General features: G+C 47.6%; 1 protein-coding gene and 1 non-coding gene across 2 annotated transcripts; one reads left to right on the top strand and one right to left on the bottom strand.

Moving 5' to 3' along the window:
* Nucleotides 1–37,472: 37,472 nt before the first annotated feature.
* On the bottom strand, nucleotides 37,473–201,322 carry LOC119973347 (laminin subunit beta-4-like). The gene is given in 38 exon segments (XM_038811282.1): nucleotides 37,473–37,891; nucleotides 39,704–39,854; nucleotides 44,786–44,962; nucleotides 49,719–49,857; nucleotides 51,846–52,053; nucleotides 55,944–56,088; nucleotides 56,215–56,418; nucleotides 62,671–62,879; nucleotides 70,490–70,644; nucleotides 75,744–76,113; nucleotides 107,924–108,020; nucleotides 108,270–108,487; nucleotides 112,669–112,893; nucleotides 115,517–115,674; nucleotides 119,498–119,729; nucleotides 124,129–124,272; nucleotides 126,454–126,631; nucleotides 128,296–128,416; nucleotides 134,639–134,760; nucleotides 135,752–135,931; nucleotides 138,184–138,306; nucleotides 140,547–140,697; nucleotides 141,337–141,416; nucleotides 143,570–143,682; nucleotides 155,974–156,009; nucleotides 156,012–156,090; nucleotides 156,092–156,153; nucleotides 157,935–158,123; nucleotides 161,017–161,113; nucleotides 161,115–161,138; nucleotides 162,683–162,897; nucleotides 171,728–171,791; nucleotides 172,873–173,061; nucleotides 173,643–173,716; nucleotides 174,235–174,370; nucleotides 182,312–182,469; nucleotides 193,265–193,327; nucleotides 201,217–201,322. Coding segments are annotated over 38 exon segments (5,454 nt in total). The 5' UTR covers nucleotides 201,245–201,322; the 3' UTR covers nucleotides 37,473–37,751.
* trnak-cuu lies at nucleotides 142,264–142,336 on the top strand. The gene has a single exon. It is a non-coding gene; the product is annotated as a tRNA-Lys (tRNA).
* Nucleotides 201,323–241,826: the final 40,504 nt, after the last annotated feature.

Here is a 241,826-nt window from a genome sequence, read left to right as displayed (position 1 = left end):
TCAATTAAATGGTACACCGCAGTGGTCCCAGTACGGATTCCATTCGGATTGCCGCTTACTACTCCAGAGTAGGAACCAACCTTCCCTCTTGTTTTGTCGCCGACTGGTTAACCTTTTCCGCCAGCTCCAGCATGAAACACATCTTCCCATCTCCCCATATCAGCATTCTGCAGGGACCACTCCCTGACACCCTGGTCCTCTCGTCCATCGTGCCCAGCTCCCCATCCCATTCCCACAGCACCATCCTTTGAAAATGCAGAAGGTGCAACACCTGCCCCTTTGTCTCCTCACCGTTCAAGACCCAAATACAATTTTCAGGTTAAGAAATAGGCTCACACTATGTTTAGCCCATCCAATATTTCACACTGCTCCCCCTGAACTACAATGTCTATCATTACCCTCTTTTGTGAAGACATATGCGAAATATTCATGAAGAACCATGCCCACATCTTTCACCTCCACACACAAGTTCTCTTTTTGGTCTCTAATTGGTCCTACTCCTTTACCCGTTTTCTCTTGATGTATTTATAAAACCTTTTGGGATTGTCCTTGATTTTATTTGGCGATATTTTTTCAAACTTTTTTTTTTGCTTTCCTTATCTCCTTCTTAATTTCACTTCTGCATTTTCTCTACTTCCCTGCTCTCTGTATTATTGAGCTCAGTATTTGACATAGGCTTCCTTTTTTGCCTTCTCCTATTCTATCTGCAACATCCAATGGGTCTATATTAGGGAGACCAACCCTTTTTCATTACCGAAGCATAATTGTTCTTTACTCTTTCTCTTCCATGAATATCTTGCACTGCTTTCACACTGATTTGCCTGCAAATAGCTATTTGTAGTCAATTATTTTAAAATGATTTGACTATTATATGGTAGGCAAATTTACCAATCAAGATATGTAGTAATTAATGTTAGTGGCCAAAGGGGGTAGTTACTACTGCAAAAGGGTATATTGGGTGCTTCACAGGCATACACTGACTCATTTTGTAGAACTAGCTGCAATAGTTTGTAACTTTGAAAGATCTGCATAAAAATCAAATGCATGTTTCAGTCAATCTGTGTTTTCCTCAGTCTCGCATCTATTACTAATTACAATGTTCATAACTTCAAAGCACAGTGTGATGGTATTCAAAGCCATTTTTCATCTGAATAGCTTTTTATTTGTGGGGCATATAGGGTGAAGAAAACAATGTGCCTCGTTATTCATGTATTTTTCTCTATCTGTCACTCTGTCAGATTAATCTGCTTTCTGGAGTATCAGATAAATAGCTCTCATTTAAAAATTGTTAAGGATTTATTCAAATTTATTTTATTTTCAAAAGCAGACAAACTTAAATACTTTGAACATGAAAACAATTCGACTCTGCTACAAGTAAATAAAACAATATGTTTCTAATTGAAATTTAACAACAGCTCTTCATCAATGCAACAAAAACAAGTTTGTTACATTGGTGGGTTGTTTTCCATCTGAATCTCATACACACGTAAAAACAGTTTTTTTTTAAACAGGAACAACTTTATACCTTAAAAACGTTATACTTTAAAAAAGTTTCCTTCAACTTCCTTCAAATTATTTTATAAATAACAAAACAGATAGTGTTGGATGCTGAACAGAAGCACTCTGTCAGTTGGTTAATTCCATGAGTCGGATGCACTTTGGAGAAGGTCAAGTATATCGTTAGGGGGTCGGTAAAAGGGTTCTACCTAGGATGGCAGTCATTCATTTCCTTTTAAAAAAAATAAATTTAGTGTACCCAATCATTTTTCCAATTAAGGGGCAATTTAGAGTGGCCAATCCACCTAGCTTGCACGTTTTTAGATTGTGGGGGCGAAACCCACGCAAACACGGGGAGAACGTGCAAACTCCACACGGACAGTGACCAAGAGCAGGGATCGAACCTGGGACCTCAGCGCCGTGAGGCCGCAGTGCTAACCCACTGCGCCACCGTGCTGCCCCCCCCCCCTTCGCCACCGTGCTGCCCCCCTTCATTTCCTTTATTAAGGAGTTAATCACTGTCAGTTGTTTATGTATTTTGTTTCGTTTAATGTGGCCGGGGGGGGGGGAGGGGGGGGGGGGGTAGGATTGGATATGTTGATGATTGTGTTCTTTTTACATTGTAACTTGTGCATCTGTTTTGGATTATATCGTTATACTATTTTGTTCTAATGAAAATGTTTTCAATAAAAATATTTAAAAAACACATGAAAGCCAATTCAGTAAGTATACATGAGCTAATGTGAAAAATGTGACGTTTTGACTTTTTAAACTTTGTATAAAGTCTTTGGGACAGGACGGATTAAACATCACAAAGAAACTTATTAATCTAATTTTATGATTTTAAATTAGTAGCTTCTGACTGGTCATTTAGGGTTGGTTGTTTTCACAAATTCCTTTTTTGTCATTTTCGACTTGTTTACGTTGCTTTCATAAAAGTGTTGATATTTGTGGCACTGTATCAACCTCTTCAGTTCTCATCTGCTGCCGTTTTGCTCTGAGCGAGGGAACAACGATGACAAAACTGTGACAATGGGAAGTGCATGCTATTTGCAAGACTTTTAATATTTATAGATCTTTATGAAGGGATTATCTTTGTTTAACATAGGTTGTTTTAAAGATTGCTAGATGTTAAAAGGGTTGCACTATACAAGAGACCTATGAGCGTTTATACATAAATCTTTGTTGTGGCAGGACATGCTAACAAAGTAGTTAATAAAACATATGGGATTTTCGGCTTTTTCAATGCAGACAGAGAGTGGTCTAAGCCTACATAAAACACGAGAAAGGCCGCAGCTGGAGTAATATGTCCCATCTGGACTCTGCAGGAAGGATATGAAGGTTTTGGGAAGGGTACAGAAGAAGAGCTTAATAAAGCATAAAGTATTCTGGGCTTAATTAATAGAGACACAGAGTACAAGAGCAAGGAGGTTATGCTGAATTAATACAAGACACTAGTTAGATGTCAGCTGGAATATTGTGTACAGTTCGGCCCACCCCACGAGAGGAAGGATGTGAACACGTTGGAGAGAGTGCAGAGAAGGTTTGCAGGAATGGTTCCAGGGATGCGAAACATCAGTTATGAGGTTAGATCGGAGAGATTAGGATTGCTTGCCTTGGAGAGAAGACGGCCAAGAGGTTTGATAAGAGATGTTCAAAGACATGAGGAAGCTGGACAGAATGGAGAGGGAGACATTGTTACTGCCTGTAAAAGGATGAATAATGAGAGGACACCATGGTGTTTGTTAAACGTGGTGCTCTCCCCATCGGAAGTGGGGGGTGGGGGGGGGGGGGGGGAGCCTGAGGTGGTGGCGCTGGACGCTGAAGTGTGAAGTGTTCAGATAAGGGGAAGGAGATAGTGAGGGGTGGGGAGGGGGGGGGGGTGTGGGTGGGAGTATAGGGTGTCCATTTATGCCAACGACCTTTTGTTGTATATTTCTAACCCGGTCCCATGGTGGGGGGTATAATGGGGTTGCTCAAGAGGTTTGGGTTTCTTTTCGGGGCATAAACCGCATTTGAAAAAGAGTGAGTGGTTTTTGGTTTCTTCTCTTTTTTAAAAAATAAATTTAGCATACCCAATTATTTTTTCCAATTAAGGGGCAATTTAGTGTGGCCAATCCACCTACTCTGCGCATCTATTGGAATGTGGGGGCGAAACCCACGCAGACACGGGGAGAATGTGCAAACTCCACACGGACAGTGACCCAGGGCCGGGATTCGAACCCGGGTCCTCAGCGCCGTAGGCAGCATTGCTAACCACTGTGCCACCGTGCTGCCCCTTGGTTTCTTCTCTGGGGGTAGGGACTGATTTGGGGGGGATTGCCCTTTCGTGTGGCGACGAATCACTTCAGGTGTTTGGGGGTGTGCAGGTGGCTTGGGACTGGGCCTGGCTCCAGAAGTTGAATTTTACGATCCTGGTGGGCAGGGTTAAGGTGGATTTGACATGGTGGGATGGCCTTCCCTTATCATTGGGGGCTGGATGCAGACGATAAAGATGAATATTTTGCCGCCATTTTTATTTTTATTCCTGGGCTTTCCGGTCCTTTTGTAGCAGATGTTTTTTTATGGGGGTGGGACGGTCGATTGTACGTTTGTATGAGTGGGTAAGGTAGCGATGATTCGGAAGACGGTACTTCAGAGAGGGCGACAGTTGGGTGTTTGGCTCTTCCAAATCTGTTGTATTATTATTTGGCGAGAAACACCGAGAAGGTACGAGGCTGGGTTAGGAAGCCGGAGGCAATGTGGGTGAGGATGGAGGCAGATATTTGTTGGGGGTCGGGTTTGCAGATTCTGGCAACAGTGCTGCTCTGGTTTGCCCCAGAGAAATACTCGCGTAGTCCGGTGGTGGCCACGCTGAAGATATGGAGGCAATTCCGGCAGCATTTTAATTTGGGGGCGGGGTCCAACCTGATGCCGGTCTATGAGAATCATGTGTTTGAGCCAGCGAGGCTGGATGCTAAGTTTTGAGGCTGGAGGAGCGGGCATTGATGGAAATTAAGGACTTATTTTTGGAAGGGCGGTTTTTGCCTTTGATGGAGTTGACGGTGAAATTTGGGATTCCACAGGGGCAGGCCTTTAGTTATGTGCAGTTGTGGGATTTTGCAAGGAAGGTTTTCCCAACGTTTCCAGTGACACTGCCCTCCTCGTTGTTGGAGGGAGTGTTGTTGGTGATATGATTGGAGGGAGAGGTCATCTCGGGTCATCTGGGGAGCACAGTGGTTAGCACTGTGGCTTCATAGTTCCAGAGTCCCAGGTTCAATTCCCAGCTTGGGTCACTGTGCGGAGTCTGCACATTCTCCCCGCGTTTGCGTGGGTTTCTTTCAGGTGCTCCGGTTTCCTGCCACAGTCTAAAGATATGCAGGTTAGGTGGATTGGACATGCTAATTTTCCCTCAGTGTACAAAAAAAAAAGTTAGGTGATGATAGGGTGGAGGTGTGGGGATAAGGTGGAGGTGTGGGAGAAGGTAGGGTGCTGTTTCCAAGGGCCGGTGCAGACTCAATGGGCTGAATGGCCTCCTTCTGCACCGTGAATTCTATGATTCTATGGTCTCGGCAATTTATGGGAGAATTATGGAGGAGCATATGGCTTTGCTGGAGGGGGGGGTCAGGACAAGTGGGCGGAGGAGCTGGGTTGGGCGCTGGAGGAGGGTTTGTGGTCTGAGGCATTGCGGAGGGTGAATGCCTCAACCTCGTGGGCAAGACTGGGGTTAATACAGTTAAAGGTGGTGCACAGGGCTCACCTGATAAGGATGTGGTGTTTTTTGAGGGGGTAGAGGACATTTGCGAGCTGTGTGGGAGAGGTCCGGCCAACCATGTACATATGTTCTCGTTCTGCTTAAAGTTCGAGAAATTTTGGGAGTCGTGTTTCAGCACCATGCTGGCCTTCTGCATGTAGACTTGTAGCCCAGTCCCCTGGGGGCCATATTTGGGGTGTCTGACCTGCTGGAGCTGCAGATGGGAGCGGGAGCAGATGTTTTAGCCTTTGCCTTGCTGATTTCCCGCAGGTGGGTCCTGTTGGGGTGGAGGTCAGTTTCTCCACCCTGTGCCTTTGTGTGGCTTGGGGACCCCATGGAGTTTCTGTTTGCTTTGAGGAAGTGCGATTGAGGGGTTCCACAAGAGATGAGGGGGGTATTCTGTTGTTCTTGTATTTGCGTTATTTTTTTATGCATAAAATGTTAAAAACCAAATAAAAATATTTTTGAAAAATTATGAGAGGCACATATTTAAAGTGATTTGCAAAGGAAGCAAATGTAAATATTTTTACACAAGAAGTAGTTCAGGTCTGAAATTCACTTCCTGGAAGAGTGATGGAGGCAGGTACAATCGAGGCATTCAAGAGGGCATTAGACGACTACTTGAATAGAAACAATGTGCAAGTGTACAGGGAAAAAGCAAGGAAATGGCATTAAATCATGAAACTCGTTTGGCGAATCAGTGCAGACACAATCGGCCAAATGTCCTCCTTCTGTGCCGTAACAATTCCATGATTTTGAGGGGGGAGTTGATGAAATTGTGGAGAAAATCATTACAGTATTGTTACAACTCAATAATTTCACATTTCTTCGAAAGTCACCCTAAATAATAATGCCAAAAGAAATTTACTCCTGGAGCATACTGGCTCTGTAAAAATATTAAATAATACAAATTCAAATAGCACAACAAGGAATGGAGTTAAACTAAACTGAATTAATTGTCCTACTCCTGTGAGTTTATGTCAATTCAGATGTAATACCAGTTCTCTCCCGCATAGAATAAGGATGTCCAAACACCACACATACCAAGACTTAATTACCCAAGAAACATCAACTGCCTGCATCACTAATCGATTCAAGATACAGATTAGACATGCATGACAGAGTTTAGTCATGTCATCAATATTGCTAAAACAGACGGTCACAACATTAAAAAGCAATACTGTACCATTCATACAGATGTAGTTCTGGATTAGCAGTAAGCTGCAACTGAAGTTCACTCTCCATCATATGTCGCACTGAATCACATGTACTAGGAATATCCAGCATATTTATTTGCACGGTCCACTTGGGTCTGTATATCATAAAGCCTTGTAGTGCACGGGCAAGGTTTATATTAACGCCATTAATTTGTGTATACCTTACCAGCAGATCTTGATGTTCTAATTTAGAACTAATTTACCTTGTGGTCTCGTGTTTGGGGAGGTGATAGCAGTAACCATCCTTTCCAAATGCTCAAATGCAAAAATTCAATCCAGGATTACCAGCTTCAAAAGAGTTCACTGATCTGGGTTGCCAGTGCTTGAGGTCTGGAAGTTGTCGACTGTTTGCACTTTGGACTCTCTTCACATATTGAAGTAGATAATGCACCTCATGTGGTGGCACTTTGCAGGTACTGTGCACATGGGCACACAAGTGACCAGATGTCGCCTGATAGGGGCTGGTTTAGCTAGGGGGTGGTTTAGCTCACTGAGCTAAATCGCTGGCTTTTAAAGCAGACCAAGCTGGCCAGCAGCACGGTTCGATTCCCGTACCAGCCTCCCAGACAGGCACCGGAATGTGGCGACTAGGGCCTTTTCACAGTAACTTCATTGAAGCCTACTCGTGACAATAAGCGATTTTCATTTCATTTCATATGCAAACCAAGTTCACTTCCATAGTTTTCTGTTTATTCTAGCGTGTCAATTATGATGCGCCCTTAGCAACAACAGCTACAATGGCTGGCACCAGCTACAAGTGAGGGCTTTTATTGCGTACTGGGAAATTGTCTATTATTAATGGGGCGGGGGGGGGGTGGGGAGGCGGTCCAGAAACCGAGCAAGAGGCCACGTGTTGCTAAGCAGGAATGAGGGAATGATAGAGGAGAGGACCAGCAAATTTCTCATCAGCAATTAATCCAAACAGGTGTTGTGCATCTGGAGCATTGCTTGGGTACTCCTGTTACATTATAGGGTGGCTACTAAATTTGCATTGTAGTCAGCAGCTTAATGAGCCTAATGCTTAATTTGCATTCAAATTTCCAGTCCCTTTTTGTTATCCATTTACATAGTGGTGCGTTAGGAGAGTCAAGTTCAGTTCTCTATGCCCAATAATACAAGGCATTCATCATCATATTACGTGCCCCATAATGTATACCAAGTGCTATCGCTCGGGACAATTATGTTTCTGGCCAGCCTCATCAGTTTGCTCATGTAGGTACAGGAATGTAGGAGTCAGCAGGGGCAACAGAGCCTGCTGAGAATTTGTGTCACATTTGGAAATCCTAAAATGTTTGTTACCTTAGTCCCAAGATTCATGAGAACAAAGCGCTGGTGCCACTCACCCTCAGGTACCATCTTGCCACTGCCACATAGGTTTGAAGAAAGTACAGAAAGGCTGAGGCTCAGGAGTAGGCATGGTAGTGACAAATAGCACTTTGCGTGTGTGTGTGTGTGTATGCATGCATGTATAGTAAAACCCATGCATGTATAGTAAAACCCATGCATGTATAGTAAAACCCATGCATGTATAGTAAAACCCATGCATGTATAGTAAAACCCATGCATGTATAGTAAAACCCATGCATGTATAGTAAAACCCATGCATGTATAGTAAAACCCATGCATGTATAGTAAAACCCATGCATGTATAGTAAAACCCATGCATGTATAGTAAAACCCATGCATGTATAGTAAAACCCATGCATGTATAGTAAAACCCATGCATGTATAGTAAAACCCATGCATGTATAGTAAAACGACTTTGTGAAGTAAATCTGATCATTGTTTTTTTTGTTTGATCAGATGTTTAAAGATCCATATTCAAATTTCCATTGCCTCCTTAACAAATCGTTACTTACTGAGGCCAACCTTTTCTGGGACCTCATTGAGGTAATAATAATAATCGCTTATTGTCACAAGTAGGCTTGAATGAAGTTACTGAGAAAAGCCCCTAGTCGCCACATTCCGGCGCCTGTTCAGGGAGGCAAGTTTGTCTTGCTCTAATTTGTAACCTAACACATGGTGCCTCTTTCATTTCCTCCTTGGCTCCTGTTCTGCTTTCATCATGAGGATATATGGGGGACTGCCCATAGTGAAGAACCTGTGGGACTGAAGGATGGGAAGCATCAGATTATCCCACCTGAACCTGCTGAAAGGCAGCTTACAGATTCCTTTCTCAGTTGTACAGCTCAGAAAAGATTTTCTAAATTGCTTCAGCCAAAGCTGATGTTTCAGACCAAGTCTGCCAACATTAAAAGCTTGAGAACTCGACCGCTCCATGGTGTGAGAAGTCATATCCCACCCCCTCTTTTTAACAAGCTTAACTTACTTTGGGTGCAACTTTGGTTCAAATGGTTGAATTTCTGGGACAGCAGCTTTCGTTATCAGTTTACTGTTATTTATGGATGCAGCCAGAATTGAGCCTCTATTTGACAATGGGTATAACTGACATATGTGACTCAATAACTTGTGGAGACCATAAAGGAGTCCAAACTGCGTTAGCACAAAAGCAACTTCGTTTTTTGTAGTGTAAAGGTATTTACAATATATATCAGATCCCAGCCAGGTCTGTCCCACCAGATACATCCTTGGCCAACTTTATATGGAACTTCATCATGATCAATCCCAGCTCCTTACCCCCTTGGCGGAGGAGCTCGTAATTGGCGAGACTCACGGGGATAGGAGTTTCTCCCAACCCGAAGTTCTTATGGAGGTCATAACATCCTCCCCCCCGAAAGTCCAAAGTATCTTCTGACCACTGTGGAGTAGGAGGGCATTGGACTCTCTTCGCACTTACTTGCATGTCCTGCACACGTGGCGCTGGACCTGACGAAGTATATCTGAATGGCAAATGCCGCTTCTGATTGGAACGTCGTGGTGTGTACACTGTCTGAATTCTGATATCTTTTTTGAGAATGCCTGCAATTCATCAGGCAGCTGTCCAAGCTGACCCCCATAAAGAATGATGTGTCATACCCCTTGTTCCCCGTCAGAGACCTCTGATGCCTGAGTTTCCATGTCAGAATCCATATCTACGACCTCACTCATTTTGGCATGTTGACCCCCTTTGGGTAAAATATTTGCCTCTTCAGACAGCAGATTGGCTTAATTGTCACTTTCCTAACCCGTTAAATTTTACGTAGAACTGGCCATCTGGCTGGAATGTGATCAAGGTGCTTTCATATGATTCGGCCTTGTGTCTGCACTTGGTAAGAAACCAGCCCTCTCTGGCTGACGATTGTCCCAGAGATCCGCTGGCCACCGTTTACATAGACTGTGCCGCTTGGTACAAGTAATCTGGCTGGTTTACATCGAGCAGGGAAACGCTCCTGGCTGTGGCGTATTTTCCCACCTATATCAGGGAAAACCATACAAAGTGTTCAAAGCCTTTGACCCATTAGTAATTCAGCTGGTGCTACCCCATTTGCAGCATGTGGACTCGCCCTATAGTAGAGCAAGAACCTGACCAGTCGTACGTCCAAAGGCCCTGACATCTGCTTTTAGAGTACACATTTGAACATTTGAACCTTCTTTTCTTTAGTTTAAAAGGATTTTTATTCCAAATTTTCAACATTTTACAACAAAAATAAACTCACCCAACACACTGAAACTCCACTCAAGCAACCCCCGCTCTCCCCAACAATCAACGGTAACCAATTATGCAAAATGAACAAACTCAACTTTTGTGGAGCCCGTTGCTCTCCCCCCACCCCATCTACTCCAGGGCTAAGAATTCCAGCAGGACCCCTGCCACGCCGAGGCACAGGGCAGATAAGCTGACCTCTACCCCAACAAGACCCGCGTGCGAGCAATCAGTGAGGCCAAGACTAAGACATCTGCCCCCGCACCCGTCTGGAACTCCAGATGGTCCAACACCCCGAATATGGCCTCCAGGGGACCGGGCTCCACATCGACGTGCAAAACCCCTGAAACGGTGCTGAAAACCACCGTCCAAAACCTTTCCAACTTTGGACAGGACCAGAACGTATGCACATGATTTGCAGGACCCATCCCACACCGCTCACAGATGTCCTTTAACCTTCAAACAGCCGGCTCATCCTTGACTTCGTCAGGGACGCCCTATACACCACCTTCAGCTGGATCAGATCCAGCCTCGCACACAAAGTTGAGGCATTCATCCTCCGCAGTACCTCACACCACAATCCTTCCTCCAACGGCACCCCAACTCCTACTCCCACTTAGCCTTGACCCCCTCCATGGACTGAACTGCCCTTTCTGTTAACCCGTTTGAAGCTGGGTGATATGGGGCCGCCCGAATGTGTCGCAACCCGTTGGCCTTCAGGAATCCCGAAGGTTCGTGTGAAAATGTTCCATTATCGGTAACTAACGCCTCTGGGATCCCGTGTGTACAGAAGGACAAATGTCATTTCTCAATGGTTGCCCTGGAAGTGGTCGCTGATATCCTGTGGAGTTCCAACCAATTAGAGTGGGCATCTATCAGGAGCAGGATCATTGACCCTTGAAACAGATCAGCTAAATCGGAGTGTCAACGTTCCCACGGTCGTCCCGACCATTCCCATGGGTGAAGAGGTGCTGCTGGCGGAAGATTCTGCGGCTCCTGACATACACTGCACTGCTGGGCCACTCTGTCTATGTCAGCGTCCAGTCCCAGCCAGCAAACGTAGCTTGGTGCTAACATTTTCATTTTGGACACCACCGGCTGCCTGATGTGTAGATCTCTCAGGATTAGGTCCTGGCCCTTGCTTGGGATGTGACACATGAACCCCACAACAGGATGCCATCTTCCACACTGAATTCCAATGTCCTTTTCGAGAATGCCTGCAATTCACCAGGCTGCCTATGCTGACCCCTATATAGAACAATGTGACATACCTTCGAGAGAATTGGGCCAGGCTGCATCCATTTATGGATTTGGGACACTGTAATGGGTGACGAAGTCCACAAAGTTGAGTGTGGTCACTACCTTGTCCATACTGGGAGAAGATGGAGGCTGCGTCGGCAAAGACAGCTGATTTAATGCTTCCGCGTTTGCTAGCTAGGTGCCGGAACATTGTTCAAATGTGTACTCGTGGGCGGCCAGCAGGAGGGCCCAGCGCCGGATCCTGGTGGAGCCGATGGGCGGAATTGCCTTGTCTTCTTTGAACAGATTGAGCAGTAGTTTGTGGTCCATGATGAGCGTGAAACGTTGACTGTACACATATTGGTGGAATTTTTTCACAGTGAAGACAACTGCCAGACCTTCTTTCTCAATTTGCGCATAAGTGCTCTCAGCCGTGGCCATTGTCCAGGAGACGAAAGAGATTGGCCTCTCCCTGCCATCTTCCAGGCGATGTGGTAAACGGCGTCAATGCTGCACGGTGACGCATCACATGTAACAAATAGTTATTTGTCGGGATCATAATGCGTCAATACGCTGGAAGAAGTCAATTGTATTTTTACCTGTGTGAATGCCTCTTCCTGTTGCTTTCTCCACACCTATTCTTGGTTTTTTTTTAGGAGGAAGTGTAGAGGTGCTAATATTGTCGCAAAGCCGGGGATGGACCTGCCAAATAGTTCACAGAAAAGATCGTAGCTCTGTGGTGTTTTCAGGTGTAGGGGCCTGCTGAACGGCGCTTAGATTTTCTGAGATCGGGTGCATCCATCACAGTCCACTTGGTGGCCCAGGTACACCACTTCCCTCGCATGAAATATCTACTTCCCACTCTGCAGGTAGACGCCCATCTCCGTGAACTCAAGGAACAGCTCATCCAAGTTACTTAAATGTTCCTGTTCTGTCAAACCTATGATCAACACATCATCTAGACATACTGCCACTCACGATAGTCCTTGTAGTATGTTTTCCATCACCCTCTGGAATATGGCACAGGCTGACAACACTCTAAAGGATAGCATGGGTGTATTTGTACAAGCCCTTACGTGTATTTATGTTGACGTACTTACGGGAGACAGGGTGAGAATTTAACTGCAAATATGCCTGGCTCATACTGAGCTTGGGAAACAAGTGTCCACTGGCCAGTTTTGCATATAGGTCCTCAATTCGGGGCATTGGGTAATGATCCAACTGAGAGTTAACTGTTAATTTATAGTCCCCACATAATCTGACAGTTTTATCAGGTTTAAGCACCGGGACCACTGGCGCTGCCCAATCGACAAAACATATTGGTGTTTCCAATTAAGGGGCAATTTAGCGTGGCCAATCCACCTACTCTGTACAGCTTTGGGGGGTGAGATCTACGCAGTCATGGGGGGGGAATGTGCAAACTCTACACGGATAGTGACCAGGGGCTGGTATCGAACCCGCATCGTTGATGCCGTGAGGCAGCAGTGCTAACCACTGTGCCGCCCGGGGGCCTGGATCTCTGGCTGACTTGTAACTTGTGTTCCCTTCAAGCCCATCATCCACATGCCCATACCACCCTGGCACTTCCTCTATAGATTCCGGGGAGGTATCCCATCAGGGACTGGTTTTTGACCAATGGACCAGGCCCCGTTGGTACTCAGTTCTGAACGGGGTATTGGTCTTGGAGCAGGGGGGGAATGCGCTCACCAGGAGGGGGAGCTGTATCCTAGGGTGTTTACTCCATCCCCTGGATCGCCTACACTCCTCTCTCAGCGCTTTCGCAGGAAAGCTAATTTGTACAGCCTGCTGTTGACCTAGGAGCAGTTCCTAATTTCCATTGAGTATCCACATTGTTTATGTCAGAGACCAAACGGTCACGCAAAATTCCTGAAAAGGAAGTTCTACAATCACAAAATTTGGTTATTTTATGTATCCTTGTCAAACGCTCTGTGATGGACAATCCTGGGGTCCTTTCTGCTGTATTGAAATGGTATCTCTGAACTAATATGGATGGTCATGGATTGAAGTGTTGTCCCACTAGGGTTAGCAATTGTTCAAACGATTTATTTAACGTCTGGAACTGCAGGATATGTTAGGCTTTTAATCACTCCACAAGTATGTGCACCAAGTCCACAGTGATGGAACCATCAATTCAGCGAACACGTGAGTTGGATCTGAACAGAGGCTTTAATACACTTACAACAGAGCCAGCCTATTCATCATTGAACTTCAGGTGAACTGGCAGGCTGGCTCTAAGGCACTGATCTTTACACATCGGTCCCAGGGGGAGGAGTCCTGGGCGGAGCCAAGGGAGGAGCCCAGTACAAACTCTTGCGTACTCCCAGAGCGACTCCCCCCTGGTGGTCGGATAGTGCAACTGCACTTACAGTGGTGGATAGTGAACATATATACACTGAGTTATATTGGCAACTATATACAGCATTGATCTTACAACGGGTAGATAACGAACATATATACATGGAGTGATATTGGCAACTATATATAGTGTGAATCACATTCACCACACGCAGTATTACTGTCTGTCGTTCATTCTCCAAGATATTATTCGCCCAGAGAAATTACCGCATGTGTTCTGTGTACTGTGTCCAATACTCTAAGCTTGTGTTGAACACATCCAACCTTCCAAACAGAGGCATAGTGAAAGAAAAAAAATTCCAACCTTGATCCAGCAAAGGAGATAGTTCACCCGACGGGTATAGCAACATCGACAGTAATCCAGTTTTATCCTGGTCAACAGTTTTGTAGATCACAAAAGAGTCCAAACCGAGTTAGCACAAAAGCAATTTTGTTTTTTGCAATATACACCAGATCCCAACCGGGTCTGTCCTGTCGATTCCATCCTTGGCTGACTTTATATGTATTTAAACATGAACAATCTTGGCTCCCCACCCCCTTAGCGGGGGAGCTTGTATTCGGCAAGACTCACAGGGACAGTGATTGCTCCCAACCCGTAGGTCTCGTGCGGGTCATAACACTAACCCAACTTCCACACTCTTACACAAGAAAACATCGCTCATGCACCCAAAAACGATTGGATCTTTAGACCTATTGACTTACTGGTATCGTAGTTAATTGGGTCCACTTGGTTCAAAGTAAGATCAGAGGAGTGATTGGTATGCCATCTATATATGTTTACTAGGTCCACAATCAATTCCTGTTGCATTAACTAATTTTCCCATCTTCTATGAAAGCCAGTGGAAAGATAACTGGGTAGCGAAGATTTTACTTCTGAACACAGATAGTGTATACATTGTTTGGACCTGTGTTTGACATTTATAAAGATTTTACTTTGGCTTAAAGTTCAGAGAGCCAAGCTGTGAATCATTAGCAGTAAAACCTTCTAATTTAACTTAGATTTGCTTTTGTGCCTCCAGCAGCCTGTGTGCATGAAAAGGAAATGCAACTCCAATTCAAACTTTCGTGCACAGAATGAAGAAATATTGAGGTTGGCGTACATCATCTGACTTGTGGATTGCATCTCAGAACTGAGTTCCCTGGGCAAGATTTTGTGTTTCCTACTTCTGTCTGGATCTAAGGCAATGTTTGTTAAGAGTTTCCTGTTATTTAGCAAAGCATACGTCACCCCTCCTGACAAGCTCCATCTGCATCCACTCTGCTCTGTTTAGCACGATAGCGCTGCAATAGTTTAATTGTGACTTTTGCGTACTGGAATTTGAAGTGTTCTGCTGAACATAGTGGGAATCATTGAAACTCTTCCTCATGATATGAGCAACTGTTTCTATTCCCCGAGTTGCAATTGCTTGGAAGCTATCATATGTCCAGTTACATTGGGTATACACTAAACATTAAAACCTAACACTTTGTCCTGTTAAATTCTTGGTTTGTTAAAATAAAATATAAAAAAATTAGAAATCCAGTACAATGTTACATTGACTGGGCTTACAAAATAAATCTGCCACATTGAGTTACCAATCTCAGAAAGGCGAATGAGGGGAGAAACTATGTAGGTGTTGGGCATATGTCCATAACTAAGGAAGGAAATAATTCTTTCATATCCCTGAGCGGTTGACCTTGAAATGGAAAATATACCCCCTACGTTGATTCGGAATGGTGAATGATATGGGGAAAGAATAACGTGTCATACTAATGCTATGGACGCGATTCTCCGCAAAGAATTCTAAGTGTGGTACCGAGCAGGAACTGCCGTGAGCTTCACAATGCTCAGCCCGGCAAGGCCGGCAACGCAATTCATCGTTAATCGGTCCACTTAAGGAGGCTCCACAGGCTTCACAGCACAAATGAAGGCTAGCCAGCTCATTCGCCGGGACCACGCCCCCACCTCCATACTAGCAAGGTCGAACAGCATTAAAACTGCACTTGCACAGCCAACCCCACGCAGCTCGCAGCCATAGTGCCGAGATGAGGTTTGGAGACGCGGACCTGCGCAGGCTCCTAGGTACGGTCGAGGACAGGAGGGATCTCCTGTTCCACTTGGGATGTGCAAAGCACGCACTGAACTACGATTGTCTATTCCCATTAGCAATAGCCTTCAGCCACATGGCCAGAGGCCTGCGTGATTGGTGGGAGGTATGGGTGGTCAGTGGGGCTGACAGACAGGATTGCCCCCGGAACAGGGACACGTGGTCCAGGGGTTGGCATGGCAGATCCGCGCATGTCCGACCCAACCCCCCATGGCGGCCCACCCCCAACCGAGACTGCACCCACTGGTTTCCCTGCCCACCCCCTTACCCACACGCCTCAGAAAGGATAAATTAGGAGAGATGACCAAAGGATTGGCCAATGAAATTAGTTTTAATTTTAATAATCTTTAATATTTAAATTTAATAATCATTGTCATAAGTAGGCTTACATTAACACTGCAATGACTGGCGCAGTTGCCTCATGACGCTGAGGTCCCAGGTTCGATCCCGGCTCTGGGCCACTCTCCGTGCTGAGTTTGCACATTCTCCCCGTGTTTGCGTGGGTTTCACCCCCACAACCCAAAGATGTGCAGGCTAGGTGGATTGGCCATGCTAAATTGCCCCTTAATTGGAAAAAATGAGTTGGACACTCTAAATGTTAAAAAAAACACTGCAATTAAGTTGCTGTGAAATCCCATAGTCACCACATTCTGGCGCCTGTTCGGGTACACAGAGGGAGGATTCAGAATGTCCAAATTACCTAACAGCACGTCTTTTGGGACTTGTGGGAGGAAACCGGAGAACCCGGAGGAAACCCACGTTGACACAAGGAAAACGTACAGACTCCGCACAGACAGTGACCCAAGCTGGGAATCGAACATGGGACCCTGGCGCTGTGAAGCAACAGTGCTAACCACTCTGCCGCGCTGCACCGTGCCGCCCAAAGGTGGAGAGAAAGAGGCCATTGCAGAGATATTTCCGGAAGTAATTTTCGACAAGAGGATAGGAAGCTGTAAATACAGCGACCAAGTCGGGTGAAGGGAGAGAGGGCTAATCAGAGGTTAACCTCACAAGAGGTTAGTCAGGAACAGATATTTCTTGGGGCGGAAGCATGTTGTGCATGTGGGGAGGTTATGCAAATAGGAAGGAGCCTTACAATGGAGGTAATTAAAGTTGAGGAGAAGAATTTGAAATGTGAGCTATCATGAAAACACATCCCACTCCAGGTCATCAAGATTGATAGGGCAGTGAGCAAGTGGGACATGCTATAGAATAACCGTGGGCAGCAGTAAATGTTTGGATGAGTTGGACTGTAAGGGTGGAGGATGGGAGGCCAGCAAGGAAACATATGGAGTAGTTAACTTTGGACATAACAAATACATGTGTTAGGGTTTCAGCAGCTGAAGTAAATGTTGGAGGCATGCAGTGTTGCTGAGATGGAAATAGAGGGTTTGACTTATATGGAGTCTGAATCACAGCTTGACATCAAGGAGGATGTGAATGTTGTCTGTCTCGGATAGTAGCCAGAGAGGGGGGGATAGTTAATGGCAAGGGAGCAAAGCCTGTGGTGGGAGTTAAGAGACTGGATTCAGTTTTGCTAATGTTTACAGCTGGAGGAAGTGAAGAAAGATACATTGGAGAAAGAAATTTAAACAAGGGCCTCTTACCCTATAATATATCCAGAAGGTACTTTATGAATATTTTTCTTTTAAATTTTTGTGTGGGCAGAGCAACAATAGGAATACTGTCTTCACTGATGCTTTCCATAAGTATCTCAATTGTGCTTTCTCATTCAATTACTTCATATGTTTTCAGCACAATAGATCTTTTGCAATAAGAAATGCTTTCTTTCTATGAATATGTTATTGAGTCCATAGATCTAATTAATGAGATGCAACGGCATCTTTGGAATGTTAAATACTGGGGACATGTCATGCCTTGAGATTCCCAGTGTTCATAATGCACAGAAATGGATATCATTGAATTGTTTAGGGCTTAGCCTCAGCCTTGTTATGCACTGCTGGTTTGGCAAGACCAGAAAGCTATGATGAACTACAATCTAGATCGTACTTGCTGTGCATCTTCTGCCTCCTAGGTCCCTTGCATTTCCAGGCTAGGCGTTCATGCGTCATAACATTGATCAATTAAACTATAGGGCAGAGTTACGCACATGCGCAGCACCAAAATAAAAATAGGGCTAAACAGCTTTACAACCAAGGGTTCCATAGGATCGCTACAGTGAAGAAGGAGACCATTTGTCCCATCAAGTCTGCACCCACCCTCTGAAATAGCATTCCACTTACTCCACCCTATTGCTGAAACCCCACCCAAGCTGCACATCTTTGGACACTAAGGGGCATTTTAGAACATAGAACATAGAACATAGAACAGTACAGCACAGAACAGGCCCTTCGGCCCTCGATGTTGTGCCGAGCAATGATCACCCTACTCAAACCCACGTATCCATCCTATACCCGTAACCCAACAACCCCCCCCCCCCCTTAACCTTACTTTTTAGGACACTACGGGCAATTTAGCATGGCCAATCCACCTAACCCGCACATCTTTGGACTGTGAGAGGAAACCGGAGCACCCGGAGGAAACCCACACACACACGGGGAAGACGTGCAGACTCCGCACAGACAGTGACCCAGCCGGGAATCGAACCTGGGACCCTGGAGCTGTGAAGCATTTATGCTAACCACTATGCTACCGTGCTGCCCTGACCATTTAACATGGTCAATCCACCTAACCTACAAACCTTTCTTCTGTGGGGGGAAACTGGAGCACCCGGAGGAAATGCACGCAGACACAGGTGGCGCGGTAGCACAGTGGCTAGCATTGTTGCTTCACAGCTCCAGGGTTCTATTCCTGGCTTGGGCCACTATCAGTGCAGAGTCTGTACATTTGCCCCGTGTCTGCGTGGGTTTACTCCGGGTGCTCCAGTTTCTTCTCACAGTCCAAAGATGTGCAGGTTAGGTGGATTGGCCATGCTAAATTGCCCTTAGTGTCCAAAAAAAGGTTAGGTGGGGTTACTGGGTTATGGGGATAGGGTGGAGGTGTGGGCTTAAGTAGGGTGCTCTTTCCAATGGCCGGTGCAAACTCGATTGGCTGAATGGCCTCCTTCTGCATTGTAAATTCTATGATTCTAACCCTGGTGCTGTGAGACAGCAGTGCTAACCACTGTGCCACCATGCCGTAGACATCAATATCTGTTGTGGAGATGAATTGCCATCTTCTAATAGTGCAGTGCCAACATCTTGCTTTGTGGGCACTGCACATCAATGGTGAAATGTACCACAACTGGAAGTGATTCAGCTAATGTGTGACTATGTATCACGCAGGTCAATACCTGGCAACTTGGGGGCATTCAAGTCGCCATGATGCCTTTATTCCAGAATGTCCACTCTCCTATCATCTTTTGAGTCATCAGGACAAATCACAGGGTGGTCATCGAGTGACTAGGTTTCTGTTATGATGAGATGGCTCATTTCTCCAGTGCACACCCCATGCACATGTGGGCTGAATGCTACAACAGGAGATGTGCTGCCACATAAAATGTTTTTTTTAAATATTTTTTTTAAGGTTCTGAAATTTTTAATAAAAATAACATAGACAATGGCATCAACATGGTATAATAAACATTTCCCCTCCCCATGTCAATCTTCACACACCCCAACCATAAAACAACAATCCGGCCCTCCCTCCCCCTTAGAATACTTAATCTGCTGACATTTTAATTTTCCCCGAGAAAGTCGACGAACAGCTGCCACCTCCTTAAGACTCGTGTCTTTGCATGATGCCGCCTCTATCCGCTCCCATGCCGACCCCTCCCCCACTACCCACTTCCTAATCATGGCTATATTAGCCGTCCAGTAGTAATTGCAGAAGTTACATAGAACATAGAACAGTACATCACAGTACAGGCCCTTTGGCCCACGATGTTGTGCCAACCATTTATCCTAATCTCAGATCAACCTAACCTACACCCCTTCAATTTTCTGCTGTCCATGTGCCTGTCCAAGAGTCGCTTAAATGTCCCTAGTGTTTGTACATAATACTTCTGCCATAATGGCTGCAGATATCAGTCTACAAAAGGAAGTTACAGGGTATCACATCACTCCAATATACAGTGACCAGCTGAGAAGAAGGAGAAGGAGGGGTGAAGGGAGCCAGCACAATCCCTTTCTGGCTCGTATGTCGATGCTCAGTTCATCTGACTAATGCTACCAATGAACACAACTCCAATTATCTGTTCACCAAGCGTACCAAAACTTTCCATTCCTCAGTCATTGACAGTTACAACAGTTGGTTAGCACAATGCAAAAATAAAATCTTCCACCAAATGAATACTCCAAACTAAAGTTACAAATCAAACAAAGCCATATTGCATTGAAACACCAACTGTTTATCTTGTGAATTCCCTTGGTTCCTGCCTTTCATGAGCCTTTATCTTTCCTGGTTCTCCTATGCAGCACTATCCCAGTGGTTACAGCATGACTATTGGGCGGCTGCTGATGGGGGAACTTGCCGATGGCCCTGCACAATGACCTTGAACATTTCTGGGCTTTGAGTGTATGGCTTTGGACTGCACCATCTCAGCACGTATGGCAGCATTCTGGACTGGCCAACTGATGGTCAGCGGCAAGAGCTCCAATGAGGAGGCAGTGGTGGGAGAATGAGAGCTGGCATCCTGAGCTGGGGTAGCAGGTTCATGCCCCGTGCAGCCACTGCCACTCCACGCAGCTTTCTCTTATCAATCCAATAATCTGTTGGAGGATAGATTGTCAGAGTGATGTGGCAGCCTGTAACCCCTTTGAAGACTGATATCTGTAGCTCTGGTGCCAGCCGCCTGAGTGGCTGGTGCTTGGGCTACAATGGAAGCTGAGACATTGACCATAAAGTGTTGCATGATGGTTGGGTCTCTAATTGTGCCAGTGGGTTTGGCCACCACTTTCACACTGGAAGGAATAAGCTCCAAATTCTGCAAATCCCTGTGCAAAGATTTTTTTCTAATAAATTTAAAGTACCCAATGATGCATGATCAATCACTACTGAAGCGAGATTGTAGTCCAATTGAAGGCTTTAATGAACAAGTAGTTACCCCAGCAGCTCCGGTACAGAATGACTGCTGTGGGTGAAACACAGACTCTTATGCTCCACCTGCTGGGCGGAACCAGTAGGCAGGTTCTACCACTCATACTACAGTATAGGGTACATCCCACCTAGGTACCGCGATACCCCTAATATAGCCTACCACATTCACCCCCTGTTTAAAAAAGAGTCCGGCGGGGGTGGTGGCCTTGCTTTTACAATGGTAGAGGTTATAGCGGTACCCTTCGGTGCCTTTACATGCAATACACATATTTACCGACAATTATTTACAAGTTCATTTTACAATGAGACTATCAGCCGGTCGGGGGCCCTGGTCGTCCTCTGCGATTGTTGCAGTCCCGGCGGTGATGCTGGCGTCGGCTCGGGCATCCGTAGCTCTGGGAGTGTGTTGTCTTCAGCTTCATCGCATCCGGATGGGGCCAGTGGGAGGACGGATCCTCCTGGGAATGGGGCTGTGGTGGTGTGCGCCAGTGAAAAAATGGTTGGGGTTGGTGGGGGCAGTGGGGGTGGGGATCCAGCGGGGGTCAGGTCCCGGAGGGAGACCGTGTCGTGTTGGCCATCGGGGTGCGTCACATAGGCATACTGGGGGTTAGCATGAAGGAGATGTACCCTCTCGACCAGTGGGTCCGACTTGTGGGCCCGTATGTGTTTGCGGAGTAGGACGGGTCCAGGGGCTGCCAGCCATGTTGGGAGCGAGGTCCCCGAGGAGGACTTCCTAGGGAAGGCAAGGAGATGTTCCTGAGGTGTTTTGTTGGTAGTAGTGCACAATAGTGATCGGATGGAGTGAAGTGCATCAGGGAGGACCTCCTGCCATTGGGACACTGGGAGATTCTTGGATCATAGGGCCAGTATGAAGGCCTTCCAGACCGTCCTGTTCTCCCTCTCTACCTGCCCGTTTCCCCGGGGGTTGTAACTGGTCGTCCCGCTAGAGGCAATGCCCTTGCTGAGCAGGAATTGATACAGCTCGTCACTCATGGAGGAGGACCCCCGATCGCTATGGATGTAGGCGGGGAAACCGAACAGGGTAAAGATGCTTTGGAGGGCTTTAATGATGGTGGCAGCCGTCATGTCAGGACAGGGGATGGCGAAAGGGAACCGGAAGTACCGTTTAAGAAATACGTGTTGTGGTCGGTGGAGGGAAGGGGCCCTTTGAAATCCACGCTGAGGCATTGAAAGGGGCGGGAAGTCTTCACAAGGTGCACTTTCTCTGGCCTGTAGAAGTGCGGCTTGCACTACGCGCAGATTTGGCAGTTTTTGGTTACGGCCCTGATCTCCTCGATGGAGTAGAGCAGATTGCGGGTTTTAACAAAGTGGAAGAACCGGGTGACCCCGGGTGGCAGAGGTTGTCGTGGAGGGTCCGGAGTCGGTCTACTTGTACACTGGCACAAGTGCCACGGAACAGGGCATCAGGAGGCTCGTTGAGTTTCCCAGGACGATACAAAATCTCGTAATTATAGGTGGAGAGCTCGAACCTCCACCGTAAGATCTTATCATTCTTAATTTTTCCCCACTGTGCATTGTCAAACATGAAGGCTACCAACCGTTGGTCAGTGAGGAGAGTGAATCTCCTGCCGGCCAGGTAATGCCTCCAATGTCGCTCAGCTTCGATGATGGCTTGGGCCTCCTTCTCGACGGAGGAATGGCAGATTTCTGAGGCGTGGAGGGTGCGTTCAAAGAAGGCCTCGGGTCTGCCCGCCTGATTGAGGGTGGCAGCCAGAGCTACGTCTGATGCGTCGCTCTTGACCTGGAAAGGGAGGGACTCATCGATTGCGTGCATCGTCGCCCTGGCGATGTCTGCTTTGATGCGACTGAAAGCCTGGCGGGCCTCTGCCGATAGGGGAAAAACCGTGGACTGGATTAGTGGGCGGGCCTTGTCCACATAATTGGGGACCCAATGGGCGTAATAAGAAAAGAAGCCCAGGCAGCGTTTCAGGGCCTTGGGGCAGTGGGGGAGGGGAAACTCCATGAGGGGGCGCATGCATTCGGGATCCGGGCCTATGACTCCATCATGCACTACGTAGCCGAGGATGGCTAGGCGATCGGTGCTAAACAGGCATTTGTCCTTGTTATAGGTTAAGTTAAGGATTTTTGTGGTATGGAGGAATTTGCGGAGGTTGGTGTCGTGGTCCTGCTGATCGTGGTCACAGATGGTGATATTGTCGAGGTACGGGAATGTGGCCCGCAGACCACACTGATCAACCATTCGGTCCATCTCCCGTTGGAAGACCGAGACCCCATTTGTGACACCAAAGGGAACCCTTAGAAAGTGGTAGAGCCGCCCATCTGCTTCGAATGCAGTGTACTTGCGGTCGTCCGGGCGAATGGGGAGCAGGTGGGCGGCTGATTTAAGGTCTACTGTGGAGAAAACCTTGTATTGCGCTATCTGTTTGACCATTTCAGATATACGGGGGAGAGGGTATGCGTCGAGCTGCGTATATCTGTTGATGGTCTGACTGTAGTCTATGACCATCCTATGCTTCTCCCCGGTCTTTACAACCACCATGAGCTCTCCAGCGGCTGTTGCCGGCCTCGACAATGCCTTCCTTTAGTAACCGTTGGACTTCCGACCTAATGAAGGTCCGGTCCTGGGCACTGTACCATCTGCTCCCGGTGGCAGCGGGTTTGCAATCAGGGGTAAGGTTTGCAAACAGGGAAGGCGGGTCGGCCTTAAGGGTTGCGAGGCTGCAGACAGTGAGGGGGGGGGGGGGGGGGGGGGGGGGGGGGTATGGGGCGGCCGAATTTGAACGTTAAACTTTGCAGGTTACACTGGAAGTCCAGTCCCAGGAGTGTGGCAGCGCAGAGATGGGGAAGGATGTAGAGTCAGAAGTTATTGAACTCCACGCCCTGGACTGTGAGGTTGGCTATGCAGCACCCCCGGATCTCCACAGAGTGGGACCCAGAGGCCAGGGAGATCTTTTGTTTAATCGGGTGTGCAGCAAGGGAGCAGCGTCTTACCGTATTGGGATGGATGAAGCTCTCTGTGCTCCCAGAGTCGATCAAGCAGGATATCTTGTGCCCGTTGATGAGTACCGACGTCGTAGCGGTTAAAAGCGTTTGGGACTCAGGTATCTGCAGGTAAAGTCACTTGCACACCTTTGGACTGTGGTAGGAAACCGGAGCACCCGGAGGAAACCCACACAGACATGGGGAGAACGTGCAGACTCCGCACAGACAGTGACCCAAGTCGGGAATCGAACCTGGGACCATGGAGCTGTGAAGCAACTGTGCTAACCACTACACTACCATGCTTCCCTACACTAGCTGCTGGCCACTCGTGCCCAGTGCCACACTGCATACAACCCCACCTCCAAACTGTCCTCTGAACCATGGAAAGTGCCAACATCTGGGCTGGAGGCAGTGGGTGTGAGAGTGAGTGATACTTATCCCTCATCACTATTTCTACTCTTCCATCTCTTCCACCACTGCTTGGCCTGTTTGCAGTTACTGGGGATCTGAAAGGTGGGGTTGATGTGGTGGTGGGAGAGGTCTAAACATGGGCACACGATTGTACCTTTCAATTTGTAAATCAGAAGAGATTGAGGGATGAGGGCAAATTGGGATATTGGATGGAGGATTCATGTGAGTATACTGTCATCTTCGATGTTTTCGTCTTCACTGTTAGCCATGGCCGCTCCAGTGGCCACCATCTTCTCCAGAGGATTGTCAGTCTCCCCTGCTCATTAGATGCTGCTGACTTCAGTTATGCACCACCTTGTCCTGTAAATGAGAAGAAAGTGTGTCAATTGTGTCTAAATCAAGGCTGTGAGTGAGTCATTATCACGTTGCTATGTGTGGAAATGTGCTGCCCCATTTCCTACGCCACAACAATGATTACGCTTCAAAAATGACGACATTGGCTGTAAAGTGCTTTGAACGTCTGGCAGTCATGAAAAGTGCAATATAAATGCAAATCTTTCTTTCTTTTTCAATGAGTGTATTGGGTCACTGCAGATGTCATGGTTGAATAACAGCAATTGGGTGCAAACTGTGTGATGTGTATGTGGTTAGCACTGCTGCCTCACAGCGCCAGGGACCGTTGTCTATATGGATTTGTTTATTTTGTGTTTTATAAAATGAAAAATTTAATTAAAATATATTTTTTAAAAACCCTGTTCCGCGATTCAAATGATCATGGCTGATCTTGAACTACAACTTCATTTGTCCGCTCATTCCCCGTATCACTTAATGCCCTGAGAGACCAAGGGGGCTGGATTCTCCGGTCCCCGACGCCGAAATCGCGTTTGGCGATGGGGCGGAGAATCCCCGATGACGCTGAAATCTGGGGCGGCGCTGCTTTTGCGATGCTCTGGCCCATGAAAAGCGGCGTACTCGCAGAGTATGTCGCACATGGTATCCATGGTCTGCATATGTTGGCTGGGGCCTGCCCCCTGAGGCTCCGCCCCCGACCGGCCGAGTTCCCGACGGCGTGGGACACGTGTGGTTTCACCCGTCAGGATCGGCCGACCGGCGCACCGTGATACCTGCCGAATCTCTGGTGCCGGAGAATTCGGCGGCCAGCGTGGGCAGGATTCAATATAACTTGCCACTTGTCAGCCCAAGCCTGGGTATTGTCCAAGTCTTGCAGGTTCGATCCCGGCTCTGGGTCACTGTGCATGTGTAGTTTGCACATTATCTCCCTGTTTGTGTGGGTTTCGCCCCCACAACCCAAAGATGTGCAGGGAAGGTGGGTTGGCCACTCTAAATTGCCCCTTAATTGGAAAAAATGAACTGGGTATTCTAAATTTATTTTTAAAAAATGTTTCAAGGTGCATCAGAGGGAAATGAAATATAGATTCAGGAAGTATCTGTGGTTCCTAATCAAATGAACCAGATATGTGTTTTGGCCAGGGATGAGGGTATCAGGTTGACCCCAGTTTTGTGCAGTCATCATTAAAATAATTTTCTGGGCATCACATCACCGATCACCTACATATTGATAGAATGGTTTCTCTTAAAATTGAGGTGCACTATTACACATACTATCAATGTGAAGAGGCTATAGATATTCTATTTCGGTTACATCTGAAGCAATTGATAATAAGTTCAATCATACTTTAATTCTGCTCGATTTAGTAAGAAATCTACATGATAGTTTCAAAAAGATACCATGTAAGAATAAAACTGTTCATCATTTTTCCTGCCCTCTTGTGGAAATGGAAGATTCTGCAAACTTTGCACAGTAACGCATCAGTTATCTCTTTAGTATAATGAATGGAAATTAAATCCTCGACACATGCTGAAAATTGCCTCTAGCTGCCTGGAAAGGCTCTTACTACTCTAATTTTCAGAGCTGAAGCCAGGGCAATTGGACGAGTTGATTCACTCTTTTAAATAAGTTCTCACCATAAATCTTTAGCACAAAACCTTGGTTGAAGGGGTAGGTTGTACAGCGCACCTTAAAAGAGGACAGACATTCAGAGAGGTTTAGGGATGAAATTCCCGAATTTAGGGCCCTGGTAGCTGAAGGCATGGACACCAGTGATGGAGATCCGACAGTCGTGGATCCTAAAGGGGCAAGACTTGGAGAAGTGCTAGGTATCTCACAGGCTGCTACAGGTTGGAGATGGGGAGAGGGCGATAGGGTGAAATTTGAAATCAAGAATGAGAATTTTAAAATTATGGCATTGCTTAACTTAGAGCCAATACGAACTTCCAGTGGCGGCAATGAGGAGCTAAGCCGCACATTCGGCAGTTCCAGCTGAAAACGGACTTTGGGGCTCTTTTCAGGGCCCCCAACGGAGCTGTGTCGGCAAATCCCGATGTGGGAAGAGGACAGGTGTCGACCACTACGGTCCTATGGTCCGGACTAGGAGTGGGATAAGGAGGAAAACGGAGAAAGCACCACTGAAAAAGCGGGGGAAGGAAGCCAAAATGGCGGCCGGCGGAGACCCGGAGGACTGGAGGCAGTGGGCTCAGGAGCAGCAGGCGACTCTGCTGCGCTGCTTCCAGGAGCTTAAGTTGGAGCTGCTGGAGTCGCTGAAGGTAACCAACAGGGAGCTGATGGAGACCCAGACAGCCCAGGGGGCTGAGATCCGGGAGCTGCAGCAGCAGGCCTCTGAAAGGGAGGATGAGGCCATGGCCATCGCGGGGAAGGTGGAGATGCACGAGGCGCTCCGTAAAAGATAGCAGGAGTGGTTCGAGGAGCTGGACAACCGGTTGAGGAGGAAGAATTTGTGGATCCTGGGCCTCACGGAGGGGCTGGAGGAGTCGGACCTGGCGGCCTATGTGGTGGTTATGTTAAACTCGCTGATGGGGGCTGGGTCCTTCCAGGGGCCCTGGAGTTAGAGGGGGCCCCACAGGATTCTGGCTAGGAGGCCCAAGCCGAACGAGCCGCTGCGGGCGGTGCTGGTGCGGTTTCATCGGTTCGTGGATCGTGAGTGTGTGCTCCGGTGGGCCAAGAAGAAGCGGAGCAGCAAGTGGGAGAACACTGAGGTGCGGATCTTCCAGGACTGGAGAGCGGAGGTGGCGAGGCGGAGGGCCGGGTTTAACCGGACGAAGGCGGTGCTCCACAGACGGAGTATGAAGTTCGGCATGTTGCAGCCGGTGTGTCTGTGGGTCACCTATAAGGATCGTCACCATTATTTTGAGTCCCCGGAGGAGGCGTGGGCCTTTGTGCAGGCTGAGAAATTGGACTCAAACTGAGGGTCTAAGATGGGGGGATGCTGTATAATACTGTAGTTGTATTTGCTTGGTTTAGTGTAAGAAGTGGGTTGGCCTTAGGGTGGGTGGGGTGATGTTGATTTGTCTTTTCTGTATGGGTTTTTCTGTAGGGGTCTGGTGGACGAGTTCGGGCAGGGGGGTAAATGGAGAGTTCGGGGAGCTGGTGGGGGGGACTGACAATGGGAGTTGCCCTAGAGGAGGCGGGGCCGGGCAGGGCGAAAGCGCGGGCTTTCTGCGGGTTTCCCGCGCTGGGAGATGGTGGGGGCAGGGTCGGGGCTGAGAAGCGCGGGTCGTTGCTGGCTGTTTTCTTTTCCCGCGCAAGAACGGGGGGGGGGGGGGGAGGAGGACCCATTGACGGGCACAATGGAGGAGGGGTAGTCCCACATGGGGAGGAGTCGGAGGTAGGGCGGGAGTCGCCAGCGTCAGCAGAAGTTAGCTGGCTCACGGGAGTGCTATGGAGGGTGGGGCGCGGCTTGGATGGGTCCTAGCCTGGGGGGGGGGGGGGGGGGGGTATTGGGTTGCTGCTGAAACGGTCAGGAAGGAGCTGGAGGATGCAGGGGGTGCTGGAGGGGGGGGTGTTGCCGCCGTGGGAAACTGGCAGAGCGGGGGACGCTGGCCGGTGGTGGGCAAGGGATGGGGTATGTCTAATCGGCAGGGAAGGGGGTCCGGGAGCCCTCTGATCCGGCTGATAACCTGGAATGTGAGGGGGCTGAATGGGCCGGTCAAACGGGCCCGGGTGTTTGCGCACCTGAAGGGGCTGAAGGCGGATGTGGCCATGCTCCAGGAGATACACTTGAGAGTGGTGGACCAGGTTCGGCTGAGGTTGAGGCCAAGCATTTCACTCAGGGCTGGATGAGAAGAGTAGGGGGGTGGCGATCCTGGTAAGGAAGAAGGTGACGTTTGAGGCGTTAAATGTAGTGGCTGACAGTGGCGGGAGATATGTGATGGTGAGTGGTAAGCTGCAGGGGGTGCGGGTGGTGTTGGTGAATGTTTACGCCCCAAATTGGGACGATGAGGGGTTTATGAGGCGTATGTTGGGCCGCATTCCGGACCTGGAGGTGGGGGGCCTGATCATGGGAGGGGGACTTCAACACCGTACTGGATCCCCCATTGGATCGATCCAAGTCCCAGACGGGTAGGAGGCCGGCGGCAGCTAAGGTGTTGAGGGGATTTATGGACCAGTTGGGGGGGGGGGGGGGTGGATCCCTGGAGGTTTGCGAGGCCAAGAGCCAGGGAGTACTCGTTTTTCTCCCACGTACATAAGGCCTACTCGAGGATTGATTTTTTTGTCCTGAGCAGGGGGTTGGTTCCGAGGGTGGAGGATGTGGAATACTCCGCCATTGCCATCTCAGATCATGCCCCGCACTAGGTGGACCTCGGGCTGGGGGAAGAGAGGGACCAACATCCGCTCTGGCGCTTGGAGGAGGTGGTCGAGAGGGTTCGGGGGTGTATCGAGAGGTACCTTGAGGCCAATGACAATGGGGAGGTCCAAGTGGGGACGGTCTGGGAGGCATTGAAGGCGGTGACGAGGAGGGAATTGGTCTCCATCCGAACCCATAGGGAGAGGGGGGAGCAGAGGGAGAGGGAGAGACTGATAGGGGAGATGGTGAGGGTGGATAGATATGCGGAGGCTCCAGAGGAGGGATTGCTGGGGGAGAGGCGTAGCCTTCAGGCCAGATTCGACCTATTGACTACCAGAAAGGCGGAGGCTCAGTGGAGGAAAGCACAGGGGGCGGTGTATGAGTCTGGGGAGAAGGCGAGCAGGATGCTGGCACACCAGCTCCAAAAGCAGGGAGATTGGGGGAGTGACGGATAAGGCTGGTGCAAAGGGGGGTAGATGTTAATGGGGTCTTCAGGGACTTCTATGGGGAACTGTACCGGTCGGAGACCCCGGTGGAGGGGGGTGGAATGGGGCGCTTCTTGGACAAGCTGCGATTCCCGAGGGTGGAGGAGGGGCAGGTGGAGAGACTGGGGCGCTGATCGAGCTGGAGGAGGTGGTCAAAGGGATAGGGAGCATGCAGTCGGGGAAGGCGCCGGGGCCGGATGGGTTTCCGGCAGAATTTTATAAAAGGTATGTGGATCTGTTGGGCCCCCTGTTGGTCCGGACCTTTAACGAGGCAAGGGGGGGGGGGGGGGGGGGGGGCTTTGCCCCCAACTATGTCACGGGCGCTGATTTCCTTGATCCTGAAGCGGGACAAGGACCCTCTGCAGTGCGGATCATATAGGCCGATTTCGCTGCTAAACGCCGACACTAAGCTGCTGGCAAAGATCCTGGCCACTAGATTAGAGGATTGTGTGCCGGGGGTCATACATGAGGACCAGACGGGCTTTGTGAAGGGAAGGCAGTTGAATACGAACATGCGAAGGCTCCTCAATGTCATTATGATGCCGGCCGTGGAAGGGGAGGCGGAGATAGTGGTGGCATTGGATGCGGAGAAGGCCTTTGATAGGGTTGAGTGGGAGTATCTGTGGGAGGTGTTGGAGAGGTTTGGGTTTGGGGAGGGGTTTATCCGGTGGGTGAAGTTGCTCTACGAGGCCCCGATTAAATGAAAATCGCTTATTGTCCCGAGTAGGCTTCAATGAAGTTACTGTGAAAAGCCCCTAGTCGGCACAAATCCGGCGCCTGTCCGGGGAGGCTGGTACGGGAATCGAACCGTGCTGCTGGCTTGCTTGGTCTGCTTTAAAAGCCAGCGATTTAGCCTTGTGAGCGAAACCAGACCTCCCCATTCTTATCCCGATGGCGAGTGTAGCCACAAATAGGAGGAGGTCGGAGTACTTTCGGCTGTACCGGGGGACGAGACAGGGGTGCCCCCTGTCCCTCTTGCTCTTCGCGTTGGCGATTGAGCCCCTGGCCATGGCGTTGAGGGAGTCAGGGAACTGGAGGGGCCTGGTCCGGGGTGGGGAGGAGCATCGAGTGTCGCTTTATGCGGACGACCTGTTGCTGCATATGGCGGACCCGGTGGGGGGAATGCCGGAGGTGATGAGGATTCTTAGTGAATTTGGGGGTTTCTCTGGGTATAAGTTGAACCTGGGCAAGAGTGAGTTGTTTGTGGTGCATCCGGGGGATCAAGAGGAGGGGATTGGTAGGCTCCCACTGAAGCAGGCAGGGAAGAGCTTCAGGTACCTAGGGGTCCAGGTGGCTGGGAGTTGGGGGGCCCTGCACAAGCTCAACCTCACAAGGTTGGTGGAGCAGATGGAGGAGGAGTTTAAGAGGTGCGATATGTTACCGCTGTCACTGGCGGGGAGAGTGCAGTCCGTTAAGATGATGGTGCTCCCGAGGTTTTTGTTCCTGTTCCAGTGCCTCCCCATCCTTATCCCGAATGCCTATTTTAGGAGGGTCAACAGGAGCATCACGGGATTTGTGTGGGCGCATGGGACTCCGAGGGTGAGAAGGGTGTTCCTGGAACAGGGCAGGGATGGGGGGGGGGCTGGCGTTGCCCAACCTCTGTGGGTACTATTGGGCTTCCAACGCAGCGATGGTGCGTACGTGGGTAATGGACGAGGAAGGGGCAGCATGGAAGAGGATGGAGGTGGCGTCATGTGTGGGCACGAGCCTAGAGGCGCTGGTAACGACGCCGTTGCCGCTCCCTCCTATGAGGTGTACCACGAGCCCGGTGGAGGCGGGCTACCCTAAAAATTTGGGGGCAATGGAGACGGCGTAGGGGAGAAGTGGGGGGCTCGATGGGGGCCCCGATACGGGGGAACCATCGGTTTGTCCCAGGGAGCATTGATGGCGGATTTCTGGACTGGCACAGGGCAGGGGTTAGGAGGTTGAGGGACCTGTTTGTGGAGGGGAGGTTAGCGAGATTGGGGGAGTTAGAGGGGAATTTTGGGCTCCCCCGGGGAACATGTTTAGGTACATGCATGTGAGGACGTTTGCCAGGCAGCAGGTGGAGGGGTTCCCCTTGCTGCCCCCACGGGGGGTGCGGGATAGGGTGCTCTCAGGGGTGTGGGTTGGAGGAGGGAGGATTTCGGACATATACCGGGTGATGCAGGAGGTAGTCGAGGCCTCGGTGTAGGAACTGAAGGGTAAATGGGAAGAGGAGCTGGGTGAGGAGATTGAGGAGGGGACATGGGCGGATGCCCTGGAGAGAGTGAATTCCTCCTCTTCCTGTGCGAGGCTTAGCCTCATACAGTTCAAGGTGCTGCATAGGGCCCACGAGGATGAGTAGGTTTTCTGGGGGCGAAGACAGGTGTGCTAGGTGCTCGGGGAGCCCAGCGAACCACGCCCATATGTTTTGGGCGTGCCCAGCGCTGGGGGAGTTTTGGAAGGGAGTAGCAAGGACGGTGTCGAGGGTGGTGGGATCCAGGGTCAAGCCAGACTGGGAACTCACAATTTTTGGGGTTGCAGTGGAGCCGGGAGTGCAGGAGGCAAAAGAGGCTGGTGTTCTGGCCTTTGCGTCCCTAGTAGCCCGGCGGAGGATCTTGCTCCAGTGGAAGGATTCGAGGCCCCCAAGCATAGAGGCCTGGATCAATGATATGGCGGGGTTCATTAAATTGGAGAAGGTGAAATTTTTACTGAGGGGATCAGTACAGGGGTTCTTTAGGCAGTGGCAGCCTTTCCTGGACTTCCTGGCGGAACGGTAGGGAAATAGGCCGGCAGCAGCAGCAACCCGGCGGGGTGTTGGGGGGGGGGGGGGGGGGGAGGGGGGGGGTGTTGGATCGGTGGGAGGGAGAACTGTGTACATGGGTTTGTGGGATGTGGCGGGTGGTATCTCTTTCCCTTTTGTTGTTTGGGTGTTTTGTTTTTTTCTTTTGTTTGTACTTGCTTTTGAAGTTGGGTGGGTATATTTCTTGGGGTTTTACCGCTGTTGTTTTGTTAATAGAGTTGAGGTGTTTATATTTTGTAAAAATTTCAATAAAAATTATTTAAAAAAATAAAAACTTAGAGCCAATACAGTGGATAGTACTGCTGCCTCACGGTGCCGAGGTCCCAGGTTCGATCCCGGCTCTGAGTCACTGTCCGTGTGGGGTTTGCCCATTCTCCCCGTGTTTGCGTGCGTTTCGCCCCCACAACCCAAAGATGTGCAAGGTAGGTGAATTGCTCATGCTAAATTGACCCTTAATTGGAAAAAATGAATTGGACACTCTAAATTTATAAAGTAAAACTGAGAGCCAATATGAGATTATGCGTGAGTGTGACATGGTGCAGATAAGGGCATGGGCAGCAGAGTTCAGAATGATTTCAAGTTTATGGGCAGTAGAATGTCGGTTGTCAGCAGGAATGTGTTGGAATGATCAAGTCTGGAGGTGGAAAAGGCAGTAATGAGAGTTGAAACAGCAGCAGATCTAATTAAGACCGGGGAGAAGTTGCTGATGTTAAAGAGGTAGAAATAGGTGGCCTTACTGATGTCATGGATTATGGTGGCAGGGCAGGGGTTAAATAATTCACTGAACTTGGAAACACTGCGTTAGCCTCAGAGTCACCAGAGAACATAGAACATACAGTGCAGAAGGAGGCCATTCGGCCCATCGAGTCTGCACCGACCCACTTAAGCCCTCACTTCCACCCTATCCCCATAACCCCTCCTAACCATTTTGGACACTAAGAGCAATTTAGCATGGCCAATCCACCTAACCTGCATGTCTTTGGACTGTGGGAGGAAACCGGAGCACCCGGAGGAAACCCACGCAGACACAGAGAGAAAGTGTAGACTTCGCACAGACAGTGACCCAGCGGGGAATCGAACCTGGGACCCTGGCGCTGTGAAGCCACAGTGCTATCCACTTGTGCTACCGTGCTGCCCCAAAAGAGAGATAATGTCAGTGGATACGTAATTCAGTTTGTAATAGGATTGAAGAAAATAGCTTCTGTCTTTCCAATACTTCTTTTTGAAACTTAAAAAAAAATTTAGGGTACCCAATTCATTTTTTCCAATTAAGGGGCAATTTAGAGTGGCCAATCCACCTACCTTGCACATCTTTGGCTTGTGGGGGCGAAACAGACACAAACACGGGGAAAATGTGCAAACTCCACTCGGACAGTGGCGCAGGGCCGGGATTGAACCTCTGCTCCATGAGGAAGCAGTGCTAACCACTGCGCCGCCATGCTGCCCCTGTCTTTCCCATACTTAAGTGGGAGAAATTTCTGTTCATCCAGTACTAGGTGTTGAACAAGCAGTCTGATAATTTAGATGTGATGGGGAGATGCCGCCGTTGGACTGGGGTGAGCACTGTAAGAATTCTTACAACACCAGGTTAAAGTCCAACAGGTTTGTTTCAAACACTAGCTTTCGGAGCACAGCTCCTTCCTCCGGTGAATGAAGAGGTATGTTCCAGAAACATATATATACAGATGAATACAAGACATGCCAGATCATCGACATGGATACCACCATTACACGTGAGAACACCACCCACCAGGTACGCGGTACATACTGGTGCAACTCGGCCAATGTTGTCTACCTCATACGCTGCAGGAAAGGATGTCCCGAAGCGTGGTACATTGGCGAGGCCATGCAGACACTGTGACAACGAATGAACAGACATCGTGCGACAATCACCCGGCAGGAGTGTTCCCTTCCAGTCGGAGAACACTTCAGCAGTCAAGGGTATTTAGCCGGGTAAGTGTTCTCCAAGTGTTCTTCAGGACGCGCGACAACACAGAATCGTCGAGCAGAAAATTATAGCTAAGTTCCGCACACATGAGTGCGACCTCACCTGGGACCTGGGATTCATGTTGCATTACATTCATCCCCCACCATCTGGCATGGGCTTGCGAAATCCTACCAACTGTCCTGGCTTGAGACAATTTGCACCTCTTTAACCTGGGGTTACCCCTATCTCTGGATCTGTAAAGACTTAATTACCTGCAAATGCTCGCATTCTGAGCATTGTCTGGCATCTTTGAATTTGTCTATATACATGTTTCTGGAACATACTCTTCATTCGCCTGAGGAAGGAGCAGTGCTCCGAAACTAGTGTTTGAAACAAACATGTTGGACTTTAACTTGGTGTTCTAAGACTTCTTACTGTGATAATTTAGAGACAGTGGATGGGGGAGGGATTGTGGTGAGGGAGAGCTGGGTGTTGACAATATACATGTGAAAACTGATGCTGTGTTTCTGAATGGTGTTGCTCAGGGGCAGCATGTAGATGGGAAGTCAGAGGCGGTTGAGGGATACTAGAAATAATGGTGTGGGGACAAGAGGGGAAGCCATGTAGCTGACTATGGCTTCAGATTAGATAGGTAGGAATAGAAGCAAATGAAATCTTGGGCAGCACAGTAGCATAAGTGGCTGGCTCTGTGGTTTCACAGGGTCCCAGGTTCGATTCCCTGCTGGGTCACTGTCTGTGGGGAGTCTGAACGTTCTCCCTGTGTGTGCGTGGGTTTCCTCCGGGTGCTCCGGTTTCCTCCCACAGTCCAAAGACGTGCAGGTTAGGTGGATTGGCCATGATAAATTGCCCTTAGTGACCAAAAAAGGTTAGGAGGGGTTATTGGGTTATGGGGATAGGGTGGAAGTGAGGGCTCAAGTGGGTCAGTGCAGACACAATGGGCCAAATGGTCTACTTCTGCACTGTATGTTCTATGTTCTAAATGTAGTTCACCCAGCTGGGTAATGGTAGCTGTTGGAAGAGAATGGTGCGGTTAAACATATCAAAGTTGCAGACAAGTTAAAGAGGTCAAGGAGGGATAGTTTACCTTTGCTGCAGTCACATGGGATGCCACTTTGTGACTTTGATAAGAGCAGTTTTGATATTGAGGCAGTGGGGGAAACCTAGAACATAGAACAGTACAGCACAGAACAGGCCCTTCGGCCCTCGATGTTGTGCCGAGCAATGATCACCCTACTCAAACCCACGTATCCACCCTATACCCGTAACCCAACAACCCCCCCATTAACCTTACACTACGGGCAATTTAGCATGGCCAATCCACCTAACTCGCACATCTTTGGACTGTGGGAGGAAACCGGAGCACCCGGAGGAAACCCACGCACACACGGGGAGGACGTGCAGACTCCGCACAGACAGTGACCCAGCCGGGAATCGAACCTGGGACCCTGGAGCTGTGAAGCATTGATGCTAACCACCATGCTACCGTGAGGCCCCATAATGAATATATTCTGCAAACCTGATTGGAGAGATTTAAGCATGGAAAGTTGGACATGGATTTTGGAGGAGACAAATTGCTTAAGGGGTTTGGAGAGGAAAAGATTAGAGATGAGGCGGCAGGGCAGCACGTTGGCACAGTGGTTAGCATTGCTGCCTACGGCGGTGAGGACCCGGGTTCGAATCCCGGCCCTGGGTCACTGTCCATGTGGAGTTTGCACATTCTCCCCGTGTCTCCGTGGGTTTCGCCCCCACAACCCAAAAGATGTGCAGGATAGGTGGATTGGTCACGCTAAACTGCCCCTTAATTGGAAAAGAAAATAATTGGCGATATTCTGGGACAGTGATTTTTTTTTTTTGGAACAGTACAGCACAGAACAGGCCCTTCGGCCCTCGATGTTGTGCCGAGCAATGATCACCCTACTCAAGCCCACGTATACCTATCCCAGTAACGCAACAACCCCCCATTAACCTTATTTTTTAGGACACTAAGGGCAATTTAGCCTGGCCAATCCACCTAACCCGCACATCTTTGGACTGTGGGAGGAAACCGGAGCACCCGGAGGAAACCCACGCACACACGGGGAGGCTGTGCAGACTCCGCACAGACAGTGACCCAGCCGGGAATCGAACCTGGGACCCTGGAGCTGTGAAGCATTTATGCTAACCACCATGCTACCGTGCTGCCCATACGATGTCAGCGTGATTCAGCTGGAAAAAAAATCTATGTCCCGTTTCTTGGCGGTGGCAGCGGCGAGGAACACCCCATTATTCAACTGCACTTTGCACTTTTTTTGGCCTCGGAGAGTTTCTCTCTGCCGAGGCCATGATGGCAAGATTTGAAAGGCTGCCGCAGGATGATCCGTGATTAGTTACAGTGCTTTACCCAGTCTTCAACTAGCTATAGCAGTGAATGCTAAACCGATTCGCTGAAATATCTCTTCCAAAATATCCCTGCATCCTTCTGATTTAAGTGAATGGAGATGAAGGCTGTACCTGAGAGAACCTCCAGAGTGAGTAAGTGAGAGCGAGCAATGTTTTACCGTGGATGATGGCATCAAAGGTAGAGATAATGATGTGGTTGTGTTATGGGCCAAGGTTTAGAGAACCCCAAAGTGTATCATGGAGTTCACCTGACCCACAACGTTTATTAGATTGTGGTATGGGGAGCACACGGCCCACTCTACAAGTGTGATGCAACAGAGATCTAAAGTACTTTTAAAACAAAACAATGTTTATTCTATGAATGCAGTTAACATTTTATAAACACAGAGTCAACATCTTAGCAACTATCAACTCAAATATTCCCCCACAGAATATAATACTCTATAAGTAACCCGTAATCTTTCCTAGCAACATCCATTTAAAAAAAAATAAAAATTTAGAGTGCCCAAATCATTTTTTCCAATTAAGGGGCAATTTAGCGTGACCAATCTACCTATCCTGCACATCTTTGGGTTGTGGGGGTGAAACCCACGCAAACACGGGGAGAATGTGCAAACTCCACACGGACAGTGACCCAGGGCCGGGATTCGAACCTGGGTCCTCAGCGCCATAGGCAGCAATGCTAACCACTGTGCCACCGTGCTGCCCCCTAGCAACATCCATAAGACAAATACCCTCTTTAACAAAGACAGCAGATTTAAATTCTCTACTGAGAGCAGGTATCACTTTTAAATTAGCAAGTGATCTGAAGACATTCTTTTCATGCAGCGAGAGATCAACATTACACCTTGTTTGGCTGGATGCAGCTTCAACTCTGAAAATGAACTAAACACACACTGTAGCTGCCAGCTCAAAAATGAAAGTAAAAGTAAAGAGATAGCCCAGCTCCTCCCACACTCTGACATCACTGCAGCTATTTGATAAACACCCATTTCTTAAAGGTATTCTCACATGACACTAGGGAGCGGTTTCTTCTTGTGACTCAGCATATGGTGGATTGGCAAAGATATGTAATTAAATACTCGCAGTTGTGCTCAAAATCATTGTTTTTATTACAATTTTCAAAATGCAAACTAGTCATTTTGAATGAATAAGCATGGAGGCAATATAAATCAGCTCAGTTTATATTAAAAAATTGAAGGTGATTTGACTGTGGACAGCAAAACATAATACTAACTTTACAAACTATCACGCTTCTACATTGCTAGCATTAAAAAATATATACACTTTATATGGATGCAAAATTTTAATTTTAAAAGTTACAAAGAATAAGTGATAATATTAAGGTACAACAAGGTTGGAGTTTCCTATGATTGACAGTCAGTGTAGAAGCTGACCTTGTCCTCAAATTCCTTTCTAATAGCGGTCACATTTTGTTCGAGACTAGACAAATAATCTGTCGTCTCCATTATTTTCTTATTCCCGTCTTGTATCTTCTTCTCCAGGTCTGTAAGTGCAGAAAACAAAATCAGCTATCATTACATCACTATTTACAATAGGTGGGGGGGGGGGGGGGGGGGGGATTTCAGATGGTGCCTGCATCGTTGCATCAGGATAGCTGGAATCTTTGGAAATCCTGTACATCCAATTTTGTGTGTTGTTCTTACTTTTATGATTAGTTAATGAGGTTTAATAAACGTGCTGTGAAAGCCTCAATCATCTACTGAAGACACTTTTACATTATGCTCTCAGCACTGCCTGCATCATTCCACACAACAGCTTAGAAAGACCCTGAGGGAAGGAGCAAATACAGCTGTAATTTGACAGAACAATGGGATTCCCAGAAATAGTGAGCAGTTCTGCAGCAATCAAAATGCATCTTGCAGACGTACAATTTACCCCTCATTTAGCCTGAGCTTCTCCAGACCCTGTCATTCAGGGTCCATTCTTCATCTAGGAATCCTTACACTTAGGTAGTTAACTCTTTTGAAGCCCTCTGCCTGGATCAATGGCTCCTTATCTTCTGCTTTAAGAAACAAAATGGCCAACTATCCCAATCAACTGGCGCGAAAATTGGCGTTCGCATGCTTTTTAAAGCTCATTTGATTCGATTCAAACTTTATGTGTGGTGGGAAGCTTCTAGTCATGGTGAACAATCATGAACAGTCAAATGTAGGTTGGAACTGCTGCCAGTAACTGCTAGTTTGACCATCTTCAACCTGCTAGCATGTTGTAGGGTGTTGGTTACAGTTCAATAGGTCTGAAGAAGTCCTCATAGTCGTGTGAAGATTAACTGACTAAGAACTTCAAATATACAGTAAAGGGTGCAAGCTCGGAGCTGCCCCCATGCTTGATAGTACACATGACTCTGTCCAACACTAAGATGACCCTGGGTGTGGGTCATGTGCTCTCCTACATCACTATGTGGATGGTACTGTACTCAGTCCCGCATTAACTGTACGGGGGCAATTCTCCGAGCCCCGCGCCGGGCTGGAGAATCGGAGCAACCGCGCCACGATGCCCCGACGCTGGCGTGCGATTCTCCGAGATGCGGAGAATCGATGCCATTTGAGCCGGCGCGTTTGGCGTGGCGCTGGCTGCTGAAATTGGCGGGGCCACCGATTCTCCGGCCCGGATGGGCCGAATGGCCGCTCCAACACGACAGCGTCCTGCCGGCTCTGTCACCCTGGGCGGCCTGTGGGGGGGGGGGGGGGGGGGGGGGGTGTGGAGAGAGAGGGGTCTCCTTCACCGGGGGGGCCTCCGATGCAGTCTGCCCACGTACCGCCGTGGCTGGCCTCTGAACACCAACCCCATGTTGGCGTAAGAAGTTCCCGCGCATGCGCAGGATGGCATGTTTTTTACGCGGCCCCATCCCTGCAAATCGCACCTCGCCCCTGCCAGTCCCACGGAGGCCCCAGAATAGGGGTCTGGGAACGGGCGCCGACGCCGGAGTAAAACACTCCAGTTTTTACTCCGGCGTCGGCACTTAGACTCCCGTTGGGAGAATCCCGCCCTACATGTGCCAGATGCTTACACTACAATGAGAGACTTTTTTCTACAGGAATCCTTGGGATGTGGGCCTTGCTGGCAAGGCTAGCACCTACTGTCCATCCCTAGTTGTGCGAGTAGAAGATGGCTGAAAATTCTAACTACGTTGGTGTCAATTGAACTCTCAGCAAAGCCCATGTTGTACATTTCCACAGCTTATGCCATATTTTTTCCCAAAAATCATGATTATTAAATTAATAAAACAACTGCACAACAATGAAGAGGCTGGACTCCACACCAATCAAACATATATCCCACCCTATTTCTGTACCTGTAACTCGTTTTAGTTTATCTTCCAGGTCTTTTGCCAGGTCAGCAGCCTCTTGTTGTAATTGTTCTGCTTTTTGTTTTCCATCATCTGGAATTTCTTGCACATTGATTTTGCTTAACTTTGTGTAAGCTTCGTTCATTTTTTGAAAGTCCTTCAGTGATGAAAGCATAAAATTATCTTCAAACAAATCAGGTAATATAAGCAACAGAGAGAAAAAAAATCTGTTTAACTGTGAAAACAAAATACGTTAATTGATAAAACAGGTTTTAATGGTTTAAAAATGTAGAACAATAGAACTTAAGGTCACTTAGGCTCCAGCCAGCTTAAAATGGCCGTGCGAGTCCTCTGGTCGAGCAATCTGAAGTCAATTTGGCAGTTCTGTTCTCTATTCATTTCAAAAAATAAATTTAGAGTGTCCAATTCTTTTTTTTCCAATTAAGGGGAAATTTAGTGTGGCCAATTCACCTAACCTGCATATCTTTTTCGGTTGTGGGGGTGAGACCCACGCAGACATGGGGAGAAAGTGCAAACTCCACACAGACAGTGAACCGGGACCCAGATCGAACCCGAGTCCTCAGCGCCGTGAAGCAGCAGTACTAACCACTGCGCCACCATGCCACCCATCTGTTCTCTATTCATCCCCTTATATTCACCTTCCTATCAAATATTTCCTCCTTTTTTGTCCCAAAGATGCAATGGTCTCTCTGATTATTACCCCTTTGCTGTTCATATGGCATTATCTCCATGATATTGTGGCCCTCTCCATTATGAGCAAGACCCCTAAACCTTTGATTCCTGATCCACTGAACAAGTCCAGATCTGGTTTATTATACTTCTTTTCCCAAATAAATACTTGGCTTGGCTGGCCACTTGTGTGGAGGACCAAGGTTGGTTAAATTCCTTTGGAGAGCTGGTCTTATTATGGTTGGTTAACATATCACCTCATACAAAAGGTAGATACTATAGCACATGACTGGGGCCAGAGTGACAATCTCACTAGTTTTGATAACCTAGAGGAGTGGAGGAGGAATTTCCCGATATTTCCCCCACAAATTGACCTGTGTTTTTACCTGTTTTCACCTCTTTCAGGGCAATCACATGTTTTTGGATGGTGAGGGGAGGGTATTGTGATACACTTTGATATTAGCCAGACCCAAAATGAATGGCAGAAGGATTAACATTGGGGACTGGATCTCCAGTCTGTCACCAACCACCATTTTTACAACAGTGGACAACATGTTGTGCATATGTCCTGCTTTGGAGAGAGTGGGCACTTTATTCCAATATTTATATCACATGTTTCCATGGTAGTTGGCAGCATTATTTAAGTTGTACAGCCAATGTGCAGGTTTTGGGAAACCTAGACGCTAAAAGGAGATGGGAGCAGCCCTTTGCAGAAGATAAGTGTTTCCCTGTTGTTGTTTTTTAAAATTTTTTTTTTTTTTTAATAAATTTAGATTACCCAATTATTTTTTCCAATTAAGGGGCAATTTAGCGTGGCCAATCCACCTACTCTGCACATTTTTGGGTTATGGGGGCGAAACCCACGCAGACACGGGGAGAATGTGCAAACTCCACACGGACAGTGACCCAGGGCCGGGATCGAACCTGGGACCTCAGCACCGTGAGGCAGCTGTGTTAACCACTAGGCCACCGTGCTGCCCATCCCTGTTGTTGTTATTGGAATGTTTTGGCTTTTTCTCACCATTGTCTCTCTTCGCTGCCAGGATTGACCAAATGCACCAAACTGGTTCCCACGGCAACCCCGTGCCCCACGCGAGCCAATGCCCAATCTTCCACTCTCTCCCGATTGTCAGAGACTAACCTTCCTGATCTCCAAACATTATTCTTCACCGATTGCTGGGACTGGTCCCCAGTTCTGGGCCCCGACCCAGACTTTTTCATATAATTTCACATCATTTTCTTTCACTAGCTTTCCTTTGACATCAACTGCACACAATCACGTTGCCGTCATTTGGTGTCAATTGTTCTCAGTTGCAATCATTTTGTCATTATTTTATATCACCTTCCCTCAGAAGCAATTCTCTGCCTATCATTCGATTATATTTTCACTCTAGCAATCATTTTCACTCTCAGCCATACTTGCTACATCATGGCCATCAATTGCCATCCTGCAGGGTGGCATGGTAGCACAGTAGTTAGTGATGTTGCTTCACAACGCCAGGGACCCGGGTTCGATTCCGGGCTTGGGCTACTGTCTGTGTGGAGTCTGCATGTTCTCCCCGTGTCTGTGTGGGTTTCCTCCGGGTGGTCCGGTTTCTTCCCGCAAGTCGCAAAATACATGCTTGTTACTTAATTTGGACATTCTGAATTCTCCCTCTGTGAGAACAGGTGCCGGACTAGGGGACTTTCACAGTAACTTCATTGCAGTGTTAATGGAAACCTACTTGTGATGCTAAAAAAGGTTATTATTATGCAATGGTTACAACAAAATATCACTATATATTGTTATGGGCCAGGGTTTAGAGAACACCAAAGTATATCATGGAGTTCACCTGACCTACAACTTTTAATAGATTTTGGTTATGAGGAGTACAAGGGCCCACTTTCCAGGTGTTATGTAACAGAGATCTTAAGTATTTTTAAACAAAACAATGTTTATTCTATGAATCCAGGTAGCGTTTTATAAACACACAGAAAATATCTCATCAACTACCAACACAAATACCCCCCCAAAGATACAGTACTCAATAGGTAACCCTTAATAACTTTCCTAACAACATCCATAAGCCAAACACCCTGGGCGAGATTCTCCGCAAATGCGGAGAGTCGTAAAGGCTGCCATGAAACTGGCCGTGTTTCACGGCAGCCTTCACGCCCGTTCCTGGGACCCGATTCTACCCCCCCATCGGGGCTAGGAGCGGGACCCCAGGAATCACGGCGTCGCGGCCTTAACGACCGTCGTTAAGGCCGCACGCCAAGATGACGTGCGGCTGGCGTCTGTATGACAGCAGCCACGCACGCGCAGGTTGGAGCTGGCTCCAACCCGCGGGTGACGTCATCACGCCATTGACGGAACCCGCGCATGCATGGTTCCGCATTTCTCCACCGCCGCCCGACATGATGTGGCGGCTTGATCTTATCGGGCGGTGGAGGGGAAATAGTGCGTCCCTTTTGGACGCAGGCCCGACGATCGGTGGGCACCGATCGCGGGCCTGTCCCCTCCCGAGCACAACGGTGGTGCTCCCGCCCCAAACGGGCCTCTGGATGCCCCAAACGGGCATCCAGCACCCATTTCTACGACGGCAGCAAGCAGGTGTGTTTGCTGCCGTGAAAAAAAGGGCGTAAAAGCCCGGCTGCTCGGCCCATCGGCTGCGGAGAATCGCCGCTCGTCGTAAAAAACAGCGAGCGGCGATTCGTGATGTGGGTGGGGGGTGGGGGGGGGGGAGAATAGCAGGAGGGCGCAAAAAATGTCGGGAGGCCCTCCCGCTATTCTTCCAACCGGCCTGGGCAGCGGTGAATTGCGCCCCCTTTTTTCTACAGAACAGTAGGTTTGAATTCCTTACTGAAAACAGGAATTACTTTGAAGTTACCAAGTGGTCTGGAGACATTCTTTAGCATGCAGAGAGAGAGACCAAAAATACACCTTCTTTGTTTGAATGTAGCTCCCAACTGAAAACAAAACCAAAAAACCCAGAGCCACGAAGCAGCTTCCAGCTCAAAGCCAAAGTAAAAGACAGAATCACAGCCCAGCTCCACCCACATAATGACATCACTGCAGCCATTTGATAAAACACACTTTTCTTAAAGGGACCCTCATATGACAATATATAGCCAACATTTTCATAAGTCCCAGCTGATTATGTACGCAGTGTTTAGGGTTCCCCCCCACAACACCCACAACTGCACGCTCCCTCCTCTTTTACCCCTTCTCACCCATCACACTCCTTATCGTGTCCCAAAACCCTCTTATTGTCCCCCTCCCCTTCTTTTACCGCTTCCCTGCCCATCCCCTCTTTCCCTCCCCTGTTCCCCTGCACTATTCCCCTACCCCTTCCCTCCTCCTCTCCCTTCCTTCCCAACCCCTCCTTTTCCCCCTCTCTTTTCCCTCCCTTTCCTTGAAAGCAAAAATGGCGTTAACTATTCAGGTAAGGCTGGTTTATCTGCCCAGCAGTCAGCCGGTCTATTGGTCTAATTTATTATATGGTAAACAGAAGAAAAAGATGGTAGCCTCCTGTGTGAACTCAGTCAGTATTTCCATGTGTCCGGGATTTCTGACTTCTTTGCCCCAATGGTTATCATACATCTCTGCATTTTGTATATTGTGCCAATCACCTTGAACGCCGTAGGGAGGAGCCAAGCGTAAACAGTGGAAGGATAGCACAGAATACAGATCATCCCACCCACCCACCTCATCAAGCACCGCCTGCCAAACCTGTGGCAGAGTCTGTGGATTCAGGATAGAACTATTCAGCCACCGCAGAACTCGTCTCCCCGGAGTGCAAGCAAGTCATCCTCGACACTGAGGGACTGCCCAAGAAGAAGAGATTTTGTGAACTGGGGTCAAGGCATCACATTTATGTGTGCAACTAGTTGGATAGACCCGTGATTGTTTGTATGTGTGAAATTTAGCTTTCCATTCATAGTGCAATATAACTCTGTGGAAATTGAATGACTGAGGAAAATGTGATTCTCATTGGTCTGGTTTGAACCAAGGCCCCAGAAGTGAAAATAAAATGTTCTGACCTGTTGTACCACGTGGATTTTGCATCAAGAATTGTTGATTGTTGGTAGTTTCCTGACACACCAACTAGTAGTTATGATAACAAGCATCATAATATTTTAAATTTTTACTCACAGTATTACATATTACCTACAGAATGTAAAAATGCCGCGTGGCCCATTAAGTCCATGCTGGTGTATATGCTCCACACACACCTACCGCTCTTCTTCACCTAACCTGATCAACGTTTCTTATTGTTCCTTTTCCTCTCATGTGTCTATCTAGCTTCCCGTTAAATACATCATAGTGGGTCACCGCAACTACTCCATGTAGGAATCATGAGTAGCTAGTAAAGCAATTGCACGATACTTTCAGAAATACAAGATTAAAATAATTACTTGTTCAGCTTCCTCAGCGTGAGTCTTTGCTTCACTCGCTTGCTTCTTTACCATTTTAGATACATTCTTGTTGTTACTGATCTTGTTTTCCAAGTCTTCAACTTGATTTTGTAACTTTGTAACACTGTTCATTAAATCCATCAGTTTGTCAAAACTTGACTTGATTTTCCTGTCAGCCTGTCAAGAGGAGGTTAAAATATGAAAGCCTGAATGTTGTAAGTCAAGGAAAATGACAAGTTATTGATCCTTTATTTGCTGGCATTACGTTTTGATCTTGTAAGACATCCAAATTAAAAAGGGTGTATGACAATGCCAGGGTGGATATTCAAAAGAAAATCATCCGTCGTATGGGACATTTGGAAGGGAAATAAAAGTATCTGAAATGCTAAGAAAGGCCTTGACCAAATACTGACAGGTCACTTGAAGGTTAAATGATCATGGACTTTAATAACACAAAAGGTAGGGGCAGCACGGTGGCACGGTGGTTAGCATTGCTGCCTACGGCACTGAGGACCCGGGTTCGAATCCTGGCTCTGGGTCACTGTCCGTGTGAAGTTTGCACATTCTCCCCGTGTCTGCGTGGGTTTCACCCCCACAACCCAAAAGATGTGCAGGATAGGTGGATTGGCCACGCTAAATTGCCCCTTAATTGGAAAAAATAATTGGGTACTCTAAATTTCTAAAAAAAACAACCACAAAAAGTAAAAACATCATATAGAAAGGGAGAAAGTGATTATAAATGGAAAATGAATATTTTGCAGGATGAAGGAGCAACAAATACTAAATGAATATTTTGCTTTGGTTTTCAAAGAAGAGTATGGAAGAGGAAGTGGAGCAATGTAGGCGAAGGATATGTGCACTTGGATAGGTTGAGGATAACTACAAATGAGGAATACTGAAAGAAAATGGTGCAACTTAAATTGGAAAGGACATTGTAGAATTCTGGGAGAGAAGAAATAGTTGTTAATCAATTGAGTAGGAGCTCCCCCGGTGAGGGGTGAGGGGGTCCAGGGGACTCTCATCACCTGTAATATAAAGGCCAGCCAGGTGTGAAACCGACACCTCAGACCCGGCTGGGATCTGAAGTCTTGTACTTACTATTACTTCATAATGAATCTGGTTTCTTTTATCCACTTACCTTGGACTTGTCTGCGGTGACTAAAGCACTCTTGCCTGTGAGTTAGAAGGATGTGGGTTCAAGTTCCCCTCCAGAATTTGAGTTGGAAAACCAAGGATAACACTCCAATGAAGTATTGAAGGAGTGCTGTATGGTTGGAGGTGCTGCCTTTTGGGAGAGGCTCTAAACTAACACTCCATCTGTCCTTTCAATTGCCAGTAAAAGATCCTTTGACGCCATTTCAAAGAAGAGCAGGTGGGTTTGGCATTCTGTCTGATGTTAGGACCACTATAAGAGGGTAATAGACTCCTTCCTGAGGTCCCCAGAATCACAGATTCTAGTTTTCAGCCAATTTGATTCCCTCCATGTGATATCAAGAACTGGCTGAAAGCACTGATACTGAAAAGGCAATGGGCCCTGACAATATTCTGGCAATAGTACAGAAGACCTGCGCTCCGGAACTTGCCATGCCCCTAGCCAAGCTGTTCACTACAGCTACAACATTGGCATCTACCCAGCAATGTGGGAAATGGTCCAATTGTGTCCTGTCCACAAAAAGCAGGACAAATTACCACCGCACCAATCTACTCTCAATTATCAGTAAAGTGTTTAATGGATTCCGTGACAGTGCTACCAAGCAGAATTTACTCAGCAATAACCTGCTCACTGATCCCCAGTTGTGATCCACCAAGTCCATTCAGCTTCTGCCCTCATTTACAGCCTTAATTCAAACATGGACAAAAACAGCTGAGGAAGGTGAAAGTGACTGTCCTTGATATCAAGGCAGCTGTGTGGTGTCAAGGAGTCTGAGCAAAACTGGAGTTAATGGGAATTAGGTAGAGAGATCTCAACTCGTTGCAGTCATATATAGCACAAAGGAAGGTGGTTGTGGTTGGTTGGAAGTGAATCTTTTCAGTCCCGAGTTTCCGCAGGAGTTCCTCAGGGTACTGTCTTAGGCCCAACCATCTTCAGTTGCTTCATCAATGACCTTCCCTCCATCAGAAGTCAGCTTGTTTTTTGATTATTGCAAAATATTCAGCACCAGATACTGAAGCATTTTGTATCTATATGCAGCAAAACATGGACACTCTTCAGGCTTGGCTGATAGGTGGTAAGTAACACTCATGCCACACAAATGCCAGGCAATGGCCACCTCCAACAAGAGAGAATCTAACCAACGCCCCTTGACATTCAATAACATTACCATCACTGAATCCCTCCACAGTCAACTCACTGGGGGTTGCCATTGACTAGAAACTGAACTGAATCAGCCATATAAACACTGTGGCTACAAGAGCAGGTCAGAGTTGAGGTATTTTGCAGCATGGAACTCACCTCCTGACTCCACAAAGCTTGTCCACATCTACAAGGTCAGGAGTGTGACGGAATACTTTCCACTTGCCTGGAAGAGTGCAGCTCCACCAACACTTGAGAAGCTTGACACCATCCAGAACAAAGTAACCCATCTGATTGGCGCCCACATCCACCATCTTAAACAATCACTCCTGCCACCGCTGATGCATAGTGGTAGCACAACGTACCAGATATACTGCAGCAACTCAGCAAGTCTCCTTTAAAAAAAAAATTTAGATCACCCGATAATTTTTTCCAATTAAGGGGCAATTTAGCGTCGCCAATCCACCTACTCTGCACATTTTTGGGTTGTGGGGTGAAACCCACGCAGGCACGGGGAGAATGTGCAAACTCCACACAGACAGTGACCCAGAGAGGGGGTCGAACCTGGGACCTCAGCGCCGTGAGGCAGCTGTGCTAACCACTGCGCCACCGTGCTGCCCTCAGCAAGACTCCTTTGACAGCAGCTTCCAAACGTCGAATCTCGACCACCAGAAGATCATAGGCAGAAAATACTAGGGATCTCCACCACCTGCAACTTTCCACCAAGCCACACACCATCCTGACTTGGAACTCGATGACCGTTCCTTAACTGTCACTGAGGCAGAAGAAAAGGATTGTTTTGGGGTTAATCACCCAGGTAGAGTGGTTGTGATAGTTGAATCCTTGTTTGCAGGAACAAAGCTTATTGGGAGAGTTGGAGACGAAATAATCACCAGTGGATGACTTGCAACTGGAGATTCATTCAAGTATGCTCAGAAGATTGGTGAAGGGGACTTTGTTTAAAAGGACTCTGGCAAATTTACCCTGGTAAGACAGGGAGGTGAGAACCTGTTGAATTGACAGGCGACATTTGGAACTTTAAATACAAGGATACATATCTGCTGAGAATGTGCTGTTGTATAAAGATGCAACTTAGTTTTTGGTTGTGTTAAGATGTTATTGAGGAACACCTTTTCTGTAGTTTACTCTTCAGAAATATTTAATTGATGTTGACTTTTGTTTGTTAAATAAAAGTCTTAAGACATGAAATATTGATTTGTGATTCATTTGTGTTGGTCACTGAGAAATTTTTATCTCGTTTTGAAAGTTATTGGCCTGTCTGAGGATCACAATACTATTATTTAGCCTCCAAAATACATCACAAAAACAGATTAACTGGTCATCATCACATTGCTGTTTTTAGGATTTTGCTGTGTGACTCCTAAAGTGCTTCGTTGGCTGCAAGTCACATTGAGGTGTTTGGGAGTCATGAAAGGTGCTATATAAATGCAAGTTTTCTTTCTCTCTGACCTCAACTCTGGCCTTAATTTTTCAAACGTCTTTGGATATGGCATTCATGCCAGGTGTCTAGAGGGTTGTCCTTGTAACATCCATGTTAAAAAAGTGCACCAGTTAAAAAGTGACGGATATACAAACAAAAATCAATTTTTTAAACTGTTGGGAGGCGATTGATATATGTAATCTCACTGCAAATGCATTCGAAAGGACTTGTTATGATATTGCTACACTTAATGACTTGAGCAATAATTCCTCTGTGGTCTATATTAATCTACACAGTTCTTTCAGACACATGAAAAATGATTAACTGCAGAACAAAGTTTAACACCTGTAATGGACAAAACAGTCTCTTGACAAATGCTTTTCCCTTTCTCAGCAGTTATCAAACAATCTGCCTTCTATAGAAATTGCCTCTTTCAAACTTGCTGCCATGGCAGCTTTGTGTGAAGCTAATGTAAAATGAATCCTTCAAACGATAACGCAAAATTGGAAACTAGACACTATGGGCAGCATCTTATATTTTGGATTATAACCCAATGTGAGGTCAAACAGGGGCCTTGACTCTGCATTATGTTAGGCGTAGGCACCTGACAGTGATTTTATCTAAATTGTTCAATTTGTGGCCAGAGGGCACTTTCGCTGCCCAATTAGGCACTGTGGGTGGGCTTTCGAAGTTGGAAGACCAGCTTTCGGGTGGGGAGCTGTTCTGATTCCACAATGCTCTTCCCCAGAATAGCTTGGAGGCAGACGGTGCCAGCAAATCAGCACACCTGCAGCCTGAAATGCCACTGTCCACCTCCATTCTCGCCCCATATTGGGGGAACAAACCCTGACCTATACCTTAAAAAGAAATTGGGAATGTACACAAGCAAGATGACACTGTTGCATTTCAGTTTATGGTTCATAATATCATTCAAGTCCTTTTGACAGGGTCACATCATTTTATAAGTATCTTAACCAAGTGTCATCTCTATTGCCTGTCGTAATCCATTCAAGCTATCACTTCTGAAATGAAAACAGAAGGAAAAATATAATATTAAATGTTTAATATGATCCAACAGGATTAAGGCAAATTCAAGATTACCAGGCATATCGATAAAGAAATCCAGCATCTCTGAAATATCTGGATTTCAAAGTTATAAATTAAAACTTTTAATCAGAATTAAGATCCTGCACGTTTACCTGTGAAATCTTAGTCTGCACATCATTTAGGTTATCAGTGATCTTCTGCACTGTGTCTTCGACATTCTTTTGGATGTCTTTAATATCGTCCAGGTCTTTCTTTAGTTGCTTTGGGCTGGGGATCCTTTGAGTCGCGTTCCTAAGAATTCACATATAAGATTTACCACAGTATTGATTTACGAAGGCAAGTCAATCGTGACGCGGTCAAACAGGTTGAATTTATTAACTTGCAAATCTTTCCAAACACGATAACGGCTGGTGTTAAAAGTGGGAAAGACTCCTGGTCAGCTACCGTTGATGTGGAGTGGCGCCCTTCAAGCTATAAGCCCCTGTGTGACAGAATAGCGACCTGTTACTTGACTTACTAGCTATGGGGAAGCAGACAAAGGTCTGCCTTAGTACACCATTGTGTGCAGGAAGAGAATTGGAATTGGAAGGCAGGTTAACACACAAGGACACTTTTCAAATGTAAATAGATTTATGTCCAATAGCTAATGTTAAAACAATGTTATACAGATCTTGAATTCAGATGGCATTATGCCATAAGCAAGCCAGGAAGCAGCTGAATAAGACTCATGTCTGTTAAATTCAATCATCGTGAGATAATTGGTGAGGTAGCGCATTCATTGGGTGCTGCATTATTTGTGGCCCATTACTATTGTGAGGCATATAGGGCAGCACAGTAGCGCAGTGGTTAGCACTGCTGCCTCACGGCGCTGAGGACCCCGGTTCAACCCCAGCTCCGGCTCACTGTCCGTGTGGAGTTTGCACATTCTCCCCATATCTGCATTGGTCTCACCCCCACAAACCCAAAGATGGGCAGGGTAGGTAGATTGGCCACACTAAATTACCCCTTAATTGGAAAAAAATTGTGTACACTAAATTTAAAAATAATCTATTGTGAGGCATACATGATTATTATGTTTTAGGATTATTTCTTTTGGTTTACAGGATTATTATATTTTGGGACAGTACCTTTAAATTTAGGGGAGAGGAAAGGGATTATGTGACCTGTTCTGCAGTGAATCTGGCAGTAAGTCTGGGAGATTTAATTGTTAGAGGTCAAAGGAGAGCTCAAAGGAGAGCTCAGCTTATTTTACTGAGAAGAAGAAGCAAGGTATATATGCTTTGAGAGAATGACAGCAGTTTCTGAGTCTACAATAAGTAGATGTTGCCATGGGGAAGAGGTAGAGGAAGCCATTGCTGAGATCAGGTTGCAGGCTTCCCTATGAATCCATGAATATCACAAACAGACAAGATTTTTGTCTTGTGTGGTCTGCAGCCATCTGAGAGGCAAAGAGAGCAGGCAATAGAAATAGCCTGGCCTGGACGTGAAGAAGAGAAAATGTTATTCTGTTCACCATGTAGAACACAGGTATGACCTTGCAGGTGGGACTGAAACCCACGTTCAAGGTGATTTACAAGATACTGGCAGATTTGCCTCGCCTGAAACAAGAGGAAGGAATCTATAGCATAACCTTCACGGTGAAAGTCCGTTCTGGGATCGGAGGCTACCAACTAGAAAAGTAAGTAAGAGGGAACCCATTGGAAGCTGGGACCAAATGAGAATTGTTTGCCATAAGAATTATAATGCATGGGTCTCATTCCCACAACCTAAATTGCCCCTTAATTGGAATAATTAAAAATAAAATTGATAATGCTTTCAATCATGGCTCCGAACTCCTCCACAAGTAGCATTCATTCCTGCTTCAATTAAACACATTTAAGACATTTTCTACATTAAAATGACAAGACTGAAAATTGTTGTTTTCATTGTTGATATACTTATACTGGCTATGTGAAGATGCACAATTTTGCACACACGACACGTCAATCTAAATGGGTAACAGGCCAACTGGGATAGCTTTTAACTAGTTCCGCATCCCATTCAAAAATATCAGTGCACACGGGTTTGATCATGGGATAACAAAATAAAGTCACAGATTCTTTCCTCTCTTTTGGTCGTAGTTAAGATTGGGATGGGACAACCTGGGGAATATTTAACCAGTTTGTTGTAGAGGAATATTCTAAATAAAAAGTGGAGTGCAAGGGGCTGTAAACTGTCACCAGTACATTACAGAATAATAATTAACACAATGCAGGTTATTTAAGTAAAACCCTACGTACTCTGCTTTAATTGCACGTTTCAAAAGCATCTTTGCTTCTTCGGAGCGACTGTTCAGTTTTTCAAGTGCTTTATCCAGGTCTTTAATTTCGGAAAGAATGTCCTGAATTTGTTTGCTTTTGTTTTTCACTTCCTCAGGAGTAATAGGTATTTTGATGGAAAGAACATAGTTCGCAATGTTTTCAAGGTCTTCAGAAGAAACACTGTTGGCTTGAATCGAAAGAGAAAGTGCAAAAAAAAAGTAAAGGACACATTTGTCAAACAACCTTTCGTAGAATTATCATCGCTATGATCATAAGCGCATGCTGTCACGTCTTGTATTTTGAAGACCAATTTGGTCGGTGCCTATTTTTGGTGTAATTATTTTTAAAAAATTTTTTTTTAAAATTTAGAGTGCCCAATTTTTTCCAATTAAGGGGCAATTTAGCGTGTCCAATCCACCTATCCTGCACATCTTTTGGGTTGTGGGGGTGAAACCCACGCAAACACGGGGAGAATGTGCAAACTCCACACAGATAGTGACCCAGGGCCGGGATTCGAACCCGGGTCCTCAGCGCCGTAGGCAGCAATGCTAACCACTGTGCCACCGTGCTGCCCCTTTTTGGTGTAATTATTACAAACTGAGCTGATGTACTATGGTATAATGACTGACGCACCGACTGTTATAGGCCAGGCTTGCCAATTGTAAGACAATGCAATTTTGAAAATTGGATAAATCCTCAGGAACAGAGGGTGGAATTTTCCATCTTGTGCACAGAGTGCTGGCTGAGGTGCAAAACCCGGCTTGCAGCTCCGTAGGCTGCACAGCCGATGTTCCTCGCCAGATAATCCAGCATTCTGTGCACAAAGTATCAAGAGATGGCATGCTGGTGGGACAGGGCTGGAGAAACCGGAATGGTAAAACAGGAACCACCCCACACAAGCACACGGAGATGCCCCACCCCCATGGGCACGGGGGACGCTACGTAATTATGAGGGGCATAGACAGAATGGATAGGCAGATACTTTTTCCCAGGGTGGAGGGGTCAATTGCTAGGGGGCATAAGTTTAAGGGTGCGAGGGGCAAGGTTTAGAGGAGATGTACGAGGCACGTTTTTTACACAGAGGGTAGTGAGTGCCTGGAACTCACTGCCGGAGGAAGTAGTGGAAGCAGGGATGATAGTGGGGGGTGGAATTCCAAATGTGGAAGATATGTCAGGAAATCCCGCTAATTATTTATTTTTCATAAATTTAGAGTACCCAATTAATTTTTTTCCGATTAAGGGGCAATTTAGCTTGGCCAATCCACCTAGCCTGCATATCTTTGGGTTGTGGGGGCGAAATCCACGCAAACACGGGGAGAATGTGCAAACTCCACACGGACAGTGACCCAGAGCCGGGATCGAACCTGGGACCTCAGCGCAGTGAGGCAGCAATGCTAACCCACTGCGCCACCACGCTAATTATAGTAAAATTGATTGAAATTATGTTCCCGACCTTCCTGGGCGGGAACCTCGTTAGGTCACTGACGGAGAGATTCAGCAAATGAGAGCTCACTGGTGAGATTCTGGCTTACTGGCCTCGCGCTGTTTTGTGCTCATGGCGCTGTCTGCTCTCCCGACAGGTGCAAGATTGTTACTATGATTGAACATGGAAAATGAAATACCATGGAGCCCATTAAACCCTTCGGTCCAAATTTTACGTTCCCTCCCTGGTCAGATTTTAGGTGTGTCATGAAATTGCAGGGACAGGACAGCACGGTGGCGCAGTGAGTAGCACTGCTGCTTCACGGTGCTTAGGTCCCAGGTTCGATCCTGGCTCTGGGTCACTGTCCGTGTAGAGTTTGCATGGGTTTCGCCCCCACAACCCAAAGATGTGCAGGCTAGGTGGATTGACGATGTTAAAAATTCCCCTTAATTGGAAAAAATGAATTGGGTAGTCTAAATTTAGAGTACTCACAACTTCCATCAGAAGGCCCCTTCTGACTGGGGACGCCCTATCCTTAAGGCTTGGTGACGTCTAGATCTCCATTTTACTGGCCTATCTCGTGAGACCCCAATAGTCCTCGTCACAAACTCCCAGGACCTACCTACCCTCTTTCCCCAAGAGACTCCTTGGGTGGGATTCTGCGTGAATTGGCGGGATGGGCAACTCTGGCGCTGAGGAGTGGCGTGAACCACTCTGGCGTCGGGCCGCCCCAAAGGTGTGGAATCCTACGCGCCTTCAGGGGCTAGGCTGGCGCTGGAGTGGTTTGCGCTGCGCCGGACGGCGGGGAAGGGGCTTGGCGCCACGCCAACTGGCGCCGAAGGGCCTCCGCCAACCGGCGTGAGTTGGCGCATGCGCGGGAGCGCCAGCGTGTGTTGGCATCATCCCAGCACATGCGCTGGGGGGGGGTTCATCTCCGCATCGGCCATGGTGGAGGACCACAGAGGTCGACGTGGAACAATAGAGTGCCCCAAAGCACTGGCCCGCCCACGGATCGGTGGGCCTTGATTGCAGGCCAGGCCACCGTGGGGGCACCTCCCGGGGCCAGATCCCCCCGCCCCCCCCCTCCCCCCGAGGACCCTGGAGGCCGCCCGCGCAGCCAGGTCCCACCGGCAAATACCTGGGGTAACATACGCCGGCGGGACTGGCCAAAAACGGGCGGCCACTCTGCCCATCGCGGGCCGCAGAATTGCTGGGGGGGTGTTGCCAGCAGCTGCTGACCAGCGCGGCGCGATTCCCGCCCCTGCCAAATCCCCGGCGCCGGAGAATTCGGCAGCCGGCGGGGGTGGGAGAATCCTGCTCCTTACATCTACTTGGTCACCTGCTTTCTGGTATGTAGGCCCGGATTCTCCGGTACCCCAGTTGCGTATTTCTCGGCAGCATGCCATTCATTTGTGACGGAATTCCCAGGCAAATGTCCAAGGTGGGACATTCTCCCGAGCGAGGGGTGGATGCCCCGTCTTATGGTCAATTAACACTCATCATTTTTCAGCAGGCAGTGTTGGGGATGTGTTCCCCACCAACTCTTTTGATGTTCAGTCCTTTGATTTCATAACTCTGCACACTTAAATCATGAACATTTCTTGTCACATTAAACCTTCAAAGGCAAAGTTGCCTCACTTTCTCCAGCCACTGCACAGGCATAAAAAATTGGGTTGTAAAACTTCAGAATAGCTGGAAAATCGGTGTGTGTGTGTGTGTGTGGGGGGAGGGGGGGGGGGGGGGGGTGTTTGGGCGCGATTCACGGTCCGCTGATTCTCTGGTCACTGGAGAAGCAGTGCCACTGGCAGCAATCGGGGGCTGCTCTACGTGCCGCTCCCCCCCAGCGATTCTCCACGCGATGGGCTGAGTGCCCGCCGAGATAGGCTGAGTACCGCCGGCGCCGTTCACATGTGGTCCTACCCGGCGGGACCTCGGCATTCACGTTGCGGGGGTGGCCTGGTGGGGGGAGGGGATATCCGACCCCGGGGCCGGAGGGGGGGGGGGCTCCACAATGGCCTGACTCACGATCGGGGCCTGCTGATTGGCGGGCGGGCTTATCCTGGTGGGGACCCATGTTCCTTCGCGCCGGGCACCTGTAGCTCTCCGGCTTGTTGCGTTGGGGCTGGCGCAAGAAGGCAATCCATGGGCATGCGTGAATTGGCGCCGGCCATAGCGCGCATGCGTGAACTTGCGCTGGATGTAGTGCGCATGCGCGGACCCGCGGCGCCCGTTCTGACACCGGTATCGGCAGCTGGAGCAGCGTGAGTCTCTCCAGTGCTGTGCTGGCCCCCTGTGCAGCACAGGATCGCTGCTCCTTGGGTCCTGTTGACTCCGGCATAAAAGGCTCCGGAATAAAAGAATCCCGCCCTTGGTCTCTCTTGGCATGACTTTTCTAAGCCTGCAGCAGTTTCGGAGCCAAATTTTCCTTTATCAGGTTGGATTATCTCTGCAATTGTTCTTTCCCCTCATCAAATTCAGCTTGTTTGTCCTCCTTGCCAACTTTTCTTCTGCAATTTTCTCTTTCTCCTTCTCCCTTGATTGTTTACTGGGCTACAGGTCCAGGAGGTACCAGTTGCCTGTCATATCAAATGAGTCTTCTTTCTGGGAAGAAAGTACAATAAAGGTGGCAACAGGGAAGGAAAATGACTGTGTACCTGTGAGAAACTCTTTCACTTTATTGATTGTGGCTTTGCTTTCTTGCTTTTCCTTTTCAATTGCATCCTTGGTCTTGTTTACCTCATGGGACAATTTGATTGCCTTTTCCTTGGTTTCCTCTGCCATGTTTCTGAGGGAGTCAATCTAGGGAAAAAAAAGAAAGTTAGTTTACTAGTATGCAAAGTTAAAGCCATTCTGAATTTCTAGGCATAAGCAATCTAATTGGAATAGTTCTTTTGAAAAAATGTTGTAACTATGAAATATGGTTACCCTGCTTATTGTGTTCTGCAATTTTCCTAAGAGATCGTTCATCTGGTCTCTTGTATCATCAGTTAGGTTTTTTGCAGCGTTTGCCTCTGACAGAGCTCCGGTACAGTTTGGGGCACCACATACTTTATTTCCAAACCTGTCACGACATAGAGCTCCTCCACATCGATCTTCATCACAGGATAAATTCCCTTGTGCTCCACAAAGCTACAAAATTAATTAGAGAGAAGAATAGTTGAAAACATAATGTCCAACGCAGCAAATGTAAATACAACTGCACCAATTACTCTTGGTGTTGCGAGATATAGGCCGGAATTCTAGGCCGTTCGCTGGCAGTGGAGATCTCTGGTCACGCCGGCTGTGCCCCCCGCACTTGGATTTCCCGGCAGCATTGGGTAGCTTCAATGGGAATTCCAAGGAAGGAAGGAACAGAGAATTCCGCCACCAGCAGCGAGGCCAGAGAACCTGCCCATAATGTCACTTAAATTAATTCTTGTTATTTCTGAGGAGGTCTCATAATATCAATGCTACGTATAGTATATTTCCACTGACAGAGGACTGAGACCTCACATTATATATTTTTGTAAAATATATATAGATATTCCCATAGCTAATTTCTTATATTTAAAAACTGAATTCCTTTCAAAATGGTTGAGGCTATGACTGCCTATAACTGTCAAACAAAAAGAACTTCTCTGAAGAGAAACTAATGGGCTCTCTGGGTTGCAGAGATCAAATCCAAAGGGAACGATGCAAAGATCATCAGCATTTCATAAACCAGGCCTGGCCAACCAAAGCCTACTAAGACAAGGACTCCACAACCTTCCTTTCAAGTATTAATGGTTGAACCCAGCAGAGGAAGAAGTGGGAGCCATGTGACGTGGTATCCTCCAGCTTGTGTAACTTCTAATATTGCCTTGCTGTACTGGTAAAACCTCATCCGCCATTTTACCATCTGGGAGCAGCAACATAGAAAAGGGACTCTGCCCAGATTGAATACCTAGCCTGCACTTTAAGATTGTTTATAGGATTTGGGTGTCGCTGGCTGACTCATTCCTAATTGCCCTTCAAGTGAGAGCAGTTAAGAGCCAACCACATTGTTATGGGAAGGAGAGGCAAGGACACCTTCTCTGAATGAAGAACACTCATGAACCAGATGGGTTTTCACAACAATTGACAATGATTTAGCATATTAATTCCAGATTTTTATTGAATTCAAATTTCACCATCTGCAGTGCTGGGATTTGAACCTGGGTCCCCAGAGCAGTCCTCAGGGCCTCTGGATTACTAGTCCAGTGACAATATCACTGTATCACTGCCTCTCCGGTTTGTACTGGAACTTCTGTACCATGAAAATTAATAATTTCTGTATGCCTATTTTGTCATGCGAAGTCAACTGCATTGGGAATGAGAATTATAACCGCACCAATTTTCAGTCTGCTGACCTCTGTGAAGCAACACCTCACTGGACTTTGATTCTGGACACATATGGAACAAAAATTATTTTCTCTGTGGTTTTTGCCTGTAAATCTTTCTTTCTTTATCCCTCTTTTGCTGAATGAGTGCAGAAGAGGTAACGTAGCAACCCCACTCTCGTGAATTGAGTGCATCTTACCTGTGGGTTTATTAGTAGAAAACTGTATCACACCAAATCTGAGGGGTTCGGAAACACCACCATCAGTTATAAAGGAGGAAGCAAATCAAAACACCTGTCTCGTTACAGATGGGCGGTGAGAGTAGAGATCAGAGCTGTTTAAATTAAACCCCCTCCTGTCTGAAACACCATTTGGACAGGATGTCAGACTACGCTCAACATTATCGCAGCCAATCCACTGCTATTCTGTAGTAAATCTTAGAGGAGCATTTCTCCACACATTTTATTGCGCAGCTTAAAAGTAATGTTTACTCTTTCCTTCCTTTAATTTATAATTGAAGTGTTATCTTGAAATGTGATCAATCTCAACCTGACCTTTTACGGTCAGAGCACGAACAAGAATAGTAAGACTATTGTGTCTGATTCGTACTTTATGGTGCCTGGGAAATTAAGTCATGTCGTATTAGACTGGTAACAGGTTCCTGCATTGGCAACTGCTCTAAATAGGGGAATACTGTCTAATGTCGAGAAGAATTATGTTTTTATGTTCTCTCGGCAGTGCTGCTACATTACCACATTAACAATTCTATCAGTAGAAAGGCAGAATTTCAGCTGTTTTAACCATCAAACGACTACAGGCTTTTGAGAAAGTTCCACACCAAAGGCTATTAGTTAAATTAAAAGCTGCAGGCATTCAAGGCAAACCGTGGGAATAGATCAATCAGTGACCGCTCACGAGAAGAGTTAAATCGGATGGGGACACACTCGCATGTGGTGCCTTAGGGAGTTGTTTTTAATTCACAAAATACACCTGGGGCTGGATTCTCCATTCCTGAGGCTAAGTGCCGAAACCAACGGAGGATCCGTGGCTTTTCACGATGGGAAAATCATCGCGAAACCCTTACCGGTACCGGAATCGCGTGAAACACCCACGGAATGCATGGAAAGCTACGGAAGCTAAAGAAATTTGGCATGTCTGCATTGACTCTCACAAACGTTTACAGATGTGCCATAGAGAGCATCCTATCCGGCTGCATCACAGCTTGGTATGGCAACTGCTCGGTTCAAGATCGCTAGAAACTGCAGAGTGTGGTGAACTCAGCCCAACGCATCACACAAGCTTGCCATCCCCACATTAATTCTCTATACACCTCCCACTGCCTCAGGAAGGCAGACAGCATTATCAGATACCCCTCCCACCCAGGCTTTGCCTTCTTCCAGACCCTTCCATCAGGCAGCAGGTACAGAAGTCTGAAGACCCGCACATCCAGACAGGAACAGCTTCTTCCCCACAGCTACAAGACTCCTCAACGACTCCCCCTTGGACTGATCTTTCCCTGTAATAACACTATTCACGACGCCCTATGCTGCTCTTGCTCATGTCTTTGCTTTGTTTGGCCCTTTGTTCCGCAGTGTAACCAATCACTGTTTGTCAATATTGCCATTTGTCAATGTTCTCTGTCGATTATTCCTTAGCCTACTATGTACGTACTGTGTACGTTCCCTCGGCTGCAGAAAAATACTTTTCACTGTACTTCGGTACATGTGACAATAAATCAAATCAAATCAAATCAAAACAGCCGGAGAATTACGGGTCCCGGGCCACACATGTGCAAAGCTGACAAACACATGCCTACACTACCCACACATGCACCGGTCACGCCGGAAAACATGCCCGAAAAGAAGGTCAATATTCTCTGGTGTTTAGAAGCATGAGAAGTGGTAATCTCAGTGAAATGTATAACATTTTTAGTGGGCTTGAAAGGGTAGATGACTCCGTCAGAGTCTAGAACTGGAGTCAACTCAAGATAATGGGTCCACCATTTAAATAGATAAAGCTAATTAAGACTGTGATGAGGTAATTGCCTTCACTAATAGGGCTATGAATCTTTGTATTCTGTACACCAGATGGCTATGGATATTCAATTGATGAGTGTATTCAAGACTGAGATTGATGGTATTTGGGGACTAAGACAAGGGATATTGCAATAGAGTGGGAAAGCAGCACTAACGCAGATATTCAGCTATGATCTTATTGATTGGATCATATGGCCTAGTTCTGATGTTCTTGCTAATGTCTGAGTACTTGGAGTATACATTTAAAGAAAGCTTGAACTGCAGTTCAGAAACCTCAAAAGTTGGTCAGATAGACAAATGAAATTTGAAGGAAGTCGTCTATGGAGATTTTTACACATTGCACACGACTACACTGAAAACCAGTTAGGTGTTCTGCAATGTGACACAAAATCCCAATTTCGAAAGGGTCATGAGGCTGGTGACCATTTTAATGACTGTCAAGTTTCTGGACAGGGCAGCACAGTGGCGCAGTGGTTTAGCCCTGCAGCCTCACGGCACCGAGGTCCCAGGCTCGATCCCGGCTCTGGGTCACTCTCCGTGTGGAGTTTGCACATTCTCCCCGTGTTTGCGTGGGTTTCGCCCCCACAACCCAAAGGTGTGCAGGTTAGATGGATTGGCTACGCTAAATCGCCCCTTAATTGGAAAAAATGATTTGGGTACGCTAAATTTATTTAAAAAAAGAAAGTTCCTGGACGGGATTATGATAGGTCTTAAAATATGAATATTAAACATGTATTTTTTTCCTCTCATTACTGTGCTGCGTTGGCGTGTTAGTTGAGAATGGATGGTTAACAGTATGGCTTACTATTGAATCAATGATTGATGCAGCACAGAAGGAAGTCATTCAGCATGCCAGCTGTTTGAAAGAGTCATTCAGGTCACCCCTCCCATCTGCTCCTTCCCCGTAGCCCTTTAACTATTCATTCAATTCCCCTTTGAAAGCCACTGATGAATCTGCTTCCACCACTTTGTGGCATGAGTGCACTCCAGTTCATTGGAACCATTCATTGTCTAGATTTTTAACTCCCTCATGCCCTCATGTTGCCTTTAGTTCTTTTTTACCAATCTCTTTAAATCTGTGTTGTCTGGAAACAGTTTCTACTTACTCAATCAAAGCAATTCACGATTTTGAACACCTCTATCAAATCTCCTCTTAAACCTATCTGCCCCTGGGTTAGCCCTGCTGCCTCACGGCGCCAAGGTCCCAGGTTCGATCCCGGCTCTGGGTCGCTGTCCGTGTGGAGTTTGCACATTCTCCCCGTGTTTGCGTGGGTTTCGCCCCCACAACCCAAAGATGTGCAGGGTAGGTGGATTTACATTCCTGGTACCATTCGAGTAAATCTCTTCCGCAACCTCTCAAAGGCCTTGCCCTTCCTAAAGTGCAGTGCCTAGAATTGAAGTCAATACTCTAGCTGGGGCCTAATCAGTATTTTAAAAAGGTTTTGTCATGCATTCTTGCTTTTATACTCTATTCCTTTCTTAATTAACAACAACCTTCTCAACTTGTCCTGCACCTTCCAAGAGAGACGAACGTATATCCTTAGGAAGCAGGTCATTTAAAATTGTCTCATTTAGTTTATATTTTTCCTACCAAACTGCATCACTTCACACAGTAAATTTCGCATTCTGCAGTTCTATGTATCTTTAATATGTTGTGGATCGGGTTCATTCTAGAATATTCAATTCTTTTTATCATGTTAGAAAGGCTTAATATTGGTGGGCGCGACCCAATGGGCATGCGGTGCCCGAAGAGCCGCTCACCGGGGCGCAGTGTGGCCAATAAAAGCTGGGAGACCCCGCTCTCGGGATCTACACTACTCACAACGTCTCGCAGGATCCAACATGATCTCGTGAGACATTGCAATGTAAATCCCACCCATTGTGGGCGGGATCACTTTTTGGCAAATCTACACATCAGAGTGGGACAACTAGTCTCACTCTAATGTGCAGATTCCCGACGTACCTGAGGCTTTGAGATTCATCCCCCTCGCCTCAGAAATGTTGGGCGCACACTGTTCAGGACAGGCTCCCACAAACAGTAACCAGGCAGAGCAACGCTCATGGGGTCTCCCAGGGGATCAGAAGCCCGGAGCTGTATGCCCCTCGGGCAGGGTGGTACCCTGGCACTGCCAAGGTGCCACTGCCCAGGTGGTACTTCCAGTGGGCATGGACACTGCTGGGTTGGTACTGCTAAACTGGGATATTCTGCACTTGTGCGCTCGGGCTGGTGGTGCTCTTTGTGGGTGTTGGAGGGGTGCACCCAGGGACTCTCCCAAAGTGTGTTCAGGCTGGGGGGGGGAATCGGCGGGAGCGGGAATCGCGCCCCGCCGATCGGCGTGCCCCCCGCGGCGATTCTCCGGCCCGCGATGGGCCGAAGTCCCGTCGTTGTCAGGCCTCTCCTGCCAATGTGGTTTAAACCACCTCTGGTGCCGGCGGGATTCGCGGCGCGAGTGGGTCCCCGGGGTCCTGGGGGGCGCGGGGCGATCGGACCCCGGGAGGGGTCCCCCCACGGTGGCCTGGCCCGCGATCGGGGCCCACCGATCGGCGGGCGGGCCAGTGCCGTGGGGGCACTCTTTTTCCTCTGCCGCCGCCACGGCCTCCACCATGGCGGAGGTGGAAGAGACCCCCTACATCGCGCATGCGCCGGTGATGACGTCAGCGGCCGTTGACGGTCTGGCGTATGTGCGGACTCACACCGACCGGCGAAGGCCTTTCGGCCAGCCCCTACGCCGGGTGGCATGGCGCCAGTTTTGGTGCCAGTCGGCGGAGCGGGAGCCACTCCGGCGCGGGCCTAGCCCCTAAAGGTACGGAGAATTCCGCACCTTTGGGGAGGCCCGATGCCAGAGTGGTTGGTACCACTCCGCTACGCCGGGACCCCCCGCCCCGCCGATTAGGGGAGAATTTTGCCCCTGATTTTTAAAAAAATACTTTTTTTATTTCTTTGCCCTTAAATTATTACTGACCAGCCCGTCTTTCCTTGAAATGACTTAAATAGAGTCAGTACTCACCTTATTATTTAGAATGCTTATATCCAATAGTTTTGTCTTGTTGTTTAGTGCAAAAACCTTATTTTGATCGATCAACATTATTTTGTCTAACAAAGCAGCTGCCTCTTCTCTTGTTGTTTCTGAGTTGTTCAGCAGCACTTCTGAATCATTCACCTTTTGCTGTGAGGCTGATGAATTCTGATAGTACGTTTCAATGTCTTCAAAAGTACCTGTCCACAAAAAGAAAGTAATGATACTATCATTCCTTGAACTGAACCTAACCTTTGACTATAAATTTTACCACTGTTATACAGTCTGGCGGAAGAAATACCTGAACACTATTTGCTGAGTGAGCTGAATTATTTTATTAAACTATTAAAAATTGGTATGCACTACTGTACAGGCTTATTTTATTGTACATTTTATCTCGATGAAGCATTTAACTGCAAATGGATGTCCCAAAGCTGTGGTGCCCATAAATGTACAATTTTCACTTGACAATTTCCTATTTCCTAATCAATCTTTAACTTCGGTAATAGGAACAGGGGAAACAGAATATTTCTTAAAAGATGTGAAACTTCCAAATGTTTGTTTTTTTTTTTTTAATTTAGATTACCCAATTATTTTTTCCAATTAAGGGGCAATTTTAGTGTGGCCAATCCACCTACTCTGCACATTTTTGGGTTGTGGGGGCGAAACCCACGCAGACACGGGGAGAATGTGCAAACTCCACACAGACAGTGACCCAGAGTCGGGATCGAACCTGGGACCTCAGCGCCGTGAGGCGGTTGTGCTAACCACTAGGCCACCGTGCTGCCCGAAACTTCCAAATGTTAATGTTCAGAGAGACCTCTGTGCACTCATTTTTTTATTTTTTTTTTTTAAATTTAGTGTACCCAATCATTTTTCCAATTAAGGGGCAATTTAGCGTGGCCAATCCACCTAGCTTGCACGTTTTTGGGTTGTGGGGGCGAAACCCACGCAGACACGGGGAGAATGTGCAAACTCCACACGGACAGTGACCCAGAGCCGGGATCGAACCTGGGACCTCAGCGCCGTGAGGTGGTTGTGCTAACCACTAGGCCACCGTGCTGCCCTCCTCTGTGCACTCATACAAGGAAGATCGAAAGTTAGTATAGTAGGTATAGTAAGTAATTAGGAAGGCAAATTACGCCTTAACCTTTATTGCAACAGTATAGGAATACAAGAATAAGGAAGTCTTGCTAAAATTGTACAGGGTTTTTGTGAGACTGTACTTGGAGTGCTGTGTGTTGTTTTAGTCTCCAAATGCTTGCACTGGAAGTTGCACAATGTCGGTTAAGTAGAAAGATTCCCTAGAGTGAAAGGGCTGTCCTGTGATGAGAGTTTGTGTAAATTGAGCCTACACTCTCAGTTATTCAGAGAATGAGAGATGATCTCATGGAGGCATACACGATTCAGAAGGGGCTTGAAATGGTAAACACTCAGAGGTTGTATCCCCCGGCTGGAGAATCTAGAACTGGGGAACACAGTCCCAGGATAAAGGGTTGAGTATTTAAGACTGAGAGAAGGAGAACCTCTTCAGTCAAAGCATTGTGTATCTTTGGAATTCTCTGCCCCAAAGGGTTGTTCATGCTCCCATCATTCAAGATATTTAAGGCTGAGATAGAATAAGATTTTTGGTCTCCTCTGGGAAATCAAGGGATATAGGAAAGTATAATTGAGGCACGAGATTAACCATGATCATATTGAAAGGCGGAAAAGGTTCAAGGGGCCATGTGGTTTATTCCTACTTCTTTCTCATGTTCTTAATTGTACATAAGCGAGTGTATGTCTGTCTGTGATCAGATTTTTGTTGCTGTTCTGGAGTCAGGAGACATCTTTAGAGATGAAGGGAGAACTTCCCAAATCAACAACTTTGCTTTCATTAAAGGAAAGATCATTATTGCTTAGGTTATTTCACAATAAATTTTGTTACATGCTTATTTGGGTCAACAGTTTATACTGGTCTGAGTAAGCTTCACAAGGACTCCTGAAGGTCTCCAATGCTATGATTTTTCAATCTGACTGATAGTGGTGTGAACAATGGTTTAAATGCAGCAAAAGGGCGATGGCTGTTAATTTTCATGATGGCGGAGCTATGATACTTATCTTCTTACAAAGAATTACATAGAAAGTGCAGCATACAAAAGAAATCTTTGTCCCAACTGGTGTTTCTGCTCTGTACTAGCTTCCTCCCACCAGACATTATTTCATCCTATTCACATATCTTTCTATTCCTTTCTCTTACATGTACTTAACCAGTTTCCCATTACATGCATCCTGTCGTTGTTTAAGGGGTAATGGCCAAACATCGCTAATGTCCCAGAAAATGATGGCTCGATGTGAGTCACATGCACCAGTAACATTTGTGCCTGAATAACACACACCACAGGTAGGCCATTACTCAGGTGCTAGCTTTCAGAAAATTCAGCAGTATATTGTACATGTGTTGTACGTGAATGGTCCTCAATGAGATATTTAGAGATTTTTTTTCGATGCAGTCATTTGAAATTATCTTTAACACTTACTGAAATTATGGCCTCGATATGTATGGGCAGGAGAGTGGGGGAAGCGTGAGATGTGGAGGGGGCTGGGTTCTCCAGTCCACCAGCCGCACGTTTCCCAGCGGTGCGCCATTTGCTGGGGGCGGGATTCTCTATTCCCGCTGCTCGTCAATGGGATTTCCCATTGAAGCCCATCCCAAGGGCGGGGTGTGCTGATTCACAACAGCCGGAGAATTCCGGCCAGGATATTACCAGTATTCTCTATTTTGTTTCCTAGTGAGCCACCTTCCAGGTGGGAAAGCCACATGTAGAGGCCACAGGCAAAGAATGCAGTGCACAGTTTCCAGCCATTGGAAGTGGTGAGAGGTTCAGAATGCAGCAGCCAGGAGGGCTAGAGGGAGGGAAAAGTGGCACCATGGTGGATATGGGGCATATCTGCGGGTGGTGGGAGAGGAGAAGCAAAAGGGCGTGGAGCAGTGGTGTTGTGGATAGGCAATTGGGAGAGAAGGAGAAATCCTGGGGATAGAGGAGAGCCGAGGCTGATTGCTGATGGTGAGCTAGGGTCCAGCAGATCACGGCAGCAGATTCTTTAGGGGGTTGGAGTGTAACACTCCTGCTCCTCCTAACCCACAAGCACCCCTGGATCCAGTCACTTCAGTTTCCTGAGCCCTTTGCTAGACAGCATTAAATTCATATGTTTGCCAAAACCAAAGGAATTGGGCCTCATTAACATATAAAATGATGGACCTGCCTCTCCAGAGTGGCTCCAATAGCTTTCCCCAAACCCATATGGTTAAACCATGGAAGGACTTGCAGCAAGTTTTGCACATTTGCCAATTCAACCACCCTCCTCCTGAGCTCTCCCATCGGTTGTGTGTTTGTGCAGTGGGGGGATGAAATGAAATGAAATGAAAATCGCTTATTGTCACAGGTAGGCTTCAAATGAAGTCACTGTGAAAAGCCCCTAGTCGCCACATTACGGCGCCTGTTCGGGGAGGCTGGTGCGGGAATTGAACCGTGCTGCTGGCCTGCCTGGGTCTGCTTTTAAAGCCAGCGATTTAGCCCTGTGCTAAACAGCCCCCATGGGGCTGGACCACAGGATGTGTGGTTGGAATGGTTAAAATTCCCCCCTAGTCTCAGCCTTTGTAGCGATCTTTTCCGATTTATATCTTTACGTGCTGAGTTTGAATCTAATGTTGACTATTCTCTATAACGCTGAGCGTTATTTAAACAACACAAGAAAGCATAGAATACAAAAGGATGCGATGCAATCTGCCGTATAGTCGATTTTCACTCTCCTGGGGGAAAGTCTGCCATCTTCAAAAATAATCAGGCAGATGTCAATAACCTTGTTGTGATCTCATTTATACCAGGAGCACGAAGAAATATATTTCTGCATAAAAATGGACAAAATAGTTTTCTCTGAATAGAATTCCCTGGATTCATCGTATAATAATTACAAGTGCAACAAAATAAATGACCGGGGAAATGAAAGCTGAGAGGAACATTCCATACATGAAGGACCAAGAATCCACTTACTGCAGCTCATTAAATTCAATTGGTAAAATAGGTTTGGAGTAAGTCAGTGAAAGAAAACCACCCATTTCACAATGGAATAAAAGCGGACACACGGAAGGGACGTAACTACAGACCTAAGACGAACGATAAGGAATTTCATGATTGGTTTCCACCCCAATCACACTACATAAAAAATACTGGTAGACTTCACAAAAGAAAATACACTTAAACAACATTTTGCAAAGCAAAGAAAACTTAATCAAAACAGAGATAGGCCTTCAAAAAAGACAAGACAGATGTAAATCTGGATTAGCAATAGAACTAAAGTACTGTTGAGATAAGATATGTTTCATAGCTTCTGTTCTGCACAGCTGAATTTCAAGGACATGAGCAAATAAAACGGCTTCTGTACGGAATAAATCAAGCAACAACTAGCCTGCCTTAGGCTTGGGACAGGATGTTGTTTCTTCCATGAGTGAGTTGTAAAGCAAGTGTGAATATTTTATGACACTGCTCGATTCAATATGTTGGTATTTTGCTGTCAATGGCTGGGAGGATAAATTCTTGTTGCAAAGAGGCCCTGTAAAAATGCTATTAATATGGTACTGCAACCTGTTTGGGTTAAGCCTTTATAACTCTATAAATACGAGATGTGTAATGGTGGTGGAATAGCCTACATGGGGCCTATGCGGATTATGAGCTGCCCAGCTGGGACAGGAGATCTCTGTTAACCTTTGCCTAAAAGGTCAATCAGTAAGGCACCAACCAAAACAGGAAGCCGATTGGGATCTACCGGGCAGTGCATATATTGTATTGTAAATTATAGAATTTACAGTGCAGAAGGCTATTTAGCCCACCGAGTCTGCACCGGCCCTTGGAAAGAGCACCCCAGTTAAGGCCATGTCGCCACCCTATCCCCGTAACCCAGTCAGCCCACCTAACGTTTTTAGACACTAAGGGCAATTTAGCATGGTCAATCCACCTAACATCTTTAGACTGTGGGAGGAAACCAGAGCACCCGGAGGAAACCCACGCAGACACGGGGAGAAAGTGCAGATTCCGCACCAACAGTGACCCAAGCCGGGAATCGGGAACCTGGAGCTGTGAAGCAACTGTGCTAACCACTGTGCTACCGGGCTGCCCATGGTAATAAAACTATGTTTCTTTATTTTACTCGGTGTGGACTCCCGTTTCCTTATTAAAGGTGGAGAAAATGAAAAGCTTATTGGTGTAGTATGATATAATGTTAAGTACTTCTTGTGAAGAAATGTTAAAGTCATTGTAAAGAATCTATCACTATGATAAACCTTTCTTTCTTGCAGTGGAAACAGGTGTTGAAAGGTAAAAACTAACCTTATTCCGGGTAGAGGCCAAGGACTCTATTTCCCAGCAGGCCTGAGAGCTCCTGGCAGACAAAGTGCATGAGAAAGTGACAGTCTGTGTATGCTCTGTGTGAGTTTGTTCTTTGTAATTGAAGGGCTCAGCCATTCGGGACATTAGGAGTTCGCCTACAGGGCGTGAAAACAAGGATCATGAGGCCCAGGGTTTTGGCTGTCACAACACGGTGAGTCCCAGGACTGAGAGGAGGGAACCCATCGCGAGGAAACTCATGGAGAAGCCCCAAGAGGACTGGACCCACAGGAAATAAACCACTTGGAGGAGCCCACCGCGAAGAGAAACCACTGGGCAGGGAAGCAAAGAAAGAGGTTCCATGCAGCAAGCATGGTGCTATTGGCAGTGAAGGCTCAGGGAAAGCTAAGGAGAGCTGAAAAGGGAGTGCGAGGTTGGTGACCCTGCTCTACGGGCCGTCGGGTCACTGCTTTGGAGTAGTGCAGTTCTGCTCAGAACGGTCGAAGAGCTGAAGTTGTGCCCATAACTTGGTGCTGGAATGTAACCTCGGAGTCTCAGGAGAAGAGACTAAAACATCCGGTGACGAGCAGGCGTTGAGGCAATCGGAGTTGAATTTGCAGGAAATTGAGGCTAGATCTTCGAAAATGAAGACTTTGGGTACAATTCAGAGGCCTTTTGCCTCTGAATCATACCAGACTTGGTGTCGGGATGAGGCCATTGAATCTCGCGAGAGGCATCTCCTGAGATTCGCGACACTCAAAATATCTCAAGAGATTCAATGGAATCTCGTTCTTACTGGACAAGATCTATGTGTGCATATTTAAATAAGGTATTTGGCTCATTTAAATATTCTCTCCCCAATTCACCCGGGATTCACCAGCGAGGCCTCAAGTGTGCATCGATTGGTATTGGCTCACAAAGTCATAAACCAGTCTTGAACCAATTGTGGTGGCACCTCGAGGGGTCTCGCTGGGGGTTGCCCATAACAGAAGTTGGGCCCAGAGCGGGGGAGAATGGGGGGGGGGGGGGGGTCTTGTCCTTGTCCTTAGACGGTAGCACAAGTACATAGAACTGTGGCTTCACAGCTTCACAGCTCCAGGGTCCTAGGTTCGATTCCCCACTGGCTCACTGTCTGCACGTTCTCCCCGTGTCTGCGTGGGTTTCCTCCGGGTGCTCCGGTTTCCTCCCACAGTCCAAAGAAGTGCAGGTTAGGTGGATTGGCCATGATAAATTGTCCTTAATGACCAAAAAAGTTAGGAGGGGTTATTGGGTTAAGGGGATAGGGTGGAAGTGAGGCCTTAAGTGGGTTGGTGCAGACTCGATGGGCCGAATGGCCTCCTGCTGCACTGTATATTCTATGTTCTATGTTAAGAGATGGGGTGAAGTTGGACTTGAGTATCCCAGAAGAGCTACGTTGGGTGAAGTGGGGGTTCCAGAGGCTGCGGTGAGCGGAAGGGCCAAATGATCGGGGCTACCTTTACAAATGGTCTCCCGATCTGTATTATTATCTGTATTAGGCCCTATTATGTATTTTCTTTTATTCCCTTTTCTTCCCATGTACTTAATGATCAGTTGAGCTGCTCGCAGAAAAATACTTTTCACTGTACCTCGGTACAAGTGGCAATAAACAAATCCAATCCCATCCAATCCAGTGTGGTCTGTTTCACCACAGTTTTCCTGTCAATTCACACATACCTCATGTTAATTCTGAATGAGTATAAGATTGATATTGTAAATTGTTTACTTTTCTTACTTAGCATTATAAAGTTAATTTTGGTTTATTTAAAACCATGGAAGCTTCTGTCTTTATTCTCTTAGTAAGTACCTTGGATCACAAATCCTGGAACTGACTTCCTGACAGCACTGTGGGTGTACCTACCTTACACCACTTGGACTGTAATAGTTCAAGGAGGCAGCTCAATCTTCTCATGGACAATTAGGGATGGGCAATAAATGCACGGCTGGCCAGCGATGCCCATATCCCATGAATAGAGTAAATGAAAACGAGGTAGTATGTGGCGGCCAATCTTTAACTCTGCTCTGGGCAGATCTAGTTGACTCCATGCAGTTAAAAAGTTAACATCCTCTCCCAAGTGACATCATTTGTTTTAATAAGGGGAAATTTAGCGTGGCCAATTCACCTACCCTGCACATTCTCCCCAGACACGGGGAGAATGTGCAAACTCCATATGGACTGGGGGCCGGGTCCGGGATCGAACGCTGCGTCCTTGACGTGGTGAGGCAGCACTGCTAACCACTGAGTCGCTGTGCCACCCCTCCCAATTGACATCACTTGGATGCTTAAAAGCATGTAAAACATACGGTGATTTCAAGAAATCATGTCAAATTTTAATAATCGCCATTTTAATCACTAAATCCAGCATTCATATGACATTGACATAGTCCATTGACTGTCAGTTTAATGGTTCTTCCACTCTTCCACTTACCATTCATGTAAGCTTTTATTCCAGATTTGTTACTGAATGTATTCATGTCCTGAATGAGCTTGTCAACTTCCTTATCAAGATCATCAATGTCTCTATTAAGCTCCTTGGTGCCATTTGAAATATTCACATTTGGATTAATCTCCATTTTGATTTTTCTGACAAATAAATTGTAAAGATATTAAAAATATTATTGCACTACAGATAAATAGTAAATAGTAAAGTTGTCATAGTCCCAGATGACCATCGGCTGCTTCGTCGTTTGAAGAGGACAGCTTTTTATTTCATGCATTTATGGGATGTGTGCACCGCTGGTTAGGCCAGCTTTTATTGCCCATCCCTGGAGAAGGTGGTGGTGAGCTGCCTTCTTGAACTGCTACAGTGAGATGCAGGCACACTCCCAGCACTGTTAGGAAGGGAGTAGTAGGGTTTTGACCCAGCAACAGCGAAGGAACGGCAATATATTTCCAAGTCGGGGTGGTGAATGACTTGGAGGGGAGCCTCCAGTTATTGGGGTTCCCAGGTGTCTGCTGCTCTTGTCCTTCTAGATCAGGGGTGGGCAAACTACGGCCCGCGGGCCGCATGCGGCCTGCCAAAGGTCTTTATGCGGCCCACCAAGTCATTTAAAAAAGAAAAAAATTTTTTTAAAAAATTTTTTATTATTTTTTTTAAGGTTAATGGGGGGGGGGGCTGTTGGGTTACTTACTGGTATAGGGTGGATACGTTGACTTGAGTAGGGTGATCATTGCTCGGCACAACGTCGAGGGCCGAAGGGCCTGTTCTGTGCTGTACTGTTCTATGTCCTATATGAGGCGCCCAGAATCATAACCGGGTGAAGTAATTATTTTACTTAATATATTATGCGGCCCTTTAAAATTGTGAATTTCTGAATGTGGCCCTTGCACGGAAAAGTTTGCCCACCCCTGTTCTAGATGGTGATGTGCTTGTTAGGTGAATTGGACATTCTGAATTCTCCCTCCGTGTACCCGAGCAGGCGCTGTGATGTGGTGACTCGGAGATTTTCACAGTAACTTCATTGCAGTGTTACTGTAATCGTACTTGTGACAATAAAGATTATTCTTATTAGTGGTCGTGGGTTTGGAAGGTGTTGCCTCAGGAACCTTGGTGAGTTCCTGCAGTGCACCTTGCAGATGGTACACACGGCTGCCTCTGTTCGTCAGTGGTGGAGCAATTGAATGTTTGTGGAAGGGGGAGCAATCAAGCAGGCTGCTTTGTCCTGGATGGTGTCGATCTTCTTCAGTGGTGTTGGAGATGTACTCAGCCAGGCAAGTGGAGAATGTCGGCCGGGTCAGCCTCCGCGATGGCCGACACGTAGGTGACCCCCCCCCCCTGAGCATGCATGGGGATGACGTGAGCAGCCGCTGATGCTCCCGCGCATGCGTGGACCTGCGCCGGCCGACGGAGTCCCTTCGGCCCTGGCTGGCATGGCGCCAAAGGCCTTCCACGCCAGCTGGCGGGGCGTAAACCACTCTGGTGCTGGCCTAGCCCCTGAAGGTGTGGAGAATTCTGCACCTTTGGGGTGGGCCGACGCCGGAATGGTTCACGCCACTCCGACCCACTGGGACCCCCCCCCCCCCCCCCCCCCCCCCCCCCCCGCCCCGCTGGGTATGGGAGAATCCCGCCCCTGGTCTTTTCCTTGTGGATGGTGGACAGGCTTTGGGGGATCAGGAGGGGAGTTACTCGCCCTAGGATTCCTAGCTTTTGACCTGTTCTGGTAGCCACAGAATTCATTTGGCTAGTCCAGTTCAGTTTCTGATCAATGGTAACCCACAGGATGTTGATTATGGGGGATTATGTGATGATAATGTCATTGAATGCCAAGGGGTGATTGTTAGATCCTCTCTTGGAGGATGGCAGCTGAAGATGGTTGGGTCTAGGACACTATCTTGAGGAACTTCTGCAGCGATGTACTGGAATTGAGGTGACTGACCTTCAACAATCACAACCATCTTTCTTTGTGCCAGGTCTGACTTCAGCCAGCGCAGAGTTTCTCCCCTGATTCCCATTGACTCCAGTTTTGCTAGGGTTCTTTGATGCCACATTCAGTCAAATGCTGGCTTGATGCCAAGGGCAGTAACTCTCACCTCACTTCTTGTGTTTAGCTCTTTTGTCCATGTTTGAACCAAGGCTCTAATGAGGTTACGAGTTGGCTGAAGCTAGACCATTGGGAAAGGATAGTTCATGTGCCAGCTCTCCACAGATTGACCCTATTGAAACCTACAAAATACTTAAAAGAATAGGCAGGGTAGATGCTGGTAAGATGTTTCTCTTGGTTGGGGAGTCTAGAACCAGGAAACACAATTTCAAAATAAGGGCAAGCCACTTAGACCGAGATGAGGAGAAATCCTTTTGCTCAGAGGGTTGTGAATCACAGGAATCCTCTACCCCAGAGAAGCTCAGTCATTGAATGTGTTTAAAGTAGAGATTGTTAGATTTCAAATGCCAGTGACATAACGGGATATAGGGATAGTGTGGAGAACAGGCATTGAAGTGGATGATCAGCCATGATTGTATCGAATGGCGGAGCAGGCTCAATGGGCTGAATGGCCTACGTCTGCTCCTTTGTTTCTATGCACAACGAGATGCTTGGTGCATTGGTAAACCTGCCACAGAGCCTGCTGTTACTGTCTTGGAACATGCTGGTCTCTGTTTCCAACTTGGGACAGGGCATCTTGTAGAGCTTGGAGCCTTACCAACTGAGTGTGGAGATGTGACCAACTCCATGACAGCACTTGCAGCATTTGGTGGCCGATGTCCCAGCTCCCATCGCAGTTCAAGCAGAAGCCACTCAAAGTCTGAGGGTTATAATGGAAGCTCATAATAAAGTAATACGGTCTATTCCTGTTGCCATGTAAGCCCATCATGGTGCTGTGTAGGTTCAGACTGCTGCCATTATGGCTACAGAAACCACTGCTCAAAAAGGCTTGCAGGCCCTCACGGCAGTCCAGCAATCTGACCTCAAAGAAATATTAGGATTACTGAGGCAGTGCCCTTGGAGTGACTTTGTGGAGCAGAGATCTGCTGTCCTCTCTCAGGGTTGACAGCAGGCATGCTCCCTTCATTGCCACTCCTCTACCAGTATCCTTGACATTGCCTTTCAGCTAACCTGCTTGGTTTTCTGCCATCCATTGCAAGGTGGAACAATCCAAAGCTAGGCAGAGATCTGCTTAAGATCATCCTCTAAGGTCATCTGCAGTCTCCTCCAGTGTAAGTCACCCCCCCCCCCCCACCCCATCTCACACACACACACCGCCAACCATGCAGCAGTCACTGGGGGAGAACTGGCTCAGGCATTAAGAAGCTACACCTGAATAGTTCAATTTCTTTAGTATTATTGCAAGTATTGTTGGATAAAATTGCAATGGAATGGCTTTTGATTGGTGGCTTTTATTTAAGGTTGTTTGGCCAAGCGGCCGCTGTGATGGTCTATGGCAGATGAGTTAAAAATTGGAATGGTGGAGCAACAGTGATGTGAGGATAACATCTCAAGGGAACTGGAATCTGAGTATCCATTAACAGACAGCATATCCAGATCAAAGAGGTCCTCGAAGCTCCTCTTCCTTCTCCTCTCAAGCTGATCTCATGACAAATATGAATATTTCAGAGATCCGCTGATCAATCCAGGCAGCAAAACCATTGTTTCCTGGTGACGACATGATTCTCGTTATAGGCATGTTGCCTTTGCATGGTGGGGCAGCAGAGAGAAGTTTACAAGCCAGGTGGAGAGCGGGCATCCTTTGTCACCCAGCAGCAGGTCTGGTGTGGTGTGTCGCAAATGGCTGGTACGCCTGACTGATGGAAGATGAATGCATCATGCCTGTTGTCAGGAGAGTGGGCATTCACTGACATGATCTTTTGGGTATGGTCTTACGGCAACTGGATATTGATAGATTGGTAACCCAGCAGTTGAGGGACATCTCCCTGTTAACATGCAGGACCTACAAGGCCATATGTATACTGTCAGTAGTGCCTTGCACCACCTAGAATGATGTTTACAAACATCTAGCTACGATTGATAGCTCATGACCACATCAAAAGCAGTTTAGTGCTTTCTGCCAAAAAAAAGAATTAGTGAAAGCATTTAACTCCAGGATGTTTATAAACATTGTGGTTAGGTTCAAAAAAAGCTACTTGAGATGCATTCAAGCATGAAGACGAATGAAAATAAACAATCTAGATATCTGACAGCCTGGAAGCTGTCACTTACAGCCTACTAAAACTATTTCTCTTTGAAGTGAATGGATGTGGTTTTGGCTTTCTATAAAATTCCAGCTAACCAGCAGGCTGGCATGGCTACTTTCACTAACTCTAGTCAATGTCCTGAGTTTAGGAAATTTCAGGCCTGGGTGCCCTGGGCAATGGCCACACCGCTAACATTGTTTTGCAAGGGAGGGTGGGTGGGGAACAGGGAGCATTGCTTTACACCGGGCGGGGGGGGGGAGGGGGAGAAAGGGGGGGGGGTTGCGGGGGGGGGGGGGGGGAGAAAGGGCCGGGGGTGTCTCTAGTCCTCACTAGGCCTGGGGCAGGGCAGGACAGCTGGGCTTGTCTGAGTCCAAGTCTAATTTCACTGCACTCTGGCCTTATATAGCAGTTGGATGCAGTTCATGGGATTGCCAAAGAAAAGTAAATCCAAGAAATAATATAAGTGGGAGATTCAGTCTGTGAACCAGCTCACATTAACTGTAGAAATGTATTAACAATCAGTTTTTCACCTATGGTACATGGTTCAACTTTCTCTTTCCTTTATGCAAACTCTGTGAAATATGCTTCACAGCCTGCAGACATTACAGGAAGATTCAATTACCGTTGCCTAGAATCTGAATTAATTAAACAGGCTCCACAAACTAACTGCTAGAGGGCTGACTTTAATTGTGCAGTTTACTGCCACGTGGATTGATAATGGACAAGGTTCAAGCAGAAAAATCCAAGGAAATGTGGGTTTTAATGCTTGTTATGATGCATGAGAAAGATTCATATTATGCGATACATCCCAACTATAAATGATGACTGGGTCAAAACTAATGTGCAGCACGTCTTAAGAGGGCTTTCATCCCACTTTAATCAGTGGAGCAGAGAATTGCATTGCTTGTCTCTTGTTGAATTTAAAGTAAGCCTGGCACACAGTTGATTTTAAATTGCAAGCACAATTAACTCAGTGTGAGGGGCAGTCATAGAACTTAAATGTTATATTCAATGAATACTTTATCGCGCAGTCATATAAAATGGAGTACATTACCTGATCTTTTCAAAATAATCCATTGTCTGCTGAAGTGCGTCAGGGGAAATAACAGAGTCATTCAGAATGTTGGCCACCACAGCAATTTTCTTTTCTAGCTTTTTAAACCGTTTGTCAAAGGAAGGACCCAATTTTACTCCCGGCACAAAGGTGGTCCTGTTGGACATGTCGATTGCTGGGCTCAGGGCGCAGATCTCTTCATCCAGCAGCTTGAAACAAGGATGACACGGTGTGCATTTTGGAAACTCCTTGCAGTAGCCCCAGGCACACTTGTCGCAACGCTGCCCCGTTACGCCTTCACGACAGTTACAGGCGCCTGTCAGCTTGTCACACGCAGGACTTCCCGTTCCTTCAAATGTGCAGTTACAGGCTGCATGGGGAAATATTGAAAGAATGGTCATTTGAAAATATTCCTCCTGTGTGAAATGGTTCTGAATAAATGTATTGTAATTGCCCACGATGTGCAGGATCACTGTTTCGCTGGGAGGAAACAGGATGAAAACTCATTGCTGAAACACATTTAGCTTGGGCCCTTAAAATTGCAAAAATGTATGAGGGGTAAAATGGACTTAATGGGCACAATAATATTAATCATTATGAACAACTGTATCAAATTGTCTAGTTTGCACTTGCTGAGGAACATTTCACTTCACGTTCACAATTCTTCATTTCTTATAGCCATTAGTTTACCTTAAATATTGGGCGCAATTCCCTGGTCCTCCAGTCACATGTTTCTTGGTGGCACGCATGTTTCTCAACTGTGGCAGGATTCTCTACTCCCGCCCCTTGTCAATGGGATTTCCCATTGAAGCCACTCTACACTGCCGGGAAACCTGTGGGTGTGGGTACGCTGCCAACGGGATGAGGGAGTTCCAACGGCAGGAGAATTCGGGCCGTTGTTTATCCATCAGGCTACAAGACTGGAAAATGTGTGCTTTCCATCCTTAAACGAGGCAGATTTAGAGTTGCGATGTAAGGAACACCATGTAGATTAAGCCAGGAGGTCAGCAGCTTTAATAGTGAGTGAATTGCAAGGTCATGTCATAAATGGTGTGCTTTTCTCAAGGCGGGACCCGGGTTCGATCCTGGTCCCAGGACACTGTCTGTGTAGAGTTTGCACATTCTCCCCTTGCCTGCATGTAGGATAGGTGGACTGGCCATGCTAAATTTCTCCCCAAAAAGAATCGGGTACTTTAAATTTAAAAATAAATAAAAAATAATAAATGGTGTGCTTTTCTCCATTCTTGGTAGTAGCAAGGACAAGGAAAGAAGGGCCAAAGACAATTGGATATAATCTAATATCAAGCATCTTCCAAAGCTTTAATTTAAAAGGGTAAGTCATGGCAGGAGAGCTTAAAGCCTTGGTTTGCTCCTCTTGCTCCATGTGGGAAGTTGGGGACATTTCCAGAGCCCACGATCAGCATGTGTGCAGGAAATGTCTCCAGCTAGAGCTTCTGGAAGCCTGGGTTTTGGAGCTGGAGCAGTGGCTGCAAGTACTGTGGAGCATCCGTAAGGCGGAGAGTGTCGTAGATAACACGTAGAGAGAGGTGGTCACACCGTAGGCTAAGACTCTGCAGGCAGGAAGGGAATGTGTGAACACGAGGTAGAGTAAGAGAGATAGGCAGATAGTGCAGGAATCCCTTGTGGCCATTCCCCTACAAAACAGATTTACTGCTTTGGATATTGTAGTAGGGAATTACCTCTCAGGGGAAAGTGGCAACAACCAAATTTGTTGCACGATGTTTAGTTCTGCTGCAGAGGGGAGGAGTAAAAAGCATGAGAATGCAATAGTTATAGGGGATTCAATTGTAAGGGGAATAGATAGCCATTTCTGCGGCCGAAAATAAGACTCCAGGATGGTATGTTGCCTCGCTGGTGCAAGGGCCAAGGTTGTCTTGGAGCAGTTACGGAACACTCTGGAGGGAGGGGGTGAACAGCCAATGCCCGTGGTACACATTGGTACCAATGGCATCGGTAAAAACAGGGATGAGGTCCTAAAAGCAGAATATAGGGAGTTAGGAAGAAAGTTGAAAAGTTGGACCTTAAAGGTAGTGATCTCAGGATTACCATCAGTGCCACGTGGTCGTCAGAGTAGAAATAGCAGGATATATTGGTTGAATACATGGCTGAAGAGAGGGTGTGAGGGGGAGATTCCTGGGGCATTTGGAACGGTTCTGGGGGAGATGGGACCTTGCAAACTGGATGGGCTACACCTGGGCAGGACCGGGACTGATGTCCTTGGGGGGGAAGGGGGGGGGAAGGGTTTGCTCGAACGGTTGGGAAGGGTTTAAACTAATATGCCAGAGGGATGGGAAGCTATGCAAAGATTGAGAGCGGGGGGGAATCAAGAACAAGAGAAAAGGGCAGCAAGGTGAAATAAGAAAAGCAATAGGCAGAGAAATCAAGGGCCTATGTCAGATAATGACACTGTACAAAATTGTAGTGATGGGACGAGGAATGCTAATAGGACTAACCTTAAGGTTTTGTACCTGAATGCACAGAGAATTCAACACAAAATGGATGGGGCAGCACGGTGACGCAGTGGTAGCACTGCAGTCTCATGGTGCCGAGGTCCCAGGTTTGATCCTGGCTCTGGGTCACTGTCCGTGTGTGGAGTTTGCACATTCTCCCCTTGTTTGCTTCGGTTTCGCCCCCATAACACAAAGATGTGCAAGATAGGGGAATTGAACATGCTAAATTGCCCCTTAATTGGAAAAGATGAATTGGGTACTCTAAATTTATGAAAATAAAAAAATAAAAATAAAAAGGATGAATTAATTGATGGGATTACGGAGACCTGGCTCCAAGGTGACCAAGGATGAGAACTAAACACTGAGGGCTATTCAGATTTTAGGAAGGGCAGACAGTAAGGAAAAGTTGGCTATGACTCATCTTTCATTCTCACTCCACAGTATAAATATTTCCCACTCTCCCTGTCTGTTAGCTTTGACAAAGAGTCATCGGACTCGAAACGTTAGCTCTTTTCTCTCCCTACAGATGCTGCCAGTCTTGCTGAGATTTTCTAGCATTTTCCCTTTTGTTTCAGATTCCAGCATCCGCAGTAATTTGCTTTTATTTAGTAAGGAAAAGGTGGTGGAGTTGCACTGTTGATTAAAGAAAATATTGATACAATATTGAGGAAAGACATTAGCACAGACTAATCTATCTAGTATCTGTGGAATCTACATGGGTCGAGTTAAGAAACACCAAGGGGCAAAAATATTCGTAGGGTGGTATACTGACCACCAAACTGCAGTGATAATATTGGGAATAGCATTAGACAGTAAATCAGAGAAATCTGTGATAAAGGAATATCTGTGATTATAGGTGTCTTTAATCTGCATGTAGATTGGGGGAGTCAAATTAGCCACAGTTCAATAGAGGAGGAATTTCAGGAGTGTAAACGGGATGGTTTTCTGGACCAACACGTTGAGGAACCAACAGGGGACAGGCCATCTTGGATTTGGTGTTGTGCAATGATACAGGGTTAATTGACAATCTATTTGTGAGAGAACCCTTGGGGATGAGTGACTACGATATATGTTCTATGTTCTATGTTCTAAGACCAGGGGAGAGTTTTACATAAAAAACAGGGCAGCACAGTAGCACAGTGAATAGCATTGTGGCTTCACAGTGCCAGGGTCCCAGGTTCGATTCCCTGCTGGGTCACTGTCCATGCGGAGTCTGCACGTTCTCCCTGTGTCTGCATGGGTTTCCTCCGGATGCTCTGGTTTCCTTCTAAAGTCCAAAGACATGCAGGTGAGGTGGTTTGGCCATACTAAATTGCCCTTAGTGTCCAAAAAGGTTAAGGGGGACATTGGGTTATGGGGATAGGGTGGAAGTGAGGGCTTAAGTGGGTCGGTGCACACACGATGAGCCGAATTCCGCCTTCTGCACTGTATGTTCTATGATATGACAGAATTCTTTATCAACGTGGATAGTGAGGTAGTTGATTCTGAGACCAGAGTCCAGAACCTCAGTAAAGGTAACTATGATGGCATGAGGCATGAGCTGGCTGTGACAGAGTGGGAAACATTACCGTGGACAGTGGACAAGCAATGACAGGCATCCAAGGAACAAATAGTTGTTTATTCCTATTTGGTGCAAGCTAGAAAGGGAACTGCGGGCAAACCATGGCTTACAAGAGAAATTAGAGATATTAGATTCAAAGAAGAGGCATACAAATTAGCAAGAAAAAGCAATAGACCTGAGAATTGGGTACAGTTTAAAATTCAGCAAAGGCAAACCAAGGGATTGATTAAGAAGGGGAAATACAATATGAAAGTAAGCTAGCAGGGAACTTAAAAAACTGACTGTAAAAGCTTCTATATGTATGTAACGAGGAGGCGATTGTTAAAATGTAGCCCCCTTACAGTCAGAAATGGGGAATTCATATCGGGGAACAAAGAAATGGCTGAGGAACTAAATTTGTATTTTGCTTCTGTCTTCACAAAGGAAGACATGAATAATGTACTGGAAGTTCTGAGAAACACAAGTTTCAGTGAGGAGCTGAAGGAAATTAGTATTAGTAAAGAAATACTTTTGTGGAAATTAATAGGATTGAAGGTGGATAAATCTCCAGGGCCTGATAATCTTCATCCCAGATTCTTCAAAGAAGTGGCCCTTGTTATGGGCCAGGGTTTAGAGAACCCCAAAGTGTATCATGGAGTTCACCTGACCCACGACGTTTACTAGATTTGGGTATGGGGAGCACATCGCCCACTCTACAGGTGTGGTACAGCGGAAATCAAAAAGTATGTTCTAAAGCAAAACAATGTTTATTCTATGAACTCAAGTTAACCTTTTTAAAACACACAGTGAACATCTTAGCAACCATTAATTCAAATACAACCCCCAAAGAATACGACACTAAGTAATCCTTACTTTCCTCTTAACATCCATAAGACTAAAATAACCTTTTAACAGAAGCACATCAGGTTAAATTCACTACTGAGAACAGTTATCACTCTGGATTCATCAAATGATCAAGAGATAGTCTTTATATGGCAGAGAGAACAACATTATACATTCTGTGGCTGACACTGAACACTGAAACAAAACAAAAAAAAACACAGATGCACCCAAGCTTTTCTCAAAGTGAAACTAAAAGCTGACAGCCAGCCCAGCTCCACCCACATTCTGACATCATTGCAGTAATAAACACCCATTTCTTAAGGTACACCCACTGCAGTTGTTCTATAAAAAAACACCCACTTCGTAAAGGTAAACTCACATGACACCCTAGAAATAGTAGATACATTGTTGGTCATTTTCCAAAATTCTGGACTCCGGAATGGTTCCTACAGAGTGGAGGGTCGCTAATATAACCCCACTATTCAAAAAGGGAGAGAGAGGGAAAGCAGAGAGTGACAGACCAGTGAGACTAACGTCAGTAGAAGGAACTGGCTGAAGTCAATTATTAATGATTTCATAGCACAGCATTTGGAAAGCTGTGGTATAATCAGACAAAGTCAGCATGGATTTATGAAAGAGAAATCATGGTTGACAAATCTACTGGAATTCTTTGACAATGTAACTAAAAGAGTTGATCAGGGAGAACCGGTGCATATGATTTACTTAGACTTTCACAAGGCTTTCGACAAGGTCTCACTTAGCAGATCACTATGTAAAGTTAAAGCGCATGGGATCATGGGTAATGGCTTGAGATGGATTGAAAGCTGGTTAACAGACAGGAAGCAAAACGTTGGAATAAATGGCAGTGACTAGTGGGGTACCGTAGGGATTTGTTCTAGGACCTCAACTGTTCACATTATATATGAATGATTTGGATGAGGGAACTAAACGTATTTTCTCTAAATTTGCAGATGATACAAAGTTGGGTGGGAGGGTGAGCTGTGAGGCGGATGCTGAGATGCTTCAGTGGGATTTATACAGGCTGGGTAATTGGGCATATGCATGGCAGGTGCAGTATAATGTGGATAAATGTAAGAATATCCACTTTGAGGGCGGCACGGTGACACAGTGGTTAGCACTGCTGCCTCACAGCGCTGAGGACCCGGGTTCGACCCCAGCCTCGGGTCACCATCTGTGCCGAGTTTGCACATTCTCCCAGTGTCTGCATGTGCCTCACCACCACAACCCAAAGATGTGCAGGAGAGGTGGATTGTCCATGCTAAATTGTCCCTTAATTGGAAAAACAAATAATTGGGTGCTCTAAATTTATATTTAAAAAGTTATCCGCTTTAGTAGAAAAAAATAGGAAGACAGCTTTGTTGTGTTATCATTCGGATAACACAGGCTGCTACTTGATGCAGTCTTAACTAAAGGATGCTCCAGACTCTGAAATGAGTTCAACGTGTTTATTGAACTATTGACACAGTTCTGAAATGAGTTTGACTCTCTGCTAATCTAACTGTAGTAACTCAGTCTAACTGTACCAGCTTGCTCTGAGCCACATACTGGGGTGTGATGCTGCTGATCAACCCTGCCCAACTCTCTAGATGTCTGTCTGTGGAAAGAGGCAGGGTGTGAATGCCTCATCCCTTTTATAGTGTTTATGTCATGCCCCCTTGTGGTGTTGCCACCTCTGAGTGTCCTGACTGCCCATTGGTTGTGTCCTGTTCTGAGTGTTCATTGGTTGCACATTTGCATATCATGACAAGCTTATTATTTGAATGGGTGTAAATTGAGAAAGTATATACTCGGCAAGACCTTGGTGTCCTCATGCATCACTTGCAGAAAGTAAGCGTGGCGGTACAGCAGGCAGTAAAGAAGGCAAACGGAACGTTGGCCTTAATAGCGAGAGGATTTCAGTATCGGAATGGGGATGTTTTACTGCAGTTGTAGGGGACATTGGTGAGGCCACACCTGGAGTATTGTATGCAGTTTTGGTGTCCTCACCTGAGGAAGAATGGTCTTGCTGTGGAGGGAGTGCAGCAAAGGTTTACCAGGCTGATTCCTGGGATGGTGGGACATATGAAGGGAGACTAAGTCGGTGAGGATTATGTTCATTGGAGTTTAGAAGAGTGAGAGAGCTCTCATAGAAACTTATAAAATTCTAACAGGATTAGACAAGGCAGATTCAGAAAGAATGTTCCCCATGGTGGGGCAGCCCAGAACTAGGGGTCATGGTTTGAGGATAAGGGGTAAACCGTTTAGGACTGAGGTGGGGAGAAATTTCTTCACCCAGAGAGTGGTGAATCTGTGGAATTCGCTACCACAGAAAGTAGTTGATGCCAAAACGTTGCGTAAATTCAAGAAGTGTAGCCATCTAAGATGGACACTGGGCTACAAAATGGAGAACTGCTAAGGCTGCAGGGAAAAACAGTCTTAGTGAGGACAAGCAGTTTGCAGAAGACTAATTTACATTCTACACGTACAGAAACCAGTTTTTGGCCAGGTGCAGAGTTTCAGCCAAAGGTGCAAATGGAAACAGATCTGCATAGTAATGAGGTGATCCAGATCCAGACCCCGCACAATAGAAACATTTAAGTATCAATGGATACTTTTGCGTAGACGCCCAGACAGAATGGCGCCACAGTAACCAACACAAAGAACCGTAGGGTCCGCCCCACCCATCAAGGAACGACCCTCAGATTGGGGGGTTTGGAAGATATCGATTGGGAAAGGCCCAATCGATACATGGCAGGTAAAAGAACCGCCTCAAGGGGGCACGGACCTCTAGGACCTATAAGAATAGACCCCGCACATGGTTCGGTCTGCTTTGCTCCGGCTCAGGTCTGTTGCTTCCAGACTCCGGCCCAGACTTGTTACATCGCATCCTGACTCCAGTTTCATCACCGGCCGTTGAGCATCAGCCATCGAACTGTAAGTGCCAATACAACCATCGCTACGTGATCCAGACCTTGCTAGATCCTGACAACTTTAAGAATCTGAGAGTTGCAGACCAAGAGCGGGACGAAGGCCTTGTCCCCTGACCTTGCCTATTCCTGTCTAGATAAGTATTTTAGTTGTTCAGTATTAGAAGTAAGTTAGTCTCTTTAGCGTATGCATGTGTATTTATTATATTTGTTATTTGACATTCAAAACAGCGCGAGAGGAGAGACAGCCGGGACATTGAAAGGAGCGCGAGAGGAGAGACAGCCGGGACATTGAAAACAGCGCGGGAGGAGAGACAGCCAGGACATTGAAAGGAGCGCGAGAGGAGAGACAGCCAGGACATTGAAAACAGCGCGAGAGGTAAGACAGCCGGGACATTGAAAACAGCGCGAGAGGAGAGACAGCCGGGACATTGAAAAGAGCGCGAGAGGAGAGACAGCCGGGACATTGAAAAGAGCGCAAGAGGTAAGACAGCCGGGACATTCAAAACAGCGCGAGAGGAGAGACAGTCGGGACATTGAAAAGAGCGCGAGAGGCAAGACAGCCGGGACATTCAAAACAGCGCGAGAGGAGAGACAGCCAGGACATTGAAAACAGCGCGAGAGGAGAGACAATCGGGACATTGAAAGGAGCGCGAGAGGAGAGACAGCCGGGACATTGAAAACAGCGCGAGAGGAGAGACAGCCGGGACATTGAAAACAGCGCGGGAGGAGAGACAGCCAGGACATTGAAAAGAGCGCGAGAGGAGAGACAGCCAGGACATTGAAAGGAGCGCGAGAGGAGAGACAGCCGGGACATTGAAAACAGCGCGAGAGGAGAGACAGCCGGGACATTGAAAAGAGCGCGAGAGGTAAGACAGCCGGGACATTGAAAACAGCGCGAGAGGAGAGACAGCCGGGACATTGAAAAGAGCGCGAGAGGTAAGACAGTCGGGACATTGAAAAGAGCGCAAGAGGTAAGACAGCCGGGACATTCAAAACAGCGCGAGAGGTAAGACAGCCGGGACATTGAAAAGAGCGCAAGAGGTAAGACAGCCGGGACATTCAAAACAGCGCGAGAGGAGAGACAGTCGGGACATTGAAAAGAGCGCGAGAGGCAAGACAGCCGGGACATTCAAAACAGCGCGAGAGGAGAGACAGCCAGGACATTGAAAACAGCGCGAGAGGAGAGACAGCCAGGACATTGAAAACAGCGCGAGAGGAGAGACAGCCGGGACATTGAAAAGAGCGCGAGAGGTAAGACAGCGGGACATTGAAAACAGCGCGGGAGGAGAGACAGCCAGGACATTGAAAAGAGCGCGAGAGGTAAGACAGCCGGGACATTGAAAACAGCGCGGGAGGAGAGACAGCCAGGACATTGAAAACAGCGCGGGAGGAGAGACAGCCAGGACATTGAAAAGAGCGCAAGAGGTAAGACAGCCGGGACATTGAAAGGAGCGCGAGAGGAGAGACAGCCAGGACATTGAAAACAGCGCGAGAGGAGAGACAGCCGGGACATTGAAAAGAGCGCGAGAGGTAAGACAGCCGGGACATTGAAAACAGCGCGAGAGGAGAGACAGCCGGGACATTGAAAGGAGCGCGAGAGGAGAGACAGCCAGGACATTGAAAACAGCGCGGGAGGAGAGACAGCCAGGACATTGAAAAGAGCGCGAGAGGTAAGACAGCCGGGACATTGAAAAGAGCGCGAGAGGTAAGACAGCCGGGACATTGAAAAGAGCGCAAGAGGTAAGACAGCCGGGACATTCAAAACAGCGCGAGAGGAGAGACAGTCGGGACATTGAAAAGAGCGCGAGAGGCAAGACAGCCGGGACATTCAAAACAGCGCGAGAGGAGAGACAGCCAGGACATTGAAAACAGCGCGGGAGGAGAGACAGCCGGGACATTGAAAGGAGCGCGAGAGGAGAGACAGCCAGGACATTGAAAACAGCGCGAGAGGAGAGACAGCCGGGACATTGAAAGGAGCGCGAGAGGAGAGACAGCCAGGACATTGAAAACAGCGCGAGAGGAGAGACAGCCGGGACATTGAAAGGAGCGCGAGAGGAGAGACAGCCGGGACATTGAAAACAGCGCGGGAGGAGAGACAGCCGGGACATTGAAAACAGCGCGAGAGGAGAGACAGCCAGGACATTGAAAACAGCGCGGGAGGAGAGACAGCCGGGACATTGAAAAGAGCGCGAGAGGTAAGACAGCCGGGACATTGAAAACAGCGCGGGAGGAGAGACAGCCAGGACATTGAAAACAGCGCGGGAGGAGAGACAGCCAGGACATTGAAAGGAGCGCGAGAGGAGAGACAGCCAGGACATTGAAAACAGCGCGAGAGGTAAGACAGCCGGGACATTGAAAACAGCGCGAGAGGAGAGACAGCCGGGACATTGAAAAGAGCGCGAGAGGAGAGACAGCCGGGACATTGAAAAGAGCGCAAGAGGTAAGACAGCCGGGACATTCAAAACAGCGCGAGAGGAGAGACAGTCGGGACATTGAAAAGAGCGCGAGAGGCAAGACAGCCGGGACATTCAAAACAGCGCGAGAGGAGAGACAGCCAGGACATTGAAAACAGCGCGAGAGGAGAGACAATCGGGACATTGAAAGGAGCGCGAGAGGAGAGACAGCCGGGACATTGAAAACAGCGCGAGAGGAGAGACAGCCGGGACATTGAAAACAGCGCGGGAGGAGAGACAGCCAGGACATTGAAAAGAGCGCGAGAGGAGAGACAGCCAGGACATTGAAAGGAGCGCGAGAGGAGAGACAGCCGGGACATTGAAAACAGCGCGAGAGGAGAGACAGCCGGGTCATTGAAAAGAGCGCGAGAGGTAAGACAGCCGGGACATTGAAAACAGCGCGAGAGGAGAGACAGCCGGGACATTGAAAAGAGCGCGAGAGGTAAGACAGTCGGGACATTGAAAAGAGCGCAAGAGGTAAGACAGCCGGGACATTCAAAACAGCGCGAGAGGTAAGATAGCCGGGACATTGAAAAGAGCGCAAGAGGTAAGACAGCCGGGACATTCAAAACAGCGCGCGAGGAGAGACAGTCGGGACATTGAAAAGAGCGCGAGAGGCAAGACAGCCGGGACATTCAAAACAGCGCGAGAGGAGAGACAGCCAGGACATTGAAAACAGCGCGAGAGGAGAGACAGCCAGGACATTGAAAACAGCGCGAGAGGAGAGACAGCCGGGACATTGAAAAGAGCGCGAGAGGTAAGACAGCGGGACATTGAAAACAGCGCGGGAGGAGAGACAGCCAGGACATTGAAAAGAGCGCGAGAGGTAAGACAGCCGGGACATTGAAAACAGCGCGGGAGGAGAGACAGCCAGGACATTGAAAACAGCGCGGGAGGAGAGACAGCCAGGACATTGAAAAGAGCGCAAGAGGTAAGACAGCCGGGACATTGAAAGGAGCGCGAGAGGAGAGACAGCCAGGACATTGAAAACAGCGCGAGAGGAGAGACAGCCGGGACATTGAAAAGAGCGCGAGAGGTAAGACAGCCGGGACATTGAAAACAGCGCGAGAGGAGAGACAGCCGGGACATTGAAAGGAGCGCGAGAGGAGAGACAGCCAGGACATTGAAAACAGCGCGGGAGGAGAGACAGCCAGGACATTGAAAAGAGCGCGAGAGGTAAGACAGCCGGGACATTGAAAAGAGCGCAAGAGGTAAGACAGCCGGGACATTCAAAACAGCGCGAGAGGAGAGACAGTCGGGACATTGAAAAGAGCGCGAGAGGCAAGACAGCCGGGACATTCAAAACAGCGCGAGAGGAGAGACAGCCAGGACATTGAAAACAGCGCGAGAGGAGAGACAATCGGGACATTGAAAGGAGCGCGAGAGGAGAGACAGCCGGGACATTGAAAACAGCGCGAGAGGAGAGACAGCCGGGACATTGAAAACAGCGCGGGAGGAGAGACAGCCAGGACATTGAAAAGAGCGCGAGAGGAGAGACAGCCAGGACATTGAAAGGAGCGCGAGAGGAGAGACAGCCGGGACATTGAAAACAGCGCGAGAGGAGAGACAGCCGGGTCATTGAAAAGAGCGCGAGAGGTAAGACAGCCGGGACATTGAAAACAGCGCGAGAGGAGAGACAGCCGGGACATTGAAAAGAGCGCGAGAGGTAAGACAGTCGGGACATTGAAAAGAGCGCAAGAGGTAAGACAGCCGGGACATTCAAAACAGCGCGAGAGGTAAGATAGCCGGGACATTGAAAAGAGCGCAAGAGGTAAGACAGCCGGGACATTCAAAACAGCGCGCGAGGAGAGACAGTCGGGACATTGAAAAGAGCGCGAGAGGCAAGACAGCCGGGACATTCAAAACAGCGCGAGAGGAGAGACAGCCAGGACATTGAAAACAGCGCGAGAGGAGAGACAGCCAGGACATTGAAAACAGCGCGAGAGGAGAGACAGCCGGGACATTGAAAAGAGCGCGAGAGGTAAGACAGCGGGACATTGAAAACAGCGCGGGAGGAGAGACAGCCAGGACATTGAAAAGAGCGCGAGAGGTAAGACAGCCGGGACATTGAAAACAGCGCGGGAGGAGAGACAGCCAGGACATTGAAAACAGCGCGGGAGGAGAGACAGCCAGGACATTGAAAAGAGCGCAAGAGGTAAGACAGCCGGGACATTGAAAGGAGCGCGAGAGGAGAGACAGCCAGGACATTGAAAACAGCGCGAGAGGAGAGACAGCCGGGACATTGAAAAGAGCGCGAGAGGTAAGACAGCCGGGACATTGAAAACAGCGCGAGAGGAGAGACAGCCGGGACATTGAAAAGAGCGCGAGAGGAGAGACAGCCAGGACATTGAAAACAGCGCGGGAGGAGAGACAGCCAGGACATTGAAAAGAGCGCGAGAGGTAAGACAGCCGGGACATTGAAAAGAGCGTGAGAGGTAAGGCAGCCGGGACATTGAAAACAGCGCGGGAGGAGAGACAGCCAGGACATTGAAAAGAGCGCGAGAGGTAAGACAGCCGGGACATTGAAAAGAGCGCAAGAGGTAAGACAGCCGGGACATTCAAAACAGCGCGAGAGGAGAGACAGTCGGGACATTGAAAAGAGCGCGAGAGGCAAGACAGCCGGGACATTCAAAACAGCGCGAGAGGAGAGACAGCCAGGACATTGAAAACAGCGCGGGAGGAGAGACAGCCGGGACATTGAAAGGAGCGCGAGAGGAGAGACAGCCAGGACATTGAAAACAGCGCGAGAGGAGAGACAGCCGGGACATTGAAAGGAGCGCGAGAGGAGAGACAGCCGGGACATTGAAAACAGCGCGAGAGGAGAGACAGCCAGGACATTGAAAAGAGCGCAAGAGGTAAGACAGCCGGGACATTGAAAAGAGCGCAAGAGGTAAGACAGCCGGGACATTCAAAACAGCGCGAGAGGAGAGACAGTCGGGACATTGAAAAGAGCGCGAGAGGCAAGACAGCCGGGACATTCAAAACAGCGCGAGAGGAGAGACAGCCAGGACATTGAAAGGAGCGCGAGAGGAGAGACAGCCAGGACATTGAAAACAGCGCGAGAGGAGAGACAGCCAGGACATTGAAAACAGCGCGAGAGGAGAGACAGTCGGGACATTGAAAACGAGCGCGAGAGGCAAGACAGCCGGGACATTGCAAAACAGCGCGAGAGGAGAGACAGCCGGGACATTGAAAGGAGCGCGAGAGGAGAGACAGCCAGGACATTGAAAACAGCGCGAGAGGAGAGACAGCCAGGACATTGAAAAGAGCGCGAGAGGAGAGACAGCCGGGACATTGAAAGGAGCGCGAGAGGAGAGACAGCCGGGACATTGAAAACAGCGCGAGAGGAGAGACAGCCAGGACATTGAAAGGAGCGCGAGAGGAGAGACAGCCGGGACATTGAAAACAGCGCGAGAGGAGAGACAGCCGGGACATTGAAAACAGCGCGAGAGGAGAGACAGCCGGGACATTGAAAAGAGCGCGAGAGGTAAGACAGCCGGGACATTGAAAACAGCGCGGGAGGAGAGACAGCCAGGACATTGAAAAGAGCGCGAGAGGAGAGACAGCCAGGACATTGAAAAGAGCGCGAGAGGAGAGACAGTCGGGACATTGAAAGGAGCGCGAGAGGAGAGACAGCCAGGACATTGAAAACAGCGCGAGAGGAGAGACAGCCGGGACATTGAAAGGAGCGCGAGAGGAGAGACAGCCAGGACATTGAAAAGAGCGCGAGAGGTAAGACAGCCGGGACATTGAAAAGAGCGCAAGAGGTAAGACAGCCGGGACATTCAAAACAGCGCGAGAGGAGAGACAGTCGGGACATTGAAAAGAGCGCGAGAGGCAAGACAGCCGGGACATTGAAAACAGCGCGAGAGGAGAGACAGCCGGGACATTGAAAGGAGCGCGAGAGGAGAGACAGCCAGGACATTGAAAACAGCGCGAGAGGAGAGACAGCCGGGACATTGAAAGGAGCGCGAGAGGAGAGACAGCCAGGACATTGAAAACAGCGCGAGAGGAGACACAGCCGGGACATTGAAAACAGCGCGAGAGGAGAGACAGCCGGGACATTGAAAAGAGCGTGAGAGGTAAGGCAGCCGGGACATTGAAAACAGCGCGGGAGGAGAGACAGCCAGGACATTGAAAAGAGCGCGAGAGGAGAGACAGCCGGGACATTGAAAAGAGCGCAAGAGGTAAGACAGCCGGGACATGCAAAACAGCGCGAGAGGAGAGACAGTCGGGACATTGAAAAGAGCGCGAGAGGCAAGACAGCCGGGACATTCAAAACAGCGCGAGAGGAGAGACAGCCGGGACATTGAAAGGAGCGCGAGAGGAGAGACAGCCAGGACATTGAAAACAGCGCGAGAGGAGAGACAGCCGGGACATTGAAAAGAGCGCGAGAGGTAAGACAGCCGGGACATTGAAAACAGCGCGGGAGGAGAGACAGCCAGGACATTGAAAACAGCGCGGGAGGAGAGACAGCCGGGACATTGAAAACAGCGCGAGAGGAGAGACAGCCGGGACATTGAAAAGAGCGCGAGAGGAGAGACAGCCGGGACATTGAAAGGAGCGCAAGAGGTAAGACAGCCGGGACATTCAAAACAGCGCGAGAGGAGAGACAGCCGGGACATTGAAAAGAGCGCGAGAGGTAAGACAGCGGGACATTGAAAACAGCGCGGGAGGAGAGACAGCCAGGACATTGAAAAGAGCGCGAGAGGTAAGACAGCCGGGACATTGAAAACAGCGCGGGAGGAGAGACAGCCAGGACATTGAAAACAGCGCGGGAGGAGAGACAGCCAGGACATTGAAAAGAGCGCAAGAGGTAAGACAGCCGGGACATTGAAAGGAGCGCGAGAGGAGAGACAGCCAGGACATTGAAAACAGCGCGAGAGGAGAGACAGCCGGGACATTGAAAAGAGCGCGAGAGGTAAGACAGCCGGGACATTGAAAACAGCGCGAGAGGAGAGACAGCCGGGACATTGAAAGGAGCGCGAGAGGAGAGACAGCCAGGACATTGAAAACAGCGCGGGAGGAGAGACAGCCAGGACATTGAAAAGAGCGCGAGAGGTAAGACAGCCGGGACATTGAAAAGAGCGTGAGAGGTAAGGCAGCCGGGACATTGAAAACAGCGCGGGAGGAGAGACAGCCAGGACACTGAAAAGAGCGCGAGAGGTAAGACAGCCGGGACATTGAAAAGAGCGCAAGAGGTAAGACAGCCGGGACATTCAAAACAGCGCGAGAGGAGAGACAGTCGGGACATTGAAAAGAGCGCGAGAGGCAAGACAGCCGGGACATTCAAAACAGCGCGAGAGGAGAGACAGCCAGGACATTGAAAACAGCGCGGGAGGAGAGACAGCCGGGACATTGAAAGGAGCGCGAGAGGAGAGACAGCCAGGACATTGAAAACAGCGCGAGAGGAGAGACAGCCGGGACATTGAAAGGAGCGCGAGAGGAGAGACAGCCAGGACATTGAAAACAGCGCGAGAGGAGAGACAGCCGGGACATTGAAAGGAGCGCGAGAGGAGAGACAGCCGGGACATTGAAAACAGCGCGGGAGGAGAGACAGCCGGGACATTGAAAACAGCGCGAGAGGAGAGACAGCCAGGACATTGAAAACAGCGCGGGAGGAGAGACAGCCGGGACATTGAAAAGAGCGCGAGAGGTAAGACAGCCGGGACATTGAAAACAGCGCGGGAGGAGAGACAGCCAGGACATTGAAAACAGCGCGGGAGGAGAGACAGCCAGGACATTGAAAGGAGCGCGAGAGGAGAGACAGCCAGGACATTGAAAACAGCGCGAGAGGTAAGACAGCCGGGACATTGAAAACAGCGCGAGAGGAGAGACAGCCGGGACATTGAAAAGAGCGCGAGAGGAGAGACAGCCGGGACATTGAAAAGAGCGCAAGAGGTAAGACAGCCGGGACATTCAAAACAGCGCGAGAGGAGAGACAGTCGGGACATTGAAAAGAGCGCGAGAGGCAAGACAGCCGGGACATTCAAAACAGCGCGAGAGGAGAGACAGCCAGGACATTGAAAACAGCGCGAGAGGAGAGACAATCGGGACATTGAAAGGAGCGCGAGAGGAGAGACAGCCGGGACATTGAAAACAGCGCGAGAGGAGAGACAGCCGGGACATTGAAAACAGCGCGGGAGGAGAGACAGCCAGGACATTGAAAAGAGCGCGAGAGGAGAGACAGCCAGGACATTGAAAGGAGCGCGAGAGGAGAGACAGCCGGGACATTGAAAACAGCGCGAGAGGAGAGACAGCCGGGTCATTGAAAAGAGCGCGAGAGGTAAGACAGCCGGGACATTGAAAACAGCGCGAGAGGAGAGACAGCCGGGACATTGAAAAGAGTGCGAGAGGTAAGACAGTCGGGACATTGAAAAGAGCGCAAGAGGTAAGACAGCCGGGACATTCAAAACAGCGCGAGAGGTAAGACAGCCGGGACATTGAAAAGAGCGCAAGAGGTAAGACAGCCGGGACATTCAAAACAGCGCGAGAGGAGAGACAGTCGGGACATTGAAAAGAGCGCGAGAGGCAAGACAGCCGGGACATTCAAAACAGCGCGAGAGGAGAGACAGCCAGGACATTGAAAACAGCGCGAGAGGAGAGACAGCCAGGACATTGAAAACAGCGCGAGAGGAGAGACAGCCGGGACATTGAAAAGAGCGCGAGAGGTAAGACAGCGGGACATTGAAAACAGCGCGGGAGGAGAGACAGCCAGGACATTGAAAAGAGCGCGAGAGGTAAGACAGCCGGGACATTGAAAACAGCGCGGGAGGAGAGACAGCCAGGACATTGAAAACAGCGCGAGAGGAGAGACAGCCAGGACATTGAAAAGAGCGCAAGAGGTAAGACAGCCGGGACATTGAAAAGAGCGCGAGAGGAGAGACAGCCAGGACATTGAAAACAGCGCGAGAGGAGAGACAGCCGGGACATTGAAAAGAGCGCGAGAGGTAAGACAGCCGGGACATTGAAAACAGCGCGAGAGGAGAGACAGCCGGGACATTGAAAGGAGCGCGAGAGGAGAGACAGCCAGGACATTGAAAACAGCGCGGGAGGAGAGACAGCCAGGACATTGAAAAGAGCGCGAGAGGTAAGACAGCCGGGACATTGAAAAGAGCGTGAGAGGTAAGGCAGCCGGGACATTGAAAACAGCGCGAGAGGAGCGCGGGAGGAGAGACAGCCAGGACATTGAAAAGAGCGCGAGAGGTAAGACAGCCGGGACATTGAAAAGAGCGCAAGAGGTAAGACAGCCGGGACATTCAAAACAGCGCGAGAGGAGAGACAGTCGGGACATTGAAAAGAGCGCGAGAGGCAAGACAGCCGGGACATTCAAAACAGCGCGAGAGGAGAGACAGCCAGGACATTGAAAACAGCGCGGGAGGAGAGACAGCCGGGACATTGAAAGGAGCGCGAGAGGAGAGACAGCCAGGACATTGAAAACAGCGCGAGAGGAGAGACAGCCGGGACATTGAAAGGAGCGCGAGAGGAGAGACAGCCGGGACATTGAAAACAGCGCGAGAGGAGAGACAGCCAGGACATTGAAAAGAGCGCAAGAGGTAAGACAGCCGGGACATTGAAAAGAGCGCAAGAGGTAAGACAGCCGGGACATTCAAAACAGCGCGAGAGGAGAGACAGTCGGGACATTGAAAAGAGCGCGAGAGGCAAGACAGCCGGGACATTCAAAACAGCGCGAGAGGAGAGACAGCCAGGACATTGAAAGGAGCGCGAGAGGAGAGACAGCCAGGACATTGAAAACAGCGCGAGAGGAGAGACAGCCAGGACATTGAAAACAGCGCGAGAGGAGAGACAGTCGGGACATTGAAAAGAGCGCGAGAGGCAAGACAGCCGGGACATTCAAAACAGCGCGAGAGGAGAGACAGCCGGGACATTGAAAGGAGCGCGAGAGGAGAGACAGCCAGGACATTGAAAACAGCGCGAGAGGAGAGACAGCCAGGACATTGAAAAGAGCGCGAGAGGAGAGACAGCCGGGACATTGAAAGGAGCGCGAGAGGAGAGACAGCCGGGACATTGAAAACAGCGCGAGAGGAGAGACAGCCAGGACATTGAAAACAGCGCGAGAGGAGAGACAATCGGGACATTGAAAGGAGCGCGAGAGGAGAGACAGCCGGGACATTGAAAACAGCGCGAGAGGAGAGACAGCCGGGACATTGAAAACAGCGCGGGAGGAGAGACAGCCAGGACATTGAAAAGAGCGCGAGAGGAGAGACAGCCAGGACATTGAAAGGAGCGCGAGAGGAGAGACAGCCGGGACATTGAAAACAGCGCGAGAGGAGAGACAGCCGGGTCATTGAAAAGAGCGCGAGAGGTAAGACAGCCGGGACATTGAAAACAGCGCGAGAGGAGAGACAGCCGGGACATTGAAAAGAGCGCGAGAGGTAAGACAGTCGGGACATTGAAAAGAGCGCAAGAGGTAAGACAGCCGGGACATTCAAAACAGCGCGAGAGGTAAGACAGCCGGGACATTGAAAAGAGCGCAAGAGGTAAGACAGCCGGGACATTCAAAACAGCGCGAGAGGAGAGACAGTCGGGACATTGAAAAGAGCGCGAGAGGCAAGACAGCCGGGACATTCAAAACAGCGCGAGAGGAGAGACAGCCAGGACATTGAAAACAGCGCGAGAGGAGAGACAGCCAGGACATTGAAAACAGCGCGAGAGGAGAGACAGCCGGGACATTGAAAAGAGCGCGAGAGGTAAGACAGCGGGACATTGAAAACAGCGCGGGAGGAGAGACAGCCAGGACATTGAAAAGAGCGCGAGAGGTAAGACAGCCGGGACATTGAAAACAGCGCGGGAGGAGAGACAGCCAGGACATTGAAAACAGCGCGGGAGGAGAGACAGCCAGGACATTGAAAAGAGCGCAAGAGGTAAGACAGCCGGGACATTGAAAGGAGCGCGAGAGGAGAGACAGCCAGGACATTGAAAACAGCGCGAGAGGAGAGACAGCCGGGACATTGAAAAGAGCGCGAGAGGTAAGACAGCCGGGACATTGAAAACAGCGCGAGAGGAGAGACAGCCGGGACATTGAAAGGAGCGCGAGAGGAGAGACAGCCAGGACATTGAAAACAGCGCGGGAGGAGAGACAGCCAGGACATTGAAAAGAGCGCGAGAGGTAAGACAGCCGGGACATTGAAAAGAGCGTGAGAGGTAAGGCAGCCGGGACATTGAAAACAGCGCGGGAGGAGAGACAGCCAGGGACATTGAAAAGAGCGCGAGAGGTAAGACAGCCGGGACATTGAAAAGAGCGCAGAGGTAAGACAGCCGGGACATTGCAAAACAGCGCGAGAGGAGAGACAGTCGGGACATTGAAAAGAGCGCGAGAGGCAAGACAGCCGGGACATTCAAAACAGCGCGAGAGGAGAGACAGCCAGGACATTGAAAACAGCGCGGGAGGAGAGACAGCCGGGACATTGAAAGGAGCGCGAGAGGAGAGACAGCCAGGACATTGAAAACAGCGCGAGAGGAGAGACAGCCGGGACATTGAAAGGAGCGCGAGAGGAGAGACAGCCAGGACATTGAAAACAGCGCGAGAGGAGAGACAGCCGGGACATTGAAAAGAGCGCGAGAGGTAAGACAGCCGGGACATTGAAAACAGCGCGAGAGGAGAGACAGCCGGGACATTGAAAGGAGCGCGAGAGGAGAGACAGCCAGGACATTGAAAACAGCGCGGGAGGAGAGACAGCCAGGACATTGAAAAGAGCGCGAGAGGTAAGACAGCCGGGACATTGAAAAGAGCGTGAGAGGTAAGGCAGCCGGGACATTGAAAACAGCGCGGGAGGAGAGACAGCCAGGACATTGAAAAGAGCGCGAGAGGTAAGACAGCCGGGACATTGAAAAGAGCGCAAGAGGTAAGACAGCCGGGACATTCAAAACAGCGCGAGAGGAGAGACAGTCGGGACATTGAAAAGAGCGCGAGAGGAAGACAGCCGGGACATTGAAAACAGCGCGAGAGGAGAGACAGCCAGGACATTGAAAACAGCGCGAGAGGAGAGACAGCCGGGACATTGAAAAGAGCGCGAGAGGAGAGACAGCCAGGACATTGAAAACAGCGCGAGAGGAGAGACAGCCGGGACATTGAAAAGAGCGCGAGAGGAGAGACAGCCGGGACATTGAAAACAGCGCGAGAGGAGAGACAGCCAGGGACATTGAAAAGAGCGCGAGAGGTAAGACAGCCGGGACATTGAAAAGAGCGCGAGAGGTAAGACAGCCGGGACATTGAAAACAGCGCGAGAGGAGAGACAGTCGGGACATTGAAAAGAGCGCGAGAGGAGAGACAGCCGGGACATTGAAAACAGCGCGAGAGGAGAGACAGCCAGGACATTGAAAAGAGCGCGAGAGGAGAGACAGCCAGGGACATTGAAAACAGCGCGAGAGGAGAGACAGCCAGGACATTGAAAACAGCGCGAGAGGAGAGACAGTCGGGACATTGAAAAGAGCGCGAGAGGCAAGACAGCCGGGACATTCAAAACAGCGCGAGAGGAGAGACAGCCGGGACATTGAAAGGAGCGCGAGAGGAGAGACAGCCAGGACATTGAAAACAGCGCGAGAGGAGAGACAGCCAGGACATTGAAAAGAGCGCGAGAGGAGAGACAGCCGGGACATTGAAAGGAGCGCGAGAGGAGAGACAGCCGGGACATTGAAAACAGCGCGAGAGGAGAGACAGCCAGGACATTGAAAGGAGCGCGAGAGGAGAGACAGCCGGGACATTGAAAACAGCGCGAGAGGAGAGACAGCCGGGACATTGAAAACAGCGCGAGAGGAGAGACAGCCGGGACATTGAAAAGAGCGCGAGAGGTAAGACAGCCGGGACATTGAAAACAGCGCGGGAGGAGAGACAGCCAGGACATTGAAAAGAGCGCGAGAGGAGAGACAGCCAGGACATTGAAAAGAGCGCGAGAGGAGAGACAGTCGGGACATTGAAAGGAGCGCGAGAGGAGAGACAGCCAGGACATTGAAAACAGCGCGAGAGGAGAGACAGCCGGGACATTGAAAGGAGCGCGAGAGGAGAGACAGCCAGGACATTGAAAAGAGCGCGAGAGGTAAGACAGCCGGGACATTGAAAAGAGCGCAAGAGGTAAGACAGCCGGGACATTCAAAACAGCGCGAGAGGAGAGACAGTCGGGACATTGAAAAGAGCGCGAGAGGCAAGACAGCCGGGACATTCAAAACAGCGCGAGAGGAGAGACAGCCAGGACATTGAAAGGAGCGCGAGAGGAGAGACAGCCAGGACATTGAAAACAGCGCGAGAGGAGAGACAGCCGGGACATTGAAAGGAGCGCGAGAGGAGAGACAGCCAGGACATTGAAAACAGCGCGAGAGGAGAGACAGCCGGGACATTGAAAACAGCGCGAGAGGAGAGACAGCCGGGACATTGAAAAGAGCGTGAGAGGTAAGGCAGCCGGGACATTGAAAACAGCGCGGGAGGAGAGACAGCCAGGACATTGAAAAGAGCGCGAGAGGAGAGACAGCCGGGACATTGAAAAGAGCGCAAGAGGTAAGACAGCCGGGACATGCAAAACAGCGCGAGAGGAGACACAGTCGGGACATTGAAAAGAGCGCGAGAGGCAAGACAGCCGGGACATTCAAAACAGCGCGAGAGGAGAGACAGCCGGGACATTGAAAGGAGCGCGAGAGGAGAGACAGCCAGGACATTGAAAACAGCGCGAGAGGAGAGACAGCCGGGACATTGAAAAGAGCGCGAGAGGTAAGACAGCCGGGACATTGAAAACAGCGCGGGAGGAGAGACAGCCAGGACATTGAAAACAGCGCGGGAGGAGAGACAGCCGGGACATTGAAAACAGCGCGAGAGGAGAGACAGCCGGGACATTGAAAAGAGCGCGAGAGGAGAGACAGCCGGGACATTGAAAGGAGCGCAAGAGGTAAGACAGCCGGGACATTCAAAACAGCGCGAGAGGAGAGACAGTCGGGACATTGAAAAGAGCGCGAGAGGCAAGACAGCCGGGACATTCAAAACAGCGCGAGAGGAGAGACAGCCAGGACATTGAAAGGAGCGCGAGAGGAGAGACAGCCAGGACATTGAAAACAGCGCGAGAGGAGAGACAGCCGGGACATTGAAAAGAGCGCGAGAGGTAAGACAGCCGGGACATTGAAAACAGCGCGGGAGGAGAGACAGCCAGGACATTGAAAACAGCGCGAGAGGAGAGACAGCCAGGACATTGAAAAGAGCGCGAGAGGTAAGACAGCCGGGACATTGAAAAGAGCGCAAGAGGTAAGACAGCCGGGACATTGAAAGGAGCGCGAGAGGAGAGACAGCCAGGACATTGAAAACAGCGCGAGAGGAGAGACAGCCAGGACATTGAAAGGAGCGCGAGAGGAGAGACAGCCAGGACATTGAAAACAGCGCGAGAGGAGAGACAGCCGGGACATTGAAAAGAGCGCGAGAGGTAAGACAGCCGGGACATTGAAAACAGCGCGGGAGGAGAGACAGCCGGGACATTGAAAAGAGCGCGAGAGGAGAGACAGCCGGGACATTGAAAGGAGCGCGAGAGGAGAGACAGTCGGGACATTGAAAAGAGCGCGAGAGGCAAGACAGCCGGGACATTCAAAACAGCGCGAGAGGAGAGACAGTCGGGACATTGAAAGGAGCGCGAGAGGAGAGACAGCCGGGACATTGAAAGGAGCGCGAGAGGTAAGACAGCCGGGACATTGAAAACAGCGCGAGAGGAGAGACAGCCAGGACATTGTAAAGAGCGCGAGAGGTAAGACAGCCGGGACATTGAAAGGAGCGCGAGAGGAGAGACTGCCGGGACATTGAAAGGAGCGCGAGAGGAGAGACAGCCGGGACATTGAAAACAGCGCGAGAGGAGAGACAGCCGGGACATTGAAAAGAGCGCGAGAGGTAAGACAGCCGGGACATTGAAAGGAGCGCGAGAGGAGAGACAGCCAGGACATTGAAAACAGCGCGAGAGGAGAGACAGCCAGGACATTGAAAGGAGCGCGAGAGGAGAGACAGCCAGGACATTGAAAAGAGCGCGAGAGGAGAGACAGCCGGGACATTGAAAAGAGCGCAAGAGGTAAGACAGCCGGGACATTCAAAACAGCGCGAGAGGTAAGACAGCCAGGACATTGAAAACAGCGCGGGAGGAGAGACAGCCAGGACATTGAAAACAGCGCGAGAGGAGAGACAGCCGGGACATTGAAAAGAGCGCGAGAGGTAAGACAGCCGGGACATTGAAAACAGCGCGGGAGGAGAGACAGCCAGGACATTGAAAAGAGCGCGAGAGGTAAGACAGTCGGGACATTGAAAGGAGCGCGAGAGGAGAGACAGCCAGGACATTGAAAAGAGCGCGAGAGGAGAGACAGCCGGGACATTGAAAAGAGCGCAAGAGGTAAGACAGCCGGGACATTCAAAACAGCGCGAGAGGAGAGACAGTCGGGACATTGAAAAGAGCGCGAGAGGCAAGACAGCCGGGACATTCAAAACAGCGCGAGAGGAGAGACAGCCAGGACATTGAAAGGAGCGCGAGAGGAGTGACAGCCAGGACATTGAAAACAGCACGAGAGGAGAGACAGCCGGGACATTGAAAGGAGCGCGAGAGGCAAGACAGCCGGGACATTCAAAACAGCGCGAGAGGAGAGACAGCCAGGACATTGAAAAGAGTGCGAGAGGTAAGACAGCCGGGACATTCAAAACAGCGCGAGAGGAGAGACAGCCAGGACATTGAAAGGAGCGCGAGAGGAGAGACAGCCGGGACATTGAAAACAGCGCGAGAGGAGAGACAGCCGGGACATTGAAAAGAGCGCGAGAGGTAAGACAGCCGGGACATTGAAAACAGCGCGGGAGGAGAGACAGCCGGGACATTGAAAACAGCGCGAGAGGAGAGACAGCCGGGACATTGAAAAGAGCGCGAGAGGAGGGACAGCCGGGACATTGAAAACAGCGCGAGAGGAGAGACAGCCGGGACATTGAAAACAGCGCGAGAGGAGAGACAGCCGGGACATTGAAAAGAGCGCGAGAGGTAAGACAGCCGGGACATTGAAAACAGCGCGGGAGGAGAGACAGCCAGGACATTGAAAACAGCGCGGGAGGAGAGACAGCCAGGACATTGAAAAGAGCATGAGAGGAGAGACAGCCAGGACATTGAAAAGAGCGCGAGAGGTAAGACAGCCGGGACATTGAAAAGAGCGCAAGAGGTAAGACAGCCGGGACATTCAAAACAGCGCGAGAGGAGAGACAGTCGGGACATTGAAAAGAGCGCGAGAGGCAAGACAGCCGGGACATTCAAAACAGCGCGAGAGGAGAGACAGCCAGGACATTGAAAAGAGCGCGAGAGGAGAGACAGCCAGGACATTGAAAGGAGCGCGAGAGGAGAGACAGCCAGGACATTGAAAACAGCGCGAGAGGAGAGACAGTCGGGACATTGAAAAGAGCGCAAGAGGTAAGACAGCCGGGACATTGAAAACAGCGCGAGAGGTAAGACAGCCGGGACATTGAAAACAGCGCGAGAGGTAAGACAGCCGGGACATTGAAAAGAGCGCAAGAGGTAAGACAGCCGGGACATTCAAAACAGCGCGAGAGGAGAGACAGCCAGGACATTGAAAGGAGCGCGAGAGGAGAGACAGCCGGGACATTGAAAACAGCGCGAGAGGAGAGACAGCCGGGACATTGAAAACAGCGCGAGAGGAGAGACAGCCAGGACATTGAAAACAGCGCGAGAGGAGAGACAGCCGGGACATTGAAAAGAGCGCGAGAGGTAAGACAGCCGGGACATTCAAAACAGCGCGGGAGGAGAGACAGCCAGGACATTGAAAAGAGCGCGAGAGGTAAGACAGCCGGGACATTCAAAACAGCGCGAGAGGAGAGACAGCCAGGACATTGAAAGGAGCGCGAGAGGAGAGACAGCCGGGACATTGAATGGAGCGCGAGAGGAGAGACAGCCGGGACATTGAAAACAGCGCGAGAGGTAAGACAGCCGGGACATTGAAAACAGCGCGAGAGGTAAGACAGCCGGGACATTGAAAACAGCGCAAGAGGTAAGACAGCCGGGACATTCAAAACAGCGCGAGAGGAGAGACAGCCAGGACATTGAAAGGAGCGCGAGAGGAGAGACAGCCAGGACATTGAAAACAGCGCGAGAGGAGAGACAGCCGGGACATTGAAAAGAGCGCGAGAGGTAAGACAGCCGGGACATTGAAAACAGCGCGGGAGGAGAGACAGCCAGGACATTGAAAAGAGCGCGAGAGGAGAGACAGCCGGGACATTGAAAAGAGCGCAAGAGGTAAGACAGCCGGGACATTCAAAACAGCGCGAGAGGAGAGACAGTCGGGACATTGAAAAGAGCGCGAGAGGCAAGACAGCCGGGACATTCAAAACAGCGCGAGAGGAGAGACAGCCAGGACATTGAAAGGAGCGCGAGAGGAGAGACAGCCAGGACATTGAAAACAGCGCGAGAGGAGAGACAGCCGGGACATTGAAAAGAGCGCGAGAGGTAAGACAGCCGGGACATTGAAAACAGCGCGGGAGGAGAGACAGCCAGGACATTGAAAACAGCGCGAGAGGAGAGACAGCCAGGACATTGAAAACAGCGCGAGAGGAGAGACAGCCGGGACATTGAAAAGAGCGCGAGAGGTAAGACAGCCGGGACATTGAAAACAGCGCGGGAGGAGAGACAGCCAGGACATTGAAAAGAGCGCGAGAGGAGAGACAGCCGGGACATTGAAAAGAGCGCAAGGGGTAAGACAGCCGGGACATTCAAAACAGCGCGAGAGGAGAGACAGTCGGGACATTGAAAAGAGCGCGAGAGGCAAGACAGCCGGGACATTCAAAACAGCGCGAGAGGAGAGACAGCCAGGACATTGAAAGGAGCGCGAGAGGAGAGACAGCCGGGACATTGAAAACAGCGCGGGAGGAGAGACAGCCGGGACATTGAAAGGAGCGCGAGAGGAGAGACAGCCAGGACATTGAAAACAGCGCAAGAGGAGAGACAGCCGGGACATTGAAAAGAGCGCGAGAGGTAAGACAGCCGGGACATTGAAAACAGCGCGGGAGGGGACACATTGAGAGCGGCGGGGTGCCAGTGGGAGCAAAGATAATATAAGGCGGGAACCGGAAGTACGACCCGCGGACTTCTGGGAAGGATTTTCTCCTAGCCAATAAATTGTGGTGGAGAGGATACCCGAGACACTACACGTGTAGTGTCTCCCACCCGCCCTCCTCCTCTAACCTAATAATAAGACCCATTGGGGTGAGCAGGTAAGTGCTATATTATATTATTATTTTTTTATTTGTTTTATATTTGTTTACCAGAACTTGGTTGAAATTAAGTGGGATGGCAGGGAAGGTAGTGCAATGTTCCTCCTGCAGGATGTTTGAGGTGAGGGATGCTGTTAGTGTCCCTGCTGATTTTACCTGCAGGAAGTGCAGCCAGCTCCAGCTCCTACAAGACCGAGTTATGGTACTGGAGCTGGAGTTGGATTAACTTCGGATCATTCGGGAGGCAGAGGTGGTCATAGATAGGAGCTTCAGGGAAGTAGTTACACCAAAGACTGGAGATAGATGGGTAACTGTAAGAGGGACTGGGAAGAAGCAGACAGTGCAGGGACCCCCTGCGGTCGTTCCCCTGAGTAACAAGTATACCGTTTTGGATACTTGTGGGGGGGACGACTTACCAGGGGTAAGCCATGGGGTGCGGAACTCTAGCACGGAGTCTGTCCCTGTTGCTCAGAAGGGAAGGGGGGAGAGGAGCAGAGCATTAGTAATTGGGGACTCAATAGTCAGGGGCACAGATAGGAGATTTTGTGGGAGCGAGAGAGACTCACGTTTGGTATGTTGCCTCCCAGGTGCAAGGGTAAGTGATGTCTCGGATCGTGTTTTTCGGGTCCTTAAGGGGGAGGGGGAGCAGCCCCAAGTCGTAGTCCACATTGGCACTAACGACATAGGTAGGAAAGGGGACAAGGATGTCAGGCAGGCCTTTAGGGAGCTAGGATGGAAGCTCAGAGCGAGAACAAACAGAGTTGTTATCTCTGGGTTGTTGCCCGTGCCACGTGATGGTGAGACGAGGAATAGGGAGAGAGAGCAATTAAACACGTGGCTACAGGGATGGTGCAGGCGGGAGGGATTCAGATTTCTGGATAACTGGGGCTCTTTCTGGGGAAGGTGGGACCTCTATAGACAGGATGGTCTACATCTGAACCTAAGGGGCACCAATATCCTGGGGGGGAGATTTGTTAGTACTCTTTGGGGGGGTTTAAACTAATTCAGCAGGGGCATGGGAACCTGGATTGTAGTTTTGGGGTGCGAGAGATTGAGAGTAGAGAGGTCAGGAGCACAGATTTGACTTCGCAGGAAAGCGGCAGTGTTCAGGTAGGTGGTTTGAAGTGTGTCTATTTCAATGCCAGGAGTATACGAAATAAGGTAGGGGAACTGGCAGCATGGGTTGGTACCTGGGACTTCGATGTTGTGGCCATTTCAGAGACATGGATAGAGCAGGGACAGGAATGGTTGTTGCAGGTTCCGGGGTTTAGGTGCTTTAGTAAAGTCAGAGAAGGGGGCAAAAGAGGGGGAGGTGTGGCGCTGCTAGTCAAGGACAGTATTACGGTGGCAGAAAGGGTGCAAGATGGGGACTCTTCTTCCGAGGTAGTATGGGCTGAGGTTAGAAACAGGAAAGGAGAGGTCACCCTGCTGGGAGTTTTCTATAGGCCACCTAATAGTTCTAGAGATGTAGAGGAAAGGATGGCGAAGATGATTCTGGAAAAGAGCGAAAGTAACAGGGTAGTTGTTATGGGAGACTTTAACTTTCCTAATATTGACTGGAAAATATATAGTTCGAGTACATTGGATGGGTCGTTCTTTGTACAATGTGTGCAGGAGGGTTTTCTGACACAATATGTTGACAGGCCAACAAGAGGTGAGGCCACTTTGGATTTGGTTTTGGGTAATGAACCAGGCCAGGTGTTAGATCTGGAGGTAAGTGAACACTTTGGAGACAGTGACCACAATTCGGTGACCTTTACATTAGTTTTTTTTTTTATAAATTTAGATTACCCAATTATTTTTTCCAATTAAGGGGCAATTTAGCGTGGCCAATCCACCTACTCTGCACATTTTTGGGTTGTGGGGGCGAAACCCACGCAGACACGGGGAGAATGTGCAAACTCCACACGGACAGTGACCCAGAGCCGGGATCGAACCTGGGACCTCAGCGCCGTGAGGCGGTTGTGCTAACCACTAGGCCACCGTGGACCTTTACATTAGTGATGGAAAGGGATAAGTATACCCCGCAGGGCAAGAGTTATAGCTGGGGGAAGGGCAATTATGATGCCATTAGACATGACTTAGGATGTGTAGGTTGGAGAAGTAGGCTGCAAGGGTTGGGCACACTGGATATGTGGAGCTTGTTCAAGGGACAGCTATTGCGTGTTCTTGATCAGTACGTACCAGTCAGACAGGGAGGAAAGGGTAGAGCGAGGGAACCGTGGTTTACCAAAGAAGTGGAATCTCTTGTTAAGAGGAAAAAGGAGGCCTATGTGAAGATGAGGCGTGAAGTTTCAGTTGGGGCGCTTGATAGTTACAGGGAAGCGAGGAAGGATCTAAAGAGAGAGCTCAGACGAGCAAGGAGGGGACATGAGAAGTCTTTGGCAGGTAGGATCAAGGAAAACCCAAAAGCTTTCTATAGGTATGTCAGGAATAAAAGAATGACTAGGGTAAGAGTAGGGCCAGTCAAGGACAGTGGTGGGAAGTTGTGTGTGGAGGCTGAGGAGATAAGCGAGATACTAAATGAATACTTTTTGTCAGTATTCACTCAGGAAAAAGATAATATTGTGGAGGAGAATGCTGAGACCCAGGCTATTAGAATAGATGGCATTGAGGTGAGTAGGGAAGAAGTGTTGGCAATTCTGGACAAGGTGAAAATAGATAAGTCCCCGGGGCCTGATGGGATTTATCCTAGGATTCTCTGGGAAGCCAGGGAAGAGATTGCTGAGCCTTTGGCTTTGATTTTTAGGTCATCATTGGCTACAGGAATAGTGCCAGAGGACTGGAGGATAGCAAATGTGGTCCCTTTGTTCAAGAAGGGGAGTAGAGATAACCCCGGTAACTATAGGCCGGTGAGCCTAACATCTGTGGTGGGTAAAGTCTTGGAGAGGATTATAAAAGATACGATTTATAATCATCTAGATAGGAATAATATGATTAGGGATAGTCAGCATGGTTTTGTGAAGGGTAGGTCATGCCTCACAAACCTTATCGAGTTCTTTGAGAAGGTGACTGAACAGGTGGACGAGGGTAAAGCAGTTGATGTGGTGTATATGGATTTCAGTAAAGCGTTTGATAAGGTTCCCCACGGTCGGCTATTGCAGAAAATACGGAGGCTGGGGATTGAGGGTGATTTAGAGATGTGGATCAGAAATTGGCTAGTTGAAAGAAGACAGAGAGTGGTGGTTGATGGGAAATGTTCAGAATGGAGTTCAGTTACGAGTGGCGTACCACAAGGATCTGTTCTGGGGCCGTTGCTGTTTGTCATTTTTATAAATGACCTAGAGGAGGGAGCAGAAGGATGGGTAAGTAAATTTGCAGACGACACTAAAGTCGGTGGAGTTGTAGACAGTGCGGAAGGATGTTGCAGGTTACAGAGGGACATAGATAAGCTGCAGAGCTGGGCTGAGAGGTGGCAAATGGAGTTTAATGTGGAGAAGTGTGAGGTGATTCACTTTGGAAAGAATAACAGGAATGCGGAATATTTGGCTAATGGTAAAATTCTTGGGAGTGTGGATGAGCAGAGGGATCTCGGTGTCCATGTACATAGATCCCTGAAAGTTGCCACCCAGGTTGATAGGGTTGTGAAGATGGCCTATGGTGTGATGGCCTTTATTGGTAGAGGGATTGAGTTCCGGAGCCATGAGGTCATGTTGCAGTTGTACAAAACTCTAGTACGGCCGCATTTGGAGTATTGCGTACAGTTCTGGTCGCCCCATTATAGGAAGGACGTAGAAGCTTTGGAACGGGTGCAGAGGAGATTTACCAGGATGTTGCCTGGCATGGAGGGAAAATCTTATGAGGAAAGGCTGATGGACTTGAGGTTGTTTTCGTTAGAGAGAAGAAGGTTAAGAGGTGACCTAATAGAGGCATACAAAATGATCAGAGGGTTAGATAGGGTGGACAGCGAGAGCCTTCTCCCGCGGATGGAGGTGGCTATCACGAGGGGACATAGCCTTAAATTGAAGGGTAATAGATATAGGACAGAGGTCAGAGGTGGGTTTTTTACGCAAAGAGTGGTGAGGCCGTGGAATGCCCTACCTGCAACAGTAGTGAACTCGCCAACATTGAGGGCATTTAAAAGTTTATTGGATAAGCATATGGATGATAAGGGCATAGTGTAGGTTAGATGGCCTTTAGTTTTTTTCCATGTCGGTGCAACATTGAGGGCCGAAGGGCCTGTACTGCGCTGTATCGTTCTATGTTCTATGTTCTAAATATCAATTGTTTGGACTTACTAATCGGTGTACAGATTTATTACTTTGAACCTGACCTTGATATACTTGTGACGGTGTCGCAATACGGCACCTGGTGACTCAGGGCATAATTACACATACAGAGCCATAGTAGTGTTAAGCACATGGCCTTTAAACGGAGGTGTGTTAATCACACTCCAGTAAAACGAGCAACAGAAGAAATTAGATATAGCTCTTGGGGCTAAAGGAATCAAGGGATTATGGTGGCAAGGCGGGATCAGGGTATTGAACTTGATGATCAGGCATGATAATAATTTTTTTTCCATAAATTTAGAGTACCCAATTCATCTTTCCCAATTAAGGGACAATTTAGTGTCTTCAATCCACCTACCATGCACATCTTTGTGTTGTGGGGGCGAAACCCACGCAAACACGGGGAGAATGTGCAAACTCCACACGGTGACGGACAGTGACTCAGAGCCGGGATCGAACATTGGACCTCGGCGCTGTGAGACTGCAGTGCTAACCACTGTGCCACCGTGCTGCCCTCAGGCATGATCATAATGAATGGTGGAGCAGACTCGAAGGGCCGAATGGCCTCCTTCTGTTTCTATTTTCTATGTATGTTTCTATGTATATTGTTCCAAGTTATATATTCTGGCACCACGATGGCTTACTACAGGCAGCTGATGCTTGCTTTTGGCCTTTTTCTATAGACGGTAGACCCCCAATCCAGATGGTTTCACTAATCATGCCATTCTATGTCTGAAGTGAGGGAACCATATCAGCCCAGTTTCTCCACTACTAATAGCAGTGACCTTTTTAAATAAAGGAAGGTTGCCAAAGAGTAAGACACAGGTACAAGTGAAGGCAAGTTAAAATGAGTCGTAAGTTTTTTTTCAAAAGAGATGATAATGGCACCACTCTATTTAATGCAGCTGTGGGAATATGTAGACAGTATGGTTTGCTGTTTGGACACATTGGCAGTCTGTCCAACCTGATGGACAAACTTGGAAAATTACCAAAACAGGCACTGATATGGGCAGCATGGTAGCACAGTGGTTAGGACTGTTGCTTCACAGTGCCAGGGTCCCAGGTTCGATTCGCTGCTGGGTCACTGTCTGTGCGGAGACTCCACATTCTCCCCGTGTCTGCGTGGGTTTCCTCCGGGTGCTCCGGTTTCCTCCCACCGTCCAAAGACGTGCGGGTTCGGTGGATTGGCTGTGCTAAATTGCCCTCAGTGTCCAAAACAGTTAGGAGGGGTTATAGGGTTATGGGGATAGGGTGGAAGCGAGGGCTTAATTGGGTCGGTGCAGACTCGATGGGTCGATGGCCTCCTTCTGCACTGTATGTTCTATATGGATTCTGCTATTCCATGAGCTCTTGGTTACTCACTGATAACAAAATTAAACGCAATTTCTTTTTTGTTTCCTTGGTTCCAAAAATGTCCTAAATCTTTGGAATATCTCGAAACAATTTAAACCACCTATGCACTGTCATAGAAATCGATACTCACGTTTACAGTGCACCTTTGGGTCGCCATAATATTTATCCTGGCATTCGGAACATGTTTTTCCACCATAGCTATCCTTACACTGACAGTGTCCAGTAAGCTGAAAATATGTAATTGAAACTAGGTTAAAATGAAATGTAAAATGCAAGTTCTTAAGTTGCCAGTTAAATGAGTGTTATGGCAGGTGTGGGGATATTGTTATTTTTAAATGATGAAACAATGGTTCCCTCTGCTGGACAGACAAGCTGTGCCCAACAATTTTCTGTTGCTTCAAAACAAAGACTTGTTCAATGTTTAACATTTTTACACCTGCAATGTTGTTGCATTTTTGATTAAATATGCTTCTTGCCTCGTCGCACTGGTTGCTGGCGGAATTCTGAGGGTCACATAAACAAGGCTCACATCCTTCTCCACTGAGCCAGTTCCAGAAACCCGGAGCACATTTGTCACAGCTGCTCCCGACCACGTATGGTAAGCACGGGCATTGGCCAGTTTCTTGATCACACAAACATATATCTTCGGAAAGACAATGCGCCGTGTCAACTCCATTGCCATTGCAAGCACATTCTGAAATGTAATTTAACAGCGAGGTAGATTAACATAGAACTTGCATTTACCTCGAGTGACTTTCACATTTATTGGATGTCAATAAGTGCTTAGCCATATATACCACTGTTACTATATTGCAAAATGGAGTGATAACCCCTTCATTTCAAACAGGTGAATACTACTATTAATACAGCCAATGGCAGAGCAAAAAACATATTGAGTGCTTAGTGATGGTTTTAAGCTTAAGTATGTTAATAATGCACCATATGGTTCAGGAAGGGTGGTGCAGTGGGAGTGTTACTCGTTTATCCAGATTCCAGAAGAATGCTCCAAATATGAGATCAAGCTCCACCACCATAGTTGGGGAATTTAAATTCATTAAATTAATACTTTGGAATGAAAAAGCCTGGGCTGGGTTCTCCGATTTGAAGACTAAATGCTGACGCCAGCGTGGGAACAGTGGCGTTTTACGCTCGAAAAAACGGTGCAAAAGCTGCACCGATCCTCCGTTTGGTTGAGGGGGTGGAGGGGGGGGGGGGGTGGGCAAGGAGGCACGCAGCGTAAAGCCCCCAGCTTTAGCTGCGGATTACAACGGAGAAATGCTGGGCTGCACACGGCGGCAGCCTGCTGCGGCCAAGCCATGCAATCTGGCGCCACCCACGCATGGACCCGGCCTGCCAAAAACTGGCGGCCTTTGACCAGGCCCGCCACCCTCGGACTCCCCCCTCCAGTCTCCCAGTGCTCACCGAAGTCCTCCCTGCCCGCGCGCGGAAGCCTCCCCCCCCCGGCCCCTGACTGTGGCGGTGCTGGAATCAGTCCGCAGCCGCCACGCCGGGTTCCCGAAAAAAAATAGGTTAAGGTTCCACGCCATCGGCAACTCAGCCCCTCGGGGGCGGAACATAGGAGAGGGCCGCAGGCCGTCCTGAGGCTGTCCCAACGCTGTTTTGGAGGGGGCGGAGCATCGCAAAAGCAGTGCCGTCCCCCATTTCGGCACCAACAGGGATTCTCTGGCAGATCGGCGAACGTGATTTTGGCGTCAGCGACTGGAGGATCTCGCCCCTAGTTTCTGTAACGATGATCATGAAACTACCAAATTGCTTAATTGCGTCATTAATTGAAATCAGCGAAGGAAATCTACCACCTTTCCCCTGCCTGACCGACATGTGTCCAGAAATGTACAGGTTAGGTGCTGGACTCTTACATGCCCTCCGAAATGGCCTAGAAAGCCGCTCAGTTATGTCACATTGCTCCAACTGGATGGATCGCTCCGCATTAATTTTGGCAACGGAAATATCAATGGCGCACCCTACCTCATCCATCCTGTTAAGTCCTCTTCGCTAACTTCTATGCTTGTGCCGAATGTCAAGCAACATGCTGATTAGTAATTGATGCTAGCCCTCATCATCATCTTTTCAATGGTAATTAGGCCGGGGTGATTGAGGGTGGCATGCTGGCACAGTGGTTAGCACTGCAACCCCACAGCGCCAGGGTCCGAAGTTCAATTCCAGCCTGGGTGACTGTGTGGAGTTTGCACTTTCTCCCCGTGTCTGCGTGGGTTTCCTTCGGGTGCTCCGGTTTCCTCCCGCAGTCCAAAGATGTGCAGATTAGGTGGATTGGCCATGCTAAATTGCCCCTTAGTGTCCAGAAATGTACAGGTTAGGTGGGGTTACAGGGATAGGGCCAAGGTAGGGTGCTCTTTCAGGGGGTCGGTGCAGACTCGATGGGTTCAATGGCCTCCTTCTGCACTGTAGAGATTTCATGATTCTAACAAATGCTGGTTTTGTTGTTGAAGCTCATAGCAAATGAACAAGTTACAAAAAAGGAAGGCCTTTGCTAACTTTGTCATTCTAAGCAAAGAGGCATTTTTAAACTTACTACGGCAACCATTATCAATAATGTACACAGTAAAGAAAATGCATTGTGTTCATTCCTTGAAATGGACGTGCCAAGAAAACAAAAAAATGGGATAATTGCATTTCAAATGTTGACAATCTAACTGGCTATTGTGTAGTTTATTACAGTGGTGGTGATGATTCTCTCAGATTTCCCTGTGTTACATGGTTTAGTGATGGGGACCATATTTCACAAGATGAATATCACAAATATAACTGAAGAACTGAATGCATAGTTTGGATAAGACTTGTGGCAGGTTACCAGTTTTATGACTAGGTACCTTATAGCAGAATAACATTGACAAATCTAATTTCAATCCTGCTTTTAACCTAGAAATGCTGAATTTCTGCATCTTAAAACACTTCTATTTTTCACTGCATTGTACTGTCGGCCTACAGTAATTGATTATTGTTGGTGTTGGGTTCCTTTTACATGGAAAGAAACGACCACTATACATTTGAAAACATTCTCCATGTTGCTATTTATTTTTGAAACAGATCTTTTTCCGTTGAACAAAGAAAATTAAGATGGCTGCTACAAGCCACCTGATCGCTGAGTTGGCCCTCTGCCTGGGAGCTATCCCCAGGACTTTCTCAGTTTCTGGAACATCATACCTTGTTACGCCTAGAGAGCCAACAGACTCACATCACACCTGGGACAGTTCAGAACAATTGCAAAGAGAACTACAGATATGTCATTTCCATTTGAGAAGCCAACCTTGCTGACAGAGTCTACTGAGACAATGGCTTCCCAAATGCCAGACCTCAACATAAATTGCACCTCTTTCGACAACTAATGACTGAGACATTATCAGTATGAGCACTGAAATCAAGTTCAGATGCTGGATAAACATTCCTTTTGAAGTCATGTGAGTAGGAACGTCACATGACCCAACCTTCTGGACAGCTTAATAATAGATCTTTAGATTTATGGTTGTTTAGGATTATAGGGGAAACAGATGCTTTTGGGTTTCCTGTCTTCGAAGGACTATGGGCTTACTGTTAATTTGCCAAAATATAAGATTGTTCTTTGTGGTGTTTCATTATCTTTCCTCTGCTTTAATAAATATTTTTATTGTTGTCTAATGAAAGAGAGGTTCAAATTCTTGCTGTTTCTGCAAATGTTTCTCACTAATATCAAAAAAAAATACACCACATAGAACCAGTGTTTCAGGTTGGGACACTCGCGCACAAAACATTAGCGGGGTTTCGTAACAAATCTGACTTTGGAACTCTGGAACTCAGGTAAACAATATTTATTTTTCTGTGGTCCTGGTATTGTAGATTATCGTAGAATTTACAGTGCAGAAGGAGGCCATTCGGCCCATCGAGTCTGCACCGACTCTTGGAAAGAGAACCGTACCCAAAGTCAACACCTCCACCCTATCCCCATAACCCAGTAACCCAGCCTAACACTAAGGGCAATTTTGGACACTAAGGGCAATTTATTATGGCCAATCCACCTAACCTGCACATCTTTGGACTGTGGGAGGAAACCGGAGCACCCGGAGGAAAGACTCTGCACAGACAGTGACCCAAGCCGGAATCGAACCTGGGACCCTGGAGCTGTGAAGCAACTGTGCTATCCACAATGCTACGTGCTGCCCCACCTCCTATTCACTATTTCTCCCTTTACTGTGTGACGCTGCACATACTTTTCCCAGGTTTTGACTGTGTAAACTAAAATAACAGATCATAGAATTTACAGTGCAGAAGGAGGCCATTCGGGCTATTGAGTCTACACCAGCCTTTGGAAAGAGCACCCTATTGAAGCCCAATTCTCCACCCTATCCCCGTAACCCATTAACCACACCTAATCTTTTTGGACACTAAGGGCAGTTTAGCATGGCCAATCCACCATGCAGACACGGGGAGAACGAGCAGACTCCGCACAGACAGTGACCCAAGCCGGGAATCGAACCTGGCAAGCTGGAGCTGTGAAGCAACAATGCTAACCACTGTGTAACCATGCCGCCCTATTCTGAGTTAATCATAACTTGAGTTTGTTATGAATTAATAATAAAATTTAACTGAGGAGGTTGGGAAAACACACCGCCGCTTAATCCTTAAATGCTAATTCAAACACCTTCTGCTCATGGGCAGGTGGTAAGAGGCAATCAGTGCATTTTGAACTGGATTTCCTGACTGCAAGGCTAGTTACACAGGAATCAGTCAATATCCACTCCAATGCATAGGCTGCAAATATACTCGTGAAACTCCACTCTGAAGCTGCCTTCGGATATATTGAGCGCTGAATTGAGCACATGCACAATCTTACTAAAATGATTAACCTCGCCAGGATCTTACGTCTACAGTCCTTGTTCACAGCAGATCCGTAATATCCTGGCTTGCAGAACTGGCAGTTCGGTCCATTGCTATTATACAGGCATTTCAAACACACGCCCGTCTGCTGGTCACATGACTCTGGATCTCTCCCGTCTATGTTATTGTTACAGTTGCAAGGCAAACAGCCGCCTCCAATCCCTGTCAGAATTCCATAGAATCCAGGGGAACATCTCTCACAGTGCATTCCTGAATAGAAAAAACAGTTTTAATAGAAGTGCCGTTCCACTGCTGAACCAATGTAATTGAGCGATTATTATTATTATTATTATATGTCAGGTGAATCACAGATTAAATACAGCAAATAGAAATCCAACAAACTTTGTAGGCCCGTGAAAAATAATAAGTTAGCCGTCAAATCATACTTTGTGTCCCTTGCCATCACAATCACCTTCCATCCCACAACTCCTCCCTCCATTGCATTTGCTACTTTCTGATCTTGGGGATTCTGGAGTCACTGCAGAGAACCAATTTAGTAGAATGCAGGTTGGAAGTGGGATTGTAACTGTAGTGCCAACTGTCTGACTCACACTCGAGTTGAGTGTGAATTTACCCCTATTTCTATCATTTCACAGAGAGTTTTGAAAAATAAATATTTTTATTCAAAAAGTTGCAGAACAAATTATCACCATACAGCTCGTGAACATCTATTTCACAGATGGTTAAAATTGAACATCATCATTTTATCTATAATTTTGAACACTTTATTGATACATAGAAGATAGATACATACATAGAAGAAAGGAGCAGAGGCGAAAGCTTTGGGCCTTAACTACTGAAGCTAATGATCAATTGACTAAAATTTGTGATGTTCAAGAGGCTGGGATTGGAGGACCACAGATATCTCAGGGGGTTGTGGGCAACATACACACTAATTTGCTTTTTGGAGTGTGTGGTAACTTAAGGGACCAACTTTTGCATAGCCTGGACAATTTAGAGGCAGGATTGATTGTAGGGCTGGGGAAGATTACAGAGATAATGAAGGTTGAGGTGGAGGGATTCACAAACATGGTGAGAATTTTAAGATCAAACCTTTATTTGGATGACTTCAAATTTCTGGAGAGTAGAACATGAGAGCTAAGGGTGCAGAGAAATAGTCAAGTCTAGAGGTAAAAATGGAAAAATGAGGGTTTCAGCCACGAATGGGCTGAGATGAGGCAGAGTCACACAATTACAGAGTTAAGAGGTTTGAAATAGACAGTCTTGCTAATATCACAGACATATGGTCAGAGCTCCTCTCTGGAGCCAAATATGACACCAAGTTAGCTAACAGTCTGGCTTAGCCTCTGGCAGTTGGCAGGGAGAGGATGGAATTGGTGGCTAGAGAATGGAATTTGTTCTGGAGACTGAAGATAATGGCCGGGATTCTCCGAAATCCCGGCAAAGTGTTGACGCCGGCATTAAAACCAGCGCGAGCGACGCTGGCATCAACGGGCCTCCAGGCCCAGTTATTCTCCCCGTCCGTGGGGGCTAGAATGGCGCCGAAGTGCTGTGCGCTGCTCCGGTGCCGAAAGCTAGCCCACCACGATCGGTGCGGGCCTGTGCATGATGTCATGTGCATGCCTGTGCCACTGCCGTCTCCACGCTGGCCTGCGGGCAACATGGCAGAGCCCTAAAGGGGCCCAGTGCGGAGGAACATAGGCCTCCCCCCGGAATTAGTGTGCCCACCGATTGGTTGCCCCCGATCACGGGCCTGGCCACCTTGGAGGCCCCCCCCAGAGTTGGCACACCCACCCCCGCGCCAGGATGACCCCCGCAGCCAGAATGCCGAGGTCCTGCTGGGTAGGACCATATGCAAACGATGCCGGCGGGACTTGGAGAATCCCGGCCAATAGCTTTGAAGACATCACCCCCAATAACAGAGTGTGACTTATTTTGTCGACGTATTTGCGGAAAATCTCTATTCTACATTTTAATGAGAAGTCACACCAAGAACTAGACCACGTCCTCACTCCCTTTTCAATAAATATTCACACCAATGTGAATTTCTGTCAAGTGGAAGTCAGAGAAAGGTGTCAAAATTCAACTTCACTTTTTGTGATAATACTATTTTTTTTTAACCAACTGGACAGAGACTTGCCGGGCATAAGTAATGTAGAACCCAGTATTTATCATAAGCTGAAAGACCTTGGCAGGACACCCGATTGTAAAGCCAGTTGAGAACTGACCAAACTCAATGACAGTGGGTCTGACTGTAGAATCAATAATGAAACACTGCAAAGTAATTATCTTGCAGAAGCTACTCAATGATATATTTAGTGAGACATTACGTACAAGAGTTACAAAGTGCTGTAACTAAACCATTTAGACCACAAGGCCCATTTTAATTTGCAGGGGTCACCTGACATTGGTAGGAACATAGGTACAGGAGTAGGCCGTTCAGCCTCTCAAGCCTGCTCCACCATTCAACCTTGATCAAGGCCGATCTGTGGCCTAACGCCTTATACCAGCCTTTGGCCCATATCCCTTAATAGTTCTGCTCACCAAATATTTATCTATAGGAAAGCTACATTTGGCCTCAGTGCCTTGAGTCTCATGCCAGCTAAGATCCTTGTTCTTGATCATTAATTAATGAATCTTGTTCAAAAATACACATGTGGACATTGAGTACAGCTCAACTGTGGCCACATAACTTTCTGATAATTAAGTGAAAATGTCACATTCTTAAGGTGTGTAAGTCCCTGTGGAACTCAGAATGGCTCAGGTAATTTGTGAGATGAAAAACTGCATCTTATAAGTCCCTGACAGAAGGCTTTTAAGGCAGTTAAACTGTCTACTGTTAGCTAGAACTCACTATGAATAATATTCTCACCTGTATGGCCATCAAGGCAGTTGCAAACTACTTGTACTGTTCGCGGATCTGCATGACAAGAATGAGCAAAATAGCGTCCACTGTTTGGAATGTCAGGACACTGACATGGTCGACAAGGTTCATTTAAATGTGGATTTCCAAAGTAACCTTCACTACAGCTGCAGAGCAGAAATGTAGTTTTAAATCATGAGTGGGGGGATTAGGAACATTTGAAAACATCCACAGTAGCTGTTAGTTGATTGTTAATATGTCGAAGAACAGGGATAAAATAAAATTAATGCCGATCTATCAGGACTGGCTGGCTAATGTTCCCAGCAAACTTAAAAAAAATAAATTTAGAGAAGTCAATTCATTTTTTCCCCAATTAAGGGGCCATTTAGCATGGCCAATCCACCTACCCTGCACATCTTTGGGTTGTGGGGGCGAAACCCGTGCAAACACAGGGAGAATGTGCAAACTCATCACAGACGGTGACCCTGAGACAGCAACTGCGCCACCGTGCTGCCCATTAGAACATAGAACATAGAACAGTACAGCACAGAACAGGCCCTTCGGCCCTCGATGTTGTGCCGAGCAATGATCACTCTACTCAAACCCACGTATCCACCCTATACCCGTAACCCAACAACCCCCCCCTTAACCTTACTTATTAGGACACTAAGGGCAATTTAGCCTGGCCAATCCACCTAACCCGCACATCTTTGGACTGTGGGAGGAAACCGGAGCACCCGGAGGAAACCCACGCACACACGGGGAGGACGTGCAGACTCCACACAGACAGTGACCCAGCCGGGAATCGAACCTGGGACCCTGGAGCTGTGAAGCATTTATGCCCATTCTCAGGAAACTTGAACAGTTTTAAAAAGAAAAGCGTGGGGTGGAATCTTGGCCGTGGGGGCAGACATGGACGATGCAGTGAGCCGTTCAAAAGTCCACTGATTTTGGCGGAAGCAGGAAATCCAGTGGGAGGAGCTGTAATGTTACGCCACTGGTGGCAGCAAACAGTCTTGAAAATGTTCGCAGAATGAAGCTCAGTTCAATGGGACACTTTCAAAAAACAAACTTAGAGTACCCAATTCATTTTTTTTCAATTAAGGGGCAATTTAGTGTGGCTAGTCCACCTTTCCTGCACATCTCTGGGTTGTGGGAGCAAGACCCACGCAGGCGCGGGGAGAATGTGCACACTCCACACGAGCAGTGACCCGGGGCCAGGGTTGAACCCAGGTCCTCAGCGCTGTGAGGCAGCAGTGCTAACCACATCACAGACCCCCATCACAGACCCCCAATAGAGACCCCGAACAGAGATGTCTAACAGAGCCCTCCTCGTGTCAGAGAACCCCCATAACAGAGAATCCCCCACGAGAGAGTGCCCCATAACAGAGAATTCTCCTATATCATAGATCTCCCATGACAGAGACCCCCATATCAGAGACCCACCTATATCCAAGAAGCCATTATATCAGAGAAGCCCCCCCACCCCCCCCCCCCAATTAACAGAGACCGCCCCATCAGACACCCCTGCCTAGAAGCTAAAGTGCAGTCCAGACAGAAATCGTGGAAACATCACTGCTTTTTCCCTCATCTGTGCCCTACACCTGTTGCCTCAGACAGATGTCCAGAAAGCAGTAGCTGTAACCTCATAGAAAGCCAAAACCACATCACAAAGCTTTAAACCGCAATGTTTATAAACATCTAGAAGTTGAATGCTTTCACTTCCTCTTTTTATCAGCAGAAAGCACTTAAATGCTTTTGATGTAATCAATCATAGCGAGATGCTTATAAACATTACAGTCAGGCTCACAACAGTCTACTTGAGATGCATTCAAGCGTGAAAGGAAATAAAAATAAATAATCTGGACACCTGACTGGAAGCAGTCAATTACAGCCTACTAAAAGCTACCTCTCATTGATGCCATGCATATGAAAGGATCTTATGGGGTTTAAAGCCTTGTGGTGTGGGTTTGGCTTTCTATGAAGTTACAGCTGCTGCATTCTGGAGGGAGGAGGCGTTAGTGACAGGCGAGGAACAGGTGAGTGAAAAGGCAATGATTCTTTTCACTGTTTCTCCCTGAACTGCTCTTTAGCTTCCAGGCAGGGTTGATTGATGGGTGGTACGGGGAGTCTCTGTTAAGAGGCTGTCTCTATTATGGAAGGGTTTATGTTATTCGCTTTTCTAATATAGGGGATTCTCTGTTTCGGGGACCTCTGATATGGGAGATCCTCTGATGGGGGGGGGGTCGCTGATATGGGGGGTGTCTGGTGGGGGAGGTCATGGGAGGGTCAGGTCACCCTCACGCGAGTGTACACTGGGGGGGGGGGGTTGACCCAGCAATTCCTATGGTGGGGATGGGTGGGAGGATGTCCCTACCTGTCAACGGAGGGGTTCAGAATTTGCATTGTTGTCGGGCGGTGGGCCAGCCATTGGCCGCCCACTTAAAATTGCGGCCTAATCATGGTATTTGTGATGGAGTCCCTCACGATCTCTGCCCTGCAAAAATTTGCAAGGGTAGAGAATCGCTTTTGGGTGCTGCTCCTAGCACCAGTGCAAACCAGACGCAACTGAGCTCCAGTGTGCGAACATAGGGCGCAATTCACCCCCCCCCCCCCACAACGGGTGGGAGAATCGCGAGGGTGCCGGGGGACTCCTGCCATGCCGTCCCTGCACCCGCACGAGATTCTCTCACCCCCCCAAACCGGCCCGGCGAGATTTATGGCAGGCCGCTCGGAGAATCGCCGCTCGCCGTTTGTAACAGGCGAGCGGCGATTCTCTGGCCTGGATGGGCCGAGCGGCCTGCCCAGCACGACAGGTTCCCGCCGGCGCTGTCTACACCTGATCGGTGCCGGCGGGAACAGCGCGGGAATGCTGTGGGGGGGGCTTTGGGGGGGAGGAGGAGGGATCCAGCACCGGGGGGAGCGCTCAAAAGGGGTCTGGCCCGCGATCGGTGCCCACCGATCGGCGGGCCGGCCTCTCTGAAGGAGGACCTCCTTTCCTCTGCCGCCCCGCAAGATAAATCCGAGATTTCTTGCAGGGCGCCCGCGGGGAGGACATAGAACATAGAACAGTACAGCACAGAACAGGCCCTTCGGCCCTCGATGTTGTGCCGAACAATGATCACCCTACTTAAACCCACATAACCCATATACCCGTAACCCAACAATCCCCCCATTAACCTTACACTACGGGCAATTTAGCATGGCCAATCCACCTAACCCGCACATCTTTGGACTGTGGGAGGAAACCGGAGCACCCGGAGGAAACCCACGCACACACGGGGAGGACGTGCAGACTCCACACAGACAGTGACCCAGCCGGGAATCGAACCTGGGACTCTGGAGCTGTGAAGCATTGATGCTAACCACCATGCTACCGTGAGGCCCCCTCACCACCATGCTAACGTGAGGACGTTGATCAAACCCACGGTGATCGTTGTGAGGAGAAACAGAAGCATTTACATTATATCCTGCTGGCAGACAGGAGGCAAAAATCCAGCATTCTGAGTGTCAACTCTTGATCATGGAAATAATTTTTTTATCAGTTTTGAAATTAGTACTGTTAGGAATGGAATTGTCCCATTGGTGGAAACCTACCAGATAGTGTTCAGATGTAATTTAAAGAAACCATTAGCATAGTGAGATTGGCAAAGTCTTGTGTCTTCCATTATATTGATAGCAAGCACCATTTTCTGGCTACTACTATTCCTGCTGCTCTTGTTTGTATTCATTTACAGTATGTGGGTGTCGCTGGCTGGGTCAGCATTTATTGCCCATCCCTAACTGCCCTCCATGTCAGAGGGCATGTGAGAGTCAATCACATTGGCATCATATGCAATGACATTTATAATTGTGATTTCCATCATTTCAAAAACAATCCACTTACAAATAGGCACAGCTGATGTTAATGTTTGGATTTTCTTATATTAATTGATCTCCATCATTACTAAGCCAGCAACAATATTAAGACTAAAATATTGCGCTCCATACCGTTCACAGTTGTTTCCAGTGGTAAATGCTCGACAGTTCTGACAGGCTCCTGTTTGAGGGTCACAGTGCTCAGAATAACCATTACACTGACATGGTCGACAGTTAGGGAATCCGTAATGTCCATGCTGACAGTGGTCACAGGCTCGGTCGTCAATATTTCTGTGGCAACGGCATTGTCCAGTCAGCTGGTCGCAGACTGAATCAACGGATCCCTGACGGTCACAGTGACAAGCTGGAAGAGGAAAGGTTAACAAACATGAAGGAGAAGTGATCTGCAGTCAATGGAAATAAAAGCAGCACACCGGTGCAAGAGACCACAACTCAGATCAAAGCATCCTGCAGTAGTGGCTTCTACCAACATTACACTATCAAGTTTTAAAAGCTGACAACACTTGTCATTTCCTTTTGAAGTCAGGGGCATTAAAGTCACTTTAGTTTGGCTAAATCACAAGACTACAGGCGGGATTCTGTGATCCTGTGGCTAAGTGTTGACGCTGTCGGAAATGCCGTCGCGTTTCTCGACGGCGTCAACACGGCCTCAGGATCAGCAATTCTTTTTTTATATATAAATTTAGTGTACCCAACTAATTTTTCCAATTAAGGGGCAATTAAGTGTGGCCAATCCACCTAGCCTGCACTCTTTGGGTTGTGGGGGCGAAACCCACGCAAACACAGGGTGAATGTGCAAACTCCACACGGACAGTGAACCAGAGCCGGGATCAAATCTGGCCTCGGCGCCATGAGGCAGCAATGCTAACCACTGCACCACCGTGCTTCCCAGGATCAGCAATTCTGGCCCCTACAGAGGGCTAGCATGGCACTGGAGCGGCCCACGCCACTCCAGCTGCTGATCCTGGCATGAACTGGGCTCCGCGGGGTTCGTGCATGCGCAGTGGCACCGGCGCCAACTCGCGCATGCGCAGTGTCTCCCTTCGCAACATGGCTCAGGCCTATAGGGGCCGGCACGGAAGAAAGGAGGCCCCCAGCCAGAGAGGCCGGCCTGCTGATCGGTGGGCCCCGATTGCGGGCCAGGCCACATCGGACCCCTCTTCCCACCCATAGGCCGCACCCTGACCCTTCCACGCCGAGTTCCCGCCGGCTGAGAGCAGGTATGAATGGCGCCGGCGGGGTTCGGGTTTTTTACGACGGCTGCACGGCCCATCCTGGGCGGAGAATCACTGGGGAGACCCAGTAGACTGGCCCCGATCGGCGCCTCGCCAACCACGCCAGCGCCAATGGCGGCAATTCCCTGCTCTGTGGAGAATCGCATTTCGGTGTCGGAGCAGCGTGGCGCGATTCACGTCGGTCGCGGGGGTTCTCCGGCCCGGCCCCAGGCTGAGAGAATCCCACCCAACTTCTTTGGCACTGCTAAATTAACTGGGGCGAAAGCCCATGTCGCTGCTACACTTTCTATTCAAGGACAACACAAAACACTGATGCTAAACGGGTGGGCAAGTTTTATCTTCTTACAGTCATCTTCAGGTGAACGGAAACCTATTTTTTACGTCAAAGTCTTGGTGAGTTTTAAACGATTCCTAACTGCGCGCAGTGATTTTCAATTTATGGATCAAATTAATTTTTTTAATAAAAGAGTCCAGTGGTAAAGAGGGAAGATGTTGGATTGGTACACAGAGGAAAAAGGTCCCTAAAGAACTCATTTGCAGTGTTGCTGCCATATTTTCAATGATATATAAACACATGGTGTAAACTGCAAGAATTAAAAATGGATCGTTCTAAAGAATGTATTTTTGACTTGTTTTTTCGTTACGACCGCTTTTTGCACTGAAGTGTTCCATATACTTATTGGAAGATGAGTCCCTTGACCATTGGATGCAACATCACTAGTGGTGTCCAAGAGGTGCCATATCATGGAATTCTGGTAACCTATTTAAAGACTAACAGTAGAAGCAATGCCTGTACAGTACCAGGAAGAGGACACAATGGAGGCCTGACTGATGTGAATGGGACAATAAATCACTACGTCTCAAAAATCATTCTCACACTTGATATCATTTTTAAAAACAAATCTTATTTTGCATTGTTTGGGAAAGTATCTAAAGACAAGGTCGTCAGGTTAATTTTCTTCTCGCAATGATGCATTTCAGCACATTTTACACGAGTGAAAAATCTGACTGAAGACAACTGGAAGCAGTTTTCCAAATACCTTGGGCTGGATTCTCCGTTCTGGTGACCAAGTGTTGACACCAGGGTAGAATGTATCGACCTAAAGACAGGAAAATTGGCGCCGACCCTTCACCCAGTACCGGTGAGGGGTTAGCACCGGCGCCGACTGAATCACCCGCCGCCGACGCTGAAAACGGCCGGAGAATGTTCGAGTCCTGGGCCGTGCATGCGCACAGCTGACGTCCTGCACCGGTCGTGCCATAGAACATATTGCCAGCCATGCGCTAACCCTAACCTGCTGACTGCGACCACACAGCCCATCCCTGGTCACTCTCCACCAGTCCTCCAGCCCTGACAGATTCCCCCATTCTTGGCCCGTGGCGCGGATCCGGGCCGAGTGTGGAGGCGCTGGGCATGGTCTGCACCCGGCAACCCAGCTTGGACCACATGTGTCTCGAACCGTCGGGAACTCAGCCCATCAGGGCCGTGCATCACTGTGATGCCAATTTGGAGAATTGGAAACCGGCGTCAAACTGGCGCCGGCCCCAATTACAGTGTCGGAATTGATTCTCTGCCGATTGACGATTACGATTTCAGCGTCAGGCAATGGAGAATCCCGCCCCTTGTCAGCAAAGGCAGGCATCTGGAGTCTACCGTAAAAGAAAAGGGATGACGGAGATCACATGGTGTTTGAAATACATACCTGTTAATACGTGAGCACAAGATCAATGAACATACAGTGTATTCCATGGATAAAGAATTAATGTAACGATCAGAACATCAAACCAATAACAGCCAGCTGACAACAGAAACATCCATCTGCCATTGAACCTAACCTCATATGGGACAAACCGATTGCATCCTATCAATCATACAATGAGACATTTAAGTTCAAGTTGGGACTTCCAAGTTATTGCAATTGTGGTTGTTGAGCCATACTTCCAAAAAAAATGTTATAGTTATAAGAAAAGAATCAAAATTGACAGTGGATCAAGGACACAAGAGGACACATAACAATAACACATTCCAAGGTAATGGTCCATGATTGATGATAGTTAAGCTGTCATGGGAGTGTCTCTTTAAGAAATATTTTGTCTTCTCAAATGGCTGTAGTGATGTCATTGTGTGGGTGGAGCTGTGCTGTGGCTCTGCTTTTTACTTGCATTTGGAGCTGGGAGCTGGCTGTGGCTCTGAGTTTTGCTTTCAGTTTACACTGTTGGAAGCTGGATTCAGACAAAGAAGGTTACTTTGGTCTCTCACTTTCTGCATGTTAAAAGGTGTCCAGATCACTTGATAATTTAAAAGTGATAACTGTTTTCTGGAAATAATTCATTTTTGGTAAAAGGGTTTTCCTGGTTTAATGGATGTTGTTATCAAATTGAAACAGTTGAAAGGGAAGTTATTAAGGGTTTTTAAAATATATATATATAGTACTGTAGCTGAGTGGAGTATCTATGTTTGTAGTTGATAAAATGCTTACAGTGTGTGTGTTTATAGAATTGTTAACTGAATTCATAGAGTAAACTTTGTTTTTAATTAAAAGTGCTTAAGGCCTCTGTTGAATAACACTTGAAAAGTAGGCCCTTGTTCTCCTCATAACTAAAATTAATAAACAGTTGTAGGTCAGGTGAACTCCATGATATACTTTGGAGTTTTCTAAACCCTGGCCCACAACAAAGGTGTAGATAGCCAAACTTTTGCTCTTGAAAGGAATCAAGGGATGTGAGGAGTGAATGTGCAAGTGGAGTTGAAGCACAAGATCAGCGATGTTCGTACTGAGTGACAGAGCATTCTTAATGGGCCGTATGATCTCTGCTCATATCTCTTGTGTGAACAGATTGATACCAGAGTAACTTTGTCAAACCATACAAAAGTACAGGTTTGGCATCAGAGTTAGCCAAACATTGTGATGTACCGTCCAGACAATTTTGTGAGTATAGAAAGTAACATTCCACAGAGAACGGACAGAGAACAAAATTCACCAAATCATTTGTGTGTTGGGTATGTGATTGGAATTGGGTTGTATAAATGTTCAAATACTAAACACTGTTTGGTGTAAACCATCTTTCAATTTGACAGGAAGCAATGTCAGTTGCATTCTGCTGAAATTACAGACAGATTGCTGTTAAATTGTTGCTACCTTAAGGAAACATTATAAATATATCTGGCTAATGTTAAAAGAAATGGAAAATGCAGAGCTTACTTATAACACCAGGAGTAATAAGAAAACATGTTCAGAGCTGATTTCTGTCAACAGAGGAAATGGTTGCAGGTTGAAAACAGTACGGATAGTTCGAGGGTTTGAATTTCAATATGTTTGGTGGTTTGTTGAACTAAAACAGCAAAAAACTTTGAAAAACTAATGTCCTGCATTTATACACTTACTGGATGACTGTGTGTGTCAATAGTTTATAATGAAATATTTGTGTACACCAAATAATCTTTAAAAATGTCCATAAAACTTGGCCTTTTATTCACCCTTCCCATTCATGCTGTGACAGACTTACCTGAACAGCCGTTGGCACCAAATCTATAAAATCCAGGTGCGCAGCTTTCACAGCATTGCCCAATCACGCCAGGCTTACACTGGCACTGACCACCAAACTTGCTGCAGACGGGACTGATTGACCCTTGAGGATTACAGCAACAGGCTGTGGAATATATGTAAGGAAATCAGTTCAGTCCGCAGGAAATCATTAAAATTGTTATAGCCATGGAACGCAAAAGTCAGCAGCATCACATGTGAAATCAGGAAATCCAAACCAGATTGTAGCACTTCATGATGTTATAGCTTTAAGTAATTCTTCCCTGAAATTTTCTCTTCCTTTTTTCATCTGATCCTAAAGCACAGGGGGGGGGGGGGGGGGGGGGGGGGGGGGGGGGAGAATCTTTAACCTAATCTGGGATGGGGTGGGGGCATAGTGAGTGCAATGCTGGATTCATACCCTTCCCAATACAAAGGCAAGGTTTGAAATCACCAGTGTTCCACATAATTCCATGATTTTCCCAACTGGTGAGTTAGGATAAACTTATTCTGTCCCACATCACCCACCCCTTCACCAAACAGATTCTTGCTATGAAACTAATCATTGCTGCCAGTTGCCCTTTGGTGCCTCACCTTTATGCCCATTCCTCATGGGCGCACTTGTATATCTTTATTGCCACGTGGCCGATACTGATCCTTCCTTTGCCAATCATCCATAAGTGCACCCTTTCTGGCTGGGTTCACGAACAGAGATCAGGCATGAGATCCCTTGTTAGGTTTTCCCACCCTTGCTCAGTAGCACCTGAATGATGGCCTGGCAAAGGCAGCACACATTTAGGACTGAACTCCATATCTACTGTTCTGTAATTTAATGCTGTTGGCCTGCCCATTTATCCTGAAGGGGAAATTGTTTTAGACATTTTATCAGAATTAGTTTTAAGACTCTATTTATCCACTAAGTGCTGAAAGGATTAAAACATCTTCTGCATTGATCTGCGCCACATACGCGGCTAGATGTAGGTGCTAGCTGTACGAAAACACCCCAAGGACACAACTTGCTGGCAAGGGAGGCATAATCATAGAGAAATGTTTATTGCTGTAACATTTTTATCTTGGGAAAAAAGGTATTATAAGTTAGGGAAGTCAGACAGGAGAGCTGATTGCTACGCGTAGGCCTGATAACAAGAAATCGGTGATAAATATTAGAGCATAGCTTGTATGTGTCTTTACAATGATTGGATATTATAATTAAGTAGATGTGCCTATGCTATGATTGGTTAACTGTTCGCATATACTATGCATGATGTAAACCTAATCCATCATTGTGACTGGACATAGGTAACTGGTAACAACTGGTTGGTATAAGTTAATTTATTGTAATCAAATCTGGAGTATAACTGTCTGTGTAATCCTTGAATCAGGGATCTCAGACATGTCTACTTGGAATGTTCTCAGCCTGTGCTTGCAATAAAGGCTTCAGTTGTAACTCCAAAGAATCTCAATCTGCGCAAGAGTAAAGTACACTATCGCCGAATAGCTGTATTTTTCTCTGCAGCAGTTCACTTGTTAGGGGCTATGCATTCTAAACTTTGATTTATCTGTCTACTTGACACTTCATAAATATACAATGCAATGCTGACAATTTTCATCTGTGTTAGTCAGGTGCATACACAGTGTCCACTGTAATTTCTCCAGATTTTCAGTAAAAGCTGTATTCAAACAAAATGTTTTTGAGTAACAGGCATGATTTTGAATTCTGTACAAATACAAGTTGAAATTATATGGATATGTTATTATACACCAGCTTCCTGAGGCTTCTAGTGTCTCTCCGTGCAAGGGCCACACTGCTAATGTCCTTCTTAGGGAATATCAAAGAGACTCCATTGGAATTCCTATTGGTTATTATCGAGGCTACTGCTCGATGCTAATCAGGTCATTCCTGCACCTGAATAGGTTAGTATTGACTTGGTATGACCATCTTTAGAGCTGGTAATGAATTTGCTAAAATAAAAGCAAAATACTGCATATGCTGGAAATATGAAATAAAAACAGAAAATTCTGGAAAAACTCAAAGTCAGGCATCATCTGGGCGAGAAAAATCAAGTTAATGTTTGAAATCTGTATGAGAGGAGCCATACGAATTGAAATGTGAATTGTTTCTCTCTCCACAGATGATGCCAGACCTGTTGAATTTTTCCAGGGTGTTCTGTTTTTATTATAATGAATTTACCAGTTCAGTGCATGTCACATGATTCATTACGTGCATTAAAAATTGATGGTGTTCTTTAATTTTAGTGTCTAACACATGTACAATGCTAATTCCTTCCTCAGAGCCTCTTGTACTCACGGACAGCCCCATTGTGGATCCGAGCAGACATGCTGGCTATTAGTCTCTCACACACTTCTGGTAAAGTCTGAGGTCCAACTTGATAGGCAACGTCGATGCATCGATACCGTCTGTACTCATCCAAATCTCCATTCCTATTGAAATCTTCCAGGGAGTCAATCCTTGGAATCAGACCCAGCTAATGACAAAAGAAATAAAAACCACTTCATGAACCAAAAGTGTTCAGTGACTTGTGGAGCAGGTTTGTGGGGGACAACGGAGTTCCTATATAACATGAAGAGTCCAGTGCAATGTTATAGAGATTCTGCCTACCTATCCTGGTCAACAATAAAGATCACATGACATTGATCTAAATAATCCCTGCCTGGTATGCTTCAGGTCCTATCTGGAACCAAGGAAGGTGGTTTTAGCTGTTGAAGGCCAACTCTTCCAGTGGTCGGACATTGCTGTAATAGTTTCTCAGGGCAGTGTCTAAGGCCCAACGGTACTCAGCTGCTTCATCAATGAACTTTCCTCCATTATAAGATCAGGCAGGGCAATTTGCTGATGATTGTTCCATGAGCATTGTTTGTGTAATGAAGTATTCCACATCCACATATTCAGACTGGAAAACATACAGGCCTGGGCTTTCAAAAGTACTGGTGTCATATAAGTGTCAGGCAAATAGCATTTTTAATAAGAGGGACTAACTACTTCCTCATAGAGGGGCTGGTTTAGCTCACTCAGCTAAATCGCTGGCTTTTAAAGCAGACCAAGCAGGCCAGCAGCACGGTTTGATTCCCGTACCAGCCTCCCCGGACAGGCGCCGTAATGTGGCAACTAGGGGCTTTTCACAGTAACTTAATTGAAGCCTACTCGTGACAATAAGCCATTTTCATTTTCATTTCATTTTCATAACATACAATGGCATTATTATCACTGAATCCTCTACCATCAATATCCTGGAGACAGCATTGAGCAGAAACCTAACTTCATAGTCATATAAATGCCATGGCGACAAGAACAGGCCAGAGGCTCGATATTCTGCATTGGGCAATGCAACTCCTTACACCCAAATTCTTGCAAATACAAAGCATTGCCAATGACATCTATATCCCAAGAATGATAAAAGATAATACTAAAATACAATATTTTAGTAAAAATTCAACTGACAATCTCAGCATTGATATTTCTAATGCCGCATTGTTTGTGTGCACTGTACCCGTGAAGAAAAAGTGGTGGCCGTGCCCATTGCTTTGTGTTTCTTGTGGCTAAAGGCCTCGGTCCTATAATGTGGTTCTTAACATTTTAAAAATCGCATAAAAATGAAATGTTACTCCAAACGTGGTGTGTTTGCACAAAGTTCCTGTCTGTTATTTTTATGTTGGTATTACAATGAGGTGGTGCTTTGGTTGAAACAGACAATGTCATAAAAGAGACGTTTCTGCTGACACTGAGAATAATAATTTGTAGGATAGATTGACAAGCAAGAGGTACCCCCTCACCAAAGTACTGTCTCTACTCACTGTTTGACAACTCATAAAATTCCCCTTCTTTTATTTATGTACATGGCAATCTTGAATTTGTGAGAATATGCAATCTAATAGTTCAACCTTAAGCGCCAATAAATTATTTCAGAGAGCTCACTACAGTATACTGCTTAAGGGATCAGATTACAAAGTTAATTCTATAATATAGCAAATAATTTGCGGTGTGCATTATACAGTTACCCCTTCTGTGACCTGTGCCTCCTAGTTACATTTTCAACATCACCAGAATTTGAAAATAGCCAGTGCTATGATGTTGCCTCTTTACGAATGCATTGTAAACTGCAATAACAAGAAGATCTAATTCAGTGCTTACAGAATCAATCAAGATGTGACTGCTGGGCTGACTGTTTGGAGTCGGAACTGGATTGAAGTATGTTTCCACGATATACTGTACTTGAGGTTCCAGGCAGATATGGGTGTTAAGAATTGCAATCCTGTTTATGGAACAGCACAAAACTATAATTATATCAAAATACCTGAAACAAAATTGTTTATCGTTTACTATGATTAACTATGAAGTGTAAACAGTTTAATTCCTTAAGTGGTTTGTTATTTTTAGTTGCATAGTAAGCACACACTTCTCTACTGAACCTTTGACTCAGTATTGGCTCACAGACTGGTATTGCATCTTTTCATTGATATGTGCATCATGCACAAGAATCCCTGCTAAAGTGATATTGTTGCACCCAGTTGCACGTGATGCCAACAAAGGTGGTGTCATTTGACAATGCCGGGAGTCAATGTCTGCTTGCCCACCATTATTCAATGAAAATCACAATCAGCAATAAACATAATTTATTCCCTTGGTAGTTCAGAACTGGAGTATTGCTAACAAAAGAGACATGCTGTCAAAGTCTTTTATGTTGCACTCATCAGAATAGACCCAGTAATGCTAAACATTAATTTATTCTGCAAGAGAAAACAGGTACTGGTCGTTTGGCAAGTCCATTCTGATTAGTCAAGATGCTGCCATGGCGAATGCGCCAGGGAGCCATTGATAACAATGCCTTTGTTTAAAAAAAAAAAAAATTTTTATTGAAAGATTTTGAATTTATACAACAACATCGAACCATAATAAAATACCAACAATAACAATAATGATAGCAAGCATAAACATTCACCCCTCCTCAATGAACAACACAACATATTAACAACAACTTAAATTAACATAATGTTAAGTTACATAACCATAGAGAAAAAAAATAGAAACTATAATAAGGAACCCCCGCTTACCCCCCTCCCTCCCTCCCTCCCTCCCCCCCGGGTCGCTGCTGCTATTGACCAAGATACCTATCTTTGAGCCAGGAAGTCCAGAAAAGGCTGCCACCGTTTATAGAACCCTTGTATTGATCCTCAGGGCAAATTTGACCCTCTCCAATTTTATAAATCCCGCCATGTCACTGATTCAGGTCTCCACACTTGGGGGCCTCGCATCCTTCCACTGCAGCAAGATCCTCTGCCGGGCTACTAGGGACGCAAAGGCCAGGACACCGGCCTCTTTCGCCTCCTGCACTCCCGGCTCCACCGCAACTCCAAAAATCGCGAGTCCCCACCCTGGTTTTACCCTGGATCCAACCACCCTCGACTCCGTCCCCGCCACCCCCTTCCAGAATTCTTCCAGTGCCGGGCATGCCCAGAACATATGGGCATGATTCGCTGGACTCCCCGAACACCTGGTGCACCTGTCCTCACCCCCAAAGAACCTACTCATCCTAGGCCCGGACATGTGGGCCCGGTGCAGCATCTTAAATTGGATGAGACTGAGCCTTGCACATGAAGAGGAAGAGTTGACTCTCTCCAAGGCATCCGCCCAAGTCCCGTCCTCTATCTGTTCCCCAAGTTCCCCCTCCCATTTAGCCTTCAGCTCCTCCACTGACGACTCCTCCACCTCCTGCATTGCCTTATGGATGTCAGACACCTTCCCCGCTCCGACCCACACCCCCGAAAGCACTCTGTCCATTGCCCCCCATGAGGGCAGCAAAGGGAACTCCTCTACCTGTCGCCTAGCAAACGCCTTTACCTGCAAGTATCTGAACATGTACCCGTGGGGGAGCCCAAATTTATCTTCCAGTTCCCCCAGGCCCGCAAACCTCCTGCCAATAAACAGGTCCCTCAATTTACTGATGCCCACCCTTTGCCACTCCCTAAATCCCCCATCATTGTTCCCCGGGATGAACTGATGATTTCCACCCAATGGAGCCTCCATCGAGCCCCCTGTTTCCCCCCTGTGCCGTCTCCACTGTCCCCAGATTCTTAGGGTCGCCGCCACCACCGGGCTCGTGGTATACCTCTTAGGAGAGAGCGGCAACGGCGCTGTTGCCAAGGCACCCAGGCTCGTACCTCTACATGACGCCATCTCCATTCTTTTCCACGCCCCCCCCCCCCCCCCATCACCCATTTACGCACCATTGACACATTGGCCGCCCAATAGTACCCCAAAAGGTTGGGCAGCGTCAGCCCGCCTCTATCCCTCCCTCGCTCCAGGAAAACCCTCTTCACTCTCGGAGTCCCATGTGCCCACACAAAGCTCAAAATACTGCTAGTCACCCTCCTAAAGAAGGCCCTGGGGATGAAGATGGGCAGGCACTGAAAGAGGAACAAGAACCTCGGAAGCACTGTCATTTTGACGGACTGCACCCTCCCTGCCAACGACAATGGCAGCATGTCCCACCTCTTGAACTCCTCCTCCGTCTGATCCACAAGCCTGGTGAAATTATGCTTGTGAAGAGTCCCCCAGTCCCTGGCCGCCTGCACCCCCAGGTACCTAAAACTCTCCCCTGACCTCCTAAGCGGGAGCCTACCAATTCCTTCCTCCTAGTCTCCAGGGTGCACCACAAACACCTCACTCTTGCCTAAATTTAGTTTATAGCCTGAAAAGGTCCCAAACTCAGCTAGCAGCTCCATCACCCCCGGCATCCCTCCCATCAGGTCCGCCACATACAGTAACAGGTCATCGGCATACAATGACACCCTATGTTCCTCCCCACCTCGCACCAAACCTCTCCACCTCCCTGAATCCCTCAACGCCATCGCCAACGGCTCGATTACCAATGCAAACACCAAGGGGGACAGGGGGCAACCCTGCCTGGTTCCTCGGTAAAGCCGGAAGTACTCCGACCTCCTCCCATTAACAATGCCTTTGTTTCTCAAAAAGGGTGCAATATTTGAGCAGGTCCCTGTATATAAATCCATGTAGCTTCTAGCAAGTATAAGTGACCTACATTGTGAGCCTGATCAATAATCTTAAATTGGTTGATAATGTAATTCTTCACACACTCAGGATTGTTCAGCAAGTGCTGTCCAATTGCAGAATCAAATCTTCTTTAAAAATATGTTTAGAGTACCCAATTCTTTTTCTTCCAATTAAGCGGCAATTTAGCCTGGCCAATCCTAGACTGCACATCATTTGGGTTGTGGTGGTGAGACCCAAGTAGACACGGGGAGGCTGTGCAAACTTCACAACAGTAGTGACCCAGGGCTGTGATTGAACCCGGGTCCTCGATGCTGTGAGGCAGCAGTGCTAACCACTGCACCACAGTGCTGCCCCCGCAGAGTTTTGCAAGCCTGGGTTTCTTGAGTATGGTCAGTACTCTGCCTATTTTAAATGGCTGATAAAATATGCAAGTTGTTGGGACTATGGCCTACGTACCCACTTTCGAACTGTAAAGTGTCCAGTTTACCTCAAATTACTCTGAAAGGACAGTGTATCTCAAAAATCTGAGTAACAGGTGAAGCAAGCCATCTCCCGCCGCAGATATGCACATGAGTATTGTTGGTTGTCAAGCCAAAAGTACGGTCTGCCTACCGCACAAGTCATTAATATGGCATATGAATTTCAGTGCTGGTGAAATGCCAGATATGTAAGCTATATGTCACAATGACTGGGGGATAGCGCAAACAGCACGCCTCTTTGACTATTCGCAATAGGTATATTATCAGTCAGGCTCGCAATGTATCTCATTTATGCTTGCTCGAAGCTACAGCTATTCATATGCAGGTACCTGTCTTCTGCAGGCAGAAGGAATTTGTCCAGATATTGCATCTTTTTTGAATAAAAAACAGCATGGGGTTAATAGCTCTCTGGTGTATTCACATAGCCTCGTCTCGGCCAATCAGAGCCAACTTGTCAACGAATCAGTGCCACTTTTCTCATGCAATATAAATTGTTCCTTTGAAATTTGGCACTCTTGTGCCTGATGAGTACAAGATGCGAAGTTTCAAAAGCATGTCTACCTTTACAGCAATACACAAATTATTCTGTCAAGTACAGGATGGTTAAAACCATGTAGAGATATACTGGCACTTTGCTCTCTCTCTGTAAAGGCATTGAGCTGCTGAACACTAAGCAATCTTACTCAAGAATGTTTAATATAAACTGACAAAATGCAGTGGTGTTCGCTTCATGGTTACTAGGAGATATAACAAAGGAGGGGAAGCTGAGGACAATTGTGAGAAGGATTTATGTCCAAAAGTAACTCCAGTGGTTGTAGGATGTCAAGTGGCAGATCTATAGCTTTCCTCTAGGTGAAAGTTGATATGTTCTGTGGGGAGCTGATATATTTGAAGAATAATACATAGTTCACACATTTCATTGAATTGGCAAGCCATTTTGCACTGACTTACTTAGATTTCTTGCCAACAACCTTGACCACCACTGCTACCTTACTGCTAATCCAACATCTAGTCATGGACATGCAAGAACCTTCTCCAAATAAAGATGAGCAAGACTATTCGGTTTTGTCTGAATTATAATGGCAAGACTGATGCTAGAAATGAACTAAGTGGAAGATGGTGGGTACAACACATGGGGGATGATTGTAATCCTACCTGCTTAGCAGAAAGAAAGTGGGTGGGTAGCTAAAATCTCCCAATGGAAAGGCACCAGGAATTCCAGATTCAAAATCTTAAACCTGCTGTGGTGACAACATCTGCCCAAATTTAACAGCGTTTTTATTTGCATGGACTGGTTATGTCTCGATGAATGTAATCACAACCGGTGGCTTGGGCGATGCAAACACTGTAGCTTTCCTGCCTGGCAGAGACAGGTGGGAGTAGGAGATTTAAAAAACTTTCCTCGGGCTGCCAAGAGGAGGAATCATGCGTCTCTGGACCCCACCAGGAAAGCTTAGGCTCCCCTCCTTCCATAATAAGGAACCTTTGCTAAGCAGTCTGTTGTGTTATGCTTCTTCATGTAGCATAAGCTGCTTCCTTGATGCATGCTCTGACAAAGGAAGGTTCAGACTTGGAGATAGATTTAACACATTTATTGAACAGCTAACAATTCTCCTACTTGAGTTCGACTCTCCTGCTAATCTTGCTATAGTAACTCAATCTAACTAACTAGTCTGCTCTAATCCATGCGGTGGGTGTGATGCTTCCTGATCTGCCCCTGTCTCCATGAGTGTCACCTATGGAAAGAGAATGAGCATGTGTGCCCTGTCCTTTTATATGGGTAGCCCCCTTGTGGTAGCGTCGCCTCTGGGTGTGTCTTGACTGCCGATTGGTCGGGTCCTATCTTACTGACCTATTTGTTGAATGTCTGTGTGTCATGATGTCTCTGGTGCTCCCTCCAGTGTTTACTCAGTTCTAGTGTATCTATCTTAACCCCTTGTGTATCTACAGTGATGCGTATCACCACACAACCCTCAAAGCCATTCCCTCCACCTGCCTGGTGTTACTAGGCAGCTGTCAACCATAAAATCTTCCACTACCTCCTATCTGTTAACCATTATATTTCAGACAAAACCGAACAAGATGGCCTCAGTCTTGCTGATCTTAATATGGAGAACGTTTTGGCTTGTCTACGACTAAACGTTGGATGAGCAGAATGGTAGCAGTGCTGGTCAGGGTTGGTGGTGCAAATTCTAAATGAATTAATATCAAAATGGTTTGTCTGTTTAATGGATTGTACCAGTATTTATTAGGTAGACAGCTAGCTTGCCAAGTGTAATTTACAAACATTTTTAAAATTATAAGTAATTTAACACTTATAACACTGAGATCTACGGTCTGGATTTAAAATTCCAATAGCTTTCTGGTGGGGAACAGGATTGAATGGGATCATTGTACTTTTATCACCAGGTGTAAAATGCCAAATATTAAACCAGTTACAACCTGTGTTACACCCTTCTGTGTTTCAACTCAGAAATCTACTGAACAGCTTGAGGCCATCCAGCCTATCGTAGAATCATAGAATCCCTGTAGTATAGGCCAAGGCTATTCGGCCCATCACATCTGCACTGATCCTCCGAAAGAGCACCCCCCCAGGCCTACTACCCCACCCCTATCTCCGTATCCCAATAACCCCACTTTTGACACAAAGAGGCAATTTAGCGTGGCCAACCCACCTAACCTGCACAGCTTTGGTCTGTGACACTCATCAAAGGGAGAATGTGCAAACTCCACACAGTCACCCAAGGTCAGAATCAAACCTAGGTCCCTGGCGCTGTGAGGCAGCAATGTCAACCACTGTGCCGCCCATATCTGTACTGGGTGAAAAAGAATTATCCAGCTTAACCCCACCTTCTAACTCTTGTTCTGTAGCCTACGGAAAAGCAAATTTTCTGTGTGGTGCATTATTAGAACCATTAATACTTGAAAATAATGTGCAGCATAGCATCAAAAGAATGGTTGAGTTATTTGCAGTAGGTCCTAACCTGGTAGCGGCTGGCATGGCAACTGTATAAGCTTCCTGTGAGGGCAAGTTATTTCGGCAGTGGCTAGCACTTGGCTGATTTGTTGGCCGAACGCGAACACTGGCCATCCAATCGTCCGTCGACTGACTCAGGGGAAAAGAAACATAGGGTCATTTGTTTTACAAATAGTGGTGCATATGTGGAACAGGATTCTCCGGTACCCCAGCCGTATGTTTCTCGGCAGTGTGCCATTCGCTGGCAGCACGATTCTCTGTTTCCACTGCTTATTAATGGGGTTTTCCCATTGAAGACACCCCACACCACCGGGAATCCGTCGGCGGGGGTGTGCTACCTCTGGGAACAGAGAATCCCAATGGCTGGAGAATTCCGGCTGTGCTTTTGTTTATAAACTGAGAATCATCAAAGAAGGACCGAGGCCCAAAGGACACCGTGAAGTGAAGTCATAGAACGTAGAAAAGAAATGTGGAAAATAACGATCGGGTATCATCACGTTCAAATTATAAAATGGTGAAGATTGTAAGAAGGAAAAAGACTGAAGAAAGTAATGAGAAACACAGTTTTGACATGTTGGAGATAAATCAATGAAATGAGACATTGTGATTGTTTATCTGTGCATTGCATGGAATTCAACTTGTTAATACGAAGGGAGGAGGAAGAACTTGAAGATTGGTATGGCACTGCGTGAGCCCCTAGGATTCTATAGCAGGGTTGTTGGATTATTTTAGACAGCTCTAGCAGTCTCACATTGGCATCATGGGCTGAATGACTTTGTCATGCTGTAACCTTCCACGGCCTGAAGCAACCTCTGTGTGGAATGGTGTATTTACAGCATAGGAGGAACAAAAGAAGAAAGTCCCAACTGAGGCGCACTGACCCCAGTAAAGTAAAAAACATCGACAGAGGAGAAAGGCTGTAACAGAAAGAGAAGGAGAAGGAAAGAGAAATATTCGAGGCTAGATAGGCGTCACATAATAGACCATCCTTTTCACGAGTGTAAGAGACATTTGGAGCAGAACTCAAGTTTTGGATGTCTGTGGGCTGCTTGATGAGGAAACAGTTACATTTGATACGTTTGGGAGATTGAAAATTGAAGGCATGCGGTGCTTTGAATACCTCTGACTCATAGCGAATGGCAGCTGTGAAATCCATCGGGTATGGAATGTTGTCAATAACGAATCGCAGTCCCATTCCGTGCGGAACACGAGCAAAACCCAGACCCGTCCAAGTCATGGGCCTACCAGGAACATGTTCTCTGGAAACAACCTGTACCTGGGATTCTGGACTCACAGTTTGCTATAAAGGAATGTTGCCAACATTAGCCTCATGTTGTTTTACCTGTTGCATAGTTTCCTCAAAAAGTGCGTCCCAGAATGAGACTTGACAAAGTATACTTCTCTAACATATACCACAATTATCCACAAGGCCTGTATCATAAGCATACACTAGGGAGGAATGCACAGAGTCTCACGAGGCACTGATGTTTCCAAAATAGTAAGTTCTGAGCAACCAAACAGCTTGTACCTATATAACATTCCTCACATAAGGATGGACCTATGTTAACTCACTTATAACCCATTCACTTACATCGAGCCCAATATCTTTACAAGGGGAAAGGAACACTGTGGGTAGAATTTTAACCATGAATGCGGCTCCCAACAGCGGAACAGGAAGGGAACGCCACTTCCGCTCTCTTGCTTCCTACTGGTTCCCATGCAATCCCAATTAAAATTTAACGCGTTGGCAGCATGTATGGGCGACACCTGTGATCATCTGACAGTGGAAGCTTTCAGCGATGAAACCCACTGTCAGCAATGCAGCAAGTACAGGAGGGCTCGAATAGAGCCTCCTAGATAAATGGTGTTTTTCAAATTTGAATTTTACTTGTAAATATTTTATGCTATCAGGTGTGCCTCATTGTTATTTGTTGAGACAATGTTAATAAGAGGTCTAAATGTACTGGCACACCTCTTGGTTGGCATGCACTGATGGTTACAGGAGAGTTAGGGACATTTCTTTAATGTGGAAGAAATAATGTGTTTTTGTATTCATTCTGTATTAAATGCTCATGTTAGTGTTGTACTCGCCACACTGTGGGACATGGCTGAACTTGCAGGCTCAGTTGGTCTTCCTTCTATACATTGCAAAGGACATTGATTGAGGTCAGTCTCAGTGGGGATAATTGAAGTGTTGTAGGTGAACTCAAAGACCTGTATGGACTCTGCCAGCCAGCTCCCTGAGCTGAACCCATTGCCAGAATTCTCTGGCTGTTGGGGTTCTCTTTCCCCACCAGCAGTGCACCGCCGCCCACCGATTTCAAGGCGGGTGCATGGTGGCTTCAAAGGGAAATCCCATTGACAATCGGCTGGACTTTAGAATCCCACCACCGGGTAAGCACAATTCCAACTCCCGCCGAATTAATTTTCCCCATCCGCTACCTTTCCTCCTAGAGCAGCCCCCTCCAAAAATCTCCCCCCTGAGAATGGGGTCATGGGAGAAGAAGGGAGAGGCTAATGATCACAGAGGAGGAACTTGAGGAGATTTCTGAAAGGGGAGAAATGGCAAGGCAGAGGAATTGGGCAGAAAGTTCCAGAATGTCGGGGTGGCGGCACTTTTCCATTGAGAGAATAACCCCAAGACTTTATCAACTTTCCTCATGGCTGGTAACAGCAGATTGGTGTATGGTGGGTGGTCTGAAAACAGACTAACCCTGTTGCCACTTACAGTATTCTGCTGCTGGGAAACTAAAAAGGAAAATTGAGAGAGAAAAACAAATGCCTCGGGGTAAATTGCTGACTTTCAGAAATTCTGGTATGCAAATTGTGCAATTTTCCAAATTTTTAAATTCAAATTTATGATCACTGGGAGCGTAAAATTATAAAATGGCCCTTATATTGCCAGCATATGACATCACCTGACAATCATTTTAACAACTAAGAGGCTCACTAACCTTCATTGCCTTGCTATTGGTAGAGCAGACAAAAATGCGTCGAAAAATATTCAATGCCTACAGAATGCACATTATGAAGAAGAAGAAGGGGCTGGTTTATCTGGTTGGCTGGACAGCTGATCCCTGATGCAGAGTGAGGCCAACAGCACAGGTTCAATTCCCATACTGGCTGAGGCTATTCATGAAGGCCCTGCCTTCATGTCCCTGACCTGAGGTGTGGTGGTCTTCAGGTTAAATCACCATCAGCAAGCTCTCCCCGGCAAAGGCGAAAGAAGCCAAAGGTCGTCTGGGACTGTGGTGACTTTACTTTACTATTATGAAGAATAATAAATGCCTGATAATGCATTTAAGATAGTAGCTCGATGTTGAAAGCCATTTGAATTTTACTGTTCTGCTTAAATGGCTAATTTGATCCATCGAATTGCATCATTGCCAATCTATGCGCACAGCATCCGTCAAGTGAACAAACATTGGACTGGTCAGTCAATCCAATTCTCACTTTTCTGCAGAAAGACAGCAGAAAGGCATTCTACAGATTATTTTATAAATTATGAATTTAACAACCCGCAGAACATGTTGCTATCGAAGATTTACATACCCTCTTCCTCTGACGTCGCATATGACGTTTAGCAATCCTGTGAAGTATCAGTTTGCCGTGCTCCACTCTATAGCCGTGCTTTTGTAAATACTCATTACACGGTGGCAGAGATGATGGCCTTACCTGAGAAAAGAACTCATTTCATTATTTAAGAAATTAAGGAATACTGGCCAGTGGGCAGAATCACGCAAAGTAATTTTATAAATCTAAGAAGCAAATACGCTTTATTAACACAAAAAACCTAAGACTCAGGGCGTGATCGAACGGCCCCACTGCCTTCCATCCAGTGATGTGACGAGGCCGTTAAATCTCACGAGAGGCCTCTGGCGAGATTTGCGACCAGAACGCTTGTGAGATCTCGCGAGATGTTGCAATCTGAAACTCGCCCTCGCTGGGCATGATCCAGATTTACATATTCAAGTGAGTAGTAAATATGTTGCGCCGGATTCTCCCAAGGCCTGGAAATGAACGCCCATGCCAAGGAGACCTCAGTATGGCGTTGTTTAGCATGGGTACACGCAAACATGGATAGGCATAACGGCACCTGGGGAAGTCACTGGCCATTGGAGGACAGGCTCTGGGCAGAGTGGTACCCTGGCACTTCGGCTGTCACCCGGGCACCTTGGCACTGTCAGTCAGGCACCTTGGCGCTGCCACCTGAGCACCCAGCAGTGTTACCTGGGCACCCAGCACTGCCAGGCTGTCGGGGGCTGACAAAATGCCAGACTGGCAGTGCCAAAGTGTCCAGGTGCCAGGTTAGGGTGCCTTACCTTTATGAGGTGGGTCAGGGGGGTTTCAAGGCCCCCTAACAGGTAGGTTGGGGCATTGGGGGTATCCGGAAGCCACAGTGGGGGGTCGAGAGATCGAGGTGGCATTTAAAAATGGCACCCCGGTCTCTTCCTGCACTGACAAGCTGAACTTGTCAGTGCAGCAAATGAAGGTAAATGCGGCCTCAGCGGGAGGCCAAAAAAATCCAGAGGCCTATTTGATAGCGGGTTTGTTCCCAGCACTGAAGGTGCCAAGAAACACCCCACTGAACATGCCCAAAACGGGACTCTTTCTTTCTTTTAAATCGCGCCCTAGGTTTATGCAAGTCACTTGTTACTGGACCAATTTGTCTATTTAGAAAATATTATAATATGATGATTTTAACATAAATAATGTTGACTCTCATGAAATAACTATTTGGAATTCAGTATATCAGTGATTTGAGACATGCTGGGCGTGATTCTCCGATGCCCAGGCCGGGTGGGAGAATCGCTGGAGGGCCACTCTGGCACCCCCCGCAAATCTCCCCCCCCCAAAATGGCGTGCTGCGTTTTGCGACACACCACTCGGAGAATTGCGGGTCGCCGTTTTTCACGGCGACCCGCAATTCTCCAGACTGGATGGGCCGAGCGGCCTGCCGTTCCCGACCTGTTCACGCCGGCGGCAACCACACCTGGTCGCTGCCGGCGTGAACATATCACAAAAGGTGAGTTTGGGGCCTATGGGTGACTGAGAGGGGAGCGAGCACCACGGCCGTGCTCGGGAGTGGACTGGCCCACGGTGCCCACCGATCGTCGGGCCGGCGACTCCAAGAGGCGCACTCTTTCCCCTCCGCCACCCCGCAAGATCAAGCCGCCACGTCTTGCGGGGCAGCGGAGGGGAAGACGGCAACCGCACATGCGCGGGTTGGAGCCGGCCAACCTGCGCATGCACGGCTGACGTCATTAGGCGCCGCCGGCCGCGTCATTCGCGCCCCCTATGTTTGGTAAGCAGCTCAAAATTGTCTTTCATGATGTTTTGATCCTTTATCATCTAAAAATGTCACAGTTGTGTGACTCGGGGTTCAAGTCCCACCCCAGGACGTGATGGTCAGAGAAGATGCATTCATAATGTGGCCAAACAGGTTGAGTATCACCTATAAAAACCTTCCACCACACTAATAGCAGGAACAGGAGAGACTGCTGGTCAGCCATGGTTGATGCGGAATGGCGCCCATCAAGTTTGAATCCTCTGACAATAGACTAGAAATCTGTTGTGGGGGGGGGAGGATGAGGAGGGGTGGTAGCATCAGTCTGAGAACAGGTGAAAGTCTGCCTTGTGCAGGAAGAGAAATACCAAAAAGCTCCCACTTTCAGTTTAATGCCTGCAATTGATTCATTTTAATGGGAGCCTGGGGGCTGATTTGAAACTGGATCAGAGTTGACAAAGCATACTTAATATTCAGCCAGTGACATTATTGTATGCCTACTGTACACTTAAGTGACAGTGAAAGCATTCATGCAAATGTGGCTTGAATATTAAATTGCACAATAGTGCCTAACAAGGGGCCTTATCCAAACAAATTAAACAAAAGAAATGTTTGCAGAGATACCAACCAAAGAACCACTATTTCCTACGGGCTCTGCAAGTTCAGCTTCATACAAATAGTAATCCAATGGAGCAAAGAAGTACCCCGGAGCCGGTTCATTACACTGGCGATTGATAATGTTGGGGAGACACCGACACTGCCCATCAAGCAAGGAGCAACTGTAAAACATGGACAACACATAACTGCAGTGAACAGGCAGCAAATCTTACCACAATACCACAGTGTAACGCTGGTGTCCATATAAAAGGTTATAAGCTCCTTCCACTGTTCTTTATGAAGACCTGTTTAAAATCAGTTTTAATTCACAAGCAGATTCTTCACTGTAAGCATTTCGGACAGAGACGTGACTTTTGTAAAAATAACTGTAACTGTTCAAAAATCTATTCTATATTCCAGTTAAGAAGCAAAATCAAATCATTGATTTCAATTAATAGTTCTTAATTAATATCCAACAGCTTTAGGTCAAAGAAGCCAAAAGCAGACCAATACAAATTGTTTGAAGTTTTACATACACTGGTGGTTATGTTAAAAGAACCATTAACTCCAACTTAGTCAGGAAGGATAGTATTCTTTCACCGATCAACAAGAGTCTGTTAACATTTGGCCTTCATAAGTTTTGTTTCACACGAGTGAATCTCCTATGATGTGTCTCACAGTAACTCCAAAGATGGCCAGTTTATAATGAGGGTTAGGGTTAAAAATGCTATACTGCATTATATAATCAATACTATATTGATACTCAGGTAAAGCTGTGTTTAACCTGCTCCTTTAAGGCCAGAACTAATAATTATACTTACTGATTATCATAGGCCCCTCCGATGTCACAATCACAGGGAGAACACCCATAGATACCAGTTCCAAGGCCCCAGTAATTTGGCTATAACAAAATATATTAACACAATTAAATTGCAATAATTTAAGAACATAACAGAAAATACAATGATTGCATTCAGTCTGGTATATTGCTCATGTGTGCGAACCAAAGTATGGTGGGACAGTGGTTAGCACTGCTGCCTCACAGCTCCAGGGTCCCGGGTTCAATTCCGGCCTCGGGCGACTGTCTGTGTGGAGTTTGCACTTTCTCCCTTGACTGCGTGAGTTTCCTCCGGGTGCTCCGGTTTCCTCCCACTGTCCAAAAATGTGCAGGCTAGGTGGATTGGCCATGCTAAATTGCCCCTTTGTGTCCAAAAGGTTAGTTTGGGTTACTGGGTTACAGGGTTACAGGTGGAGGCGTGGGCTTAAATAGGGTACTCTTTCCAAGGGCCGGTGCAGACTCGATAGGCCAAATGGCCTCCTTCTGCACTGTATATGATACTAGAAAGTTTTCAACAGGCGATACCTGTTGGGTTGGTAGTGTAATGATAATGTCACGAGACTAGGAATCCTGAATCAAGCGGGCTAATAGTAGGGGTACATAGAGGGTCAAATCCCACCATTGCAGCTGGTAAAATTTGAATTCAATTAATAAATCTGGAATTGAAAGTTCATCTCAATAATGGTGACCATAAAACTATCTTCATTAAAATAAAACTACCGAGTTTGCTCCTGTCTTTTAGGGAAAGAAATCTGCCATCCTTTCCTGGTCTGACATACATTATACATGAGTTCAAATCCACAGCAGTGTGGTTGATTCCTAACTGTCTTCTGAAGTTGCCTCGCAAGCCACAGTTCATGGGAAATTAGGGATAGACAGCAACGCTCACATCCTATGAAAGATTCGAGCAGCCCGGCTAGCTCAGTCGGTAGAGCATGGGACTCTTAATCCCAGGGTCGTGGGTTCGGGCCCCACGTTGGGCGGTTCCTCATTGTTTTAGGACTGAGTTTAGGAGGAACTTCTTCACCCAAAGGGTTGTGAATCTATGGAATTCCTTGCCCAGTGAAGCAGTTGAGGCTCCTTCATTACATGTTTTTAAGGTAAAGATAGATAGTTTTTTGAAGAATAAAGGGATTAAGGGTTATGGTGTTCGGGCCGGAAAGTGGAGCTGAGTCCACAAAAGATCAGCCATGATCTAATTGAATGGCGGAGCAGGCTCGAGGGGCCAGATGGCCTACTCCTGCTCCTAGTTCTTATGTTCTTATGTTTTTAAATAGCCGAGCCTGGTGCTGTACTCAACTGACATCCGGACTGAAGCTGGAACTTTCGCAAAATCTTCTTTTGTCTCACTAGTCCAGGGCTTTTGAAACTGGCTGTAGATCCCTCCACCAGTTTGGTTGTCCCAGTTTAAATTCGCTAAGGCAGGGATCAAACCCTTGGTATTTCTTTCTTTCATTTGCTCATCGACCATGAGATTGGGCAGCTGAACGTCTACCAATTATCCCTCAACGGTGCTCAGCAATTGACGGCCTCACTCAACTCAACTGATCTTCTCATTATGGGACAGATGAGTTCTATCTCACCCTAAAAGTTTTGGAGCTTGAGAGTCACAGGTTAGGGAAGCCTGAGAGTGAGCTGATTGTCTGCCAGGGAAGGCCGAATTTGGGCCTGAACACATTTCTGCCCTGCCTACCTTCTGCTCCAAGTATCAGTGGCGGATGTGGAACTAGTGGATACGTTTTCTGCCCTGTCCATGTCAAGCGGGTGTGTCTTGGGGAGTTCTGAGTCATCTCAACTCTTGGTCCATCCCCAATTTTGCCTTTGGTAGTGAGCTCTCTTTGGAGCACTTTCAGATTTTTTGCCCTGTTTCTCTTTGCCCCTTCCTGACATATTTCAAGGGCAGTTAACCAGTGCCAGCTTGCCAGCGACACACACATCCCATGAAAGAAAAAGCAGAAAGAACCCTTTAATCTCTCACTTGGGTGTTGTTAACGGATCAAAGTGGGCATCTCTGATGTGCCATTACAGGCATGGGCTGATCGTTCAAATGAACCAATCCCTGCAATTCTGCTCAAGGGGGTGGTTTCCACCTCCGAGGCTGTGGCTAGGAATTCTGCTGGGGATTAGACTCGGTTTGTTGTGAAGTTTTTCCACATCTTACAATGATAAGTTTGAAAGTAGGGTGAAGTAAGGTGAAAGATGGTATTATAACATACCAGACACTGTTCACAGTTTCTCCCAGAGGTATATCGTTGACAGTGGCATTCCCCAGTGACTGGGTTACAAGCCGATTGTGCTGACATGCTGCCGCGTGAATCACATCGGCAATCTGAAAAAAACATTCAAAATCAGTTTTTTGTGGAACACGAATAATCTGCATCAGAAATCTAGTTAAACAACATAAAGCATCCATTTGTAGTTTTTGTTTGATTGATGTCCTCAATTTTGCACTCACCTCTAATCTCAGGTGCCGCCCGTCTCCTCTATTGCTAAAAAAGCTTTCAGGATGTTAAAATACCTTTCAATGAGGCTGATGTTAATAATATGGCTGCCCATTACTGTCACCATGAGGCCTGTGCTCTGTTGAGGCCTCCACCTTGTTCCTATGATACCAGCAAGATGGGGGCACCAAGCGGGCTCCCCACTCGAGCTCACTGGTCATAGAAAAGAGGATAGAAACCATCTGGCTCTTACATCGAATCAACGAACAATCACCACCTTGGGGAGGGAAGCAATGCTGAGACAAACAACTGGGATAGGCTGACAGCACTCCCCATGAGCAATAAAAAGGGAACATGTCATTTGTTTGTTTGTTGAGCAGCTTTCAGTTTTCCTTTAAGTGTCGTTCAACATCTCGTGCAAATCAGCGTAGCCTGTGCAACGTACATTTCGCCCATTTGTACCTTAAAATTGCATGAGGATGTTATGGACATCATGGAATATTACAAGTGGCCTTCCATCAGAAACAGATCAGCACTCCAGACACTGTTCTCAGGTCCCTACCTACGATGACCGGAGCCAGGGTGCCAAAGTCAATGGATGGTAAGTGACCCAATGCCATTTTCAGGTTTCTGCCAGTTCACTTAAATCAGGCCAAGCAGGTTAAAATTAGACGACTCATCTCTTTATATTACTACATCCCACACATTCTTGGTCAGGCTACGGAGAAAGTCTGTTCTCTGATAGGAAATGTGTTTCCCAGCTTCCATGGGCGCGATTCTCCGCAAATGGCCATGTTTCACGCTAGCCTCGGAGCTCCGTCCCGGGACCCGATTCTCCCCCCCGGGCGGGGCTAGTATCGGGGCCCGGGGAATCACGGCGACGCGGAGTTAGGGAACGTCACTAACTCCGCCCGCAAAGAGTCACGGCGGCTGACGCGCACGATGACGTCAGCCACGCATGCGCGGATGACGTCATCAAAATGACGCGTCAAACCCGCACATGCGCGGGCCGTCATGCCCCTCAGCCGCCCCGCGGACTGATCCTGCCGGGCGGCGGAAGAACAAATAGTGTGCGGGTATCGGACCCGCTGTCCGCGATCGGAGCCCACCGATCGCAGGCCCATGCCACCCTTGGCACTGCCGTGGTGCGGCCGTTGCAATCGGTGCCATGGTTGTCCGGGACGGGCACTTTGCGGCCGCTTTCACGAACGCTGAAAGCAGATCACGGCCGTGAAAACGGCCATAAACTCCGCGGTATTCGGCCCATCGGCCTGCGGAGAATCCCTGTTCGCCGTAAAAAACGGCGAGCAGCTATTCGTGTCGGGGGGGCGGCCGGAGGGGGGGGGGGGGGGGGGGGGGGGGGGGGGGGGGGAGAGAATAGCGGGAGGCCGTGAAAATTGTCGGGAAGGCCCTCCCGCTATTCTCCGACCCGTCGTGGGCAGCGGAGAATCGTGCCCCATATCTTTCCATTAAAAGAAAATGGCCTCCATTTTAATGGCATCACTCTTCACCCTCTTAAATATCATATCTAACTGCCTCATCTTCCTTCTGAGAGATGGGTGTTTTTGTGCGATGGGGCTAAGAGTGGATGAGGATTATATGTGTCTAACTCAACAGATCAACACTAAGGTTAACAGGCTATACAGATTGTTAAAAATGTGTCCACTCTAAGGAGAGCAAGAGATCATTTTACTCCATCGAATATTCAATTATTTCCTTCTAAAAGTGATGTGACCGCAGGCCAAATGGTCATCTAAATCTTTGATTGTGAACTTGTAATGACCGGAACCTCGCTGCCTGCAAGGGTGGTTGAAGCAGCGATGATCAATGATTTCAAAAGGAAATTGGATGGGCGCTTGAGGGAAATAACTAGGCAGGTTACAGGGGAAGAAAGTGTGGGAATGGAAGCCAGCATGGACTTGATGGGCTGAATGATCATCTTCTGTGCCCTAAAGACTCTGTGACAGGACATAATGCTGTTGCTGATGGTGTAGATGGAGGCAAGGACTCCACAAGATGCCAGGTTGACAGGATACAACTCTCTTTATTCTCACACTAGATATAAGAATAACCCCTCTCCACTCCCTGCAGGGTCAGCTTCCCTGACCTGCTCCCAGGTCGGGATTTATATCCTGTGGGGAGTTTCTCCAATTGGGAGGATGCTCCGCCCCCTAGTCAGCTGGATAGCTCATACTCTGAGATGCAGGAGGGGAATCAGATGCCGGACAAGGTCTGTCTGCGCAAGGGGTCGTAACAGATGATTTCATCGACTCACAAGAACTTAAAGAACTTTTAACAGAAGTCAAGATGATGATTGCTTGAAAAAATGAATTTCCCCCTAGCAACCACAAGGTGGCACTCAGAGCAAGGTAATCCATGAAGTATTGTCCACTAAATGCTCAATAAAGCATGGAAGAAATAGGCCTGTAAAATGGTCATAGAGGCACTGGGGGTATAAATTATTGGAAACTTAAAATAGGGGCAGTGAGGCTCAATTTTGGGGCCAATGTCCTGCACCCGAAAGTTGCTTAAAACATTTTGTCCTGAAATTGGGATGGACCAACTTTCATGCATCTCAGCCCATTTGCACTGCAGCCTGTTTTAGGAACAGGGCTGCAAACCATCCAGGATTGACCAGGAGTCACCAGGAATTGGAGACAAATCTCCAGGATGTGTGCAACCCTGGGGAATTAACACCAGGACATTAAAAATCCCTCCTTCATTATCTTTGAATATTTATTTTTACCAGATATAAAAATATTGGAATGGGAATAAAATGTCTCTTTGGTTGATGGTTGAGCAGCACCCAATTGGGTAACGCATCTTTGTGCTTTCCAGCTGGTGCAGAAAGGCAGTGCGTCACAAGGCTGGATGTGTTGGCCGACTAATGGCTGGAGCAGGGGGGCAAGTCATGTGATGAAACCTCCAGGGATATATTGAATTGCAGTTGGCGACACTATTTAGTAATCTTCAGTGGCAGTGGCGGACTGGCCAGGGTGTCAGCTTGCCCGATGGCAAGTGGGCCCCTGATGAAGTGGGGCTCCTATATCAAATAAAAATGCAATAAAGAAACAAACACAGACAACTGTTTTAGTAATAAAAAGAAATAAGAAAAAAAAGAGAACAGGACACAAATAAGCAGTGCATGAAAAGGAACGAAGCAGGGGAGGTAGTGGAAGGATGTGGAATAGGGGGGCCCGGGTCGGGCATAATTAAGGAAATTCCATGTTTTCAGAAAGAGTGTGTGAATTTAAAGATAAAGTTACAATTCGTGATTTGAGATGGTCGGCAACTTCAAAGGATATCAAGCAGTAGTCTTGGTTCAGCCGGTACATCGGTCCAGGGCCCGGAGAGCCAAGAAGGGGCCCGTGAATCTCTGAAGGGCCCTTAAAAATTATAATTAATTAGATAAATAAATCTCCAGCTTCTTTCCTGAGATTTGTATTCTAACTTAATAAAATATAATTGTTTTTAAAAAGAGCAATACCAAATAAAAATGCAATAAAGAAACAAACAAATAATCACTCAGTGTATGAAGGAACGTAGCAGTGTTAAACGGATGTGAAAAAGAGTGGGGGGGGGGGGGGGGGGGGGGGGGGGGGCTGGTTCACCCGGGTCGGACAATAGTCGGAATCCACGTTTTCAGCAAGAGCGTGTGAATTTAAAGCTAAAGTTACAGTTCGTGATTTGAGATGGTCGGCAACTTGAAAGGATATCAAGCAGTACATAGGGTCGCGGAGGGTCACCGAAAAGGCGAAGCTGGGTACCTTGACGTGAATCATGAGGTCCAAAGATATTGAAGTGATAAGCCATGATCGGTAAACTCAAAGGGTTGCGACTTGTAACACTACACTGGTATCAAACTGGACATGCCAACTTTGGTTGTGGGACCATTCTTAATGTCTTACTATAGTCGGACCAAACCTCTAAGTTTCAACAGTTGTCTCAGTTGCGTGCTGGTGTGAACACTGGACAGTCGATTGTCTCCTCTTCTGAAGCTGCATAGGCCACAGTAGTATTGACTAATGAACATAGCCTATTGAAGTGTAAGTAAGTTATTTTATATTTTTTATCAAGTAGGGTTTATCTGGCGTTCCTTCAAGTTATTCTTGCAATCATCAATATTAATTTTTTCCAATGTGGGCTATTTTTAATGAAGTTTTTATTTCAGGAATATTACCCCTACCAGCAAGGAAAAGAAAAAGCATAAATCTGGGTCACTAAAACGCTAAGAACAAAACGAAGCAGAAAGGAAGGAATCAGCCAAGCGATGCAGGCCCATTACAGAGTTTATAATACCACAAGCACAATCCACATCAATATCCAGTTCTGCAACAAATAATCAAGAAGCAAGAAACAATGCTCATGGTGATGATGCAATGACATGCGAGTTACAAGAACAGAGAAGAGCTACTTCAGGCCCAATATTTCTTCTGGCTTCCTTGTTCCGGTGTCTGTACTGCCTGTAGTTGCAACATCTGAACTCATAGCTTCAACTAGTGACAGGGAATCAGATATTCCTTCAAGCATAAATGACTTGGTTTCTGAAGCACATCCTGTAAATGAACCTACGCAAGAAAATGAAAGATCAATTATTGGAATCTTCCAATATCCATCACGAGCAAAGCTAAATCAGTTTTTTGCTGAACATCCACTTCAGCCACTTGATGATCTGCCATTTGATGCTCGTTTGTATGAGAGGAAAATTATGAATGACTCAGTCCCAAGAAAATGGCTAACATATAACAAGAAAATGATGCTTATATTGTTCATACTGCTTAGCCTTTGAGTTTCCCAACACTTGTAATCCATCACCCTTTGTACATGGCTTTAGTGACTACAGGCGTATTAGCCAGAGCTTGACTTTACATGAATCGACAACAACACATGTCAGAAATGCTCAGCAATATATCAGTGTGGTTAATGATGGCACCTTAGATAAATTTTTTGCAGCATCACTAATTAAAAGGAAAGAAGAAATATTGAAGCAGAGAAGTATTGTCATGAGGATTATAGACATCATAAAGATGTTAGGCAAGCAAGCACTTCCTTTTCGAGGTCACAGAAATGAATCGGCCTACACTCTAGATAATGAGGTTCTGAATCATGGCAATTTTTTACCTACAGTGCAGTTGATGGTAAAATATGACCCCATTATGGCAGCTCACGTTTCTGCAGTGCAAAACAAGTCTAAACAAAGAATCAAATGATTAGAGCAACAAGGAAAGGCTCAAAGTAAAGGCCGTGGTGGACTTGTTACATACCTGAGTAAAACAACTAAAAACATGTTAATCAAAATTATGAAGAATATGATACCAAGAAAGAATTAGTCATGAAGTTTCTCAAGCAAAATATTATTCTATTCAGGTTGATTCAACACAAGATAATTCATCCATCGATCAGTTTAGCATTATTATTCGGTATGTGCTTAAAGGTATTATCTGTGAGCGACTACTTTCAGTTGTGCCAAGTAATGATGGTACAGGACAGGGACTTTTTGATCTATTGATTGAAACATCACAGCATCTTAAAATTGACCCCCAAAAATGTTTATCTGATAGCACAGATGGTGCTGCAAGCTACCATGGCCAATATAATGGTTTTACAAAGTAAATTGCTGATGTGGCTGATCAACATGTTCATATATGGTGCTATGCCCATGTCTTGAAGTTGGTGATAACTGAAACAACAAAATGTTGTGTGCAATTTCTTTTTTCAATTTGCTCCAGAATATAGCAACTTCTGTGAAAGCATCATACAAGAGAATGGCTGTATGGATAGAAGTTGTTGGAAAACATCTAGGACAAGAAAAAATGAAACGATTAAAGCTAATAGGTGAGACCAGATGGTCAGGAAATCCAATGCAGCAACAACTATATTGGACGTTTTGATGATGCCGCTGCCAGTACTTTCGTAAATCTATTGACATGCTTATCAATGATACAAGATTCAGAATGTTTGACGCAAAAAACAAAACATGAAGCAAATGTTTTACTTCAAAGTCTTCTGAAGTTTGAAAGGTTGAAATTGACAGCATTTACTTACTTGTATATTTGAAACTACAACCCCGTTATCAAGTTATCTACAGACAAGTGGTTTAGATATGTTTACTGCATGGAGTTTGGTAGATTCAGCTACAACAAAGTTGAAGGAACAGACAAGAAAATTTGCTAACGTTCACAGCAAGGCTTTGGAATTTGTAAACAAATGTAATGACAGGATTTCACAGATGAATATGGATGAAAATCAAACATTGGAAATTGATGCGTTGTATCAGCATCGCCAGTTAAGAGGAAAAGGAAGAAGAAAAGAATGGCAGATGAGCTTGTTGATGATGAAAGAAATTCCTCAGATTCTCTAGCTGATTTTCGAGTAAATGTGTTTAACCTAATAATGGATAGCATTGTCCAGTCACTAGAATCACGCTTTGTACAACACAAACAGTTGTATAAAGATTTGTCCTGCTTGGACCCAGCAAAGTTTAAAACTATTGCAGAGAAGGGCCTTGAAGATGAAGCATTGGAAGGTATTATTAAGCTGTTTCACAAATCAGCAAAGATCAAGTAATATTGGAATTGTTTTCTTTTGCTTCAAACTTTGATGTATTAAAGCTATTGCTTAATGATGGTGAGAATATGGATTCCAGTTGCAACAATTGTAAAATTTGCAGCACTTGCCCAGCGTGTGTACTAAAAATTCTGGCATCCAACAGACTTCATGACAAGGCATATGATAACCTTTATAATCTTTATAAAGTCATCTGCACACTATCAGTACTCAAGTCCAATGTGAGAGGACATTTTCAAAGCTAAAGATCATAAAGACAAGGTTAGAAATTCGCTGTCTGAGGAGAATTTGGAATCATACATGTTGCTATCCATTGAAAAGGAATTGTTAGATGAATTGGATGCAGAAGCAATTATTGGCAGATTCGCACAATCATCTAGCGAACACAAACGATTGCTCTTAATATAGTGGACTGCATGCAATGCTCTATTGTGCTTTTGAACTATCTGTTAATGTGTAAATTGTGCAGTAAACTATTTAAAAATATCACCAGTTACTTAAAATAAAAAAAATAAATAAAAAATTCAATTATAACATTCTGTATTTACATTTGGTATCTACTGCCAGTAATATGTACAGTACATGTACACTGTAATTGCTAAGAAATACACATTTTTTCCACAAAAATTTAATTGTACCCTTTTTTTCCATATGTATTTTTGAAAATTTTATTTATTCATTATGAAAATTAATGATAGCATTGTAGTTGTGGGTGGGCCCCCTTTGTCTCCTGGCAACCAATATTTTTAGACCCAGTCCGCCACTGTTCAGTGGAGATTGGGGTGTCCTGAACGAAGCAGATATAAGCTCACCTCTGCTGAGGTTTCCTAGATGTGGACGTGGCCTACAGCCAATATTCACCACTGAACTGATGTTTAATGTACTTTTACATTGATGTGGAGTAAGAAGACTCCACAGCACTCTTGGCAGTTGCAACTGCCTGTAGTTGTCCTATAAAGAGCAGCCCCGGGCGGCATGGTGGCGCAGTGGGTTAGCCCTGTAGCCTCACGGTGCCGAGGTCCCAGGTTTGATCCCGGCTCTGGGTCACTGTCCTTGTGGTGTTTGCACATTCTCCCCGTGTTTGCGTGGGTTTCACCCCCACAACCCAAAGATGTGCAGGGTAGGTGGATTGGCCACGATAAATTGCCCCTTAATTGGAAAAAATTAATTGGGTACTCTAAATTTAAAAAATAAATAAATAAAGAGCAGCCCCATCAGAGAGGTGGGTGCTGATGAGGCAACTCTGAGAACAGAAGTGCCCTCAGAGGTACAAAGTTAAACTAAAAACACTGAGGGGCCAAGCAGGCAGGTAGGTCAGAATAGAGAGGGAACTACTCTGGCAATAAGGTTTGGGCAAAGGGTGCCTTTGCTGCCAGCGGCCCCTCTGGCTCTGATAGGCCCTGGGATAGAGCCTCTGGCTCTGATAGGCCCTGAGATAGATCCTCTGGCTCCGATAGGCCCTGGGATAGATCCTCTGGCTCCGATAGGCACTGGGATAGATCCTCTGTCTCCGATAGGCCCTGAGATGAATCCTCTGGCTCCGATGGGCCCTGTAGGTTGTTGCAAAATAGCAGTGAGCTGGTAAAATCTAATTGGGGCTTAAAGTATGCAAATTGTCTGCCCACCACTGCTCAGTGAGCAGCTGATCCATTTTCCAGGTTGCATCAGGAAACATTCCTAGTGGCAGAACTGCATCGGGAAGAGTCTCAATGCATCGCCCCCATTTTCCTGACCCGCACTCATAATTGAATTTACATTTAGAGATGCTTCAAGTGTTAACTGGAATCATAGAATATAATCATAGAATCTCTACAGTGCAGAAGAAGGCCATTTGGCCCATCGGGTCTGGGAGTCTTCAACGCCAACTTCAGACCCCATGAAGTCTCATGGCATCAGGTCAAACAAGGAAACTTCCTGCTGATTACCACAAACTGTCCACCATCAGCTGGTGAATCATTGCTCCTCCATATTGAACAAAACTTGGAGGAAGCACCGAGGGTGGCAAAGGCACAGAATGTACTCTGGGTGGGGGACTTCAACGCCCAACACCAAGAGTGGCTCGGTAGCAGCATTACTAACCCAACTGGCTGAGTCCTAAGGGACTTAACTGCTGGACTGGGTCTGCGGGTCACAAACCTGCCTGTCGCAGATGCATCTGTTCATGACGGTATTGGTAGGAGTGAACACTGCACAGTCCTTATGGAAAACAATTCCCACCTTCATATTGAGGACACCATCCATCATGTTGTGCGGCACTACCTTCGTGTTAAACGGGATAGATTTTAAACGGATCCAGGAATTCAAGACAGTGCAAACATGAAGCACTGTGAGCCATCAGCAGCAGAATTGTACTGAGCCACAATCTGTAATCTTGTGGCCTGGTAAATGTGTTACTCCACCACTACCTTCAAGCCAGGGGATCAATGCTGCTTCAATGAAGAGTGCAGGAGAGCATGGCAGGAGCAGCACCAGGTATATCTAAAAATGAGGTGTCAACCTGGTGAAGCTACAACATAGGACTACTTGCATGCCAATTAGCATAAGCACCAAGTGATAGATAGAGCTAAACAACCTCACAACCAATTGGTCAGATCAAAGCTCTGAAGTCCTGTCAGATCCAACTGTGAATGGTGGTCGACAATTGAAAAAACGCATTGGAGGAGGAGGAGGCTCCTCGGATACCCCATCCTCAATGATAGGGGAGGCCAGCACATCAGGGCAAAATATAAAATGGAGGCATTTGATACAACCTTCAACCGGAGGTCCTCAGCATCACAGATGCCAGTCTTCAGCCAATTCGATTCACTCCACATGATATCAAGAAATAACTGAAGGCACTGGATACCGCAAAGGCAATAATACTAAAACTTGTGTTCCAAAGCTGCCATGTCCTTAGCCAAGCTGTTCCAGTACAGCTAAACACAGGCATCTACCCAGAAATATGGAGATTTGCCTAGGTTTGCCAATTACCGCCCCATCAACCTTCTACCATCATTGGTAAATGAGAAAGGGGTCATCAACAATGCAATCAAGCAGCACTTGCTCGCGATAAACTGCTCACTGATGATCCACCAAGGCTACTCAACTCCAGTTCTCATTTCAGCCTTGGTTCAAACATGGACAAAAGAGCTGAACTCCAAATGTGAAGTGAGAGTGACAGCCCTTGATATCAAGGCCGCATTTGATCGAATGTGGCATCGAGTAGCCAGGGCAAAACTGGAATCAATGGGAATCAGGGGGGAAACTCTCCACTAGTTTGACACATATCTCGGACAAAAGAAGATAATTGTGGTTGCTGGAGGTCAGTTATCTCACATCCAGCTGGAGTTCCTCAGGCCAGAGTGCGAGGTCTGGCCACCTTCAGGTGTTTCATCAATGACCTTCTTTCCAGTATAAGGTCAGAAGTGGGATATTCGCTGATGATTGCACAATGTTCAGCACCATTTGTGACTCCTCAGATACTGAAGCAATGCATGTCCAAATGTGACAAGACCGGGAGAATATCCAGACTCGGGCTCACAAATGGCGACTGACATTCACACTACACAAGTGCAGGCAATGACCATCTCTAACAAGAGAGAATCTAGCCATTGCCTTTTGACGTTCATTGGCATTACCATCGCTGAATCCCCCACCATCAATATCCTGGGGTTACCGTTGACCAGAAACTGAGTTACACTAACCATATAAATACTGTGACTACAAGAGCAGGTCAGAGGCTAGGAATCCGACGGCATGTACTCAATTCCTGACTCCCCAAAGCCTGTCCACAATCTACAAGGCACAAGTCAAGAGTGTGATGGAATACTTTCCCCTTGTGTGAAAGAGTGCAGCTCCAACAACACTCAACAAACTAGGCACCACTCTGGGCAAAACAGGAAAACAGCCCACTAATTGGCATCCACAAATATTTACTCCCTCCATCACCGATGCGTAGTAGCAGCAGTGTGTACCATCAACAACTATGCACTGCAGGAACTCACAAGGTCCTTCTTCAGCACCTTTCTAAACTCATGGCTGCGACCATCTAGAAAGACTAAGGGTAGAAGATACCTGGGAATACCGCCACCTGTAAGTTGTCCTCTAAATCACTCACCATCCTGATTTGGAAATATACTCCCGTTTCTTCACAAACGTTTGGGTCAAAATCTTGGCACTCCCTCCCTAAAACACTCTGGATGTATCTGCACACATGGACTGCAGCGGTTCAAGAAGGTAGCTCACGACCACCTTCTCAAGGGCAATTCGGAACAGGAAATGAAGGCCGGCCTAGCCAGCGATGCCCACATCCCTTGATTAATTAAAAAGGTGATTTCAATAACAAATCTAGTTTGCAAGGTTGAACAGCTATCTTGGAGCTTGCAGTTGTCAAGACCTTCTATACCCTTGGGCAATAACTATTGGGCTGTAATTGTTTTTTAGAATTTCTAGTGACAGATAATACCACAGTTGCTTTGACTGGGGCTTGTTATCAGAATATGTGATTATTTCCTTTGCCTAAGCATGTTATGGCTATTGAGGTATCCATGATCTCATCATACCTTCTGTCTGCATGGGTGACAATTTCAGTCACATTTAACAACATCATGCAGATGTCTTGAAACTGTGCAATTCTGTAGATTGGATGGTTGGGCAGTTGTTCCAGTTGTAGCTTCGGAAGAGTTGAATCTAGAGTTAACAAGTGCATGGTGAGAGCTTCAGCAACCAATGAGTTGAGGCAGAGACAGAGATGGGAGATGTACGGAGATGGGAGTTGCCAGTCTTAGTGATGGAGTGGATAAGGGTTTGGAAGCTCGCCACAGGGTCAGACAGGACAGGCAGTTTGCAAACAGTCTGGTTCTGTCTCATACAGTGACCAGCAAGAAGGATGCAGCTGGTGACCAGGGAATGTAGATTGTGTGGGCCAGAAGTTATAAAGCTATTGGACAGTGGAAACAAAGCAGGCTGCTGACTCAAACAGGAAAAGAAGGAGTTGTATTTATGTATTGTACTTCATGACTTTAGGACTTCCTAAAGCCTTTACAGCAATTAACTACCTTTGAACTGTATTTTGTGCTGTTACGTAAAACACACAGCAGCCAGTCAATGCGCAGCAAAATACATACGCAGCAATGTGACAATGATAATTAATCTGTTTTTAACAGTCTTCATTGAAGGATTGGGAACTACTGTGCTCTTCGTCAAAGTGACGTCAGGCGATCCTTTCCCTGAACTGAAAGGTCAGATGTAACATCCCAGTCCAAGATGTGCAGGTTAGGTGGGGTTAAGGGGACAGGGTGGGGGTGTGGGCCTAGGTAGGGTGCTCTTTCAGAGGGTCGATGCAGACTCAATGGGCCAAATAACCTCCTTTTGCACTGTAGGGATTCAATGACTCTATTATCCGAAAGACAGCACTCCTGATTCCTTCAGTACTGTCCTTGTGTGCTACCCTAGATTATATGCTCAAGTAACTGGACTGTGACCTAAACCCACAACATTTCTTTCAGAGGTAGTCACGGCTGGCAGAATATATGTTCCTGTGGATTAGAGTTTGGGTTAGATTAGATAAGTGCAAATATAGATATTCACAGTGAATAATAGAAAGATAAATCTCATTCTTAGCTCATACACACCTTCACATCCGTCAGCATTAATAGAGCTTAGTCCAAGAAGCCAGACTTGCACTGATCACATCTTGTCCCTTCAACATTTCTCTTACAGATGCAGCGGCCAGCAAGTGTACGGAGGGCCTGGGTCGGAGTGACTTTCACACATTCCATTGTTTAGTGAGCCTTCAGGATCACAGTTACAGGCTATGATTCAAAGAACAGGCAATGGGTTACAAGTGTTGCATTTCTGTAAAGTTGCCATAGTTAGAGGCTGCTTTCCCCTTTGAGAGCTGACTGGTGGTGATTAACCTGTGGATCACACACCTCAGGCCCCGCCCCCGCCGACCCCTTTCTAGATACTGGACCAAGATCAGATAGACCTGTTTCTGACATTACTTCAAAGACTAGCCTGAGTTCATTGAAGTTGCAAATTAGGTCTTAATCAAATCTTTATAATTATCACCTGTTTTTAGTTAGCAAGCTAAGGTGATCTAGAATTTTCTGTCTTTCGATGTAATGATATAGTTGTGCCTATGATTAATCATTTCCTCATATTTCTTAATCCTTTAAAATCATAAAGTGTACAATTAAGAAATCAGGATGAACTAACTCTTCCTTGGTTATTTATTTTTATAAAATGCAGAATTCGATGCATGACATAGCCAATGCTCTGGGTTCAAACGCATTGGGCAGGATTCTCTGACCCCCCCCGGGGTCGGGAAATCGCCGGGGGGCGGCGTCAATCCCGCCCCCGCCGGCCTGCCGAAATCTCCAGGGCAGGAATCGTGCCGCGCCGGTCGGCCAGCGATTCTCCAGCCGCGATGGGACAAAGTCCCGGCCCGTGCTATGCAGGTCCCGCTGGCGTGGATTGGAGTAGGTCCCTTAACGGCGGGACCTGGCGGCGCGGGCGGGCTCCGGGGTCCTGGGAGGGGGGCGCGGGGCGATCTGGCCCGCACCTTTGGGGCGGCCCGAAGCCGGAGTGGTTTCCGTTTCTTCCGCGCCCGCCGATTCCCGGAGAATCCGCCCTTTATTCATGAAAATTAAAGTTATGTGATATCAACAAAGTCTTCAGAAATTTGAGTGAGGTGAAGACAATTTCCAATTATGGCATTTAGAAAAACTCCAATTTATTTTCTTTTATCAAGTACTGTTATTATAATTCTTCTTATAATTGAACTGAGGTTTATCTTGATAAATTCATTCATATCCTTTTCAATCTTTGTGCTGGGATAATTTAAAGTGCAAAAAACAGAAACCCGCTTTGGGCATGTACAGTGGGGCCTTTCTTGGCATTTGCAGCGCCATGCCGACAATGCTATCTAACGGCACTTTGCTGTTTTTAATAGTAGTGTTGGATGCAAAGCTTAAACCATATAGGGATTGACTTCAATAGTCTATTTAATCCTCATGAAAAGAAAAATATGGGGCTTAATGTGCCTTCTGAGAAAACAATGTGCTCAGTGTTATCCGTTATTAATATGCTTATTTAAGCATTCATTTTAATTACATTAAGTTTTTAAATCCCACACATTTAACACTTGATTTTATGTTATTTCAGATGCTGCTGAGTTATACTTGTAACATAATAGTTTCAAAAGTGCCTTATGCAGCATTGAAAGGCTGTTGATTTCACTCTACCTGGAGTGATTGGGCTATATAAACTTCACCCAATTGTAACATGTCAAGCTCGGCTTCGAAAACTAACTTTCAAGGACTTTTGCACAGTTAATAATGTAGGTGTGAAAAGAAAATTGCACAACGATTGTGCAAGGCATGCGATGCTGGAACTGAACTTAATTACGACAACTTCAATCTCATAACAAATGGAACATATTTTGTTCATCAATCATTGTGTTTCCCTTTAAGTTTTACACTCTTAATATAAAATATGGAGGAGACTGGTCACTTTGGCTTTGTTGACAAGTCTTTACAAAGCGTCACTTAACAATTGATCCAAAAGTAGAGTAGAAAAAGAGCAAACCTACGGACACATGCAAGTAGGTCAGAAATGATTCTCCTCGGATCCTGGTAGAAGAAGGGCTTGCACTGGTCACAGTTTTGACCCATTGTGTTGTGTTGACATTCCTCACAAACCCCACCGCTGATCTCTCCGCTGGCCAAATACACTGCCATGTCAAAATGGCATCTCTCGGAGTGTCCGTTGCAGTTACATCCTGAAAAGGAAGAAGTACAAATCGGCATTTGAAAGGAAATTATATGAAAACAATTACATTCTGATCTATTGCGTTTAGCAGACAAGTTCAAACATATTTATTGCATTCAAATATTTTAAGAGACAAACAAAAAGAACCAATTTAAACCTAAAGCAACAGGAGTTTTCCTGCCCTTCTTTGAGAAGAACCCTGGAATTTTATGCATGAACCTGCAAGAGTAGACAGGTCCTCGATTTAATGTCTCATCCAAAAGCTCTCAAAAACTAAGTTCTTTTAAAAGTAAACTTTTCCTTTAGGTATAGACACTAATAGGGAGATTTTAAAAAACTCATTCACGTATATTTTAAAATTTGATATAAAAAAACTGACTGCACCAATGAAATTAGTAAATCGCTCTGTTTTGTGTTTTTGAAGTATTTTTTAATTATTTAAATTAGGTTATCACAGATAGTGCTCTAGAAATTGTGGTTAATAATGCTTCTAGTTTGTGATAAACCCATTTTCAGCTGCATCAGTAAAACATTTTTAGTAAAACTGCATTAATAGAATTAAAACTTTTAAATACATCAAGCAATATTTTTTATTGCAAAGGCGCTCAAAAAATTACTTTAAAACTTTGCTCGGCTATGCTACTTCATGGAAGATACTAGCCCGGAGTTTTGCTCCTGAGGTGTGTGTGCTGAGTTGGGAAACTTCCCGGATTGCACATTCGTCTCAGGAGAACATGCCCTCAATAAGGGGATCTTTGTTCTGGGGTGAGGTGGGGACAGGTAGCTGCTGCAGTTGAGCATGCCGTTGTTTCCCTGGAAACAGTTGGGTGGCACCCACAGGGAATGCTGGCTGCTGAGGCAGGTTGTTTACCCTCTAGCCCTCACCCCTCACATCTCCTCAATCCCTCCACCCTCATTCCGTGGTCCCACAAATTTCCCAAAGGCTCCTCATTCTCTCCATGTCAGCTCATGCCTCCCACCCACCCCATGGCCCTTTAAGGCCCCATGCCAACCTATATTGACTCATGCCAACAGATGACCCCGTACTCATGACCCATGACCCTTATAGCCCCTATGCCAAGTGAGTGCACAATCGTGTCAAGACAAGCCCTCTATCCACCAATATTTCCCCTTATACCCCTTACACCCTCTATGCCAACACATCCAGTATCCCCTCAGACATCTTGAGCCATGCTTAGGTGAAATAAAATAAAGTTCTTGATATCTATAGTATGTTATTGTACATATTCTCTAGTATAGTATTTATGAAAGATGTCATTATGTACTGGTTTAGCACACTCAGCTAAATCGCTGGTTTTTAAAGCAGACCAAGCAGGCCAGCAGCACGGTTTGATTCCTGTACCAGCCTCCCCGGACAGGTGCCGGAATGTGGCGACTAGGGGCTTTTCACAGTAACTTAATTGAAGCCTACTCGTGACAATAAGCGATTTTCATTGATAAAATCCACTCTCGAAAAGTTTTGACTTAAGTAAAGAGTGTCATGAGAAATTTTCATTTTTTCATTTCATATGTGAAAAAAAACTGATTGATAAAAGACCATTCAATACACTTGAAAGCAAGTCGCTGTTCATTTGAAAAAAAATTTAAAGTACCCAATTTTTTTTTCCAATTAAGGGGCAATTTACTGTGGCCAATCCACCTAACGTGCACATCATCTTGGGTTGTGGGGGTGAGGCCCATGCAGACATGGGGAGAATGTGCAAACTCCACATGGACAGTAACCTAGGGCCAGGTCCTTGGTGCTATGAGGCAGCAGTGCTAACCACTGCAACATGCCGCCTGCAAGTCACTGTCCATAAGAGAGTTCAGATGGTGTTGCTGAATTTGGGTTTCCCTCATGTGTGAATCACCTCCCTGTCCCCTTTCTCCACTGGCAAAAATAAGGGGACGGATTCTCCGTCCCCAACGCTGAAAATCGTGTTCGGCAATCAGCCGTAGAATCCCCGTTCTCAACCAAATCGGGGGCGGCGCCCCTTTCGCGCTGCTCCGCCCCCTCCAAAGCGGCATAATTGGAGAGTATGCCGTGAGCCATATCGACGGCCTCAGGACGTTGCCTGAGGCCCGCACCCCCAAAGCTCCGCCCCCGACCGGCCGAGTTCACGACAGCGTGGGTCTCTCATGGTCTTATCCATCGGGAATTCGCCGTGGCAGCTGCGGACTCAGTCCAGCGCTGCTACAGTCGGGGGAGGGACGATCTGCGTTGCAGGGGGGGACTTTATTAGAGGCTGGGGGTACTGTTGGGGGAGGTGGGGGGGGGGGGGGTGCACTATTTCAAAGGCCGGCGTCATGTTGCATAGCGTCGCCCCCGCAGGCCGTGCGATGGATGGACTCAGCAATTCTCCGGGCCGTATCGGCAGCTAGAGCCGGGGCTCTAAGCTGCTGGCATCCTAGCCCCCAGCTACACAGAGGATCGGTGGCCATTGCGCCGCATCTTTGGGCGTAAAACGCCACCGCTCCCACGCCGGTGTGAGGACATAGCCTCACAATCGGAGAACCAGCCCAAGATCTGTTAGGAATGGAGGTTGGACCTCTGGATCAAGGGTCCCGGTGTCATTTTGGATAAGGCACAAAGCCTCTTACGACTTGCTAAAATCTGGGCCGCCATGGTTCAGTGATGTGAAAATCAGGTCTAGTGAAAACGTGAGCAAATAAAAACCACAAACCCACTCCTTAAAACCTGTACAATTTTCACATGATCAACCGATCGCACTGAAAGTGGAATTTCCAGGCCAGCATACATATCTTAGAGAATAACAATAACTAACTGTAAATGTGTAACTATCTCATTTTCAAAATCCAATTCAGTTTACATTTCTGACTTTTTGGAAATTATTAGACAAGTTAAACAGACTATCAATCAAACCAGATGGAATAATCCTTACTTCTACAATCATCTCTCTCTATTCCGATCGCTGGTTGCCATGGCGAATCATTGTAAAAGTCCTTACACCTTTCACAGTTTACACCATCCGTATTGTGGCTGACAGACGCATTGCCCTTGAACCTGGGAAAATATTTGTAATAAAAACTGGTTGAAGAACTGTGACCAATAGTAGAACACTTACAATTTTTAACATCTTATATGTGACATTGAAGTTTTGTTGGAACTGGAGTCCCTAAAGGAAATTAACTGCCACATTCTCCACACGTTAAATTCAGAATTCTTATTTACAAAACATCCTTGGCCTCGGCCTGCCTGCCTTTGCAAAACTCTTCCAAACTTAGATCCCATTCAATCCTCTTTAGTTGCCTGACTCCTATGTAACTCCCTCTTTTCACTTCTGCAATCAGAAGCAGAACCTCCAGTGTCTTGTATTTGGTCACCTTTTGAATGTTCCCCTCCGCTACCTTTGTTCTGTCCTCTTTGAAGCGCTCGTAATATTTTCGATGTTAAAAAGCATGATACAACTGTAAGCTCCCATTAAGAGTTTAATATTTGGATCATCTGATTATTAGAATTTTGTTAATCTCTGATTCCACCTTTGCAATGCGATTAATTGTTGAGCTTTTTTCCTATGTTTGATTGACTGAAGAAACGCCCGAGCACTATGGCACACAATAATGCATTCACAAGATTTTTAACAATTGTTCCAGCAGCTTTGGGTTCTATTTTGGTCATTTTTTTTCAGAATTTGTAATCGTTGGTTGGACCTCAGCATTTTCAAGTCTGGGTTCCACACTTTTCAGAGGGTGTCAAAAATTTGGAGGGTACAGAAGAGATTGACCCAAAAGGTAGCAGGGGTGATGGATTACAGTTTTATGGAGATAAGTTACAGTGTATTCTTTAGAGCAAAGAAAGTTGTGGGAAGCGTACCATATTTTCACTGCATAGTTTTCCATTTTTGCAACCACAGCAGGGACATAAAACTGCTTTTAATTCAAATTATGAGAAGTTTTGACAGGGCTAATGGGGGGGGGGGGGGCAGTATTTTATTTTCACTAGCATGAGAGTCGGTAACAAAGAATCCAGAATTAAGATAGTGGGGAACTGAGGAGAATGTTTGTTGCACAGTGAATTGTTATAGCCTGGAATACGATCCGTGAAAAATTGGTGGGTGCAGATTCAAGGGCAGCTTTCCTAAGAGAAGTGGATATATACATAAAGGGGAAGATTTAACGGGCCATGAGGTAAGATGAATTGGATGGCTCTTCCAAAGAGCTGGTACCAACATGATGGTGACAATGGCCTCTTTCTGTGTTGTACTATTTTTTGATTCTATCTAAAGTGGCCCCCACCCCCTTGCAAAGGTGGCTGATTGGGCAGTTGCTTCACTTTGGCTATAAAGACCCCGTTCCCCAGACCCCGTGCAGTGCACCAGCTTTTGTTGCGTCTGGGGGCAGATAAGTTCCCTGGGTGGTGAAAGCATCTGCCATTGGGATACAAAATTAGGGTAGCCTTTCTGTACCTTAAAAAAAATCTATTAAGGTCAGCAGTAGAGGTTATACATTCTTGCATTTATGTTCACGCTATTTAATTTTCTGAAAATAGTACAAGGAGTGTGCTTTGGAAAGTGTTGAGGCAGAAATTAATGGTGGTGAAGTGCTTACCATTCCTTGATGGCTGAATACGTCACCTCTTATATTATCAATAGGTATGCACTGGCTGGCATGCCCATAGCAAAAGCAGCTCCCTCGAACAACCATTTCATACAGTGCGTAATAATACTTCTCATCAACTCTAGCCTGCCTTCTCCGCAATCGCGTGTCTCCCAAGGTGTGAAGTTGAGTGAAACTTATCCGCAGATTAGTAAATGTTATAAGCTCTGCGGAAAACAGACAACAAAAACATTGACATTATGAAAAATGTGAAAGAAACTTTGGAGGGGGGAGGTGTTAAACTGATCTTGGATGTCGTCTCTTACACAGATTGTCCAATTGTTTTTCCATTGACTGCAGTGGAAATGAAAATCAGGAGGGATACTTAAAATGGACGCCCAATACGCTGCATTATCCTTTCTTTGATCTGCTCAATGTTTACAAACTGACATAATATCCACTCATGTATATAATGAGATGCAGACAGGCAGTGATTGACACACAGGATGACGAATGAACACACAACACAGAACAACCAATCACCAGACAGGACACCACCACTATAAAGCACACAGGGCATTAAGAGTCTCCCTCTCTCAGGACCCAGCTACTGAGACAGTCAAAGTGCACAAGCTAGTGAGCACTATCACCATGCGGTAGCCAGTAAGTCTGGTCAAGCCAATAAGAGGTAATCAGTTAGGTTAGTAGAGTGTCAACCCACAGCTGAACATGGTCAGCAGTCCACTAGTTAAATAAAACAGTGTTGGATCATCTCCTGTGTCAGACGTCTGTTTCTTGCTTCACTGCATCCAGTGGCAGTCAACGTTGAACCAACCTGCCGAACACATCATGGTACTAGAGTGCTATTAATCCTAACGAACCTACCTCGAGTGAATCTGCAACAACCAGCAAGCAGTCATCCAGCGAAATGGAAAACATCCAGCTCCCTCCGCAGCTCCGCATCTCCGGTAACCTCGTCGGCAATTGGAAAATCTTCAGCAAAAGTTCCTCCTGTATATCGAGGCCTCCGACCTCGAGGCAGCATCGGATGCCAGGAAGATTGCGCTGTTCCTGTCAACTGCGGGGGATCACGCCATCCACATCTACAACTCGCTTACGTTTGCCGATGGTGAAGACAAGACAAGTTCAAGACAGTTCTGCTAAATTCGACAGCCACTGCGATACTGACGTGAATGAGAGCTTTGAACGGTCCATCTTCCAACAGAGGCTTCAGGGCAAGGATGAACCTTTTCTGTCCTTCCTGACCCTCTCCGCATCCTAGCGCAGTCATGTAATTATGGCTCGATGGCTGTTTCCATGATCCAGGATCAGATCATTTCGGGGTCCACTCCGACTCCCTGCGGCAGCAGCTCCTCAAAATCAAACAGTTGACCCTCTCTGTTGCTATTGAGACGTGCGTAGTCCATGAGCATGCCAGGAATCGTTACTCCCACATCAGGACGGCAGAAACTGTAAAACTGGCCTCCCATGAGGCAGAACGGGTGCAGGCCATTGGAAAAATGCAAGGCCTGAGCATCGAGGAGAGTGGCCGTTTCGTGCGCTTTTCCCGGGTCCCTATGCATGCGCGCCATGACCGGGTGGATGACGAGGCCATGCAGGTGCGTATGTCGGCCGAGCGTACTGCGCATGCGCGATGGCGCACGGCACGCCCTGATGTCAGCGTCATGACGTGTCCGAATTGTGGCACCGCCCATTTAAAGCGGCAATGTCCAGCCAAAGGACGGCGATGTCTACAGTGTGGGAAGCCTGCCCATTACGTGGCCTTCTGCAGGTCCGATCCACCAATCATCAGCCAACGATCCCAGATGCGGTGCAGAAGTGTCCGCTTGGTACAACAAGGCATGCAGGATTCTGACCCCGACAGCCCAACAGACCCCAATGCTGACTGGCTTAAGTCTCCATATCGGGTGGGCATCATAACCACACACAAGCTGGTCTCCACCGCACCTGCAAACCGCCTTTCGATCCTCAGTGGTGTGCTGACCTCACAGTCAACCAGGCTCGCATCTGATTTAAACTGGACACCGGCGTGTCTGCGAACCTCATCTCACAGTCAGATCTCGACAGCATCCGTGACCAACCAAGCATTCTTCCACCAGCCTGCCAGCTCCTTGACTACAATGGCAATGCCATAGCTGCCAGTGGATCGTGTCAGCTGGGGGTATCTCACAAGGCAATCAAGGCAACATTACAATTCGAGATCGCCCGGCCTGACAGGGCGTCCCTGTTCGGTGCTCGCACCTGCAAGCTCCTGAATCTGGTCCAGCGCGTCCACACCATGTCCTCGACACCGGCGACTGCCTCGCCCGATGTGAATCTCCAGGCCGAGATAGTCGACATTCTCACGCAATACCACAACGTGTTTCATGGAATGGGCATGCTCCCATATCGCTACAAGATATTGCTCAAGCCAAACGCCACCCCAGTGATCCATGCACCACTCCGGTGCCAGCTCCTCTCAAGGGCTTGTCTGAAAAAGCAGCTAAAAGACCTCCAAGACCAGGGCATCATCTCAAAGGTCACGGAACCAACAAATTGGGTCAGCTCCATGGTCTGCGTAAAAAAAAACCCTCTGGTGAACTCCGCATTTGCATTGATCCCAAAGACCTGAATCACAACATCATGCGGGAGCACTACCCGATCCGAAGCGTGAAGAGTTAACCAGTGAGATGACTTATGCCAAATACTTCACCAAGCTGGATGCCTCCCGTGGCTTCTGGCAAATACAGCTGGTGAGTCCAGTCGGAAACTGTACACGTTTAACACTCCGTTCGGACGCTATTGCTACAACCGCATGCCTTTCGGTATCACATCAGCTTCCAAAGTATTTTAATCGCATCATGGAGCAAATGATGGAGGGCATCGAGGGGGTGCGAGTCTATGTGGACGACGTGATAATTTGGTCCACAACGCCCGCGGAATCACATTGTCGGCCTCAGACAGGTCTTCAGGCGGATTCATGAAAATGGCCTCCCGCTCAACAGGGCCAAATGCTCATTCGGTCAATCCGCTATCAAGTTTCTGGGTGGACCACATTTCACAACAGGGTAGTTGCAACCTGACTGCCGACAAGGTGCTGGCGATCAACGCCATGAAGACCCCGGAGGACAGGAAGGCGGTCCTCCGCTTCCTCGGGATGTTCTCGGGAAATTCATTTCCCAATTTGGCGGCCCACACCACGGCCCTCCGGCCATCTCGTAAAGAAGTCAACAGTGTTCCAGTGGTTGCCCGCACATGAAAAGGAGTGGGTTGAGCTGAAGGCGAAGCTCAGCACAGCCCCAGTACTGGCGTTATTTGACCCAACCAAGGACACCAAGATATCTACTGACGTCAGCCAGGACGGCATTGGGGTGGTGCTCCTCCAGGGAGACAACTCCTCGTCCTGGGCTCCAGTGGCATACGCCTCCAGGGCCAGGACTCCGACCGAACAACCATATGCCCAGATCGAAAAGGAGTGTTTGGGTCTCCTGACAGGAATAGTCAAGTTTCATGACTACGTATACAGCCTGCCAAAGTTCACAGTGGAAACAGACCACAGGCCTTTAGTCCACATAATCCAAAGGATTTAAATGACATTGACACCTCGGCTACAGCGAATTCTTCTTCGTCTCCGCCGATATAACTTCGAACCTCGTCTACACACCGGGCAAGGAGCTGATCATCGCGGATGCCCTATCCCGATCCATCACCACGCCGTGTGAACAGGGCGACTTCATCTGCCACATAGAGGCACAGGTGCAGTTGTGTGGCAGCAACCTCCCAGCCACTGTTGAACGAGTGGTCCAAATAAGTGAAGAAACTGCCAAGGATCCTCTACTGCAGCGTGTGATGCAACACCTCGCCCATGGCTGGCAAAAGGGGCAATGTCCCCAGTTCTTTAACGTTAAGGACAAGTTAACGGTTGTTGAGTGAATCCTTCTTAAACTAAATAGGATTGTCATTCCTCAAACCATGCGAGCTATGGTGCTCGGACAGATCCATGAGGGTCACCTTGGAGTCGGAAAATGTCGGCGCAGAGCTCGGGAGGCGGTTTATTGGCCGGGCATCAACCAGGACATTGCCACACGGTCCTCAACTGCACAACCTGCCAGAAGTTTCAACCGGCTCATCCCAAGGAAACACTGCAACAGCACGAGATTGTGACCTCTCTGTAGTCTAAAGTGGGGATAGACCTCTTTCACGCCAATGGGCGTGACTACATGCTCTTGGTCGACTACTTCTCCAGTTACGCGGAAGTGGTGAAACTGTCGGACCTCACATCCAAGTCAGTCATCAAAGCCTGCAAAGAGACGTTTGCCAGGCATGGGTTACCACTCACAGTAATGAATGACAGCGGTCCATGTTTCTACAGCCAAGAGTGGTCCGATTTTGCACGGTCCTACAACTTCAGTCAGATCACCTCCAGTCCCCATTACCTGCAATCAAACGGGAAGGCCAAGAACGGGGTCCATATCGTCAAGCGGTTGTTGTGCAAGGCTGCAGACTCAGCCTCCGATTTCAACTTGGCGCTGCTGGCATACAGGGCAACCCCTCTATTGACTGGCTTGTCTCCGGCCCAGCTGCTCATGAACCGCAACCTGAGGACAACTGTTCCAGCCATCAATATTCCAGACCTTGACCACCTCAGGGCGCTGCAAACAGTGCAGCGATCCAGGGACCCACAGAAGATCATGTATGATGCTCATGCCACGGATCTGCCTGCGCTGGATCCAGCAGATGTTGTTCGTGTCCAGTTGCCTGAGGGAGGTTGGTCGGCCCCAGCTGTTGTTGTCAGGAAGGCCGCCCCAAGGTCTTTCATTGTTCAAATGGCTGACGGCTCCATTCTCCGGCGCAACAGGAGGGCGCTGCGGAGAGTTCCCCATCCACCATCTGATCGCATTGCTCCGCCGGTTATCATGCTTCCTCCGGACGTCTCCTGCCGCGAGGCCACCGATCTGCCAGCGATCCCACCTGTCCACGAGATCACCGCAATGGCAGCAATCCCGCCTGTCCAAGTGCCGGCGTCTCCTGATCCACCTCTGCAGCGATTGACAAGAATTCGTCGCCCGCCTCAAAGACTGAATCCATAGACTTAACTCTTGTACATTTTGTTCAGTTTGCTCTGTATCTGCCCCATAGACACCTTCCCATGTACATATGCTCATTAACTCACCATTTGTCCATAGTCAGGCATGTATATACCTCCACGTTCCAAAATTTATTTTAAAAAAGGGGAGATGTCATAATGTCCACTCATGTATATAATGAGATGCAGACAGGCAGTGATTGACACACAGGATGACCAATGATCTCACAACACAGAACAACCAATCACCAGACAGGACACCACCACTATAAAGCCCACAGGGCATTAAGATTCTCCTTCTCTCAGGACCCAGCTACTGAGACAGTCAGAGTGCACAAGCTAGTGAGCACTATCACCATGCGTAGCTACTAATCTGGTCAAGCCAGTAAGGGGTCATCAGTTAGGTTAGTAGAGTGTCAACCCACAGCTGAACACGTACAGCAGTCGGCTAGTTAAATAAAACAGTGTTGGATCATCTCCTGTGTCAGATGTCTGTTTCTAGCGTCACTGCACCCAGTTGCAGTCAGCTTTGAACCAACTTTCCTAACACATCACAAACATTGGAGTTTTACCACTGAAGCATGAAGGGATATGAATGTATCAAAGCTGCAGATGGTTGGCAAAAGCTGAAAAATCATAGACCACTACTGGAAAGCTATGAATGGCTTGATGCTAATGGATCTGTGGGAACCAGCTGCTCTCCTTCGAAGAATGGGCATATGGGGCTGCAAGGTAAGTAGTAAAGCTATAATGTTTCCTATTGCCACTGTCTGGACTGCTCTCTAGCTTCCAATCAGGGTCCCTTTTCTTGGGGGATGGTGTTGGTCAGTGGGGGGGGGGGGGGTTCTGTGGAGGGATTCCTTTCAGCAGGAGGTCCCTGTGGGGGGGGGGGGGTCCCATATTACAAGGTTCCCTCTGGTGGCCCCATATTACAGGGGTCCCTGTGGGGGTCCCCCTAGTGCAGGGGACCCTATGGGAGTGTCTCCCTATTGCAGGGGTCCCTGGTGGGATCCCCATATTACAGGGGTCCCTGTGGGGGTGAGTCCCCTACTACAAGGGTTCCTGGGAGGTTCCGCTATTACAGGCCCCCTTGGCCCATCGCGAGGTCCACCACATCAGAACCATGCTGGTAAAAACCACAAGTGACCCACGCCCATGTGATATTGGCTGCAGCGACCAGAGAATCACGGGAGGCCGTAGCATAGGGTGTCGGGTCCGCCGAATAGATGCAAATAGGTCATGAAGACCAGAGCCCGGCACCAATCCCATTTTCCCTCGACTTTTCCCATTCTCCGTCCCATCGGGGATCGCATTCAGGACGTCCCGGGACATACAATCCTGCCAGGTGTCTTCAGTCAGAAAACATTTATGGTTTGTGTATTAAGGACATCACTTTTGAATGGAAATTCTCCAGTTTTTGCGTTCCTCTATATGCCTCAAAATTGCCTCAACTTAGAATACAATTAGTACTGACCTTTGCCTTGAGATTACATTCAACTTTGAGGGGACAGGTATTGCAGACAAGACCACTGAACAGTAAAGAGGCAAGAACTCTCAGCCCCTGGAGTATCTGTAACTCTGACCACTCTAAGAACTGGAGAAATGTAGCTGGTGAGACCGGGTGTACCAGGCAGAAGGAGGAACTGTCTGGGGTGGTCTGAGCAGAGAACCGTGGTCTGGACCAGCAAAGCTTTCAGTGCAGTAAATGTACCTATTCATACGAACTTAGAATCCCTACAAGGAAGCCATTCTGCTCATCGTGTCTGCATGGACCCCCTGAACGAACACTCTACCTAGGCCCACACCCCAACCCTATTCCCGCAACCAGTAATCCCACCTAACCTTTTTAGACTAAGGGGCAATTTAGCAAGGCCAATCCACCTAACCTGCACATCATTGGAATGTGGGAGGAAACCAGTGAACCCGGAGGAAACCCACACAGACGCAGGGAGAACGTACAAATTCCACACAGTCACCCAAGGCTGGAATTGTACCCGGCTCCCTGGTATTGTGAGGCAGCAGTGCTAACCACTGTGCCACCATACTTAATAAATAATACTTATATCCCCACATCCTCTACCCCTTGCTAAGAAGACTGATTGAGCAATTTGCTCATCTGTGACGCAGGGTGCCCTGTTACCACTCCCACAGACCCTGCTCTTTATTGCTTTAGGGGCAAGTGGGTGCCAAGATGCAGCCCGGGCAATCAAGACATTCGGACTTAGGTTACAGAATAGGGAACATCCATGAAAAATCCATTGAGATCAGCAGCAGAGGTCCCTGATGAAACCTTCTGGTAGCTTTCGATGGGGTTTATTTCCCTGCACTTTCCCGACCTCCTTATTCACCAGGTATACCTGCAGGTTTTCTGTCAATTTGACGCAGTTTATCTACTGAATTTCCACCATGGAGGCAGAAAACAGGAGCGGGGACTGTTTTCAGCTGGAAAGCAGATTAACATTCAGGTTTTTACAGAGCTGAGTCCTCAATTGATATGGTGATGGTTTCCTGTCCCCTTAGAGCCAATGGAGGTGGGAATGGAGATAGGTCAGATGAAGTATATGATTTATTTAGACACCCCACCCCACAGCATCCATCAATGAAGCTGCTGGCTGTTCCCGGGGTGGGGGGAGAATTGCAGTTCACCAGAGGGAAGCAGAATGCTACAGTGAAGGCAGAGAAGCCTGGCATCTAGGCCAGGATAGCCCTCGCTTCAATGCCCAAATGGATCAATGCTGGCAATCATGAGGTAGAGGAGGGATTACTTTCTCCCAGCTGGGGCCAGGAAGGGGCCACCTCATCCTGAACTGGGAGGACTTTTCTGTTCAGCATCATCTCCCTCTGCCCTCAGTTCCTTCTCCCTCACTTCCTGCTCCTCCTAGATGAACTGTTTCCTCTCAGGGCCGCTTCATACTCAAGGTCCACCCCTCTCTGGAGGACCATGAGGAGAAGTCAGAAAACCATCACAATGACTGAAATGCTTACAGGAAGGTATTGCAGAGCACAGCCTGATGGGTCCAGGCTCTGGAGTCGCAACTTCAGAAGCCCGATGGCCTGCTCAGCGGTTGTCCTGCTGAACAGATGGTATTGGTTGTATTGCCTCTGGGACTCCCTTCAGGGAGGGCAATGAAAATTCAGCCCCTATCACCACCGCATCAATTGACTTCCCTTGCCCCTGGGATCCATCCATACACTTTGTGGAGCGAGTGGAGGCTGTTCATTATGAGGAATATCTCTGGCTAGCCAATTGGTATCTTATGGCCTCAGGGGAGCAATCAGTGCGAGCAACCCGCGGCAGCCTTGCTGTCTCCCAGGATCCTGGGGAGGGGGGGTGTCAAATCAGTTCAAAGCCAAGGTACCAAGTGCCCACTCTCTTCAACAAGAACACCACCTTTACCAAAGGCCCAACCTCTTTTGCCCCAATGGATTTCTGTGGGGCCAAGGTAATGCTGTTGGGCAGGCATGATTGGCTCTCCACTGTTTACCCACCTTCGCTCAGCTGTCGTGAAAATGTCAGCTTCTAAAACCTGTCCGATCCGTTAAATATCCTGCCCCTCCATCCACCTTTTCCCTTTCAACAAGCATTTTAACAGTCTTAATTGGACTGGATTCAAGGGATGTCAGAATTCTTGTCCTGCCCTACCACCACTGCTCCTTATTGCCAACCCAGGGACCTGTACCTTGCAATCAAAGCAGCAGCTGGCAGCAGTATGGTTGAGGCCCCCACTGCCTCCTATCCTGCCTGTGAGGTTGGTTGGGGGGGTGGGGGGGGGGGGCGTGCACTCTATTTGTCTGACCAAGACAGGAATCTGTGGCCTTACTTCAGCTGATCTCAGCTTAATCAATGCATCAGAAGAGCAAGGAAGTCACTTTGAGGGTTGTCGTCTTGCACAGGTTCAGATTCGTTCAAATATTAGGACTGTAATCACTGCAAAAATTAACTTTTTGCACATTTGTTGAAAAGTGCATACCTCGTATCTCATGGCTGTATGGATCATGGATTTGGAAATGTGGATCCAGTGCTTTCAGAACAACCTGCACACAAATAGTTGAAATAAAATTCTATTAAACCAGCAAGCTCTTCCATAAATTTATACGGTTACATTAAATATTTTTAAAAGGTCAATGATCAAATACCTGCACCAATCATTCATGGACAGTGCTGTGAAACAATTGACTCACCTCCACATGGAATGTTTGGTATGTGGTTTGTCGTTAATATACGTGAAAATAGTTTTAAGATGATTTTTAAGTGTCACAGATTTGCAGCATATTGAGAGATGCTGATACTTTCATAAACATTGGAACAGATTTGGTTAAATCAGCCACACAGTGATGGCATTGGAATGGGTTGGGAGGTTGGGCTTGGCAATAGAATTGGGAGAGAAGGTGAAGCATTTGAATGCCCATCTCTTTCCCAAGTTCCCCACCGATTAGGTCAGGGGCAGGGAGGGTTGAGCATGATCTACGCACCCAAGAGCCGATTTGACCATCTGCGAAGTGGCCTTATACCACATGGGGAGGTCGCCTTGTAAAAGCCGGCGACCTCCTTGTAAATTGGGATTGGGGTGAATTGCTTCTGATCAAGCACCCTGTGGCCCATAGAGGACCACTCCCCAAGTGGCAAGAGTCACCTGCTCAGAAAGTATTCCCCTTCCCTAAACAACGACACCTCCCCCCTCCCCCAAATCTCTTGCATTGTAATGGTCCAGGTCAGCTTCAGTACCAGTACTGACCACTAGTCCTGGCGGGGCTGCTGGGACTGAACAGCTGCTGGCCCTCCAATTGCCTGGCAGCTTTGTAGGCGGGATCTCTGCCTCCTGTTTTGGGATCCATGACTGTAGGCATTTAACTGTCAGGGGGCCGCGCGGTTGCATTGGACCTTCCAGGAATGGCTGGCTTGCCTCCAGATTTCGGGCTGGCGGGGAGGGTCGCAGCCTCAGCCATTAAATTTGGTCACATGATGGTACCTACTTTAGATGTATGGATTTGTAACGATGACCGGCCGTTCACCATTAACAACTGTTCCTGCCGGCTTTACGGTTGGCAGGCAGGAGTTAATGATTGAGTTCTTGGAGTTGAAAATGTGGTAATGAAATTAATTTTGACATCATACCTCTCCACCTGTAGACGGTTCAAGGTCAGAGTATTTTGAATCACATATTACATCGTCCACTCTCTGTGCAGGTCCAGTGGGAATATTTGGGAAGGAGTGTTCACAATAATGTGCAAAATATCGCATCACTCTCCATGTTCGACCGTAATCTGATGATCTCTCTACCAACATTGCAGCTGGGCGGAATGTCTGTGGGTGAGAAAAGAGCAGCATGATCAGAACTTGGGAGCGGATATCTAAATTGACTCACTGTGGCGCTCAACCCCCATTAACCGTTAAACATTTTTTTAGACGGTTCCATTTAGAAATGCTGGATTCACCACGGTCTCTATGCTCTCCTCACTCACTCTGACCGCTCTCCGGACTTGGAGCACTTTGTTCTCTCAGGTTTTCATTGAATCTGCTGACAAGTGTGGCGCTGTTGTTCGGTGACCTGAGCTCTGTCTAACAGAGGTTACAATCTCCCTCTCTGATACATCATCACATCCCAACTCGCCCCCTCACGCACTACCCCAACCCCCCCCCCCCCCCCCCCCCCCCCCCACCCTCCCACCACTCCACAAATTCCCAGACCATAAACCCACCTTCGAAACATCAAGCCATTGTTTCCAACACTGTCACTGGCCTCATAGGTAGAAATCTTAGCATGACAAGTTCTCGGCACTCGAATCACGAGTGTAAATGAATAAACCTTCATTAGCGTGAATGCTTGCCTTTACCAATGGCTTATTACTTGACTCCGCATTAAAAAGAAAATCTGAAATAATTACCTTGAAGGAAAGAATAAGGTGACTGAATTGAAAAAGTGTTTCCAAATCCAGTTGAATGCTGACATGGTGCACACCTACAGCAACAAAGACAACAAAGACATTCATTGTAATTCAGAAAGCAAGGCAGGTTTGCATAGGCAAGATTAATGGACAAGGAAATTGCAGTTAGCTACAATACTAGATGAATGCCTGACATGTTTGTATGGCTGTTATTTTAATAGAAGCATTAGCCGTGTTTTCTCAGCATCTTCCCTCCCCTTTCTGAGTTCACGCTAACAATTATGAGTCTGTCCCAATTCCCCCAGTTAAATACAGTGGGCGGAATTCTCTGGCCCACCCCAGCCACGTATTTCTTGGCAGCGTGCCATTCGCTGGGGGCGGGATTCTCTGTTCCCACTGCTGTCCATAGGAATTCACATTGAAGCCGTCCTGCGCCACTGGGAAACGCTCAGGTAGGGGTGCGCTGGTCCTGCCACCTGCAAATGACCAGGGCATTCCGGCCAGCATTCCCTCTGCTTCCCAAATCTTTGAATGACCTACTCTGGCTCCTATTTCTCATGTTCTTTATGTTTTCACATTTCAACAAGCATACCGTTTTTTGACTGCCACCATTTCCTTTTCCGCTCAGGCTCAAAAGCTGTGATGACATTTTCGATTAGATGGCTGTTGGTGGAGCTGATATGGTTGTACGGTAATCTTGAATCACAAATAAAACACTTTTGTTCATCCTATTGTTGGAAAAAACAGACAACCTTCAGTGTACAACGACTCGCTGACATATGCTTTAATTAAGAATGTTAATTAATTGGGTTCCCAGCCGAGGTCTGTAAGAAGTTTGGTGTAATGAGTCAATGTTGAACATAGAACATAGAAACCTACAGCACAGAACAGGCCCTTCGGCCCACGATGTTGTGCCGAACCTTTGTCCTAGATTAATCATAGATTATCATAGAATTTACAGTGCAGAAGGAGGCCACCCGACCCACCGAGCCCGCACCGGCCCCCGGAAAGAGCACCCCACCCAAGGCCAACACCTCCACCCCATCCCCACAGAGTGGGAGGAGGTACTTTTTTCCTTTTTGTTCTGTTTTCTTTCTTCTTGCCTTTAACTGTTAATCTGCATGGAGAGATCCAGAGAGCATCTTGGGAAGGTAAGTGATATAAAGACCTACCTCGGGTATCTGCAGTGATAAGTGAAGGTCAGAATTTAATACATTTTCTTTAAAACATAATTGGTGATAGAAATGTCGGTCAGTGGGGTTAAGTGCTGCACTTGTGAGATGTGGGAGATCTGTGATGCTTCCAGCATCACAGCTAACTACAACTGCAGGAAATGCACATAATTACAGCTCCTCACAGACCGCATGGATAGGTTGGAGCATCCGATGGATGCACTTAGGTGCATGAATGTGGCGGAAAGCATCATAGACAGGAGTTTTAGTGATTTGGTGACACCCAAGGGGCAGGCAGATAGATGCCTGACCGCTAGAAGGGGCAGGCAGTCAGTGCAGGAATACTCTGTGGCCGTCCCCCTTTCTAACAAGTATATCGTTTTGGATACTGTTGGGGGGGATGGCCTATCAGGGGATAACAGCAGCAGCAGGCAGAGCAGTGGCACCATGGCTTGCTCTGTTGTTAAGCAGGGTGGGACGAAGAACACTAGTTATAGGGGACTCTACAGATAGGCGCTTCTGTGGACTTGAAAGAGACTCCAGATGGTATGGTGTCTCCCTGGTGCCTGATGTCTCTGAATGAGCAGAAAGCATTCTGAAGGGAGAGGGTGAACAGCCAGAGGTTGTAGTACAGATCGGTAGTAACGACAAAGGCAGGAAAAGCAATGAGGTCCGCAGAAGGAGTTCAGGGAGTTAGGCAGTAAGCTAAAAAGTAGGACCTCTAGTGTTGCAATTTCAGGGTTTCCCCTTGTGCCACGTGCCAGTGAGGCTATAAACAGGAGGATAGTGCAGCTAAATACTGGTGGTGTAGGAGGGAGGGTTTCAGATTTCTGGACCATTGAGATCTCTTCCGGGGTAGGTGGGAACTGTACAAGAGGATGGGTTGCACCTAAACTAGAGCAGCACCAATATCCTGGCTGGGAGGTTTCCTAGAGTCACTCGGGAGGATTTAAACTAATATGGCAGGGAGGTGGGAACCAGAACGTTAGCTTAGAAGTTATAATAACTGAAGGGGAAATAGAGAACAAAAATAAGAGATCAACAACATCACCCTGTCTGCTCAAACGCAGTGGTCTGAAGAGTAATTGTTTTAACGCCAGGAGTATAGCAGGTAAGGCAGATGAACTTAGAGCGCTATTAGTAGTTGGAACTATGATGTGGCTATCACAGAAACATGGTGAAACGAATGGAAGAATTGGCAGCTGAACGTTGAAGGATATAGATGGTTCAGGAGAGATAGAAGGGGATGTAAAAGGGATGGGGGAGTAGCATTACTGGTTAAGGAACATATTTTAGCCCTACTGCGGGAGGACACCTTGGAGGGCTCATAGAATGAGGCAATCTGGGTAGAGCTCAGGAATAGAAAGGGGGCAATCACAATGTTGGGGGCTTATTACAGGCCTCCCAACTCCAGCGAGAGATAGAGGAGCAGATAGGTAGAAAGATTTTGGATAGGAGCAAAAGTAACAGGGTTGTTGTGGTAGGGGATTTTAACTTCCCCTATATTGACTGGGACTGACTTAGTACTAGGGGCTTGAGTAGAGTTTGTAAGGTGTATCCAGGAAGGTTTCTTGATGCAATATGTAGATAGTCCAACTAGGGAAGGGGTAGTACTGGGCCTGGTATTGGAGAATGAGCTTGAACAGGTGGTTGAGGTTTCAGTAGGGGAATCTTTTGCGAGTAGTGGCCACAATTCCATAAGTTTTGCCGTACTTTTGGATAGGGATGAGGGTGACCCTCGCATTAAGGTGCTAAACTGGGGAAAGGCAAATTACGATAACATTAGACAGGAATTGAAGAATTTGGATTGGGTGCGACTGTTGGAGAATAAATCAACATCGGACATGTGGGAGTCTTTAAAGAGACAGTTGATTAGGATTCAAGAAAGTTACGTTCCAGAGAGAACGAAGGATAAGTAAGGGAAGTTTCGGAAACCTTGGACAACGAGGGATATTGTGAACCTCGTCAAAAAGAAAAAGGACGCTTTCGTACCATCTAGAAGAGTGGGGACAGTCAAAACCCTTGAGCAGTATAAAGAAAGTAAGAAGGTACTTAAGTGGGAAATTAGGAGGGCTAGGAGGAGTAACTGGCTGGGTTGGATTTGTCCTCTTCCTTGTGCACAGGACACACCTGGGCAATTTTCCACATTGCCAGTGTTGTAGCTGTACTGGAACAGCTTGGCTAGAGATGCGGCAGGTTCTGGAGGACAAGCCTGCAGTATTATTTCAGAATGTTATCAGGACCCACAGCCTTTGCAGTATCCAGTGCCTTTAGCCGTTTCTTGATATCACGTGGAGTGAATCGTATTGGCTGCAGACTGACATCTGTGATGCTGGGGACCTCTGGAGGAGACCGAGATGGATTATCAACTCAGCACATCTGGCTGAAGATTGTTACAAATGCCTCAGCCTTGAGCCTTGAGCAAAGTGTTAAACGGCTTAAAGCTAGCATGCTTTGCAGACTAAGTTTAAAAAAATGTGAAAGGCTGAAATAGACAAATATAGACACAGCTTAGCGGTTTTTTAGACTTTGAGCAGAATGCACCACGTATTTTTGAAATGTATGGCAGCCTTTTTGGCATGGTGCGAAATCGAGGTTTTAAATGCAACACATCTATTTTGCTAAACATGAGACAATGCTTTGTAATTGACGTGTGCTGGAGAGATGAATTAAAATGTATAAAATCTCGGATCACCCGTTGCAAAAGTCAGAGAGAGAAGCAGAGGAGAGAGAGAAAAGGGGAAGAGGCAGGCCATCCATTCGGTTCGATTTTAATCAGCTCCATGGGAATCGGAAGATGCTGGAAGGCCGAAGAATAAGAACAACCACAAGCTATCAAGACAGAAGAAAAATCGTTAAAGAGAGTTCCTGAAGTCTGATCAACTAAAAGAAACTTTTAAATACAAAGTAATTTGTTAAGATTTTGTAAAAGCAAATAAAAATAAGTGTGATTTTAAATTTAAACCTGAAATAGTGGTTTATTTTAAATCTAAATCTGAAATAGTGGTTTATTAAAAATCTAAACCTGAAGTAGTAGTTTACCCACAAGACTCACCTATACATCCTCAACAGATCCAGACCCTTAAAGGAGTGGTAAGTGAGTTAGAATTCTTCCTTGTAGTTTTGGGATCCTATTATAACTTGAAATATAGTTTGAAATAGATTAGTTCCCATCTGGTATCAGCAAGAGAGTCTAAGGGATAGAAGACCTTAGAGTGGCCAACTAGTTAAGAAGTTATAGGATATAGTAATTCAGAAAGGATTAATATCATCAGTCTTAACGAAAGTTGAGCATAAAAACACAAATCCTCAATAGCACTTTGAAGGAGAGCTCTGAAGAGATGTCACATCCTTCTCCCACACAATTGACCAATGCAGAGGCGCGCACATTGGTGAGTGATCTTATTAGACAGGCTTTAGGGTCACTATCTGGCAATTTGCAGCCCCTCTGAATCCTGACTTTGTGACTGGTGCACCGGGCAACGGGCAGAACAGGGTGATACCAGTGACACCTGAAAGTCAGCTGGGTCCCTCCAGGCCCAGGCCCACCAGAGGACGCCCACCAAGGGCATTGCAGACTAGTGCGGCCAGGTTTATTGAGTTTTTTCCCTGCTGTTAGTTTTTAAAAAACATGCTCTTCACTGCATTTGAATCAGACTGAATGTAATTCAGGCAAGCGTGACTGAACAAATCTGATTTAATACACCTTGCCTTCAGGCAACAAATCTTAATTCTTCACAGCCAAACAGTGCTGCTTGAAGTATTGTGGTTCATTCTGTTTGTAGAATTCAGAGCAATGAATCTAAATAATGATTTGACAATTACTGAGCTAATCCACGTATTAATGTTGAAGGCGAATTTATAGAACACAACCATGCAATCACTCATGCGTTACTGGAACTTTTCTGCCAATTCATTCTTACCAGGTGATCAAGACATTCTTTTTTCATTGTTTGTTTATGGCGTATGTGGCCAAACTTCTAATTAGCTCAAGGCAATTGGAATAAAATGCTCTTCAGCTTTGCAGGAAATAATGATATTGTGACAATAGAGGTTCATTTGGATTTCTTTTATCCTAATGTGTGTTTATGCCATTTTATTGTGTGTCTTGGCTTGCTAGGTGCCTTGCCTGCTCAGGAGCCCTTAACGATATTGTGCACGTCTTAATGAAAACATGAACTAACTTGTGCAGGAATAATAAAAAAAATTCCATTTGACACTATAGTGAAAGCGTCTTTCGCGCTAAATTAAACATGCACTCAGGAATTCGTTACCCAGCCTTTGAACAGCACTTCATTAATAGCAGTGTATGGCAATTCTTTTCACTCCTGAAAGACCTCCATAAAACATTTGTTCTTGTAATGCAATGTCTGAGAAAAAGTGTGATCTTCCTAAACCACAAGAAGCTCTCGTTCTTTAATTTTGCTCTAATATTTATCGGTTTTAAGATCGGCAAATCTGTTCCTGCATGACTAATACTAACTTGTCCTGGCAGAATATTCTTGTATTTTGGAGACAAAGACATGCAGTACATTTTGCCATGTCTATTTGAACTGTTTGATTATATTTAGTAGGTCATGTTGTATCATGATTAACAAAGGCAGACATAGCACTGCACTGTATGATTCCCAACAATCTATTTAGTACAGTGAAGGTAAGGAACCTACACTGTGGGTTGGAGGTAACGAGATGGCTATGCGACCCACATATTAAACTTCTACAGTTTCTATTTTGCATAAATATTTGTAGGATTGTGTGACAAGCAGTCGCTGAGGACAAGGAAATAAATAAAATCGCATGAGAATATGAAAATGGCCCATAAATGTATGAAATGAATGGACCTGAATGGAATAGGATGGATCTGCTGCAAAGGAAAGCTCCTACTCCGTACCATCAATTGAAACTAATCCAATTATGACATTTGAAAGGTTATATTCAGCAAAATATTGGACTCTGCTGTGTCCATTCTTTGGATGCAGAATGGGGTCAAAATTCACCACCTGTCTTCCGTGTTTCAAGGGCTCCTGAAATAGACTGACGCCAAATTAGTTTGGGCACTGTTCAGGGATCCCTTTAGCTGGTTAAAATAAGTCCCTTGCGTGTAGTACTTTCATGAGATGCCCAATGTCTGTTTCAGGATCTCTCAATGAATTAATTGGAGCTCAGGTTTTTGGGGTTCTTCACTGACCATAGCCTGCAATTTGGAAATTATTTTAAAAAATGTAACTTTGTGTGGTGGTTCTCCACGCTCCTTGGCATTGCCAGTGACCAGCCTAAATTGGTCCTCTTTGAACTGCTGAATGTCCCTGGATGCCTGGGCAGCCTCCAAAGGCCGTTGAAAGATTACCCCAGTTTTGGTCATGTCTCCTTTACCTCAGGTCTCTACAATTCTTCTCCCAAAAATCTGACCTGTGGTGAGATATTTCCACACATACTTGCCAGCTCTTCCTATCCTGATGGAGCCTCGTGAGCATGTTTCTCTCTGGTGGCCTGCTTCCACCATGCTTTCTTCCCTTTCTTTAACTACTCTGCTGGGAGTTTGGCTACAAGTGGGTATCTTAAGCTGATATAGGTAGTACTCATTGTTGTGTATTTTTAAAAAATGTGTTAATGGGACCGGGACGTCACTGGCTCGGCTAGCATTTCTTTTTACTGCCCATTCCTAATTGTCCTTGAGATAGTGGTGGTGAGACGCCTTCTTGAACCACTGTAGTCCGTGAGGTGTAGGCACACCCACAGTGCTGCTAGGGAGGGTATAATATACAATATCCATAATCTTCATTGATCACCATTGTCTGGGGCCAAATGCTATCAACCGTGAACATAGAACACATAGTGCAGAAGGAGGCCATTCAGCCCATCGAGTCTGCACTGACCCACTTAAGCCCTCACTTCCACCCTATCCCCGTAACCCAATAACCCCTCCTAACCTTTTTGGACACTAAGGGCAATTTAGCACGGCCAATCCACCTAACCTGCACGTATTTGGACAATGGGAGGAAACCGGAGCACCTGGAGGAAACCCACGCAGACACGGGGAGAAGGTGCAGACTCTGCACAGACAGTGACCCAGCAGGGAATTGAACTTGGGACCCTGGTGAAGCCACAGTGCTAACCACTTGTGCTACCGTGCTGCCCCTAAAGTAAAGTGGTAACAAAGAATATTGTTTAGAAACCTGTGTGCAACTGATCAAACACAATGTGAGTTGTATGACACACGGCTTTGACAAAAGGTCATCTGGACTCAAAACATAAGCTATTTTCTCTCCCTACAGATGCTGCCAGACCTGCTGAAACTTTCCACCATTTTCTCTTTGGAGAGTTGTATGTTTCTTGACTAAATTAAATTGCTGATCAGTTGAAGTGTTTTATTCAATAAAAACAGAACTTGGTGATAGGAACACAACATGTACTTCTCAGCCGATCTGGCAGCATCTATGGAGAGAGAAACACAGCATCCAAAACAACCCCACCTCTCCCCACATGGTCACTGTCTCTTGTTCAGTTTTACTTCTACTGAGCACTGACCTTTGATCTCCTGTTAAGACATTCTGCTCTCTTACCTGCACTCTCCAGTCCCTACTGGCACCATTAACAGCCCATTTGTCTTATGTCCATGACATCTTGTCAATCTCTCCTTAACTCTGACCTACCACTGACTATCCATTCTGCACGGACCCTCCCTCTCCAATTATAAAATTCATTATATTTCTAGCCCTTTTCAGTTCTGTAGAAGGGTCAATGGAGTCAAAACGTGAACTCTGTTTCTCTCTCCACAGATGCTGCCAGGCCTGCTGAGTTTATCCAGCATTTTCTCTTTTTATTTCAGATTTCTAGCATCTGCACTATTTTGCTTTTACATATACTTCTCAACCTGGGTCTGTCATCACTTGTTCAGCTTGTCGCTGTTTCATCTTAACAGAATTTTTGAGGCGGATTTAAGGTTTTCTGTTATGGTTATGATGTTGCATCTGGGCTCCCTCCCTAGTACTACATCGATTCATAAATCTAAAACCTCCCTGCCTTGGACAGGGTGGGGTTACTGGGTTATGGGGATAAGGTGGGGGTGTTGACCTTGGGTAGTGTGCTCTTTCCAAGAGCCGGTGCAGACTCGATGGGCCGAATGGCCTCCTTCGGCACTGCAAATTCTATGACAGACTATAATCAGGTACATTATTCATAATATTTGACACAATACAAAATATCTACAAATATTTTTCTTTTCAAAACCCTCAACATTTAATCCAGATGAAACTAGATAAACTAAATGTGATATTTATATTATTTGTTCACGGCATGTAGATAAGATCAACGCTTACTGCCCGTCTCTAATTGCCCTTTTGAAAGTAGTGGTGCATTGCCTTCTTGAGCCACTGTTAAACTTCTTAAAGCAAGCTTATCATTAATTTATGACTTACTGTATGATTGCGGGCCAAGGTGGAATGCTAATGCAGAATATTAAGTTAAAACTGAGTGATTTGAAAAGTATGAACTGACCTGTAGGTGACCTAGGATGCAATATGTTTCGGGCCCATTCAGACCACAAGTTGAGGAAGCAGATAGCTGACTGTTGCGCCCCACAAGCAGGTCTCCAAGAGGTGGGTAACAAGAACCAGCATTGCAGTCTTCTTGTGTGTGGGCAACATTTACCAATGCTGTAAATACATAACATAGATTAGGGTAGAATAACATTCTTCCACAGTTTATTCCAACTGTGGGACAATTCTTAATTAGGATGTAGGTGCAGTGTCTGGGAAAATGGGAAAAAAAAAAGATTGTGGCAGCAAGTCTTACTCACCTGAAGGTGGTGGTTATTTTAAAAAATTCTTATCCCTGTTTTTCAATCTCTCTGTCGTCTCAGTCTGTTCTCTCTCTGCAATTTCCTTCAGCCTCAGAACCCTCCAAGATCTTTGCGCTCCTTCAATTCTGGTCACTTGCCAATCACTGATTTTTATCCCTCCAGCATTGGCCTTCAACTGCCAAGGCCCTAAGCTCTGGGATCCCCTCCTGAAATCTCTTTGCCCCTCCACCTCACTTTCCTGCTTTATAATGTTCCCTAAACTGTACCTCTTTAGTCACCTGTCCCAATATCATATTATGTGGCTTGGAGTCAAATTTTGTGTGGTTATGCTCATGTGAAAAACATTGAGCTGTTTTACTGAGTTAGAAAGACTCTACGGCCGAAATCTTTCATCCTCATTCTTGGCTGAGTTTTCCCGGCGCTGCTGAAAGTGAAGAGGTTTTGGCTGGAAAACCACATTCTCCGTTCTCACTCGCATCGGATCCCGCCATGGACGAGACTGGAGAACCACACCCACAAAAAATGCAAGTCGTTGTCATTGAAGGATAATCTTTTGACAGTGGAGAGAAATGTTACTTGCATTTGACTCTTGTGGCATCTGATTTGGAAACGTTTGGTATGGATATCAGAGTAAAGTACAATAGTGTTCTAATTCCCCATCACTGAGACATAACTTAGGTGAGAGCCAAAATGCATCAGTAAAAAATAATGTGAATGATAAGATCTTTCTGGAATGCTCTAGCACGGGAAATTACTCATCAAACAGTGTAAATTCAGAAGACAGCATTCCATTTTTCTCTTGGGTTCAATTATTAATTTTGGGATTTATTTTTATTATGGTCAAAATGGTAGGTAAGAAATCGACAGTCATGTGTTGGGAGAGGGATCATACAAAACTACGATCTCATTTGACCTTTTTCATTTCTTTCAAATATATGAAAGACTGCTGAACAGTGTAGTGTGTTCAAGGGAATTTTAGGAAGAAGAGAAAGTTAATTAATTGAAACAGTATTGCTTAGAAGTACTGTTCAGAAATATGCAAGAGAGATAATCTTCTGTAAAATACAAATAGTTCTGCTGTAGCATTGCTCAAAGTTGGGCAAAGTTGTATATCTGTAACTGTTTCAGCTAAGACTTCGTGTAGATGCACGATAGAAAGTATCCTATCTTGCTGCATCACAGCCTGGTATGGCAACTGCTCGGCCCAAGACCGTAAGAAACTACAGTGAGTGGTGAACACAGCCCAGTCCATTAAGCAAACTCCCCTCCCATCAATTAACTCTGTCTACATCTCCCGCTGCATTGGGAAAGTGGGCAGCATAATCAAAGACCCCCTCCCACCTGGGTGATTCTCTCTTCCAACCTCTTTCATCAGGCAGGAGATACAGAAGGTCTGAGAACACGCACCAACATATTCAAAAACAGCTTCTTTCCTGCTGTTACCAGACTCCTGAATGACTTTCTTATGGACTGAACTGATCTCTCTATGCATCTTTTCTACTGTGTAGCATTACACTCTCTATGCTTCACCCACTGTTTATGTCCTTACATTGTGTATTTATCGTATGTCCTATGTTTTCCATGTATGGAATGATCTGCCTGGACTGTACACAAAATGATACTTTTCACTGTACCTCGGTACAGGTGACAATAAATCTAAATCTAAATCTATCTCTAGGGACAGCGTCTTCACAGTAGAATTCCCAATTTACATACCAGAAATATAGCACACCCAAGAGGCTAATAAGAGTGAGAAACGTCTTCATAGGAATCATAGACACAGTGGAGGACCTTCAAGCAACAACCAATAAATTACATTGACTCCAACAGTGAATGGACATCAACAGTGCAAGTAAATAATTTCCCAATCCTATTCAAACTTGACATTGGCGCTTCAGCAAACCTGATGACAAGCAAAGATCTCGCATCAATCCCAGGGGAACACGAGATGCTACCTGCTGCATGTAAGTTGAAAGACTACAATGGCAACCAGATTGCTTCCAGAGGATCGTGCCGTATGAAAGTAGTCAATAAGAAGGTCAAGAAAGTACTACGTTTCGAGATTGTGGATGACCAGAAATCTTCGCTGTTAGGCACTCAAGCCTGCAAGGACTCATGAATACCAAAGACATCATGACTGGACGATGACATCCAGCAACTGCTTCGTGAATACCCTAACGTATTTCGAGGTATGGGTATATTACCATACCAATCCAAAATGTTGCTCAAGAAGGATGCAAAACCTGTCATTCATCCGCCAAGGAGGGTACCAGCTCGGCTGCGCGAAAGGCTAAAAGCAGAGTTACAATGATCACAGTCTAAAAGAATCATCTCAAGAGTCACGTAACTGAGTGACTGGGTCAGCTCGTTAATCTGCATCAAGAATCCTTCAGGTGATCTCAGAATCTGTATAGATCCCAAGGACCTGAGCAAGAATATCTGTAGGGAGAACTACCCTATCCCCAAGCGAGAGGACATAACTTGTGAGATGGCAAATGCTCGCATTTTTACCAAACTTGACGCTTCACAAGGTTTCTGGCAGATGCAACTAGATAATTCAAGTAAATGGCTCTGTACGTTCAACACTCCATTTGGACGTGACTGTTTTAATCGTATGCCTTTCGGGATTATCTCAGCCTCTGAAATATTTCACAGAATCATGGAGCAGATGATGGTGCATATTGAAGGTGTCAGAATATATGAAGATGACATTATCATTTGTCGACTACGGAAGAAGATCATATTGCCAGGTTAAGGAAAGTGTTTCACAGAATCCACCAATATGGACTGAAACTCAAGCAATCAAAGTGCACGTTTGCACATTCATCTTCAAATTTCTTGGGTGATATAATATCAGCTCAAGGTGTCAGGCCAGATAACGAAAAAATAGCTGCAATCCAGAACATGCAGCAGCCGAAAGATAAAAAAGATGTGCTTCGATTTCTAGGATTCAGTAATCTCTCAGGTAAATTTGTATCCAACTTGCCAATGAGGACGTCAGCTCTATGAAACTTGATCAGGAAGACTACAGAATTTGAATGGACTCCATGTCACCAAGAAGAATGTGGACCTCAAGCATCAACTGATGACATCTCCAGTTCTGATTTTTTTTGATCCAACCAAACCTACAGAGATCTCCACCGACGCTAGTCAAAATGGAATGGGTGCGGTGCTTCTGTAACAAGTCAACCAAATAGACTGGGTTCTAGTAGCATACGCGTCCAGAGCAATGACCGCCATGGAGTGTAGGTATGCACAAATTGAAAAAGAGTGTCTTGGGCTGATCACAGGCATCATGAAATTTCACGACTATGTGTACGGGCTTCCTACGTTCATTGTAGAAATGGATCACAGTCAATATAATTGAAAAAACCCTAAATGATATGACTCCTCGCCTGCAACAAATGATGATGATGTTGAGGAGGTATGATTTCACACTAGTCTACACTCCGGGAAAGGACCTCTTCATAGCTGACACACTATCTAGATCCATCAATACTGAAAGCTCACCTCCTGAGTCCATTGACGATATTGAAGCTCAACTGCAGTTGTACAAGGAGAATCTTCCGGTGTCTGACGAGAAGTTGCAGCAAATTCGTCGAGAGACACAAAAAGATGCGACCTTGCTGAAAGTAATACATCATCTCAAGCATGCTTGGCCAAAGGGACACTGTCCACAGTTCCAAAACATACAGGCAGAACTGACTGTAGTGGATGGACTGTTACTCAGTAATGACCAGATCGCCGTTCCGCTAACTCTCAGGTCAGAGATGCTCAGCAAGATTCACGAGGGACATCTCGGAATCAAGAAATGCAAGAGAAGAGCACAGCAGGCTGTATATTGGCTTGGGATAAATAAAGAGATAACCAACATGATAATGGCGTGTGCCACGTGTCAAAAATATCAACCGGCACAAGGTAAGGAGACACTCCAGCAGCATGAAATAGCGACGTCACCGTGGACGAAAGTAGGCATTGATTTGTTCCATGCTAAAGGTAGGGACTATGTTCTCATCATAGACTACTACTCCAATTTTCCTGAACTGATGAAACTTCCAGATCTCACTTCCTCATCAGTAATTAAGGCTTGTAGGGAAACATTCGAGACATGGGATTCCGCAAATGGTTATGCCCGATAAAGGTCCTTGCTTCGCGAGCTGGGAGTGGACAGACTTCTCCAAATTATACAATTTCATCCATATCACCTTGAGTCCACACTTTCCTCAGTTAAATGGCAAAGTCGAGAAAGGTGCACACATTGTTAAGCAACTAATAGGCAAGGCGAGTGATTCGCAATCCGATAATCACTTGGCTTTACTTTCATATAGAACCTCATCATTAAGCTCAGGCCTGTCTCCGACTCAAATGGTTTTCAATTGTGATGTGAGAACAATGCTACCCACAATACAAATCAGCAATCCAGATCAATCGTATGTACTGAGTAAGATCAAACAACAACGCAACAAACAACGACAGTATTATGATCTACATGCGATTCCACTGAAACCACTAACAGAAGATGATATCATTCGACTTCGATATCCAGAAGGAAGATGGTCTCAAACTGCTACAGTGATCAGACAATCACTGCCACATTCGTATATTGTCAAGGTTGCAGAGGGTGTACTACTCCGACGAAATCGGCAAAACTTATTAAAAATACAAATTCCTAAACTTGTATTTCCCACGTTGACTTACATGAATCACTCACCCAGCACCACTTGAATATTACAAAACCAGCTGACATTGATCAGAAGGACATTAAAAGCTCAGCTCCTCCAAGTCAACTGAGATTAAGCAGAAGACGACGTAAACCCAATTCTTTAAATTTGTGACCATTGAACTGATTGATTCATTGCCTCTGTATAATGCATTACAAACTGCATTGTATCTTTATGTACAATTTTTTTTACAGCATATAGAAAATATGTAACATAAAAAGGGGGGATGTAGTGATCTCTGTATATGTATATACATGAAGGGTTAATATGTAGTCAGTACAGTCAGAAGATCACTGGAGGGCAACACTATCAGTGAGTATAAATACAAGCTCAATCTGTTTTCCCGCTCTCTTCGCGTATGTTGTGGCTAGAGAACAGAAGTATAGTTACCTCAGAGTGCAAAGTATAATATTCATAGTTAACCTAATTCTATCTTGTTTAATTTGACTACTAGTAAAAGTATTGAAGGCTCAAACACACAAGTTAATTGATTATTTACTCAATAAAGTATTTGTTATCACTGGACAACTTCAAGTATTCATCATCATCAAAGTTAAGTACAACTTGGCATAAACAAATGAGTAACATATATTATTCCAAGTAATATAACACACGCCATCGGGATTCTCCATTTCGCCGGCTGGTCAATGGGGTTTCCCATAGTGGGGCAGCCCCACGCCGTCGGGAAACCCCTGGGCTGCCGGCAGAATGGAGAAACCCGACAGTGGAGAATTCAGCCTAACATGCTTGGATTTCCAAATGGCATACAATAAGATGCCATACAACAGCTTAAGATGAAAGGTAAGAGCTTATGGAGTTAGAGGTAATATGGGAGCGTGGATTGGTTAATGGACCAGATGCTGAGAGCAGAGATAAATAGGGCATTTTCAAGTTGGCAGGCTATGAATAGTGGAGTGTCACAAACATTAGTGCTGGGGCCTTAGCTATTTATGATCTATATTAAGGACTTAAATGAAGAGACAGAGATTACTGTATGCAATTTTGTTGACAATACAAATCTAGGTGGAAAAGTAAGCTGAGAGAGGGCACAAAGAGGATGCAGAGAGATATTGGGCTAAATTCTCTGGTTCCCCCAACCCCCTATTTCTGGGTGGAGTGCCATTCGCTGGTGGTGGGATTCAGTACTCCTGCCACTTGTCAATGGGATTTCACATTGAAACCATCCATGCCGCCGGGAAACCCATGGATGAGGGAATGCTTCTGACAGGAACAGGGAATCCCAATGGCTGGAGAATTCAGGCCATAGAAATGATTGGACAACAAGGTGACAGATGGAGTATAATGTGGGGAAGTGGGAGGGACGTTATTCATTTTGGTGGAGGAGAGAAATAGACTGAAACCCCCAATTACCTTCCCTTCTGTCCATAATCAGTGTGGATTATTTTGAAAAGGTATCTTTCCAAAGGTGTCTTTCCAAAACCCTGTTACTGTGCAGTAAATTTACAAGTACCAGCAGCGGCTTTTATGGGTTTAAACAAAAAGGATTATTTATTCACACACTCAAGATGGTGGCAGCTTGCTGAAGTGGTGGAAATGGCACAGGATGATCCTTTAAATGCGTGGCATGGTGGCACAGTGGTTAGTACTGTTGCTTCACAATGCCAGGATACCAGGTTCAATTAGGGCAGCACGGTAGCACAAGTGATCAGCACTGTGGCTTCACAGTTCCAGGGTCCCAGGTTCAAATTCCTGCTGGGTCACTGTCTGTGTGGAGCCTGCACTTTCTCCCCGTGTCTGCGTGGGTTTCCTCCGGGTGCTCCGGTTTCCTCCCACAGTCCAAAGACGCGTGGGTTAGGTGGATTGATAAATTGCCCTTTGTGACCAAAAAAGTCAGCCCGTACCAGCCTCCCCAAACAGGCGCCGGAATGTGGCGACTAGGGGCTTTTCACAGTACCTTCATTTGAAGCCTACTTGTGACAATAAGCAATTTTCATTTTCAAAAGGTTAGGATGGGTTACTGGGTTATGGGGATAGGGTGGAAGTGAGGGCTTAAGTGGGTCGGTGTGGACTCGATGGGCCGAATGGCCTCCGTCTGCACTGTATGTTTTATGTCTATGTCTATGTCCTGGCTTGGGTCACTGTCTGTGCAGAGTCTGCACGTTTTCCCCGTGCCTGCGTGGGTTTCCTTCAGGTGCTCCGGTTTCCTCACACAAGTCTTGAAAGATGTGCTGTTAGATAATTTGGACATTCGGAATTCTCCCTCTGTGTACCTGAACAAGCGGCTTTTCACAGTCACTTCATTGCAATGTTAATGTAAGACTATTTATGACACTAATAAAGATTATTATTAAATGTGGAGGCTGATGGGGTGAAAAGTGAGCACAAGAGGAACCCTATCACGCTTCTGGGATGGAGTAAGAGCAGAAGTGTGGAAAGATGGGTCAGTCACGGTTGAGGCCTGTTAGCTACGGGGTTGGAGGAGGCAGGGGATGTGGTGGGGAGCTCATGTTTGAGGAAAAAGGAGATTGGAAGGGTCAGGTGAGGTCATAAAGATTGGGGGTTGTCTAATTGTGAGGGGAAGGTGAAGAAGGTAAACATGGATGCAGCAGGAAATGGAACAGTCATCTACATTCTGACATCGACAGTCCTCGCTTCCCTTTAACCGCCGGGCTTCACTGAAAGCTGAATGTGGTTAGATTTATAATGGTGGTTCACTCCGAGGCATGGAGCCTCGTTATAATATTTAAATAACAAACCCACCTCCTGTGAATGGGCTTGGCTGCTCACCCATCACCCGACTTTTACTAAAACTGGAAAACAGATGGGTTTCAGACTTTTAACCTTTTCACACCTCACCCAAACCAAACCCACTTGTTTTGAGGATTAAGATAGCTGCTTGCAAAGCTTAAACTTCCAGGCCAAAGTGAATTACTTGTTACTAGCAGCGTCAACCTAAATGACATGTTTCACCAAGCTAGGTAAAGAGTCCAATGATATCAGTCCTCCTCAGCATGGCTCAGCTTGTTCAGAATACTGCAACCTCTCAGCTAACAAATACTAACATTAATGTGGCACTGACATCAGTCTCCTGGAATGAGTGGCAAAATGTTTCGCAAACACCCAGCTAAACTCCAGCCTCATAAATCAATGTTGTTTTTGTGAATAATGTGGAGAAACATTATGTTGGCTGGCCTATTTTAAAATGATTTTCCTGATGGTTATGGTGCTGGCACTCACTAAAAGGATGGAGCAGAAATTACCCATGCGGCAGCGAGAAAACCATCCGATGCTTTCCATTTAGATTTTTTGAAACATCAGTGAGGATGACTGAATGCTGGGTTTGTGTGAATCGGGGATTTTCCCTCACCCCAGGACACAATTTGCCAAAACACAGCCTTCAGCAGCACGCGACCTAACCAAGTAAGAAAAATAAACCCCCAAAAGAGAGGAATACCAGGATTAGTCTAAGGATGCCAGGCAAGGAGTACCCCCATACATCATCATCAAAGAGGATACTAGGGAAAGAGCAGCATAGCCTCATTATGGACAAAGGACTGCTCCCCTGGGGGAAACCCGGCTTCAAACAGGATGACACTCAATAAGTCACGATATAAGATGGCTTGGAAGAGGGTGGCTATCTCCCCCACTCAGCTTATCCTCGAACTGAAGAAGGGCTCCAACAATGTCGATCCACAGCACTCGCTCCCACTCAAACCCCACAACACACAAGCTCCTCCCTCCAAAATAGAACCCTATCTCCAGATAGGCAGCAGACCAGGTGCCCTGTAAAGGGGACTTTGCGGGGAAGGAAATCTTGCTCCACCTCCCAACAAACCCTTCACCTGATCCAGACAAATGCAGTTATTCCTGCCCTAACCTACTTGATCAAGTGACTACTGCCACTACCCAGGTAGCCAAAAGAATATTGAAGAAGGCAAGTCAAACAAGGATTAACAGAGGGCAGCACGGTGGTGCAGTGGTTAACACTGCTGCCTCACGGGGCTGAGGTCCCAGTTCAATCCCGGCTCTAGTCACTGTCCGCGTGGAGTTTGCACATTCTCCCCATGTTTGAGTGGGTTTCACACCCACAACCCAAAGATGTGCAGGCCAGGTGGATTGGCCATGCTAAATTGACCCTTAATTGGAGAAAATGAATTGGGTACTCTAAATTTAAAAAAAACAAGGATTAACCGGCCACACCCTGGAGTGCACCATTCCCCCACCACCAACAACTCCAGAGACGCCAACCACAAGGAAGAATCATAAGGAACCCAATCTTCTCTGGGATACATGGGGCATGATTTAACGCTTCATTGCGTCCGACTTGGTGTCATGATAAAGCCATTGGAACTTGCGAGAGGCCTTTTGCGAGATTTGAGACGCTCGAGATGATTTGCGAGATTCAACCGAACCGGATTCTCCGGGTTTCCCGGAACTAACAACCTCCCCAGCAAGGCCTCAACCCGGCACTGTTTAATACTGGTCCACACAAATGTGGACCAGGTGTAACGGCACCTGGGGGCTTTCCCACGCCATTGTTGACCTCTGGATGTTTGGGGTCAAGGCAGGGTGACACTCTGGCTCTCCCATGGAACCTGGGTACCTTGGCAATGCCAAGTTGGCACCTTGGGGATGCCTGGGTGTCAAGGTGACATTGCCAAGGTTTGGGCCTGATGGGGCCATGCCCACAAAAGGGGGTGGGGGGGGGGGGTGAGGGGGGTATTAAAGGTGTGGGGGGGGGGTGAAGGGCAGGCATGAAGAGGCCTCTTAGAGGGTGGGAGGAGTGAAGGATTTGGGTCCTGTAAGGGGATGAACCAAAAGGTGGGGGTGGGTAGGGCAGAAAAGGTGGGTCCCTCAGCAACCCCATAGCAGGGTGTACTCACTTGGGGTGGGGGGTGGGGGTATGCCCATGTGGGGAGGGAGGTGACATTGCCCATGGGTGGAGGTGTGGGGGACCCTAAAACTCACTAAGAAATCAGGGCACCCTTTCAAAATGGTGGCCAGATCTTTGTGGAGCCGGTGTTGCTCCCAGTTCAGCTCCACAGTGAAAAAAAACGTGGGCGAGACCAGGGATAAACTCCCTAAGACCCAAAGGAATGACTGCGGGCACGATTTAACAGAAACAAAACAGAGTCCCATGTCGAGCACGTTTAGCCGGGTGTTTCCTGGCAATGGTAGCGCCAAGAATGATCCTGCTATGAGATGGGACTCTGCTTAATTTCTCGGCCTCAGTGAGGAATGCTGCGCGAAGGCCAGACCTAGTCCCATTTCCTGCACTAACTTCCCAGGCCCCAGGTAAATATGACGCAGATATATTTAAATGAACCCAAATCCAGTTTGCAATGTCTCGCGAGGTTTGGTTGTATCACAAGGTCGGGAACAACAAGGCTGATAAATCCTGCCCATAATCTATATTCTGAATGAGGGTGAAATGCAATACTTGTGGGTGCCTGTTAATGGATTTGTCAGGGGTGGCACGGTGGCGCAGTGGTTGCCACTGCTGCCTCATGGTGCCGAGGACCCGGGTTCAATCATGCCTCCGGGTCACTGTCTGTGTGGATTTTACACATTTTCCCCTGTCTGTGTGGGTCTCACACCCACAACCGAAAGATGTGCAGGGTAAGTGCATTGGCCACGCTAAATTGCACCTTATTTGGAAAATAATAGAATTAGGCACTTTAAATTTATTTTTAAAAAAGTTAATGGATTTGTCGGATAACCATCAGATACAGGAACCTTGACTAATTGTTCCTTGGAACAATGTGTGCACCGGGAAATATATTCAGGACTTTCGAGTTCTTATAACTCTGTTTATAACTGAATCTTTACTCAGACTTAGAGGAGGAAATACGAATTTCAATACTTTTGCACTAATAAGTACGCAGAAACCGATTTCCTGCAAATCATCTGCCTAAAAGTGAATAAAATTATTGCCAAACTTTGCTACATTTCTTTTGCCATACTCACCAAGCAATGTGACAACCTGCAGCCTCATCTCTTTTTGTAGGATCAGAAACGGTGCGAGTTTTTCTGAAAGGAAAGAGCAGAACTGGGATATAATTGACCAACAGCAATAATGTGACTGGAACCTATTTGTACTCGAATGAATGTGCATGATTTAAATGAGCACAGCGTAGCTGCATATAATGGAGAATCCTGTGTGTGATGGACTTGGTCTGATAGTCTTCGGCTTGTACAAGAAATCAGGTTTGTCCTTTAAACCCAGTAAACTAACATCTAGAGGTCAAGCTCTTGAAATCAAACTCAAATGTGCATCAGTATAAAAGTGGCTTAAACCTTGAAAATTATAAAAAAAAACCCTCCCTCCCCCCCCCTCCACTTTCTGCATCTACTCACTCCTCTCTTCTAACTCTTTTCTTCTACCTACCCATTGCCTCTGCCTCCTCCCCCCTACTTTGCCTTGGTTGCATGAGACGCCGTGTCGTGCCTCAGTTAGTCACACACTTGCTTCTGAACCACTGAGTTTGAGCTCCACACTCATTACTGAGGGTGTGCCGTGTTGCCAGATGTGTCTTTTGGATCAGATGTTAAACTGAAGTACCCTTGGCCCTCTCAGGTGAAAGATGCCATGGTGTTATTTGAACAGGAGCGAGGTGCTATTCTTGCTGTCTTGGACAATATTTGTCATCATCACTAAAACAAATTATCTGGTCCTATTATATTACTGTGTGTAATTTGCTGCCATGTTTCCTCTATTACAACAGTGATGACACTTTAAAAGTGCTTCAATGGATATAAAACACTTTGACACATCCTGAGGCTCAGAAAGATATTAAATACTGGAAAGATTTTCTTTTGACTCAATTACATCTTCACTCTTTAACCTTGCTTCACATGTAAGGTGCTCTGACTCTTGATGAGCGATTGACTTTAAGATCATCCATCCGCACCTATTCCTGCCCAATCTTGCGCATTGTCAATTCCCAGGTCCAATATATGTTTGTTGCACCCTGATTATATACCCCACCAGCGTGACAACCATACACAGGCTGTTTCCATTAGAAATTCAAAAGGAAACAATTGAAATCAGGACCGATTGCATGACTTTAAAAGAGAATTAATTTTGAATTTGCTTTTGCAATTGCCCATTGCTCTTTCCTACTACTTCAACTGAAGATCAGACTTGGCTTGACTTCACGGGGTAGGTAAGCAATAGTGTAAAATGGGTGAAAGTGAACTAACAGACAGTTTTATAACACAAGATTTTCATTTCAATTGAAGTCAATGGGAGTGATGTAAAGCAGACCTCTGACAAGAGCTGGGGGGGCGCCATACTACTCAATAAGAGGATGGCATTTAAGGCGATGAAGATGGTTACGGTCCCAGGGTTACGGGAACGTCATGGTCAGTGGTTACATGGACGGGGCACCGGTTGCCCTTGTGAATGTGTATGAGGATAACAGGGACGACACAGAATTTGTAAAGAAGACCACGGCCGAAATCGCCAACATAGATAAGCACCGACAGATCATCTTGGGGAGGGAGACTTTAACTACATACAGGACCTCCTGATGAACAGGTCAACCCCCAATACTGGGAAAATGACAGGCATGGCTAGGGAACTAGGGACATAAATGGAGCAGATGGGAACTGTGGACACATGGAGGTTCATGCACCCGGGTGAGAAGGAGTTAACAATTGCACCAGGTCTATACCCAGGTCGACTTCATTGTGGTGGGGAAATTGGTGCTTCCAGGGATAGTAAGAGTGGTATGCTCCATGATCTTAGTCTCCGACCACGCTCCACACTACATAGATGTGAGGTTGGAGATGGGCTGTGCCCAACGCCCCACATGGAGGTTGAACATGGCCCTACATGCCAACAAGGCTGTGGTGAACGTATTGTACTGACTATTCACCACTGTATTACACTGTATCACGCCGTTGCCCTTGTGGGCTCCACCTATGAACCATTGTACCATATTACACGGAATGTATCATGTTGGTGCCCTTGTGGGCTCCGCCCCTGGCTCCACCCCTTGAGGGGAGGTATAAAGAGCAGCTACCCTGTAGACGGCTCTCAGTAGCAGAGCAGTTGCAGGCAGGCACTGTTCCAGTCGATTAAAGCCGCAGTTTACATCTACTCTCTGTTTTGCATGAATTGATGGTCGCAACAAAGGCCTTCTGCCAGAAAATATCACGGCCATAGATGAGTGTATTACTAACAACCGGAAGGCAGGAGGTGTCACTCTCCATGCTCTGGGAAGCACTGAAGGCTGTTATCAGAGGGAAAACTATCGCCTACAAGGCACTCAGGGGCAGAGACGAGAGGGCAGCTACACAACGACTCATCAACTCCATTTTGGAGGTCAACAGAAGATACTCTGAGGCCTTGAATGTAGAGCTTCTGGAGAGAGGAAAAAGCTACAAATGGGCTTTAACCTGTTATCCACCAGGAAAGCATTGCACCAAATTTGCCAGGCCTGGGGGAACCTTCTACGAACATGGAGACAAAGCCACCTGGCTGCTGGCTCACCAGCTGAGACAACAGGCAGCCATGAGGGAGATAGTGCAGGTGACCGATAGCAGAGGCCGACTGGTAGCCGAACCAAAAAAGGTCAACGGTGTTCGAGCTTACTACAGAGGGCTGTACTCCTCCGAGCCCCTCGACATAGACTCGGGGATGAAACAGTTCCTCAATGGACTGGACATGCCAGTCCCGGGGGAAGGTAGGAGAAGGGGACTGGAAGCACCAATAGAACTGGGAGAGGTCATGGAGAGCATCAGCTCCATGCAAGTGGGGAAGGCGCTGCAGCCAGAGGGGTTTCTGGTGGATATCTACAAAAGATTTGTGGCCCCGCACTTGCAGGAGATGTTCGCAGACTCGCTGGAGAGGAGCACCTTTCCTCCAATGCTGACACAAGCCACTATATTGCTGATACCCAAGAAAGACATTGAGCCAACCGAATGCGGATTATACAAACCCATTTCACTGCTCAATGTGGATGTCAAAAACTAGGGTTGGGACTCTTGGAGGAAAAAACTGAACAGGGCCAACTCTCCCTCCACTTGCGCAAGGCTAAGCCTAATGCAATTGAAAGTGGTGCACAGAACATGTGTAATCAGAACCCGAATGAGCTGGTTCTTCCCGGAGGTAGAGAATAAATGTGAACAGTGCCAGGGAGGCCCGGCCCCACACACCCACATGTTCTGGGCCTGCACCAGATTGTCGGCTTCTGGACAGCCTTCTTTGATGCAATGTCCAAGGTTGTGGGGGTAAGGGTGGAGCCAAGCCCGAAAGTAGCAGTCTTCGGGGTATCTAACCGGACAGAACTAATCATGGAGAAAGGAACTGACACTGTCTTTGCTTCCCCAATCGCCTGCTGAAGTATCCTGCTCGGCTGGAGATCAGCAACACCACCCACAGCTGCAGACTGGCTCTCCGACCTGCCGGAATTTCTCCACCTGAAAATCAAATCCACCATTCAAGGGTCGGAGGAGGGCTTCCACAAGACGTGGAAGCCATTCACCAACTTGTTCCAGGGTCTGTTTGAAGCCAGCAGCCAATACAGGGGCAGGGTGGGTGGGGGCACTGGGGCCAACAAGACACCAAAGAACAGAAAGAGGGAGGAAAGGATGGAGTGGGGTAGGAAGGGTGAAGGGAGGTGGGGGGGGGGGGGGGACAGAAATAGCTGGAAGAAATAACGGGGGGGGGGGGGGGGGGGCGGTGCAAGAACAAGGAACTCTATACGTAAATACACAATAATTACCTTTTGTAAACCATGTATGAACTGCAAAATTCCAATAAAAATATTTTAAAAAAATATTGTTTTCACATTCATATTATAGGAGATCTTATGATGGTCTATATGCTTATTTTTATGTATTGTAAACTTATATATGTTTAAAAAGCAGTCACCTGATATCAAAGAATTGTTTGTGAATGGTCCTCTGTTTACTGCATTGTTAGAAACCCATTATATCCACTGTAATTTTGAAGTAGTCAATTTATTTACCTTGATAAAAGCAAATTACTGTGGATGCTGGAATCTGAAAGAAAAACAGAAAATACTGGACAATCTCAGCAGGTCTGACAGCATCTGTGGAGAGAAAAGGGAGCTAACGTTTCGAGCCTGGATGACTCTTTGTCAAAGCTTTGTCACAGATGCTGCCAGACCTGCTGAGATTTTCCAGTATTTTTAAAATGTGTTTACCTTCTTGTGTCTGGATGAGCATTCATGGAGTCAGTGCTGGATGTAGCACAGATCACACCAGGGGCGAAATTCTCCGACCCCACGCAGGGTCGGAGAATCGGCAGGCAGCGGCGTTAATCCCGCTCCCGCAGGGTTTTTAATTCTCTGACCGGCCAAAAACCGGCGCTGTGCAAATCCCGCCGGCAGCCTCTGAAAACAGCTGGCGCCGGCGGGATTTCATTATATTTTTGTTTCCACAAATCTCCGGCCCGGATGGGCCGAAGTCGCGCCGACGTGGCCACGGGTCACGTCGGCGAAAATCACAGTAGCTTTAAAACGGCGTCAACCATTGATGATGGTTGACGCCGTTCAGTGTCGGGGGGGGGGGGGGGGGGGGGGGGGGGGGGGGGGGGTGGGTGGGTTGCGGCATCGGGGGGGGTTGCGGCATCGGGGGGGGTTGCGGCATCGGGGGGGGTTGCGGCATCGGGGGGGGGTTGCGGCAATCGGGGGGGTTGCGGCATCGGGGGGGGTTGCGGCAATCGGGGGGGTTGCGGCATCGGGGGGGGGGTTGCGGCATCGGGGGGGGTTGCGGCATCGGGGGGGTTGCGGCATCGGGGGGGGGGTTGCGGCATGGGGGGGAGTTTGGGGGCAGCGGCGTGCAGAGAGGGGGGGCGACGGATGCCCGGGGCCAACGCACCGTCGCCCCCCCCCTCTGTACGCCGCTGCCCCCTATCCCAACCACCCCCCCTCACCACCCCTACCTCCCTCCAATGCCCCTACCCCCCTCCCCACCATCCCTACCCCCCTCCCCACCACCCCTACCCCCCTCCAACGCCGCCCCCCCCATCTCTCGCAACGCCGCAACCCCCCCCCTCTCAACGCCGGGTCCCCCACCCTCTCAACGCCGGGTCCCCCCCCTCAACGCTGGGTCCCCCCCCCCTTCAACGCCGGTACCCACACCCCGTCCCCCTCCCTCTGAAGGCCGGTACCCACATCCCCCTCTCCCTCTGAAGGCCGGTACCCACACCCCCCCCTCTCTCCTCGTCCCCCCTTCCTTCCTCCTCCCCCCCTTCCTTCCTCCTCCCCCCTTCCTTCCTCCTCCCCCTTCCTTCCTCCCCCCCCTCCTTCCTCCTCCCCCCTTCCTTCCTCCTCCCCCCTTCCTTCCTCCGTTAGAGGGGGGGGGTGCGGCGTTAGTGGGGGGGCGCGGTGCGGCGTTGGAGTGGGGTAGGGGTGGTGAAGGGGGTAGGGGTGGTGAGGGGAGGGGGTTGGGGTAGGGGCAGCGGCGTGCAGAGGGGGGGCGACGGTGCGTTGGCCCCGGGCATCCGTCGCCCCCCTCCTCTGCACGCCGCTGCCCCTACCCCAACCCCCCCTCACCACCCCTACCCCCTTCACCACACCTACCCCCCTCCAACGCCGCCCCCCCTCCAACGCCGCCCCCCCTCTCTCAACTCAACACCGCAACCCCCCCTCTCAACTCAACGCCGCAAACCCCCCCCCTCAACTCAACGCCGCAAACCCCCCCCCCCTCTCCTCTCAACTCAACCCCGCAAACCCCCCAACGCCGGGTCTGTCTCTCTGCTCCTTCCCCCCCCCCAAATGCCGGTCTGTCTCTCTCTCTCTCCCGCCCCCCAAATGCCGGTCTGTCTCTCTGCTCCTCCCCCCCCCCCCCCAAATGCCGGTCTGTCTCTCTCCTCCTCCTCCCCCCCCCCAATGCCGGGTCAGTCTCTCTCCTCCCCCCCCCCCCCCCAAATGCCGGTCTGTCTCTCTCCTCCTCCCCCCCCCCCAAACGCCGGGTCAGTCTCTCTCCTCCCCCCCCCCCCAAATGCCGGTCTGTCTCTCTCTCTCCCCCCCCCCCCAAATGCCGGTCTGTCTCTCTCCTCCTCCCCCCCCCCCAATGCCGGGTCAGTCTCTCTCCTCCCCCCCCCCCAAATGCCGGTCTGTCTCTCTCTCTCCCCCCCCACATGCCGGTCTGTCTCTCTCCTCCTCCTCCCCCCCCCCCCCCCCAATGCCGGTCTGTCTCTCTCTCTCCCCCCTCCCAAAATGCCGGTCTGTCTCTCTCCTCCCCCCCCCCCCCCCCAAACGCCGGGTCAGTCTCTCTCCTCCCCCCCCCCCCAAACGCCGGGTCAGTCTCTCTCCTCCCCCCCTCAAATGCCGGTCTGTCTCTCTCTCTCCCGCCCCCCAAATGCCGGTCTGTCTCTCTCCTCCTCCTCCCCCCCCCCAATGCCGGTCTGTCTCTCTCTCTCCCCCCCCCCAAAATGCTGGTCTGTCTCTCTCCTCCTCCCCCCCCCCCCCCAAACGCCGGGCTGTCTCTCTCCTCCTCCTCCCCCCCCCCAAAAAACGCCGGGTCTCACCACTTCCGCAGCTGGTGAAACTGACGCGTATCGCGTCAGTCCGCTGCTGGCCCCTCCGGGAACGGAGAAAAGCGGCCTTAAAGAAGGCCCCCACGCCGGAGTCATCTACACCAATTTTGCTCGCCGGAAATCGGCGTTACGACGGTCTGCAGAGAATTTCGCCCCAGAACTGTCATAAAGACTTGTTGGCAAATATTGTTTTAACCAAAACCAATTTCCCTCCCTTCTTTTCCTTAATATGTATGTTTTTAGAGAAAGCAAAGGATATTTTAATAAATAATGAAAGCACAAGCACAGAGAGGCTGTGACTAATGCATGCACAATTAGTTGGCTCTACATGACTATCGAACATACCCTCTCAAACCTTTCTCACTGTGGTTTGCAGATGGTGGAGGGAAGCCTGGGATTGGTAAGATGATTTCCCTGCACAGGCCTCAATTCAAATTGCAGTGAAAAACCGTTAAGCTGATTGGACCTCGATCTGCAAATTTAAAGCAGGACCCCGCTGCTTTCTGTCACGTGTCCCAAACAACCACTCAAAAGAAGAGGTTAAAATGCTCCCTGCAGGAAATCAATGGAAATTTGCGGGGATAAGGCACTGCCATTTTAACTGCCCACCGGCATGGTTTCTGCTGGGTGAACAGACCAACAGATTTCATTTAATTCATTTTGGCGGGTAGAAATTCTCTAATCGGTTTTATGTACAGATGCTTTCTCCTCACATTACACAGGTATTACTCATCCTTCTTTTATCATGAAGCAAGTGAAACTGGAGCTCCACTTGAAATTTCAAGATAAAAACAAAATCAAAGCTTGTCAAGAACACAATTCTTGTCATAATCTGTGAACTGTATCATTGTTTACTATATCTTTTTAAAATTGACAACTTTGACTGCAAAATATTGAGTGAATGTTCAGCAGAAGTTCATTTTAATAAACATGTAAAGCATTTCCACATAATGCCGCCTGTATATTTTTATGTTGAGCCAGTTAATAATTTAAACAAGCTGCACCTTTTGCCATGACTTGCTTTTATCTTTTAAATGCAATTGAATTTTATATAACACAATGTTCCCATGTTTGAAGTCAGCCAATTGTCTTAAATATAAATCATGCCAGCGATCTAGATACACATGGAATTTTACAGATATTTACAACTGATGACACAAGAGTAGCTGATTGATTATTATTCCTCTTTGTGGTGAAAAGTGAAGTGGGCAAATACAAGTGACTACTTTCGTTTGAGCTATTGAGAATCAATGTCTTGTGTGAACCACGTATTTAAAAATCATGAAGAAAAGCTTCCCAAACTAATAGAAGCTAATGACAAATATAAAGCAAAACAGCCGCCTGAAGTTTACAGAAACATCCATTCTACTTAAAAAGATTTAAGTATGTAATTCTGTTCACTTACTTTGACTTTTCCGTCCTCTTGTAAACATATGGGTTTAACCAACGAGATGAGGTGCAACAAGTAAAAGCACACCTGAGGTACATTCAATTAAACGCAAAATGTTGCCCTCAGGCACCTGGGTGTGGAGGGAAAAAGTATTTGATATCAGAATGTTGACGTGTGAAGAATTCTGTTGCATGCTGTCTCTTGTGGTAGTTGTTAACAGTGCATCGGAACAATATATTTTAATACTAGGTTTTTGATCAATCGTTTGTGAAAATAAAACAATTTAATCCCACTCAAGATCAAGTTTATTAAGACTCCACCTCATTAACTAAGCATTTGCATTTATGTAGCATTTTTAACATCGTAAAATATCCCATGGTGCTTCACGGAGTGGGGGTGGGGTGGGGAGGGGAGGGCGATGTCATCAAACAAAATTCAACACAAAGTTAGAAAGTTAATATTGGGACAGGCGACAAAAAGCTTCTTGCTATTTGTTCTGAGCATGTGAAGATTTCTGGCAGGGCCATCATTTATTGCCCTTCCCTAATTGCCTTTGAGCCGATGGGGATGAGCCGCCATCTTAAACCAGTCAGTATTTGGTTTAGGTAAGACCCATAGCCCTGTTGGTGAGGAGGTTGCTGGATTTTGACCCAGCAACGATGAAGGAACATTGACATTGTCATGTGAGAGTACCTTTAAGAAATGGATGTTTAATCAGTGTACCTTTAAGAAATGGAGCAGCTCGTATTACTGAAGTGATGTGAGAGGGTGGGGGTAGCTGAGTTGAGTTCACTTCTGCTTTTAGTTTCAGTTTGAGAGAGCGGCTGAAAAGTGCCTGGCTGGTTTGCTGAGAGCTGCATGAAGAAGAAGAGCTTAGATGTGTCTGTGTTTGCAGTAAGCTGGATCTGCTGTGATCTCTGCCAGGAAAGAATATCTCTGAATCATTTGGGTGATTTCAACTCATAATAGTAATGTCTTTAACCTGATGTGTTTCTGTTTAAAGGTGTTAAGTCTTTTGGAGGTTTGAAGGAACATTTTGAGGGGTTATTTAGTGTTGTATTATTTTCGGAGTTATCTTTGAAGTAAGAGGTGTTAAGGGATGCAATGTTTATTTAAAAAGGTTAAGTTGAATTCATGGAATAAACATTGTTTTGTTTAAAAACCCATGTGTCCATAATTGTAATACCACACCTGGAGACCAAGCCGTGTGCTTCAAAAGCAACAATACATTAAAGGGAGAGGTTGGTTGACCTCCATGATACATTTTGGGGTTCTGAAAACGCCGCTCCCATAACAACATGTATAAAACTTAGGATGGTGTATCGTTTGGCGGGAACTTGCAGGCAATTGTGCTCCTATATACCTGCTGCATTTGTTTTTAGGTAAGAGAAGTTGCAAGTTTAGAAGCGTAAGGTTTAACATTCGGCAGTCACAAGGTACCCGAAATAGACGGCTGGGAATTCATAAGTGATTTTAAGGTAGTTTGTTAGGCTTATGAAGAAGCAACAGTTTAGACGTGAAACATGAACTAAATAGACAGAAAGGAAATAAAGCCAGTGATAGGTCAGAATGGATTACTGGTTCCTGATCAGACAAATGTATGGGGGGCACGTGGTTGCTGATCTCCTTGGCTGACAGTGGTGGTCTCCTTAGAGTGGTCCACTGTCCCCAGATCAGACAAATGGGTGGATGAAGATGAACTCCATACCTAGAAGTGACGTTCTCTTGTCTGTTTGGAAATAGTACTCTTATTCCCCCTTTTGTTTTTTGCCTCCTGCAGTCAGCGAGGATATCAGGATGTTCTTTGTTTTTGTAATGGTCTTGTCGGATGGCTTGATTTATATTCCAAGAACATTGTACCTAAAGCTATAAATGATTTATTAATATTAACTGTGGGTAACTATACGCAAAACAGCTGATAAATAACAGTATGATCATGCACAAGCAACCACTCTCTTCCAGCTCTCTAGTTAGTCTGAGGTCACCTTACTCTAACATTCACATATATACTAATTTTTTTTAATAAATGTTTTTTATTGAGTTTTTGAACAAAGTATATTTGCCTTTATGTACACAGGATATGATATATATAGAGAAGGGCACACACACACAAATCACAGAGGAAAAAAACGAAAAAGAAAGTAACAACACGAGAGAAACACAAAATCAAATAAAGTAACTGGTAGGGTATTATGCACCCGCTCAACAGCAGCAACTCTGTGCACTTGGCAAAATTATTTACACACATAAGTAGGCATCTGTTTGTTGGGGGGAGGGGGGGAGACTGGGGGTGGGGGGGGGGGGGTGTAGGTATACATTTGGGTGCCGGAGAGACAATTACGGAGGGCAGTACTCCAATGGGTCTGGTGCTGGTGTTGTCCCTTGCTTCTCCCGGACGGATTTCGCTGCCGTTGTCGTCTCGTGCTCACTTCCGCTTCAGCCGGCCCTCCCATCTTCCACCTGTATTCTACTTTTTCTCTGTTCATGTGGATGCCAAGTTTGTTAATGTTTCCCTGCCTCCCTCCCCTACCTCCCTGGCTTTTCTCTATTGTTCCCTGTCTCTTCCCTCTTCCCCCCCATACCCCGCTTCTGCCCCCCCCCTCCCCCCTGTGGTTCGCCTTTCCTTCCTCTTAGATTTAGCTGTCCCCCACCGCCCCCACCGCCCTCTCCCGGTCTATCTCTCCCTCTCATGCGTTGGCTACTTTCCCCTGGTTCTTGGCTATCTGGCTATTCTTCTGCTTCTTCGTTGGCCACAAACAGGTCCCAGAACAATTGGGTGAATGGCTCCCATGTCGTGTGGGAGCCATGGTCTGACCCTCAGATGGCAAATTTGATTTTCTCCATTTGGAGAGATTCCGAGAGGTCGGACAGCCAGTCTGCAGCTCTGGGCGGTGCTGTTGACCACCAGCCAAACAGGATTCTACGGTGGGCGATCAGGGAGGCAAAGGCAAGGGTGTCAGCCCTCCTCCCCAGGAATAGATCTGGCTGGTCTGAAACCCTGAAGACTGCCACTTTTGGGCATGGCTCCACCCTCACCCCCACCACTTTGGACATTGCCTCGAAGAAGGCTGTCCAGTACCACTGAATACTAATGAGACTCCTAGTGGTTAGTTGGTGAATTACAACACAATCATGATATCACTACATCACCTTTCCTTTGAAGGAACAAATTAATACATTCTCATGTTATATCATTAGTCTGTGAATCTAACAGTATTCATTTTTCTTCAACATTTTAAAAGCTGGTTTAACAAATATAGATATAGATACAAGGGGCGAAATTCTCCGACCCCCAACAGGGTCGGAGAATCACCTGGGGCAGCCGAAAATCCTGCCCCCGCCGTGGCAGAGATTCTCCGCCACCCGGGAATTGGCGGGGGCGGGAATCACGCCACTCCGATCGGCGAGGCCCCTGCGGTGATTCTCCGGCCTGGATGGGCTCTCCCGCCCCCGAAGTTTGAACCACCTCTGGTGGCGGCGGGATCAACGCCGCGACCGGGCCCCCGGGGTCCTGTGGGGGGGGCGTGGGGCGATCGGGCCCCGGGGGGTGCCCCCACGGTGGCCAGGCCCGCGATCAGGGCCCCCCGCTCAGACTCCGGGCCAGTGCACTCTTTCTCCTCCGCCACGGCCTCCGCCATGGCGGAAGTGGAAGAGAAACCCACATCGCGCATGCGCTGGTGGTTACGTCAGCCGCAGCTGGCTGCTGACGTCACCGCCGGCGCATGCGCTGACCGGCGAAAGCCTTTTGACCAGCCCCGCTGCCGGGCTGCGGGCCTGAAAGGCCGCTGGTGCCGGTTTTTTGCGCCAGTCTTCTGGTGCCAACCGCTCCGGCGCGGGGCTAGCCCCCAAAGATGTGGAGAATTCCCCACCTTTGGGGAGGCCCGACCCCGGAGTGGTTGGCGCCACTCCCCTACTCCGGGACCCCCCGTCACGCCAGGTAGGGGAGAATCACGCCCAAGAACAGCAAACATAATATGTGCAAATAGTCCAAATCTACAAATGGAGTTGATCAGATTTTCTTCCTACTCTGGTTGATCTTCTCACAGTTTGCCCTTGTTGCTCAGAACTTGTAGGTTCAATGTTCTCCATGACATTCTCATGCTCAGGAAGTGCTGAACTATCTGACACTGCAGCTGATGTTGATTCTGACATAGATTCATCATCCATCACGTTGTTGTGAAAGTCTTCTCTGGTTTTCAAGAGTGCACAATGACTTCTTCTTACAACCAGCCCTTCCTCTGTCAGTGCATTGTAGGAACGAGGTGCCACTTCTTCAAGTACAATGGCTTTTCTTGACCAATTGTCTGAATCTTCTATTCTCACAATGCCATCACGACTCAGAGTGTTAAAGTTCTAGACACTCTCTCATAGAACTGCTTTTGTTTTGCTTTAATGTTTTGCATTTCCTGCAGTACCACTGAATTCTCCTCCTCCTTTTCCAAGTATGGAAGTGTGGCACACAGCCTTCTATTCTGCTGGCGATCTACCATGTGACAATGGTGATGCTCTGTAACTCACTAATGCGAGATATGGATCAGATTGGCTGTCCATTGCCTTCTTCAACAATTGCTTGACAATATGTACACCATTCTTGGTTTTGCCATTAGCTTGTGGGACTTGATCTGATGTGATGGAAATCATACGTGACTGCGAAATGTTGCCGCAATTTAAAGCTAAAACAAGGTCTGTTGTCACTCACAATGACTTGGGTAATTCCGTGTCTAGGGGGCAGCACGGTGGTGCAGTGGGTTAGCACAGCGCCGAGGTCCCAGGCTCGATCCCGGCTCTGGGTCACTATCTGTGTGGAGTTTGCACATTCTTCCCGTGTTTGCGTGGGTTTTGCCCCCACAACCCAAAAATGTGCAGGGTAGGTGGTTTGGCCATGCTAAATTGCCCCTTAATTGGAAAAAATTAATTGGGTACTCTAAATTTAAAAAAATAATAATTCCGTGTCTAGCAAAAATTGACTTGATATACAATATTACACTGCTTGCCATTATACATGACAGTAGAGCCATCTCGGGGATAGTTTGAATAATAGTCTATGATGATTAAATAATCTTTCCCTCATAGGTGAAAGAGATCCATAGCTATCTTCTGCTATGGTGCCGTAGGTAAATCAGATATTTGCATCGGTTCTCTTGTTTGCTTGCAATGATGCGTCTGGCATGTGTCACAACAACTGACCATCCTGCCAATATCCTGGTTTATACCTGGCCAGTAAACCGAGTCACAAGCTCTCCATTTACACTTCTCAATTCCAAGATGTCCTTCTTTTATCTTCTTAAGTACATCCTTGTGAAGAGATTGAGGTATAACTATGGTGCACAAATGAAGCACCACTCCATTAATGATATTGAGATCTTACATTGTAGAAGTCCATACATTGACCTCTGGGCCAGTGTGAGTTGATGATCCTCATCACCTCTTGAAGAGTTTGATCATTCCTGGTCTCTTCTTGGATCTCATGTCATGTTGTATCTGATACTGGTAGTAGTGTGGAAATAAGATTGACATGCAGATCTACATCTTCAGCAATTTCACTACTAATATTTTGTATCGGCGCTCTCAATAATACACCTGCTAAGAACAAATATTTGCCTGGTGTGTAGATGAGATTGAAGTCATAGCGTTGTAACTTCATCATCAACCTTTGAATTTGCGAAGACATTTGGTTGAGATTCTTGTTGATGATGTTAACCAAAGGACGATGATCTGTCGCAACTGTGAATGTTGGTAGCCCATAAACGTAGTCGTGAATCTCTCCAAGCCTACAACTAAACCTAGGCATTCTTTTTTGGCTTTGAGTGTACCTCTGCTCTGTTGTCGTCATGGATTGTGATGCATATGCGACTAGTTTCTAATCGCCATGCTCGAGCTGCAGAAGAACTGCTCCCAGACCATCTTGCGACGCGTCTGTTGACACTTTAATCTGCTTCGATGGGTCAAAAAAATGTGAGAACTGGCGTGGCGGTTAATGAAGTCTTGAGCGTCTTCCACTCTTGCTCATGTTGCTCAGTCCAAGTGAAATCCATTGTCTTGTGCAGGAGATCACGTAGATGTGTTGTTTCTGCTGACAGGCTTGGAATGAATTTCCCTATTAAATCGATCATACCCATCACTCTTAAGATGGCTTTCTTGTCGGGTGATTTTGGCACGTTGAGAATTGCTTGGACTTTGTCCTTGTCAGGCTCAATGTCATGTGATGAGAACTTGTCACCTAGGAATGTGACCTCAGTTACCCCAAATTGGCATTTTTGCTTGTTGAGCTTCAGCCTATTTCTCCTGATGTTCATTGGAACTTTAAGCAACCTCGTATCATGCTCTTCTATGATTGAACCCCAAACGATGATAATATCTACATACACACGTACAACTATCAATGTCTTTGATTATGTGCTCCATGGCATGGTGAAACATTTCTGATGCCGAAATGATGCCAAACGGCATTCTCAGAAAGCAATACCGTCCAAATGGTGTATTAAAAGTGCAGCACATTGTACTTTGTTCCTCTAGCTTTAGCTGCTAGAAACTCTGAGATGCCTCGGGTTCGTAAAGAATTGTGCACCAGCCAAATCAGATGGGAACTTGTGTGAGTGACCAGCAGAGTTTTGGGTCAGTTCAAGTTATGTTGGATGGAAGTGGGAGAAGCCGGTCAGGCGAGCATTGGTATCTCAGCTACAAACAGCATTGATGAGGGTTTCAGCTGCTGATGAGCTTGGGCAGAGATGGGTGATGTTACTGATCTGGAAATCGGTGGTCTTGTGGACTAGGTCATGTGGTCAGCACTTAATCTTAAGGTCTAATAGGATGCTAAAGTTGCCAGTGAACAGGCTCAGCTTCAGAGTGTAGCCAGGAAGAGGAATTGAGTCAGTCACCAGGGAATGGAATTTGTGGTGGGGCCGAAGGAAACTGGTTTTGTTCTTCCAGCTATTTAATTGAAAGGATTTCTGCTCATCCAGACAAGCATAATGACAAACCAGAGGTATTGGAGGAGGTAACAAAGTTGGTGCACTAGTCAGCCTATCAGCAGCCAATGTACTGAGAAGTTGGCCTCTGATTGGACGAGCTGGAATAGCGACAAGGACAGGGCTTGAGCAAAGGCGATCAGATGGCAGAGCGGTGGTAGGCTGCAGCCATAGGATAGAAGGTGTCCACGGCTGGGGGAAATGGGGCCAGGAGAACAGAGGCCAGGAGAATGTGGGCCAGGTGTCTGAGGCCTGCTACTGAATCCAAGGTCGTGGGCCCTGAGTCCAAGGCCGGAGGCCAGGAATCCAAGAGACTGGGGAGTGGAAGACAAGGTGCCAGGTGCCAGGAGTCCGGAAGGCCAGAGTCTGTAGCCCGAGAATCCCAGACTGGGGCCGAGAATCTGAGTCTGGGGGGGGGGGGGGGGGGTCAAGAGTCCTTGCTCGGGGGAGGGGGGCTCCGATTACTCCAAGGGAGGGAATTTGAGACTGGTGGGTGGAGGCCAGGGAGTGAGAGAGAGAGAGGTGGGAAGATGGGAGGGGAGAGAGAGAGGGCTGGGAGGTGGGTAGGAGGGATAGAGAGAGGTGGACTGGATTTGTTTATTGTCACGTGTACAGTGAAAAGCATTTTTCTGTGAGCAGCTCAAAGAGATCATTTAGGCCATGCAAAAAAACAAAATAAGAAGAAAATACATAATAGGGCAACACAAGGTACACAATGTAAATACATAGACACCGGCATTGGGTGAAGCATACAGGAGTGTAGTATTAATCAGGGCAGTCCATAAGAGGGTCGTTTAGGAGTCTGGTAACAGCGGGGAAGAAGCTGTGTTTGAATCTGTTGTGCGTGTTCTCAGACTCTTGTATCTCCTGCCCGATGGAAGAAGTTGGAAGAGTAAGTAAGCCAGGTTGGAGGGGTCTTTAATTATGCTGCCTGCTTTCCCCCGGCAGCGGGAGGTGTAGATAGAGTGAATGGATGGAAGTTAGATTTGTGTGATGGACTGGGCTGTGTTATTGATACTCTGAGGGTTCTTGCGCTCTTGTGCCGAGCAGTTGCCATACCAGGCTGTGATGCAGCCAGATGGGATGTTTTCAATGATGCATCTGTAAAAGTTGGTAAGAGTCAGTGTGGACATGCCGAATTTCCTTAGTTTCCTGAGGAAGTATGGGCGCTGCTGTGCTTTCTTGGTGGTAGCGTCGACGTGGGTAGACCAGGACACATTTTTGGTGATGTGCACCCCTAGGAATTTGAAGCTGTTAACCATCTCCACCTTGGCCCGTTGATGCTGACAGGGGTGTGTACAGTACTTTGCTTCCTGAAGCCAATGACCAGCTCTTTAGTTTTGCTGGCATTGAGGGATAAATAGATTGTTGTCATTGCACCACTCCACTAGGTTCTCTATCTCCCTCCTGTATTCTGACTCGTCATTGTTCGAGATCTGACCCACTATGATCGTGTCATCAGCAAAATTGTAGATGGAGTTGGAACCGAATTTTGCCACGCAGTTGTTTTTGCATATGGTGCATAGTAGGGGACTACGTACTCAGCCTTGCGAGGCCCCGGTATTGAGGACTATCGTGGAGGAGGTGTTGTTGTTTATTCTTGCTGATTACGGTCTGTGGGTCAGAAAGTCGAGGACCCAGTTACAGAGTGAGGAGCCAAGTCCTAGGTTTTGGATATTTAATATGTGCTTGGCTGGAATTATGGTGTTGAAGGCAGAGCTGCAGTCAATAAATAGGAGTCTGATGTAGGAGTCCTTGTTGTCGAGATGCTCTAGGGATGAGTCTAGACCAGGGAGATTGTGTTGGAATGCAAATTGCGATGGATCCCGGCATTCTGGGAGTATGGAATTGATGTGTCTCATGACTAACCTTTCCAAGCACTTCATTACGTCTGAGGTCAGGGCCACCAGACAGTTGTCATTGAGGCACGATGCCTGATTCTTCTTTGGCACCGGTATGATGGTGGTCTTCTTGAAGCAGGTGGGGACCTCGGAGCGGAGTAGGGACAAGTTGAAGGTGTCCACGAACATCTGCCAGCTGGTCTGTGCAGGCTCTGAGTGCACGACCAGGGGTACCGTCCGGACCTGTCGCCTTCCTAGGGTTCACTTTCAGGAAGGCCGATCTGACTTCGGAAGCTGTATGGGTGTTATGGACTGCTGGGGCACTCAACAGTGGACCGATGGTTTCCTGCTCGAACCGAGCATAGAATGCATTGTGTTCATTAGGGAGGGGTGTGCTGCTGCTGCCAGGGACACTGCTCAGCTTTGCTTTGTAGCCCGTTATGTTGTTTAGGCCTTGCCACAACCGACAAGAGTCCCTAACGCTAGTCTGTGATTCTGGCTTAGTCTGATATTCACTCTTGGCATCTCGGATGGCTTTGCGGAGATCGTGCCTGGATTTCTTTATAGGTCAGGGTCGCCTGATTTGAACGCCTCAGACCTGTCCTTCAGCAGGGAGACAATCTCCCGATTAAGCTATGCATTCCGGTTGGGGAACATACGTGCTGCTTTTTTTGGCATGCAGTCGTCCACACATTTGCTGATGAAGTCTGTGATGGTGGTGGCATACTCATTTAGGTTGGTTGCTGAGTTCTTAAATGCGGACCAGTCCACTGTCTCCAAGCAGTCATGTAGGAGCTTTTCTCATCCTTGGGCCAACACTGCACGACATTCTTAGCTGGATTCTCCCTCTAAAGTTTCTGCTTTTATGCCGGGAGAAGGCGCAATGTCTTATGGTCTGATTTTCCAAAGTGCAGTCGGGATGGAACAGTAGGTCCCCTTGATTTTTGTGTAGCAGTGGTCAAGGGTGCTGTCGCCCCTGGTGGGACAGGAGATGAGCTGGTGGAATTTTGGCAGTACACTCTTGAGGTTGGCCTTGTTGAAGTCCCCGGCCACGATTATCAAGGCCTCCGAGTGTTCTATTTTGTTGTTGTGTATAACTGTGTTCAGTTCATCCAGTGCCTTCTTCACTTCTGTTGGGAAGGAGAAAAAAAGGTTGGAGAGGGTGGGTGGGATAGAAAGATGTGGGAGGGAGAGGGATGTGGGAGGGAGAGAGATGTGGGAGGGAAAGAGATGTGAGGAAGATGTGGGAGGGTGGGTGGGAGGGAGAAAGAAAGAGAGAGGGAGATGGGTGGGTCTGAGGGAGAGAAAGAGGTGGGAAGGAAAGAGACAGGTTGGAAAGGGGTGGGAGAGAGCGATAGATGTGGGAGGGAGAGATGGGAGGAAGGCTGAGAGGGAGAAAGAAAAAAAGAAAGGATGGGTGGGAGGGAGGAAGAGGTGGGATGGAGAGAGAAAGGGAGAGATAGGCGGGTTGGTGAGAGAGAGGGACAGGTGGGGGTGGGAGTGTTTCTGTGTGTTTATGTGTGAGAGAGAGAATGAGTGTGTGTGCTTCTTTTGGGTGCTTCTGTTGGGTGTGAATCTGTGTATATGGGTCTGATATGAGAATCCAGCTCTCCAGCAAGATTCCACGGGTGGGATTCTCCATTACCCGAAGGCAAAATCAGGAAATGCGAGTGGGAAGTGAATAGCTTCCGCTGCCAAAATCCCGGCAGGCACAGATTTGACGCCAAATCGCGATTCTATGTCACCTTGAAAATGGCGTCAATGTGTTTCACTCCGCGCGTACAGTAGGCACTGTTCGCATATCATTCGCGGGGCTGACCCGGTACCCCCCAGGGCCTCTGCGATTCTCCGGCTCCGATGGGCCGAGTTCCCGACGGCGTGGTTCACTTCTGCTTTTAAAAATTGTGAAACCAGCCTGGTGGCTGCTGAGGGAGAGAGAGGGTGTACGGAAGGTGTCACATAGTTTGCTGAAAGTTGTGCCAACACCACCCACTTCTCCATTCCAGTGCTTGGAGTTCATATTACTGAGTTATAAATAAAAATATGTGGAGCGATTCTCCGAAACGGAGAGAAACAGCCGACGCTGGGGTGAAACCCGGAGTGTTTTACTCCGGCGTCGGAGGCCGCTCCTTGCCCCCTATTCTCTCCCCCCCCCCCCCCCCCCGGGGGGCTAGGAGCGGCGGTGCGCGAATCTTGGGCGCCGGGCCTTGACGCTTGCATCAAAGCGGCGCGCCGAGAATGACACGGCCAGCGGCGCCTAAGTGACGTCAGCCGCCCATGCGCAGGTTGGCCGTCATCCCCTCCGCTGCCCCGCAAGACATGGCGGCTTGATCTTGCGGGGCGGCGGAGGGAAAAGAGTGCATCGTTTACAGACGCCAGCCCGACGATCGGTGGGCACCGATCGCGGGCCAGACATCTGATGAGCACGCCCGTGGTGCTCGATCCTCCCTCCGCCCCCCACAGGCTCCACACTTACCTGTTGTGCGCTGTTCACGCCGGCAGCGACCAGGTGTGGTTGGCGCCGCGTGAGCCGGTCGGGTTCGTCAGGCCGCTCGGCCCATCCGGGCCGGAGAATCGCTGGTCGCCGTGAAAAACGCCGAGCGGCGATTCTCCGAGCGGCGTCACGCAAAACGCGATACGCCATTTTGGGGGGGGGGTAGGAGAATCGCGGGGGGTGCCAGGGTGGCGTGTCGTGATTCACCCGGCCCTCCTGCGATTCTCCCACCCGGCGTGGGGAGCAGAGAATCGCGCCCATGGCTTGGAATTGTACCTTTCAATTTGCATGCTCTTTCTATCCTTTGCCACCAGGTTGTGCTGCAGTATTATTTATCTTGAAAACACTTCAGCTACATGACAAGATAGAATAAAACTGACAGCAGCTCTGTGAACAATGATTCTTGTCAAGATACTGATAATTTTCACAAATAAGGAACTTGCCACAATGTTCTATCTGGTCCTCATCCTAGAGTTCATGAAATAGAATGGTACAGTGCATTAGGCTCATCGCGCCTGTGTCGACTCTTTGAAAGGGTCATCTAGTTAGTCCAATTCCTCTGTTCTTTCTCCATGTCTCTGCAATTGTTTCCTCTTTGAAATGAGGAATTCCCTTTTGAAATGTGAAAGGGCACATATCTCAGCAGTCAGTCTTAGATCTTGTGGAAGGTGGGAAAGCCACTGGAACCTCACACTGATTGGGTTTGTGACCTTCCTCCTCCCCAACTGAAATGATTTCCCTTCTTTTGTTCACTGTTACCACTTGTGCCGTCTTCTCCCATTTCCACAATAAATAATCAGTTCTTTCATTGTGGCTGGGTCAAACTCCTTTCCTGTTTTGACAACACATGGGCCAGGACTATTCGAATGGTGGGGTTTCCCTTCCCACCGTCTGAAGAGTCGCAAGAGAGCACATTGCGACCGGTACTGTTCCAACAGGCATTAAATGTCTTCAGGTGGGACTTCTGCCCTTCACTTGGGAGGAAGTCCCACGTTAGAGAGCGGCTGACCAATCTGATTGGCTACTGTTTCTTGCAGTGACCGGTGGAGAGGGCTGGTACTGCAATCAGTCCCCGGAGCCTAATTCCCAGCAGTCCTGAACACGGTAGGTTTTGGTGGTTGCAGGGAGGGAAAGGGTGTGAAATCTGGGGAGGTGGACAGAAGAGATTTTTGGGATGTTGGAGAGGCCGGGGGGGGGGGGGGGGGGGGGGGGGTGAGAGTGAGTCCCTGCAGGCGCCAGTTCTTTTTGTGGGTGCTGTCGAATGTTAAACAGGCTGCTGATGGAGGCTATTCCTGCCGGAGGTCTGAACGGGGTTAATTTTCAGGCCTCCCACGGTTCTGCTGAACTCCCTCCAGTCTGAAAATTGAGGCTGGGGAGGGAACGGTGCTTAAGTGATGAATAATTGGAACCTCCCTTAAGGGCCTCAAGTGGGGCAAGGGTGAGTGAGCCTCATCTGTCCCAGCTTAAATTGCGGAAACGTCAGGGCAGCGGGAAGCCACCTGCCAAATTTTACACTCACCGTAGCCTATAACCACATCAGCGGATGAATGTTAAAATCTGTCATGGCTGCAGCAGTTCAAGAAACAGCTCATCACCACCTCCCCAAGGGCAATTAGTGATGGACAGTGAAGGCTGCTCTAGTCAGTGATGCACAAATGCTATGAATGAATTAAAAAAAAGCAGCAAGGGAAGACGTGGGAATGATTTCTTGAGACTGAAAGGACTCAAAATAGAGTAAATTCCTGGTTCACTAAGGTTCTTTAGGGAAGGAAATCTCCGAGACCTTCCAGGTCTGGCCTACATGCGACTTCAGACGCCATACAATACTCTCAGGAGAATGAGGGATGGGCAACTGATGCCAGCCTTGCCATCAACACTCACATCCCAATAAAAAAACGTAAAATTAAGTTTTAAAATAAGAAAATTGGGTTTTCAAGGGACTTGAAAATGTGATTAAAAAGAGAAGGTTCAATAAACCGAAGGAAGATATTTTAAATGTTGTACTTTTGGTTAAAATTGTGACTTCAGTGCTATATTTGAAGCACTTTTCCAATGAAGGCAAAAGTCTGCTATTGTTAACTCCACACACAAACCTCCACCTCAACCAGCAGAGGTTTTTATGATGGGTGCGATTTAACAGCCTTGTTCCTCCGGACTTGGTGTCACGACAAGGCCATTGAATCTCGTGAGGCCTCTCCCGAGATTCGCGATGCTTGAACCTTGCGAAACATCACAATCTGGATCTCACCCTCGCTGGATGAGATTCAGATATGGATATTTAAATGAACCAATAGGTGCCTGGGAAACCTTGCTAGGGTGCTATTTAGTACTGGTTTCTGCAAACATGGACCAGTTGTGACGGACCCGGTTGGCGAGCACATTGGGTAAGATAGTACACTGGCACTCCCGCTGGCACCCAGGGACCTTAGCATTGCCAGCCTGACACCTTGGCACTGCCATCCAGACACCCTGGCAGTGCTACTTGCATGGCACTGCTAGGCTGACAGAGGCGCCAGGCTGGCAGTGCCAAGGTGCCCAGGTGTCAGGTTGCCCATGTCAGGGATCAGGCCCGGGGGGGGGGGGGGGGGGGGGGGGGGGGGGGGGGGGGGGGGTGCCTTGCCCATAAGAAGTGGGGTGAGGGGGGCTTGCGAACTCTGGAAGAGGTAAGTTGGGTGAAGTGGAGGCCGCAGAGGCATCTGTTGGGTCGCTGAGGGGGGGTCTAAGATCGGGGATGTTTTGAAAATGGCACACTGATCCACGAGTAGTCTTCCTGCACTGGCGAGCAAAGGTCTTCAGTGCAGGAAATGACATGTCTTGTCCCTCGCTGAAGCCAAAAGAAACGACAAAGTACTGTTGAATAGCAGGGTTTCTCTCAGCAGTGTAGGTGTTGATAAAAACCACTAAACACACCAGAAACCGGACAAGGAATGACTTTTGTTGAATTGTGCCCAACATGTTTGTCAACATTATGGATGCGGGTGATTTTGAGCCCGCACAAAGTGTGCGCAGGGACGGCAACGCAGGCTGAAAATCCCGCAAAAGTTGGGAAATGTGATTTTCTCTGGAGAGACTGAGTTTCTCGATCTCCCCTGCCACTCGCCAGTGGGGCATGAACCTCTTTTGAATAGATTTCCATTAATTTAAATACTATTAATGAGTCCCCACCACATGATTCCCCCTCACTAAGTATTCATACCACATAGGCGAGGTTTACAAGTTTAGCCAAACGTGAAGCAGTTAAGGGGATCCCCCTGGAGCGCAGGGCTAAGTAGGGTCCCTGGCACAGAGAGGTGACACATGCCTGGCACAGTTTGGCACTGACATGCTGGCGCTGACAGGTTGGCACAGTGGTCCCCATGGGAGGGTGCATTTATGTGTGGTGGGGAGGGAGGCAGAGAGTGGGCACTAAGATGGAGGGGAGTGCCGGCGATGCTGCCATAGTGTTTTGGAGGGGGGGGGGGTGCAATGCCAGTGATGAGTGTGGGGGGGGGGTGGGCTGTAGTGGCAAGGAATGCCTGCGGGGATTGTCGGTGGTGGGGAGAGAGCCCCTACACCTCCATGATGGGATCTGGGGGCCCGTTAGGCTGCAATGCTGATTAGGCAGCCTGATCTCTGTGGAGCCGGTTGTCGTCTGAATGTGACCCCACCCCGCCAGAGCGATGTTGTTAACCATGCCCACTCAATTTGTATCTCTAAGCGGTTAATATTTAGAGAGAAAACGGCTCTGTGCAACTGCAGAGTTACATGCCAATTTTGCTTGATTGATTGATATTTATTGTCACATGTACTGAAGTACAGTAATATATATTTTTCTGCGGCCAAGGGAACATACACAGCACATACACAGTAGACAAAAGAATAATCGACAGAGTACATTGACAAATGGTACATCAATGAATAGTGATTGGTTACAGTGCAGAACAAGGGCCAAGCAAGAGCAGCATAGGGCATCGTGAATAGTGTTTTTACAGGGAAAAGATCAGTCCCAGGGAGAGACGTTGAGGAGTCTAGTAGCTGTGGGGGAGAAACTGTTTCTATGTTTGGATGTGTGGGTATTCAGACTTCTGTGTCTTCTGCCTGATGGAAGGGTCTGGGTGGGAGGGTCTCTGACAATGCTGTCTGCCTCCCTGAGGCAGCAAAGTGTAGACAGAATCACTGGGACGGTGGCAAGCTTGTGTGATGCGTTGGGCTGTGTTCACCACACTCTGCAGTTTCTTGTCATCTTGGGCCGAGCAGTTGCCATACCAGGCTCTGATGCAGCCGGATAGGCTGCTCTCCATGGCACATCTGCAGATGTTTGTGAGAGTCATGCCGCATTTCTTTAGCTTCCGTAGGAAGTAGAGATGTTGTTGGGCTTTCTTGACTGTTGCATCAACGTGAGTGGACCATGACAGACTGTTGGTGATGGTGACCCCCAGGAATGAAAAGCTATCGACCATCTCCACTTCGGAGCCATCGATGTAGATGGGAGCGTGTGTCATGCTGCGCTTCCTGAAGTCAATGATCAATTCCTTGGTCTTTCCAACATTTAGTGAGAGGTTGTTTTCGGTACACCGTGCAACCAAATGATCTATCTCTCTTCTGTAGTCTGATTCGTCATTGTTTGAGAAACGACCCACCACAGTAGTATCATCTGCCAATTTATAGCTTGAATCGGAGTTCAATCTTGCCATACAGTTGTGTGTGTATAGGAAGTACAGTAGAAGGCTGAGCACACATCCTTGCGGGGCCCCGGTGTTGAGGACTTTTGTGGAGGGGGTGCTGTTACCTATCCTGACAGATTGTGGTCTGCTGGTGAGGAAGTCAAGGACCAGCTGCACAGGAAGGGGCCAAGTCTAACGTTGCAGAGTTTGGTTATTAGTCTTGTCGGGATGATGGTGGAAGATGGAGCTGTAGTCTATGAAGAGCAGTCTGACGTAGGTGTCCTTGTTGTCGAGATGTTTGAGTGTTGGTTGTAGGGCCAGAGAGATAGCATCTGCTGTGGATGAGTGGCAGCGGTAGGCAAACTGCAGTGGATCGAGACCATCTGGGAGGCTGGCATTGATCCATCGACTAGCCACTCGAAGCATTTCATGATAACAGATGTCAGGGCCACCGGTCGGTAGTTGTTAAGGCACGCTACCTTGTTCTTCTCTGGTACTGATATTATGGTAGTTTTCTCGAAGCAGGTGGGGGTCTCAGAGCGGAGAAGTGAGGTGTTGATGATATCTGCGAATACACTCGCCAGCTGGTCAGCGCAGGCTCTGAGTGCTCGCCCAGGGACTCCATCGGGGCCCGTCACTTTCTGAGGGTTTACTTTCAAGAAGGCAGCTTTTACCTCCGAGGCTGTAATAGTGGGTATGGGTGTGTCCAGGTCTGTTGGGGCGGGTGCCACTGATATATTGGCTGACTGTTCCAAGCGGGCTTAATCTGAGCCTGACACATTGCCAAATTCTGATAAGATTCCGCCCGATATCTCTGTCATAGAAATATAGAACAGTACAGCACAGAACAGGCCCTTCGGCCTTCAATGTTGTGCCGAGCCATGATCACCCTACTCAAACCCACGGATCCACCCTATACCCGTAACCCCCCCCCCCCCCCCCCCCCCCCCCCCCAAACCTTACTTTTTAGGACACTATGGGCAATTTAGCATGGCCAATCCACCTAACCCGCACATCTTTGGACTGTGGGAGGAAACCGGAGCACCCGGAGGAAACCCACGCACACACGGGGAGGACGTGCAGACTCCGCACAGACAGTGACCCAGCCGGGAATCGAACCTGGGACCCTGGAGCTGTGAAGCATTTATGCTAACCACCATGCTACCGTGCTGCCACATGTCCTGGCACATTACCTCAAGGCAAACTACCTACACGACTGACACCCATGTCATGTTTCTAAGCGCATCACTTTAGGAAAGATGCCAAGATCATGGAAAAGAAGCTGTTGAGATTTACAAAGATAGGATTAAGAATCTGATGGTTTGGTTCTGAGGAGGGACCAGAAAAGCAATAAATACTGACCTCTGCCTGACAATTGCAGTGCAGAAAGCCTGTCAACTTCATCCTTCCTACTCATTGCGATGATTTCAGGGACCAAACCAGGACTAACAGTGCTGTTATAGGGTGGGACACATTAGCATGAGCCCAGTATGGTGATTGGTGGGCACTACCTAAAACAGAGGTGGAATTCAGAATATCCAAATTACCTAACAAGCACGTTTTTTCGGGACTCGTGCGAGGAAAACGGAGCACCTGCAGGAAACCGACGCAAACACGGGGAAAACGTGCAGACTCCACACAGACAGTGACCCAAGCCAGGAATCGTACCTGGGACCCTGGGGCTGTGAAGCAACAGTGCTAACCATTGTGCTACCGTGCCAATCAGTCAGTGACTACCTATTCAAATGTTATTCTGTCAACTATCCCGAGAGCCCAGGACACTGTTAAATTCACCACACCTCCCTTCATTCACCTACGAACAACCGCTTTTAATCATGACTCACACCAAACCCTCACCCTTAACAAGCATCACACCCACGTTTTATAGCTGCACATAATGCCAGCTATTTAACCACATCAGTAAATAACCACAACAGATTACGAGTACTGTCACTGACACACTTTTCTCTTTCTTCCATAACGAGACGGCATTAACTGGAAGCTACAGGAACTAAACTGAGAGCGAGAGCCAGGCTTTCATGTCCTTTTTTAAAAACTATTTCGATTCAAATAAGGATATACAAACCAACGTGCAAACAATCAATCAATAACAAAATTAACCAATTACAATTCTCCTAATTTAAGATTTTTTTCTCTCATTTCCATGAACCCTTTCCCTTTTTCCCTACCCCCTTCATTCCCGTACCCCCTTGCCCTTTACCTGCTGGCAACTATCAGGCCTGTAAATAGTGACAAGAACAGAGTCCATCTCGTCCAGAATTCCCCATCTCAGCCACAAAGGGCAAACTTTATTTCCTCGTGTTTAAGAAATTCCGCAAGATCCCCCAACCATGTTGATAGTTTTGATGAATCTTCTGACTTCCATTCTAATAAAATTCGCCTCTGGGCGATCAATATGGCAAAGGCCACCACATAGGCTCCTTTCCCTTCTATTAGTCCTGGTGGTTCTGACACTCAAAATATTGCCTCACGAGGTCCCGGTAATGTCTCCACCTCCACAATCTTTGATAATGTTTTAATATCCTGACGCCCATGAAGGATACAGTGCTGGAAATTAGTTGGATGGCCATCGCTGAGGCTGGGCCAGCGATGTTACCAAAACCATTGAAGACATCGGTATCCTCATACTTAATCCTCCTTCTCACACCCCACGATCCCCTCATCCCACACTGCCTTCAGATGGACAGGCTGCAGATCGTGTAAACAAACATGCACTTATTACATTTCCACCTCCCCTCACCACAACCCTATCCTTGTGATTTTCACGTTATGGATACCCAAGAAGGGCAGACTTGTTGGACGATGGAGAAACAGCAAGTGGGCAGTGATAATGAGGACACAGCAATAACTTGATATCGCACTCGCAGTGACCAGCTCAGATACAGACACTGTGGAATATTATAGATGATAGGATAGAGGTGGGATCCGCATGTAGTGAGACACCGGACACAAGTGCCCTGCAGCCAGGGAAAGGGGCATGGAGTACGCAGGTGCTAGTGTGACAAGAGGCCAAGGTTGCACATGTGTTTGCGGCAAAGGTCTGAGAAGAACACCTTGAAGGGGTAGCCGAAACAGGAATACTGATGGATTGTTGTTTGTGTATAACGCAATGCGTGCTGCATTGGCAGGCCCCTTGGTAAAGCTGCCTTCAATGTTATGGGACAGAGAGGAATCCAACATTAGCTTTGTACAGCACTTTGTGCGGTGCTTGGAGTCCATCCTCTTCAAGGTGGAAGTGCTAACTGACTCCGTTCACACATGTGTGGATCCAACCGCGATGCAGTGTCTGATGGCTGATGTCGCAGGTTTCATTGTTGCAAAAACCTGCAGCCACCCAAAGACATTGGAACGCAGCAGGGGCTACCAAGCTTGTTGCCGTGCAAGCTCATCCGGCTGCCCTCATAGCTGTGGATTACTGTGTGCAAAGCAGCTTGCAGGGTCTGACAGCAGCCCAGGGAATTACTCAGACTGTTACTTGTCACCTTTTAGCCAGCCCAGATCCCTGCTGTCCTTGCCGAGATACTGCAGTCCACAGATGGGTCTTTTAGGCCTAGAGCAGCTTAAGGCCCTTGCCCATGACCACTCCCCCAGTGAAAGTCAAGAGCTATGCCAGAGTCTGGCTAACACTGCAGAAAATGGATTAGCTAACCCTTGTATACAATTTTGCATAATTTCATATAGGTTTAGAATGTACGTGGTGGTTTTTGTTTTTACTTTGTTGCCAAAGGTGCCCAGTGATGGTTAGTGACAGCTGAGGAAAGCGAGCGTGTGGAACTGTTGGGGTTCTGGTGACTGTCGGATGAGCAATCATTGTACAGACCGACCGGGAAAAGGTGGTTTTCCCCCTTTGTTCAATTTTACCAGTGGCACAGAGGAAATGTGCAGAGTATCAGAGTCTCGCCCACTCAAACAGAGAAAGACCTGAGCTGCCACTCAGTTGTGGAGGAAATTGGCAGCCATATTGTCAAGCTGGCTGTAGGCTGTGTCTTCAAGACTTGATGAAAAGGGTAGGGTTGTTTGTAGATGGGTGTTTCCCAGGTCCACAGCAGCCATTGGACGCAGGACGATGTTCTTGAGCGGCTCAACATAGTGGAGGCTTCAGATGGCTACAGGATCAATGCCTTCAGACTTTGACTGCTCCAGTTAGGAGGGTAAGGGCACAGAGATGGGAATGCAGCCACAAGTGAGTATCTGTGCAGTTGCCAGGGGAGTCTCCATAGGAAATCATTGGGAATGAATGAGGAGGGCTCACTTAAAGGGCACACCTTCATAAGCGATGTCTAAGCACTACTGTCTACAAAGACTCTGGACTGGATTCTCCTATTTTGCGGCTAAATGCCAGCTCCAGCGTGGAAACAGTGGCGATTCACGACAGAAAAACGACGCAAGTTGTTCCGATTCAGCTACTTTAAATGGGCTAGCACCATCGCCATGTGGAAATCCATGCAAAATGGTGCTGGATTCACTGGGTCCGTGATCGGCGCACATGAGGCCCACAGGCCGCAGCCACACTTAAAAGGTCCCTCCTCCCACACACAAGAAGATGGCTGGAAGGAGAGCAGCGCCACACTTCGCGGACGCTGAGCTTGACACCCTCAGGGATGCCGTGGAGGAGAGGCGGACGACCCTGTACCCCAGCCTGGGAGGAAGGCTGCCAGGCGCCGCAGTTAGACGTGCATAGGTGCAGGTGGCAAAGGTGGTTAGCGTCGTAGGCAACCACCATGCCCGAACAGAGGGCACTGGATGTGGTCGGGTTGGCGGCTCGGAGGAAAGGGAGGTCGCCGAGGCGGAGTTCGACGGCAGGCGAGGAAGTGGGACCCTGCTTAGTTGCGGATCCCCATGACACATGTGTGACCCCCTCCCACACACCCTCTCACCCTCACTCCACATCCCCTCACCTCCTCACCCCACAACCCCCCACCCCCTCACCCCACACCTACCCACACCCCTCACCCCCTCACCTCCCTCACCCCACACCCCCACCTACCTCATTCCACCCCCCACACCCCCAAACCGCACCACCCCCCCCACCCCACATACCCCTCACCTCCCTGCACTCCCCAACACACACTTGTGGCTGCATACCCCTCACCTTCCCGCACTCCCCTCCCCCACAGCCCCCCTGGCCGCTGTCTAATCATGCATGTCGTCTTATGTCTGATGCACCATCAATTGGACTCGAGTCGTGAAGTAGTTCCAAGCAACAGGCTTTAATACACTAGATGTGTGCCCGGCAGTAGACGTACAGAGAAAGGCCGACTGCCAGCTGGTACGGGTTCTTATACCCCGCCTCGTAGGTGGAGCTACCAACCTCTCAGCCAATCGGCGGGTAGTCACATGACTAGCCTCAGCCAATTGACAGGGAGGCACATGGCTTGCCTGGGCCAATGGGCAGCGAGTCTTCTTCACCAATGGCAGCATGGTTCTAAGGTACCGTAATCTCCCTAGTCATACTACCACATTGTCTTCCAGGACCTTCTGAATATGGGGGCGGTCCATCCAAAGGCCCCCACTCCCAGCCATAAGACCATAAGACACAAGAGCAGAATTAGGCCACTCGGCCCATCGAGTCTGCTCCGCCATTCAATCATGGCTGATATTTTCTCATCCCCATTCTCCTGCCTTTCCCCGGTCCCAGAGGGAGGTGGCCCAGACCTAGCGGGAGGTGGCCCAGTCACTGGCTGATGTGGCACAGACCACGGGTGGTGATGTGGTGCCGTCCCAAACGGCAACGGTCCACTTCTTGTGCTCCATGGTCGCGAGCGTGCAGACCCTGGTCGAGACCAGAGTGGGCCTCCAGGACTTGCAGCGCCAGGTGGCATGGGGGCATCAGGGGATGGCTCTGCTTGCACCCCCACCGAATGGAGTAGCCCGGGGACCATCGGGCACCCCGAGGGAGGAGGAGGTGCTGGGGCCCGTGCCGGTGACTCCCGCAGGGGAGGTACAGGACAACTGCAGTACACCTGACTCTTCCCCCCCCCCCCCCCCCCCTCCTGTCCCTGGCGAGTAGCGGATAGAACAGGGCGGCACCACACCTAGAACACCCGAGCAGCAACCGGGCCCATCCAGGCTGGGTCGCCCCAGGAGATGTGCGCCAACGGGGACTCTTGTCGCAGGGCAGGAGTCACAGCAGGCCGCCTCCACTCCTGCTGTACCGTCTAGGCGTGGTGTTAGGGGCTGTAAGGCCAGAAAGTTAGACACCAGTTAGGTTGGCACAGGTGCAGGGCACAGTTCAGTTATAGGGGCTGGGCACAGACTGTGTATATATTTCCGCATAATAAACGCCTGTTAGCACCGTTGAAAGCTGCCGAGGTGCTCTGACAGATGGGTGTGGGGGAGAGCTGGTTTAGGCTGCCTGGCGGAGGGGGAGGGGTGGAAGGGACATACACTCACACCGTACTCCCACTGATCCCACCATTCCCATCCCAGGGATTCGACGAGGCCGTGTGCTGTTCTTGCCAGCTCGTATGCAGGGATCACCCAGGTGGAAGATGCTACCGTTGGCATGGGTCAGACATTGTCATACGATGTGGAGGTCCAGAGATCATCACAGAGGACGTTGTCATCATCCTCCATCCCATGGATCAGACCCACTGTCACTACCAACCCAGTGCCTCCATCTCGCAGCCCCGCAGGTATGTATAACGGAGGGGTGGGGTGCAAGCAGGCAGTTTGGCGGTGTGGGAAGTGAGGGGCTGTGGGTCCGTGATGTGGTGCCCGTGCCCCTGGCCTGCCCCCCCCCCCCCACCACCCTCTCTCCAACACCTTCCCTCCTAGTCGGTGAACCTGGAGGCGATCAGAGCCCCCCCCCCCCCCCCCCCCCCCCCCCCCCGTGGCCGTTGGCCCTGGTGATGACGTTGTGCAGCCTCCAGTGTCTGCCCGGTCCCCATGTCGTGCTCATCGTCCTGCTCCCCCGCATACTCCTCCTCGGACGAGGCCTGCCCTTCCTCCTCATCCTCCTCCTCCAGCACATCGGCCCTTTGCTGCGCGATGTTGTGGAGGATGCAGCGGACCACCACGATGCCGGCGACCCTCTCAGCCTCGTACTGGAGGGCCCCTCCAGAGCAAACCAGGCACCTGAAGTGCATCTTCAGGCTAACTAAGCACCGCTCGATCACACTCCTGGTCGCTGTATGGGCATCATTATAGCGGGTCTTCACCTCGTCTGCAGCCTCTGGATAGGTGTCATCAACCACGGCCATAGCGGGTAACCCCTGTCACTCACGAGCCAACCCCTCAGCCGGGGGCTGCCCCTCGAACATGTCAGGAATCACCGTGTGCCAGGATGAAGGAGTCGTGCACACTGCGCAGATATTGGATGCAGAGGTACACGATGCATAGCTGAAGGGCACAGACCAGCTGGATGTTCATCGAGTGGTAGTTCGGTTAGTGTGGAGCGGCCTGTTATCTGCAGGTGTAAGCCGAGGTCTGTGAGATCCCAGACATGTCCCCACTCGGCGGCTGGAAGGACCCCGTTGCATTGATGGTCACTGGGAGCGGGTATCCTCCCCCAAATCCCCGTGGTGCCAGGTATGCCATCATCTGGCAGATGTGTCACACTGTCTCTCGGCTCAGACAGCATGCCCGGTCTGGCAGGTCTTCGAATGACAGGCGGTGCCAAGGCACATGAGTCTTCATGTGGCGCCTCCTTGGTGCCTCCGCCTCCTTGGCCTGTTGGGCGGCCGGCCCTCCAGCCACCTGCCCCTCTGCAACCTGTTCCTCTGCAGCCCGGTCCTCTGCTGGCCGCTCTGCTGCTGCCCGCTCTGCTGCTGCAGGTTCCCCCTCCTCACCATCGCCACGGTGACCAGCATTGCTGGTTGGATGTCAAACGCCATTCTCTGCAGTGGGTGGAATGCCAACATGTTAGCCTGGAGCATACTCATATACCCAGCCAGGTTCCATGGGCTACAAAGTGGCCCTGGTTGGCACTGTGGGCCCCGCCCACGCATGTCCCTCCCCCACACCCCTGCCTCGTCGGAACCAGCGCAGTCTTGCTGGTCAACCCTTCTGCCAGTGGTACCGTTGGCTGGCACTGCCCTTACTGGGGGCTGCCGTAGGTGTTGCCCTGGGTGGTCCCTTGGTGGGGTGGTGGTCAGTTGGGCGGTGTGTTCGGGGGCGGGGGGGGGGAGCGCGCTGTGGCAGGGGCTGGGATGCGGGGGTGGGCACACTCATATGGCCAGTGTCACTGTAGAACTAGGGGCCGAGGTGGGTGGCCAGTGTTGCGCAGCAAGATGGCCGCCGTAATGAAATGAATGAAATGAAAATCGCTTATTGTCACGAGTAGGCTTCAATGAAGTTACTGTGAAAAGCCCCTAGTCGCCACAGTCTGACGCCTGTTCGGGGAGGCTAATGGTGGTCGTTGTCCTGGCACCGCCCCAGTCCTGTGGGAGGGGGGGGGGTCACCCCGGCTGCTCGGCCTATTGCCCCCCCCCTCCTTTTCCTTCGGCCCTGGCAGGCCCCTCCCCCCTCCCCCGCCGCAGCTGGCTCGGCCGGTGTCCAGGCCAGTAGCCCGCAGTCATTCCACATCATTTCCTACCTCCTCTCTCTAGCTCAGCAGCCACAACGCCAAGTTCACGATTTGTGAGAGCACAAGCGAACCACGCCGTCGGGAACACGGCCCATCTGTGGCGGTGAATCTTGGAGGCCCCGGCGATAGGGTGTCCGGCCCACTCATGATATGCCTACTGTACTTTTACCCCGCGCCGCGAGCGATGTATTTATGCCATTTTTGGGTTGCCGGAGCATCCCGATTTGGCGTCAAACTGGCGCCTACCCCGATTTTGGCGTCGGAAGCTATTCTGCATCCAATCACATTTTGCGATTTTGGAGTTGGAAAACGGAGAACCCTGGGTGGGATTCTCCAATCCCGCGGCAGAATGTTTACGCCTTCATAAAGGCGATTGCGTTTTACGACGGCGTGAACGGGCCGCTCCCATGCCTAATTCTGGCCCTCACGGGGGGCCGGCACAGCGCTGGAGTGGTTTGCGTCACTCCAGCTGCAGATCCCAGCGTGAACTTTGAGCCGCGGGATCCGCGCAAGCGCAGTTGCGATGGCGCCAGCAAGGGCATGCGCAGTGGTCGCCTTCACCGTGCCGGCCCCGACGCAACATGGTGCAGAGCTACAGGGGCCGGCGTAAAAGGAAAGGAGGCCTCCAGCCACAGAGGCTGGCCCGCCAATCGGTCCGTCCCGATCGCGGGTCAGGCCACATCGGAGGCCACCCCCCCTGGGGTCAGACCCCCTCTCTTCCCCCCCCCCCCCCCCTGCAGACTGCCACCCGACCATTACACGCTGAGGTCCTGTCAACCCAGAGCAGGTTAGAATGGCAGCGGGACTCCGCTCTTTTCCTACGGCCGTTCGGCCCATCCGGGCCAGAAAATCTGTGGGCCGGCCGCGTAGAGCGGCCCGCAACCCGCAACTGCGGAGAACTGTATGCCGATGTCGGGGCTTCACAGTACAAGGGACCTAGGTTCGATTCATGGCTTGGGTCACTGTCTGTGTGGAGTCTGCACGTTCTCCCTGTGTCTGACTGGGATTGCTCTGGGTGCTCCGGTTTCCTCCCACAAGTCCCGAATGACGTGCTGTTAGGTGAATTGGACATTCTGAGTTCTACCTCCGTGTACCCGAACAGGCTTAGGATTAGGATTAGTGTCACAACTAGGCTTACATTGACACTGCAATGAAGTTATTGTGAAAATCCCCTAGTTGCCACACTCCGGCTCCTTAATTTGAAAAAATGAATTGGGTACTCTAAAGTTTTAAAAAAGAAAGAAAAAATATTCATACTACGTTGGCGAGGTTTAAAACAGGTTGGGCCAGGTGTGAGGCAGGCGAGGGATTCTCTCCAGAGGTGCAGTGGTAAATATAGCCCCCGGAGGGGAGAGGATCAAGCCCACTGCCCCCGGCACAGGTTGGCACTGTGTCGGGAGCAGTACCAGGGTGGACCCTAAGGGGGGCAGGGCTGGAGTGGAGCCGACTATATTTCTATATTGTGGCGAGTTACAATGCTGATGAAGATTTGTCGGGGTGGGGTTGGGGGTTAGGGGGGGGGGGGTGCTGGTGATGAGGGTCAGGTGGGGGTGGTGGGGAGGGTGACACTCAATGATTTGGCCTCCACAGCCTTCTCCGGTAAAGAGTTCCACTGATTCACCACCCTCTGGCTGAAGAAATTCCTCCTCATCTCAGTTTTACAGGATCGTCCCTTTACTCTGAGATGGTGTCCACTGGTTCTAGTTTTTCCTACAAGTGGAAACATCTCTCCACGTCCACTCTATCCAGGCCTCGCAGTATCCTGTAAGTTTCAATAAGCTCCCCCCTCCCCATCCTTCTAAACTTCAACAAGTACAGACCCAGAGTCCTCAAATGTTCCTCATACGACAATTTCTTCATTCCAGGGATGATTCTTATGAACCTCTTCTGGACCCTTTCCAAGGCCAGCACATCCTTCCTTAGATACGGGGCCCAAAACTGCTCACATTACTCCAAGTGGGTTCTGACCAGAGCCTTATACAGCCTCAGAAGTACATCCCTGGTCTTGGATTCTAGCCCTCTTGACATGAATGCTAACATTGCATTTGCCTTCTTAACTGTTGCCTGAACCTGCACATTAACCTAAAGAGAATCGTGAACAAGGTCTCCAAGTCCATTTATGCTTCTGATTTCCTAAGCATTACCCCATTTAGAAAATAGTCCATGCCTAAATTCCTCCTTGCAAAGTGCATAACCTCATACTTTTCCACATTGTACTTCATTTGCCACTCTTTATATCATCTGCAAACTTTGCAACAGTCCCTTCAGTTCCTTCTTCCAGATCATTTATGTATATTGTGAAAAGTTGTGGTCGCAGCACAGACCCCTGAGGCAAACCACTAATCACTGGCTTCCATCTTGAAAAAGACCCCTTTATCCCCACTCTCTGCCTTCTGCCAGTCAGTCAATCCTCTGTCCATGCCAGGATCTTACCCTTAACACCATGTGTTTTTAACTTATTTAACAGTCTCCTATGTGGCACCTTGTCAAAGGACTTCTGGAAATCTAAATAAATCACGTCCACTGGTTCTCCTTTGTTACTACTCAAAGAACTCGAACAGATTTGTCAGACACGACCTCCCTTTGGCAAAGCCGTGCTGACTCAAGTCTATTTTACCATGCATTTCCAAGTACTTTGCGATCTCATCTTTAATGACAGACTCTAAAATCTTACAATGACCGAAGTCAGGCTAACCAGCCTACAATTTCCTTTCTTCTGCCTCCCTCCATTCTTAAACAGTGGTGTTACATTAGCCACTTTCCAGTCCTCTGGGACCCTTCCTGCCTCCGTGATTCCTAAAAGATCATGACCAATGCCTCCACAATTTCTTGAGCTATCTCTTTTTGGACCCTGCGGTATAGTCCATCCGGTCCAGGTGACTTATCCACCTTCAGACTTTTCAGTTTCCCCAGAACCTTCCCTTTTGTAATGGTCACTGCACTCACCTCTGCCCCCTGGTATTCCTGGAGCTCTGGCATCCCACTGGTGTCTTCCACCGTGAAGACTGATGCAAAGAAATTGTTCAGTTTGTCTGCCATTTCTTTGTTTCCTATTATTACTTCTCCAGGCACAATTTCCCCTGGTCCAATGTCTATTTTTGCCTCTCTCTTACCTTTTATATATTGAAAAAAACTCTTCCTATTTTCCTTTATATTACTAGCTAGCTTGCACTCAGACTTCATCTTCTCCCCCCTTATTGCTTTTTTAGTTGTCCTCTGCTCACTTTTAAAGGCTTCCCAATCCTCAAGTTTCCCACTAATCCTCGCCACTTTGTATGCTTTTTCTTCAGCTTTTATGCTCTCCTTGACATCCCTCGTCGGCCACGGATGCCTTGTCCTCCCCTTAGCATGATTCGTCCTCCTTGGGATGAATTTGTGGTGTGCCTCCCTAATAACCCCCAAAACTCCTGCCATTGCTGTTCCACTGTCTTCCCTGCTCGGCTCCTTTTCCAATCAACTCTGGCCAGCTCCTCCTTCATGTCTTTGTAGTTATCCTTATTTAATTGTAATACCATTTTGTCTGATTGCAGCTTCTCCCTCTCAAACTGCAGGGTAAATCCTATCATATTGTGGTCACTGCTCCCTAAGGGTTCCTTCACCTTAAGTTCCCTAATCAAGTCTGCCTCATTACACATCACCAAACCCAGAATTGCCTGTTCCCTAGTAGGCTCTGTCACAAGCTGCTTGAAAAAAACATCTCTTAGACATTCCACAAATTCCTTTTCTTGGTTTTTACTCCCAACTTGATTTTCCCAGTCCACCTCCATATTGAAGTTCCCCATGATTATTGTAATGTTGCCTTTTTTACATGCCTTTTCTATCTCCTGATTTATTTTCTGCACCACATCCTGACTACTGCTAGGGGGCCTTTACATAACTCCCATTAGGGTCTTTTTACCTTTGCGATTCCTCAACTCTACCCACAGAGATTCTATGCCTTCTGATCCTATATCGCTCCTTGCTATTGATTTAACTTCATTCCTTACTAACAATGCAACCCTGCCCCCTTTGCCCATCTGCCTGTCCTTTTGATAGGATGTATATCCTTGGATATTTAGATCCTAGCCCTGATCCTCTTGCAGCCATGTCTCTGTGAAGCCCACAACATCGTACCGGCCAATCTCAATGTGCGCAACAAGCTCATTTACCTTGTTCCGTATACTGCGCGCATTTGGGTACAACACCGTCAATCTTGCAATGGCCACCTCCCTTTTCACACTCTTCTCAGTCACTGTACCCTGTACTGTGGCCCTTTTTGATTTTTGACTATGGCTTCTCTGCCTTACACTTTCTCCCTTACTGCTTTTTGTTTCTGGCCCCGTTTTACTTCCCTCCGACTTCCTGCATCCCCCTGCCACATTCGTTTAAACCCTTGTTAGGCTGCAGTGTTGATCAGGGCCCCTTTAAAGATGCGCCCCAATCTCTTTGGAGATGGTTCACTGCTCTATGAGGCCTAGCCCCCCAGAGTGACAGTGTAAACCACGGCCACACATCTTTTTGAGGAAAAGAGACTCATGATTCCGTGAGAACAGTCTGTGCAACTGGAGAATTACACACCAGTTTTTTGTCTGATCCTGACACTGCCAAGTTATGGTTAAATTCCACACCATATGTATATAGTTCTTGTAGTTAATAAATACATACAATTAACCTACTTAAAACTGTGAGGTTTTTAGTAAGCTCACTAAATGTCCTTGGGATACATGGTCTCCTGTGGCGAAGCCTTCTCCTCCCTCTTCCAGTAGTCTGTCCTGCTCTCCATGTCCTCTGCTTATTCTCCTAGTGATGTTCCGTTCCAGGGGAAGGCCTACTCATGCACTCCATCTTGAAAAGCCAGTTTTGTCAGGAGCCTTGAAGTAAACACAATGCCTTTCAGCACGTGCCTCGCCATACCTGGGAGACTCTTGCAACCTGAAACAAATATAGAAAGCAATAAACATTTGTTGAGTGATACCACCAGCGGGGAAAAACAATCAACAACTAACTTGGAATTAGTTCATCCCTTGAGACCACCTAGTTCTTCCTGCTGCTGAATGCATTTGCAGATGGGTGAGGTTAAAAGAATGCATTAGCTGGATCATCTCCAAAAGGTAGCATCACATTAGCATTACACAATGATAGATATCATAATTTGCCTGCTCTGTATATCTCCAAAGGCATGCAAGCACAATGGTCAGCACTGTGGCTTCACAGTGCCAGGGGCCTGGGTTTGATTCCCGGATTGAGTCACTGTCTGTGAGGAGTCTGCACGTTTTCCCCTTGTCTGCGTGGGTTTCTTCCGGGTGCTCCGCTTTCCTTCCACAAGTCCTGAAAGACATGCTGATAGCTAATTTGGACATTCTGAATTCTCCCTCAGTGTACCCGAACAGGCACCTGAATGTGGCGACTAGGGGATTTTCACAGTAATCTCATTGCATTGTAAGCCGACTTGTGACACAAATAAAGATTATTATGATTAAACAATGATTGAACCAAACACTCTTGCCAATATGGCGTCTGGCACGATTCATCCCGGAAGTGTGTGAAGACACCTTTTTAGAGTTCCAAAATTCAGGTGCAAATGATCCAAATATTTCTCGCAGAGACTGTGTACTCTGGAATTGGTGATGGAGGCAGGTAGAAGCAGAAGCGTGAAAAGCAGTCAAGGTAGAGAAAGCTGTCGTTTCTGAGGCACCTAACCGAATAAAATGCAAAGATGAATCCAAAAACAGGATGCTGCAGGTGCCAAGTATCTGAAATAGAAATAAAAATGCAGTTGGCATTCACAGGTCTGGCGGCATCCGACAAGAGGGAAAAAGAGTTAAAGGTCGATGACCTTTCCTTAGAACTTTGAAAGAAAAATGCTGATCAATTTTAAGGGTTGAATTTTCAGGGCTTACTCCCCCAAAGGCAGGAATAGAGTCAGAGGGTGTGTCCTGAAGTTACTTTCGCTGGGCGACTTGTCAATCCTGAGCTGTTGACTGCTGTGCTAGCAATAAGTGTCAGGGTATGGAGAGGGCGGATAGGAATCTCCGCACTCTTTGAAATTGAGGCGAATTAAATTAGGTAAAAAGCTCGCTTAGAGCTTATTGAAGGGCAAGGCTGGAATATTTATAGCAGCAAATGGGTTTCAGAATCTTTTGAACATCTTTGTCAGTTTTTGAGCCACTGAGGGATGGCAGATACAGATTGGAAAGCCCGTTATACCTGACCCCAGGGCATCAACCCAGCTCCATAAGAGCATAGTGGTGGAAAGGACAACTGGAAACTTGGTGAATAGTTGGCCTCGGAAGAGCGGGGTCTCAGTCACCAGGTTTCAAATGGGATCAGCACCCCTTGACATCACAGGTTAGAAGAGCAGAGGGCCAGCTGCCAATTGCAATAGGAAGGCCACTTCCCTAACAGAAGGCTTTGGCTGGCATTGGAAAATGACAGATTTTGGGTCCAGTGGCGATGAGGAGGCCACACCTTCTGCAGGAAGGGTAGGACCCTGAGCAGCAGGAGGGCACAAAAGATAATAAAAGGGGAGGAATGTAATGGACGCCATGCCCTTAATACAGGATTGGCTGTGAAGACAGAGCTACCTGGAGATGACTGAAACCCAGTGCTGCAAAAGCCTGTAAGTCTCCAGGCAAGTGATCACACAACTGTGTCCTCATCATCGAAGGTCTTGCATGTCAGCCTTGTCCACCTACTGGTCAGCAAATTCAACGTGGCCTTGAACCTCTTTGCTTCTGGCACCTTCCAAGGATTAGTTGCTGGGTGATTTTCCTTGGTGGCATTTTGCAAATGGCTACATGCCTCTGAATGTTGCAGGTCGCTGCTACCTTTTTGCCGGAGCTAGACAACACATTCATTTGAGGATGGACATGGTCTCATAGATACAGAGGGAAGTGGACTTCACCTCCTTCGCTGAACTCCCCCAGGTGCAGTGCATCATCGATTGTACATGGGTATCAAGGCACTCAATGAGCGGCTAATGAAATCCATCGACAGGAAGAACTTCCGCTCTCCTAATGCCCAGCTGGCCTGCGACCTCAACATCATCTTCCTCCATGTCTGAACTCAACGTCTTAGCAGCTGCCATAACTCCTTCATCCTTTCTCAGTCTGAGCTGCCTCAGCTGTTCACTCCAACTCCCTTGACTGGGTCCAAGGGGACAAGGCAAATCTCTTGAAGAGATGGATGCTGCCCCTACCAATAGGAGGCCCAGACCGAAGCACAGAGGCAATAGAATTAATGCCGCCTGCTCAGTAGGATAATCATTGAGCAAACCATCGGGCTTCTGAACATGTAATTCTGGTCGTATAGTTGCTCCGATACCCTCCTGCAAGGATATTGATCGTTGTGGTCGTCTTCTGCACTCCCTATAATAACAAGCTCTTTCAGAGAGAAGTGAGCCTTGAGGACAATGGTGTCCTGGAAGGAACCAGTTCATTGGGAGAGGAACAGGGACAGTAGGTGAGAGTGAAGCATAAAAGAAGGCTGAGGAAGATGGCACTGAACAGAGAGGTGCCCTGCCGCTCGATGAAATGAGGGACTGCCCCATCCAACATGCAAGGCTTTTGGCTTCCCTACGACATCTTGCTTGCCTCTGGTGCTATGAAAGGCATTGACATAAATCACAGATCAGTCCCTCGCATCAACCAGCAGGCTCAGCATTGCGAGTCTCAATGAGTCACAGACTTCATCTGACCTACCTCCATTTTTACCTCCACTTGCTCGAAGTGAACAGCAAAGCTGTCTCCACACTGGCGAAAGGCTTTCCCAGGTGCAAATCCGAACTTCAATCAGCTTCCCATGGAGCTGGATCTAAACATTTCCCACCTCTGTGGTAGCATCAGTCACCTCATCTGTGTTTGGCCCACCTTTGTAGAGAAGGTAATACCACAAAGAATAGCCAAATGCACTCGATTGGGCTAAGCACACATAGATTGCTGTCTCACCAGGAAAGTGTGTTTGGAGAGGATGTTGATGGGCAGATGTTGCATCTTCGTGGGATGGAGCAGCGGAGGGTGGGAAGGTGGTGGGAGAGTGAACCAGTGTGTTACACAGCGAGCTGTTTCATCAGAAGGGCCAAAGGAAGAGGAATATTCGTTGGGGTCTTGTCACGGATGGCAAAATGTGACTTGTCAAATGCAGCTGCTAATAGAAGATGAAGTCAAGAGAGGCCCAGTGACAGTTATTGAATGTGAAGGGTGAATGCAGAAAAATGGGAATGGGTTGGATCTGGTCGAAGGACCTGTCTACCATAATGGAGGGAAGTCTTGGCTATTGATGTCATCCAAAAATAGATTGTCATTTGAAAAATTAGATATTCTGAAATAGAGGCAAGTTTATGTTGGTTGCACAGTTGATTGAATTCACACTCTAATTCAGAGGAACAAAGGTGTGATTGAGACTCATAACGTGAGAACTTTCAGGGGTGGGACAGAGTAAATAAGGATGAGATTGTGAGTTTTAAATTCAATGCACTGACTAATGGAGTTGAGAATAGGGATGACTGATGAATGGTGTTTGTCGTGGTGAAGAATGTGGGTGGTGGAGTTGCAGATGGATTGGAATTTTATTGGGTGGAGCTCAGGGGGATGACTAACAAGATGTTTGAGAAGGCAATTTTTAAATATGTACTCATGGATTGGGGCATCAGTGACACTGCCAGAATGTATTGCCCATACCTAATTGCTCTTGAAGAAATAATTGTGAGTTTCTATTATAAACTGTTGTAGTCTATGTAATAAAGGAGCTCACACAGTGCTCCGAGGGAGGGAATAGCAGGAATTTGACCCCAAACTGTGACGGACCGACAATATATTTAGTCAGGAAGGTGTGAAACTTGGAGGGAAACTTACAGTTGGTGATGTTCCCATGTGGCTGCGTTTGTCCTTCTCAGAGCTAGAGATCATGGGTGGGATTCTCCGTCCAGTGACCCGGGAATCAGCGGCGAATTGCACGTCAGCCGCAAATCGTGGATGGCGCCGGACGTTAAACAGAATACAATGCTCCATTCCCTTCACAGGCGGCCTGGTGGGGGGGGGGGGGGGGAAGGAGGATCCGACTCCAGTGTCATACAGGTGCCTGCCGCAATTTCAGCGTCGGGTGCAATTCTCCGCCCGATCAATTCTGTTCATGACATCTTCAAAAAATACCAAACGCGTTTGTCAAACATAATTTCCCATTCATAAATCCATGTTATGCTTAATCAGATTATTGTTTAAGCGTCCATTTATTACATCCTTCATAACAAATTCCAGCATTTTCCCCATTATTGAAGTACGGTTCACAGGTCTGTAGTTTCCTGTTTTCTCTTTCCCTCCTTCCTTGAATAGTGGGGTGACATTTGGCACCTTCCAATCGGCAGGAACTGTTCCAGAACTACGGAAGATGCTCACCGATACATCCACTATTGCCATAGTTACCTCATTCAACAGTGTGGGGTGTAGATCAGGCCCCGGGATTTATCAACCTTCTCCAATACAACCTTCTGACGAATACTAATTTTTTTCAATTTCTCATTCTTCCTAGTTCCTTGGATCTCTAATTCTGGGAGATTTCCTGTATTGTTCTCAGTGAAGACAAACACAAATTAATCATTTAGCTTCACTGCCATTTCTCTAGTCCCATTATGACTTTTCCTGACTATGCCTGTAATGGACCCACATTTATCTTAGCCAAACGTTTTCTTTTTGCAAACCTCGCAAAGCTTTTACAGTCTGTTTTCATATTTTGGTTTGGGATGGTTTTTTATATATATGTTAAATATATTAGTTAATCCCCAGGAGTGTTGCACATATTAAATTGGAGATTATGGAATTTTCCGATTGCTTGGCAACCCTCTCGATGTAATGGGTCTTGTGATGATATGATCTGCATACTCGTCTGCCATTGGTCCAGAACGTCGGCTTACCATTGGCCCTGGTCGGTCATGTGCCTCTCGACCGATTGGCCGAGAGGCTGAGTTAACCACGCTTCTATTAACGAGGTATAAATGCTCAAACGCCTGACGATCGTCCCTTTCCACTGTAGACGATCGCAGGGCTGTGTTCTAGTTAATTAAAGCCAGACTTTGGTAAATCACTCGCCTCGCATGCAATCGATGGTACATCAGGTCTTCCAGCCATTCTGGTGGTATCACCACAACCTTATTCTATATTCGTGGGTTGAAGCTCATCACCCACTAGTCCCCGCTGGTATCCCGGCCATCAAGAAAGGTCCGTCAGTCCAGCTGAAGAATTTCTCTAGTTGTGTTGCAGCAGAGATCCCGTAGATGTGGGGAGACGGGAATAAAATAGATAGAGAAACAAGTAGAAAAGGAGAAACAAAGAAACTAAGTGTAGACCGGATGCTCACGTGGGTGCGAGGATGACGCGGGTACAAAAGGGATCACGTGTCGGGAGGATGGGGTTCTCCACTAGGCATGGGGGTCACGTGTCATGAGCGCGGGAGTTCTCCCCTGGGAATGGGCAGGCACACAACACAGCATGTAAGAGCTGCTCAGTGGTTTTTTTAAAATATAAATTTAGAGTATCCAATTACCTTTTTCCAATTAAGGGACAATTTAGTGTGGCCAATCCACCTAATCTGCACATCTTTGGGTTGTGGGGGTGAAACCCACATAGACACGGGGAGAATGTGCAAACTCCACAAAGACAGTGACCCGGGGCTGGGATCATAGAACATGGAACATAGAACATAGAACAGTACAGGCCCTTCGGCCCATGATATTGTGCTGACCATTTATCCTAATCTAAGATCAATCTAACCTACACCCCTTCAATTTACTGCTGTCCATGTGCCTGTCCAAGAGTCGCTTAAATAGAACATAGAACAGTACAGCACAGAACAGGCCCTTCGGCCCTCGATGTTACGCCGAGCAATGGTCACCCTACTCAAACCCACGTATCCACCCTATACCCGTAACCCAACAACCCCCCCCCCCCTTAACCTTACTTTTTAGGACACTACGGGCAATTTAGCATGGCCAATCCACCTAACCCGCACATCTTTGGACTGTGGGAGGAAACCGGAGCACCCGGAGGAAACCCACGCACACATGGGGAGGACGTGCAAACTCCGCACAGACAGTGACCCAGCCGGGAATCGAACCTGGGACCCTGGAGCTGTGAAGCATTTATGCTAACCACCATGCTACCGTGCTGCCCTAATGACTCTGACTCTACCACCTCCCCTGGCAGTGCATTCCACACACCCACCACTCTCTTTGTAAAAAACCTAGCTCTGATATTTCCCCTATACCCTCCTCCAGTCACCTTAAAATTATGTCCCCCTCGTGACAGCCATTTCTGCCTTGGGGAAAAGTCTCTGGCGATCCACTTTATCCATGCCTCTCATCACCTTGTACACCTCTATCATGTCACCTCTCTGCCTTCTTGTAACCTGCAACAGCCCTCGACACAATCTACAACTCCACCAACCTTTGTGTCATTGGCAAACATACTAACCCACCCTTCCACTTCCATATCCAAGTCATTTTTAAAAACCACAAAGAGCAGAGGTCCCAGAACAGATCTTGCGGTACATCACTGGTCACCGACCTCCAGACAGAATACTTTCCATCCACTACCACTCGCTGCCTTCTTTCGGCCAGCCAATTCTGTATCCAGAGAGCCAAATTTCCCTGTATCCCATGCCCCTAACTTTCTGAATGTGCCTACCATTGGGTACCTTATTAAATGTGTTGCTGAAATCCATATGCACCACATCCACTGCCTGACCTTCATCGGTGTCTCGTCACATCCTCAAAGAATTCAATGACCTGCCCCTCACAAAGACATGCTGACTATCTTTAATTAAACGATGTTTTCTAAATAATCATAAATCTTATCTCTCGGAATCCTTTCCAATATTTTACTCACCACAGACGTAAGACTAATGGGTCTGTAATTCTCTGGGATTTCCCTATTCCCTTCCTTGAACAGGGGAACAGCATTTGCCTCCCTCCAATCATCCTGTACTACTCCAGTGGAGAGTGAGGACGCAAAGATCATCACCAACGAACCGATCGCAGCAATCACTTCCCTCGCTTCCCATAGTAACCTTGGGTAATCCCGTCAGGGACAGGGGACTTTTTCTATCCTGATGATTTTCAAGATTTCTAGCACATCCTCCTTCTTAATATCAACCTGTTTGAGTCTATTAACCTGGTTCACACTGTTCTCATGGGGAACTAGGTCCCTCTCTCCAGTGAACGCTGAAGCAAAATATTCATTTAGAGCCTCCCCCATCTCCTCAGACTCTAGGCACAAGTTCCCTCCACTATCCCTGATTACTCTCACTCTGATCATCCTCTTATTTCTCAATTAGTGTAGAACGCCTTGGGGTTTTCCCTAATCCTTCCTGCCAGGGCTTTTTCATGTCCCCTTCTAGCTCTCCTCAGTCCATTTTTGCATTCCTTCCTGGCCACCTTAACCCTCTCGAACCGTGCCAGATCCTTGCTTCCTCAATCTTACGTAAACTTCCTTCTTCCTCTTTTGTCATCCAAGGCTCCTTCACTTACCATTCCTTCCTCGTCTCAGTGGGACAAAACTATCCAGCACTCGCAGCAAGCGATCCTTAAACAACCTCCACATTACTGTTGTGCATTTCCCCAAGAACAATTGTTCCCACTTTATGCTCCTCAGCTCCTGTCTAATAACAGTATAATTTCCCCTCCCCCAATTAAATGTCTGTTCCTATCCCTCTCCATGACTATGGTAAAGATCAAGGCACCAAAATATCCTCTCCCACCGAAACATCTGACATCTGGCCTGGTTCATTGCCAAGAGCCAAATCCATTTTGGCCTCCCGCCCCCCCCCCCCCCCCCCCCCCCCCCCCCCCCCCCAGCCAGTCAGCCTATCGACTTATTGAATGAGGAATCCTTTTAGTACACACCAGACAAAATCTGCTCCATCCAAACCATTTGTAGTAAGGAGGTTTCAATCAATATTAGGGAGGTTGGAGTCACCCATGACAACAACTCTGTTACTTCTGTACCTTTCCAAGATCTGCCGCCCAATCTGTTCCTCCATCTTTCTGCTGCTATTGGGCGGTCTATAGAAAACTCTCAATAAAGTGACTGCTCTTTTCTTGTTTCTGACTCCCACCCATATTGACTCAGTGGACAAAACTTTCTCCTTTTCTGCTGCTGTGGTGCTCTCCCTAATTAACAGTGCCACTCCCCTGCCTCTTTTACCTCCCTCCCCATTGTTCTTAAAACATCTAACGCCCAGAACATCTAACAACCATTCCTGCCCCTATGAAATCCATGTCTCCGTAATGGCCACAACAGTTCCAAGTACTGATCCATGCTCTAAGTTCATCTCCCTTATTCCTGACACACCTTGCATTGAAACAGACACACTTTAACCCATTCCACTGAGTGCAACTTTGCCCTATCAACTGTCTGTCCTTCTTCACAGATTCGCTGCATACTATTTTTGCTTGTTCAACAGCTACCCTATCCTCTGATCCATAGCTCTGGTTCCCATCCTCCCTGCCAAACTAGTTTAAACCCTCCCGAAAAGCTCTGTCAAATCTCTCACCCAGGATATTGGTGCCCCTTCTGTTTAGGTGCAATCCATCCTTCATGGAACCCGGGTCCTCAGTGCCGTAGGGAGCAGTGCTAGCCACTGCGCCACCAGGCTGCCCAGCTGCTCAGTATTATTAATAAATCTATTTTGTGGGTGGCACGGTGGCTCAGTGGTTAGCACTGCAGCCTTGGGGCAGCACGGTGGCGTAGTGGCTAGCAGTGCTGCCTACAGTGCCGAGGACCCGGGTTCGATCCCGGCCCCAGGTCACTGTCTGAGTGGAGTTTGCACATTCTTCCCGTGTCTGCGTGGGTTTCACCCCCACAACCCAAAAGATGTGCAGGTTAGGTGGATTGGCCACGCTAAATTGCCCCTTAATTGGAAAAAGATCATTGGTACTCTAAATTTATTTTAAAAAAGCACTGTAGCATCATGCGCTGAGGGCCTGCGTTCGATCCCGGCACCGAATCAATGTCCATGTGGAATTTACACATTCTACCAGTGTCTGCATGTGTCTCACCCCCACAACCCAAAAAGATGTGCAGCATAGGTGGATTGGCCACGCTAAATTGCCCCTTAATTTAAAAAAAAGAGTTGGATACTCTAAATTTAAAAAATAAATAAACCTTTATTGTTAGTTGCTGGTTGTTAGTTATTCCAACCCATTACATATACACCTAGAACAGGGGTGGGCAAACTTTTCCGTGCAAGGGCCACATTCAGAAATTCACAATTTTAAAGGGCCGCATAGTATATTAATTAATAGTCCCGGTTGTAACCAATTAGCGTGCGGCATATACCTCAGCGCTTCCCCCGGCGGCATCTTGCCTTTAGCCCTCTTTTTCTCTACTTTTCAAAAATGGCGCTTCACCCGGTTATGATTCTGGGCGCCTCATATAGAACATAGAACATAGAACAGTACAGCACAGAACAGGCCCTTCGGCCCTCGATGTTGTGCCGAGCAATGATCACCCTACTCAAGTCAACGTATCCACCCTATACCAGTAACCCAACAGCCCCCCCCATTAACCTTATAAAAATAAAAAATAAATAAAAAATTTAAAAATTTTTATTTATTTATTTATTTTTTAATGACTTGATCTTGGTGGGCCGCATAAAGACCTTTGGCGGGCCGCATGCGGCCCGCAGGCCGTAGTTTGCCCACCCCTGACCTAGAACAATCGAGAAGGAAATGACTGACCACATTCTTTTATTCTCTGACACATTTAGTGACACAAAAGTTTTGATATTGTGGTAAGGGAGCTTGACAAGAAGATCTATGACCACTGCCAGTAAGTGATTAAAATGTTGCTGCTCAAAAGCAGTCAAATCTCCGAGCTGTGAGAGAATGTTTCAACTACACAGTTGCTTTGTCAGTAGATCTGTTCATATCAGGGCCTCTCCCTTGACTGGTATGCATGACTGAAGTTTCCAGAAGTAATTTAAATACACAATGGAGTAACAGGTTTGATAGATGTCAGTAAGAACAACTCATTTGGAAAACCCTAAACTGGTTAGTTTATGAACAGAAGGTCTGATACATTTGGAAGCTGTTGCTATGTGATTACAGGGTAGGAAGGAATTTGTGATTGAAGACAATACAAAATAGAAATACATGATGCTGCCCTTAAGCCACCGTAGCTATGGTGCACAGTTGCTGGATTAAAATTCGGGCCTGAATTTTTGCACATTTAGGGAGGCTCTGTGTCTCCGCGAGAATGCCGGCAAAGGTATGTATCTGGAAACCCACCACCTATGCCATTTTTTTTCAAGTATATTCACTGAGATTTCAGGTTTAGACAATAATGCAATAAAGTTACGAAATATTACACTACCACAAGAAAGAAGAAGAAAACGGCTTAACATACCTGAGTGCAGAGTGGAACAGGAGAACAACATCACAACTGGTTCGATACAATCATTAGACAAAACTAGATGCTCATAAAGCTCCACCAAAGACTGAGGGAAGAGCACCATAAAGTCATGGTAAAATGGTGCACACTCTCACACGCCGCTCAAGTCTACACTCAGCACAAGCAGTCAGGATAGGTTTCCCGTGGTGTGATCAGACACAAACCAATGTACAACTCCCTCGACTTCAGCAGCAACAAAGGCATCAACGACCCATCACAGTCTCCTCTCCCCGGATATCAAACCCAACTGCACCCATACAGGAGCCAAGAAACCTCACACTTCTAGCTCAAAGGAGAAGAAAAGAGAGAGCCCCAATGGAGGGTCTGACTTTCAGGGCCTCCAAAAAGAGAAAAAGTAAGAAAGAACAAGGACTACTACAACTAAACCATCGAATATCAAAGGGTCAAGACTCAACCCAAACTGCATACTTTCCTGGAATCTGCCAAGCACCCACCAGTACTGGCCGTTCAATCAACAAAAAGGTTTCCCACCCCCAGAGGGATAACAAGCACAGAACCCGGCCCGTCCCCAGGTCCCCGTGCACCCGGGAAGCAAATCCTAGCTTACCAGGAGACCTATCTCTAGCGCTCCTGTAAAGGGATATCCCAAGCCTTCAGAGGCAACAGGATATCAGCTCTGGGCCTGGCCTTGTCCAGCACCACACAAAACACAAGGAACTATACCCAGGGTTTACAAAACACCCCAAAATTC

This window comes from Scyliorhinus canicula, chromosome 11 (assembly GCF_902713615.1).
Source record: "Scyliorhinus canicula chromosome 11, sScyCan1.1, whole genome shotgun sequence".
NCBI lineage: Eukaryota > Metazoa > Chordata > Chondrichthyes > Carcharhiniformes > Scyliorhinidae > Scyliorhinus > Scyliorhinus canicula.
Note: the sequence above shows the minus strand (reverse complement) of the source record. Positions and strands in the feature narration are given on the sequence as shown.